The 264,465-nt window shown below is 44.1% G+C and overlaps 3 protein-coding genes and 1 long non-coding RNA gene across 4 annotated transcripts; 2 read left to right on the forward strand and 2 right to left on the reverse strand.

Annotated features, from left to right (window-relative positions):
* Nucleotides 1–31,781: 31,781 nt before the first annotated feature.
* On the reverse strand, nt 31,782–34,414 carry LOC309565128. Its single transcript, XR_014225785.1, has 3 exons — nt 34,310–34,414; nt 34,156–34,221; nt 31,782–31,848 (listed from the first exon to the last, which is right to left on the reverse strand). It is a non-coding gene; the product is annotated as an uncharacterized lncRNA (long non-coding RNA).
* A 60,828-nt stretch (nt 34,415–95,242) lies between these two features.
* BBS2 (Bardet-Biedl syndrome 2) lies at nt 95,243–165,870 on the forward strand. The gene is made up of 18 exons (XM_082269904.1): nt 95,243–95,336; nt 117,970–118,095; nt 129,358–129,585; nt 132,434–132,559; nt 134,007–134,069; nt 137,430–137,507; nt 141,751–141,855; nt 143,445–143,531; nt 144,331–144,466; nt 145,793–145,932; nt 149,060–149,204; nt 151,262–151,433; nt 153,729–153,858; nt 154,627–154,758; nt 154,874–155,011; nt 157,530–157,642; nt 161,776–161,924; nt 165,383–165,870. Exons 1-18 carry the CDS (start codon nt 95,247–95,249, stop codon nt 165,487–165,489), a joined length of 2,265 nt encoding a protein of 754 aa, XP_082126030.1. The 5' UTR covers nt 95,243–95,246; the 3' UTR covers nt 165,490–165,870.
* A 12,313-nt stretch (nt 165,871–178,183) lies between these two features.
* On the reverse strand, nt 178,184–212,356 carry OGFOD1 (2-oxoglutarate and iron dependent oxygenase domain containing 1). The gene is made up of 13 exons (XM_082269909.1): nt 212,104–212,356; nt 210,422–210,567; nt 206,960–207,006; nt 204,717–204,817; nt 203,387–203,503; nt 203,027–203,118; nt 196,079–196,207; nt 195,887–196,000; nt 184,571–184,650; nt 184,265–184,488; nt 182,413–182,541; nt 182,225–182,283; nt 178,184–178,577 (listed from the first exon to the last, which is right to left on the reverse strand). Exons 1-13 carry the CDS (start codon nt 212,255–212,257, stop codon nt 178,416–178,418), a joined length of 1,554 nt encoding a protein of 517 aa, XP_082126035.1. The 5' UTR covers nt 212,258–212,356; the 3' UTR covers nt 178,184–178,415.
* NUDT21 (nudix hydrolase 21) lies at nt 212,343–235,396 on the forward strand. Its single transcript, XM_082269908.1, has 7 exons — nt 212,343–212,574; nt 219,440–219,640; nt 220,741–220,804; nt 223,712–223,801; nt 223,902–223,977; nt 232,839–232,953; nt 235,122–235,396. Exons 1-7 carry the CDS (start codon nt 212,459–212,461, stop codon nt 235,141–235,143), a joined length of 684 nt encoding a protein of 227 aa, XP_082126034.1. The 5' UTR covers nt 212,343–212,458; the 3' UTR covers nt 235,144–235,396.
* The last annotated feature ends 29,069 nt before the right edge of the window (nt 235,397–264,465 follow it).

The raw sequence follows: 264,465 nt of genomic DNA on the forward strand, positions 1-264,465 counted from the left end.
CTCTGGCTGCGTAGAGTCAAATGGCTTAATGAGCTGGAGGACCTGGTTCTTACGGCTCAAGGTAGGAAGGAGCTATACTCCAAGACTTGGGCATGCTGGAATTCTTTTGTCGTGTCTGCAGAGGGCATGGCCCTGAGTGGGGTCGCTGGCTCGCCCACGGACTGACCTGTGCGGGGGTCGCCCGCGCGGGACGACTCCAACCGTTCCATACTGGCCGATTTTCCTCTTCCTTTTCCTCTTCACCTCCACCCGCAACTGAGTCTATCCACTTCGTTCTCTCCTCTGCTCCCCTGTCGTCTCCTATCCCTCCATGTGCCCCCCCCTTCCTGCCTCCCCCCCGTGTCACACCCGCCCTACCTACCGGATCTGGACCTTACCTGATCGTCTCTATCTGGTACTTATGAAGTGGTTACCCCTGTTACATACGTGTGCATCACTTCCTTTTTATATTGTTTACCCCATGGTATGCTACCATGCAGAGGCGTAACTAGAACCTTCAGGGCCCCGATGCAAGAAACCATGAAGGGCCCCCCAGACCCCTGGCCGGGGCCCTTCCCTTCAAGCCCGGGGCTCTTCCCACTAATCCTGGGGCTCTTTAATCTCATTGCATGGCCTTTTATTATGGTCCCGCATCAGGATCCTTTCACAAGTTCTGCAGTGGGCCCCCTTCCTGCAATCTTGGGGCCTCCCCACAGTGGTGAAATGCCAGGGCCCGGTCGCAAGTGTGACCTTTGAGATCCTAGAAGTTCACCCACTGGTTTGCTACCGGGCCCCCTGGAGCATGGGGCCCGGTAGCGATTGCAACCCCTGCAACCCCTGTAGTTACGCCCCTGCTACCATGAGATTTACTGTTACACCAGTTGATACCGTGTCATTTTTTCATGGAACTCTACTTATATGTTATTGGTCTGCTGACGTGGTTGTTGGCGTTATCCTCAGATGCTTCATGTACTCTACATCTTGGACTTGTGTTCTACTGCATATTTTGTGTGATGTCTGTATTATGTTTGATCAATAAAAGAAATTTGAAAAAAAAGATATTTTATACAGACAAAACTTGTCAGCGAGGGACTACTGGTCAGTGGTCACCACTGCTGGTATAATACTTATATGTATAATTGCTTAATTACTGCACCCCTGTGTGTAACAGAATAATGCAGACCTGTTGGATGGCAGCTAGAATGCCTTTACAAAAACCCAGAGCCTCAACACAATCACTATACTACTTTGACTCTTGCTGACCTGTGAGATTCCAGAACAATGGCGCATTGACACTTGTTCACCTTATTTTTATGACTCAGGTCTATGTAGGAGGCTGAAAGGCATGAAGTTTTGGGAATGTATTCCTTTTTATGATTTAATGGATTAAATAAAGATATCAAAAATAAACCAGAATCCCCCTGTATGGGTGGGACCTAAAGGCAACCAAACATCGAAAGTAGTAAAATGGTACATTTTTTCAATCATATTAAATTCGAGTACAATGAAATAGTGAAATAATCAAATAGTACAAAACACCAAAATTGTGAGTTTGTAAACAATTTAAATAATATCACGCCTTGAAATGAGTGATCGTCAAAATGCGTAGAACATCTCTGTGTAACAATTACTCCAAATAACCTGACGTGTTTCAGGTGAAAACTTTCCTCAGGGGTATACTAGATAGAGGTGTTGGATATTCCTACACTCTATTGACAAAAGAACACATCATTTCACTCACTCACCTGACGTGTTTCAGGTGAAAACTTTCCTCAGGGGTATACTAGATAGAGGTGTTGGATATTCCTACACTCTATTGACAAAAGAACACATCATTTCACTCATATAGCAAATATATTACAAACTTGCACCATTCCAAGAGCTCCCCAATTACAAAGATCAGGAGTAAAATATCAAATCTCACCTTGACCAAGTAGTAAGGGAAATTATAACCAAAAAATAACGTAAGTTCTGGAGGGACAAAACTGCTTTCTATGACATGAATTTTGGGCAAAGACTTTAGAGGCTCACACACTAACAATGGTTATAATTCATCACTTAATTCTTCTGTTTCTTCATCCTCACAGAATTCATATGGACGCAAAAAATCACAGAAAATGAAGCAAACATCACCTGGGGGTGGTGATAAGAACTATAAAAACACATTACGGACTCCCACCTTTCTTCACAAGCCTCTTCTTTTCCTCCTTTTGGGCCATTCACTACACAGGTCACATATAATTCACGTGGTGACCCACCTGGGCATTCCAGAAATACATCACTCACCATGAACACTAACACATCACCTCTTGTAGTGAACCCAGGTAGGGAATGCACAGAAGGTAGAAATTCAGGAGGATTTACTTGATAGTATCAATCTTTCAGACTATACATTATCACATGATCAATTATTGTTATTAACCAAAGGTCTAAGCTTCTGCCCTGATGCCAACATTGACAAGTTTGATATTGTCAAAGACTTGCAGCTATTTGCAGGAAAATTGATACTTAAAAGTCTGTATACTAATCAGCACAATCCATAAAAACCAAAATTTCAAGCTCTTGATGCATTAATTACACTCCTGGGAGACCAGTAAGATATGGATTTAATAGACAAAATCGATTTGTAGTCTCTTCTAAATTAACATGTTGACACAATATAGGACAATTCAACAGGGAAAAAACATCTTAGGAAAAAATTTGATAAATTCCCTTCTCCTAACCTTAATCCCAACCTGGCAGCATTGCTTGCAATGGCCACCCAGGAGATCAAAAAACTCAAATAGTCATCATCAACTCATAATCTATCGATAGGGGAAAAACAAGCCCTAGACGCCCTTGTTAACCAATACTAACTGACCATAAAACCCTCAGATAAAGGAGGCAATATTGTAATTTTTAACAATACCCCATAAATATACATAAAAACATGTGTTTGAAAATCCTCAAAATAAGGACTGGTATAGACCCATCACAAAGTCTACAATTGATAGATATAATCAAGAGGTGTACCTATTGATAGATAACGCATACTTGAACAACATCATAGACAAACAAAGTTGGGAATTTGTTTGTATAAGTCATCCCAAGATACCCACCTTTTACAGCTTAACTAAGACACACAAGGATAGAAAAAATCCTCCAGGTAGATCAATCATGTCTGGGAGAGGCAGTATCATGGAAAGTTTGAGCAGATTTGTCGATGACAAACTGCGTCTCTTTTCCTAAACCTCCCATACCATAAGAGATACGATAAACTTATTGCAAACTCTTGAGGAACTCTACATACCCCCGTACACCCTACTGGTGGCTAAAGAAGCTCTCTATAGCGCCATCGCACACCAGCAGGGCGTCTCATTGATTAGGCACATCCTTTTCCAATCCTACCCAGACAGGAAAAGCCTTAATTAATTCATAGTGCTAGCCTTGGAATACATTCTCACTCACAATGGGTTTCGATGACTCCCATTTCCTCCAGGTACAGGGCATAGCAATGGGGACTTGTTGTGCCCCATTCTACGCCAATATGTACCTGGGGGAATGGGAGCGATCCCTCCTGGCTGATGAGGAGCTTACCTTTATAACTGGCAACATCCTAACTTGCCACCTTTACATTGATGACATTTTCATCGTATGGACCGTATCAATTGAGTTGCTATATAGATGTATTGCTAATATGACAAAAATTAATTCATTCTAAACTTTACTATGTCCTATAACCCTAGTTCTAATAACTTTTTGGATGTCACCATCAATAAGAAATCTGATGTTAAACTCACAAACACACTATACTGTAAACCAACAGCTAGGAATACTATATTACATGCTACTAGCTCACATCCCCAGCCATTAATCAAATCCATTCCTTTCAGTCAATACTGAAGGAGTATTCAGAGGAATTGTTCAGATGACTAAGACCAAATTGAAAGACAGACTGCTACAAAGAGGTTATTCTATAACCTGTTTGAAAAAAGCATACAGACGAGCCACTAAGTCAACACGACACAACCTTCTCTTTGGTAAGAAAGACATCATAACTTCTGACAACGCGAAAACCAATACGTTATGAAATATCACCAAATATACCAGACAAGATCATAAAGTTAAGAACATCATCAAAAAAACATTGGCATCTGATGCTAAAGTCCCCACATACCTTAAAATCCATTCATTACATACCATAAAACCAAATCCCTCAAGGACCATCTTGTCCAAAGTGAGTTTGTGGGGGAATTTAGAAAGGTCCCATGTAAGCGCCCGGGTACTTTTCGATGTGGAGGCGTTCATACTGCCAATTCATGAATACTGATAAAAATATTACACTCCCTAATGGTAGGACGTACAGACCCCGATGTTACGCTAACTGCAGGACAGCCAGAATGGTGTACTTACATTATCTCACAAAAGTGAGTACACCCCTCACATTTTTGTAAATACTTTATTATATCTTTTCAAGTGGCAACACTGAAGAAATGACACGGGGGGAGTAATTCACTAAGCTGAAAGAATTGCAGTGCTCCAGTTCGATTTTTTTCTCGCCGCGTTAAATTAATTAAGATAACGCCCGGGAGACTTTGTGATCATTAAATTCAATAGTGAATTCTGATCAGAGCGTCGTTATGGGCAATCACGGCTTTTACAATTAGGAGTTTCATTTTAAACTTACAGGCATGAATTGCACTCAGCACTGTGGGGTAGTGGTATTTGCACATACACACTGACTGATATGTCATGGGTTCTAGTCCGACCATCATTGCATTAGTTGTGTTGGGGGCATGTGTGTGTTTTTTATGTCTATAGAATGGTGGTAAAATTAGTGATAAGTACATGCAGCTGAGATGATTGAAGCGGGGGGGGGGGGGGGGCGTTCAAGCGTTCGCCAATTCACAGCTGATTGAAAAAATTTCAGTATGTGATCTTACTGGGGAATTTGAACCCATGGCTGCAGGGTTCATGAGTTCGAAGTGCTAACTACTACACTATTCAGCTGAGCAGCTATAATTGCAATAGCAGGTAGTCCTATGCTAATTATGCAGCCAACCACTTACATGAAGAAATTGCGAATATTTAACCACAGGAGCCATTTCACAAATCCATCTCAACACACTGCACTGTAAAACTTCTTCAATACTGTCTGATTTTTGCAATTGTACAGATTGATGGTATTCTGCTCACCTGAAATTGATGTGGTGGTGGTGTTAATTATGGCTTCACCTTTTTAACTATGGGACCATGGGACTGGAACCCATGGTTAGAGAGGTTACAGGTAGGAAAGCTAACCATTAAGCAATTGTGATCGGCACAATCATACTCACAATATGCATTAGTTCCATGATTCATGAATGAACATACATCCACAGAATCTATACTCTCTTCCAATACCGCATCGTTGCTCAATTTGCAAACATTATGAGATGGGACTTTTTTGCAGCTACTTCTATTCTTAGCATTGATGTTAGACTTAGATTGCTATTATATATTTTTAGATATCCAACTTTTGGAATGTCTTATTCATATTTGAAGAGAATGTTGAGTACTATTGCTATATAAGCATTTTGGGGTCTATCTCCATGCCCTATGTCACCACACAGTGGTGATGACCGCAACATTGGAAAAGGGGGCCCTAAACACCCACCTCAAAGTATCTTGTCCCCATGTTGAGGCTTTTCCACATAACCTTTGGCAGTGTTTGGGGGGAGGTGGGCTGTGGGCAGGGGGCTTTTCTGGATCCTAAAGCCCTCTTTAAAAGGTGTCACCCATATCCTGCCCCCCACCCACCCAACCCCTATGTGAATGAGAATGGGCTACATTGTGCCCTTACTAACTCCTTTAGTTTTTTTTTTTTTTTTTGCTCAACACAACCCATACTCATTCACAGAAGGGAGGTGCTAGGATCTGGGGGCACACTTGTTAAAGGAGGCATCCAGACATCCAAAAGTCTCCTGGCCGCAGAACCACCATAACCACTGGCCTGGGTTCTAGGAAGAGGCCCATGTCCCCATCAACATATGTACAAGGTGGATTTGGTGGGGGCCCCCATGACGTTGATTTATGCTACCTTTTGGTATGGGGTTTCCCTTCAAAGCTATACAAGCACCATAGGCCACCATCTTCATTGGTGGGGGTGGGGGGTTTGAGAAATGCATTTTTATTTTATTTTCTATTGTCATAAAAAAAGCCACTCTTTCAAATGTGAGTAATCTTTACCTATGCGTTTAACACATCCCTAATCCCTTGGCATAGGCTACCAATGTCACTTTAATGGGTTTGCTATGGTTGGCACCGCATCCCTTTACAAATGTACACATATTAATTACACAGGTTCTGTGGCTAATTAAAGTGTTAATGAAACTCATTCTATACAGGATCTGCAATACATTTGCCTCTGAACGGTCGGAATTGATATGTTTGGAAGGGATTAGATGACCACCTTAGGGCTGGCTCTTCTGGGAGGCGGAGTTTATGGACATGTGACTAGCATGATTGGCCACCTTATGATCTACAAAGTCCCAATTATAAGTAGTGAACAGGAACTTGCAGTATATGTATGTATATATATATAGATATATATATAAAAAAAAAATATATATATATATACAGTGCCTTGCGAAAGTATTCGGCCCCCTTGAACTTTGCGACCTTTTGCCACATTTCAGGCTTCAAACATAAAGATATAAAACTGTAATTTTTTGTGAAGAATCAACAACAAGTGGGACACAATCATGAAGTGGAACAAAATTTATTGGATATTTCAAACTTTGTTAACAAATAAAAAACTGAAAAATTGGGCGTGCAAAATTATTCAGCTCCTTTACTTTCAGTGCAGCAAACTCTCTCCAGAAGTTCAGTGAGGATCTCTGAATGATCCAATGTTGACCTAAATGACTAATGATGATAAATAGAATCCACCTGTGTCTAATCAAGTCTCCGTATAAATGCACCTGCACTGTGATAGTCTCAGAAGTCTATCATGAAGAACAAGGAACACACCAGGCAGGTCCGAGATACTGTTGTGGAGAAGTTTAAAGCAGGATTTGGATACAAAAAGATTTCCCAAGCTTTAAACATCCCAAGGAGCACTGTGCAAGCGATAATATTGAAATGGAAGGAGTATCAGACCACTGCAAATCTACGAAGACCTGGCCGTCCCTCTAAACTTTCAGCTCATACAAGGAGAAGACTGATCAGAGATGCAGCCAAGAGGCCCATGATCACTCTGGATGAACTGCAGAGATCTACAGCTGAGGTGGGAGACTCTGTCCATAGGACAACAATCAGTCGTATACTGCACAAATCTGGCCTTTATGGAAGAGTGGCAAGAAGAAAGCCCTGTCTTAAAGATATCCATAAAAAGTGTTGTTTAATGTTTGCCACAAGCCACCTGGGAGACACACCAAACATGTGGAAGAAGGTGCTCTGGTCAGATAAAACCAAAATCAAACTTTTTGGCAACAATGCAAAATGTTATTTTTGGCGTAAAAGCAACACAGCTCATCACCCTGAACACACCATCCCCACTGTCAAACATGGTGGTGGCAGCATCATGGTTTGGGCCTGCTTTTCTTCAGCAGAGACAGGGAAGATGGTTAAAATTGATGGGAAGGTGGATGGAGCCAAATACAGGACCATTCTGGAAGAAAACCTGATGGAGTCTGCAAAAGACCTGAGACTGGGACAGAGATTTGTCTTCCAACAAGATAATGATCCAAAACATAAAGCAAAATCTACAATGGAATGGTTCACAAATAAACATATCCAGGTGTTAGAATGGCCAAGTCAAAGTCCAGACCTGAATCCAATCGAGAATCTGAGGAAAGAACTGAAAACTGCTGTTCACAAACGCTCTCCATCCAACCTCACTGAGCTCAAGCTGTTTTGCAAGGAGGAATGGGCAAAAATTTTAGTCTCTCGATGTGCAAAACTGATAGAGACATACCCCAAGCGACTTACAGCTGTAATCGCAGCAAAAGGTGGCGCTACAAAGTACTAACTTAAGGGGGCTGAATAACTTTGCACGTCCAATTTTTCCGTTTTTTATTTGTTAACAAAGTTTGAAATATCCAATAAATTTCTTTCCACTTCATGATTGTGTCCCACTTGTTGATTCTTCACAAAAAATTACAGTTTTATATCTTTATGTTTGAAGCCTGAAATGTGGCAAAAGGTCGCAAAGTTCAAGAGGGCCGAATACTTTCGCAAGGCACTGTATATATTTATATATTTTTTTTTTTTTATTTTAATATTTATATATATATATATATATACACTTTTTTTTTTACACACACACACACACATATATATATATATATATATATATAGCAGTACAACTTCCGAGAATGTGTGTACACAAGAGTAGGGACGTTTCCGGTTGCCTGTGTTGTCGATCGCCTGTTCCTGAGTACCCCCCCACGAAATGGATACATTTCAAAATAAACAATACACATCCAAAATACACAATTACAAATACCCAAAGAAACAAATAAGCTTTATTGAACATCTATAGACATCATAAGCCCAGCACTGTAGCAGTCATGTGAAATTATCCCCCATCAAGGATTCTTTATTCAAATTAGAGTGCAAATATAAACATTTGGTACATGGATCTACTTGGCATAAAAAAATAACAAAAAAAGACTATTATAAAACGGCATTTTACAAGATGGTTAGAAGGATCCTACTCCACAGAGCTTAAAATCTACAAGAGTCAGGCCCATGAAATTGTATACACCTTAGCATTAACATTATAAAAACAACAAGAAAAATAATGAATAAGAAAGCAAAGTAGCAATGTAAAAAAAAAAAAAAATGTTTGCATAAACCTGCCTTTCCATCTAAACCAGCCCATTTACTAGATGAACACTAGCAATTGTAGGACTAACAAAAATATGTAAAAAAATTTTTTGAAAAAAATTGAATTTTTCGTTAGTTTTAAAACAACTGATGCTAGTGTAGACAAATGTGCAAATTTTTTTACAATTTTGCACATTTTATTCTTTACTGTGACACTGACCCATTGGTCCCGAGGCATTTCCTTCTGAGCCCAGGCCCCCTCACTCCTATCGTGGGGTCCTTTATTAAATTTATGACCCCCATAGTGGGACCCTTTTACGTGTTCTGCAGTGGGCCCCCTTCCTGCCGTTTTGGAGCCCCCCACAGTGGCGGAACAGCAGGGCTTGTTCACAAGTGTGACCTTAGCTTTAGCTACTGAGGTCTGTAAAAACAGAAATATGTAAAAAAAAAAAAACGTTTTAAAAAGTATTTTTTGTTAGTTTTAAAACAACTGATGCTAGTGTAAAAGAATGTGCACGTTTTATTTTACAATTTTGGAAATTTTTTTTCTTTACTGTACTGCGACACTGAAAAATTAACAAAACGAATAAAAAATGTAAAAAAAATTACCTATTAATGGTTAAAAAAATAAAAGCAAAGGAGAAAAGGGGTAATTCGCCAAGAGCGTATTTGAAACAGATCAGATTTTGTTGTTTAGCTGAGAGGTTAAAAATCACTACTGCAGTCCTTGCCACTTTCTTAACCAAAATAATTTCTTACTGACTTGCTTGACCAGACAATTAAACACACAACAATCAGTTCCTATGAGTTACAAATGAACATTACCAACATGTTTCATTTCACCTACATATTCCTGGATATTTTGTGCCATAAGATTATGTTGTAGCAGTTTTCAGTCATTCGCCATGAGCTATAAATTCATTAGTGTGATCAGGTGGGTTAGAAGCAGAAAAAAAATCAATACTTCCTATAACCAGAGGAGGGCAGCAAATTACGCCAATGACAACCAACAAATAATAATCTCACTACTGCTACCTTACTTGAATTTTTTTTCATAAAAATGTGAAGAGTCAGGCTTATTTCTCCTTCATTTCCAGATTAAACTTTCAGGGGTGAAACAATTGAGAGTTACATTTTAAACATTTCATTTCATTTTTGCTCCTTTTTTTTTCTACAACACTAAAAAAAATTAAGAAAACAAATTTTTTTATTAAAAAAAAAAGGTTAACTAATAATTATTTAACTAATATTAGACTAGGTTTATAGCTGCACCTAAACAGAAAATCCTCTAAAAAGTGATCCATGTTTGGATCTCTTTATAGAGCCATTTCAACAGGTGGTGAGTAGGCGATGTGACACACTTCACCGTCTGTTTTAAACCCATAAATGGCGCACAAACGTGCTGCAAACATGTGCTTTGCACGTAATTGTTGGGTGTTTGTGGCACTTCTACATTTGCCTGCATGAGTCACATTCAACAGCCTTGCTCCCCGCTGAGCATGACATGCATGATCATTTTTGCAGCGGGATGCTTCACATCAATGCATTTTAATAATGTAGCAATATTTCCAGGCATTGGGCCTGATATGGTTCTGCCATTGTTACCGGTAACACTTAATTTACATTGAAAACCCAAGTGAGAGAGAGAATTGAGACAATGACCATTCCAGCATCTTTGGTTTGTTTTGTTTATTTGATAAAGGGGATGGGAGAAGGGAATGAGTGGGATACTCCTCTGGCTCAGCTAGGTACAACTGGGACACTGTACAGAAAATTGCCTGTTAGCGCTGTCTTGATGCCAGCTGAATGCCAGCCAACACTCCCTGGCGCTTGAAGATACTGTTCTGCTGAACTGTGCTGAAACTTCGACTTTAATACTCAGATTAAGTCAGAAGATCCAGTACTGTAAGACATTTGACTCCTGACACTCTGTTTAGCTCAAAAGTCTGGTGAACAGCTCCCTCCAGCCCTTCACTGACTGAGGTAGCTCCTTGTAACTGCTTGTGCTGCTGCAACTCTTAACACTGCACGCTGTACACTTAACTCTTCAGGGTCCAACCACTGGCACCCCCTCTACACCTCAGGGTCCTCTCACTAGGCACCCCCTCTAACACTTCAGGGTTCTCTTGCTAGGCACCCCCTCTAACACTTCAGGGTCCTCTCGCTAGGCACCCCCTTGACACTAGCTGGCTCCCGGATCCCTGGGACCTTCACTGGAGTGGTCCCCTCTACACTTCAGGCAGACCCTCAAGGGGCAATTCACAGTACTCACGAACTTGGCATGCTTTCCTGGAACTGAACCCCTCTATCTCCACTGGTCCGTGGCACACCGGATCCTCTCTGCAGCTCAGCTCAGCTCTCTCTCTGGATTCTCAGGCACCAAGGAACCCGATCCTTCTGACAGGAGGAGAGACAGTCGTACTCTCCCTCCTGGGACTCTGCTTCCCACTAAAGACGCTGCGTCATGTGCTCCCCTCAAACTTATACCCATTCCCAGAATCCTCTGCGGCAGAATCTGCCTTCTGGGGTAGATACAGGCCTGAATGGACCACTGATTAGGTTTCCTCCACTGCCCAATGAGAATCCTCTCATAGAGCCAGTGGGGAGACTCCCCTCTCAGCAGCCACACCTGGGAGACATGACAGCCCAGCTGAAAGACATGGCCCTGCTTTTAGGCAGCCAAGGCCCACTACGCTTCTACCTAGCACCTACCTTGTAGGGTGCTACATCAGCAATAATCCAATAGCAAGTCTAAGGCTAGGTTTAGGGTACTATTGAGAAATAATGGCCTCACAAGCGTGCTACACCTTTTATCGCATTTTTTGTCAGTTTGCAGAGAAGTGGACATAAATACAAATTTTTGCATGCGTTTCTGCTACACTGTGGTGTAAACAGAGCCCTAGCTTTCTTCTTGCTGGTCAGCCTGACTTTCTCTATTTGTATTTCTATAGTCTTGCTTTCATCTTTTACACAGTGCTTAGTCAACAGGACAAAAACTTTTATTGTTAAACATTCATACATAAATTAATAGTATAAGGTTTAAATCAATAGGGTAATCATTGTTAGGTTATTATGTTCTTTCTATTTGTATACACCTAGATTTTTTTCCTTCATTTCTGGATTAAAGCGGAGTTCCGGGCAGAGAATCGTTTTTTTTTTGAACATACCCCGGGGACAGTCAGGGCTAGCACATTCCACAATGGCTAGCCTCTGATCTGTCCCGGTTCGCACTTACCTTTTAGAAGAAATACTTACTTAGAAGTTTTCTTCCACAGCGTTTCCATCTCGGTTGTGGGCAGCTGAAGCCGGCGCGGTCCTCTTCTCCGTCTTCTTCCGCGTCTTCGTGTCCCAGAATGCGCTGCACCGGCCCCTCTCGTCACTTCCGGTGCGGCGCCGCATTCCTAAACAGCTTCTGGGCATGCCCAGAAGCTGTTTAGCAGGGGAATGCGGCGTCGCCCGGAAATGACGAGCGGGGCCGGTGCGGCGCATTGATTCCTGGGAGCTATGACGTTCAGCTCCCAGGAATCATAGCGAGACAGGAAGTGACGGGGTGAGCCGCGGCTCCGAGGGAGGAAGCTGTCATAGGTGAGTATTTACGATCGTCAATTACAAGGTGAGTTTTTAAAAAAAAAAAATCTAACTATCCAATTCCTTTTCAGGTTAGGCTGAACTAGCGGACGGGCACAAAAAAAAAATATCGTTTTTGTGCCCGGAACTCCGCTTTAATAAGAAAATTAAAAATGTTTTTGGCTTCATAAAATAGTTTTGTGTTGGTTAAAAACACAGTTGAGAAGTTTTTGTTCCTTTTATCTGCAAATGCTTGGTTTATATTCCTTTCTTTTCTAAATATGGCTAAAAATTATCTGTTAAAAAATAAAAAAATGGTTAAAAATCCACTATGAACCACTTGCCCTCTGGAAGATTTACCCCCTTCATATCTAGGCCATTTTTTACAATATGGCACTGTGTTAATTTAATGGACAATTTTGTGGTTATGCAACGCTGTACCCAAATAAAATGTATATAATTTTTTTTCCCCACAAATAAGAGATTTTTCCTGACAGACTCCATGGCAGCATACGTTCGGGTAGGCCCCGCCTCCTCTCCTACCTCATAGGACCCCACTCCCATAAATCTTTGCTCCCTTTCAGCATCAGTGTTCTTTTTTCGTCCTCCTCATTCATACATGTGATGTTCCTACTAAATACGGTCCTATATACACGGAAGCAGGATTGGGTCTTGGAGCCTCCGCTAAGCCCTGGCTATTAGCAGGGTATGGAGGGGGCAATAGAAGAGACCCTTTGCAGGGAGCTCTGTGGTCTGGCCGAGAGAGCCCTGCTGCGGTGGGTGGCCCATCTTTGCCCGAAGATTCAGCTGGTGGTGCGTCTCTGGACCCGTCTCTGCTCCGGGCAGGGTGGTAAGCCCTGTTATGGGACCATTTTCTATCTTTATTATGTGTTTTACTTCCTGGTCATGTACTATTTGCTTTCCTTCCCCTGTCAGGCATTGTTTTATTTCATCTCATACTGTAGGTGTGTTTTGTAGCAATCCCCTTTTTTTTTTTTGTTTAGTCGCCAGGAAATATTCCGTTTTACCTTATCCCTCCGGTATCGGCAGCGGCCGCCATCCTGGCCGCGTCTTCCGGGTTGCGCCGTCGTCTGCGCATGCGCAGTAGCTGCCGGCGGGGTTGGGATGGTGCGCGTGCGCGGGATGACGCGTGACGTCATTTGCGCATGCGCAGTGCCGCTCACGGACCGCAGAGCGGTCTATTTAAACAGCAGAAGTGTCAGAAACTGGTGGGACGGTCGTTCGGTGTTATAGCCTCCCCCAGTTTCTGGCTTGTCATTGTAGGTAAGTGGCCATACTTATAATGATTTTTTAATCATGTTGTCTGCTAGGATTCTATAGCCAAAAGCCTGCCTTTCTTTTACATGCTAGCTGATAGAGCCCTGTCTGTTGAAGAGTATGGATACTTCTCCGCCCCCTAGTGGCCAGCCCGCTCATACAAGGTATGTGCTGGGCAATTTTTGGGGATAGGGAAACTACAGGTTCCTTTAGCTGATGTCTTTCCCTGTCCTATATGTCTGTCTCCAGCTCTTCTAGGTCTGACCAGCAGCCTCATGCACGCACTGAAGACAGACATTCTAAATCGCACCACCGGCGCTCCTCGTCTAGGTCCAGACGCAGCTCTCCCCACGATAAGGGACGCAGTGGTCAGTCATCTTCCAAGCATCATGGCCACTCAGAGCGTCCACATGGGAAGAAGTGCTGGGGGTGTAGTACCCTAATAACAGATGGATCCTCTTTGTGTAAACCCTGCTATGCTATGCCCAAGCTACGGGTGAACGAGAAAAGTCGGACCAACATATCGAGGAAGTTGTGCGTAGAGTCCTGAAAGACTCTCTTGCTGAGCTACACAGACCAAGTACTGCTGCAGGGCCATCCCGCTCTCCTGAAAGAGATTTTTTATTTCAGGATCCGTCTGATTCTCCTCAACCCAACCATCCTTCCATTCTTCCTTCGGATTCTGAATCTGATTCGGATGACTCCGGTACTGGGTTTGAGTTCAACCTTGTCTCTCCTTTAGTCAAGGCAGTGAGAGAGGCCCTTGAATGGGAAGATCCGGCTGTTTCCTCCCCGAAGCAGAAAAACAGTTGTGCAAAGAGCGTTTGAACTTTCCCTTTTTAGGGGAACTGGGAGATATAATTTCTGAAGAGTGGAGCAAGGTGGAGAAGAAAAATTCCTTGACCACAAAAATGGCAAAACTGTACCCATTCAAACAGGAGGAGGTAAAACACCTCGAGTCCCCTCCTTTGGTGGATGCAGCGGTGATGAGACTAGTTAAGCATGTCACTCTTCCATTGGAGGATACGGTATCTTTTAGAGATCCTTTGGATAGAAGGATTGACGCCGATCTCAAACGGGCGTATCTTTCAGCTGGTAAGGCCTGCAAACCAGCATTGGCTCTGGCTACAATTTCGAAGGCCATGGAAGTTTGGATCAACGCCCTGGATGACACTCTTAGAGGTACCTCGGAGGAAACTCTTCAACGTTCTCCGATACAGGAGTTGAAGATGGCTGCGGGCTTCTTGGGGGAGGCGTCTATAGACACCATTCGCCTCTTGGCCCGAGTTATGCTGTCTTCGGTTACGGCTAAACGAGCTCTTTGGCTTCGTTCTTGGGTAGCCGACGCTGCATCAAAACAGGCGTGGTGCCGGATTCCCTTTGAGGGTTCTTCCCTCTTTGGGAATAAATTGGATGCAGCTATAACTCGGGCCACGGGTGGAAAATCTGGGTTCCTCCCTCAGGATAAACGCCCAGGCGCTCAGAAGCGCTCTTTCCCGAGAAGACAAACTACCAGTCGTGCCAGGGAAGCACGCAGCTACAGACCAGGAAAGTCCTACGGAAGAGGCTGGAAGTCAAGGCAGTCCACCTTTCAGAAAGGCTCTTCGTCTGGTGACCGGGAGGCCACCAAATCCTTTTGAGGTTGGGCCCGTCCAGGCCGTCCCGGTAGGGGCCAGGTTGCTCCAATTTCGGGAGGTCTGGGCGGCCTCGATCCAGGATCCCTGGGTGTTAAACATCGTGTCCCAGGGACATTCGTGGGCGTTCGACAAGGTTCCCAAACCCAGGTTTGTCGCAACATCACTTCCCCCTTCGGCAGAGAAAAAGGAGGTTCTTCTCGCCTATGTGGACACTCTACTGGCTCAGCGAGCTGTTGTGCCAGTTCCCGATGCAGAACGAGGTCTAGGAGTCTATTCACCTCTATTCCTCGTCCAGAAGAAAAACGGCACCTGGCGCCCGGTAATAGACCTTACATATCTCAACAGGTCTATACATCAAGAAAGATTCAAAATGGAGTCCCTAGTCACAATACAACACTCAATTCTCCCAGGAGATTGGTTGGCATCGATCGATCTAAAAGACGCATACTTCCACGTTCCTGTGGCAAGAGAGTATCATCAGTTCCTCCGGTTTGCTGTAGGTCCTGCCCACATGCAATTTACGTGTCTTCCCTTCGGGCTCTCAACTTCGCCTTGCACGTTCTCCAAGACCTTGCTGGCAGTTGTGGCCTTCATCAGGACCAAAGGAGTCAGATTGCATCATTATCTGGACGATCTCCTCCTTCTGTCTCAGGACAGACGTCAGTTAATCTTGCATCTGGACCTAGTGATCTCTACACTTCAGGGATTCGGTTGGATTCTGAATCTAGAAAAGAGCCATCTGGTGCCTACGCAGTCGCTGGTGTTTCTCGGGGCACTGTTCAACACGGTGAAGTGCACCATTTCCCTGCCAGAAGAGAAAATTCCTGTAGTCCAGAGCAGGGTGTCTCACGCTCTTGCTGCCTCTCGTCTCACTGCTCGTCAGTGTCTAAAGGTAGTAGGGACGCTTGTAGCCACCTCGCCTATGGTGAAGTGGGCTATGTGGAAGCTGAGACCCTTCCAGAAGGGGTTTCTCCAACAGTGGACGACGGAGAATTTGTCACAGGTTATTCACCTGACTCCATTCATGAAGGGATGCCTTCCCTGGTGGTTACGCCGTACAAATCTGACCAACTGCCACTCAATCGCTCCGATTTCCTGGATAACGATAACCTCCGATGCCAGCAATACCGGTTGGGGAGCCCACTGTCTGACCGAAGTGGCACAAGGCAGATGGAACTTCCCAGGTCACGGAGTAGTGTCCAACGTTCTAGAACTTCGAGCCGCCCTCAAAGCACTCCAGGCTTTTCACCATCTAACACAGGGGGCTTCAGTGCTGTTAAGGATGGACAACACCACGGCAGTGGCTTATGTCAAGAGGCAAGGAGGAACACGCAGCATGTCTCTTCTCCAAGAAACAGAGCCGATCATGACATGGGCCCAGCATCATCTGGCCAATCTTTCAGCGGTCTTTGTTCCAGGAGTGTTGAATGTGGAAGCAGACTTCCTATCCCGTTTCCATCTAGACAACAACGAGTGGTCCCTCCATCAGGAGGTATTCGACTGGGTCCTGTCCCTGGGGATTTCGCCAGAGGTGGATCTGTTTGCGAGTCCACGCAACAAGAAACTTCGGAAGTACTACACGAGGTTCAGAGATCCTCGAGCCTTCGGAGTGGATGCCCTCACGGACAGATGGAACTTCCAGTCTGCTTATGCTTTTCCACCAGTACCAATAGTACTCCAATTCCTGCGGAGATTGAAGATGGAGGAAGTAGAGATTGTAGCAATAATCCCCTTCTGGCCCAACAGGCCATGGTTTCCCTTGCTGACCCTTCTCAGCTTCAGGGATCCAATCCCTCTACCTATCAGGCCGGACCTTCTATCTCAGGGTCCTACTCTGCACCCATGCCCTGCACGTCTGCACCTCAGGGCCTGGTTCTTGAGAGGGGGAGGTTGGAAGCTCTCGGATGTCCAGAAGAGGTGATTCCGACTCTCTTGAGTTCAAGAAGACCTAGCACCAACAGAGTATATGAGAGGATATGGGCCAGGTTCATGAGTCATCAGGCCCAGAGGTCAGGTCCAGTAGATACACCTACTATTCAGCAGATTCTAAGTTTTTTGCAATCTGGTCTGGATCTGCCCCTCTCAGTTAGTTCTCTCCGGGTGCAAGTTTCCGCCATTTCAGCCTTCACCGGAATTCAGTGGGCAAGCCATCACCTGATTCAGCAATTCTTTAAGGGCGCAGTCAGGCTCAGGCCTCAGAGAAAGCCGAGATTTCCAAAATGGGACCTTCCATTAGTTTTGGACTTTTTTTCTTCAAAGGAAGTCGCTTCCATGTCAATCAAGGAGCTTACATTGAAGACAGCATTTTTGGTGGCCATTACCTCCGCTAAGAGGGTTTCTGAGATACACAATTTAGGTTACAAAGAGCCTTTTTTGACCTTCTTTCAAGACAGAGTAGTCCTAATCCCTATGCTGGGGTCAAATCCAAAAGTGACCTCTGTCTTCCATGAGAATGCTGAGATAGTTCTTCCCACCTTCAGAACTGATGAGGAATCTCCAGTCCATCCTTTAGATGTGGGTAATACTCTAAGTCAATATTTAGAAGCCACATCATCCTTCCGCCAATCGGATTTCCTTTTCGTTCTTCTCCATGGCAAAAAGAAGGGTATGCGTGCATCTTCCAGAGCAGTGGCTGCGTGGATTGTCCAGGCTATCCAATGGGCGTATAGAGCAAAGGGCTTGGCTCCTCCAGAGGCGGTTACAGCTCACTCTACAAGAAGCGTTGCTACGTCTTGGGCAGCTTCCAAACACGTCGCGCCCGACGTAATCTGCAAGGCAGCATCCTGGTCGTCTGTCAATACTTTCCTTTCCCATTATTGTATTGAACCTGCTGCCTTATCTTCCGTTAATTTTGGCGTTCAAGTCTTGTCTGTTGACAGTGCCAATTAAAGTTTTTTTTTGTTCAGCATCTTCCCACCCGGGAGTGTATAGCGAGTTATTTCCCGAACGTATGCTGCCATGGAGTCTGTCAGGAAAATGGAAAATTGTTATCAAATACTTACCGTAATTTTCCTTTCCTGATGGACTCCATGGCAGCAGGAGTCCCCTCCCAATTCCTGAGTAGGCTAGTTACAGAACACTGATGCTGAAAGGGAGCAAAGATTTATGGGAGTGGGGTCCTATGAGGTAGGAGAGGAGGCGGGGCCTACCCGAACGTATGCTGCCATGGAGTCCATCAGGAAAGGAAAATTACGGTAAGTATTTGATAACAATTTTCCATTATTTTACTGGTATTCGATCACCACTGTGTTTTTTTTTGTTTTTTTTGCGCTATAAACTAAGAAAGACTGGCAGTATTAAAAATATATATATATTTTTAATTTGTGCTATAAAATCTATACAATAAAAAAAATTGAAAAAATCTAATTTCTTCATAAATTTAGGCCAATATGTATTCTGCTACATCTTTTTGGTAAAAAAATATTTAAATACTAGTAATAGTGGCAATGAGCAACTTATAGCCGGACGCTAACTAACACTTTTGACACTTTGTGAGAACCTAGGCAGAAGGAGGGCCACCCTGTAGCAGTAAATCTGCCATAGGGCAGTCCTTAACTGTTTAATTAGGTTTTATGTTTTTCCCTAATGGAGTATGGCCATTTAGACCTCATTCACACGGGCATACTAAAGCGTACCTCATTGCGAAAGGCCATGTTTGCCCTCAAGGGTTGCAAAGGTGTCTCCTGCATCCACTTGCAGGCAGTCCCATTCATGTCAGTTGGGATGCAGTGGCTGCAGACATAGCCGCTGCTTCCTACATTGGTGCAGGTGTGTGTCCAGCGAGATATTGCGTTTCACTTGATATGAGTAGGGCTACCTACACATGGATACATGGAATACCTGAGCATCCCGTGTGGGCAAATACTGCCCTTCACATATACACTATATTACCAAAAGTATTGGGATGCCTGCCTTTACACGCACATGAACTTTAATGGCATCCCAGTCTTAGTCCGTAGGGTTCAATATTGAGTTGGCCCACCCTTTGCAGCTATAACAGCTTCAACTCTTCTGGGAAAGGCTGTCCACAGGGTTTAGGAGTGTGTCTATGGGAATGTTTTAACCATTCTTCCAGAAGCGCATTTGTGAGGTCTGGCACTGATGTGGATGAGAAGGCCTGGCTCGCAGTCTTGGCTCTAAATCATCCCAAAGGTGTTTTTTCAGATTGAGGTCAGGACTCTATGCAAGCCAGTCATGAACCTCCACCCCAAACTCGCTCTTCCATGTCTTGATGTATCTTGCTTTGTTCACTGGTCCAAATCATTTGGTGGAGGGGGGGATTATGGTGTTGGGTTGTTTCTCAGGGGTTTGGCTTGGCCCCTTAGTTCCACTGAAGGAAACCCTTAAGGTGTCAGCATATTAAGACAGTAGTGACAATTTCATGCTCCCAACTTTGTGGAACAGTTTGGGGATGGCCCCTTCCTGTTCCAACATGGCAGCTCTCGGCAGCTTCATCATCCAGGCCCTGTGGTTGCCCACCTAAAGCCTCACGAACATCAAGCACATGGCAGCACTGCCCTGGAGGGCAGAAAGCCTTCCAGGCTGGACTGATCCTCTCCAGGAAAAGACTCCAAGCTCAGTGGTCTCAGCATGCCTTCGGGTCCCCGGGATTGGCCAGGGCTGTAAATATTCCTGCTGCCATCTGCATAGCTGCACACCTATAATCCAGAAGGTTCTACTGATTTTTGGAAAGCAGAGGGAGCTATCAGACTGGCAGCAGCTGAGAACACTGAACAGATCTAACTAATCAGTTTCAGCCACACTGGATACAGTGAGGTAAGCTAAATTTACCTAACCAAAACACACAGCTCCACTGAACACAGTGAGCCAGCACTAAATCTAACTGATCCTAGCACCTACTGTATCTAGGAGGGTGCTACATATACAGTATGTTCGCTTTAGTACACCCATGTGAATGAGGGAGGCCTTAGAAACTTGTTTTACCCTGCTCTGAGAAATTGTAGAACTTGTAGGGAGCAGTCTGAGAACTTTTATACCCATAGCAGCAATCGAGTAAGAATTAGAACTGCAGAAAATTTAGCTTTTTGTGCCATCCTGTCTTGGTGACAACCACACCCCACATTTCTTGTGCAGGCGTGAGGACAGGATAAAATAGAAACCCCCCCCCCCCCCCAATAGGGTCATAGACAGAAAAAAAAAAAAAACTGATACAAATTGTAACTATTCTATGCTGTATCCAAAATTCGCTGATTTCAGGCCTAATTCACATAGGCATTGACACCTACAATCCCGGGAATTGGCTATGTCTTTAACCACTTGCCGACCGCCGCACGACTATCTACGTCGGCGGTCAGCCCCTCACAGGCAAACTAACGTAGGGCTACGTTGCTTGCTTGTGAGGGTCTAGGGAGCGAGCGCGCGCCCCCGGAGGCGCGCTCCCGCGTGGTCACGGACCCCCCCGCGCGTGTGACCAGTGGACCCGATGTCCGCCGGCCACTCGGCGATCGGCGGGGGAGAGGGAGAATGTCAGGCAGCTTGTGTAAACAAGCTGCCTGTCATTCTCCTCGCTGTAAAGACACTGATCACTCGGATCTAGTATGTAGATCCGTTGATCAGTGTCCTTACAGCTGAAGCCACAGCCAATCACAATAGAAAGCACGCCCCTAGGGACACACACAGCCCCTCCCTCCCAAATAAAGTTAACCCCTTCACTACCAGTGTATTTTTACAGTAACAGTGCATATGTATAGCACTGATTACTGTAGAAATGTCACTGGTAACCCCAAAAGTGTCAAAAATGTCAGTCAAGGGTCCGATCTGTCCGCCGCAATGTCGCAGTACCGCAAAAAAAAAATCGCAGATCGCCGCCATTACGCGTTAAAAAAAAAACAACAAAAATGACAAAAATCTTTCCCTTTGTTAGTAAACGCGATAACTTTTGCGCAAACCAATCAAAATACGCTTTTTGCGATTTTTTTTACCAAACATAGGTAGCATAAAACAAATTGGCCGAAAATTTTAAAAAATTTTGATTTTTACATTTTTTGGGGGGGGAATTTCATATAAAAAAATGTGAAAAATATTGCTATTTTTGCAAAATTGACGCTCTTTTTTTGTTTATAGCGCGTGATCAAAAAATCGCACAGGTGATCAAATACCACCAAAAGAAAGCTCTGTTTGTGGGAAAAAAAGGACGTCAAATTCGTTTAGGTACAGCGTCGCACGACCGCGCAATTGTCCATTAAATTCACGCAGTGCCGAATCGCAAAATACCCCCTGGTCGGAATGGGGGTAAAATCTTCCGGGGCTTAAGTGGTTAAGCCATTGGAGCTGCCGGGTGCTGTGTGCAGGCAGACAATTCATGTCTATGGGAACACAGCAGCTATACAGACACTTTCCCAATTTGACAGCCATTCAAGAGTGGGTAAGTGGCCCCAAAGGCACACTATCTAGTGGCTTCAGTCACTTTAAAACATGGCCCATTAACAGACTATAGGTGTAAGCGTCCATGTGAATGAGGCCTTAAAGGGTTGTCCAGGCTTTTTTGAATACCGATGGTGACATTCAGGTCTATATTCAAGATAATATCAACTGTGATGTCACAATATTATTCGTATATTAATTATGCAACCCCAATAATGGCAAACATAATGATAGTGTTTTATAAAGGATAAGAGCACTTTCCGAGAAATGGCCCTTATCCTATTGGCCCATTTAGGTGACCTAATCAAACCACCCCCCCCCCCCCCAACCTTTTCAGGGATGTATCCTAAAGCTCAATACACATGGGCCGAATATCAGCCAAAATAAAAATCTCACAGGTGATCAAATACCACCAAAAGAAAGCTCTATTTGTGGGAAAAAAAGGATGTAAATTTTGTTTTGCTAGAGCGGTAAATTAACGCAGTGCCGAATCGCAAAATAGGGCCTGGTCAGAAAGGGAGCAAATCCTTCCATGCTAAAGTGCTTAAAATCAATGAATGTGTTCACGCTAGGGTGGTGCAGTTCACTTACGATGAAAAAGATCCGGCTTGCAGCATCTTTGGAGCATGTTTGGGGAGCTAAAAAAAATGTAAACTTTCCAATTGGAAGCAATGGCAAATGCGGCAAAAACAAGCCCGTAATGCGTTTTTGGTACCATTTTTCTAGTCACATGTCCTTTGAAAAACGCTATAAAAAGTAGTAGAATTGCTGCAAAAATGCATATATGTTTTTGCAGCAGATCGGTGTGAAAGTGCCCTTAAAGCGTTTGTATACAGCTGGATGTTTCTTTTGTTTTGTTTTTCCCTACAAGTTAAAGTCATAAAGTCATAATGTGCTAGTATTCATCACATACTAGCACATTATGTGAAACTTAAACTTAAAACTTAGCTGTTCCAGCGCCGAGATGTCAGCGCTGCAGCGGCTTCAATCTTCACCCGTCTTGCTTCCAGGTTTGCGGGCTCCAGTTCTGTGACTGGCCGGAGCCACGATGAAATCACTCTTGCGCGGGAGCCGACGTTCACGGCACAGGGCTCGGAAGGAACAGCACGGGTGGCCATTCCTTCAGAGCACATGCACCAGCGATGTCACCTAGCGTGCATGTAATTGAAATATTATTACACTACTTATAGGTAAGCCTTATTATAGGCTTACCTATAGGTGAAAGGTAGTAAAGGAAGTTTTCTTCCTTTTTATTGCTTCTTCAGTGGCACCTACAACTCTACTCACCTACTACCTCCTCCTCTCCTTTTTCTGTAGGCGTCTCCAACGTTGCTTCCTCATTCCTTCTGTTCTCTTCCCTTGGTCAGTTAACCTTACATGGCTTCCAATGCCAACTCTGTTCTGCTGCACACAAATCTATCTCTCTATTCCCCTCTTCCTTGATTAAGTTCTCATGCATCATTAATTTACTAACTAACATATCAGTATGGATGTCAAACCACTTCCCCAAACTAAAGCCTCGTACACACGCAACGAATTTCCGCCGACCAGTCGTCCATCTTTTGTCCAGAGTGGTGTTTTGTTGGTTGGAATGTGCTCTAGACTGCACATGAATTTTCCCGCACGACAAAATTCTACTTCAGAAGTGATGTCATGTGTTGGGTTGCTTTCTTGGTATTCTTTCTTCTCTGAGCATGCTCAGTCTTGCTCATATGATTTTTCCCTGTCGAAATCTGTACTGACTGCACGAAAATCGGACGTGTTTTGACGGAGGACAAAAATGTTATAGCCTACACACCAGAATTTTTTCGGCCGAAAAGTCGGAGTCGGTTGTCGGAGGCATCATACTAACAAGCCGAAAATCGGCAGATCGGTCGTCGGACGAAAATTCCCGGCCGAATTTCGACTTGTGTGTATGGGGCTTTAATCTTTTAAAAACTGAGCTCCTAATATTTCTTCTACCTGTGCACCCTCCTTAGTCTTTTTCATTGAGATAACTCCACTATCCTTCCCTCCCTTCATACCAAGATGCTAGGTGTAGCCTCATATCCAATCGCTGTCCAAATTTTGCTACCTTCACTTCTGTATAATTTCCAAAATACGCCCCGTTTTAACCAACATCGCCAAGCTTCTAATTTATTCTCTTGTTATCTCTCGCCTTCCCTACTGAAATTCCCTCTTCGTTGGCCTTCCCCAACACAGGCTACCCTCCACTTCAGTCAAGCATGAATACAGCTGCCAGACTCAATTGCACAAGGAATAAAATTAAAAAATGAGCATTATACAAATCCATCCACAACTCTGCCCCAGTTTTATCAGCAACCTCATCTCAAATTATCAACCAAGCAGCTCTTCCCCAAGAACTCTCCCATGCTGTGGTCCAGGACTTCTCCAGAGCCTCTTCCATTATGTGGAACTCCCTTCCCCAACCTGTCCGCTTATCTCCTGCTCTATCTTTCTTTAGGCAAGCTCTGAAAACGAATTTCTTCAGAGAAGCCTAACCTGCCTCTAGATAGTAACTGCATCCTACTCTTTAGAATAATATAAGACAGAATAGGCTGCAATTTGATCATGCAAATTAGACTGATAATCGAAATCTTTATTTTTAAACGCTGCACCTTCATTATTTTTTATACACTTTAGAAAAGCTCATCCTCACACAGTTACTACCTTTTGTATCACTTTCCCCTTAAGATTGTAAGCGCTCATGAGCAGGGCCCCCTGTCTTGAATTGTACTGTAACTGCACTCATGGGCACCCGCAGAAATTTTTTCAGGGGGGGGCATAATTTTAAGGTCACCCATGCTCCGCCCCTTTTTGACAATGTCATGAAGGGGAGGGGCTTAGTCATTATCACATATTGCACAGGCATCCAAAGGTTTGAGAAACCTGATGCAAAAGCTTAATAGAAGAATCAAGCTGCCATAATCTGTTTTTATGTTCACATTATTGACACTATTGAATGCATGCTGAATGTTCGCTGATCTCCCTTCCCTCCATCTGTTGGTTCCTGCAATGCCAGTCCTAGGTCTGCCAATGGGTGCATGGAGCCCAGGAAACATGGCTGAGGTGGGTGTGTGTGGGTGGGGGGCTTGGGGAGGTTGGGGGTTGGCCTGCACTAACGGGGGGGGGGGGGTGGAAGTGGTCTGGTGGCTACGCTGCTAATGGATTGTTTCCATATGACAGACAACACTTGGCTTGTCAGGTTTATACACAGTAAGTGAGATGCTTTCTTTTAGGCCTTGTTTTCATTTATGTTTTCAGGGCAGTAAAATCGCATGACAGCCATGTTTACCACAACTCATTCACTCTCCCTTATGCTCCAAAGGCACTGCCACCATAGTATGTAGTATGGCAGTGGCAGCTGAGGGTTTTACACACTCCCAGTGGATAAAGTCATTGCGCGTGTAAAACCCCCTGGCACCACTGTTGTACTATGTATGACAGTGGCAGTACCTTTGCAGCATAAAGGGGAGTGGTTGGATGGTGGTAAATGTGGATCAGCCATTCATTTTTCTCCTCTGTGGGCCGCAGCTCTGCTCCTCCTGACTGATGAATCCTCGGTCCGGCCCGCCCCCTGCAGCTGTCAGAAGGAGAGAGGACAGGGAGAGCAGGGAGCCGGAGGCGATCGGCGCTTGACATTCCGGGGGGGGGGGGGCACTCACCCCATTGACCCCCCCCCCCCCCCCCCCCCCCCCCCCCCGTGCAGGCGCCCATGACTGCAGTGTCTCACTTTATTTTAGAAAGTGCTGTGCAACCTGTTGGCTCTATATAAATCCTGTATTATAATAATAAACGCTGTCTGTGTCCCCATGCGTGAGATTTCCCCTTTTTTGCTGTCCAGGTGATGAGTTTCATCCCACCTCTGCTGTAGAGGCATAATGGTTTCAGACACACAGCAGGTATCAAGTAGGGTTACACATAAAAAATAACTGATTTCTGAGAATCTGGTATTAATAATGAGAACCACAAACTGTAACAGAACTCTGATCATTGCTGGATTGTGTACAAAACAGTAGAGTGTAGGAAGTCCGATTTCCAAGCAAGGGATAGATAAGCTAGTTTTCTTTTGGTCCCTAGGAACAATTGGGTAGCCCATAGCAGCTCTGGGATAAGGTCCTTTAGTACCCAAGGTGAAAAAGGCAAAGTGTACCCCCCTCTATCTTAGCAACATAGGTTATAGGCAGTGCTGTATTTTGGCCTAGGCCGACAAGGCCCAGGCCTAGGGCGGCACTTTGCAGGGGGGCAGCAAAAAAGCCTCTCCCCCCTCCACCTGAGACTCTATTGGCCACTGGTTGCTAGAGCTGCCTCTCTAACCCCCCCCCTCTCTCTCTCTCTCTCTCTCTCTCTCTCTCTCTCTCTCACACACCCCTCTCTCTCTCTCTCACTCTCACACACCCCCCCTCTCTCTCATCCCCCCTCTCTCTCTCATCCCTCCTCTCTCTCTCTCTCTCTCTCTCTCTCCCTAGCCCCCCCCCTCTCCCACCCCCTCTCACCCCCCCATCTTGAGATCTCAGGGGTTAATGCTGGGACTTGTAGTCCTTCAATTTTGGAGGGAGTCAAATCTGTTAAAAAGAGTGTGGGACAAATTTACTTAGGAGGGGGGGCGCCCAATTTTAGTCTTGCCTAGGGCAGCACAAAACCAAAATACACCACTGGTTATAGGTACATTGCTTTTCATGCCTCCTTTAAGCTGAAGCTCCCAATGTGGCTGCCTCTGGTGCCTACCCCTTGGCCCTCAGTGGTACAATAACATCTTTAAGTTTACAACCTGAAGTTAGGGATTATAAGGGATTTGGCGAATTATTTCTGACTATTAGCAGCCTATTTAAAAAAAATAAATAAATACAAAAACCTGGATCTGTGAGAGATATCCACACAAATGTTAAAAAACTCTCTGCCCATATTGATGAGCCTTGTTATGAATTATGTTGTCTTAATCTTATTGGGTTGATTCTTAGGTCCCTTTCACACGGGCTTTCCGATCCGATGTGATCCGCCTGTCAGTTTTTCAGGCGGACCTGATCGGATGCTCCATGCAGCCCTATGAAGCTGCGGGTGTCAGCGGAGACATCTCCATTGACACCCGCTGCTATCTGATCTTGTCCATGAAATCCGGATGGATGGAAACCCTATTTTCCATCTGTCTGGAGGATCAGAACGGATAAGATGAGAATGGACAGGCGGTCCATTCTCATGCGATCTCCCCATAGAGGTGAGCGGGGTTCAGACAGCTCCATCTCTGCACACAGAGCTGTCATCCACCTGCTCAGCGGGCTGGGGATCAGCAGAAGCAGAACGGACTCCGTTGGGTGCACCGCCCGTGTGAAAGGAGCCTTACTTTTTAAATCTTAATTTTCTCAACTTTTTATAACCAAGCCCCTAAAATCTCCTTGGGTTCATCTTATGAATTCCCAGTAAAGTGTTTAAATTTACATTGCTGAAGCCACAAATCACTTACCTCTTAAGGGTCCATTCAGACTAGCGCGACTTGTCCGGCGACCAAGTCGCCTGACAAGTCGCGGTGGGTCGCTCGCCATTGAGTAGTACAGGAGCCGTTCTAATAGGAGCGACACAAGTCGCTCCGACTTTGAAAAAGGGTCCTGTACTACTTTGGGGCAACCTGGAGGAGACTTGCATTGACTTAAATTATATGAAGTCCATGCAAGTCGCGGTGCACAGCGACTTCACAGGTCGCCCCACAAAATCGTGTCGCGCCAGTCTGAATGGGCTGTAAAGGTGGCCATACTTTATACAAGCAGATTGTAATACAAACGACTATGTAGTGCAAGAGCCTGTCTAGTTTAATATAAATGTAAGGGTGGTAATAAACAGCGCATACTCAGACTGGTCTGAGGTAGTAAGCGGGGTCCCCCAGGGCTCAGTCCTGGGACCAACCTTGTTCAATTTATTCATAAACAGCATTGAGGACGGGATCAGTAGTTCGTTATCAGTTTTTGCAGATGACACAAAATTGGCCAGGGCAATAACTGCACAACATGAAGCAGATATCCTACAGAATGACCTGGACAAAATTACGGAGTGGGCAATGACATGGCAAATGAGGTTTAACGTGGAGAAGTGTTTTGCACTTGGGGACTAAAAACATAAAAACACAATACACGTTAGGAGGGGAACCCTTGGGGGAATCAAAAATGGAGAAAGATCTGGGAGTCTTGCTTGATGATAGATTAGGCAACAGCATGCAATGTCAAGCGGCAGCTTCCAAAGCCAACAGAATATTAGCATGCATAAAGAAAGGTATGTATTCCAGAGATAAGACTATAATCCTTCCACTTTATAAAACTCTGGTCCGACCGCATCTGGAGTATTCTGTCCAGTTCTGGTCGCCAGTCCTCAGGAGGGATGTGTTGGAGCTGGATAAAGTCCAGAGAAGGGCAACTAAACTGATTAGGGGGTTGGAGGACCTTAACTATGAAGAGCGGCTGCAATCGCTCGATTTATTTTCCCTGGAGAAGAGACGTCTGAGAGGGGACATGATAGCAATCTATAAATATCTTAATGGGGATCTCAGCTTAGAAAAAAAAAGCTGTTCATTCGAAGGAATTGCATGAGGACTCAAGGACATACAATGCGATTAGAGGAGAAGCGTTTTAACCTCAGGCAACGAGGAGGGTTCTTTACTGTTAGGGCTACAAGATTGTGGAATTGTCTACCACAAGAGGTGGTTTCTGCGGGTAGTATGGTGGCTTTCAAAAGACTCTTAGACTTACATCTCAAGGATCAGGAGATTAAGGGCTATGTTAGATGATTACAGTCACACACACCTACACAGGTTGAACTGGATGGACTATTGTCTTTATTCAACCTCACCTACTATGTAACTATGTAAATGCAATGGATTGTTTTAGGTTTGCTCTCAGTTTACATAATTTTGGTAAGCCTAAAGTGAGGTTGTAAAATCAGACTGTCTACTGCAGTGGTTTGCTAAATGCAGCTCTTTGCTTACCTTTATCTGGCCCTAGGGGTACTGTTCCTCTTATTGATATGAGGTACCATCCTTCCCATTAACACCAACAACGGGGCACTATTCTTCTTGCTTACCAGAGGCACTATGAATTTTTTTTTTTACTCCCCCCGACCACCCAGCCAGAGACATTGGGGTTGATTTACTAAGGAAAATATGCTGTATACTGCAAGTGCATTTGCCTCAGAGCTTAGTAAAATGATGTAAAGCTTTACTTTGCAAAGAATACTCAATCACATGCAATGGAAAAAAAAGAAACAGCATTTTTGTTTGTACATAATAGACACCAGCAGAGCTTTACCCTCTTATCTAGAGCAAATGCATTTAAAGTACAAAGTATATTTGCCTTTAGTAAATCACCCTCATTGTCTATTCTCACTGGCCAAAGTCTGACCCCTTAAAATCTGAAAGGACAGGAAACTGGCCCTTTGTATAGAAAGATTTGGAGGCCCCCGGACAAGTGTATAGCCAGCTTTTGAGGAGTCTGTTGCTGCCAAAGTACAACCACAGTGTTCTTCAATGGATTACCATGAAAGAAGATCTTAACCATTTCATGCCCACGCTATAGCCAAAAAACTGCTACAGCGCAGGCCTTTATTGCCGGGAGGGCGTCCATGTACATCCTCCCGTGCATGGACTCGCTCTGTGATAAGCGAGTCAATGGAGGTACTGCCCCCTTACCATGTGATCAGCTGTCAGTCAATGGCAGCTGAACATGTGATTTAAAGTGGAGTTCCGGCCTATTTTGCAATTTTAGTGATTCCTGGAGTGCTCGCTATGCTGATCAACAATTGGGCATTTTCAATTTTTTTCGGGGGTCCCTTACCTTATTTTCAGGGCATTTTTGATTGCACTTCCTCCTTCTCCCCCCTCTGTGGCCACGGCCACCGACATCACTTCCACCTTTGCATTGCATCCTGGGAGCCGTTTGTCATCACTCCCAGGAGGCTGGAATCAGGAAGAACTCCCAGAACACTCCCTGGAATCAGGAAGAAGGACACAGCAGATTACACTGCGGCTGCAGATGCCCACGTCTAAGATGGCCATGCCCAGACAGCGTTTTTAAAAGTAAGATTTGGACTAAAATCCAATACTGTACACCTTGTAAGTATGAGAATAGCGGTTCTGTAAAGGGGTGATGGATTAGTATTATAGGGGTATTTGAGGCCGGAACTCCGCTTTAAACAGAGCAGGTAATTTCCCCCCCCCCCCTCCCTTACTCTGACAGTGTTGAGGAGAAAAAAAAAAAAAGGCAGATCGCCGTCTTCTGTAAGAGTGAGAGCCACTGCTGCCTCATCTGTGCCCACCTATCAGTGCTGCCTATCAGGGTCACCTACCAGTGCCCATCAAAAAAAGGAGGAGAAAAATTATCTGTTTGCAAAATCTTTAACAAGCTATGAAATGTTCATTTTTTCAAAATTTCAGATCTTTTTTGTTTGTTCAGCAAAATAAAAACCCCAGTAGTGATTAAATACCACCAAAAGAAAGCTCATATGGGTACAGTGTTGCATGACTGCATAATCGTCATTCAAAGTGCGACAGCGCTGAAAATTGGCCTGGGCAGGAAGGAAGTTTAAGGGTTCAGTAGGCAAGTGGTTAAAGGGTTACAAAACCCAAGAGGCTGAATTCACTTTATCTGGTCTCCCACAGTACAAATAAATGCAATAGTTTTAGTAAATATAAAAATACCTTTTCTCATCAGCAGTCTTGTGACTTCTATCAGTGTCTGGTTAAAGCTTGTAGGAGGAGTTTTCATTCCCCCATGATGGGTCTTATAGGACCCCTGACCCTCTTTCTGGATAGTGCTGATCACATTCACCCTCCCAAGAAAAAAAAAAAAAAAAAAAAAAAACACTCTTGCAATACACTCACGAAAGTGAGCACATGCAGCTTGTCCCCTAATGCTCTATCAAGAGATGGATTGGAGTCAGCAAAAGGAGGAGAGGATGAGAAGTCAGGATCACACAGCCTTTATACACAATGGGGAGAAATAATCATCTAGGTTCCACAGGGAGTATAACAAACCTGCTTTACTGCATGTAAAGACTGGTTTTACTGTTGTGGGTTTAGTAACACTTTAGGCCACTAGAACCATATACATTAGCTCAGTTTAAGGTCCCTTTCACACGGTCCGCCTCTGTGCTGCTCAGCAGGAGATCGTAAACACAGATCCCCGCTGAGCAGGAAGGGGACATCTCCCTCTCCCTCCTCTGTGTGCGGAGAGGGAGGTGTCAGAGCCCCATGCATCTCTATGGGGGAATCGGATGAGAGTGGACCGCCTGTCCGCTCTCATCCAATCCCCCGGACGGATGGAAAATAGAGTTTCCATCCGTCCGGATTTCACGGACAGGATTGGACGCGGACATGTCTCCACTGACATCCGCTGCCCCATAGGGATGCATGCGGGATCTGATCAGATCCGCCTAAAAAACCGACAGGCGGATCTAATCGGATCGCTCGTCTGAAAGGGGCCTTAAGCCCCGTACACACGTACCGATGGTCGGCTTACAAATGTTCCTCTTTTCTCCCCGGGATGTCGGTGTCTGCTGAAAAGTGCAAAGACAGCACAAGGACAGCACAAGAATTTTGTCCGCCGATTGCAGAAGTGATGTCATGTAATGGTTAACTTTCCCTGTGTTTTCTATTTTCTGAGCATGCCCAGCCTTGCAAATCTGCGGTCTGTCGGCCGAATTGTGTACTGACAGGCGAACAATCGTCCGTTCTGGTGTCGGCATACAAATATTTTCATGTTTGCACGAAAGACTTTTGTCCGCGGATTGTGCGCAGACATCTGTCGGAGGCACCATACTAACACGCGTACAATCGGCAGATCCTTCGTCCACCGACGTTTGTATGCCGACGATCGGTACGTGTGTACGGGCCTTAAGTGTTTGCATCGGTTATGAAGCCTGGAGGTTCCCCTCCAGCTTACCATCTATTAAGCTTGTGAGACTGAATTAGGTGCAATGCGACTTCTTTGAGTAGTACACAACAGTCATGATGCAACTTGGTGAATAACAATTTAACATTCTTCTTTATTATGAAAATACAAAGTTACAGAAAAGCATTTTGTAATACTGCACATGACTGGTAATCAATAACACTACATTGCAGACACTGGAGATTCAGTAGGTCACTTGCAACAACTGCAGGTATCACATCCCTTGGCACATTCACAGCCCTGGCTGCATTTGCTGCAGTCTGTCGGACAGCAGGAACAACAACCTGCAAGAGGGGAAAAAAAAATTACACAATGTAAGCAAAAAGTTATTGGTATAAAACATTGATCTGATGGAACCCAGATCTTTACCTTGAATAAGATTAGGGAGACCAAACACACCAATCTTTATAGGTGGCTCTGGGTCACAAGATCTATCCATGCCTAGGATGTCACAAATTAGGATCACAGCAAGAAATTTTACATGACCCAATGATGTGATCAGTTTTTTTTTTTTTTTTTTTTTTTTTTATGTCAACAAGCAGTTAAATCTCAGAGGGAGAAATATAGCTCTGTCACCAGCTCATTATCCAAGCCAGCTAAACACCCTCCATTGTCACACCAGCAGTTCATTATTTTAGAGAGGCACTGGGGTATTAAAACTGAATTCGAGGCACTACTGGCTCCAACCATGTATGTGTGAGGTTACCCACAAGATTAATTATTAACAGGTTTTTAAGGACAGCACAACACATACAGATCTATGCACCTTGCAGTGTGTTTGCCATATGAGGATGATCCCATAACTGCAAATACATCCTAGATGACATAAGTGTGCGCAGGCTATTGCATTATGGGTGCACCCCCAATAGCTCAAACACACGTGTGTGTGTGTGTGTGTGTGTGTGTGTGTGTGTGTGTGTGTGTGTGTGTGTGTGTGTGTGTGTGTGTGTGTGTGTGTGTGTGTGTGTGTGTGTGTGTGTGTGTGTGTGTGTGTGTGTGTGTGTGTGTGTGTGTGTGTGTGTGTGTGTGTGTGTGTGTGTGTGTGTGTGTGTGTGTGTGTGTGTGTGTGTGTGTGTGTGTGTGTGTGTGTGTGTGTGTGTGTGTGTGTGTGTGTGTGTGTGTGTGTGTGTGTGTGTGTGTGTGTGTGTGTGTGTGTGTGTGTGTGTGTGTGTGTGTGTGTGTGTGTGTGTGTGTGTGTGTGTGTGTGTGTGTGTATATATATATATATATATATATATATATATATATATATATATATATATATATATATATATATATATATATAGGCACTGTAGTAGAGAAGTGGACAGTGCCAGTAGTTTATTTTTTATTATTACTCTTTAAAATTTTAACTTTTTTTTAATTTTTTCAATTTTTTAACAATTACTTTTTATTTTTTTTGTTGTTTTTATCGTCTTTTAGGAACCTCTTTGGGGGGCTTTGGTGAAATATCAGGGGTCTAAACAGACCCATGATGTCTTACTTTTGAGACAGAGTTTCCCCTAGTCTTTCTCTGCAGCTAAGCAGCAGGGGAAATCTGCTCAGCACAGGGTGATTAGGGTGTGCCCAGCTACACCTGGCACACCCTGTGCTAGATGATCTCTAAATGCAGACCACAACCAGGATGCCTGTAGACCAGTCTCATTCAATAGGTGTCCTGGGGTTTCATAGTAAAATCACAATCACATATACACATATACACACACACACACACACACACACACACATATATAATGGGTTTTGTAAATGGAGAGGTTCTCATCAAGAAGCAAACAAGGTTGGAGTTATCAGACCTCTCATACTAAAAAAAAAAAGTTTCCCCTGTGATCCCTATAATCTGAGAATATATGGTCTACACAATGTGTATGATATTAGAGTGCAGCACAGGACACATTTTCCCAGGTTTTATCCATTAAAAGAGTTCCAAAAACACCCTGTTGATCTTCCCAAAAATACACAAAACCCGGGTTTTATGCAGAGAACACAGCAAATTTACCAAACTACTCAGACCCACCTGCTCCCCAATCTGCACACATTTTAAGGCTAATTATGTAGTCCCAATATAGGACGGAGCAGGCCAATTGCGCTCTTTGAGAGTCTCTGACAAGATCACAGTTTCAGTGATACATTTAAGACTGACCTGACACTATATACCCGATTTAATCTAAAGGAAATTGTACAATTATATTGATCATGTAACACAAGAGCCTGCCTGATTTGGTTATATTGAATGCATTTCTTTTGGCTCATGTTGCTGTAAATCTTAAAGTAGATCATACAATCAGATTGTGTAGTATATGGCCAGCATAACAGATCAAATACAAGAAGTAGCAGGAGGGATAAATAGTAGATCACAAAGCATACACAACTGATTAACCATTTAAAAGCTGGGCAGCTGATAGGATTAGAAGGGTCATGCATGATTAGTAACCTATAAAGACTGATATATTGCAAGGTTAGTTACACATTTAAAGTTGACATTTCTACCCCCTTTATACTGACAATACGTACAAAGACCAGCAGTCATGAAACAGCCTGACAATAATATTATATACACATTCAGTTTTCCTGTATACAGGGAGTACACTTACTCTTCTTGCAGCCCTTGCATTTGCAGTCTTTGCACTTGCAGGAATCACCGCAGGAGCATGAGCCACCTAGGAGGGAAGGAGAGAGTGCGGTTACCAGGACACTAATAGAAAACCTGTATACATAATATATTCCGCCATCTATCACTCTACATACCGGCAGCACAGTTGCAGTCATTGGGGTCCATGGTTGGCTGTTGTTCTGTAGTTGCTGAGTTTGGATTTTTGCTGTGATGATATTGCTGTATGAATCCCAAGAGCTCTGATACTGCTTTATATAGAGCACATCCAGAGCGGAGTGCAAAACACAGACAAGTGCAGAAACACACCCCCTGGTCACATGACTCCCTGCAACATGTGGAAGGACTGGCCATAAACAAGACGTGATGAGCTCACTAATTGCAAAATCAAGCAAAGTGCAGAATGACAAAGCACAGACCCCCCAGCCCGTGTGCAGCACAGACAGTTTATGTGCAATGGATTTCCATACAAAAAAAAAAAAATCATATTCTCCTGTGTGATGTTTTTCCTTGCTGTGCTTATAAAATAATATTATATATAAAAAGATGTATAATAAAACCTAGGAATGAGAGTAAATGGGTTTGAGAGTGTTTTACAAGACAAGCAACATTTTTTTTTTATAAATTCTGACTTGATAAACGAGGGATATCTTTATATACAAGTAGTGCCATGTCACAACAGAGTATAAAAGAGAAGAGAGCTGCCTCTAATGCCTCATTTCCACTGAGTGGTACGGTACGGTACGGTTCGGTTCGGTACGGTTCGGAACGGTACACATTGCGTTTCCACTGCCAATAGTACCCTTTCATGATAGGCGTGGTGTAGCAGGAAAGCTGTGATAGACGATTCTCTGTCAACCAATCAAAGTTCTGCAGAGTGTAGCTCCACCCTGTTGGTACGGTACTAATGTGCTTGGTACCCCACGAAAGGGTACCAAAAAGTGGTACGGTACGGTTCGGAATTAGGGTACCATTCATAATGGAAACGGCATAAATAGCGTACCGAACCGAACCGTACCAGAAAGCTCAGTGGAAACGAGCCATTAGTGTAGCAATATGGTTCCATTTAATGAAGGTACAACATTTAGCAACTCACATAGTTGATTATTAAAACAGGCACATCTAAGTATGCAGGCATGCGGGGTAAAGCTGTCCACATAGACCGTCCTCCGCACTGCCATCAACGTCATCCCTTCCACGCTGCTCTCCACAAACGCTTCAAACCTCGCTTTCAGATCCCTCTACTGTAGGGTAGTATTCCCGGTCACAACTGCAGACTAATAGCAGTGAGAGTCGGTGGTGAGGAGGACGGTCTATGTGGAAAGTTTTACCCTGCATACTTAGATGTGCCTCTTTTATTCATCAGCAATGTGAGTTGCTAAATGTTGAACCTTCAATAAATGTAACCATTGCTACACTTAGAGGCGCCTCTCTTCTCTTTCATGTAGCTCCTGCTGGATTTTGCTTCTAATCCTCTTGTGAAGGCGCCATTTGTGGTTGGACATTTTATGGTTTCACAACCTATCACATTGCTATAATCTTTTTATATGGACTATAAACTGAAGGACTGATAAATAAATGGTTGTGGAACGAATTATCTGAGTTTCCATTATTTCTTCTGGGGAAATGTGCTTTGATATAAGAGTGCTTTGAATTACAAGCATGTTTCCGGGAACAAATTATGCTCTCAATCCAAGGTTTTACTGGTATTATCTTATTCATCTTCTTTCTTCTTTTATTTGCTTATTTTAAAGCGGTATTAAACCCAAAAGCAAGCATTTATAATATCACAGCTTACCAATTCTTAGATGTGATGGCTGCATTCATTTTTCTTTTTTTAGGCTTTCTTTTATTTTCACCTGTTGATCCTCTCACACAGGCGAGATAGGAGACGCCGCTCCACGCCTGCGTTCCTTAGACCCTTAGATTGGGAACGTGAGACCGTAAACTTCTGGGTCTAAGGAACGCAGGCGTGGAGCGGCGTCTCCTATCCCCAGCAAACTGAAAATGATCCTTTGATGAGTAATACTGCACCATGAGAGCCTGTTTGTCATTTCTCTCCATCTATGACTTGGTTCTTTAATGCTCCATCGATTTGGCTACACACTGTCGCCTGTGTGAGAGGGGGTTGTGCAAGGTCGGATCTGATGTGGATCAATAAGCGTGTTTGACCCCCTATAACTAAGGGGTCCAGTGGTTCTGGTAAGCGGTACCTATACATTTCACTGGGTGATCGTGTGGAGGTGGAGGCTTTTTTGAGATTCACTCCTATCAAGTCTGTGTTTCCATCATTGGCTGTTTGCTTAACCCTTTTTTTTTTTTTTTGGACACTAGAAACAGTTTTTTTGCACGAACGTTTGCACATTGGAATAATTTATTTTGTGTTTTATCAAGCTGTTGAGCGCCACATTTTTTCACTTTTTCAGCCTCATCAGTGTCCACCAGTGCAGCTTCATCAGTTTCCATCCATGCAGCCTCATCAGTCCCCATCAACGCAGCACCACCAGTGTCCAGCAGTGCAGCCTCATCAGTGCTCATCAATGCAGCCTGATCATTGCCCATCAATGCAGCCTCACCAGTGCATATATGCTCAGCCTCATCAGTGCAGCTTGATCAGTGCCACCTATCAGTGTCCATCAGTGCCACCTACTAGTGCTGTATATCAATCCAGCTTAATCATTGCTCCTGATCAGTGCTTACCATTGCCGCCACATTCTCTGCCCTGCTGACCCCGTCCTATGTCCCACTGACCCCCATCCTCTGCCCTCATGTCCCAGGGTCTGATAAGGAAGCCACAGCCATTCATTGTGAACAGCTGTGGCTTCCTCATCAGACCCTGAGACAAGAACAGTATACTGTGGCTGGGGTGGGATAAATGTAGATGGAGGGGCCCGATTTAAATCTTGCCTAGGGTAGCACAAAAATAAAATACACCACTGGACACTGATGCATTAGTGACTAGTGGCAGTCATTAACCCCTTTGTGCTGCATTAGTTGTACCAGTGTCAGTGTTTATTAACCATTTCATGCTGCACAATACAGGGGTTAATTAACATTGACACTGGTGCCACTGTCACTAATGAAGCACAAGGGGGTTAATTAACTGCCACTGGTCACTAATGCATCAGTGGCAGTACATTAACCCCCTCCATGCTGCATTTTACAAACAGTATTGTAAATTAACTCCTCGCCTCAATTAGTTAATCACTTGAGCCATTTCATACAGCTACAACACTGACACAACATTGCCTTATGTAAGGTGTATTATCAGCCTCTGAAAACTCACTGTTGCACAGGGCTTCACTGGGCTGGCTCCTCGTAGTTCTTAGCACAAGCAATCTCCTCCGTCCTTTCTTCCCGCCTCCTGGCCTCTGGATGACATTATGCTCGGCCGGGACTAGAAAGCATCTGTCGGGTGGAGATCACTCCGCCTGACAGGGAAGTGACTGGACTCACCAGTCAAAAAGGCCACTCGCTCCGCACCGATTCCACCCCTGCAGACAGACATGACACCCGCCAGCCGCCGCTACATTATATTATACTTGCAGAGCAGTGATGCTCCACAAGTATAACACAATGTAGCGGCGGCTGGCGGGTGTCATGCCTGTCTGCAGGGGTGGAATCGGTGCGGAGCGAGTGGCCTTTTTAGGAAGCATCAGAGCAGCCTGGAGGGCAATTGCCTCCCTGCCTCCCGGCCCAGTCCGCCCCTGGCAGCACTGGGGGTCATTGGTTAGAATCCCAACCATGGCACTACCTGCCTGGAGTTTTCATGTTCTCCAGTGGTGTATTTAGGTTTTGTGCTGCCTTAGGCCTGACTAAACATGGGCACCCCTAATTTAAATAGGACCCACCCCTTCCTGTAAAGGCCACACCCTTTCCTGTTTATGACCCGCCCTGTCATCTGTAAACCACAGACAAAAACCACAGTCTATCAGTGCCCATCAGTGCAGCCTCATCAGTTCCCATATGTTCAGCTTCATCAGTGCAGCCTTATCAGTGCTCATCAGTGCAGCCTCATTACTGCCCATCAGTGCAACCTTATCAGTGCAACATATCAGTGCAGCCTCATCAGTGGCCACCAGTGCAATCTATTAGTGCCCATCAGTGCAGTCTATCAGTGCATCATATCATTGCCCATCAGTGCTGCCTTATCAGTGCAGCTTATCAGTCCTGCCTCATCAGGGGCCATCAGTGCAGTCTATTAGTGCCCATCAGTGCAACATATCAGTGCCCATCAGGGCAGCATATCAGTGCAGCCCCATCAGCTTTTTTGCTGCCCCCCTGCACGGTGCTGCCCTAGGCCTGGGCCTTGTTGGCCTAGGCCAAGATACAGCACTGATGTTCTCCCTGTACCTGCTTGGGTTTCCTCCCACACTCCAAAGACATCTTTGGCAGGTTAATTGGCTTCTATCTAAATTGGCCCTATATGTGTAGGTATGAATGTGAGTTAGGGACCTTAGATTGTAAACTTCTTAAAAGGGCAGAGACTAATATTAATGTACAATATATATATATATATATATGTAAAGCACTTCATAGATCGACGTTGCTATATAAGTACCTGAAAAAAAAGAATTTGTTAGTGTATCTATATCTGCTAGTGCATCTAACACCATTCCCCAAACTGCAAATGCTGCTGTCCAAATGTACCCACTGTGCTCTTTCATCCAGAGTGGGGTCATTCTAATTCAGAAGGTGTGGTACTGACCAGATCACCAGGGGAAAATAAAGTCTAAAAAAGAAAACTGATGCAGACCCCACATCTAATGATTGGTAAGCTGCAATATATTACATTTTTGAGTTTAATGCTGACAAAATTCTAATTAATTAAAAAAATTTGTTTTGATTACATGTTTTCAGCTTCAATGAAAAGCCACACATTACACTATGATGATCTCAAAATAATTGTAGACAATTTGCTGTTACTACCCTGGAAAGCAATACAGACATAAATAAGTCTAGGTTCACATCTATGCGTGCTGCGCTTGATGCGTTTTTCAGGCACATTTTGCAGTGAGTTTTGCATTTTGAAACCCTTTTTTTAATGCATTTTGTGTTTTACGTTTTTCTTTTCTCTTCAAACACACTGTAAACACACTGTATATAATGCCGCAACCTTAACAACCAATGAGTCATTAGCTAAATGTAAAAAAAAAAAAAGATGCCGGAAAAAAAAAATTGTGAAAAAAAATTAGCGTGGGGTCCTCCCCCAGGTCTGTATCAGGCTCTTCGGGTCTAATATGGATTTGGAGGGGACACCCCCACGCCAAAATAATAAAAAAATTGGTGTGGGCCCCCCCCCCCCCCAAAATCCATACCAGATCCTTTTCCGAGCATGCAGACCAGCAGGACAGAAAGGGGACCATACCAGTCCGTATACCCCCTCCTGAACCGTACCAGTCCGCATGCCCTTAATATGGGAGGTGGTTGCTTTGGGGCAGAGATCTCATCCTGCCAAACCTGGGCGGTGGTTGTGGGGGTCTGCAAGCAGGGGGCTTATCGGAATCTGGAAGCCCCCTTTAACAAGGGGACCCCCAGATCCCAGCCCTCCCCCCTATGTGAATGAGTATGGGGTACATTGTACCCCTATCCATTCACCAAAAAAAAAAAAAGAAGTGTGGTGTTACAAAGCACAAGAGACAGTTTTTGACAAGTCCTTTACTAAAAATGGTGTTTCTTCTTCCTCTTCTCTCTCCAGGGGTTTCTTCTCTCTCCGGTGTTTCTTCTGTCCTCTACTGACAAAGTCAACAGATGACGCAACGCGTATAGGGGGCGGAGCCTGCTATCAGATGCCTGCTGTTTGGCTCTGAGAGTACAGATCGCCTGTCACAGCCCGCACAGCTGATGTGCCAGCATTTGTAAGTGTATTTCTTCTTTTTACTCGCATTAAAATTGCCATACAGAGAGCATTATTTCTTGTCCGTTTTTTCTTACATCTCTGTGGGATTGCTGTTGGGCACTTCTGAGTTGATCCTGATCCAATTTTCCTTGGAGGATTTGACTATCCCTTTCTACTGTGATTTATCCCGTTAAGGGAACAGCATGCTCTGACCCATTGGTAAAACAAGGGTCAAAAGCATAGGTGAGCTGCCATCTAATTAAAGGTGAAGGGATGCACGGATATTGGATTCAACGTTGAAGCACTGGCACTTTCATAATAGCATCGGATTTGCAGTGTTTGCACTGAATATTTGCACACATTTTTTGCACTTTATTGGGACTTTTATATTATAAGGACCTATATTTATATTGAGATATGTGTTAGCTCATTCTCACTGTATTTGAATGTTTTGTGAAGCCGCAGTGCCCTCCATGGTGTCCTGCAGTGATCAGCTACAGCCTCTGCTGGGTCTCCACTCTGCGCCGGATGCCCATTACTGCGCCTTCCACTAGACTGGAACCACTGTCTGGGGCACCCTCTGATGAGATCACTCCAACGGAAGACTGCCCCTGCAGCTTTCGGAACCAACCTTGAGCGCAGACGACCCCGCCACTGAAAACCGCACACCGCACTCTTGTCCCTGCCTCGTGGGGATAATACCAGCGGCAAGCTGCATGGCGGGTGCAGCAACCCCCTCAGATCCACCTCTCTTCTCAAGCACTGGCAGTGGTAGGAGACGCAGCCCCACTCCACCCAGAATGGAGGGATCGCGCAGGCAGTAGAAGGTACTCAAGGGGAGCTACCACCCAGGACAGCCCTGAGACAAGGAGTTCCCCTTGCCAGGTACCTAAACATGCTTCCATCCCGCCTGGCAGGTAACACAAAAGACTGAAGGAGAAGGCCTGGAGGACCACCTCTAAAGTGGTTGTAAAGCCACAAGGTTTTTCACCCTAATGCATTAAGGTGAAAAACTTTCTGTGCTGCAGCTACCCCCAGACCCTTCCCCCCTTTTTCTTACCTGAGCCCGATCTGATCTAGCGATGTGCACAAGAGCAGCGGCTCCAGCCACTGTCTCTCTTCTTATTGGACAGATTGATAGCAGCAGGAGCCATTATAATAATTTGATAAATGCGCAACCTGAAAAACCGATGAGACACAAAATATATAAATCTCAAACATATTCAGATCTACCATAAATCCATATCATTCTATAAAAAAGAACCCTAAATGTGATAAAAAAAAATATATATTGTGAAAAACAAAATGTAAAAAAAAGTACAGTGAGAAGTGCTCTTGAAAGTGAAAAGTGATTTACACGACACGGTGCTTCACAGGGCCAGCGTGAATTGCACAAAGAAGTATAGGCATGTTTGTTATTTTTATTTAATCTCCCTAGCTGTATTCCAGAGTGTGGCTCGGGGTTAATTTTCAGTACCAAAAGCGCTAACCCCGAGCCACACTCGGGATTACCCCAGAATCACACTCACCTTCCCTGTGATCCCCCGCCGTCCTCCACCGCCGTCCTACAGCCATCCTCACACTTTCTCCCCGCTCTGTGCTCAGCAGATGCCGGCACTTGTCTTCTGGTTCCCTTCCCTGCGAGCGTTGCGACGCAGGGGGGTGGAACCAGCGGCAAATTAAAAAATGTAAATACACTAAATGACACGCTACAAAGCTGTGATCCTAACGGATTACACTGTATCATGCCATTTTAGCACAGGTTTTCACCTGGTAACTTTTCCAGTGCCCTGCCTGTGCTTTTCCAGTTCTTTGTGCCTGGAAAATTGAGAACGACCATGGCGTCCAAAAAGCGTTCTTTTTGCGCAAAAGTGCTTTTAGACGAACTGGAAAACAGCGACAGCGAAACTGAGTTACTTGAAGAACTTTTGTGGGAAAATTCGTTATCAGGTACGGAAAGTGACGACGGCGACGATTCTGATGTCTCTTTCTGGCACATAGCTTGTGGAATTTTGTAAGCATATCAAATGATACTTCAAGATTTCCAACAGAGCGATGTGCCAGAAAGAGACATCAGAATCGTCGCTGTCGTCACTTTCCATACCTGAAGACGAATTTTCTCACAAATTGCTATCGCTCATTTCTTCAAGTAACTCAGTTTTGCTGTCGCTGTTTTCGAGTTCCTCCTCTGCTGTGTTTGTCGAGGACTCTTCTCACTGAGCTACCTGGGATGCCGGGCAGTGCCCTGTCTGATCCATTTGACAACCCTGCCTTGTGCCCTGATTTCTGCTGAACCTTGAATTCTTTGCTCCTCCCATTAACTTTCTGATTTAAGCCATGTCTCTGCACTTCTTGTTTGCCAGTTTATTGTGCTCCCTTCAACTAGTATCTCACTCTTCTCTTCCCTGCTGCAATCCATATTTTGCTACCACTCGTTATTGACCCTTGGCTTGTTCCTCGACTAAGCTTATGCCTGATCCCAACCTGCAACTACTTGTTACTGACCTTTGGCTTGTTTTACTGACTACGCTTCTGTTTGATCCTTACCTGCTTATCCACTTTTGGATCCCAGCTTGCTCACCTACTGGTGGGGCGATCCTGAGGACCGCGACCTGGTACTAACACACAGCAAAATCCATCTTCACCATCAGGAGCTCTGGTGAACACTGGTTAGTATTTAGACTCCGCACCTCAGGTGAGCCAGCGTCATCCGCCATGTTGACTGCCTGTGTACCTATCCTGCTGGTCGTGGTAGGGCCGCTACTGCTATAGCAACTTAGCAGATTTGCTGTTTGGAGGCTGAAGAGTGGGAAATTTGTGTGGAGAGTGATAAACAGTTTAGTTTTTTTCTGCTGGTGACTGTTTGCATTTTAAGGGGCTCTTTCCTTGCAGTTTTTTTGGGGGTTTTTTCCCTTTTTTTTTTTTACACTTTTTTTCTGTCACTTTTTTTAAATAGTCTTTTTTTTTTTTCTCTCTTTCTTTCTTTCCTTCCTTCAGACTACTAATTAAGGGGAGTGGTTAACCACTTTAATACAGGGCACTTCCCTCCCTTCCCGCCCAGGCCAATTTTCCCCTTTTAGCGCTGTTGCATTTTGAATGACAATTGCGCGGTCATGCAACACTGTACTTACACCAAATTTATATCATTTTCCCCCCACAAATAGAGCTTTCTTTTGGTGGTATTTGATCACCTGTGCGATTTTTACTTTTTGCTAAACAAATAAAAAAAGACAGAAAAGTTTGAAAAAAAAAACAAGTTTTTTTGTTTATGTTATACAATTTTGTAAATAAATAAGTTTTTTCCTGCACTGATGAGACTGCACTGACAGGCACTGATGAGGAGGCAATGATGGGGTGGCACTGATGGGGTGGCACTGATGGGGTGGCACTGATAGGCGGCACTGATAGGCGGCACTGATAGGCACTGATATGTGGCACTGATAGGTAGCACTGATATGCAGCATTGGTGGGCACTGATAGGCGACACTGCTGGGCACTGATAGGCAGCATTGATGGGCACTGATAGGCGGCACTGACGGGCACTGATAGGTGGCACTGACGGGCACTAATGGGCACTGATAGGCAGCACTGGTGGGCACTGATGGGCGGCACTGATCGGCACTGACGGGCGGCACTGATGGGCACTAATGGGCACTGATAGGCGGCACTGGTGGGCAATAATGGGCACTGGTGGGCGACACTAAAGGATGGCAATGATGGGCACTTGTGGGCAGCACTGATAGGGAGGACACTAGTGGGCATCACTGATGGGGAGGGCAATGGGGGGCTCCCTGAGCCCTGATCGCCATCCCTGGTGGCCATAGTGGGCATCCCTGGGGTCATAGTGGGCATCCCTGGGGTCATAGTGGGCATCCCTGGTGGATCTAGTGGCACCCCCCCCCCCCGAGGGTCTGCACTGGTAATCAATGATCTGATTACCAGTGCCGACCCCCCCCCCCTGTCAGGGGAGCCGCCGATCGGCGCTCCTTTACTCGTGCCTATCAGGCACGAACTAAGGAAAGCCGATCAACGGCTGTTCCTGTTTTACTATGTGACCAGCCGTGATTGGACACGGCTGATCACATGGTAAAGAGCCTCCGTCAGAGGCTCTTTACCGAGATCGGAGATGCAGGGTGTCAGACTGACACCTCGCATCACCGATCGCCGCTCTGCGCGCCCCCGGGGGGCGCCCAGAGCGGTGTTATCCTGCCGCCGTCATATGACGTCCGGTCAGGATAACTCAACCACATTCCCGCCGTCAATTTGTAATAGGGCGGGCGGGAAGTGGTTAATTGGTCACAGGTGCTTCAGGTGCTACTTAAATTTCTGCTGGACTCATTTGAGCTTGTCACCTTTTTGTTTGCTGGAACTCTAAGCAAGTGGAACTTGACTAAGTGGTAAATTAAAAACCAGAGTTTAAAACAGGAGATTTAAACAGGAGTCTTCAGACCTGTAAGTAACATCTGAAATTTTCTGTTAGTTGTATTATTGTTGTAACCGGGAAAATGTGTGCTAGAAAGATTGAAGGTTTTGTGCAGTGCACAGTGTGCCGCATGTATACAATAACGGAGCAACCGCTCCAGGATGGATACCGCTGCGACAGATGTGAGCAGGTTGTCCTTCTGGAAGCTCGCATTAAAGATCTGGAGGAGAAAATTGCAACACTGGGCAGAACTGACAACCTTGAAGGGGGTCCTCTGCTCACTAAGCAGGTGGCTAGTGGGGTTAATGGGGAGGGTGGAGGGGTAAGTCAGGTTTATCAGGCAGGAAGATGGGTTAATACAGTCAGAGGGAGTGGTAGGAGCTCACAGAAAAGGAAGGCCAGCCCTGGGTTTGAGCACCCTAACAGATTTGCCATACTGGGTGAAGATGTGGGGGTGGCAAACTCAGAGGTGGCAGCCCTAGATGTCACTGCTATCCCTAATAGCCGGGAGAGCAGTCCGTCTAGTAGAGGTGGTGAGGGGACTGAAGGTAGGCCTAGACAGTTGGTGGTAATTGGGGATTCTATAATCAGAAGGACTGATAGAATAATTTGTCGCCAGAATCACATCAACCGAATGGTTTGCTGTCTCCCTGGTGCCAGGTGTCCGGCATGTGGTGGACCGGGTTGATAAAATACTGGGAGGGGCTGGGCATGACCCAGCTGCCTTGGTCCACATTTTAACCAATGTCCGAATATATGGAAGGTGGAGGCTCCTTAAGAACCAATTTAATAAACTAGGCTGCAAGTTGAAGGGAAGGACCTCCAGGGGGGGGGGGGGGGGGGGGATTACAGAGCTGAATGCATGGCTAAAGACCTGGTGTAAGAAGGAGGGATTTGGGTTTTTAGAGCATTGGGCTCACTTTTCATTGGGATGCAACCTATATGCTAAAGATGGTTTGCGGGGGGGCGGAGCCAGAGGCCGGCATGTGAGGACGTTCTGAGTGAGAGTTCCGCTGACTGCCTGTGATCCTGTACTCATCCTGCCCGCAAACTCCGTTTTTTTCTTCTGTTGCCTGCTCGGGGGAACCCCTGGACCTGGAAGGACAGTGTTGGAGATGGTCAAATACGGTAAAGCGGCTCCGGTGCCGCCCGGGGACAGACTGGCGCGCTTTGCCTGGGGATCCCAAGATGGCGCCGGTCGCCTGGCGGAGGAGGTGCCGAGGGAGCGGGCTGGTGCGGACGTTGTGGGGGATATCTGGGATGATCCTGAGGCGCCTGAGCCCGCTCCTAGGCCTCCTAGGAAGGGGCATAGACAGAGGGGGAGATCGTTGGATCGGCTGGTGAAGCCGGTCTGTGCTGACAGCGCTGGCTCTCATCCCTCACCCTCTGGGGAACCGTCCCTGTCCCAAATTATGGAGGCCATACAATTCTGTCGCTCTTCATTGACTGACCAAATTGATGGGCTTAAGATGGAGTTCTCTTTTTTGAAGCAAGATCTGGCCAAAGTGAAGGACAGGACGCGTGCAGCAGAGAGGAGGATTCAGGATGTGGAGGCTGTGGTCCGCCCTATGGAGACAACGGTGCAGGTGTCTAAGCAGATAGTGGCTGAACATACGCTGAAGTTGGCGGATATGGAGGATCGCATGCGCCGCAATAACCTCAGGTTTGTGGGGTTTCCCGAGGGTTCGGAGGCCGGGCACCCGGAGGACTTTCTAGAGGGCTGGCTGAAAGCCAACATGGATGCTGCCACCTTCACTAGGCTGTTTGCTATTGAACGGGCCCATAGGATTCCCTCCAAGGCACCGCCAAGGGGGGCCATCCCTCGCCCTATGATCGCAAAGTTGGTGCATTTCAGGGACAGGGAGAACATTCTGCGGGTGGCCCGTACAGGCCCTGCATTGGAGTTTAATGGATATCGTGTTTCAATTTATCCTGACTTTTCGGCAACAACGCAGAAGCAGAGAGCCAGCTATCAACCTGTGAAACGGCGTCTCCGTGAACTTAATTTGGGGTACAGTATGCTGTACCCGGCCAAGCTGCGGGTGGTGGATGGGGGCAAGGCCCACTTCTTCAATAATCCGACGGAGGCGTCTGCGTGGCTTGATGCGAGGGGCCCTGGAGCCCGGCGTGGGTCCCCTGGGAGATCCTGAGTGTGGCTTGACCTGCCTACTGCTGTACCATGATTCTGCTCGGCTGGAGTTTGTGTGACTGTGAATGGGTTTTTTTTTTACAGGTGGTTGGAGGGACTCTTTTTTTCTCCTGGTTTTTTTTCCCCTTTTTTTTTTCCTTCTGTTTTTTTCTGCTCCCTTTTTTTTCTCTGGCCTCAAGGACCTTTTTTTGAACACTTGGCTCGCTGCTGAACTGTGTAGGGGGGGGGGGTTTTGGTTTTTTTTTTCTTTGGTGAACCCAAGGACTGTGGACCTGATGTTGTGGGGGGGCTTGTCCGAGTGATCTTGGGGAGGGGGGAGGGGTGGTATTGCACTTCTGAGGTAGAGACTCTGGTGTTTTTTCTAGTTTTGTGTTTTGGGAATGAAGCACTTGGCGGGTTTGGGGCTGGGTGCAGGGAGGGGGGTGGGGAGGGAGTGGGATGGGGCTCTTGTTTTTTCCATTTCAGGTGACTGGGAGAACTCGGATGGGACTCTGCCATGTGGGGGGACCTGTATTTGCTGTGATCTGGTGATATGGGAATGTCTGCTGCTTGATGGAGGAGAGGATCCTGGAGTTGGGGCTGAGTGGGAGGGCCCTGGAGGATGTGGTGGGAGGAGTGTTCTGCTGTCTGGAAATGCACATGATGGCTGAGCGTCTGAAAGTGGTGTCCTGGAATGTCCGGGGCTTGAACTCGAAATTTAAACGTTCATTGATTTTTGATTATCTTAAGGCGCATAAGCCGCATCTGATTCTGTTGCAGGAGACTCATCTACAAGGCTCCAGGATCCTCTCCTTGAAGAGGGCGCATATTGCTAGCATGTATCATTCAACGTACTCCTCTTATGCGAGAGGGGTCTCTATTTTGGTAACGAAAGCAATGCCTATCACGATACAAATGGTTAAAACTGATGTGTTTGGGAGTTATGTGATCCTGGTCATCAAGGTGTGCCTACATATACTGACAGTTGTAAATGTTTATGTGCCTCCTCCATTCTCCTTGGCCCTGATGGATGTGATTTTCAAGGCAACCATGGAGGTGGCGGAGGGACAAGTGTACATTATGGGGGATTTTAATGCTGTCTCTGACCCGGAGCTTGACAGGCTGAGGGGTAAGGCCGGTTCTCCGGCTCCTTTGGCGAGGTGGTTGGCCTCTTCTGGTTTTCGGGATGTTTGGAGACACACTCACCCGTTGGCCCGGGAGTTTTCATGCTACTCGGAGACATATAAGTCACTGTCTCGGGTGGACACCGTCCTCGCCGAGGAGGCGGGATTGGGTATGGTGGACTCGGTGGAATATTTGCCGAGAGTCCACTCGGATCACTCTCCCCTGGCTCTCACTCTTCGGGTGGGGTTTAGGGAGGGGGTACGTCAGTGGAGGATGGAGGCCAGTTGGTTACAGGAGGAATATGTTAAGATTGCTTGTTCACGGGCCATAGCCAACTACTGGGTGGAGAACGGGGAGTATGGGGAACCTCAGCTTCAATGGGAGGCCTTTAAGGCTACCTTGAGGGGGTTTTCATGACCGAATTGAAAAGCTTTAGGAGACAACTGGCCTCTACTAGGGCGGAAAAGGAGCTGGTGGTTTCTAGGACTGAGATGGACTATGTGGGTGCTCCGGACCCGGAGGGGTTGCTTAGTTGGAGACAGGCGACCAGAGACCTACAGATGTTCCTGACTGACCAGACGACCAAAACTATGTTGGCCCAGCGGCGGAGGGTGTTTGAGTTTGGGGACAAGAATGGGCGGATGTTGGCCTTTCTGGCTCGCTCGGAGCATGCGCCGGTGCATGTTGGCTGTGTGCTGGGCGAACAGGGTAGGGAAGTTAGGGATACTGCTGGGATACTTCGAGAATTTACTCGCTACTATGAGGACCTATATAAATCGGGTCTGGCCCGGGACGGAGCTCGATGACTATCTGCAGGGTGTGGAGTTCCCGCAGTTGTCGGCTGAGGAGGTCAGTTTCCTGGATAAGGGACTTACTGTGGGGGAGGTGGGAAGGGCCATTGCGTCCTTCTCCCCCCGGAAGTCCCCTGGTCTGGATGGAATGCCGTCGGAATGGTATCACACCTTTAGGGAGGAGTTGTCGCCCCGTTTGCTGCACTTGTACGATTCTGCGCGGAAAGGGGGGGTTCTGCCTCTTTCTATGAGAGAGGCATTGGTGGTGCTTATCCCGAAACCGGGGAAGGACCCGAGAGATTGTGGGGCGTACAGACCAATCTCGTTGATTAATGTTGACACCAAAATTTTGGCCAAAGTTCTAGCGATGAGGCTGCAGACGGTTATCATGAAATTGATTAGGGCGGATCAGACGGGCTTTATGCCGGGGCGGTGTGCGCAGATGAATGTGCGGCGTCTTTTTGTCAATCTTCAGGCTCAACATGACGTGTGCGGGGAACGGGTGGTGGCCTCTTTGGACACTCAGAAGGCCTTCGACTCGGTGGAGTGGCCGTATCTATTCCGGGTGCTGGAGGCGTACGGCTTCGGCCCGGTTTTTCGCTCCTGGGTTCAATTGCTGTATACAGAGCCTCTGATGAGGGTTAGGGTTAATGGACAGATCTCTGAGCCCTTCCGGATGCATAGGGGGACCAGACAGGGATGTCCTTTGTCACCCCTGCTCTTCGCCCTGGCTATGGAACCTCTGGCGATGAGATTGCGGGAGAGTGTGGTTTTCAGAGGGTTGAGGGTGGGCTCTATGGAGGAACGGGTCTCATTATATGCAGACGACATGCTGTTGTACTTGCAGGATCCGGGACCTTCCTTGACCTATGCCATCAGTGTGATTCGGGAGTTTGGGGAGTACTCTGGGTTCTGTATCAATTGGGCCAAGTCATCTCTCTTTCCACTGGACGAGGGGGTTGTGGCTCCGGCTGGGTGCCCGATCCCCCTGTCCAGTTCCTTTAAATATCTGGGAATCGTGTTTCAGATGCCGATATCTGGGTTTTTGGAGACCAATCTTGCTCCTATTGTGAAGGCCTTTCGGGAAAGGGTGGAACGGTGGCGGTCCCTCCCCCTCTCGCTGCTGGGCAGAGTAAATCTTTTTAAAATGATTTTTTTGCCCAAATTCTTATACATCCTGTCGAATTCTCCGGTCTATGTTCCGAGGAAGGTTTTCCGGAGGATCGACGCAATCCTTACCACCCTGCTGTGGGGTAGTAGACCCTCTAGGGTGGCTTTGTCGGTGCTCAAGTGCCCGGTAGCGAGGGGGGGATTGGCGGTGCCGGACTTGCGGTCCTATTACTTTGCAGCACAGTTGGTCTTTCTGCATTGGCGGTTTTCTCCGCAGGTGCCTACGGCGACGGTAGAGGTGGAGGCGGCACTTGCCTCCTCATTTGAATCGCTGATCAATGTTTTGTACAGGGGGGGGGCTCCTGGGCGGAATTTGGGGACGGTGATGGGGTTGCCTGGGAGGATTTTTCGGATTTGTGCTCGGAAGCTGGGGGATACTCCGTTGGAGTCATCTCCGAATGCTCCGTTGTGGTTCAACCCATCGTTGCGGGAGCTTGCTAGCCTGCAAGATGGGGGACAGTGGGCCAGGTTTGGCCTTAAATATTTGCATCAATTGTTTTATCAGGGTAAGATGGTGTCATTCATGCAGTTGAGAGACAGCTTTGGGATTCCCGGGATGTGGCGCTTCAGATATCTGCAACTCCAGCATGCGGTGCGGGCGCAGTTCGGGGGGGGGGGAGGTGGTCTTGGCTAACCCCTCTCTTGAGACTGTGCTGCTGGATCCGGAGCCTTTGAAACGGATCTCTAGATTCTATGGGGCGCTGGGTCCTGGGGGTCCTGGGGTGGTAGATGGGGCCAGAGTTAGATGGCTAGCTTTTATACCGGAATTGACGGAGGAACGCTGGGAGGAGGTTTTGGAGACGTACCTTGGTACGGTTATCTCGTCTACTGATAAGATGATCCAATTGCGATATCTTCATCAGACATATTACACTCCGGCCCGCCTGTTTTCCATGCGCAAGAGGGATACTGCTGTGTGCCATAAATGTTCAGGGGGTAGGGGGTCCCTTTTGCACATGGTGTGGGATTGTCCTAAGGTGAGACCCTTGTGGTCTCAAATTACGAAGTTTATGGAGGAGAACTTTGGACTCCCGAATATTTGCTCGCCCCTGGTGTGCCTTCTGGGGGTAATAGAGGTGGAGGGACTGGATATGGCCACTAAGTTATTTATCCGCATCCTTTTCTTCTGTGCGCGGAAGTTAATCGCCAGGAGGTGGATCTATACTGAGGTGTTGTCCCTAGACATGTGGAAGAGGGTGGTGAATGCGGACATTGTGCTATATAAGATGACTTATGAGGCTAGGGGGTCCCCTAAGAAATTTAGGAAAGTTTGGTACCGCTGGGTGGACTCCGATGCTACTTTGGTGGCTACGCCTTCTGACCGACTTTGAGGACTGTGGACCTGTACTGGGGGGGGTTGGGGGCTCTGGACACTTCTCAGGCATGGGTTTCTTAGACGATTGCGGGCCCGGCTAGGTTGGGAATGTTATTGTAGAGAGGTTCTCTGGGGGGGTCACCTGAAGGGGGGGGGGAGATGGGCGGAGTTCTGCTCGTTTGGTCGCCCGCTGGTTCTTCCTCGGGGGGATCAGTGAGGTGACTGGGGTGTTGGTTCTGTTTGGGGGGCAAGGGCAAGTTTTTCATTAGGTAGTGTGTTTCAAATAAAAATGGGGTCCGGCTACTCGCTCGGTCCGTGGGATATTGAAGTTTATAAATCCAGGGGATAATCTTTTGTTTTTCTACTGTTTCTGACTGTATTGCCATGTGCCCCTTGGAGAATGCTGAGTGATGGTTATAATGTTTCATTGTGTTGTACTGTTGTGGACTGTGTGTTTATGCTGGACTTCAATAAAAATCTTTTTTAAAAAAAAAAAAAAAAAGATGGTTTGCACCTAAATGGAAGGGGGTCTGTTGTGCTGGGGGAGAGGTTTATGGGAAGGCTGGAGGAGTATTTAAACTAGGATTGAGAGGGGAGGGTGAATTAGATTATAATGGGGCAGACAGGTCAGACATGGGTCAGCCCCTATTTGGGGGGAGAGTTATGGCAGAGGATAAGAAGGTTCCCATGTTACTAACAACCATTGGAAATGGTACGATTTGTACCAAAATTAAAAACATGCAAAATAAGTGTGCAAAATGGGACAATTCAATGTCAGAAGTCTGCCAAGCAAAATAGGTGAGTTGGAAGCTCTGGTGCACGAGAAGAATTATGACTTAATTGGTATTGCTGAATCTTGGCTTCATTCTTCACATGACTGGGCTATTAATATTCCTGGCTATGCTCTCTTTCGGAAAGACAGTGTAAAACGGAGGGGTGGTGGTGTTTGTCTCTATGTAAGAAGTGATCTCAAACTGAGTGTGAAAGATGATCTAGTTGATGGAGAGTGTGTTGAATCTGAAGCAGTATGGGTTGAAATGTACATGGGTGTGCGTAAAACAAAGATTATCATTGAAGTTTGTTATAGACCTCCCAGTATTAATGAGGAGGTGGAGACTCAGCTCCTGGCACAGATAGAAAGGGCTGCAAGTGCTGGGACAGTGTTAATAATGGGGGATTTTAACTACCCAGACATTGACTGAGTAATGGCACTGCTGGAACAGTTAAAGGGCAAAAATGTATAAACCTATTACAAGACAATTATATGGTGCAGTTTATTGAGGCCCCCACTAGAAATGATGCTCTGTTGCACCTGGTAATCTCAAACCATGCAGAGCTTATTAACAGTGTTCATATAAAAGAATATCTGGGTAGCAGTGACCATCACATGATTTAATTTAATGTTCGCTGTAAGCAAAAAACGCATACAGGAAATTCAAAAACACTTAACTTTAAGAGAGCAAATTTTCCAAGTATAAGAGGATGCTCTCCAGGATTTAGACTGGGAGGGGATATTGGAATCGATGAGCACAGAACAGAAATTGGAATTTTTCAAAAAGACTTTATGCAAACTCACTGCAAAGTATATTCCCATGGGCAATAAGTTTAAAAGGCTAAAAATAAAACCTATGTGGCTCACGGCAAAAATTAAAAAAGCTATAGATAAAAGGAAAAGAGCTTTTAAAAAATATAAAAATGAGGGAACACTATCATTGTTTAATTGTTACAAAGAATATAACAGAATATGTAAAAAGGAAATCACGGACGCAAAAATTCAAAATGAACGACAGATTGCAAAAGATGGTAGGACAAACCCAAAAAAATTCTTAAAATATATTAACAGTAAAAAGGTTAGGTCTGAGCATGTAGGCTTTTTACAAAATAATCAGGAGGGGGTGACTGGGGACAAAGAGAAGGCAAATTTATTAAATACCTTCTTCAGCTCATGACCATAATGAGGATGGTATTGACACAGCCCCAAATGATCCACAATGGCTCAAAAGTGATATGGTCCAGAAATATTTAGACAGAATAAGGGTGGATAAAGCTCCTGGACCAGATGCCATCCACCCAAGCATCCTAAAAGAATTGAGCGCTGTAATTTCTAAGCCTTGTTTCTAATTTTTAGGGACTCGTTAAGCACTGGAATAGTACCACTGGATTGGCATAGGGCCAATGTGGTGCCTATATTTAAAAAGGGATCAAAGTCTTTGCCAAGTAACTATAGACCTGTTTGTTTAACTTCAATAGTCGGGAAGATATTGGAGAGTTTAATAAAAGACCACATACGTAGATGAGTTCTTGCTGGAAAAAAATATATATTTTAAGCAACAGATAGCATGGATTCATGAAAGACAGAAGTTGTCAAACAAACCTGATTTATTTTTGTGAGGAGGTAAGTAAAACCTTGGACAGAGGGGTGGCTGTGGACGTAGTATACCTGGATTTTGCAAAAGCGTTTGACTCAGTTCCCCACACATGACTAATGTGTAAGGTAAAGTCTACTGGCTTGGAAAGATCGGTTTGTAATTGGATAGAAAATTGGCTAAAAGATAGAATTCAGAGAGTAGTGGTTATTGATTCTTACTCTGAATGGTCTAAAGTTATCAGTGGTGTACCCCAAGGTTCAGTGTTGGGACCCTTACTTTTTAATACCTTTATAAATGATATAGGGTCTGGGATTAAAAGTAGCATTTCAGTCTTTGCAGATGACAGTCTTTGCAGTGGAATAACTTCTTTACAGGAAGTCTCCAACTTACAAGCTGACCTCAATGCACTGTTTCATTGGGCAACTATGTGGCAAATGAGGTTTAATGTTGATAAATGTAAAGTTATGCACTTGGGGGCTAAAAATATGCATGCATCATACATACTAGGTGGAGTAGAACTAGGGGAATCCATAGCGGAGAAGGATCTGAGTGTTCTGGTAGATCATAAGCTTAATAATAGCATGCAATGCCAAGCTGCCTTTGCTGCCAAAGCAAGCAAAGTCCTTTCTTGTATTAACAGAGGCATGGACTCCAGAGAGAGAGATATAATTTTACCCCTGTACAGATAATTAGTAAGACCTCAACCAAACTGATAAGAGGCATGGAGGACTTGAGCTATGAGAAAAGATTGGCTACAGACAGGAAGGCAAGGTGGTCTGGCATTAGCGCAGGTACTATTCTTCTATGTGAAATATTTAGTTCTGTATGGACTTCCGGTACTTCTTCTACAACTGGATGGTTTGAATTCACCAGAATTGCCTCGCTGTGTCAGCTCAATGTACAGCTTCTCTGGCATTTGGAGGACTCATATTAACCATTAACCAGAGGGGACCGATCCAGGTACATGCTAGGAGGAGAGGAGGATATCCATTCTAATTGGAGCTCACATACCAGCCCTTATACTTTTCCATCCGGTAAGAGGCTTATTCACTCTCTCCTGCTAAGGAGAGGAGGTTCTACTATTACCCTACCCTCACCTGAGCATGAAAGTTCTATTCTGGATTTGAGTATAAACACGCCCTTCTATTCCCTCACTCTGGTAAGGGGCCAGTCCAGCTGCGGTGGTGGGATTTACTGCACACTCAGTTGCTGTGGATTTTTCTCACCTGGAGTCACATTGAATGTGTTCTGATACATCAGACTTTTGGACTTTGCACCTTTACACAGTTGTATTTGTTTACACCCAGGATTTATTTGTATACACCTATATACATCATTTGATCTATTTTGTCACGACCATTCTCACTGGTTATTTTGTGTTTCCAGCACTTAATTACACCTGTTTGCACAATTTAGCTGTTGATTTCACCAGTTCTCCTTTGTTGGTTTATACTGGTTGAACTAGACAGCCATCCATTGTTATTTTCAATAGATTTATATCACTTTTAAGTGACGGACCTTTGTTTGACATTTCACATGTTACTCTGTTTTGTTTTGTTTCAATCATTTGTTTGATTAGAGCAAACTAGTTTAGCGCACCTGCTTTTCTCATTTCATGAGAAAAGATTACAGGAACTGAATTTATTCTCTCATGAGAAGAGGAGATTAAAGCCCCGTACACATGATCAGATTATCGAACAATCTGTTGTCCATTTTTTGTGGCATGCTAGTCTGATGTGGAAAGTGAAGAGGTTATTTTTTTATACGAATTTTCCCGTACGACAGAATTCTACTTCAGAAGTGATGTCATGTGCTGGATTGTTTTGTATGTGTTCTTTGGTCTCTGAGCATGCCTAGTCTTGCTCTTAAGATTTTTTCCCGTCGAAATCTGTACTAATGAGACGAAAATCGGATGTTGTATTACGGACGACAAAAATGATATAGCCTGCACATCAGGATTTTGTCAGCCAAAAAGTCAGAGTTGGCTGTCGAAAGCACCATACTAACAATCTGAAAATCGGCAGATCGGTTGTTGGACGAATTTTCCCTACAGATTTTCTTATCGTGTGTACGGGCCTTTAGGGGGGATATGATCGACATGTATAAATACATAAGTGGTCCATATAGTGAACTTGGTGTTGAGTTGTTCACTTTAAGGTCAACACAGAGGACAAGGGGCACTCTTTACGTCTAGAGGAAAACAGATTTCGTCTCCAAATACGGAAAGGTTTCTTCACTGTAAGAGCTGGGAAAATGTGGAATAAACTCCCTCCAGAGGTGGTTCTGGCTAGCTCACTAGATTGCTTTAAAAATGGCCTGGATTCTTTCCTAGGTGTACATAATATAAATGGGTACTAAAATTTTTAGGTAAAGTTGATCCAGGGAATATCCGATTGCCTCTCGGGGGATCAGGAAGGAAATTTTCCCCTGCTGTAGCAAATTGGATCATGCTTTGCTGGGGGGTTTTTTTCACCTTCCTCTGGATCAACTGCAGGTATAGGATTGTATGGTTGGTTTTTCAATACTGTTTTTTTTTTTTTTTTTTTTGGTTGAACCAGATGGACTCGTGTCTTTTTTCAACCTAACTAACTATGTAACTGGTCTTCGAGCCTGACCCCTGATCGTGACACAGGCTTTTGCCCATAACACTCCATAGAAATTCCCCCTCCGAAACTCACTAACTGCTAAAACCAATGGCCACTAGACCTTACAGCTGCATTCTACACAGTTGACCAACCACTCCTCTACAAAAAAGACTCCACTCCCTCGGCTTCCAAGAACCTATGTTTTTTTGGTTCTCCACCTGTCTATCTAAATTCTCCTTCCGTGGCACCTACCACTCTGCCTCCTCCTATCTTCTTTCTTTTCTGTAGGGGTCTCCAAGGTTATTTCCTCAGACTCCATCTGTTCTCTATCTGCATTTCTTCCCTTGGTCAGTTGATAACCTTGCATGGCTTCCAACGTCATCTCTATGCTGATGCACCAAATTTATCTCTCTGCTCCCCACTTCCCTTGATCAGTTTCTTGTGCACTAATCTATTAACCAACATATCAGTTTAGATGTCAAACCACTTCCCCAAACTCAATCTTTTAAAAACTGAGCTCTTAATATTTCCTCTCCCTGTGCCCCCTCCCTAGCAGTGGCGTAGCGTGGGTTGTCAGCGCCCGGGGCAAGGCAAGTAATTTGCGCCCCCTAACCTGCAGACTTTTAGCACTCCCCTTCCTACAATAGTACTGACCAGCCTGATTCCTATACTGACCTACCAGTCCACTACGCTAACATACCTGATTCCTGTACTGGCCACTATACTGACCTACCTGTCCATGACACTGACCCTTATTACTGACCTACCCGATTCCTACCTGCCCACTACACTACACTGCCCACTACACTACACTGTCAACTACACTACACTACACTAAACTGTCCACTACACTACCCTACACTGCCCACTACACTACCCACTACACTACGCCTCCTCCCCAGGCTGTGTCTAGTCCTGCAGCCAGCAAAATGACTTACCTGTTTTCATGATCCATCAGCTCCGTCACATGGTGAAGACGAGCCCTTACAGGGGGCGGGTCGGGGAGGATTGTGAGAGCTTAGAGGAGGCAGGACGGAGGCACATGCAGAGCTGACTTAGAAGACAGCGAGGCGGGCTCCAGAAGCGAGGCGGGGCTCTGCCACTGGCCAGCCCTGCTGCTGCACATGACAATGTTGGCCCAATCACAGGGCGCCGGCCATCGTTTAGCCTGAAGATGGCGGTGGCTGGAGTAACACGCTAGGAAGAATTTTTAAAGTTTGCTAGAGTGACACTGGTGCGGGATGCGCCCCCCCAAATGTTGCGCCCGGTGCGGCCCGCCCCCCCCTGCACCCCCCACGCTACGCCACTGCTCCCTAGACTTTTTCATTGAGATAGCACAACTACCTTTCCCTGCCTTCATACCAAGATGCTAGGTGTAATCCTGACCTCTGACCTCTCCTTTCAGCCTTATATCCAATCACTGTCCAAACCTTGCTACCTTCACTTCTGTAACATTTCCAAAATACACCCCTTTTGAACTAAGATCAACAAGCTTCTAATTTACTCTCGTTATCTCTCCCATTCACACAGGCTACCCTCCGCTTCAGTTAAGCATTAATGCAGCTACCAGACTCATCCATCTTACCAACTGCTCAGTGTGTGCTACCCCTATCATCCAATCCTTCCACTGACTTTTGATTGCCCGAGGAATAAAATTAAAAAATTAGCAATACACAAATCTATCCATATATAGCCTCAGCTATATCAGCAACCTCATCTCAAAGTATCGACCAAACCACTCTTTCCCAAGACCTCTCCCATGGTCATGTCCAGGACTTCTCCATTGCCTCCTCCATCATGTGGAACTTCCTACCCCAACCTGTACGGCTTTCTCTTGCTCAGTCTGCCTTTAAGTAATATATGAAAACTAATTTTTTCAGAGAAGCCAATCCTGATAGCAACTGCATCCTACTCATCCTCCCTACTTATCCTCACACAGTTACTACCTTTTTTTTTTTTTATCACTTTGCCCTTTAGATTGTAAGTGCTCACAAGCAGGGCCCACTTACTCTGTTTTATTGCAACCGTACTGTCTCATTTTATTTTCTAAAGTTCTGTGCAAACTGTTCACTCTATCCAGTATTATAATAATAAATGCTGCCCATATCCCCATACGCGAGATTTCACCTTTCTTCCCGATTTCTGAGATTCTAGTATTAATGAGAACCACAAACTGTAACAGAACTCTGATTATTGCTGGACTGTGTGCAAAACAGTAGAGTGTAGGACTGTAGAAAGTCTGATTTCCAAACAAATCTAAGCAAGGGACAGATAGGAACCAAAAAAAACCAGCTTAAGAACAATTACAGTTGGGTAGCCCATAAAAGTTCTGTGACAAGGTTCTTTAGTACCCAAGGTTACGGGTCCAGTGCTTTTTATGCCCCATTCCAGCTGAAGCACCCAACATGGCTGCCCTACCCCTTGGAACTTCGTGGTACAATAACATCCTTAAGCCCCGTACACACGCACCGATTGTTGGCCGACCGTTCGGCCGTCTTTTGTCCGGTGCTGTCGTGTAGGTTGAAAAGTGCTAAAGACTGCACACGAATTTTGTTGGCCAACAACTACCGACTGCAGAAGTGATGTCATGTGATGGTTAACTTTCCATGTGTTTTTTCTTCTCTGAGCATGCCCAGTCTTGCTCATCTGCTTTTTGTCGGCCGAAATCTGTACTGACTGACGAACAATCGGCCGTTCTTTGTTGGCCTACAAAAATTTTATAGCCTGCATATCAGATTTTGTTCGGCCGAAAAGTCGCAGTCGGAAGCATCATACTAACAAGCCGACAATCGGCCGATCGGACGTTGGCCGAATATTTACGGCCGACAATCGGTACGTGTGTACGGGCCTTTAGGTTTACAACCTGAAGTTAGGGGCTCTAAGAGACTTGGCAAATGATTTCTGAATAGTAGCAGCCTATTAACCACTTAAGGACCAAGCCTAATTATAACACTTGTTATTTACAAGTTAAAAAACAAAATCTGTATTTTTTGCTAGAAAATTACTTAGAACCCCCAAACATCATATATATATTTTTTTTAGCAGAGATCCTAGAGAATAAAATGGAAATCATTGCAATACTTTATACCACACCGTATTTGCGCAGCGGTCTTGCTTTTGGAAAAAATACACTTTTATGAATTAAAAAAAAAAAAAAAACGTAAAGTTAGCCCAATTTTTTTCTAGAACGTGAAAGATAATGTTACGCCGAGTAAATAAATACCCAACATGTCATGCTCCAAAATTGCGACAAACATTGGTACTTAAAAGTTTCCATAGGCAATGCTTTCAAAATTTCTACAGGTTACCAGTTTGGAGTTACAGAGGGGGGTCTAGGGCTAGAATGGAAAGAAAAGGGGGGTTCAATAACCCCCTTTTATCGATGGGATAGTGACAGGTTTAGCTATAGTAAATTAGAGCTAATTTGGCAGGCTTAGAGTGTGAGGAGACCTGTTGCTGTGGTAGAAAAAGGTCTGTAGCGCTCTGTTAGGTGAGAATAAGCCCCAATCAGCTTAAGCCTGCCCCTGTAGCTAGGAAGATTAGGTAGCGTACCTGTTTTTTCCTGTATTTCCCACCTCCAGAGCTCACCTCAGCGCCATTATAAGAGGCTCATCAGTGACCGGACCTCACATCACCTCACAGAAGTCAAGAAAAACCATGCTGTTCCCCTCCCCCCCCCCCCCCCCTTTTGTTTGTCGCGGCCAGTATATTATTTGTAGGGTCACCTTTGCATCATGCAAAGGGGGACGATATTCTATTGGTTTTGTTTAAATTGTTTAACCTGGGCCGTAGTGGCCGGGTTATTTTGACTGTTTCAGTATATTATTACTGTATTTGTAGGGTCACCTTTGCATAATAAGCAAAGGGGGACGATATTCTATTGATTTTGTTTAATGATATGTTTTGATTTAAGTTTGGATAATTGATGTATTATTTATTTGTTTTAACCTAGGCCGTAGTGGCCAGGTTAATTTTGACTGCTTTGAATTGATGTTTTCAAGTTACAAGTGTTTTAAAACAAATAATAAACGGCCGCGGCCTTTTTAAATCCAACAGTAAAGGTGTAGTGTCGTTTTAGTACAAGTTTTAGGCCCCGTTCACATAGGGGTGGTGACGCTACTTCGCACCGCGACCTCGAGCAGTGCGCCGCGACCTCGGAGCGGCCGACACTGACTTCATAACATTGAAGTCTATGGCGGTCGCCTCCTGGTCGCCCCAAAGAAGCTCCGGACCCTTTTTCTAAGTCGGAGCGACTTGTGTCGCTCCTATTAGAACGGGTCCGCAGCTTCCCTATGGGAGGCGACCTACGGCGACCTGGTCGCCTTAGTGTGAACCGGGACTCAGAGTATAAGAAATTCTGTCTACTATCCCATTATTGCTCTCGCTCTAAAAATTGTGGCGATACCTCAGGTGTTGTTTGAACACCGTTTACACATGTGGGCAGGACTTGCGTAAGCTCGGAGGGACAGGACGCTTTAAATTTATTTTTTTCCTTATTTTTACATTGTCCCTTTTAAAAAAAAATTTTGATCACTTTTATTCCTATTACAAGGAATGTAAACAGCTCTTGTAATAGAAATAAGCAGGACAGGTCCTCTTCAATTTTAGATCTGGGGGGTCAAAAAGACCTCAGATCTATATAATTATTAAAAGAAAAAACCCACACACACAGTCTAGTGCAGTGGTCCGCCAAATGAAGCCCATTGCCTTTTTTTCTTTGGGACAGTTCCTCTTATTGATACCAGGCACCATTCCTCCCGCTAATACAAACCATGAGGCACTATGCAATTTTTTTTTTTTTTTTTTACTCCCCCTGACCACCCAGCCTGAGACATTGCTTATGGCCCACTGGCCAAAGTCTGAATGACAGGAAACTGGCCCTTTGTTTAGGAAGTTTCAGAGACCCCTGGTCTAGCTTATGGCCAGTTTTGGAGTAGTCTGTTGCTGCCCAGTAAAACCAGTGTTCTTCAATGGATTACTACTATGAAAAAGCTTAAGTCACCTGCTGAACCTTCTATATTAGCTCTGTTTAAGTATTTGCATCGGTTATCAAGGCTGGAGGTTCACCCCCAGTTTACCATCTAGTTAAGCTTGGGAGCCTAAATTTGTGCAATCTTTGAGAAGTAGACAGTCAGTGATGCAACTTGGTGAACAATTTAACATTCTTTATTATGAAAATACAAAGTTACAGAAAAGAATTTGGTTATATACTGCACATGACTGGTAATCAATAACACTACATTGCAGACACTGGAGATTCAGTAGGTCACTTGCAACAACTGCAGGTATCACATCCCTTGGCACATTCACAGCCCTGGCTGCATTTGGTGCAGTCTGTCGGACAGCAGGAGCAACAACCTGCAAGAGAAATATACAATGTATGACGATACAATGTAAGCACAAAGTGTAAAAACATTGATACAACGTTACGTAACCCATATCTTTAACAATATTTGGAGACCTTAGCATATCAATGTTAGCCTGTTTTATAGCTGGCTCAGGGTCACAAGATCTATCCTTGCCCATATCAAAGCTTAGGATCACAGCAAGAAATTTTACATGACCCAATGATCTGAGGGTTTTTATTTTTATTTGGTGGTCATAGCAACACTTCCACAAATTATGGGTTCTGTAGAAGGGTGAAGAATCTCTTGTATAACCAGATCACAAGCATGAATACAGATTACCAACAGGCTTTAACTTGTAGATGATTATCACCTACAATGAGCAACAGGGTTTGCTTGGGTTTAGGCTAGTGCAATGCAACCGCTTGTTGGCCGTCAACTTACTTGTAGCACAGTGAATCCAATTAAGATGACGGCTAACAAGCAGTTAAATCTCAGCAAGAGACATCTAGTTCTGTCACCAGCTCATTATCTAATCCAGCTTAGATCATGTCTACCAGTAGTTCAATTTAAAGCCTCGTACACACGATCAGATTATCGAACGATCTTCCGTCCATTTTTTGTTGCATGCTAGTCTCATGTTGAAAGTGAAGAGGTTATTTTCATATACGAAAATTCCCGTACGACAGAATTCTACTTCAGAAGTGATGTCATGTGTTGAATTTTGTATGTATTCTTTCGTTTCTGAGCATGCCTAGTCTTGCTCTTTTTCCCCAGACAAAAAAAACTGTACTAATTAAAACAAATCGGACGTGGTGTTGACATACGATAAAAATTTTCTAGCCTGCACATCCAGTTTTTGTCATCTGAAAATTTGTAATCGGCTGTCGAAAGCACTATACTAACAATCCGAAAATCGGCAGATCGTTCGTATCTTGTGTACGGGCCTTTAGAGACACACTGGTGCATTCAAGGCAATATTGGCTCCAACCATGTAATGGACCATGCAGGGCATTTGTCATAGGATGAAGGTCCCATAGCTGCAAATACATCCCAGATAATCTCTAAATGCAGACCATTGTCATTCAATAGGTGTCCTGTGCTTATGTTAAATTAGGATAGTAGCAAAATATATTTTACTATTAAAACACAAAAAAAAAAAAAAAAAAAAAGTTATAAGACGGTGTTCACTCATTCACATGGTTTTATAAATGGAGAGGTCTCATCATGAAGCAAACAAGGTTGGAGCCATCAGACCTCATACTAAAAAAGGTTCCCCTGTGATCCCTATAATCTGAGAATTATATATATTTTTTTTTTATTATGGGCTGAGAACACCGCAAATTTGCCACACTATTCAGACCCACCTACTCCCCAATCTGCACATGTTAAAAAGGCCAATTATAGATAGTAATAGTCCCAAGATACAACTGAGCAGGCTAATTGAGCTCTTCGAGACAATACAGACTCAATACAGAGTGAGCATTGGACACAGTACAAGTGTCTGACAAGAGCAACAATTTTGGTGGTATATTTAATTAAAGCGGAGTTCCGGACACTATATAAACAGATCATAGGCGTGCCTGGGCACACCCCAATCAACCCATGGGGCGCAGATTTGCCCTGTTTAGACTCCTGATATTTCACCAAGGCCTCTTAACGGGACTACTAAAAAAAAATAAAATAAAATCGTAAAAAAAAAAAAATAATAAAAAGTACTGACACTGCCCTACTGATACCAATCTCTGCCCTTCTGATGCTGTCAGTATAGATACACATGCACATGTGTTTAAGCATTAGGGTGAACACCCTAATGCAATAGGCTGTGCACACCTGTTGAAGTGTTGAAGTGTCTATGAAACAGATTTAATCTAAAAGGAAATAGTACAATCACATCAACTATGTAGCACAAGAGCCTGCCTGATTTGGTTATATTGAATGCATTTCTTTTGGCTCATGTTGCTCTAAATTTTAAAGTAGATCATACAATCAGATTGTGTAGTATATTGCCAGCATAACAGATCAAAATACAAGAAGTTCATTGGTATACAGTTTAAGCAGGAGGGCGAAATAGGTCTCAAAACATACAACTCATTAACCATTTAAAAGCTGGGCAGCTGATAGGATTAGAAGGGTCATGCGTGATTAGTGACCTATAAAGACTGATATATTGCAAGGTTAGTTACACATTTAAAGTTGACATTTTCTACCCCCTTTATATTGACACTTTATATTGACAATACGCACAAAAACCAGCAGTCATGAAACAGCCTGACAGTAATATTATATACACACATTCAGTTTTCCTGTATACAGGGAGTACACTTACTCTTCTTGCAGCCCTTGCATTTGCAGTCTTTGCACTTGCAGGAATCACCGCAGGAGCATGAGCCACCTAGGAGGGAAGGAGAGAGCGCGGTTACCAGGACACTAATAGAAAACCTGTATACATAATATATTCCGCCATCTATCAGACTCTACATACCGGCAGCACAGTTGCAGTCATTGGGGTCCATGATTGGCTGTTGTTCTGTAGTTGCTGAGTTTGGATTTTGCTGTGATGATATTGCTGTATGAATCCCAGAGCTCTGATACTGCTTTATATAGAGCACATCCAGAGCGGAGTGCAAAACACAGACAAGTGCAGAAACACACCCCCTGGTCACATGACTCCCTGCAACATGTGGAAGGACTGGCCATAAACAAGACGTGATGAGCTCACTAATTGCAAAATCAAGCAAAGTGCAGAATGACAAAGCACAGACCACCCTGCCCGTGTGCAGCACAGACAGTTTATGTGCAATGGGTTTCCATACAAAAAAAAAAAAAATCATATTCTCCTGTGAGATGTTTTTCCTTGCTGTGCTTATAAAATAATATTATATATAAAAATGTATTATCTTTTTTATTTTATTTACTTATTTTAAACCAGTAATATATTTTTGTTTATTTTTGGATAGTGTAAAGGAAGTTTATAACCCCTGTCAGTTTTTTTTTTTTACCATCTTTGTCCCATTGGGGAGATTTCTGTTTATTTCAGAGGAAATCCCTGCAAATTAAGGGAATCCCAAGGTGTCACCAGGGTCACCAGAGCTAGTGTCCCCATTGGAAGATTTCCACTCTAAAACTGTTCTGTTGGTAATCCAACATTAGGGATTTTTCTTTACGTTCAGTCTTGATGAGAATGGTAAACAGGACTAAAGCCCCGTACACACGCACAGATTGTTGGCCGACCGATCGGCCGTCTTTTGTCTTTTGTTGTTTGTTGGTTGAAATGTGCTCTAGACTTGCACTTCAGAAGTGATGTCATGTAATGGTTGACTTTCCGTGTGTTTTTTCTTCTCTGAGCATGCCCAGTCTTGCTCATCTGATTTTCGTCTGCCGAAATCTGTACTGACTGAGGAACAATCGGCCATTCTGTTGTTGGCCAACAAAAATTTTATAGCATGCACACCATGGCCGACAATTTACGGCCAACAATCTGTGCGTGTGTACGGGGCTTAAGTGTGAATTTGTACACGAATTCGCACCTAAACCGGACCCAAAATCGCACAGAACCCTTTTCAGAAACGGACCATGGCAGCCCCAGAAATGTGTGAACCGGCTCCATTGAAAGTGGAAATGTTATACGAATCAGATTTGGTTAAAAGCGCATCCGATTTGCATATATGTGAACCGAGCCTAAAAGAGAAGTCGATTCTCTCTAAAGGGGGCACAGCAGCAATAAAACCTGACAGGTGTTCTAACCTCTTTCCACTCTATGCAAAACTAAATAAAAAAGTTTTGCCATTTGTTATAAATTTTCCTCCTCCCTCTCTGAAGCAGCCCACAGATGATTGTTTTTTTTTTTTTTTTTGTTCAACCAGCAAGTTAATAGGAAAAAACTGTCCTGATTTCCCCATCCGCATGTTTAAGGTGGATGGGGGAATCCTCCAGCTGAGCCATTGTGTTCTGAAAGCAGAGAGAGACTTCCTGCTGACAGAACACATTGACCAGTGCCACCAGTTATAGCCAGCAGTGCTGATCAAGTGGTAAATAACTAACAGGGTGGCTGTACAGAAGTTGATCAACTTTTGTACAATCACTGTCTCCATACATGGATAGAAATTCGACTGGTCCCTGCTAAACTGGAATTCAGTCATCCCCTTACTTCCTCAGAGCCCCCCCCCCCCCAGATCCCTTTGGTTCCAAGCACCCCACAGAGCCCCCCTGACCCCCCCCACACACTTTCATCCCCACTGACATACATGCCAAAGCAGTGCTCCTCAGACTGACACCACCAACAGAGGGGCATGTTTCCTTCCAGTGATAGCACTGACACTAACACTAACACTAACACTGCCATTTTCCCCCTCAGTAACATCACTGACACAGGGACATTTTTTTCCTTCCAGTGACCAGGGCCAGGACAAGGGTGGGAGCAGAAGGGACACGTGCCTCGGGCACGGCATCGCTATGTAAAGGCAGGGGCAATCTGGAAGCTCCAGCAGCTCCTTTCTCCCCTCCTCACAGACAGGAATGACTGCAGTGTCACTCTTGTCATCAGGGCTTTCTTTAATCTGAATACTACAATGATGTGCACTAACAGATAGCAGTATACTGAGCGCATATATATGTAATTAGGTGCCATATCCTAATAGAATTGGAAATTGGTTATTGGAAAAACATGGACTTTAAGAGCCGGTTCACACTACTCCGACTCAAAGTCGCCCCATGAAGGAGCGACTTTTTAGCGTGACTTTGAAAAGACTTTGAAGAGACTTAAATGATAGGCGGCTTTGTCTGTGGGAAATGCCTGGGTAATCTTTTTCTTCTTCCTGGAAAGTCTGATCACAGTCGCTTGAAAATAGATAAGGATCCGACTTAGAGGCGACTCCCATTGAAGTCTATGTGCACAAGTCGGATACAGGTCGCTTGAAGTAGTACAGGAACCTTTTCTGAAGTCGGAGCAACTTCAGTAGTGCATATTAAGACGGCTCTCATTCATTTACATTGAATTTGTAATGACAAGCGACTTGGGGCGACTTGAGGGCACACAAGTCACGTCCCAAGTCGGAGTAGTGTGAACCGGCTCTAACGGCACTGAATATGTTAAAATATAACAATTTTATTGATTTACAACTAAAAGTACATTAACTACATGGGTAACGCGCCTCAACAGAGGCGTTGATATGTATAACCACCAGTGGCGGTTCTACATTAAATTGCTCCCCGGGCGAGACTCCCTCCCGGCAGCAGGGGCGGTGCAGGTATCATAGATAATAGAAAACCGCTTAGCGGCACAGATGATTTTTTTTTTCCTCCAAGTTCGTGTGCCGTCTCCCACGTGTCATGAAAAAATGCCACCCCGGGCGGCTTCTCCGTTCGCCCATGCCTAAAACCGCCACTGATAACCACCATAAATTAATAATAGTATACAAATACAATCAAAACAATAATGACTGCAATATTTTTGGATACTTCACATCAAAGAGATCTCACAGACGATGATGACGTGTGTTGCCGTCCAACTAGATCAGTTGATATGCAGATAATTCATAGAGCCAGATTGCTCAACATGTTTCGCTTGAAAAAGCTTCTTCTGGAGCTCATAATTCAATGCTCTGAATATACGCAAAAAACATCATCATGGTAAAGGGCACAAAGCCACAGTAAAGTAACGGGAAAGGTGGCGTCGACAGCCAGGAACACCTTGAAAATAATTGGAGCAGGCGCAGATCGTGTCCATGCACACTATCCGCCTGTAGTTTTTATCAGGGTGAGATAGGTCAGACAATATAATTACTTAGTAGAAAGCCATATAGGGCAAAACTGCCCAGTAGGGGGAATCAGCGAGCATACACAGCAGGGATTGCTGCCATATAGATGCCTGACGCACGTATTTCCACATTCCCCGGATGGGGATAAACCACCATTCTTTCATCTGAAGCATGGTGATACTCGGTACTACCACCTTGGGCACTGGTCCTGTGCTCACCACTGTCACTTGATCTTAAAATAGGGGGACAGTTTCTGGAGGGCATTCTGTACAAATTCTGTGTACACCTCCAGGTAGCCATATTGCATTTTCAGAAAGTTACAGAGCTGCATATTAAAAAGGAAAACGGAAAATTTATATCAAATACTTACCGTAATTTTCCTTTCCTGATGGACTCCATGGCAGCATACGTATCGGGTTTGGCCCCGCCTCCAAACCTACCCATAGGACCTCACTCCCATAAATCTTTGCTCCTGTTCAGCACACGTGTTCTGTAACTATCCTCCACAGAAATCCGGGAGGGAACTCCTGCTGCCATGGAGTCCATCAGGAAAGGAAAATTACGGTAAGTATTTGATATAAATTTTCCGTTTTCCGGACAGACTCCATGGCAGCATACGTATCGGGAAATAACTCGCCGTACACACAGGGTGGGCAGGTGCTGAACAGAAAAGTTTAATGCATTTTGTCAAACAGACAGGACTTGCAAACCGAAATTCACAGAAGAAAGAGCCGCTGGCTCAACACAGTAATGGGATAAAAAAGTGTTAATAGAGGACCACGATGCTGCTCTGCAGATGACTTCAGGAGCCACATGTCTGGATACTGCCCAGGAGGTAGAGATGCTCCGCGTCGAATGAGCTGTAACTACTGCTGGAGGGGTCAAGCCCTTAGCCCTATAAGCCCACTGGATGGTCTGGATGATCCAAGAGGAAATGGATCTCGTCGAGGCTCTTGAACCTTTGTTTTTTCCATAGAAGGTAACAAAAAGATGTTCTGATTTTCTGAAAGAGGAAGTGGCATCTAAATATTTCTTAATACACTCTCCAACATCCAGCGGATGAACCGAAGATTCTTCCTCTTCCTGTCTAAAGGTTGGTAATACTGTTTCTATGTTTTCATGGAAGACAGAGGTCCTTTTTGGTCTCGCATCCAGCATGGGAATGAGCACCACTCTGTCAGGAAAAAAAGTTAAGAAAGGCTCTTGTGTCCCAAAGGACCCAATTTCCGACACTCTTTTTGCTGAGGTTATAGCTACCAGAAACACTGTTATCAGTGTAAGCTCTCTTATGGTCAAAGAATCAGACATGTCTTGAATCTGACCCGCCAGGAAATCCAGAACTAGTGGCAGATCCCACTTGGGAAACCTGGGTTTTCTCTGAGGTCTGATTCTCACTGCCCCTTGGAAGAACTGACGAATTAGGGCATGAGTGGCCCAGGAGATCCCTGTAAAAGCGGAAATAGCCGAGACCTGGACTCTGAGCGAACTTACTGATAGAGGCAAGTCCAGTCCTGATTGGAGAAAACTCAATACATCCTGGATCTTAATTGAAGATTGAGGATCAGGCCTTGTAGTCAGCTGTGCAGAAAATTTTTCCCAGATTCTCTGATAAACCCTGTTCGTTGAGCTTCTTCTAGCACTAAGCAATGTCGAGATTGCCGTTTCTGGACAGCCTAAAGCCTGTAACCTCCTCCTCTCAACATCCAGACCCTGAGATGTAGACGGTCTGGGCACGGATGGAGTACAGACCCCTGGGACAACAGATCCGGTCTGAAGGGTAGCGGGATTGGGTCTCGGACACTGAGTAGCGTCAGAAGGGGAAACCATGGCCTGTTCGGCCAGAAGGGAATCACCGCCACTACCTCCACTGGCTCCGACCTGAGTCTCCGAAGAAACTGTAACACAATCGGAATTGGTGGGAAGGCGTATGCCCTGTGGAATCTCCACTGATCCGAGAGTGCATCTATCCCTGATGCTTGTGGATCTCTGAATCTTGAATAGTACCTCAGCAGTTTGTGATTGCAGGGGGAGGCAAAGAGGTCTACCTCTGGAGAGAGCCCCAATGTTAGGATCCAGTCGAACGTTTCCTTGTGAAGGGACCACTCGTTGTTGTCCAGATCCACTCTGGACAAGAAGTCTGCTTTGACATTCTGGACTCCTGGAACATAAACCGCTGAAAGATTCGAGAGATTTCTCTGTGCCCAGGACATAATCGGCTCCACTTCCCTCAATAGGGACCAGCTGCGTGTTCCCCCTTGTTTCCTGATGTATGCCACTGCTGAGGTGTTGTCCAGACGCAGCATGACAGGTTGGTCTTTTGTCAGGTGAGAAAATGCCCGAAGAGCTTGGAATGCTGCTCGGAGTTCTAGTATGTTGGATACTAATCCTCGAGTGGAAAACTCCCACCTGCCCTGTGCCACCTCCGACAGACAGTGGGCACCCCAGCCTATGTTGCTGGCGTCCGAGGTAACCACTACCCACGGAGCTGGCTTCAGAGAGTGGCAGTTCAGCAGGTGGTCTCTGCATAACCACCAGGGGAGACTCGCTCTCATTGAAGGGGTTAAGAAGATGCGTTGATCCAGATGCCACGTATCCCATTGCTGAAGGAATCCCTTCTGAAAGGGTCTCATCCTCCACAGGGCCCACTTCACCATGGGGACTACTGCGACCATAGTCCCGATCACCTTCAGGCATTGACGTGCCTGAAGATGAGAGGATGAGAGGGCAAAGCGAATCCTGTCTCGAAGTGTCCCTATCTTTTCCTCTGGAAGAGAGATAGTCGCCTTCTCTGTGTCGAACAGAGCGCCCAAGTAGATCAGGGACTGAGTTGGAGTCAGGTGACTCTTCTCCTTGTTGAGTAACCAACCAAACTTCTGGAGAGTGGACACGACCTGCTCCAGATGAACTAATAGTTGGTCTCTGTCTTGGGACAACAGGAGGAGATCGTCCAAATAGTGGTGAAGACGGATACCTTTCAATCTCAGTAGGGCTACCACGGCCAATAAGATTTTTGAAAAGGTCCGTGGAGATGTTGAGAGCCCGAATGGGAGACAGATAAACTGAAGATGTAATCCTCCCACTTCGAACCGGAGAAACCTTTGAAAATCTTCGTCCACAGGGACATGAAAGTAGGCGTCTTTCAAGTCGATGGACACCATCCAATCTGCCGGCTGGACTGACTGCTGTATGGACAACAGGGTCTCCATTTTGAACCTTTCTTTTTTTATGAATTTGTTCAAGAAGGTCAAATCTATTACTGGTCTCCATGATCCGTTCTTCTTTTGGACCAGAAAGAGCGGAGAATATATTCCTTGGCCTCGCTCGGACTCTGGAACGGAGATGACAGCCCCTTGAGCCATGAGAGCTTCGACGTAAGAAAACAAAATCTGACGCCTTTCTTCTAGGGATGGAATGGCAGTAGGCAGAAACCTTGAGCCTGGCCTCTCCTTGAAGACCCACTTGTGGCCTGAGGACACCGTCCTGACGGCCCAGGGGTCCTGAATCGAAGCCGCCCAGACATGTCGGAAGGAGCGTAGACGCGCACCCACCCGACATGTCTGAGCGGGCCCACCTTCAAAAGGACTTAGTGGGCTCACGGTCCCCCGAGGAGACATTCTTTGTCGTTTTCCTGGAAGACTGTCTGGATCTCCAGTTCCGGTTGAACTCCCGACCAGGTCTATAAGAACGAGCTTCCCTGGCCCGGTCAGGCACAAATTTTCTGGTAGGCTGTCCTTTCTTGACGTTGAACTGGCGCCGATCCTGGGGAAGAAACCCAGACTTACCGCCTGTAGCCCGGGTTATGGCCTCGTCAAGTTTATTCCCGAAAAGGGAGGACCCCTCAAAGGGAATACGGCACCAAACTTGCTTTGATGCCGGATCCGCAACCCAAGGGCGGAGCCAAAGAGCTCTCTTAGCTGTGACCGAGGACAGCATAACTCTTGCCAATAGACGGATCAGGTCTATGGAAGCCTCCCCAAGGAACGACGCGCCCAGCCTAAGCTCCTGGATTGGAGCGCTTCTGGCCACCTCCTCCGAAACCGATCTGACCGATTCGTCTACCACATCAGCCCAAGACTCCATGGCTTTGGATAGAGCGGCTAAAGCCAGGACTGGCTTACAGGCCATACCTGCTGTAAGGTAGATTCTTTTCAAATCAGAGTCCATCCTTCGGTCCAACGGGTCTTTAAATGAGACCGTATCCTCTAAGGGAAGGGTCACGTGCTTGACCAGTCTCATGACTGCTGCGTCAACTAGGGGAGGAGACTCAAGATGTTTCACATCATCCTCTTTGAAGGGGTAAAGTTTAGCCATCTTGGATACTAAGGAATTCTTTCGTTCCACCTTTCTCCACTCCTCCAAGATGATTTCACCCAACTCTCCCAGGAAGGGAAAATTAACACGCTCCTTATTGAGCTGTTTGAAGTACTTCTTCTGCTTGGGAGGGGGAACAGCTGACTCTTCCCAATTTAAGGTCTCTCTGACCGCTTTAACCAGGGAAGGCACCAAGGTATATTCAAAACCCAAGCAGGGATCTTCATCTTCAGAGTCGCTACCTGACAAGAGCATCGACTGATGGCTTGTGTGGGCCGACTCGAAATCCTCCTGTACCTGTAGTGCTACAGGGGAAGGGCTTGGGGAAGCCGTTGCAGTGTCTTGAGAACGACTGACACCCAACTCTGCCAAAGAGTCCTTTACCACTCTCTTGACCAAGGCCTCAATGCGTTGATCGGAAGTATCCCTCTCTCCCGCAGCCTGGGAGAAACATCTGTCACAGAAAAGCTTCCTCTCCGGGACACTAGCGCCACAGCCTCTGCAACCTGCTTTGTCAGGTCTCCGTGCGTGGCTGGCTGAAGTAGACGATTTTCGATGATGTGAGCCCGAACGGGACTTTCCTGTAGAGTGCCGGTGGCGAGAGCTCGAGCGCCTTTCACTTCTTTGAGAAGAGTGCCTAGTCTCTGAACGAGGAGGGCTGTGAACAAGAGAAAAAAACAGAAAAAACAGACAGGAAGCTAGGAACACTTGAGTTCCTACCCCCACCCCCTATAACCCACAACCCCACCAGGAAGCCCCAAATACCTGTTAGGGGCGGGCTGACCACCGGAGGGCAAAGTAGCTTCCATTCTGATGCTGACCTACAAGAATGAGCCGGACAGCAATGTCAGAAAACCAGCAAAAGAGGAGGGGGGGGGGCGCTCCCAAACTGGGGCCAGTACTCACCAAGAACCAGAGGTTAGCAGGTAGAGCGGCAGCGAACAGCAGGCGTCCAAAAACCGATCGGATGCGGAGTATATAACACCCAGTATCAGCAGTGTGTATAAACACAACACTGCTGACAGTTCTGGGGTTTAAATATGGCGCCTGGTGACGTCATCAGCGATCGCCACCGACGCCGACTCACTGCGCATGCGCCGAGCTCCTACTGCGCACGCGCGAGAGCCAAGCCTCGTTCTCGAGGCGCCGCACATGCGCAGTAGCGTACCGCACCGGCGGCCGGTCAGGAAGTGAACCGCTGACCGGCCCCGGACCACTAGCCACCAGGGAAGGCAGGAAAGACCAGGTAAGAGACAAATACAAGGCAATACAAGCATATAAAATAGCTGCCATGGAGTGTACTCACGAACCGCAGACCACCAGGGATGGATGCACACCGGACTTATCTCTTCAAGGGTACCGGCCACCCGCAGCAGCTGGGCTTTTTGGCCAAGGCTGCTACATCTTCGCCCCTACTCCATACCCCGCAGCAGCTGGGGCTTATTGGAGAGCTCCATACCCGACTGGTAGAGCCATCCATCACCCGGAATCCATCTTCAGGTAGGATATCAGGTAATCCTTTGGAGGACAAAAAAAGAACACGTGTGCTGAACAGGAGCAAAGATTTATGGGAGTGAGGTCCTATGGGTAGGTTTGGAGGCGGGGCCAAACCCGATACGTATGCTGCCATGGAGTCTGTCAGGAAAGGTACATTTTTGATAACATTCAATTAGAGCCGGTTCACACTAGCGCGACTTGTCAGGCGACTTGTCAGCCTGACAAATCACGCTCCTTCGCGGTCCATTGACCGCTACAGGACCCGTTCTAATAGGAGCGACACAAGTCGCTCCGACTTAGAAAAAGGGTCCTGTACTACTTCGGGGCGACCTCGGAGCGACTTGCATAGACTTCCATTATGTGAAGTCCCTGCAAGTCGCTCCGAAGTCGTGGTGCATGGTAATGCACAAGTCGCCCCCGAAGTAAGTAAGGAGTCGTGTCACCCCAGTGTGAACCGGCTCTTACAATCTGATTTGTGTCGCAGTTCTATACGTTATATTATTATTTTTTTTTTTTTGCTATTTTTCTCCCCCACAAAAGTGGAGTTACCCTTTAACAAACAATGAAAATAAACTAAATAATACATTTTGAATGCCCTGTCATCTAATAAATGTACTTGATTTTACATACGTCTCTACTATTATGGGGTTTTTTGTTTTTTTTGTATTGAGGAAATGGGAAGTAAAAGCAGACAACTTGAAAATCCAGGTCATGTAGCTGGAAGTTGTTTATCCAGTATGGTGATTTCCTCCAGCACAGTGTGAATGAAGTGCGAGGCGGGGAGGGGGGGCGGTAATGTGTGCACACTGCTCCTACAATGAATGAGAGGAGCTTCCAGACTCTGCACACGGCACAGCAACCTGTTAACAAGGGCTGGACCAATCCCAGTAACTAAGCAGCCACGACGCCTGCAAACTGCTGGCGTCTAACCATGTCAGCGACTTGGATGAGGTCATTTTTATAGTTCATACTCTCTGCTTTCTGACTGTTTTGTAGAGAGGATGAAAAGGAAATTTGCACTATTTTTTATAGCAACAAATTATATCCTATTGGCTATACAAGTGTAATGACCTGCGTTTTTCCACACCAGATCAACTCAGGTTGCTGCGGAGGCACATAGAAAACAATGTTTTTTATTTATGTGCCTCGTTTACACCACAATGTTGTGTACATGTGCATTGCGTTAAAATGTAACCTGCCTTCATTTTACAGACATGAGCACATGTGAACACGTATGACACTGAGAGTAAAGATATCAAAAATAAGTGACTATTTTGACCCTTCTAGGGACCTGTCACTTCATAACAGATGACATGAAAGTACAAAGCGCATATAAACTTAACGGAATGAAAATGCATGGTACATTAAGGTGACCAGATTTTTAAAATGAAATCTGGGGACATATATATATATATTTTTTTATTGGCAAATGGCACAGGACTGCATAATACACAGAGCGCCGGGCACATGACTGCATAATTCACAGAGCGCTGAGAACAGGACTGCATAATACACAGAGCGCTGGGCACAGGACTGCATAATACACAGGGCGCCGGGCACAGGATTGCATAATACACAGAGCGCTAAGAACAGGACTGCATAATACACAGAGTGTTGGGCACAGGACAGCATAATACACAGAGCACTAGGCACAGGACTGCATAATACACAGAGTGCTGGGCACAGGACAGCATAATACACTGAGCACTGGGCACATGACTGCATAATACACAGAGCGCTGGGCTCAGGACTGCATAATACACAGAGCACTGGGCACAGGACTGCATAATACACAGAGCGCTGAGCACAGGACTGCATAATACACAGAGCGCTGAGCACAGGACTGCATAATACACAGAGCGCTGAGCACAGGACTGCATAATACACAGAGCGCTGAGCACAGGACTGCAAAATACACAGAGTGCTGGGCACAGGATTGCATAATATACAGGAGGGTGTTAGGCATAGAGTGCAGGGTTCAGAGGTTTGCTATGCACAAAGGACACTTCTGCCCTCACATCCATAGCTCACCTCTGCACCCTTTTCTCACAGATTTTGTCGGCAGTCACCTCTTAGCCCTTCCCCCACAACAGCTAAACTCTTAATTTCTCCATTTAGTTGCATCAGCTCTGACCCCTTCTGCCCACTGCCCTCACCTGTGTACAAACAGCCCCCCTCCATCTGCTCACCTCCCGGTCTCAGCCCTCCACACAGTCAATTTGTGGCTCTGCCTCTCCTCCACTGAACAGCAGCAGGGGCAGCAGTGAGATCATCCGGCGGGGAGCATCGGCATCCGAGCTACTGTTTCTCAGCCAGCATGGGATGCCCTGTCTACATTAATCTGGCCCTGACACCAGGGACAAAACCGGTGTCCTCAGTCCGGGGATGTCTGGTCACCCTATGGTACATGCACATTAAGGCATATGCATTTTCTTTGTGTTGATTTACCATGCAGGCTAGTGTCAGTGTTGGCTCCAGTAGGGAGCAGTGCAGTGTGCGTTTCAGGGCATCACAATGCTTACTTTTTTTTTTAACCTTTTATTTGAAGTGTCACATACTGATACTTCATTAATTTACGTGTTGACGTCATGCCGCCACTTCCACATCCGGAATCAGTGGCCATCTTTGAGTATTTTTTATTGACCATTCCCTAAGTTCCAAATGAAGTTCAAATTTCAGACATTAAAACAAAATAATCCAGCTGGATAAATAAAATGCCAATGGATCACTCAAATATACACAGCAAAAAATATGAGTAAAGGACTTACAAAGATGGCCGTTGATTCCGGAAGCAGCGGCGTGACATCAGCACATTAAACTCTAACGTTTTTTTGTGGCTCCATTGCGAGAAGGATTCTTTCAACACGTCTGCTAATGGTCACTGAAAACTCCCTATATGGTGAAGGTTGGGGACTCGTTAGTTTGGATGACAGCTTCTCATTGGTACTATATATGCGTGGTTCCTGCGTTATGCAGCTTGACATCTGGTGAGTGCAGAGTGGTGTTTGTTAAGAGCACACCCCGGGTGCAGCACTTTCTCTTTTAAGTTGGAAATTTAAAGCGGAGTTCCACTCAAAAGTGGAACTTGCGCTTTAGGTGGTCCTGACCCCCTGACATGCCACATTTGGCATGTCATTTTTTTTAGGGGCGGGGGGGGAGCAGATACCTAGATTTGACAGGTCCCTGCTCCCACTTCTGCACGGGCCGCCTAGGCGGCTCGGGCGGAAGTTCTCCTCTGCCCCTCTCTCCCTGCAATCTCCTGGGACACGTCACAGGTCCCAGATGTTTGCCTGTCCATTCAGGACGCACGGAACGCATGCGCAGTTTTCACCCGGCTGTGAAGCCGCAAGCTGTCACAGCCGGGTGCCCACACTAGAGATGCTGGCGCCACCAGGAGAAGACAGAGAGAACCGAAGCTCCCCCCGGCCGCATTGCTGGACTGTGGGACAGGTGAGTGTGTGTTTATTAAAAGTCAGCAGCTACACTTTTTGTAGCTGCTGACTTTTATTAAACACAAAAGCCAGTGGAACTCCGCTTTAAAGAACACAATTAAGACTTGGCATTATACACAGAGTTTGGATTGGAGGTTTGTATATTCAGTGGTGTCACTAGGGTTGGTATCACCCGGTGCAGTAAAACACGGTGTCACCCCCCCCCCCCCCATAATTGTTTTCCCATATAACACTTAAAGGAGTCAGAGACCTGCACAATCACCTTGTAAAACAACCCACAACCCCATTCAGTTTAAAATAGAAAAAAAAAAAGACAAAACATTTGTGTATAGATATAAAAAAACATTATAAATACATTTTTTATACCCTTTTTTGAAGTGATCTCATTCCCTCTGTTCCCCCTGGAGAAAATACTGTAGCTGCTGACTTTTAATATATAGACACTTACCTGTCCAGGGAGCCCGCGATGTCAGCACTCCAGCTGATTTACGCCTTTCGGCTTCATAACCGGTTCCCTACTGCGCATGCATGAAGTGTGCTGCGCATTCTGATAGGCTCGACGACGGGGTAAGGAGAAGGAGAACGGATCTTCCGGTGGACAGCACCGCGGCGCTGTCTTCTGGAAGTGGGGAAGGGTACCTGTCAAAAACAGTTACCTGTTCCCCCCCCTCCCCCCAGAAAGATACCAAATGTGGCACCGGAGGGGGCGGGGGGGGAGCAAATGAGCTGAAGTTCCACTTTTGGGTGGAACTCTGCTTGGGGAGGTGCAGACTAGAATACTGCAATCACTGAGCAGCACATTATATGACCTGTGATGTATTTCAGTTATCTTGCAAACCTGGCCTGTTAGTGGGTCCTGAGGACAGGAGTTGAGAACCACTGCTTTAGTGAGTCTTAAAGTGTTACTAAACCCAGGGCCCTGCATTCACTATATCTGGTCTCCCACAGTACACAGAATAGGGAAATGCAATAGTTTTAGTAAATATAAACTGCTAAATACCTGTTTTTCATCAGTGGTTAGAGCAGTCTTGTGACTTCTATCAGTGTCTGGTTAAAGCTTGGAGGAGGAGTTTTTATTTTTCTGTGACTGTCCAATTAGGCTGCAGGACCCCCGACCCTCTGTCTGGGCAGTGCTGATTGGCCCTGTGCTGATCACATGCACCCTCCCAAGAATAAAAAAAAACTCTCTAGCAATACACACCAAACTGAGCATGTGCAGAGTGACTCCAAAGGCTCTGTTCCATCAGAATATAAAAAGGGGAGGATCAAAGAAGACAGGATCAAACAGCCTTTTTATACAATGCAGAGGAATAACCCCTTTGGTTCCACAATGAGTATAACAAGCGTGCTTTACTGCATATACAGACTGATTTTACTGTTGTGGGTTTAGTTACACTTTAACATTCATTACTGCCATTCATATAGAGTGCACTCTGAAGTGGATATAGCCTACTGTTTACAGAAGAGATATCGCAATTTTAATTATCACTGCTTGTACTGTTTTCTAATGCCATTGCTTATTGCTGATGTAATGGATTACCAGGTTTACTCTAATTTAGTTGCATACTGTAGAACTCCATTCTATGCTGCTATACCCTGGTGAACATATTGTCTAGTGAACTGTGATTGACCTAATCATTTACTTACTCAAATATGTGCACACAGCTATTTACTGCAACCCATGACAATTTAGTCAGTTAATTTACCACTAACCGGCTGATGTTTGTTTTTTGATACTGAACCTTAGATGTGTGCAGGTTATCTATATTAGAGCTCCCAGTAGCAGTGCAGTATCTATTTGCTTAACCTCGTATGTCTTTGGAGCTGAGAACCCAATCTACTAAGCAGCTCCTGCGGGAGTAATGCTACATTATTGAAATCAATTTTGAGTGAAAAATGCTCCAAGTCAAGTAGATATGAACAAAAGGTATAAAGGGAATCTGTTATTGGTTATTATCTGATAATCTGTGATATTTCTGTAACAGAAAACCCATTTAGGAAAGAAAATACTAACTTCAGCCTACTACATTCCCTGGCTGGTCTTGTCGTCTACCAAATGCACTGATTGTTTTCTGGAATTCTGTGCTCTGCAGTGCCAATAACAAAATGATCACGTGTAAAAAGTGCTATTTAGGACTCAGGACTGAAGAGGCACCAAATTTTCCCACTGCAAGCCAGGCATACCAAGCAGGGACTTGTTCACTAGAACCTAGAAGAACAAAAAACGGTTTGTACATTTTATTCAAAAAGTAGAGAAATGTGTAGATTGTATCTATATAATCAATTAGCTATCATGCTTTTAACTCTGACGTGGAAAGGTGAAATCGCATTAGCTACTAAGTATTACATTACATACAGTATTCTGGTTACAATTTGCAATTATCTTTCTTTTATTAAAGGGGAAGTCCACCCTAACACTAAAATCTCTACATCTACAGGCATCCACGATCTAAGACTAACCTACAGTGGGGAAAATAAATATTTGATCCCCTGCAGATTTTGTATGTTTGACCACTTACAAAAAAATTAAGGGTCTATAATTGTTATCATAGGTGTGTAGCACCCTACAAGGTAGGTGCTAGGCAAAGTATAGTGGGCCTTGGCTGCCTAACAGCAGGGCCATGATTTTCAGCTGGGCTTTCATGTCTCCCAGGTATTGCTATTGAGACTGGGGAGTCTCCCCACTTGCTTCATGAGAAGGGTTCTCATTGGGCAGTGGAGGAAACCCAATCAGTGGCACATTCAGGCCTGTATCTAACCCAGAAAGGCAGATTCTGCCACACAGCATTCTGGGAGTGGGTATAGGTTTGAGGGGAGCACATGACGCAGCGTCTTTGGCGGGAAGCAGAGTCCCAGAAGAGAGAGTACGGCTGTCTCTCCTCCTGTCAGCTACAAAGAGCTACTTCAGTCAGTGAAGGGCTGGAGGGAGCTGTTTACAGAGTCAAGTCTCAGTACAGTCCAGGACTTTTTGAGCTAACCAGAGTGTCAAAAGTCAAGTTCAAGCACAAGTTCAGCAAGTCAGTATTTTTCAAGCGCCCGCAAGCATTGGTTGGCATTCAGCTGGCGTCAAGACAGCGCTACCAGGCATGTTTCTGCAAAGTGTCCCAGTTGTACCTAATTGAGCCAGAGGAGTATCCCACTCATTCCCTTCTCCCATCCCCATTATCAAATAAACAAAACAAACCAAAGATGCCGGAATGGTCATTGACTCAAATCTCACACTTGGTTATTCAGCTTAAATGGGCTGAAAGTGTTACCGGTAGCAATGGCAGACCCATATCAGGCCCAAAACCTGCTATAGGTGTATTTTAAATGCCAGAGACAGAATATTAACCAAAAATCCAGAAAAAAAAAACATAATACAAATTTTATAAACTGGGTTGCTGTTCAATGAGTGAAATAAGTACAGTATTTGATCCCCTACCAGCCAACAAAAATTCTGGCTCCCACGCACTATAGTATGTGCTCATGTGGTACACAGATTAGTCCTGTCAATTTAAAAGGTGCTCCACGAGAACTCGTTATGTGTATGAAAGACACCTGTCCACAGAATCTCTTCCTTCCATTCAAACCTCACCATCATAGGAGCAATTATTCGCTAATATAAGAAATACAAAATAGCCATCAATCGCCCTCGGTCTGGAGCTCCATGCAAGGATTCGCCCCGTGGGGTAAGGATGATCATGAGAAAAGTGAGGTATCAGCCCAGAACTACACGGGAGGAGCTTGCGAATGATCTCAGGGCAGTTGGGATCACAGTCACCAAACAAACTATTGGTAACACAATACGCCGCCATGGATTTAAATCCTGCAGCGCCCGCAAGGTCCCCCTCCTTAAGAAGTCACATGAACAGGCCTGGTCTGAAGTCTGCCAGTGAACATCTAAATGATTCAGAGAGGGATTGGGAGAAAGTGCTGTGGTCAGATGAGACCAAAATTGAGCTCTCTGGCATTAACTTGACTCGCCATGTTTGGAGGAAGAAAAATGCTATATGTGACTCTAAGAATACCATCCCTACAGTCAAGCACAGCCATGGAAACATTATGCTTTGGGGCTGTTTCTCTGCTAAAGGTAAGATGAGAACCTTTTTCCCTCAACCAGAACACTGAAGATGGGTCGTGGATGGGTCTTCCAGTACGACAATGACCCAAAATATACCACCAAGGCAACAAAGGAGTGGTTTAAGAAGAAGCACATTAAGGTCATAAAGTGGCCTAGCCAGTCTCCAGACCTTAATTCTGTAGAAAAGATATGGAGGGAACCGAAACTTCAAGTTGCCAAGCGACAGCCAAGAAACCTTAAGGATTTAGAGAAAATCTGAATGGACCAAAATATTGCGATGTGTGCAAACCTGGTAACCAACTACAAGAGACGTCTTACCTCTGTCCTTGCCAACTAGGGTTTCTCCATCAAGTACTAAGTCATGTTTTGCTTGGATCAAATACTTATTTTACTCACTGAAGTGCAACTCAGTTTATACCATTTGTATCTGTTTTTTCTGGATTTTTTAATGATTTTCTGTCTCTATCACTTTAAATACACCCTTGATAAAAATGATAGACCCTTAATTTCTTTGTAAGTGGGCAAAATTACAAAATCTGCAGAGGATCAAATAGTTATTTTCCCCACTGTATCTAGCACTGTAAATAAGAAATTGGTTTACCTACCTTTTTTGAAGTTTCTCTGGTCCTGTCTCTATCGGGGGAAGCTCTGCAGAGGAGACAGCCGACAATGGCTGGGAAATGAATAAGAAGTGACGTTACCCATAGACTTACTATGGGGTTTCTGTTGTTGGCTGCCTTTTCTGCACCCGCCTCCACAGCGAAGCCGCCACTGACAGCTCAGCTTGGGACCAGACCAGATTGGCCTCAGAAAAGGTTTGTATAGTGATTTCTTCTTTACAAGGTTAGATAGGTTTGTCTTAGATATAGAGATTTTAGTGTTAGGATGGACTTCCCCTTTAAATAAACTCTAAATCAGTGTTTCTTAACCTTTTTTCAGTCGCAGCACCCTTTAAAAGGGTGTCGCAATCTCAAAGCAACCCAGTCTAAAATGCAAAGAAACATACAATTTACTCATCGGTGGGGGAACCGAGCCTGGGACAATGCACACAACCACCTTGATGAAATTAACTTCTACTACATGTATAAACCACAGACCGGTATGCAAGAGACCAGATATACTGTATATATTAAAACTATTCAACAACTTTATTACAAACATATTAGTTAAAAGACATGATGGATCAAGCGATCCTAAAAATCAACAATGTAAGCTGCTACATAACCCTCCTCTCATTCAAAAAAAAAATACTAGCTATCATCCTCCACATAACGGCCTATATTATACTGTATGTATTAAAATAATGACAGTTGGCCTTGTGGTGACAGATCTTCTTTGGTCAACGCGTTTCACAGAAGGGCTTCTTCAGACCCAGGGAGGGAATGGCAATCTTTGTATGGTTTGTGGTTGCAGCAGCTGGTCAAGAGGGTACTCTTGGGGCTGACAATTGAACAAGAAGGTAGGACCCAGAAACAGTGGATTTCCCAAGTACTACTTGCAGTGCTCCAGATATCACATGATGATGTTTAAGTGCCACACACCAATCTTTTATGGGCTAACTTTGAATGTACAGGGCCTTTGTATGGAAAAGAGTACACACTCCTATTAAACACAAATGAAGAAAATTATACTAAGAAGGACATATCAAATAATTAGATCTTATAGCACATAAACCTCAAATATGGAGCTTCCACTAGATGGCAATGATTACATTCATCCATTCCACCAAATAGTCACAATTTATAATGTGCACCATATGTGCTTTGTCTAATAGGGTACAGATCTGTAAAAAAAAAACTTAGATAGGTCTTCTTTAAAGGGGTTGTAAACTCTTACATATGCCCAGTGAAGTGACAAGCCTCAGGTAATAAAGTGAGATAAAAAAAATATCTCCTACATAAGTTGTATCTGTTTATCTGCAGTCTTCTCTTTTCCAAAGCCATTCAAAGTACATGATTTACACAGAATTTTAGAGCTGCAGCAGGAAGGGGATAGGGATCTGATGTCACATACTACACAGCATAGAGCAGGGAGTTGGGTGTAATCTGAGACCCAAGTGGAGGGAATAGACACACATCATATAGAGGAAACGTGAGGTATCAGCCCAGAACTACACAGGAGGAGCTTGTGAATGATGCACAACCGAACTGCCATTCGCCTTCTGTGTACTGGAGGAAGACGGGGCCATCCCCTGGGATCCCTTGGTGTTGGTATTGAAGGGGAAACCCCAAAACTCAAGGAATTTTAGTAACTTTGACTGCTAAAGCCAAATTAAAAAAATATATATTTTACAAGCATGCAGGGAGAGCAACAAGCAATACAGAGTATTGTTTTTAAAAATGGCTAAGGATTTTCTATTACACATTCTGAAGTGGGTGGCACCTGGCTATCTAAATTCTTTTTAAGTCCCATTTGAGTCTCTGGTGACATTCATTGATATGCGGATGGTCATTTACACAGCCTTTTCACTTCCAAGGCTCCTTGGCTGAACAGGTCTTCAAAGGCTGAGATAGCAATCTTGTAAATGAAGGAGTGGGAAACTGGTGTGAAACTGGTGGTCTCATACAGAAGAGAAGAAATACAGGTTGTTAGGCAATCTGCTTCTTTACCAATATATTTTCTTTAAAACTAAAATGGCTGTTCCCTTTTTCTCTTCAGTATAAACTGTCAGAAGTGAAGTGACTCATGCAGATAGCAGGTGAAGGAGACAGTAGCCCTAAATAAAACTAGGTGCTGTAGGTTGAGGCAAGTACACACTGTAGAAGGATATGCTTTCTTCATTTTATAATTTCAGAGGTTTACAACCACAGGCTTGAGTGTCACTTGTTATGTAATACTGTATATGCATCATGAATAATTCAGAATGACAATATCAAAATAACTCAAATATGTATTTCTGGTTGTAGACATTAGGAATACACAAATGCTTGAAACATTAGACTTCCACATTCTCTTTGATATTTCTTTTTTTATTAATATTCTTTTTAATAATATTTATTGATATTCTTTTTTATAATTTTATTGCGGTGTCTCTGCATACTGCTTTCTAATTTTGGGAAATATAGTAACCTACAAAAATGGACAACAGCAGAACAATCTCTTCCAGCTTTTTAAAGATCTCTAGATTTTTCACTTAAAGCGGAGTTCTACCTAAAACAAAAAAAAATACATAAAAATACCCCCCGAACAGTCAGGGCTAGTGCATTCCACAATGCATAGCCTCTGAACTGTCCCGGGTTGAACTTACCTTTTAGAAAAAATACTTACCTTGAAAATGTATTGTCCAGCGCTGCCATCTCAGGTGTGGGCAGTTGAAGCCAGCGCGATCCTCTTCTGCGTCCTCTTCGTCCTCTTCGGTCCCACGATGCACTGCATCGGCCCCGCCGTCACTTCCGGGGCTGCAGCATCATCCCTGCACAGCTTCTGGGCATGCCCAGAAGCTGTTTAGCAAGGTATGACGTGCCTGCACCGGAACTGACGTCGGGGCCGGTGCAGGCGCATTGATTCCTGGGAGCGATGACGTTCAGCTCCCAGGAATCATTGCAAGCCAGGAATTGACGAATTGCCGTGGCCGCCGAGGGAGGAAGAGGAAGTAAGGTAAGTATATTATCTTCTAAACAAGGTAAGTAGAAAAAAAAAAAATTGCGCTTATCCATTTGTTTTTCAGGTGACCCGGAGCAAGAAGATGGACCGAAGGTAAATTTTAGGGTGGAACTCCACTTTAAGCTTAGGGCATGACCCTATTCTGGAACCAAGGTGTGTGCATGGGGATAGGTATATTCTTCACACACTTCAGTATAGGTTGCTGATTCCTTATGGTTTCAGGCAACCCTACAGATATACATTAAATACATTTTCTTGCTCTAGTCACCTATTCAAGATCTATTTATCTAAAAGAGGTCCCTACAAAAGCCCCATACACATGATCAGAATATTGTACAAAAAAATACTTCTTTTGACACAATCGTACGATAATCTGATGGTTAGTACACAGCTTTCGTCCTAAATTTCCCAAAGGGACAAACACAAAAATTTTTCTCGTACAACATCAGATTGTACGTTTTTCGCTTAATCAGTACAGGTTTCGTCCAAAAAGACAGCACAAATACATTACATCACTTCCGAATTTTTATTCTGTTGTAAGAGAATTTTCGTACTTTAGTTTTCGATATGGAGAATAGCATGCAAAAAACCTTTGCCAACAAACAAGAAAATTGGCAGCCCATTGGCAGTAGCAAGCCATCAACATGCTCTCCTCTCCCCAAAAAAATACTGCAAAACAATAATGCTAACAATACACTCTGCAGGTTCAGCCACCTTTCAAGCCCAAACACAATTATATTTCTAAGACATTACGTGTGGGGGGAGCTGACGCGGGGCTTGGCTGCCTAAACCTAGAAGAGGCAGCTAGTCTCCTGATGACTGATTGTACCAAGATGGCGGCACAAAACACAGGCTGTAACCATAGGTGTGTGCACAGGGTGTGTCAGGTATGCCCTAATTACCCTGTGCAGCACAAATTCCCCCTACTGCCCTGGCTCCCCTCCCTCTTACCCCCACAGCTCTTCCGGCTTCCCTCCTCTCCTCTCTATATAATTTGCTGGCCCCCTCCCTTTCTGAATGAACATCGTGAGTGATCGGTAGTGTGTGTTTGAGCTTTGGTGTGCACACCCTAATGCATTAGGCTGCGCACACCTATGGCTGTAACACCTAATCAGCAGATGGCAGCAGGACAATGCTGGATCTGCTGGGCAGGTAAATATGTTTTCTGACGGGAGCTCAGCATCATAGGTAAGAGAGGATATGCGGGGGAAGAAGCTGGGGGAGTGAAGTTCTTCTTTAAGCAGAATTTGAAAAGATTGTGATTAAAGAGTATCTCTACTTTTTTTGAGAGGCATACAAATGTCCTAAAATCTACTAAATTGTACAATTCAGTGGTTTTTAAAAAAATCTGTAGCAGATTCCTAACTTTGATTGCTATTTGTTTTACCATGTCCTTTGCAAACTGATTCTGAGTGGAAAGATTTGGTTCATTATAATAACCTGGTGCACTCTCAGTGTTCTAATGAGAAAAGCTGCAGTGTCTGCATCCCTTTAGAAGTATTAAACCCTTGGGGAGTATCTCAATAAAACTGAAATTCATATTAGGCGGGGGGGGGGGGGGGGGGGAATTATATCATAGTGCAGACTTCTGGGAAAATCAGTGAACCAATCACACAAGCAGTAAATGACATTTCAGGGGTTGTTCTGTACACCAACAGTGTACACAACACATCCAGGTTGTTTTATATAGGCGCTGCAGATTGAAATGTAAAAATGTAAAGTGGTTCTAAAGCCTTAGATAGTATGCATTAAGGTGAAAAACCTTCTGTGCTGCAGCTGTCCCCCAGACCCCCCTTTTCCTTGCCTGAGCCTGATCTGATCCAGCGATGAGCTTGAGCGCAGCAGCTCCCGCTGCTGTCTCTCTCCTCATTGGAGAGATTGATAGCAGCGGGAGACATGGGAGCGGGGCCAAGTATCGCTGTCTGAGTCAATGGATGCAGCATTAGTATTCAGGAGCGAGAACGCATGGGTGCCCTAAGGCAAAGCAGCTTTACCTGGGGGCACCTGTTGAAGAAGAGGGGTGTGGAGTGCTGGCGGGGGACCCCAGAAGAAAAGAATCGAGGCAGCTCTGTGCAAAACAATTGCACAGAGCAGGTAAGTATAACATGTTTGTTATTTTTATAACAAAAAAAAAACAAAAACTTTACAACCACTTTAATAACATCAAATTACAACATGGCTTGTATAGCATTTGTATTGTATATGCTATATTATTGTTTTATTTGTTACATTTATTTTTCCTTATAGTTACGCTATAGTCTCATAAGGGTATTTGGTAATGAGTTGGATTGTGTTCAATAAGTGACTGCTTCTTCATTTAAAACATTTTGTGTACACCTATCCATATAAATGAAATAAATATTTAAATTCAAAGTATTGACATTGCATGGAGATGCCATTATAAAGATGCCTATGATGTTGTAATAGGTTGTGATTTTCCAGTATGGATTGAGGACAATTAGAAGCCTAATTCCATAAACATCTCTGCACTCGTCCCTCTCCTCTGTTCTCTGCTCTGCACACGGATCTTCCTGGAGTGAAGCCACTATTGGCCACATTATGCAGTGTGTGACTTGTCACCAAGCAACAGAGAGGAAGCTGGAAGAATGTACACAGGCTGCTGAGGTGAAAGCCAACCCAATCATGTGGCTTTATAGACTAATACATACATAACAAGTTCTCACCAAACTGAATGGGAAAACTGGATAAAAGTAACAACATAAAAGGTGCAGTGTAGTGAATTTCAAAAAGCAATGTAAAATGCAAAACAGCTGATCAGAATGTATTCCAAAATAATAATAAAAAACAAATTAAAAAACAACATGAAACTCATTGAAAACATATTTTAATCCTCTATAGAGACATGCCAGTGGTTCACACCTGACCTCCTTTTCATTGTAGAAACTGAATTAATTAGATGATGTAATGACAGAGGAAAAATTTATAGGGTTTACAAAGTCCAAATGTCTAGTTGCCGTATGCTAGAAGACTCCTGTGCACAGCAGAAAAAAGCCATGCAAATGAAGTAGCAGAGATGTATAGTAACGAAGTAGAACTACTTAAGTACTGTACTTAAGTACCGAAATGCGGTATCTGTACTTTCCTAGAGTAGAATTTTTTTCTCCTACTTCTACTTTTACTTCACTACATTTTTTCGATGATTTCAATACTTCTACTCAAGTATTTTTTTTGTGTGCTGCATAGTTACTCGTTACTTTTAAAAAAATTACCACTGCCAGAACAGTAGATGGCAGGTTGCATGAAGCTCAAAAAAATGTGTATAATGTCATTTGTAAATCAGCGCATACGAAAATAAAGGCTGTGTATAATAAAAGCTGCTATACCAAATCTTTCCAATAAAAAGAAAATATGAAACAAACAAATAAATGGTGCTGCAGCGCTTAAAGTGCATCAAGAAACTACTAACAAACACAGGTTAATCATTTGAATAAATCATTTGAAATAATAAAAACAATATGATGTTCAAACTTTTGACTTCTTTCTTTAATAACTACATAACACAGTACTTCTACTTCTACTTTCAGTACTTGAGTAGAAATTTTTTTTCAAAACTACTGGTACTTTTTACTTTTAGTACTTAAGTAGCAAATTTTTTGAAAAAACTACTTGCAATACTTAAGTAAAAAAAATGTTGAATACTTTAGTACTTCTACTTAAGTAACTTTTTCTGCGAGCACTTCCACTTCTACTTAAGTAATTTTTTGATCGAGCACTTGTACTTTTACTCAAGTAGAAATTTAGAGTACTTTATACAAGTCTGTGAAGTAGTGTGCAACAACCCATAAACCAGTATGTATCACTACTGATATTTGGATGGATTGTGGGGCTAGTTCTTCATAAAGAAACTCTTTTGACTAAAGAAGAATTCCAGGTATGGATATTTTTACACCTTTAGGGCTCTTTCACACGGAGCGGACCATATTGCAATCCGCTCCGGCACTTTTTTTTTTTTTTTACGGACACCGTATCCGTATGTCCGCATATCATCCGGTCCGTATGTCCGCATATCATCCCATCCATTTGCAGATGATATACAGACATAATGTAAGTCTGTGGGATTGCGGATGTCAGCGGATGATACCGCTGACATCTGATTTTGCGTCCTTTCCGTTTTTTAAACGGAATAGAAATAGGGTTCTGTTCCGTTCCAAAAATCGGAACAGAACTGAAAGGACGCAAATCGGATGTCAGCGGATGGTCATCCGCTGACATCCGCAATCCCATTGGCATGCATTATGTCCGTATATCACCCGCAAACGGACGGGGTGATATACGGACCTACGGAATGCATATGTGAAAGAGGCCTTACTGTACATTGGTCCAGCTTGGACCAATGTAACAATGCATATACCATAGCTGTGGGATCCTTCTAGAATAGTGGTTTCCAAACTGCGGCCCGTAGGCTGAGTGCTGCCCTATACTTACCTTTATCTGGCCCTTTGGGTACTATTTCTCATAATGTATGTCTGTGGGATTGCGGATGTCAGCGGATGATACCGCTGACATCTGATTTTGCGTCCTTTCCGTTTTTTAAACGGAATAGAAATAGGGTTCTGTTCCGTTCCAAAAAACGGAACAGAACTGAAAGGACGCAAATCGGATGTCAGCGGGTGGTCATCCGCTGACATCCGCAATCCCATTGGCATGCATTATGTCCGTATATCACCCGCAAACGGACGGGGTGATATACGGACCTACGGAACGCATATGTGAAAGAGGCCTTACTGTACATTGGTCCAGCTTGGACCAATGTAACAATGCATATACCATAGCTGTGGGATCCTTCTAGAATAGTGGTTTCCAAACTGCGGCCCGTAGGCTGAGTGCTGCCCTATACTTACCTTTATCTGGCCCTATGGGTACTATTTCTCCCACTGACACCAACAAAGGGGGAATTTTCCTTCCACTGATAGTGGGTAATTATTCCTTCCACTGACACTAATAATGGGAGACTATTTCTCCTATTGACACCAGCAATGGGCATAATTCCGCCCACTAATATAAACAATTAGGCACTATAACCCCCACTGATACCAATGATGGGGTGCTATTCCCACTTCTACTGACTACAGGCACTATGTAATTTTTTTTTACTCCCACTGATGCTGGAATATTTTCTACTTTCACTTGCCTCTCTGCCCCCCCTAAAGTCTGAAGGAGAGTAAACTGGCCCTTTGTTAAGAAAGTTTGAAGACCTCTTCTCTAGATGCTGGAAATCACTGGAGAAGGTACCACTACTACAGTAATCTCCACTAGCTTTCAGGTCCCGTGCTGAGTGGCTTCCCTGCTGTACTGTGGTCCCAGAAAGTCACCCGCTTGGCATGGGCGCCATTCAGAGATCACTTTGTATTTTGTCGAGCGGGTGATCTTCTGTGTTCACAATGCGGAGGGGCAATGGCTTGGCACAGGACCCGGAAACAAGTAGAGATCACTCTAGTAGCGATGTCTAATACAGTGATTTCTAGCTTCTAGGGGATCCCACAGGTATTGTATAGGCATAGTTACATTAGGCTAAGCTGAACCAATGTAACTATTTAAATATATATATATGAATATACATGAAATTCATATTTAAAGCAGACTTTAAACCTTTAAGAACCCATTCCATTCACCCCAAAATAGTATTTCAAAATTCAGGTTATTTCAAGGGCATAGTTCACACTATTACAGTGCAGTGCAGTGAAAAAAAGTACAGCATTCTGCATTTTTCCACAGCACAAATGCACAAAAACCCATGTAAATGGGCCCAAACAAACTGCAGCGCGGAAGTGCTAATCACTTAGCCACTGTGCTGCCCAAATGCCTGAAAAGTCCACAATTTTCTACAACTAGCATATTTTAATAGTACAGGAGATGGTTAAAGGCTGTGGGCAGGATACCGGAGATGGTTAAATGCTGTGGGCATGGTACAAGAGATGGTAAGAGGCTGCAGACATAGTACAGGAGATGGTTAAAGGTTGCGGGTAGTATACAGGAGATGGTTAGAGGCTGTGGGCAGGGTACAGGAGATGGTTAGAGGCTGCGGGCAGGGTACAGGAGATGGTTAGAGGCTGTGGGCATAGTACAGGAGATAGTTAGAGGCTGCGGGCAGGGTACAGGAGATGGTTAGAGGCTGCGGGCATGGTAAAGGAAAAGGTAAGAGCCTGCAGGCAGGACACAGGAGATGGTTAAAGGCTGCAGACATGGTACAGGAGATGGTTAGAGGCTGCAGACATGGTGCAGGAAATGGTTAGAGGCTGTGGGCATGGTACAGGAGATGGTAAGATGTTCTATCGGGTTTAGGTCAGGATTCTATGCAGGCCAGTCAAGTTCCTCCACCCAAACTCGCTCATCCATGTCTTTATGGACCTTGCTTTGTGCGCTGGTCTAAATCATTTGGTGGAGGGGGGCTTATGGTGTGGGGTTGTTTTTCAGGGGTTAGGCATGGCCCCTTAATTCCAGTGAAGGGAACACTCAGCGTATCAAGACATTTTGGACAATTTCATGCTTCCAACTGTGTGGGAACAGTTTGGGGATAGCTCCTTTCTGTTCCAACATGACTGTGCATCAGTGCGCAAAGCAAGGTCCATAAAGACATGGATGAGTGAGTGTGGGGTGGAGGAATATGACTGGCCTCCACAGACTCCTGACCTCAACCCAATAGAACGCCTTTGGGATGAATTAGAGCAGAGACTGTGAGCCAGGCCTTCACTTCCACATCAGTGCCTGACCTCTGGAAGAATGGTCGAACATTCCCATAGACACCCTCCTAAACGTTGTGGACAGCCTTTCCAGAAGAGTTGAAGCTGTTATAGCTGCAAAGAGTGGGCAAACCCAATATTGAAACCTACGTACTAAGACGAGGATGTTATTAAAGTTCATGTGCTTGTAAAGGCTGGTGTCCCAATACTTTTGACAATATAGTGTACATTTTAAAGCAGAACTAAAACAGCAGATACCTCTGCTCCAACTATCCAACCTCGGTTAGGTACCTCGCTGGTGCCAACATCTCCCCAGCTAATTCCAGATGCCGGGTCTTTGGCTGCCTCTTTTGACTGGCGCAGGATGACGTAAGTCTCGCCCATGCACAGGGGTTTACTCACCCTGGCACACAGACACTGTGCTGTGAATATACAGTGAGTTGTGCATGCACAGCTCAGTGTACAGAAGACTGCAGGTAAGTTTACTTAATTGCAGCAAAAACAAAACATGTATGTAGCACTACTCCAGTGAGAGCTGCTGGTTACGGATTCCCCTGGGTTACCCATAGCAACAACTTGACAATATAGCATATTCTAAGTGCTTGGCTCAGTCAGAAAATAGTCCAGGGGTTTTTTGTTTTTTGCTGTTTTATTTGAGAATTGGGATAGGAGAAGGGATGAGTGGGATACTCCAACTGAACAAACTATGGACAATTACTAGGACTTCTGATTATAGATAGAATGCGGCAAGGCCGCTGCTTGACCTTGCCACTAAAGTGAAGTAGAATTAGGCAGACCCTTTGGCAAGTCCCCTGGTACTCACAGACACTGTTTTTCCCGGAAGACTCTGCCAGCAGCTCCACTGTCAGCTCTACAGGATCCTCTGCAGCTCAGCTCCACACCTGGTTCACTAGGCTGACCGCCAATGATCACCTTCCTCCTGCAACTGGAAGAGAGACAGCCGTCCACCTCCTCTTGGGACTCCGCTTCCAGACAAAGACGCTGTCACTTGTCCCCACAGCTCAATGAGCAATCCCAGAATGCACTGCAAGAGTGCCCTCCCACTAGGACTCTCACAAAAGCCAATGTGTCACTGGCTGAATTTCCTCAGAGATGTATAGTAACTAAGTAGAGCTACTTCACTACTGTACTTAAGTACTGAAAGGCGGTATCTGTACTTTCCTAGAGTAGAATTTTTTTCTCCTACTTCCACTTTTACTTCACTACATTTTTCAATGATTTCAATACTTCTACTCCGATATTTTTTTTTTGTGCTGCATAGTTACTCATTACTATTATAAAAATGACCACTGCCAGAACAGTAGATGGCAGGTTTCATGAAGCTCAAAACATGTGTATTATCAGCGCATACGGAAATAAATGCTACTGTATGTATAAATAAAAGCTGCATTTGAAATAATAAAAAACAATATGATGTTCAAACTTTTGACTTCTTTCTTTAATAACTACATAACACAGTACTTGTACTTTTGCTTTCAGTACTTGAGTAGCAATTTTTTTTTCAAAACTACTGGTACTTTTACTTTCAGTACTTAAGTAGCAACATTTTTTAAAAAACTACTTGCAATACTTAAGTACAAAAAATGTTGAATACTTTAGTACTTCTACTCAAGTCACTTTCTGATCGAGCACTTCCACTTCTACTCAAGTCACTTTTTGATCGAGCACTTGTACTTTTACTCAAGTATGGGTTTCGAGTACTTTATACAACTCTGAATTTCCTCCACTGTCCAACAGGCTCCCCTATTGGATACAGTGGGGACACTCCCTCAGACCCAGTAAATCACACCTGGGAACATGCAGCAGGCAACCTAATAGATCAGACTCCCCTGATAAGCAGATGGAGCTCAAAATGCTTTGAACCTAGCACCTAACTAGGAGGGTGCTACATGTACATTCGGTGATAAGTAGCCCGCACATGCTCACAAATGCAACAGGACGGCCTGGTCTGATGAATCACATTTTCTTTTATATCATGTAGATGGTTGGGTGCGTGTGTGTGTCGCTTACCTGGGAATGGCACCAGGGTGCACTATGGGAAGAAGAAGACAAGCCAGTGGATGCAGTGTGATGCTTTGTCTAGTGGTATTCCATGGGGATTCACACTGCCTCCACCGGTGGGGACCTACACCAAGGTTTTTCACCTGGGGTTTCGCGGCACCCTGGGGTGCTGCACCAAAATTACATATAGCCCTTAACTGTCCAATCATTATAGATTTCCACTTTTAATTTTTGTGTAAAGGAGCAGGAGAGATCACATCCGGCACCCTCCTGGCTCTCTCCTCCTCTATGTTGTTCTCTGTACTTTTGCCGGCAAAACTGAAAGCTATGCAAGCCGCCTGCCCGCGTCCTACCAGCCGATATACCTCCCAAATTTTTTAGATGGGAGCAAGGGACACCTATTAGCAAAACCGAGTGGACATAGGACACACCCTCTGCTACGCCCCTTTAAAGGAGAATTACACACACAAAAAAAGATTAGTTGAACCCACAATTGCTTTTTTCTTTTTTACAACTACTATTCCTTTATATTGGCTTTTGACATTTACAAATGCAGCAATTTCTGAAATTGGATAAGGGTCCATTCACACTAGCGCGACTCGTCAGGCGACTTGGTCGCCTGACAAGTCGCGGTCGGTCGCTCACCATTGAATAGTACAGGACCCGTTCTAATAGGAGTGACACAAGTCGCTCCGACTTAGAAAAAGGGTTCTGTACTACTTTGGGACGACCTGGAGGCGACTTGCATTGACTTCAATTATATGAAGTCCCTGCAAGTCGCGCCGAGGTCGCGGTGCACTTCACAGGTCGCCCCATCAAGTCGTGTCGCGCCAGTGTGAATGGACCTTGAAAGGTTTAGCACTGGGGAACACTTTTTGAAAGATAAATAGTTAATTTTATATACAACTATATAAATCAGACCAAAATGAGGGACAAATGAGGAGGAAGGAGGGACAGAGGGACTTTGTTCTAAATTAGGGACAGTCCCTCAAAATCAGGGACAGTTGGGAGCTATGCCAACCGATTACATCATCGGTTGCTGAGGGCCAGTCGGGCGGCTTGCAAAGTTTTCAGTTTTGCCAGCAAAAGTACAGAGAACAACATAGAGGGGGAGAGAGAGGGGAGGATGCCGGATGTGATCTCTCCTGCTCCTCTGTACACAGAAGTTACCAGTGCAAATCTAATATGATTGGACAGTATTGGGCTGTATGTAATTTAGCTGTGGCAAGGGCAAAGAGGAGGGATTTGTGCTAGGAGGGGCAATTTGTGCTGGGGGGGATTTAGGATGAGTTGTGCTAGGAGGGGGAATTTGTTCTAGGAGGGAGATTTATGCTTGGGGGATTTAGGATTGGGGGATGGGGTGAGTTGTGCTAGGAGGGGAGATTTGTGCTAGGAGGGGAGATTTGGGCTAGGAGGGGGATTTTATAGGGGGATTTGCTCTAGGAGGGGAGATTTGTACTTGGGGTGGATTTAGGATGGGGGGTTTCTAGGAGGGGAGATTTGTGCTGGGGAGGATTTGTGCTATGGGGGATTTTGGAGGGGGATTTGTTCTAGGAGGGGAGATTTGTGCTTGGAATGGATTTAGGATGGGGGATTTGTGCTAGGAGGAGGGATTATGGAGGGAGATTTGTTCTAGCAGGGAAGATTTGTGCTATGGGGGAATTTGTTCTAGGAGGGGAGATTTGTGCTTGGGATGGATTTAGGATGGGGGATTTGTGCTAGGATGAGGGAGGGAGATTTGTTCTAGCAGGGAAGATTTGTGCTGGAGGGGGGGAGGGATTTACGATTAGGGGAGGGGATTTGTGCTAGGAGGGGGATTTTGGAGGGAGATTTGTTCAAGGAGGGAAGATTTGTGCTGGAGCAGGGGATTTAGGAATAGGGGAGGGGTTATGTGCTAGGAGGGGGATTTGGGGGGGGGGGGGGTTTGTTCTTAGAGGGAAGATTTGTACTTGGGATGGATTTAGGGGATTTGTGCCAGGGGGGGAATTTGGGAGGGGGATTTGTTCTAGGAGGGGAGATTTGTGCTGGGGGGGTTTAGGATTAGGGCGAATTTATGCTAGGAGGGGAGATTTAAGCTGGGGGGATTTATCATGGGGGTGATTTTTGTTAGGCGGGGGGGGGGGGGGGGTTTGGAGGAGAAATTTGTACAAGGATCAGGGATCTGAAGGTGTGATTTGTGTTAGCAGGGATGGGGGGGTTGGGATGGATTACCAACCCCCCCCCCATCGCACCTCCTTGTGTGAACGAGACCTCAGGCAGGTGCACCCCAGAATTGGGTGCAATTCTAAAGGGTGCCTTGTCTTCAAAAAAGCTTGAAAACACTGACCTACTCAATATTAGGCTGTTATGGCTGCTCTGTGTATATATAAAAGGTAGTAGTTACTGTGTAATACATAGAAGTCTGTTACACATTATGTGTAGATCTTCCATTCCAGCCACACAGCTCTCCAGCTGCTGGAACTACAATTCCCAGAATGCACTTCACTTCTCATTGCCGAACACTGAGCTCTAATCCATGGCTTTCCCTTCCACCAATCACGTGTCAGGAGGCGTGTTCTACCCTTTCATTACGTTCCATGCTCCACTCCCTCAGTGAACTTTCATGTAACTTTATTGACAACGGACAGTCTGACAACAGAGGGGTAGCTGGCTTCTACTCAGGGGAGGTGAGTTCCTTTTAGTAAATACTAGTGAAATGGAGACATGGAGGGTGTGAGGAGAACAGCTGAGAACATTGGTAATTGTGGGAGCAACAGACAGCTGGGAAGGGAGAGCGACCTGCAATGTGCTGGGAGAGGGTTGTCATGGTGACAGGAGACACAGCCTGATCCTGAGGACTCTGCTCCTATGGACAGATACACAGCACTATAATCCTCATCTACAGGAGATCCATCACTGTGCAGAATGGTTGCTGTGGATAGCAGTCTATATGTTATATGATAAATACATAGATGTGCCACAAGAAATCAGATTGTGAGGTTGTATTCTGTACATCTTTGTATTGAAGATATGATCACTGCAGAACTGTAGTGCAGGGAATATACTTGCACATTGTGGCAGATGTAGGCTGGCCATACACTATACAATCACATTGTACAATCTTCTTTAGAGTTACAAACACTTTATAGTGATCGACCGATATTGGTTTTTCGTTGCGATACCGATATTTTGGCCATTGCATATCGGTATCGGCCGATATTGGGGGATATTTTCGTACATTTAAAAAAAATGTTTTTTTATTTCTATAATTTGACAGGTACTCTTGTGGAGGGATCTGGGGGTCTAAAAGACCCCAAACCCCTTCTCTTCACTTAAAAGCATTCAAAACACCAAGTTTGGTTTGAATGCTGTCATTTTTTTTTATCTGGCGCCGAGTACCCGGAAGTGATGTCATGACATCACTTCCGGGTTTTTACATGGAGACCCGATCAGAGCCGAATGGGGCTTTGATCGGATCTTCGGCGGCCATGCAGGCTGGTTGCCCGGGTCTCCCGGTGGGACAGGAGAACCCAGCGAGCCGCGGCGGGAGGGGGGGAACATCCCCTCCCGCTCCTTGTAATGACAGTCAAGCGGCTTCTCAGCCGCATCGGTTGTCATAACAAGACAGCCGACCGTCGGCTATGGACGCCGGTAGCGGGGTGATGCCTCTACCTGCAGGCATCACTCCGGTACAAGCAGTTTCCGAAATATCGGCAATATGATTCCGATATATCGGCCCTCTATATATCAGCTTTGCTGATAATCGGTCGATCCCTACTATGTAGTATGGGTATAAACCTAAACAATCCATTGAATGAACCCTTTTGCCATGACGTATGTCATATGTCAGCAGTGGGTTTACACATATCCAGCTGCTGGAGTGAGTGTAAATCTGTCAAGGGTGAGAAGGGCAACAAAGATAATTAGGGGAATGGAGGACATCAGCTATGAGGAAAGACTACAAGCACTGTATTTATTCTCTCTGGAGAACAGACGCTTGAGGGGGGATATGATATCAATGTACAAATACTGTACTGGTGACCCTAGCATAGGAAACAAACTATTCAGTGAAAGGGAATACAAAAGGAATCGCGGCCATTCGCTAAAATTAGAAGAGAAGCGGTTTAACCTTAAACTGCATAAAAGGGTTCTATACCGTCAGAGCAGTAAGGATGTGGAATTCTCTTCCACAAGCAGTGGTATCAGCAGGGAGCGTCAATAGTTTCAAAAAACTATTAGATGGTCACCTTAACGACCACAGCATACAGGGGTATACAATATACTATTGACATAAACACACACACACTCGTCGTAGGCTGAACTGGATGGACTGGTGTCTTTTTTAGCCTCACTAACTATGTAACTTTGTAAGTCAGAGGGAAGTGATGCAGCGGCTCCTCTTTTGCACATCCTGGTAACGGCCACCCACTTACCCCCCTGCCTGTGGGTGCTACTGGGTAGAGGGGAGGGAGGCCAGCGAATGTCTATTCACTGATCATCCTCTTCCTGTTACTGATCCGGAAGTGACGTGTAAAACATCACGTCCGGGTCCCCCTGAAAGGAATGGAGCGTGATCTGCACTGCATTAGTTTCCTTGGAGGACAAGTGAGACATCAGGGATCCTGTGGACCCCTAATGTCTCATTAAATAGAACCGGTCACCAAAACATACATCACTAGAGATGGGCTCGGTTGTGTTCGAGTTCCCACGTTCCCGATCCTGCCAGGAAGCCGACACTGCGCACCGCTAATTACAGGCACTGAGACATTTCCCGATCTGCAGCTGCACAGATTGGGAAATTTCTCAGTGCCTGTGATTAGCGGAGTGCAGTGTCGGCTTCCTGGCAGGATTGGGCATGTGGGAACTTGAACACGACCGAAACCCCAGGCACCAGGCCGCCATAATGACAAAAAGTTTCGTCCGGGAGCTTGGGCTGCTGCCTGAATGCTTCCCGAACATGGACCCCCCCTCTAATTCATCCCAAAGGTGTTCTATCAGGTTGAGGTCATGACTGTGAAGGGCAGTCAAGTTCCTCCACCCCAAACTCGCTCATCCATGTCTTTATGGACCTTGCTTTGTGCACTGGTGCACAGTTATGTTGGAACAGGAAGGGGCCATCCCCAAACTGTTCCCACAAAGTTGGGAGCATGAAAATGTCCAAAATATTTTGGTATGTTGACGCCTAAAGAGTTTCCCTTCACTGAAACAAAGGGGCCAAGCCCAACCCCTGAAACACAACCCCACACCCTAATCCCCCCTCCACCAAATCATTTGGACCAGTGCACAAAGAAAGATCCATAAAGACATAGATGAGTGAGTTTAGGGTGGAGGAACTTGACTGGCATGCACAGAGTCCTGACCTCAACCCGATAGAACACCTTTGGGATGAATTAGAGGAGAGACTGTAAGCCAGGCCTTCTTATCCAATATCAGTGCCTGACCTCACAAATGTGCTTCTGGAAGAATGTTCAACCATTCCCATAGACACACTCCTAAACCTTGTGGACAGCCTTCCCAGAAGAGTTTATGTTTTTATAGCTGCAAAGGGTGGGCCAACTCAATATTGAACCCTACAAGCTAAGACTGGGATGCCATTAAAGTTCATGTGCATATAAAGGCAGGCGTCCCAATACTTTTGGTAATTGTATATGTGAGCCACTTGTGGTGCAAATTATAAAGGGGTCCTGTGCGCTTTTCAGTCCGGTTGCCACACTGCATGTCACTGCCCTGCATAGAGTTTATTGAAGTGTTATTGTATGACACTTCAATCATGTTAAAGTGGTTCTAAAGGAAAAAGGTTCTTTACCTTCATGCATTCTGTGTGTAACTGCGCCTCTAATACTTACCTGAGCCCCCTCTCGCACTCCTGATTGGCTTTTGGCAGGAGCGGGATCCAATCACAGCCAATGAGCCAATCAGGAGATGGAGCACACAGAGCCGCTGATTGGGAGCGCACGTGTTTGGGTGCCCCCATTGCAAGCTACTTTCTGAGGGGGCAACCGGCAAAAGGGAGGAGCCAGGAGTGCCGGCATGGGATGCGAGAAAATGATGATCGGGGCTGCTCTGTGTAAAACCACTGCACAGAGCAGGTAAGTATAACATGTTTGTTATTTAAAAAAAAAACAAGACTTTACAATCACTTTAATAAAAATAAAACAAAGTGTTACATGATGCATCAAACTCCAGCTCCACAAAGCACACCAGCGCACACACATTTGTACCTGCTAGTAGGGATGAGCTAAGGTTCGGATCGAACCGCCAGGAAACTGTCACATGACAGCAGGCCATTGTCCTAATAGGCTACAGCTGTGGAACTCCTAACCCAGCAGCCACATATACCCAAAAACATCAGGGATGCAGGTGACATTGTTGACTTAATATGGCCATATTTGGACAATGTTATTGATTAAGCATAGCCATTTGGCCATATTAGGTGAATATTGTCACCAGGACCCCTACCCCCACCTCTTTGTTACATTCGGCGGCTGGGAGAGAAATTCTACCGCCACAGCTAATTATTTGCAAATCTCATAAACCCATATTTTATTCACAATTGAAAACAAAAAAAAATGTTTAAACTGAGAAAAGATATAATTTGATATAACTATAAAGTGATACTAAAGTCTCTTTTTTTTCATGAATAAAAATGGCAAACTTGTTATACTTGGCTCACTGACTTTGACAGCAGCGGGAGCCAATGGCACGAGTCTCCAGTGCAACATCGCTGGATCTAGATTGACCTCAGGTAAGTATAAGGGGGGGGGGGGGGGGCTGCTGCACACAGGAGGCTTTTTTTCTTAATGCATAGAATGCATTAAGATAAAAAAAAACCTTATGCCTAAACAAGCACTTTAAAGCAGAGTTCCTCCCAAAAATGGAACTTCTGCTTTAAGGCTTCCTGACCCCCTGACATGCCACATTTGGCATTTAATTTTTTTTGGGGTGGGGGGGGGAGCGGGTACCTAGATTTGACAGGTTCTCCTCTCCCCCTCCCTCCCTGCAATCTTCTGGAACATGTCACAGCTCCCAGAAGATTGCCTGTCCACTTAGGACGTACAGCGCAACTTTCTTTTGTAGCTGAAAACTTTTAACCACTTAAGCCCCGGAAGATTTTACCCCCTTCCTGACCAGGGGGTATTTTACGATTCGGCACTGCGTGACTTTAACGGACAATTGCGCGGTCGTGCGACGCTGTACCTAAACAAATTTGACGTCCTTTTTTTCCCACAAACAGAGCTTTCTTTTGGTGGTATTTGATCACCTGTGCGATTTTTTGATCACGCGCTATAAACAAAAAAAGAGCGTCAATTTTGCAAAAATAACAATATTTTTCACATTTTTTATATGAAATTCCCCCCCAAAAAAAATGTAAAAATCAAAATTTTTTAACATTTTCGGCCAATTTGTTTTATGCTACATATGTTTGGTAAAAAAAATCGCAAAAAGCGTATTTTGATTGGTTTGCACAAAGGTTATCGCGTTTACTAACAAAGGGAAAGATTTTTGTCATTTTTGTTGTGTTTTTTTTTAACGCGTTATGGCGGCGATCTGCGATTTTTTTTTTTTGCGGTACTGCGACATTGCGGCGGACAGATCGGACCCTTGACTGACATTTTTGACACTTTTGGGGTTACCAGTGACATTACTGCAGTAATCAGTGCTATACATATGCACTGTTACTGCAAAATTTCACTGGTAGTGAAGGGGTTAACTTTATTTGAGAGGGAGGGGCTGTGTGTGTCCCTAGGGGCGTGATTCTAACTGTGATTGGCTGTCTGTTGAGCTGTAGAAACAGTGATCAACGGTTCTACATAGTAGAACCGTGTGATCACAGTTTCTACACAGGGGAGAATGACAGGTGGCTTGTTTACACAAGCTGCCTGACTTCCTCCCTCTGCAGCGGCGATCGCAGAGTGCCCGGCGGACATCGGGTCCGCCGGTCACACGCTCGGGGGGGTCCGTGACCACGCAGGAGCGGGAGCGCGGCGGCGCACGCTCGCTCCCTAGACCCTCACAGGCTAGCGACGTAGACCTACGTCACTTTGCCTGTGAGGGGCTGACTGCCGACGTAGATAGGCGTGCGGCAGTCGGCAAGTGGTTAATAACACAAAAACGGGTGGGACTCCGCTTTAGGAAAAAAAACAAGATCATTTTGAAATTGTTTGGACAGGGCAACAAAAAGCTGGTAATAACGTGCCTCAAAGTAAGCAGAATAATGTTCCTTAAAGTATCACTAAAGGCAACATTTTTTTTTTGGTTTTGGATAAAGTGCAGAGGGAATAGAATGTTTGTCAGTTTTTATTGCTGTCTGTGCCCCCATTAGGGAGATTCCCATCTCTATTTTTCCTGTTTACCATTATCATTGAAAGTAAAAGAAAACCCTAAATTTTGGGTTGTCCCCAGAAATGTAATAGAGGGAAAATCTTGCAATGGGGACACTAGTTCTGGTGACCTGCCTATAGTTCTACTTTAACATTTCAAAAGAAGAAGAATTTTCTCCAACGTAAAATTGCAAAGATTTTAAATAGATCATCATCTACAGTACATCATTTTATCAAACGTTTTGGAGAATCTGGAGAAATCTCTATTTACGAGGGACAAGGCTGAAATGCAATACTGAATGCCCGTGATCTTCGGGGGCCTCAGGTGGTAAAAACGGGCATGATTCTACGATGGACATCACTGCATGGGCTCAGGAATACTTCCAAAAATCACTGTCTGTGAACAGAGTTCTCCGTGCCATTCAAAAATGCAAGTTAAAACGAGACTTTACAGTCAATTTTTTTTAAATAACAAACATGTTATACTTACCTGCTCTGTGCAGTTGGTTTTGCACAGAGCAGCTTGGATCCTCCTCTTCTCGGGTCCCTCTTCTGTGCTCCTGGCCCCTCCCTCCTGTTGAATGCCCCCACAGCAAGAAGCTTGCTGTGGGGGAACCCGAGGTGAGTCACAGCTCCCTGTGTCTATTCAGAAGCTGAGTCACAGCTCCCTGTGTCTATTCAGACACAGAGCCGCAACCTCGCCCCTTCCCCTCTCTCTCCTGATTGGCTGACTGACAGCAGCGGGAGCCAATCACGCCATGCTGCTGTCTCAGCCAATGAGGAGGGGAGTCCCGGGCAGCTGAGACACTCCTGCAATGTCGCTGGAAAAAGATGGGCTCAGGTAAGTATTGGAGGGGCTGCTGCACACTGAAGGTTTTTTTTTTTATCTTAATGCATAGAATGCATTATGATAAAATCACCTTTGCCTTTACAATCCCTTTAAAGCTCTATCATGCAAGGAAGAGGCCATATCTAAACATGATACAGAAACAGACCAACGTTCACTTAAAGTGATTGTAAAGTCTAGTTTAAAAAAAAATAAAAAAAATGAATAACAAACTCAGTGGGTTTTGCACAGAGCAGCCCGGATCCTCCTCTTCTTGGGTCCCTCCCTCCTGCTCCTGGCTCCTCCCTCCTATGGAGTGCCCCCACAGCAAACAGCTTGCTATGGGGCACCCGAGCCGAGCTGCAGCTCCGTGTGTCTGTTCAGACACGGAGCTGACATTCTGCCCCGCCCTCTCTCCTGATTGCTAACTGACTTTGACAGCCGCGGTAGCCAATGGCGCCATGACTGTTTCACAGCCAATCAGTAAAGGGGGGCCCTCGGCTGTCGTGGACATTGCTGGAGAGAGATGGGGCTCAGGTAAGTAATAGGGGGGGCTGCTACACACAGAAGGTTTTTTAAATGGTCTGTTGCAAAGTAAAAAACTGTTCTGTGGTCAGACTAATCAAAATTTGACATTCTTTTTGGCAACCATGGGCGCTGCATCCTTCGTATTAAAGTGGAGAGGGACCTTCCTGCTTGTTGTCAGAGCTCATTTTCTGGTGCGAAGCCTGATGTTCACAAGAGTTCCTTGCATCTCCTTCCAGACGTGCCGTTTATGTTAATTGGGATGCAGTAGCTGCATGAACACAGCCGCTGCTCCCAATTTGACATTCGTGCAGGTGAGGGTGCATGTCACCGAAACTGCATTATCTGTGTTTGTGGAAACGTACCCACACAGATGTCAAATTTGGAACGTCTGTTGCCTCTCAATTGACATCAGGAGGATTGCCTGCAAGGGTATGCACGGAACACGGCCCACGCATGGGCGTTTGCTATAGTACACTCCACATGAACGAGGTTGAACTGAATGTAAGTTTGGCTGCATAGGCACTTTAATGGAGACTTCCAAGTAAAAGCATAAAGGGTTATTAGGCATGAGATTCATGTCCTGCTTGTGTTTGCATTAGAGAATCCTTATTGTTGTGCCATTATACCAGATTTCTGTCCTAAGAACAACTTGAACCTTTTATCTGCCTGTCCACCTTTATACATTGTTTTCCATTCATAGAAGATGGATCACTCATAGAAAGAGAGAAACATTATCAGTGTTCTGACAATCACAAACACCAATGCAATCCGATTTTGGTGCGGACCAAAAAAGGGTCCTGTGCGACTTTGGTCCGAATGTGATGCGAATTGGCTGAATTCGCAATGCACAGACATCGTATGTGATTTGCAAAGCAGTGCGCTACGAATCACATGCGATGTCTGACATTGCATATGTGTGAACCGGAACTGAAAAAAAAGTCACTGAACTGATGAAAGGGGCCTTATAAATTCTGGAATGTGAACAGATATGGAGAAGAGCAGGCTGCAGATAAACAGGTACAATGTATTTAGGGGGATTTGTTTAATCTCTGTATATTACCTGAGGTCAGTCACATCACTGGGTATATGTAAGGGTTTACAACCACTTTTACTTAATCTTAACTCTCTAGCCTTTGGCCCACTCCCCTATCCGTAACCCTAATGCTAAATTACCTAGGTACAAGTCGTGTGCCAAAATGCAAGAAAGCTGGGTTGCTGACGATGACAGATGTAAAGCCTCGTACACACGCAACAAATTTCCGCCGACCGGTCGTCTGTCTTTTGTCCAGAGTGGTGTCTGTTGGTTGGAATGTGCCTAGACTGCACACGAATTTTCCCGTACGACAGAATTCTACTTCAGAAGTGATGTCATGTGTTGGATTGCTTTGTATGTGTTCTTTCTTATCTGAGCATGCCTAGTCTTGCTCATAAGATTTTTCCCAATCGAAATCTGTACTAATGAGACGAAAATCGGACGTGTTTTGACGGAGGACAAAAATTTTAATGCCTGCACACCAGGATTTTGTCAGCCGAAAAGTCGGAGTCGGTTGTCAGAAGCACCATAATAACAAGCCGAAAATCGGCGGATCGGTCGCCGGACGAAATTTCCCGGCCGAATTTCTTCTCGTGTGTACGGGGCATTTACTGTATTGCACTCGGTTTCATAAATATAGCACTCATCCAGAACCTTTTAGCAGTTCGGTAATGTGAGCTATTAGTAGAAATAATGGTTAAAGCTTTGAGTAAAAGGTTAAAAAAACTTTAAAATACATGTATGGGAACTGTCTGTCCAGGCAGAATATGGGTAATTGAAGCAGTCTTGTTAATCACACATTCCTGGCAGAAAGAAGAGCCAGGACCACCCTGCAGATTACACTGAAGCTGGCCAAAACGGCTGGACCAGGATCCACTCCAGCCTGGACAAGGATGGAGTAGAACAACAATAATTAGGTCATCCATCTGCTTTTCCCTGTGTATTTCGCATATTAAATTGTATAATTGATTTTAAACCTATTTTTTTGTCAATAACAAACAGGTTATACTTACCTGCTTTGTGCAATAGTTTTGCATTGAAAGGGCTCAGATCATCCTTTTCTGGGGTCCCCCACCAGCACTCCAGGCTCCTCCTCTTCTGTTTGTAACCATAACAAGCCGCTTCCTAATGTGGCACAGGGGCGAGCTGCACTATCTGCCTCTGTAGACACAGACAGCGCGGCTCGGCCCTGCTCCCCGCTATCTCTTCACAATGGCTCTTGCTGCCATCAGTCTTCCCTGTGAGGAGGGAGAGGACAGAGAGAGCCACTGCTCTCAGGCACAGCGCTGGATCAAGTTTGGGCTCAAGTAAGTATAAGAGGGGGGGTCTTACAAACAGAAGATTTTTTTTATCTTAATACAATAAAGTATAAACTAAAGACAAAACTTTTTTTAATACAACAAAGTATAAACTAAAGACAAAACTTTTTTTTTTCTTAGTTTTGGATACAGTGGATAGGGAGTAGAACCCGTTTTTATTGCTGTCTGTGGCCCGTTAGGGAGACTCGCCCTCTCTGTTTTTCCTTTTTACCATTATTATTGAAAGTGAAAGTAAAAGAAAATCTCAAATATTGGATTGTCCCCAGAAAAGTAATAGACGGGAAATCTTCCAATGATGACACTAGTTCTGGTGTCCTGGGGTCCCCAAGGGATTCCCTTAATTTGCAGGGAATTCCGCTCACTTCCTCTTTGGCTATGGGACAGGAAGTGAAGGGAAATATCCACAATGGAACACAAAGAATCTGACAGGTAGAATAACCCCCCCCCCCCCCAGGCTCTATCCAAAATTAAAAAAATGTTTTGTCTATAGTTCTAATTAAAAACCTTCTACCTTTAAAACCACTTTAACACATTCGGGGGAAGGAGACTGATTATTATGTAAAGCAATAAAATCATGAATAACCTGAAGTGCTGCCCCATTGGCTGCTTGGCTCCCAGCTGTAACCAGCCCTAAACATATATAGTTTTTTGTTTTTCACATAAGTTTTTATTAAAGAGGTTGTAAACCCCCCAAATTTTTTTTTCTTTTTGCAACCTGAAAGAGAAACACATAATGAGCTAGTATGCACTGCATACTAGCTCATTATGAAATACTTACCTTAGAACGAGCCCCCGCCGTGCCGTCCGTTTACCTGTATGACGGGCGACATGTCCAGTCGCCCGTCTTCCGGGATCGCGGCATCCGGCCATCTGATTGGCCGCAGCCTCGGTGACGTCACTCAAGCGAACGCGCGTGGGAGCCGACGGCACGGGACTCTGAAGAAACGGCACCAGCGGCCGTTCCTTCAGAGCGCATGTGCCAGTGATGTCACTGGCTGCATGTAAGGTAAATATCTCCTAAACGGTACAAGTTTAGGAGATATTTACAGTACCTATAGGTAAGCCTTAATATAGGCTTACCCATAGGTAAAAGTTACAGAGGAGGGTTTACTTCCTCTTTAAGAAAAATAGGTTCAGTAAGTAAAAAGCAAATAAGCAAGTAAAAAAAAAAAATCGATATACATAGTAACAGAAGAAGCAAACATAGAAACCCCTCAATGGAGTCAGAGCCTGTCACCCGAAAAAGGGATCAGACTGTGAACAGGCCACCTCCACTAATGGCGATCCCAAACAGAACACTAACATAATGAACTACGGCCATCAGTCGAGGATAGACTTCATCCAGAAAAGAAAGTCTACCCAATGCAAGGAATACTTAGAAGGCAGAAGTAATCTATCATACTACAATATCTCTTACATCATTTATCAGCCTGAGGATAAACATACAGTTTTTTCTCAAATACTTCATATATTGGACTTATACTTTATAGTCTTTTTGAAGAAGATGGGTAAAGAATACCAGAAGGGCTGTAATGCTCATGGTGGAGAAAATACTGCTGCAGGTGCTTCTCATATAACCAAAGATCTAAGCCTTTGGCCATGTAACCTCAGTTGAACAGAAGGATCAACGTTCAGACTGAATGATTCTTCCCTTCATCAAAGATCGTGTGACCAGATGCCCAAGTCCTGTGGCTGGCATTGGAGGAAACATGGAAAATTTTTTACAGGAACAGTTTCTATTCCAGTCTTTCTAATACTCTTTATTTATTCATCCAACAACAGTTCTGTAGAAAGCTTACTATATTAGGACCCCTCTACATTCTGGCCAGTTTACATTTAGCATGATTGCTGCTTTACAGTATGTTTACACCCACACCACCATATTCTCTATCGAGCAACTATAGACCAGTGAGTCTGACATCAATAGTAGGCAAATTAATGGAAACCCTATTAAAGGATAGGATTGTGGAACATCTTAAATCCCATGGATTGCAAGATGAAAAACAACATGGGTTTACTTCAGGGATATCATGTCAAACAAATCTTATAGATTTTTTTGACTGGGTGACTAAAATAATAGACGGTGGAGGTGCAGTAGACATTGCATATCTAGATTTTAGTAAGGCTTTTGACACTGTCCCACATAGAAGACTTATCAATAAACTGCAGTCATTGAGCATGGACTCCCATATTGTTGAGTGGATTAGGCAGTGGCTGAGTGACAGACAACAAAGGGTTGTAGTCAATGGAGAACATTCAGAACAAGGTTATGTTACCAGTGGGGTACCTCAGGGATCTGTACTGGGACCAATTTTGTTTAATATCTTCATAAGTGATATTGCAAAAGGCCTCGATGGTAAGGTTTGTCTTTTTGCTGATGACACAAAGATATGTAACAGGGTTGATGTTCCTGGAGGGAAACGCCAAATGGAAAAGGATTTAGGAAAACTAGAAGAATGGTCAGAACTCTGGCAACTGAAATTTAATGTGGATAAGTGCAAGATAATGCACCTGGGGCATAAAAACCCAAGGGCAGAATATAGAATATTTGACACAGTCCTGACCTCAGTATCTGAGGAAAGGGATTTAGGAGTAATTATTTCAGAAGACTTAAAGGTGGGAAGACAATGTAATAGAGCAGCACGAAATGCCAGCAGAATGCTTGGATGTATAGGGAGAGGTATAAGCAGTAGAAAGAGAGAAGTGCTTATGCCGCTGTACAAAACACTGGAGTATTGTGCGCAGTACTGGAGGCCATATCTCCAGAAGGATATAGATACTCTAGAGAGAGTTCAGAGAAGAGCTACTAAACTAGTACATGGATTGCAGGAAAAAACTTACCAGGAAAGGTTAAAGGACCTTAACATGTATAGCTTGGAAGAAAGAAGAGACAGAGGGGATATGATAGAAACTTTTAAATACATAAAGGGAATCAACTCGGTAAAGGAGGAGAGCATATTTAAAAGAAGAAAAACTACCACAAGAGGACACAGTTTTAAATTAGAGGGGCAAAGGTTTAAAAGTAATATGAGGAAGTATTACTTTACTGAGAGAGTAGTGGATGCATGGAATAACCTTCCTGCAGAAGTGGTAGCTGCAAATACAGTGAAGGAGTTTAAGCATGCATGGGATAGGCATAAGGCTATCCTTCATACAAGATAGGGCCAGGGACTATTCATAGGATTCAGATATATTGGGCAGACTAGATGGGCCAAATGGTTCTTATCTGCCGACACATTCTATGTTTCTATTCTCCCTGGCCTTGTGTCAGTGATTTACTTAGTGGTTTTATCTCCTTATGAGCTAATCCTTACGTTTGGTGGGAGGATGGGATTTAGTAGCAGATCACTGTTGTGTACAGCAAAGATTCATTGGACATCATTTGGGAATTATTGCAATTCTTTAGCTCAGGTGTAGACAAACCTGGAGAGGGGGAGATCTACCTAATCAACATTAAAAAAAAAAAAAAAAAAAAAAAAACAGATGCCGAGTGCTTTTTTTTATTTTTTTAGTAGATAACCTAGCAAGCCCCTTTAAAACTTTGAAGTTAGCAGGGTTGGAAAAGTTAAGGGGTCCATAGTAAGTAATGCAGCATTTAGAGGTCAGTAGAATGTAACACAGAGTTCAGTAATATGTAACACAGAGCTCAGTAATAAGTAATGCAGGGTGCAGGGGTCAGAGGAGTAACACAGAGTTCAGAGGTCAGTAGTATGTATGGAATGAAATGAGAAAAATATGGTGCTGCAACCACCATTCAATGTTAAAAGGATAAGGTTAAGTTGTCTATGCCAGGACAACGCTGTACATACTGTTCAGTATTGTAGAAAAAGTGAAAAGTCCGGCACCGATCCAACTTGAAGTAAAATCATATAGTAGCATGTTCCGCAGTAATCAACACAATTACAGATGTCAATTACAGATGTCAGTGGTATATAATGTATCATGCAGGGCTTAGGAGTAAGGCAGAGTCCGTGAGTCAGGAGTAAGGCAGAGTCCGTGAGTCAGGAGTAAGGCAGAGTCCGTGAGTCAGGAGTAAGGCAGAGTCCGTGAGTCAGGAGTAAGGCAGAGTCCGTGAGTCAGAAGTAAGGCAGAGTTCGGGAGTCAGGAGTAAGGCAGAGTTTAAGGCAGAGTTCGGGAGTTAGGAGTAAGGCAGAGTTCGGGAGTCAGGAGTAAGGCAGAGTTCGGGAGTCAGGAGTAAGGCAGAGTCCGGGAGTCAGGAGTAAGGCAGAGTCCGGGAGTCAGGAGTAAGGCAGAGTCCGGGAGTCAGGAGTAAGGCAGAGTCCGGGAGTCAGGAGTAAGGCAGAGTCCGGGAGTCAGGAGTAAGGCAGAGTCCGGGAGTCAGGAGTAAGGCAGAGTCCGGGAGTCAGGAGTAAGGCAGAGTCCGGGAGTCAGGAGTAAGGCAGAGTCCGGGAGTCAGGAGTAAGGCAGAGTCCGGGAGTCAGGAGTAAGGCAGAGTCCGGGAGTCAGGAGTAAGGCAGAGTTCGGGAGTCAGGAGTAAGGCAGAGTTCGGGAGTCAGGAGTAAGGCAGAGTCCGTGAGTCAGGAGTAAGGCAGAGTCCGTGAGTCAGGAGTAAGGCAGAGTCCGTGAGTCAGGAGTAAGGCAGAGTCCGTGAGTCAGGAGTAAGGCAGAGTTCGGGAGTCAGGAGTAAGGCAGAGTTCGGGAGTCAGGAGTAAGGTAGAGTTCGGGAGTCAGGAGTAAGGCAGAGTTCGGGAGTCAGGAGTAAGGCAGAGTCCGTGAGTCAGGAGTAAGGCAGAGTCCGTGAGTCAGGAGTAAGGCAGAGTCCGTGAGTCAGGAGTAAGGCAGAGTCCGTGAGTCAGGAGTAAGGCAGAGTCCGTGAGTCAGGAGTAAGGCAGAGTCCGTGAGTCAGGAGTAAGGCAGAGTCCGTGAGTCAGGAGTAAGGCAGAGTTCGGGAGTCAGGAGTAAGGCAGAGGTCAGTAGTATACAGTATAATGCAGAGTGCAGGGGTTAGTAGTAAATAATGCAGAATTAAGAGGTCACGAGTAATGCATAGCAGTAGTATGTAACGCAGGGTACAGGGGTCAGTAGTGTATAACACAGAGTACAGGGGTCAGGTCAGGAGTAAGTAACACAGAGTGTAGGAATCTGTAGTATGTTACACAGAAAGCAAGTCAATAGTACTGTAACTCATTGGTCAATAGTAAGTGGTGCAGGGGTCAGTAGTAAGGAATGAAGAGCGTGAGTCTGAGACACTATGGGTAGCAGTACGCCCACCAATATTTCTGACTTTGTCAAACACTGAGCTCAAAGCTGTCAGCGTTGTCCTGGGGGGGGGCCTTACACTCCACATCAACCCAAAACTCTCGCTCTCCTCCTGGTAATTGAGAAAACCTGCCAGCCAATAAGATCCCTGGGCAGACAGCCACCAGTCAATGATTCACGGGCTGAGAGCTGCTAATCAATGGGGCATGCCGACCAAGTGTAACATTGCATGAGGGAGAAGTTGTGGTCAGATTGCTAGGACAGGTATCAAGGGATTCGGTGGTCTTTGGGATCAGATCCCAGGATGCCTATTGGCCTGACTCTGGAGCTGGCGGCTCAGCAGGCTCACACTCTACCTGTCATATAGCCATGATCGATGAGTAGATTGCAATCGACCAGTTGCCTACCCCCGCTACAGCGATTTGTTCTAAATATTATATGATTGCATTTACAGATATGATTTCGTTTCTACATTTAGGTAAGAACTTTTTATTTTTACACGTTCTGAATTGTTGGCTCAATCAGGCCATGTTATGGGTAACTAGGGAAAATCATAAATAAGTAGTGCAGAAACAACATACAGTACATGATCTACAAACTATGACATGTAACAGACACTTATGGCATGGATCCATCCAGGATGCAGGTTTTGCCAAGCAGCATCAAGCTGAAAGATGTCACATCAAATCTTCTGCTCACCTCGTATTGTACAGCACAAGCATGGGAGAAATCCAACTAGGAGTAGAGATGAGTAAATATGGCAAATACTTCCTATTTTATTAAACTGTATTCTAATTGTGCTGTCTGCCTTTATGTTGTAAAGCTCTGCGTAATCCTCTATTATAATAATAATAATAATAATACTTTCTAGTGAATTAAACATACAGAATTTGATCTGCCTAAAGTTCTATATGCAGAGAACCATAATTTAGATTTGCATAATTCTCAGTTGTCTAGGCAAATTTGCATACACATATTCAGACAAAATTTTTAATTTGCCAAAAAAATGCGACTTGCAACCTTATTTACTTATTTGTAGCTAGATCACTCAAAACAAAACTATAATGGTACTGGTCCCCTAGTGAGTTTTCCAGAAGTATATATCGATAGTACCTCCAAAAGAAATTTCACAAAAGATGACGCCACTAATAAAGCTCACCACACACATTGCAATCTGATTGTAAGAAATTCCATTCATGGCCCATTCACAATGGGAACTGCATGTGAATCGCACAGGATCACGCTGTGCGTTCCTATGCGATTCATATGCGGTTCTGTGCAGTGCGATTTCAGCCCATTTATTTTTGGAAATGCACTGCAGCCAGATCGCATAGTACAATCTTTACCATGCAATCTGCTGCAGGCAAACATACGGCATTTGCGACCTGTGTCTGGGACGCCGTTAACTTTTACTGCAGATCGCAAGGGCAGTGCGATTTGATTGCAGTGCGGGATACTTTCACGGAACGTGGCTTTCCCGCACAGCATTCTAGTGTGAAAAGGGTTAAATTTACCAACAGCTATGGAGTACGAGGGGCCTGCCTGGTTAAATAAAAATTGAGTGTATAGTTTAGTAGGTCCTCACATTATACAGTTTTGGTAAATCAGAAGTCGATTGTATAATGTATGGTTACCCTAAGATCCCTGCAATCTTCAACTCCAGCTTGCAGGTGCTCACTCCTCCTCCAGGGTCTATTCCTCCTCCCACACACAATTCAGCAAAGCTCTGCAGCTGCACACCACTTTCAAAGGGTAAAACCAACTTTAGGCTCCTTTCACATGTGCGGTCCGCTCGGCAGACTCCGCTTTACTCAGCGGGGATCACTGAGCAGGCGGGTGACGGGTCATTCTCCACTCACTGTGCTGAGCGGAGACGGATGGAGTCCTGCTCTCCTCTATGCGGAGATTGAGTAAACACGGACCGCCTGTCCGTTTTCACCCGATCTTATCTGATCCTCCAGACGGATGGGAAATAGGGTCACCATTCGTCTGGATTTGGCAGATCGGATAGCGGCGGGTGTCAGCATACATGACACCGCTGACATCTGCCGCTCCATAGGGGTGAATGGAGGGTCCGATCAGGCCCGCCTGAAAAACTGACAGGCGGACCTGATTGGACCGCCCGCGTGAAAGGACCTTTAGTGTTTAGCACAAGCATGGACACGTTCCACCCAGGATCCTCCTTGTAATGTGTTTTGCCCCCTATTGTGGCTTAATCATACCGCTCCATGATTAAGCCCCAGCTGGACAAACCTCTTAGAGGGAGGGAGGGAGGGAGTATCCTGGATGGAATGTCTATGCTTATGCTGAACACTAAAGTTGATTTTACCCTTTGAGCCCTGGTCCACACCGCTACTTGTCATGCGACTTGAGAGTTTAAAGTTGCATGACAAATTGCGCCCCATTAACTACAATGGAACCGTTCTGATCAGTGTGACTCATGTCGCTCTGACTAAAAGGTTCTTGCACTACTTTTGGTGTGACTTCTGCAAGACTTGCATTGACTTCTGGTAAAGAAGTTGTATGGAAGTGGTTGTGACTTTGCACAGGGATGTCAGATTCAATGTCGCGGCAGTGCGAACCGGGGCTAAAAGTGATGTTTAGCTCCAGAACTTTGGTGGGAGTTTTGGTCCTGACCTTACTCAAAAACTGGTCACCAACCTATAGAGAACTATGGTAGACCACATTTTACCTTACTTAATGCTAGGAATGCTTCTATCTTCAAATATTAAGTGCCAACCCTCAACCTCAGTTAAATGCCGAACACATAGGGGTAGATATACTAAAACTGGAGAGTGCAAAATCTGGTGCAACTCTTTTTTTTTTTTTTTGTCAAAGTTTAATTTAGAAAGCTGAAGTGGCTGCCATGCACATCTGCACCACATTCTGAGTGCTCAAGTTTTAGGAAAACTACCCTACAAAGTTTTATAGATAATTTGCAATTCCCTTTCTATGAAGAGAAAACTTCCGAAAAGTGCACAATACACAACTTTAAATTGGTAGAATGGAATGGTGCACAGGGGAGAGTGAGATCCACATATCAAATCCCAAAACACTTGAAGCTGATCAGTACAGTGAGAATAAATTGGTGATCTGTAGTGAGGTTGTATATAACACTGTATCATATTTATATATGACACATGTGTCACTCTATACAAGGTATACTCAAAGTCAGGGGTCTCCAACTTTTCAAACAAAAGGCTTGTCCTTCAGACTTTAGGAGGGCCGGATTGTGGACAGCTGGGGCAGAAAATGTCCTGGGGCTGGCTTCAGTGAGAATAAATATATAAGGGGTTGGTGGTCAATAGGAGGAGGAGTAGTGCCCCTATTAGTAGGAGGAATAGTATCCCATTATTGGTATTGTTGGATGAAATAGTACCCCATTGTTGGTGTCAGTAGAAGAAATAGTACCCCGTTGTTGGTGTCAGTATGAGGAATAGTGCCCTATTACTGGTGTCAGTGGGAGGAATAGTGCCCCATTGTTGGTGTCAATGGGAAGAATAGTGCCCCATTGTTGGTGTCAGTGGGAAGAATAGTGGCCCATTGTTGGTGTCAGCAGAAGAAATAGTTTCCCATTGTTGGTGTCAGTATGAGGAATAGTGCCCTATTACTGGTGTCAGTGGGAGGAATAGTGCCCCATTGTTGGTGTCAATGGGAAGAATAGTGCCCCATTGTTGGTGTCAGTGGGAAGAATAGTGGCCCATTGTTGGTGTCAGCAGAAGAAATAGTTTCCCATTGTTGGTGTCAGTATGAGGAATAGTGCCCTATTACTGGTGTCAGTGGGAGGAATAGTGCCCCATTGTTGGTGTCAATGGGAAGAATAGTGCCCCATTGTTGGTGTCAGTGGGAAGAATAGTGGCCCATTGTTGGTGTCAGCAGAAGAAATAGTTTCCCATTGTTGGTGTCAGTATGAGGAATAGTGCCCTATTACTGGTGTCAGTGGGAGGAATAGTGCCCCATTGTTGGTGTCAATGGGAAGAATAGTGCCCCATTGTTGGTGTCAATGGGAAGAATAGTGCCCCACTGTTGGTGTCAGTGGGAAGAATAGTGGCCCATTGTTGGTGTCAGTAGAAGAAATAGTTCCCCATTATTGGTGTCAGTGGGAGGAGTAGTGCCCCATTGTTGGTGTCAATGGGAGGAATAGTGTCCCATTGTTGGTGTCAGTGGGAAGAATAGTGCCCCATTGTTGGTGTCAGTGGGAAGAATAGTGCCCCATTGTTAGTGTCAGTGGGAAGAATAGTGCCCCATTGTTGGTGTCAGTAGAAGAAGTAGTTCCCCAGTGTTGGTGTCAGTGGGAGGAATAGTGCCCTATTGTTGGTGTCAGTGGAAGGAATAGTGCCCCATTGTTGGTGTCAATGGGAGGAATATTGCCCCATTGTTGGTGTCAGTGGGAGGAATAGTGCCCGAGGGCCGGATGAAGGCTAGCAAAGGGCCACATCTGGCCCTCCGGCCAAAGTTTGGAGACTCCTGCTCTCCAAAGTGAATGTGTGTATTGTGCAGATAAATTTATGTGTGTGAGCAAGTCTGATTAATATGAATACACAAAAGAAATGTAATATGAACCAGATAGAGATGAGTATTAAGATGTTGATTGTATAGAGAGTATTCTGTTACAGCAAATCAGGATCTTCTGTACAAGGAACTTCTTTGTCCTGTGTTATCATTAAGCTTATTCAATAACTGTGCAGTAAGGCTTGTTCATTTTTCATGAATATTGCTTTAGGTAGCACAATGGCTGTCCTTGTGTGTTCCTGGTATTATTTAACCACTTCATGATCGTGCTATAGCCAAAAGACAGCTACAATGTGGCATTTATGAATGTCCTCCCAGAGCCACACCCCCAGGTGCCCACTGGGGCGCACATCTAGCGCGCTCTGTGATTGACGTGTCCTTCGGACACAGTTGATCACTAGAGATGGGCTCTGGCGTGTTCGGTATCCTAGTCCCAACCCACCTATCCAATACCACCAGGAAGCTGACACTGCACACCGCCAATCACAGGCAGTAAGACATATCCCGGTCCACAGCTACAAAGACCGGGAAATGTCTCACTGCCTGTGATTGGCGGTGTGCAGTGTCAGCTTCCTGGGGGTATCAGGTAGGTGGGTTGGGACTAGGTTTCTGAACACACCAGAGCCCATCTCTAGTGATCACAGATTTTGGTGATTGGCCAATCCCAGCGGCCCTTTACCATGTGATCAGCTGTGATCACATGTAAACAAACTTGCCGGTTATTGGCATTCCTTCCCTCATGTGCTGTCACAGCGTGAGAGGAGAGCTGGTAACCGGCGAGTGTGATGGGAGATTTACACAGATAATCAGGGCACTGATCATTAGTGCCTTGATTATCAAGACAGCCCCATCAGTGCCAATCGGTGCTGCCTATCAGTGCCCATGATTTTTTCTTTTTTTTTCTTTATTATATTACTTGTAAGTTATTAAAAGCTGAACTCCAGGAATAATTATAAACATGAGCTAATGCTGTTATGTATTCATGAATAAATAAATTGAATGTCAGGAGGAGGGAGCAGAGTGAGCAGAAGGATGACCTCTTCAGTGTGCTGCTTTTGTTCCATTATTTAATCATCTGGTTGGGGTTGTTTCCAGATCCTGCTGCAGGTGCGGTGTAGGTCTCAGACCTCCACTATCAAGTAGAGGTGGCTGCATCACAAGACTGGCTGGAGAAAATTATAAATGCTCGGGAAGTAAAACAGATCCCTCTGTATTTCTCCTGTGTGTTTAGTTGTTTACATTTACTCCATCTTTAACTACTAGTTATACTGCGGGCAAATAGGAAAGCTCCACCAGATCACTTACCTGTATGACGGCGCAGCTCTTCCCGGTTTGTGTATGCAAATGCGTATGCCCACTGCTTTTTTGTCAGCAGGTCCTGGTAAATAATTAATGGCTGGGACCTGCTGATTGGCTGTGTCCAAATACAGCACAGAGCCCTGTGTTTATAAACACATTGGGCTCTGTACACTGATCAGCGATCTGGATGTTTCTTTTCCCTGCAAAGCAGGGAGAAAAAACAGCCAGATTGAAAAGTAAAAGCAGCACACATTACACTTAACCCCTTGATTGCCCATAGATGTTAACCTCTTTCCAGCCAGTGTCCTTAACCACTTTAGCACTGCTCACTGTGCCTCTACTGCGGCACAGTGGCTCGTTATCGTCTGTCGACGTAGACCTACGTCACCAGACATTCCCCTCTCTCGGAAGCTCGCTCCCGCTGTATTCAGACACAGCGGGAGTCGGGCCAGGGGAGGAGTGGCGGTGATCACCGCCGCTCTTCCCCGATCGTCGGGAATCGAGTGAGGAAATCCGCCCGCTTGTGTAAACAAAGCGGGCGGATCTCCTATATGACAGACAGTCACTGATTACAGGATTCAGCATAGCTGAACCTGTGATCTGTGCCTGTGTCACACAATCCCATCCCCCCACACACGTTAGTAAGCATGAGGCATACATTTAACCCCTTGATCACCAATAAAAGTTAACCCTGCCAGTGTCATTATTACAGTAACAGTGCATATTTATAGCACTGATTACTGTAGTAATGTCACTGGTACCCCCAAAAGTGTCAAAAATTTCAGTTAGGGGTCCGATCTGTCCGCCGCAATGTCGCAGTCCCGCAAAAAAAAATCGCAGATCGCTGCCATTACTAGTAAAAAAAAATAAACAATAAAAATGACAAATCTTTCCCGTAGTTAGTAAACGCAATAACCTTTGCGCAAACCAATCAAAATACGATTATTGTGATTTTTTTTTTTACCAAAAATATGTAGCAGAAAAAAAATTGGCCTAAAATGATAAAAAAATTTGATTTATAAATTTTTTTGGGGAATGTTATATATCAGAATGTAAAAAATATATATTTTTTTTTTTTTCAAAATTGTCGCTCTTTTTTTTCAAAAATTAAAAATTGCACAGGTGATCAAATACCACCAAAAGAAAGCTCTATTTGTGGGGAAAAAAAGGACATACTTTTAATTTGGGTACAGCATCGCACGACCGCGCAATTGTCCATTAAAGTAACACAGTGCCGAACCGCAAATATAGCCTAGTCAGGAAGGGGGTAAAATCTTCCGGTCTTAAAGCGGTTAAAAATAGGCTCATTGAGAATTTTTTTGTCAAAGACATGTAGCTAAATACATTTTGGCCTAAATATATGACAAAAATTGAATATATTGGATATTTTTTAACTGTCAAAGTAGAAAATGTAAATTTTTTTCGCCAAATTTTCGCTATTTTTTTATTAATATCGCAAAAAATAAAAAGCGCAGAGGTGATCAAATACCCCCAAAAGAAAGCTCTGTTTGTGGGAAAAAAAGGACATAAATTTCGTTTGGGTACGACGTTGCATGAATGCGCAACAATTGTCACTTAAAGTCGCACAGTGCCAAGTTGCAAAAAGTGGCCCAGATGTAAAGCAGGAAAATCCTCCGGTGGTAAAGTGGTTAATACAGTGTCAGTGTACAGTATTATCACTGATCACTGTATTAGTGTCACTAGTGATGTCAGTTAGTGACGCTCCCAGATAGTGTCTGTTAGTGTCAGATTGCCACCACCCTATCATAGTCACACTATAAGTCGCCGATCACCTCCATTACAGTACAGGTAAATTCCAGTATATATACCATAGTTTGTAGATGCTATAATTTTCGCACAAGCCAGTTAATATACACTTACTGGGATTTTTTTTTTTTTTTTTTTTTACCACAGTCATGTAGCAGAATACATTTTAGCCTACATTTTATGAAGAAATTTTTCTTTTATTGAATATATTTTACAACAGAAAATAGAAAATATTATTTTTTTAAAACATTTTTTCGTTTACATCAAAAACAGCGGTGATCAAATACCACCAAAAGAGAACTACATTTGTGTGGGGAAAAAAAAATCTTAAAATGTAATTTGGCAACACTATTGCATGACCGTTCAATTGTCAGTTAAAATAGCACAGGGCTGAACAGCAAAAAAAGGTTTGGTCATGAAGGGGGTAAAACCTCCTGGAGGCCAAGTGGGTAATATTTTCTCCCATTGTGATTTTTGTTGTTTGTGTTTTTGCAGGGATTCATCATGCTTGTTCCAATATTCACCCTAAAATTAAATCACAAAATCAATCCACGAATGGTGGCAGTGGGAAAATATGATGGCGTTCACCCGTGTCTGACTGCAGCTACACAGGCTGGAAAGGTATGTGTTCATGTTAAAGAGACAAACCCAATTTTAGCAATAAAAAAGGGAAAGGGACACTCACCTGCAGCTGGGGTTTGACGTATGGCAGTGTATCCCCCAAGTAAAGCTAGATAGGTTTCTCTTAATCAGCCCTGCTGGCTGAATGAGAGAGAATAATAAATTCTGCCATACACGCTAAACAGCATGGTTGAAAGAATCTCCTCTGCTGGCTATCATATTTGGATATTTATATCCATGGCTGTCAGAACATATGCATATGATAGGATAGCCAGCAGGGGAGATTCCATCCATCAGATAGGTTTCATTCACTGTTCTGTCTACAATTTTCCATTTGGCTTGATTTTTCAGTTGACTTTTGCCAAGCTGGGTGGTGCTAACAAGGGCCACCCACAACTTAAATTTCAATTGTTTCAATAGGAATCGGCTAAAAATGTGAGCTGCGAACAGCTAGATTAAGCTGCTTGAAGCATGTTGGATAGTTTAGCATTGTTAGTCTAAGAAGAAAAGTGAAATATTACTTGTACAAGAAACCTACAGGGGGTGTATGGAATAGATACCAGAATGCTTCCAAACCCACAACACTATATTGTGGAATACCAGCTTCAGGAGCAGGAGTCAAGCTCTGACCCATCTCCTGCTGTATGGTGTGCCTAATTTTTGTCCTTCCACAATGATGGATGCCTCACTAACCAACCAACTAGGGTAGGGTATGGGGAAGGCCAGAGCTTGACTTCTGTTCTTGAAGTTACCATTTGTATAACAGAGCTCCTAGGCCCTCTGAAAGCCACCAGAAGTTGTGTGCAGGCCCTTTTAGATGCCTTCATCTATATCCTGATGGCAATGTGTCTACTGTTTCCTTTTATTCACCCCCGTACAACCACAGCATTTTCAGTTTGTGGAAATATGAGATATCGGTTTTCTTTATTTTAATTTAATTTCTATCATTTCATTTTTTTTTTTTTTGTCATTTAAACTAACTAACCAATCTTTACCACTTGCTGACTGTGTACTGTAGTTTTACTGTTATACAGTGTAGGCCAGCAGCACAGAATCACATATATATATATATATATATATATATATATATATATATATATATATATATATATATATATATATACGTGATATATATATACGTAAATCTGCATTTCCAGGTAGGGGCCACGCGCCCGGCTGTGCTGTCACTGGCTCCAGCACATGCCGATTAGTGGTTCCTGGCCAATGATTTATGGCTGGAACCCACTGATCGTGGGATTGAGTGAAAGGAGAGAGCTTTGTGTATGTAAATAACACAAAGCTTTCTTCTGACAGCGCCGATGTGTCCAGCACATTGCTAAGTAAAATCAGCACACATTACATATAATAAACATTGTCAAGCACAACATTTTAACCCTTTGATTGTCCTAGATGTTAACCCCTTCCCAGCCAGTGTCATTAGTACAGGATCAGTGTATATTATTAGCACTGATCACTGTATTAGTCTCACTGGAGATGTCATTGGCAGTTTGCCAGTTCCCACAAAGAGTCAGTTAGTGTCAGATTGCCCACCGCCCTGCTATAAGTCACTGACCATAAATAAAAAATACCATAAATATCTCCTAGTTTGTAAACGCTTTATCTTTCACGCAAACCAATCAATATACACTCATTGGGATTTTTTTTTTAACCAAAGACATGTAGCAGAATACATTTTGGTCTAAATGTATGAGGAAAAAAAAAAAAAAAAAAAAAAAATATATATATATATATATTTTTTTTTTTTTTTTAAATATGTTTTATTACAGAAAGTAGAAATTATAGTTTTTGTTTTTTCAAAATGTATGCTCTTTTATTCCTTTTTAGCGCAAAAAATAAAAAGACCCAGTGGTGATCAAATACCATCAAAAGAAAAAAGAAAGCTCTGTGTGAAAAAAAATAATACAAATTTTGTTTGTGTACCGCGTTGCATGACCGCGCAAACGCTTTTTAAAGCAGCGCAGTGCCAAAAAGGAGAAAATGGCCTGGTCGTGAAGGGGATGAAACCTTTCCTGAGGTCAAGTGGTTACCTTTTTACACTTTGACAGAAGTCAAATTTTTATTTTTATTCATCATATACTTTTGCATCAATAAAATTGGTCTATAAAAGGAGAGAGGGATAGGTAAAGAGACACAATTCATTTAGCACTTCTTCATATTGACTGCTTTAATTGTCAATGATTACATAGCTAGGAATTCTACTGGCTCCTGGCTAAGAGCACAGCAATATGTGACTTTGATCTCGGCGCTCTCAGAGGTTTGGGTGTTCTTTTATGACCAGGTAGGCATTAAGGGATAAAGAAATAATCTAACTATTAACATTGTATAATGCACACATTCATGCTCTGTTGTGCGTGTTATAAGCAGGATCTGAGATGAGCTGGTACCAGATTGTACTTGTAAATCATCTGAACTTTTCTTTGTGCCTAGTGAGAAACATCTGTGCTTGTCACTTGTAACGTGGACACGTTGCTCCTTCCTCCTAAAACAGTAGAATGTTTTTATTAATAAATACCTTCCAAAGCAGGAGTGCTCAACCTGTGGTGTGGCCCGCAGAGCCCTCTGATGTGGCCCACAACCCTAAATCAGAGAAGTGCATGCCCATGCCCTGATGTGGCAGGTCGGCAAGTCCAGATCGCGATCAACGGGTTGCTGACCTGCCATCCCAGAGCATTAGAGTGCATGGAGCTGGCACTGGCAGCAGAGGAAGTAGGCGACCGCGGAGGGAGCAGGAGCCATATAAGACAATGCTTCCTCTGTAGCGCTGGCTCCTGTCCCAGGCGGAGTGATACTAAGTGCACTTCACCTAGGACCTTTCAGTTTCAATAGATTTTTATTGAAAAAAGTACAAAACATAGCGTAAAAGGACTTTTTGTAATTTCCAAAAAGATATTAGACAGGTGTAACGTAGCTGCCAAGAATGAAAATACATCAAACAGTATAAATAGCATAATCCCCACTTCCATGCTGGGCCAGTTTTGGTGTACCTCTACTTGTAAAAATCATCTTTTTTTTGCTAGAAAATTACTCAGAATCCCCAAACATTTTATATTTTTTTTTCTAGCGGAAACCCTAAACACGATTTTTTGGGAAAAAAAACAAAACACAATATTTACCCTAATTTTATTGTACAGTGTGAAAGATGATATTACGCCAAGTAAATAAATACCTAACGTCACGCTTTGAAATTCCGCACACTCGTGGAATGGCACCAAACTTTGGTACCTAAAAGTCTCCATAGGCTACTTTTTTTACAGGTTACCAGAGTTACAGAGGAGGTTTAGTGCTAGAATTATTGCTCTCGTTATAACATTAGTGGTAATACCTCACATGTGTGGTTTGAACGCTGTTTACATATGCGGGAGCAACCTAGGTATGCTTTCACTTCTGTGTGCAAACACGAGGGGATTGGGGCACTTTAAATTTTTTTTTCTTTTTTTAATTGTTTGTTTTTTATTTTTACACTTTTTTTCTTTTCATTTTTTATTTTTTAAACACTTTTATTCCTAATACGAGGAATGTAAACGGTCCTGGTAATAGGAATAGGGCATGACAGGTCCTCTTTACGGAGAGATCTGGGGTCTATAGTCTCTAGATCTCTCCGCTATGCTGAAAAGCCTGAGATGAAAAAAGAAAAAAAAATTGATCTTAGGCTTTCCAGCTAAAAAAAAAAAATAGGATTTTTCCTTCAACTTACCTGTAAAATCCTTTTCTTGGAGTAAATCATGGGACATAGAGTCGATAATAATGACTATCTGGGTTATACGCTACCTTTAGGTGAATGGACACTGGCAACCAATAGACAGGAAGTTCCTCCCATATAACCCCTCCCATACAGGAAGAACCTCAGTTTTTGAAGCAAGCAATGAAGATCCCAGAAAAGATGGGAGGGACCTCTGTGTCCCGTGATGTAATCCAAAAAAAGGATTTTACAGGTAAGTTAAAGATAAAATCCTATTTTCTTTATTGTACATCACAGGACACAGATCCGGTAATAATGACTATCTTGGATGTCCTAAAGGGGAGGGGACAGAGTAACCCAAAAATTGCCCCTGAGCAAAAAAGAGTTTATACTACTGCCTGAAGCACACTACTTCCAAATTGTGCCCCTTCTCTGGCTCTTAGATCCACTTGGTAAAATTTTGTGAATGTAATAAACTGAAGACCAGGTAGCAGCTTTGCAAATCTGAGCCATAGACACCTGATGATGCACTGCCCATGAAGCACTTACCTTCCTGGTAGAGTGAGCTTTTAACCTAAAGGGTGGAACTTTACCCTTTAAGCCATATACCTGAACAATGACTTGACCAATCCACTTGGAAATAGTGGAACTAGTTACTGCTTGGCCTTTCTTAGGCCCTTCTGGCAGGATAAAGAAGACATCAGTACTACGAATTAGTGCTGACATTTTTAAATAGACTTTAACTGCTCGTACTATATCAAGAGAATGCAACAATTTCTCCTCCGTAGTCTGAGGACTTAGAAAGAAGAAAGGTAGAACAATATCTTGGTTTAGATGAAAACCGGAAACTACCTTAGGCAAAAAGGCTGGATGAGGGCGTAAGACCACTCTGTCCTGATGAAGGATTAAAAATGGCTCTTTGCAGGAAAGAGCTGCCAATTCTGACACCCTTCTGGCCGAGGTTATGGCAACCAAAAAGACCAATTTCCTTATCAAGAGAACCAAGGTAATATACCTAATAGGCAAAAAAGGATTGCCTCTGTAACACAGAGAGCACAAGATTTAAGTCCCAAGGACATAGGAGTGGCTTGACTGGCGGAACCGTGCGAATCACACCTTGCAAAAAAGCCCGCACCAAGGAGTTTTTTGGTAATGGTTTCTGAAAGAAAATAGACAGGGCGGAGATCTGCCCCTTAATGGTTCCCAATGCCAGCTTCAACTCCTATTTGAAGAAAAGAGAGAATTCTTCCAATGACATACTTACGAGGATGCCATCTCTTGGATTCACACCAAGAAATGTAGGATCTCCAGACCCTATAATAGATTCTCCTAGAGACAGGTTTTCTGGCATTTATCAACGTAGCCAGAGCCAGACCAGAAACTCCTCGATCTCTTAAGATTCTGGTCTCAAAAGCCAAACCGTCAAATTCAGCAACCGTAAAGTAGGGTGGAATATGGGACCTTGGGAGAGCAGGTCTGGACGACATGGACGCAACTATGGCTCCTCTACTGCTATAGTTTCACGATTTCCGAATACCAAGGGCTCCTGGGCCAATGTGGAGTCATTAGGATTATCGGATTCCGCTCCACCTGAATTTTGCTCAACAGACGTGGCAAAAGTTGAACTAGAGGAAATGCATAGATCAGGTTGAACCAAAACCAAGGAACCACTAAGGCATCCGCTCGGATCGCGATTGGATCCCTGGTTCTGGAAACAAACCTGTAGAGCCTGTTGTTGAACCTGGATGCCAATAGATCTACGTCGGGAGTACCCTAACGCTGGCAGATCGGCTGAAAGACCTCAGAATGCAAGGACCACTCCCCTGGAAACAACTGCTGTCGACTTAGAAAGTCTGCCTGCCAGTTGTCCACCTTCGGGATGAAAACCGCTGACAGACATGGAACGTGTCTCTCTGCCCAAGACAGGATGTGGTTCACCTCCTTCTGCACTGATTGGCTTCTGGTTCCCCCCTGATGGTTGATATAAGCCACCAGAGTTGTGTTGTCAGACTGAATCCTAACAGGACTCCCCCGCAGTCTGGTCGTCCAAGAAACCAGCACCAAACGGGCTGCTCGGACCTCCAAGATGTTGATCGGTAAAATCTTTTCTACCTAAGACCACCTTCCCTGGATAGAGATTCCCTCCAGGACCGCTCCTCAGCCCACAAGGCTGGCGTCTTTGATTACTACCTTCCAAGTCACAGGCAGAAAAGATTTCCTCTTGCTTAGGTTGCTGAGGATCAGCCACCAGGTCAGATCCTATCTTACCTTTGGGGAAAGAAACATTGGGGAATCCAGAGCTCTGACTGAGTTTTTTGTTCCAAGCGGACAAAATACTGATCTGGGACAGTCTGGGTGGAATTGTGCATAAGGGACTGCTTTAAATGAGGACACCATCTTGCCCAGCAGTCTCATGCACAGCCGTATAGAGGGAATTTTTTTCCCTTTTACCAACCGCACAAGACCCCTCAGGGCCAGAATCTTTTTTGATGGCAGAAAAATCTTTCCTTCGGCAGTATCAAGAATCAGGCCCAAATATTTCAGAATCTGAACAGACCTCAAGGCTGACTTTTCTAAGTTTACAATCCAACCCAGATTTCTAAGAACTGGACGGTCCAGGAAACATCCCCTTTTAGACCTGATTCTGACTGATTCTTGATCAGCAGGTCGTCTAGGTAAGCCATTACTGAGATGCCCTGAGACCTTTGAAGAGCCAACATCGGGGCCAAGATTTTTGTCAACACCCAGAAATCTGTGGCCTGATTGAATGGCAGAGCCACAAACTGAAAATGGGACTGCCCTACTGCAAAATACAGAAATCTGGTATGCATCCTTGATATCTATGGAGGCCAGAAAATCTCCTCTTCCTAGAGAGGCTACTACAGAGTAGATTGATTCCATGTGCACAGATCGAATGGTCAGATACTGGCTCAGAGCTTTGAGATCTAGAATGGGTCTTTACCTTGCCATTTGGTTTTGTAAAGAGATTTGAGTAAAAACCCTTGAAACTTTCGCTGGTTGGAACCTCCACAATCACGCCCTGTACCCACAAATGTTCCAGGGCCTGGGACTAGGACTTCCTTTTTACTGGGCAAACCAGGACAGTTGAACTTAGAAACCGAGAAGGAGAAAATTCTCAGAACTCTTATCATGTAACCCCTTGCCACTGTGGACAAGACCCAGCTGTCCTGCACCACTCCTCCCCAAGTTCTTGAGAACTGTAAGAGCCGCCCCCCCCCACCCGAACGAGTGGGGGCATCCCTTCATAATGCAGATTTGGAACCTTGTTTAACAGGCCTTTGGTCCCAGGGTTTTTTCTGACCATGACTTTAAGACCTTCTAAACGTCTGAGGCCGTTGGAACTGCTTAGATGCTGATGCGTTAGGAGGTACCGTAACACTTGGAGCTTTAAAAGATGGATGTTTAATCCTTCTTTTAACTGGCAACAATGAGCTTGTTCCACCCAAAATCTTCTGGATGAATCTATCCAGATCCTCACCAAAGAGATGTTCCCCATGGAGAGGAAAAGCTGTCAGCAGTTTCTTACAAGGTAATTCTGCTTACCAATTTTTAAGCCATAGTACTCTGCGCATATGAACAGAGAGAAGAGCAACCCGAGAAATCCGTTGGATAGAATCCTTAAGGGCATCTACCTCAAAACACAAAGCACGACGGAACTCCGACAATTCTTCAGAAGATTCCCCCTGAATAGGCAGACTTCTAGTCACCCTTTTAAAATGATCCTTTAAGGATTGACAAACCCCTATTGCCGCTATAGCTGGTTGAACAGCAGAGCCAGCGACAGCAAAGGAAGCTTTAAGTAAGGATTCCAACTTTTTATCTGCTGGATCCTTAAAAACCTGGGCATTATCAACCGGACAGGTTAATTTCTTGTTCACAGAAGAAATAGCAGCATCTACTGAAGGCATACACCACTTCCTCTTGAATTTCTCCTCCATAGGATAAAGCAAGGAGAATCTATTTGGAGGCATGAACAACCTGTCAGGTTGATGCCAATCCTTATACACCAGCTGTTCCAGAAGAAAAGGAGAAGAAGAAAAGGAGGCTTCTGACATTTCCAGAGGAGGTAATTTAAAACCAGTCCGAACCATTTCGGTGAGGGACTGAATCGGTAACCTCTGAGAGTGAGATGCTGAAAATGGTTCCTCAGAGTCTGAACCCTCTGAAGAGGACTCCTCAGCCTGACCCTCTTCCAAACCATCAACAGCTACCTCCTGTACATCTTCTGCCCATTCTGGATCTAAACCAGGGGTTCCCGCAAGACCCTGGTAGCCTAAAAATTCAGGTGTATCCCTGCTGGGCCCGGGAACAGGAGAGGGGGATCTATCCTGTTTCCCCCCCCCCCCCCTCCCCGTGAAACAGAAGCAATCATCCCGGCTATTTTGCCTTCAAGGCTTGCCAAGGTAGATGCCAAGTCATCCTTAGTAAAATAGGTAGACACAGAAGCATTAGAGGTAGCAACAATACCTGACAAGTGTAATGGCTCCGATTGGCCAGTTGCTTCAGGTCTCTCAGGAGAAGATGGCACAGTAGGAGCAAGGCTAGGATTTCCTAATCCTGATGGTGGAACAGATGTTCCCTTTCCTGCTGCGCCCCCTCCACTTCTTTTTCTGGAAGACATTGCTTTAATATAAGTAAGAAAGGCTTTTGCACAATTAGGCAGACAGACCCTGTGATCCAGCATGCGCAGTTATCACAGGATACTACCCTTCTCCAGTGGTATGTGCAACCGTGTCTAAGACCACATAGACCCGCGTGCCCTCAACCTGCTCTGTGTCTCCAGCAAGATTTGGCCTGCAGCTCCAGCAATCAGTTCCGGCCAGTAACTCCACGTTTTAACGTCAGACCCGTGCGCGTGCATGATTGCCATGCGCGAGGGCGGCCGGGGCTTGTAAAATATCTGTGTGTGTGCGGAAGTGCATTAGGAACATAGCCAAGCTGACCGAAAATCCCCAGTAGACACAGATCAAAACAGACTAGTGACCTCTAGTGGCCAAACACAATACTGCAGCAGCAGAAGAAATAATGTAAATCTTACCTGCAATCTTTTTTTATTTTTTTTTTTAAAAAGAGAGGGAAAAACAAAAATTACCAGTCCCACTGCAGGATCCTTACTTCACCCATCACGGTGGGCTTTGTCAGTCATTGGACCTTCAAGGACCGGGTCTCACTTTTTAATGGGTCCACACCCTTGCACCTGTAGAGCACCCTGCTGGCAAACTCCTTGGGATAATAACCAGGGTTCCATTATCAGGGTCCAGTGCCAAGATGGGTCACATTGCAGGCAAGACCTCGAATATTCTTGGCCGAGGCTCGGGTACCATCCTTTTAGCGCTTAGCTATCCGAATGGATCTGATCAAAATGCCCCTAAACTGGGACATCATTCTTAGGATTGGAGAGCTTTAACAGCCATGACCACCACCTTCAAGACACTGGTGAAAAAACTTAGGTTCTTCCTGTATGGGAGGATTTTCCTGTCCATTGGTTGCCAGTATCCTTTCACCTAAAGATTGCATATAACCCAGATAGTCATTATTACCATCATGTCCCATGATGTACGATAAAGAAACAGTGTTTACATTTGCCAGCACCAGAAGTGAAGGCATGATGTCGCTTCTGGCCTCCGAGGGTCATAGAGATGGTATGGTATATGGTAAACTGCTGCCGGAGGATTCATTCTCCGGCTCCCTGATCGCACATGTGAGCTGGGGGAAGATGGGAATGCCCCCTCTCGCCGCCTGTGAAAGCAATCGAGTGGCTAAACAGCTGCTATGATTGCTTTTACTTTGCAGGGAATCGCTGGCTGAAAAAAAGATATCTGAATGATGCCTACATCATTCTCCACTCAAAGTCCAGGACCTCATATGACGTCCTACGGGCGGAAAGTGGTTAATAAACAAAACTTGTCGTCTGCAAGTTAGAGTAGGTATCAATGAGTCCAGTAAATAATCGCAAGCTGTGAAACAATAAAGAGATCAAAACATCAAATCTAAATAACAGCAAGATCTGCAACAAGGAAATAAGAAAGAAGGAAAGAGGAAGGAAGGATGTTCTCCTGGGACTTTCCTAGCAGCCTGGAGAAGCAGGAAGCCTGGCAACAGAAGCAGGAAGAGGAGCAGGTCAGCGGATTAAACATCGCATACACTGCACTTTTGCATACAGCACTTATTAAAAAAAAAAAGTATTATTAGGCTGCTTTCCCACTGGATTACAGATGCAGCCCAGGTCACCTGTGGCTTTCTTGTGGGTTCGCTGCATTAAGACACAGACTTCTATTATAGCTTGCGGTTTGGTGCGCTTTCTGAAAGAGCACCAAAACGCCTGAATGCGGGAGTTTTGCTGTGCTTTCAGAAAGTGAACTACACCCACAATATATAGGCAAGCTGCGTGTGCAATGCGCTGCATCTGCATTGTGGGTAAACAGCAGTGCGTCAGTGTTAAAGCAGCTTTATAGGGGGCTCGGGACAATAAGGGCTCGATTACATTTGCAGTTTGGGGGGGCAGTAAGACCTCATAGTTCATTGTGGCCCTCGACCATTTACCAAATCACTTAAGTGGCCCTCGCTCTTCAAAAGGTTAAGCACCCCTGCTCTGAGGTTTACACAGCAATGAGTATCCTATGTTTATGAATGTTAGAATTCTAACATTTCTTAATGGACTCAGCAGACACTTTAAAACTTTACTTATCCTGTGCTTGAAAAACCAACATAGGTCCCTGGAGCCCAACCTCCAACCTGAGGGCCTTCTGTTGCCCTTCACTGTTTGCAGTGTGGCCCTTGATCCCAGCAGTCAGTAGTAGGAATGTTGATCTTTGTAAAGGGGATGTAATAGTAGTGACCTCTAGCAGTCTCAAGTAACATCTCTTTAGTCTTCATGTACACGAGACATTTGAAAACCTCTCCTGAATGCTGGAACTTGACAGCTAGTAACTGACGGTTAAAAACGTCCATTTTGCCATGTTCGCATGCTGCGTTTATGCGCGTTTAGCGGCATTTGCATTTTAAAAGCGTTTTTACATTGTAAGATGGTCAGAAATATATCACCATTGAAAATACCTATAAACGGAACAGTCATAAATGCGAGTTACTGCGCTTAGATGCGTTTACACGCTGTTACAAGCATTTGGCGTTTCAAATGCCCATAAACTTCCATCTGAACGCATTTTTTTGCAAAAAAAAAATGCCACCAACTCAACTGCCTCTAAACAACTTTAAACTTCTCAGTGTACATGGACGTATAAAATAACATAGAGGAGAGTTCAGTACATGTATGGAATATTATATGTGTTCTTTTAGTGATGTCAGGGGCTGCATTTCAGGCCATCTATACCCCAGAAGTTGACAAACATTTATGTAGGTAATGAACAGTATTTACAAAGTGTCACTGTTTTGCCTTACAGTATTTATTATTTCAGGACAAGTTACATTTAAGATTAAATATTTTATAGATCTGAAGTTTCCCTATTAGAAGTGTACTTTTCATAGCATGTTTATATGTTGTATTTTCTCTGTGTATTTTTATGATGATTATCTATTTTCAGGTTTTCATACATAACCCTCATGCCAGAAATCAGCGGCTTTCCTCAAATCGCTTAGTTCAGAGCGCTCAGGACACAGATATTTCTCTACTAAACATCAACCAGAGTGTCAGCTGTTTGACTGCTGGATTGCTGGACCCTCATCAAAGCTGTGACTCTCTTATAGTGGGAACACAAACCAACCTCCTGGCCTATGATGTGCACAACAACTCTGACCTATTCTATAAAGAGGTGACCGATAATAACTCCTTCTAAATGAGGGGCTGTGTGGGTAGATGACTTTAGGGTTGATTCACTAAAGACAAATAGACTGTGCACTGTGCAAAGTGCAGTTGCTCCAGAGCTTAGTAAATGAGGCAAAGCTTCACTTTGCAAAGAATACCCAATCAAATGCAGGAAAAAAAGAAAACAAGAAAAAAAAAAAACAGCATTTTTCCTTGCAGATGATTGGATGATGGAAGTCAGCAGAGCTACTGCTCATTTACTAAGCTCTGGAGCAACTGCACCTGTAGAGTGAAACTGTACTTTGCAAAGTGCACAGTCGATTTGCCTCTAGTAAATACACCCAATTGTCTCTTCTTTTTTGTTCTCTTATAATTATTACAACATTTTGGGCAGACCTTTCTTAATAGCATGACACATTAGAGCAGCCTTTCTCAACCTTCTCAACACAGAGGAACCCTTGAAACAAATTTCTGGTCTCGGGGAACCCCTGCTAAAAATGTAAATTCTACAACTCATGACACATTAGTGTGACAGTCAGTGGGAAGAATCCTCCTTACTCTTGTCATCATTGGGAAGAATTACCCCCTTACACATAGCTAAAAGGAACAATGGTGTCATTGGGAACCTATCAGAGAGGCAGAAATTGCCCATTGCTGAAGGAATCCCTAGCAACCTTAGGAGGAACCCTGGTTGAAAAACCCTGCGTTAGAGAAAGCTGTGCCCTGTGCCCAGCAAGACAATGCAAGAGTGAGATAGGACTGTAATTAGGTGAGGAGGTGGAGGACTCTTCTTAGTACCCATTTGAGCTTTTTTAAGATGCTGCATGTCCTATTATCTTTCATCAGCATCTGCCAGAACAATCTGATGTATAGGGCGACGCACAGACAATTCAATGATAGCCAATGTCCTTGCTGAATTTTTTGAGTGTGTCTGTGAAGGTTTTTTGTTAGTTTTTTTGTCAGTGTTAATTTTGACATCAAACTTAGATTTAGTTTTAATCATAGTTTTTTTTTTTTTTTTTTTTTTAATCCTTTTTTAGTTTTAGTCGTATTTTAGTCTTCTGAATTGTTTTACTCATACTAAAATAGTTTTAAGTTCGTCAACCGAAATATTTTTTTGGATGAAATTAACACTTGCAGGTCATGAGATATTAACTAGCTCAGTATAATATCAAGAATTGTTGAATCCCAGCTTGATTAGTACTTGAAAAATCTAAAATATGTTTGTGAATACACCCCCTACAATTTAAAACCTCACTAATCAAAAGGAAGGACTTTTTTGTACAAAGTAGGTCAAGCAGCATTTATATTGAGAAGCAGAACAAAGATAAAACCAGGTGCATAAAGCCTAGTACATGCTACTAGATTTTATTTCTTTCAACGCAGCGGGCTGAATGAAAAAAAAACTGACAGCTCAGGAGTAGCCGCTGTACTAACGATCTAATGTTAGTACAGTGATCTCCCCTGCTGTGCTATTGTGTTCTGACAGGGGGACGACCTCCTCCCACTCCCCCCCTGCCAGAACACTTCAATTAACGCTGTCAGCCATTGGCTGAGAGTGCTGATCTGGAGTTTTTCGGGAGACCTTTTTTGGTCACGCCCCATCGCCCGAAAAGCCGGCTTCTGTTGGACTAGCTGCCATACACACGGGCCGAATGTCCGCTGGGTTCTTTTGTACCGCCCAATGCCACCCGACATTCAGCCCATGTGTACTAAGCTTTACACTCAGTTTTGTACTGTCCTCCACCCAAAGGAATGACTTTTCTCACCTGCAGGGAGGGGCCTCTATTACAAGATGTCTGAATGACTATCAATTAGAAAAGTTCTCTCTGCAGGTGAGCACCATCTTTCTTTTGGGTGGAAAATAGCACAAGACTGAATGTTATTGTATGCGATTTTTGTGTTTGCTGTTGTGGACAGAAATCTAAACCTGACAAATTTCTTGACCTCAGTCACTCGATTCAAAGTGAAAAAAAGCTATTTCTGGACTTTCACTTTAGCTTTGTAGCTCAAGCACTATGTCTCCTTCCTGCACAGCATGCTAAGTATGCTCTATATCAGGGGTGTCAAAATCCATTTCATTGTTGGCCACATCAGCATTATGAATGCCCTCAAAGGGCCAGTTTTATCTGTAAGAATAGATGTCCAGTTCACCCCGCTCCTCTTTACATCAGATGTCAAAAGCCCCCCCACCATCAGAAGTCAAGGGTCTCCCACCCTCCATTACATCACAGTGCACCCCCGTTACCTTGTGCTGCTGCTGGGAAGAAGCTGGGGGCAGAGCCGGGAAGCAGAAAGTGCAGGATCTAAAGAAGGACTTGAGGAGGGCTGAAGTCAGCTGCCGGAGTTTGCTGAATGCTAAGACGAGGGGGTGCTGTGGCTGCATTAGGAAATGCATTATTTGGTGAAGAGGTTCTGTCCTCTCTGCTGCCGACTGCTGAGACAAGATGGAGGAAGGGACATGGGGGGTGTCATAGCTGCAGGAGAGACATGAAAAGTCCTGACAGGCCAGATTTGGCCCGCGGGCCTTGCATTTGACACGTGCCCTATACACTTACCTCAGGTGTGCTGTGACTGGTAGTATGTGCTGCAGCAAGAATGTCTTAGGAATACTTTTCCCGCTGAACCACCTCTGCTGCAAAGATGTATATAAACTGTATTCACCCAGATGATTTACTCTGGAATATTTGAAATGCATTCACAATAAAAATGCAATTTTTCCAACGCATTATTTTGCCCTAACTGAAACAAGTGCACTATGTTTACATAAAGGTGAATCTGTTGCTTGTGTCATAAAGAGAACTTATGACTGTCACTATATCTGTAATAAGTAGATCTTTTTTTATTGTTTTTAGATTGCAGATGGAGCTAATGCCGTAGTTCTAGGGAGCCTGGGAGATGTCAGTTGCCCCCTTGCCATCATTGGTGGAAACTGTGCCTTGCAAGGATTTGACTGCAGAGGAAATGACTTGTTTTGGACTGTAAGTGCTTAAAACATGTTAACAAAAAAAGTTGCTCTTTCATACATAAACATATACCTCTTCCAGATATTTCTGTACTTCGAGGTGAGTGAAGGGTCCGATGAGGTCCGCCTGTCCATTTTTCAGGCGGACCTGATCTGACCCTCCATTCACTGAGCGGACACAGACCTATCATCTGCCCGATCTGCTCTGATAGATCCCCTGCTGATTTAATCAAGCCCGCCCCGTGTGAAAGGGGCCTTAGACTGCACTAATAGCTAAACAGGTGTGCTGCACTAATAGCTAAACAGGTGTGCTGTATGCATATGTTCTGACAGGGAACATGCAAACTGAGGACAGAGCAGGGGAATGACTCATTACTGTTCTGCTACTCCTTCATTCTCCAGTCACATGCTGGGGTTGAGGAGAAGGAGCTGTCTTTCTTAAAGTGGAGCTTAAGGTACGCTGTAAAAAATTGCTAGGAGCTAGAATTTTTTGTCAAAGGAGGAACGCAAAGCCCCTAGCAATTTTGTTTGTTTTTTATGTATGTACTTATGTATGTATGGCTTATTTTCAGCGATGTAACTCCTATGCTCATGTACTGGACTTACTTCATCAGTGGCTGTCCAGTGACTGAAGAGGAGCATCATGGGACTGCAGTGTAGGGACTGGAGTAAACCTGTCAGTGCTGGAAGATTAGTGTGCCTTAAAGTGGTTGTAAACTTCAGACATGAAAAATGAACTAAGCATATCCCTCTATAGTGTGTACTTGTCTCATTTAAGAGCACAAAGTGTAATTTCTGTTTGCAGCTTTGTTCCTCTGCTATCAGCATGAGTTCATTTCTGACAGGTATTCCTGACACCAAGAGAAAAAAAGTGACAGGGGAGGGACCTACAGCTGATAGACAGCCTCGTCTCTGTTTCTGTGTAATGTGTGAGGGGAGGGTGTTCCTTTCCTCCAATCAGCTCTCAGAGCTCCCCTCACTGAGCTCTGCAGAATGTAATTTAAGCTCTCCATCCCCTTTTTTCTGAATTCTCAGATAAGATTTATAAACATAGCACATTAAACGGATGTAAAGAAGAGAGGTAGACATGTACAACTTATGTTGGAGGGTTTGTTTAATATTCGTGGATCATCTGAGGCCAGTCACTTCACTGGGTATATGTAAGGGTTTACAACCACATTAACACACGCATGCTCTAGGAGGACTTAAATCTGCCCATCTTTTTCCACCGCTATTTAGTCCTGGCCTCTTCAAGACATTGCAACCAATGAATTTCCAGGCCTGGGGCTGCACCAAACTGGGGGATGCTGGGAGCCCTTTGATTCCAGCTCTTGGATTGCTCAAACATGTCTCTGAAACCAAACTGTTGTAGATGCATTTATGCTTGCAGAAGAATAAAGAAATATAGAATGCATTAAAGTTGACATTATTGTTCTCTAATAACCAATACATTATCATTTTAGGTTACAGGCGATAATGTTCGCTCGTTAGCATTGTGTGATTTTGATGGCGATGGGAAGAAAGAGGTAAGCGTTTTATGCTGCATGCTAATTTTTTGCCAAATCTCTCTGGCCATTGGACCATCAATGTTTTTTTTGCACATGCACATCCAAAGCTCATGCACTGAAGTCATTTATCACTGGTAAATAATCTTATGTTAGGAGGGCCGCAGGCCTTTTCTTTTTGAAAGAAACCTATAAAAGTAAGACATGGCCTTTTTAAAACAGTTTGAAGGACATTTATCAAGCAAATTGACTATAACATTTACATGCAAATAAAGCTGCCTGCTGGTTAATAAATACTATGCAACAGTGTTTCTGCGTATTTGTGACCCCTGTGTCTGCAATCTTAGGCAGTCAGCTGCAACAGAGATAAGATTTTTACTTCACACAGAGGCACATTTAAGAAATGTAAGCAAACAGTGCAGCAGTGATCTTGGATAATAGAACCAGTAAATTAGATATGCATTATCAATACTACATGACAATAAATGTAAATGATTCAAAAAAGTCCATAAATAATTGATAAAGTAATTCCCAAAGTGCAGCCAGCAGAAAGAAGGTAGGTAACACCAGCGTTCCCAGAAGAACCATATACAGAAAAAAAGAGGGTGACTCCAAGACAAGAAATGACTTCACACCCTACGTGGTATAAGGTAATCTCCTTATCAGATAACAATGACCACTAAATTATAGTTGGTCTAAATGGTCAATCAAGTGATTACTCCAATCAACCGTCCAAAAGACATGGGTGCATTAGGGACCAGCCGTCAGTCAACTCATGAGTCATGGAAAGCAAAAAACAAAAAGCGCTCCCATAGTGTGATAAAAGATATATAATTTATTCAGGCTAAAAATATTGCACTTACAGCAAATCGTAAGGTATAGGCATATGTGTTGCGGCGTTCCTGCAGAACTTGTTCCAAAATCTTGGCTTCTGAGAGGAATCAATAATACACCAATCAGAAATGAGGAACGTGATGTCGTCACCGCCATAGACCACACCCTACATGTTTCGTCATACGTGACGTCGCCTGGGGGTTGAGCTAGGAAAGCAGACACAGGAAGGATTTATTCAGTTGCAATGCTACTTTAAAGCATCTAAAGCTGGCCATACAGTACGTGGATCTATCAACCACCCTGTTGGTTTTTTTCTGTACGATAAAATGCCGCTGGCAATAGCTGGCAACACTGATCGCTGTGTTCTGACGGTGCGGAGCACAATATCAGTGGGAGTGATTTTGTTTTCGTTCAATCCACTGATTTTACGAAAAACATGTGTATTGTATGGCCTGCCTAAGGGAGAAATGTGTAAATAAAGGAGATTTGATAAAGGGGTGTGCAGCGGCTCTTTGGAAGTGACGGGAAAATGCGATGGACAGATAAAAAGTTGGGGCTACGGACTATTAAAAAAAAAAAAGATAGATCAAAATATGGAGGCCAAAGGCAACGGGCAAAAAAAGGAACCCCAGATATAAAAATGTTTAAAACAATGACTATAAGAATGAATGATTCATGCATAAAAAAAACGGACACAAAAAAGTAAACCATAAAACAATAAGGATTAGAAAGTATATGGGGGAAAAGTAAGTAAAGAGTTCAATAGTAAAGAGTTAAAATCTCTTTGCTGATTCTCCCTTCAGCGTGTGCAGCCAGCTGACAGAGAAGTAACAAAGCAAGGAGACACAGCAGCGCTCATCAGTAGGCGCTGCTGTATCTCCCCGCTTTTTACGTAGAATTGCTAAATGTCCCCCTGTATGTTTAAATGCCATTGCATCCAACACAAATCTAAGGAACAGTAATTTGTTTATTATTTTAGGATTTTTATCTATCTGAGCATCCAGAAGTGCTAGTGTACAACACAGTGCAGGCTCATTTACAGTGTCATTTATTCCCACTAGCATATAGCTGTTACAGGTTTGCTGACCCTCATCAGAGCAAGGTGTTGAAGTTATGACCTCTAAAAGATAAAAGACTTTTTGATAAACCTTTGTTTGCTTTAACATTGGCTGACTATCGTATAAGAAATCTGTACGTGCAAAGGGTGCCATTGCTGACATTCCTATGAAAATTCTAGTTGTCTGGCTGTCATGCCATTCGTGCGATTATAATACCACTATGTAGAAAAGGAGTCTGCCACAATGGCCATGTATTTCTGTCATGGGTTTCCTATAAATATATCTGAACAGATTAAATGTCAGTTTTATAATTTCAGTTAAAGTTCCAGCATGAGAACAAGCATTTGTTTGGCTGGATGTTGTGGAGATTTTAGTTTTCTTTGGATTCCGATTTTTGGACTACCTGCTCTGTCCCTTTCCACTCAAGGCCATTACTGTCGTACTCCACCCATTCCAAAAAGAACAGAGAACTTGGAGGGGGAAAGAGACTTGACTGTGACCTGCACAGTGATACAAAATAATGGGGTGAAAGTTAGCAGGAAAACTACTTAAATTTTCCCACTTTGCCCTCAGTGGTGGGCCACACATGCATCGTGTTCTCACCATCGCTGAATCTTCATGAAGGAGCAATCATCTTTTATGGTTTTGACTGCTTTCAGATGATGAAAGATGAATTCCTATTGGTTGTGCTTGTCCACTGCACCTAACCTATCATTTTACTTTGCCCTGCTTTATCAGATATGCTTGTTTGTGTTAAATTTCTTTATGAATACTGCTTTCAGAGAGTACACAGTGTTCCCTGTGTTTTTTTTTTCCCATAGTGGGAGATCTGAATAATTCTGGTGATCTAGCACAGCAGTCGCCAACCAGTGGTCCGTGGACCACTGATGGTCCACGAGAAAATTTCAGGGGGCCTCAGGAGTTCTGCCGCAGATCAACATTGTGGTGGATGTATACTGCCCAATGTTTCCAGTGATGTTCTCAATGCTCGCTGGCAGGCAATACTATCAGCACGCATTGATACCTGATGCCTCCTCTGTAGTTTTGGCTCCTGTGAACTCAGAGGGAGGTGCCGGGAGTAGCGCAGAGAGAGGGAGGTGAAGAAGGAGAGGATTTCCAATGGTTTTGCTGATCACAGACTGTGGGAGGGAGCACGGAGCCTTGGCTGAATAAGGAGGTGAGATACAATGATGAGTCTGTGTAAGGCCGCAGCATGATGAATAGTGCGGGGTGGGTGGGGGCAGAGAACGGGAGCATTGTGTGTATAAGGTATGTAAAATTAATGTATAAGGCATGTAAAATTTAATGTTGGTGGTCCACAGGATTCAAAATTGTGAGTTTAGTGGCCCATGAGGTTCGAAAAGTTGATGACCACTGATCTAGCACACAGTATTTTTACAAACCTAACTCATTAAATCCTTATTCTAGTAATCTACATTCTACATGCATGCAAGTTTTCATACTAATATTTTTAAATGACAAATTTCAGCTTCTTGTTGGATCTGAAGACTTTGATATAAGAGTCTTCAAAGAAGATGAGATTGTTGCTGAGATGACAGAGACGGAGGTAAGGTTTATTAGCTGTGACTTCTTCTATATGCAACTGTAATGTCCATATGCAAGTCGTATCATGCCTGGCTGCTTAGAAAAGCTAAGATGAAAAGTGTTACAAAGAAACATGTTTAAGTTGTAATTATTTTGGTAATTGATATGATGAAAACACAGTGTGGAGACACCAGTGGTTTTTGGATTAGAAAATGTCACCAGCTTTTACAGTCTCTCTGTGGAACAAAGTATACATGCAAGAAATTAAAATGATAATTAATTGTACAGATGTCAGAACACGTTAAAGGCTTTATAGCAAAAATTACCTGCTTTTTCCTGATATCCTCTAAAGGTGTGTCTGGGGCCAAAGGCTTTTTTGTTTTAGACCCCATAGACAATTTTCAAAATCTCTGAAAGTTAGCCCCAGCTACTTACCCAATTTGGGGATTCCGTTCCGTTCCCAACCTTGACTCCCTATATCTGGTAGATGTTTTTATTGGTCCAGACCCTAAAAAATGAACGTCCACTTTTTATAATTGCCTCCTCCAACTGGCAGCTGATAACTTAGCTTATCAATTGAAGACCAGTTGGGTGGCGGACGTGGGGGAGCGGGAGGAAAAGGAATGTGCTGGAATCCTGTAAACTAGTCTCCCCAAAACTTTCTGATTGCCTCACCCATCTGTGTATTCTGCATAGAACCTTCCTAACTGCATCCGTTTATCTAGGTATTACTTGCAGCATAGTCCTTCATTTCCTAGATGTGGTGAGATGAGCAGTACCTTTTGCCACTTGCTATGGTCATGTCCTGTCATTCAAAGTTATTGGCCACAAGTGGTCCGGCTTCTATATAACCAAATGGTCTCCCCATTAATCATTTGCCCTAAGCAGTGTCTTCAGGGCTTTCTCCCTAATTGGGACAGTAATAAACAGGAAACACTTTTTATGACCAGAATGTTGATTGCTATGGTATGGCTCAAGGCTTCACCACCAACAGTCCAGAATTGGGTGGTTTCCGTTAACCTTCATGCTGCAATGTAAGAAAGTCATATACATCCATAGAGGGTGCCTGCCTAAATATCATAAGATTTGGGACAGATAGTTAGATCAAACCTCTACATGTATTGATGCTGAATCTTTAATTATACAAGTACTACCCTTATGTGCTCATTGTACTACCTGTTGCATATACAGTGACTGGAAAAAGTATTCATACCCCTTGCAATTTTCCACATTTTGTCATGTTACAACCAAAAACGTAAATGTATTTTATTGGGATTTTGTGTGATAGACCAACACAAAGTGGCACATAATTGTGAAGTGGAAGGAAAATGATAAATGGTTTTCAAAATGTTTTACAAATATGTGAAAAGTGTGGCGTGCATTTGTATTCAGCCCCCCTGAGTCAATACTTTGTAGAACCACCTTTTGCTGCAATTACAGCTGCAAGTCTTTTTGGGGATGTCTCTACCAGCTTTGCACATCTAGAGAGTGACATTTTTGCCCATTCTTCTTTGCAAAATAGCTTAAGCTCTGTCAGATTGGATGGAGAACGTCTGTAGACATCAGTTTTCAGGTCTTGCCACAGATTTTCAATTGGATTTAGGTCCGGACTTTAACTGGGCCATTTTAACACATGAATATACTTTGATCAAATCCATTCCATTTTAGCTCTGGCCGTATGTTTAGGGTCATTGTCCTTCTGAAATGTGAACCTCCGCCCCAGTTTCAAGTCTTTTGCAGAGTCATCTGACCATAGCACCTTCTTCTACATGTTTGCTGTGTCCCCCACATGGCTTCTAACAAACTGTAAACGGGACTTCTTATGGCTTTGTTTCAACAATGGCTTTCTTCTTGCCATTCTTCCATAAAGGCCAGATTTGTGGAGTGCACGACTAATAGTTGTCCGGTGGGCAGATTCTCCCACCTGAGCTGTGGATCTCTGCATCTCCACCAGAGTTACCATGGGCCACTTGGCTGCTTCTCTGATGAATGCTGTCTTTGCCCAGCCTGTCAGTTTAGGTGGACAGCCATGTCTTGTTAGGTTTGCAGTTGTGCCATACTCTTTCTACTTTGGGATGATGGATTGAACAGTGCTCCATGAGATGTTCAAAGCTTGGGATATTTTTTTATAACCTAACCCTGCTTTAAACTTCTCCACAACTTTATCCCTGACTTGTCTGGTGTGTTCCTTGTCCTTCATGATGCTGTTTGTTCACTAAAGGCCCGTACACACGTACCGATTGTCGGCCGTTAATATTCGGCCGACAACCGATCGGCCGATTGTAGGCTTGTTAGTATGATGCTTCCGACAGCCGACAGCGCACTTTCGGCCGAACAGAATCTGTCGTGCAAGCATTAAAATTTTTGTATGCCGACACCAGAACGGCCGATTGTTCGCCAGTCAGTACAGATTTCGGCCAACAGACAGCAGATTTGCAAAACTGGGCATGCTCAGAAAAGAAAAACACAGGGAAAGTTAACCATCACATGACATCACTTCTGCAGTCGGCTGTTGTTGGCGGACAAAATTCGTGTGCAGTCTTTTGCACTTTTCAGCGGACACGACAGCCCGGGGACAAAAGATTGAAAGTTCGGTCGACGATCGGTACGTGTGTACGGGCCTTTAAGGTTCACTAAGGTTCTCCAACAAACATATGAGGGCTTCACAGAACAGCTGTATTTCTACTGAGATTCAATTACACACAGGTGGACTCTATTTACTAATTAGGTGACTTCTGAAGGTAATTGGTTCACTAGATTTTAGTTAGGGGTATCAGAGTAAAGGGGGTTGAATACAAATGCACACCACACTTTTCAGATATTTTTTTGTAAAAAATTTGGAAAACCATTTATAATTTTCCTTTCACTTCACAATTATGTGCCACTTTGTGTTGGTCTATCACATAAAATCCGAATAAAATACATTTCAGTTTTTGGTGGTAACATGACAAAAAATGTGGAAAATTTCAAGGGGTATAAATACTTTTTCAAGGCACTGTACTTAAAGCGGAGTTCCAGATGTTTTTGTGTTTATTAAAAGTTAGCAGCTACAAAAAGTGTATCTGCTGACTCTAAATAAACACACACTCACCTGTTCCACGATCCAGTGATGCGGCTGCCCGAAGCCTCGATCCTCTCCCTCTCCTCTCTGCGGCACCGGCATCACTAGTGTTGGCACCCAGCGGTGACAGCTTTCAGCTTCACAGCAGGGTGCACACCCCCCATGCGCAAATCGCGTTGCACGTCCTGAATGGACGGGCAAACTTCTGGGACCTGTGACGTGTACAAGAAGATTGCAGGAAGCCTCCCACCCTCCCAGGAGAACTTTCGCTCGAGCCACCTAGACGGCCTAAGCGGAAGTGGGAACGGCTACCTGTCAAAACCTTTTTACCTGCTCCCCCCCAAATAAAATGACATGCCTAATGTGGCATGTCAGAGGGTCAGGAGTACTTAAAGCAGTAGTATCATGCTTTTTTTGACTTTTACCTACAGGTAAGCCTATAATAAGGCTTACCTGTAGGTACAATTAATATCTCCTAAACCGGCACGGTTTAGGAGATATTTTCAGTGCATGCAGCCGCTCACGAGAGCGGCGCATGCGCTCTGAAGGTCCGGGGGACCTTCAGTTTTGCTTGCCGGGAGCTTGCCGCGGGAGTGACGTCGTCGCGGCTTCGGCCAATCACAGCGCCGGAGCCGCCGAACCCGGAAGAGACGGCGAGGGATCATGGCAGCGCCCGCAGCGCTGTTCGGGGGTCCGTGTCGGGGCTTCGTTCTAAGGTAAGTAATACATAATGAGCTAGTATGCGATGCATACTAGCTCATTATGCCTTTGTCTTGCAGGTTTTTTTATCTTCAACCTTCCATTTTAATTTGATTGTACCATATTATATGGCTTTTTGTTTGAATATAAAGAATTATTAGAAGTTGTTTTATAGGGAGATTTTTGACAGTGGATTTTTTTCATTTTTCATCTTATTCATCATTTTAATTTTTGGATATTAATTGTATTAAATGGTTTACATGTGGATGTTATACATTTACCACCATTGTATTATAGCTATTCAATGTATCCTCTGCGACATGAATCTGTATGATTAAGCCCCAAGTGAGGGCAGGAACAACAATGTAAGAATGGTCATGCAGTGGTTTCAATGAAGTTTACTGACAATGGCAAAAAAACCTTAGTGGTGTGTGTGGCCTGGGCATTTGTTTGACTTGTGACGGGTTAAAGTTTAATGAAAGGTATTAATATTTTCTTCTTTCAGACAATCACAGCGATGTGCCCCATGTACTCCAGTCGATTTGGGTATGCTCTTTCCAATGGTACCGTGGGAGTGTATGACCGCATGTCACGATATTGGAGGATAAAGGTGGGTGTGTTATTCTGCCAGGCACTAGAATTAGTTCATTTTATTTAAGTACAGTTAAAATCTACACTGGTCATGAAGAAAACAAAATTTTTTTTTATACTCTCTTCTTTCCAATGTCCTGAATCTTTAGACAGTTGTAGACCAGAGGCGTAACTAGAACCTTCAGGGCTCTGGTGCAAGAAACCATGAAAGGCCCCCCCCCCCCCCCCGAACCCCTGGCCGGGCCCTTTCCTTTAAGCCCAGGGCTCTTCCCACTGATCCTGGGGCCCTTTACTCTCGTTGCGGAACCCTTTCACAAGTTCTGCAGTAGGCTCCCTTCCTGCCATCTTGGGGCCTCCCCACGGTGGTGGAATGTCAGGGCCCGGTTGCAAGTGTGACCATTCAGAAAAGGAAGGAGCTGGAAAATGACATATTTACTGACCCCTCCCTGATTCTCTATTGTGATACATCCCCTGCAGCAGCCGTCAGGAGGGGGAAGGGAGCACAGTGTGTGTGTCGGGGGGGGGGGATGAGGCAGAACAATAGAGGGGGGGGGGACCAGTGGAGCACACAGGGGCCCAGAGACAGCAGAACATAAGTGAACTGGATAGGAGGAGTGGCAGGGGCAGCATACAGAAGAACCAATCTCCTCCATTTTCTCCTGCAGCTACAGGAGGAAAAAGGAGGACAGTGATTTCTCTACATGCTAAAATTGTATACAAGCCAGTGGGTGGATGAAGCCTGCCTTTTAATTACACAAAGCCACAGGTTTTCATTGTACACTATTACAACCTTCTAGCTACTGAGGTCCTAACGAACAATGACATCATCAGTTGATAAGGAGGATGTCAGTTGCCTGCATAGCATCCTTGTTTGACCCTCCCTTACCCCTCTCCATCAGCGAGTGATGGAGAAGAGAAACATTTGAATACTAGTCAGTGCCAGTTTGCGAAAGTGTATTTGCTTTGGAAGAAGAAATCACCTCGAATCTTGGGTGTCCTACGTTTATTGATGTTGCTGCATTATGTAAAATTATTAGAAAATATTTTACATTTTAGAATGGGGAGCCTCAAGAATGTCCATAATTTTGAAGGGTGCCTTGACTGAAAAAAAGGTTGAGCAACATTGCTTTAGAGGGTGGATAGATGCTGCTGAAGCTTTGAGGTGAAAATTGAGGTTTTTAATTTATATTAAAGTCAATGGGTATGCTAATGGTACCCCTGTGGGGCACCTAGATGGTAGGTAGGCAGCTTCCACACACCAAAAAGTTACCACAATCACCTCTGGCTGTGAATAAAATTTTTTGATCTGCCCCGATGAAGGGGTTGATTTTTGGCACCAGAATCAAATTTAGGTTTAGAATAAACCTCATTTGGGTATGGTGCTTCAATCCCAGATCCAAATATTCAAAAAGCTGACATCATAACCTTATTTACCTGTAAGGAGGCCCAGGATGCATGTGGGACCAGGCCAAGCTCAATTTTTATATAAAATATCAAAATATTAATATAACTACAAACTGTATCTCAAAGTTTTCAACATATGCTTATTTTTCATAACAGGTTTACTTTAGAAATAAACTTGTGTTTGTAACATTCATCTCTCTACAGTCTAAAAACCTTGCAATGAGTATACATGCCTTTGACCTGAATTCTGATGGTGTCTGTGAGCTGATTACAGGGTGGTCCAATGGGAAGGTGAGTGTTGCGCCATTATTTCTGCTTTACTTATGGTGTACTGTTGGCTAATGACTTTATGTGGGTATACACAGCTTTGAGTGCCCATCTTTTGGCCTCAATAACTCTTTTTAGTATAGCAGCTGGCCTTGAGAGCCCTAGCACCATCAAAGAGGAACTAAACTCTAAAAGTTCTGCCCCGAAAAAGGCAGAAGCAGAGGCAAAGGACTAATCACCAGTATTCCTGTGACCTCCCTGTAGCTGATATTTCTACCATTACTGACATACAATGCATGTTTGCACTGTATAGCTGTATAAAGTGGCAATCTTGTAGAGGCAGAGTTTTGGTTCCTCATGTCAGAGCCTCAAGCATAGAAAACTGTGAGCAGCACAGTAGTTACATCATCAAATCTTACTCTAAATCTCTTGAAACTAACAGTCAGAGGCAGCAGTGCATTGGATCTCACACAGCATCCATACAGCTATGAGACTGTAGACAGGAATGCCTAAGCACCCTCACATATCAGGAAGTGCACTGATATTTTTCAGCAGGAATTCAGGACAAATGGTTATATTTCCAGTGTGCTTTGGCACAGTTAAAATTTCTAAATGTTCCTTATAAAATATTGAAAATCTTCTTTGAATTCTGGTCCTCTTTAGTTGCATCCACCCCTGGGCCAAGAAGTGTGTATCCAGTGTTGGCAGTTAGCAACCCTTCCCATATTTCTGCTAATACTATGAGCTGTGCGTGACATGCTTATGCATATGTAAAAAATGTTATATGTATAATTTATCATTGCTGTTTGGGCTTGTTGTGCAGGTTGATGCCCGCAGTGACCGCACAGGTGAGGTCATTTTTAAGGACAATTTCTCCTCATCTATAGCGGGCGTGGTGGAAGGTGATTACCGCATGGATGGGAAGACTCAGCTTATTTGTTGTTCTACAGATGGAGAAGGTAAGTAAAGTTTACTCTGTGTGCTCAAAGTATCCCTTTCATCCAACATGTACATCTCTTATGTAGTGATTTCCAAATAATAATATGCAATTACTGTGGTGCACTGCTCAGTTCCTTTTATCTGTATCAGTAGAGGTGAAATCCATATTGGTTGATTGATTCCAACATACCTGCAAGTTTTAGGTTCATTGTCTGTTGCCTTCACCTTGTAAGAGGATGTCCCAACTTCGGTTCTGATGCTGTTCGAACTAGAAGGCAGGTGCTGTATTGAGTAAATGGATGGCAGAATTTAGGAGGAAACAGTAGTTGTTTGTCACCAGCACCCCAATGCGCCACTGAGTAGAGCTTTGTTTTGGAATAATTATAAGTTCTGAGGTTAAAAGACCAGACAAGCTCCCCTTCATCAGTGGTGATGGCGGTGGTGGCCAGTGGTGATGGTCCAAGCTCTGCAACTTATCTTGCCACAATAAAGCTCCATTGATTTGAGCATTGGTGTGCTGGAGCCATACTACTACTTCTGTCTTGATGTTTTTACATGCTTTGCGTGGACATGATTAGTCCTATTATGTGGCAGTAGAGCACATGTATGAACTGGTATCTTCTGTTTACAGAATTGCTGCTTCATTTTAGTTTGGGGTAGGGTAGGTGTTTGCATACTGGAGATTGGGTCTGGCTTCGAAAAAAGGGGCTAGCATTTTTTCACAACAGGTTTAGAACATTCATGAATTATTACCCAAGGTTTATTATTGGTTGTGGAGTATAGAGTCCTAAGTAATGTAGATGCATGGATGAAGACATACAGATAGAAGTAGTCATATTTTAGTAAATCTATTTACGTTTTCTACATACCTGACTTGTGTCAGATTTTACGTTCAATGTTGTGCATATACAAATATGTAGTTCTGCTGCAAAAAAAATATTTTGTAAATGTGTGTACAGCACTTTGATAGCATATTTCTGGCACTCTTATAAATTACATTATCAGACATTATCTTCACTTCAGTCCAGAGGGGCAAAACCTTATATAGAAATGGATGGACCAAGAATAGTTCTTAATCAAAGATACCAACATGTTGCAGGGTTTTATATATCTCCTTCATCAGAGCTTTAGATAAGAATTATTAGCGTAAAGTGCAAGGTGCCATCATTATTACCATAGTATTCTCTGTACTGGTAAATGTGAAAAAAAAAAAAAAAAAAAAAAGCTCTATACTTTTACAGAGTAGATGCCAGCAGGCAGAGAGAGAAGCCACTGTAGTATAGCAACTCATTACATTAAAGTTTGTGCTGTTGCTTTAAGTAACTGTTTACTTTATTCTATCAAAGTGAGGGGCTACCTTCCCTCCAGCCAAGAAACTGCTGGAAGTCTTATGGATACAAGCGCGGAGCAGGAGCTTGTCAGAGAACTCAGTCAGAAGAAGCAGAACCTGCTATTAGAACTGAAGAATTACCAAGAAAATTCAAAGGTGTGCAACGCCATCTCTGCTGTATTTCTTTAAAATTCACCTGTAGAAAAAAAAAAAAATCTCTTTTGTTTATTGATGGACACCACTCCTGATCTTCTTAACCATTGGGCTATACTGCCCCCTACAGGAGTAGGACACTAGGCAAAAAAAAAGTCTGGCAATGGGCAGTCCCAGGGGGTGTACTCCGTCTTTCTGCTATAGGTACTCAGTTTTTTTCCTGCCTAGTCAGGAGTAAGGACCTAGCTCCTTGCTGGGATCTCTGGATAATTTACATCCAGTGGTCACCCCAGTCTGGCCAGCGAGCACATGCAGACCTCAGCTCCGCGCTAGGTCGGCCGCAACATAGCCCCACCGGACAGGGGCTACCCTGCGAGTTAAACGCCTCACGCGGTCGCATAAGACCGGGTCGTGGCCCGAGTGGCCAACAGCCACCCCATTTAGAAGGGGAGGAGGAGGTTCTGTCTGGAGTGGTGCCTGCCTGGTTCCTGGTATGGTAAGTGACTGTCCCCCTGGAGGGTGTTGGGGTAGACATGGGCCCCTCCATGGGACTGTTGGACCCCTGAGTTCCCCTCCTTCCCATTAGGCACCCCCCGCTATCGGTCTGGTGGTCCCCGGGTGGAAAACTGGCAGTCGGATTACCTCAGTCCACAGGCGTTGGACCAAGAGGAGTGGTTTCTTCACCCAGAGGCATTTCATCAATTGTGTCTCCTGTTGGGCATTCCCAAGGTGAATCTGTTGGCGTCCTGGCTCAACAGAAAGGTGCAGAGGTTGGTGGCTTGGTCACGGGATTCTCTGGTGGATGCCACAGACACGCTGGTGGCCCCTTGGAGTCAGTATCGTTTTGATTTATGCCTTTCTGCCTCTCAAGATTCTGCCAAGACTTCTATGTAGGAGCGAGGCAGGAGGGATTCAGGTCATCTTAGTGGCCCCGGACTGGCCTTGGCTGGCTTGGTATGTGGATCTGGTGCGGCTGGTTGCTGACCTTCCTTGGAAGCTTCCTCCCTGCTGTCCCAAGGACCAATCTTCCATCCTGCTTTAGAGTCACTGGCTTCGAGGGCTTGGCTGCTTAACGCCAGGTGCTGATGGATAGAGGTTTGTCTGAGTCGGTGATTCCAACGCTGTTAAAAGCTAGGAAATCTACTTTTAGGAAGATCTACTATCGTACATGGAAGACAAACATTGCGTGGCATGAGTCTCTTGGGATTCTTTTTCGGTGGCCCGGATCTTGACCTTCCTTCAACGGGGGGTTGAGCAGAAACTGGCCTTGAGTACTATCAAGAGCCAGGTGTTGGCCTTAACGGTCTTCTTTTAAAGGCTCTTGGCCACACACTCCCTGGTGCGTACTTTTCTTCAGGGAGTTCAGCACTTGGCTTCTCCAGTGCGGTCTCTGTTACCGCCTTGGGACCTCAATTTGATGCTCTCAGTCCTCCAGAAGCCTCCCTTTGACAGTCTACTGGAGATTCCCCTGCTTACGCTGTCCCAGAAGGTGGCCTTTTTGGTGGCTATCACCTCTGCGTGCAGGGTGTCGGAATAGGCGGCATTATCCTGTCGTTCACTTTACTTGGTGGTTCACAGAGATAAGGTGGTTCTTCGCCTCTGTACGTCGTTTGTTCCTTCCAAAGGTTGTCTCTGATTTTCATTTGAATGAAGACATTGTGTTGCCTTCCCTGTGTCCCAGGCCAAAACATTTGAAGGAAATTCCTTTGCATGCCTTGGATGTCGTCCGGGCGATTAGGGTGTACCTGGCAGCCACGGAGTCTTTTAGGAAATCAGACTCACTATTTGTGCTCATGGATGGGCCTTGGAAAAGGTTGTCCACTTCCTCTGCGACCATTTCCAGATGAATCAGACAGACGGTGGTTCAGGCCTATTCCATCAAGGGTCAGTTTCCTCCTTTCTCTGTCAAGGTGCATTCTACTCAGTGCCTCCTGGGCCTTCCGTCATCAGGTGTCAGTGATGCAGATTTGCAAGGCGGCCACCTGGTCGTCGGTGCACACTTTCACAAAGTTCTATAAAGTGGATGTGTTGGCATCTGCGAATGCTTCCTTTGACCGCAAAGTTTTGCAGGCTGCTGTTTAGAGGACCTGGTCCTCTTTGAGGATGTATTGTTTTTTAGGTGGGCTCCAGTTGTTTTGGTTGAGCTCCTGTTTAACTGGTTGGCTATAGTTTTAGCCTTGGGAATTTCTTTTTCGCTGTTCCCACCCCTCATGTTTAACACTGCTTTGGGACGTCCCAATGGTTAAGAAGATCATGAACTGTGTCCGTCAATGAACGAAAGAGAAAATGGGATTTTTGACTTGCCGTAAAATCCATTTCTCTGATTTTCATTGACGGACACAACACCCACCCCTCTGTGGAGTTGTACAGTATCTCACCTATAGCAGAGAGAGGGAGTTTACCCCCTGGGACTGACCATAGGCATAGCAAGACTTTTTTTCTGCCTAGTGTCCTACTCCTGTAGGGGCAGTATAACCCAATGGTTAAGAAGATCAGGAGCTGTGCCCGTCAATGAACATCAGAGAAAGGATATTACAGTGAGCCAAAAATCCAATTTTTTATTGTTTTGAACAGTGCATGGAAGAGCTGGAACCCTTTAGGGTCTAAATAATGTTTGTGTCCCCCATAATTTTTGTGTCCCCCAAAAAGATATTTCTCCTCTTTTCCTGTTCTGTTTGACACCAACAAGAAATGAGGGGAAATCTGCCCATTGGGGACACAGACAACGATAGAAACTTATAGAAAACTGTGTTCCTGTTCATAAGATTCCTGCTTCATTCCCTGTTCAGCATGATTGGCATCTGTCAAATAAATAGATTGATGTGCAAGCAAAAGTCCTGTTTTTTTTTTTTAAACTCACCTTGCTTATAATTTCAAAGTGAATTTGGATTGTGTTTCACCTTATTCAAAATAGATGGAAGTTGACCATGCGCAACTCTATTGGTATATCGGGGTCACTTGATTTTTTTGTTTTGCTAAAATGGTAATAGGGTTACAGATGGCTATTTTAGATGTGTATATTCATTTGACAAGCTCTTGTTTATATACAGATACAATGTCTCCTTCTTATATGGTTTCATATACCAACTATGTAGTGCTCAATATTGTTTTCCGTTTTTCCTTGTAACAGGCAGAATCAAGGGCACAAGCAAGTGAGCCTGATGGCCAAATGGGAGTGATTCCAGCAAACACACAGCTGCAGACGGCTCTGTCTGTCACTTTGGGATCAGAGACTCAGGTTGCCCATGTGGAGCTGAGCATATCAACATCTAATGGTGAGGAATGGTACCTGGTCCCATGTCATGGGGTCAAAATGGACCTAATAATTATTGTACTAAAACATTAGATAGCCTGTAATAAGGTCAGGTTTTTTTTATTAGACACAAATTATAAACAGAGAAAAAATATTGCCATATAGTGCCACAAAAGAATATTCTTGTTAAATCCTACAATTTACAATCTTAGAGCTGGTAGGAAAAAAAAGAAGAAAAAAAAACACCTGATTCTGAAACAAAGACATTATGAGGGAGATGTACTAAAACTGGTGCGCTCAGAATCTGGTGCAACTGTGCATAGAAACCAATCAGCTTCTAACTTCAGCTTGTTCAATTAATCTTTGGCAATAAAACTTAGAAGCTAAATGGTTACTTTGCACAACTGCACCAGATTTTCTGTACACCAGTTTTAGTAAATCTCCCCCAAAATGCCATTATATGCCTACATATCTAGATATGAACAGCAGATATATGTGATGATTAGATTTGTATGTATTTGTCCGGGCTTATTTAAAAAAAAATGTGAATCTAATTATAATAGGGACAGGCTAGATGTCCGACATCCTCAGTGTCCATTCACACTAGTCCGACTTGTCAGGCGACTTGGTCAGCGGTCCATTGACTGGTACAGGAGCCGTTCTAATAGGAGCGACACAAGTCACTCCGACTTAGAAAAAGGGTCCTGTACTACTTCGGGGCGACTTGCATAGACATTCATTTTATGAAGTCCGTGCAAGTCGCGCCAAAGTCGCGCTGCACGCGACTTCACAGGTCGCCCCCTTATTCGAAGCGACGTAGTGTGAAAGTCAAATCTGGTTTCTTGTGTTGTGAAGAAATGTAGCCTAATGTGTTATGGGGCAAATTTCTGTGTGCTTCCTCCTGTTGCTACCCTACATAGAGGGATCTACTAATAATACTGATTGACAAAAGTACATTGACAATTATTTCAATGGCAGTTATTTCTGAACATTGTTTCTGAATGTTTTTCTGGGAAAAGCCTTTTCAGACTCATAAAACAGAAGCAGTAATAAATAACTCAAGCATTAAGCTACTTCTCTGTGCTTTCCTGTTTAGATTTTGGAGGGAAATTGTGGAAAAGAAAATAGTTTTACAAGTTTTTTTTTCTACCTCAGATAATATTCTACTTCTGTTTGTCTCATCCACCATGTTTCTATAAAGTGGGTCATAGATGGTTCAAACTGGACGAGATTTGAACCATGTATGGGCAGGCTGATTACACTCAAGTTAAATGATCGATCAACTTGGGTACAAGCAGCCTGTAAGATTTTTTTCATGCGATTATGCGCTAGCAATAATCACTATGTGTTCTCCTGGCTGGGACGGCTCCCCCCGCTCCCCCCACCAACACAGTAGCTCCATGGGAGGGATTCCCCTATCAACACTGACTTTATTGATGGGAGAATCAAGTGAATTTTCTTAGGTTGCAGGAAAGAAAATCACACCATCTATGGACAGCTTTACACACTGTAATTTTATACATCAGCCCTTGTCCATCGAAAAAAAAAATCTCAATGCTTAGCCTGACATTGTTGGGTTAACTCAGTTATACAGTGGCAAGCACAAAGCACTCATACTTCAGATTATAGTAACCAATAGCTATCAGTCAGATATCACTTACTGAGGACTGATGATTTTAAGTTGCTGCACCTCTTTGCTCTTTGGCTTGTTGACTTGGTATATCTAATGTTTGCCTAGGTTTTATCCTGGCTGCAATAAACAGGCTTTTTAGATAATGGCTTACCTATCCAGTACATGCAGGTACAAATCACATTCTGAACACATACATCATAATTAGTAGACAGGTCATGTGGACTTTTGTTAGCCTTTGTTTAACCCTCAACTCATCCTTAAAGATTTTCCAAGATCTAAAACCTACAGGAGTATTCTGTTCCATGGAATGGTTACTCATAGCAACTGACCATATTGCAGCTTTTATTTTTCAAGGGCAAAACCTGACAGAAGTAGACAGCACCACCAATTTTGAGTTTCCTTCCCTTTGTTGTATATGATGTTCTGAAAGGACATTTTTCTTTTAGATACAATCATCCGTGCAATACTCATCTTTGCTGAAGGTATATTTGAAGGTGAAAGCCATGTTGTGCATCCCAGTGTCCAGAATCTTACTGGCCGCATTCGGGTCCCTATCTGCCCTCCTAAAGATGTGCCTGTGGATCTGCACATCAAAGCATTTGTTGGTTACAAAAGCAGGTATGAACATAAAAGAGGAGATAAGGTTCCATATAGCAATATATGCTCTAAAATAAAAATAAGTTTAGTGGACATTAAACAAGATTAATATCTATACAAATCAGTGTTAAGTTAAAAAATGACATAGCCAACATTAATATGGATAGTTTCAGTGGCCAGCATAGGTCAGAGAGTCTGGATCACAGAATGTCTGAAGGTGGCCATAGACATCAGATAGTTATCGGATAGCTGTTTGGCAGCTAGGTTGTGCATGCACAGCCGACCATGATCTAATGTCTGTAGGCAGCCTTAAAGCGATTCTAAAGTCTTGCTTTTTTTTTTTTTTTTTGCATAAAAATAATAAACATGTTATACTTACCTGCTCTGTGCAGTTGGTTTTGCACAGAGTAACCCCAGATCCTCCTCTTCTCGGGTCCCTCACTGGCTAGGGCTCCTGGCCCCTCCCTGCTGTTGAGTGCCCCCACAGCAAGCAGTCTGCTATGGGGGCACCCGAGCTGAGCTGCAGCTCCATGTGTCCATTGAAGGAGAGTCCCAGGCAGCTGAGTCTCTCCTGCAACACTTCTGGATAGTGATGGGGTAAAAATTGGGAGGGCTGCTGCACACAGATGGTTTTTTATCTTCATGCATAGAATGCATTAAAGTGGATGTAAACCCGATTCATGAAATTTGACCTGGGCACATATATCTGTAGTGTTTACTTATCTCTCTCCAAAACACTAAATCCTGTGTCTTTCTGCTGTTCTTATTAGCATAATTTCTGAAAAGTTCTCTGTCAACCAAGATAAAACCAGCCTGAAATTTGGGTCGTGGGAGGTTGCTATAAATAGATTAGCAGAAAGCTTGTCTTGTCACAGCACAGCTTTGCACGTTTCTGCATTCTTCTACCTATGTGGAGGGGGGGGGGGGTGTATGCCTTTCCTCCAATCGGCTGTCTCCAAGTGTATGCCAAGAATCCACTCCTACTGCTGAATGAGGAAGTAAAAATTCTAACCCAATGTTAGAATTCTAAAGAGTATAGCAAGCAGAATACAGCAGATATACATGTAAAAATGATGTAGGGAGATTAGTTTCATCCCTGTGTATCATCTGAGGCTGCTCACTTCACTGGGTATATGTGAGGGTTTACATCCACTTTAAGGCGGTTGTACACCGCTGCACTTTTTTTTTCCTCTTATCTGCAAGGCAAAGGCATAATGTGCTAGTATGCATTGCCTACTAGCATATTATGTTACACTTACCTAAAACTAAGCATTCCAGTGATGCAATGTCATCACTGGAGACAGCATCCATCTATACACGGTCTTCCTTCCGGTTTTGCGGCACGCATTGATCGCACGATAATCTGATCATTAGTACACAGCTTTTGACAGCCGATCACGACATTTTGTCCAAGAGAATCCGAAGGGACAAACAAGAAAACTTTTGTCGTACGCTAGCCTAATGACAATTGTTTAATCAGTGCAGAATGCGTTTGCTAGAAATCGATTGACAAGGACCACGCATGATCAGAAACACGAAAATAACCCGGAAAAAGCCTGGCTGTTTTTTTTTTTATTTTGCACTGATATGTATCTACCCAACCAGGATGCTTTTCTAGAGTCGTAGGGAAAAAAAAAATCACACGTTTAGTACACATTGTTGAATTCGATACTAGTATCATGCAACAAAATGCAAACAATAAGGGTCCATTCAGACTAGCGTGACTTGTCAGGTGACTTGTCAACCTGACAAGTCGTGCTCGGTCGCTCGCCATTGATTAGCACAGGACCCTTTCTAATAGGAGCGACACTTAGAAAAAGGGTCCTGTACTACTTTGGGGCGACCAGGAGGCGACTTGCATTGACTTCAATTATATGAAGTCCGTGCAAGTCGCGGTGCACAGCTCACAGGTCGCCCAACAAAGTCGGATCGCGCCAGTCTGAATGGGCTGTAAGTCATCCGATTATCTGATCGTGTGTACAAAGCATAGGAGGAGTTTTTCAGCTGTAAAAACGCTCCAACGCTGATAAAAGCTTAAAAAATGCTGTACAACTCATTCTACAGCTACAGCTTTCTGCAGCTATCGCTTCTGGCGTTTTTATAACGTCCAGTGTGCATGAGGCTGAAGAATTGCTAAAGGTAAAGGAAGAGCAGGGAAAGGAGGGATGAACAGGAAGAAATATTTTGCATAATTCATGATAAATAAAATTTCATATAAAGGTGAAATGTGAAGGTGGATATAATGTATGTCTTTTCATAGATGGTTTAAAATTTTCTGTTTTGAAATATTGAAGCATTTTGTTTGCTCATTGACAGTGTACAGTTCCACGTGTTTGAACTAACCAGGCAGCTTCCTCGGTTCTCAATGTATGTGCTCAGTAGTCCCGCCTCTTCACCAGAGCCATCCAGTCATGTGACCTTCAGCATCAATGAAAGGGTGCAGAGGGTAAGTCTTCTACAAAGACAGACTTTTATTCTAGCTACTGTATTTTCTGGCGTATAAGTTATCCACCACCTAGGAAACATGCCAGGTAGGTAAAAAGTAGGGTGACTACAAACATTCCCACTTCACACCCTATCCCCAGACGACGTTATTTATGATGAAACACGTAGGGTGGGGCCTACGACTTTATTGTCACCACACTATTACTCTCTGATTGGTTGGCTACGTTATTCGAGCCTGAAGCACAAAGGGAAGCAACTTATGGCTTTTATTAATAAAGTGATATTAGGTATTACACTATGCTAGTGCTCTTTTTTCTTGGAGATATCTTGGAGTCTATCGAGCATTGTGGTTTCAGGCTGTATGGTTCTGAGGGAGACCTAATTTCCTTGCGCTTGATGTGACTACTTATAACATAGTGGTCAACTGGTTCTTGTAAGCAGAATTTGTTACTCACCTAGGGTGTGAAGTAAGAACGTTTGTTGTCACCCTACGTTTTACCAACCTGGCACGTTTCCTGGGTGGTGATAACTTCTCTACTCACGTGGATTACTTACCTGGGACTTTTTTGCACTTATCAATTTATGGATATTTGCTTTTCTAGAACTTTTTTATATCAATTGTTTTTAGTGCTGCACTTTCTTTTATTTAACACCTTGGTGATGCTAGATATTCCATGTGACTTTATAGACTCCCAATCCCAGGCACAAGCAATAGACACACCTAGCTGTATGTGAACAAAACCTACTGTATTTTCCCTTTGTTTGGAAGGTTGTCCTGTGGTTGAACCAGAACTTTCTGTTACCAGAAGACACAGAAGTACAAAGTGCTCCATTTCAGATCTGCTTTACATCACTACGAGATGGGGGGACTCTTCTCATAAACATGAAACCCAATGGAGAGGTGGGTGATCCCCAATTCACTGAGATTTCATAGTTGGTAAGGTTGAATAAAGACACTAGTCCATCCAGTCCAACCTTTGTCACAATTTCTGTATAACATCATTCTCTCTGTGCAGATCACACTACGTACGGATGACATGGATCTAGCTGGTGACATTATTCAGTCACTGGCAACGTTTCTGGCCATAGAAGACCTGCCTGTGGAAGCAGACTTTCCCAAATACTTCAATCAGCTTAGAAAAGTGCTTGTGCAGGTGAGTTAGAGCTTCCTGCCCTGATCCAATACCCTGCTAAATACTAAAAGTTTTACAAATTATTCCTTATGTTTAAACATATCCTTCTATATTGTGTACTTGTCTGAATTAAGAGCACTAAGTGTCATTTCTGTCTGCTGCTTCGTTCCTCCGCTATCAGCATAAATCATTTCTGACAAGTTTTCCTGACACCAAGAGAAAAATTGTGACAGGAGAGGGACCCCCAGCCGATTGACAGCCTCAACTCTGTTCCTATGTGCTGTGTGGAGGGGATGGGTGTGACCCCTTCAGAACTCTCCTCACTGATCTCTGCAAAGTGTAACTTCAGTTCTCTGCCCTCTTTTTTCTGAAATTTCAGACAAGCTAATTCAATACAAATGAAATAAAAAGAAATGGCGCGCTAAAATACTCCCTAACAGCAATATACGAAAATGATATGCAATGTGAATATTTAAAGAGGTTGTAAAGTCACAAAACACAATTACTTGTATCATCTCTGTTTTTGCAAGATATAGACCTCAGGCACACAGAGCATCTGGAAAAAAACGAGCTGCAAAGCTAGTTCTGAAGCTAGGAAAAAGTGGCATCAAAAACGCGTCTTTCGCAGTGTTTTGCATTGGCATCAATGCTCATTTAGTCGCGTCACTTACAGCTCCTAAAAGCCTGTGTGTGCATGAAGCCATAAAATAACATGGAGGGGCGTTCTTAAGCTGCAAAAAAAAAAACATCTGGCGCTCCTAAAAGCAGCTGTAAAAATGCCCTGTGTGCATGAGGCCATGAAGTGCAGTGTGTGGGTTTCTTTTAAATTATAATCCTAAAAAAACTTTTTTCAAAGCTTCTCTGTGCATTCACATGATCTTCCTCTGCTCTGCTTCCTCGATCTAAGAAAAGTAGTGGGAGGGCTGAGATTCCCCAGTGATGTCAGTCAGCCAGCAGAGGCAGATCATGTGACCACACAGAGGCGTTGTGCAAAAAGGTATATAGGATTATAATTAAAAAAATAAAAACTAACATAATGCTTTGAATATCTTGCTGAAAAATGTTCTCAATAAAAATGATATGATTTAGAAAAAAAAAAAGAATATCTTACTAAAACAGAGAAGATACAAGTCATTGTAATGCATTGGAATAGAGGCAGGAGGAGAGGGGAGGGGCTCGGAGGAGATCGGCTCTGCAGACACAGACTGGAGCTGACAGGCAAGGGGGGTGGGGGAGAGGGGGGAGAAAGAGACTGCGTATGACGGAGGCACGCAGGCTGACCACAGTGGTCAGGGGCCAAGCTCAGCATCCATGATTACCGTGGTCAGCACACAGATGGTGACACAGGAGCTGGCAGGATCAACCAGGTAATTAAGATAAAAGAAAGAGAGAGAGAGAAAGGACAATGCAACAGCACTATGCTACTGATTATGCTTTAAAGGAAAAGGAGCATTTTTTTCTTTTTTGGGTAACAACCACTTTAATAAATAGAAAAAGAAAATAAAAAGTAGTCCCAATAAAAGATAATGAAAAGGCCCAAGGTGAGCGAGTGCAGAAGATCCAAGGTATACGCCATCAATCCTCCAAGTGCTCCACCACCTATGTGTGCAATAAGGACTCTTAGCAAAATTGGTGGACTCTTTAATCAAAGAGTCAAAAAGGCATTGATCTATTAATGGACCCTATTACAGGGGATGGACATCCTTCAGATCACCACTGCATCCACATAAGTCCCTTATCATCGTCAAGTGAAATTAAACTGCATGAAAGAAAAGCCAGAAGGGCCACATAGTGTAAAACTGTATATGAATATTTATTAAAAAAAAGTATAGACTACTTACAAAGTCATGGAAGATAAACATTTGTAGAAACAAACAATCTGGGAATCGAAAGACCACTTCCTGGTTACAGGGTGCGCAATGACGTGACAAGAGGTAGCTCCATCGTATGCGCTTCATCCCATCTGACGTCGTCAGGGGGGTGGACTTTTTTTGGTTTTATTTAAGCTTAAAAAAAGATAAGACAGCAGATAGACAGGTGCAACTTAAGTAGGAGGAAAATCCTTTCACTGGGTATATGTAAGGGTTTTTAACCACTTTAACTGCAGTATATTTGGTATGTACTATAGAATTCAGAGGGATCAATGCATTAGGTTTTTGGAATCTGATAACATTCTATATTCAAAGCCCCTTTCATACTTGTGAATGGGGCCATTCGCAATTTTGGGATACCCAGGGGGGAATCCTGGCAATGAGGGGGGGCCCAAAGAAAGCATTAGGCTGACCGCTCCCAGAGCTGTTCGCGGCTGATTGCATGTAATCGCTGTGGCAGGCCTATGGGATCTGTTGGCTTCATTATCTTCATTGGGGAATGCTCCATTTAAGGATTGGCAGCAGCAAATGCAGTGAGGGCAGAAGATTACTGGAGAAATTGAAGCTGCAAATACAAAAACTAAACTTGGTGGATTTTGCCTTTGAATAATGAAAAATGTGATAAAACCCTGCCTGATAGATGAACATAAAATAAATATTTTTTACAGGTCGACGAATCCCATTTAGTGCACCAGAAGCTCACTGCAGACATGGCTGATCAGTCGAACTTGATACGCAGCATGCTGGTACAAGCCGAAGATGCCCGCCTCATGAGGGACATGTAAGCACTTTTCCAAACTAGCTTGGACACGGTCTTGTGATTGCAGGTTTTAACCTGTAACCTGATAATGATGTCCCTATGTAACTAGAATAAAAGGAGTTAATGTTTAGTGAAGCTGTCATCGTGAGTTCACCTGCTCCCCCCATATAGGTGTTGTGCAAGAAGGAACTTAAAGTGAACCTTGCAGTACAATGCAAGGTAAGCAACTGCTGTCTGGGCCACCTCCACCTAAAGAATCTGATGTTAGTAGCTGCAAAATGGTATGAAAAAAGTTAGTCTTCTACGCTACTCTGAGTGACATCACTGTCTTTTCCTGGGAAGATTCCAGAGGAATGTAGAATAGGTGAAATCTTATAAGACGAAACTCCAGTCTATTGTAAGATTGTCTTCTAATGAGATTTCAGCTACTCTGTATTTTCCATGGTCAAGCTGAAAGAAGTGTGTTGTCATCCCTGCCTAAGTGGTGCAGGCAGAAGACATGGGTAAGGTAAGTATGAATCTAACTTTTTTTCTTTATAGGTATATTTTGCACCTACTAACAGCAAGAGATTTTTACAGGGGCAAAGGTCCCAGACAGTATACGCAACGCAGACCTTCCATTTTACTGCAAGGCCAACTTTTATTCAAGTAGAAAAGCCTGTCCTCTGCCAACATGCTGAAGATAAGGGTCCTTGCTCTCTCTGGGAAACAGTGGTCTTTTTACAGAGCCCCCTGCTGAGGCAGACCTATAGCTCCACAATCAACAAAACTCATGGCACCGGTTTGTAGAGATCTAGCTTTGACTCAGACTTCTGCAGAGAGACCATTGCTTCCACAGTAATGGTGTGAATACACGATTAGAATATCGCCCGATCATTCGACCACCGACTTTTGAAAAAGTATCTGTCGGTCAAAAACGTTGCCAACATACACGGTCCGAATATCGCCCGACCGTTGCCCGCCGACCATCGAAACAGTGTTCGTCGGTCGAAAACGTTGCCAAGAACGTATACAGATTTAAACTTAACGACCTCAACACCAATGTATAGAATATCGTTCTTTCGCAACGAGATGACAGAATTTTTCGGGTTTTTCAAACGGTATTTTTCATTCACAATATCGATATCGCTCATTGTTGGCTGGGCATTAACGAGTAGAATATCGGCCGATCGCTCGCTGAACGGAAATTTTCGGACGATTTTCTTATCGTGTATTCCGGCCATAAGGGTCCTTCTCCACAGAATGGATTGAATTAAAATCAGTGCTGCCCAAACTAATTTTTACTACATAAAGTGCTCAATATTCATGTGCAAAAAAAGCTGTGCAAAATAGCAATGTAAACCATTAATGATAATACAATGAATTACTGCAGCAATTCCTTAAAAATCAAACAATAAATAAATATATCAGTGCTGCTTCAAATTTGTGATTCCAAATAAACGTGACATCAGCAGTAGTTCATGTGAACATAAAAAATAAATAAATGCAACAAAGTTCATAAATAGTTTAGTGCACTGGTGGCAGAAAGTTAATTCAAGTGCTTGTGCTTATAAATACAATAGTGATCACACTGTGCTCCCCTCTTGTTTCCCTACTCACCCAACAGATGGGGAATTATGCATGAATATATGTATGCCGTTTTCTTCGGTGATATGCTGATTTTGCTGAGAAGCTTGGGTTCCCAGTGATGCGATATACAGTCAGGTCCATAAATATTGGGACAGCGACACAATTCTAATCTTTTTGGCTCTATACACCACCACAATGGATTTGAGATGAAACAAACAAGATGTGCTTTAACTGCAGACTTTCAGCTTTAGTTTGAGGGTATTTACATCCAAATCAGGTGAACGGTGTAGGAATTACAACAGTTTTTATTTGACATTATAAAATTGATCCGCTTACATTTAAAACCAGGAAGTAGTACACTGAAAGCCGTGGCGGCGTGTGTTCCAATAACCGGAAATGACGTCTGACGCTGATTTCCCGCTTTACACGTTTCGCCCCTCCCACTGGGTGTCCTCAGTGTACTACTTCCTGGTTTTTAATGTAAGTGGATCGATTTTATAATGTCAAATAACAGTTTTACACTATGAAGATTTTTCTTTGATTGCATATATCGCATCACTGGGAGCCTTACCCTGCCAAGCTCCTCGGCAAGATCAGCATGTCACCAAATAAAATGGCATACATATATTCATGCATAATTCCCCATCTGTTTGGTGAGTGGGAAAACAAGAGGGGAGCACAGTGTGATCACTATTGTATTTATAAGCACGAGCACTTCAATCGACTTTCTGCCACCAGTGCACTAAACTATTTATGAACTTTGTTTTATTTATTCATTTATCTTCACATGAACTACTGCTGCTATCACAGATTTGAAGCAGCACTGATATATTTATTTATTGTTTGATTTTTAAGGAATTGCTGCAGTAATTCATTGTATTATCATTATTGGTTTACATTATTGGTTTTGCACAGCTTTTTTGCTCATGAATATTCAGCACTTTATGTAGTATAAATTAGTTTGAGCAGCACTGATATAAATTCAATCCATTCTTAAAGGGGCATCACCTATATTTCCGCAGCAGCTCACTTTGCGATTTTGCACTTATTGTTTGGCACTTTATCTAATATATTTAGCAGTGCTGACAGACACTCAATTCACTTTAAAGGGGCCGTTACCTCTAATTTCAGCAGCAGCACAAACACATAAGGCGTTATAGGAAGGTTATTAATTTAAAGCAGCGCTGGTACTCACATTACACTTCTCCACAGAATGCTGGCAGGGGACAGGCTTTTCCACTTAGGCGGCTTTCAAAAGTAGATGGACTGTAAACCTTTGTTTTGATGCAACTGTAATCGGTTTAACGGATTTAAAGTGTAGCTTTAGTACAGTAGTAGTTTAGAAAGTAGTTTTAGGAAGTAGTTGTTTTTTGTAGTAGTTTAGAAAGTGCACATCCTGTTAGAATTTTCCCTTCCTAATTCACCTGTGGGAGGGAAGTTTGGCCATACACTGAGACAGCTGATTGGAGGAAAGGCACACACCCCCTCTCCACATAGGCAGCATCATGAAGAGCTGTGCTGTGAATAGACCAGCTGTCTGCTAATCTATTTCTATGAATCCACCCGGACACAAAATTCAGCCTGGTTTTATCTCAGTTGATGGAGAACTTGTCAGAAGTTATCATGCTGATAACAGAACGGAGCAGGAGAAAGCCACTAGGGCTTTGAAGAGAGAAAAGAAAACACTACAGATAGATGTGAAAAGATCAATTTTCTTGAATAGGGTTCACTTGGGCTTTAAAGTGGAAGTAAACTTCCCTCTAATGTTTGTACCAATAGGTAAGCCTATAATAAGGGTTACCTAGTATAGGTACTGTAAATATCTCCTAAACTTGCACGGTTTAGGAGATATTTACTGTATACTGCGCCAATCTCTGAAGGAATGGCCGCCTGTGCCGTTTCTTCAGAGCCCTGTGCCATGACCGGCTGCTCCCGCGCATGCTCGGGAGTGATGTTACGCGGCTCCGGACACTCAGACAGCCGGAGTCCACGGACCCGGAAAGGAGACGGGGGAAGATGGATGCGGCCTCCAGCAGGGATGATGAGGACTTCGTTTGCAGGTAAGTCTCACAAAACATGCTAGTATGCAATGCATACTAGCACATTATGCCTTTACTTTGCAGGTGATCAAAAAAAAAAAAAAGAGGCAGTGTTTACTTTCTCTTTAACTGAAGTATTCTGTATCTAACTGAGTGGTCAGTTTACATCAGAAACATGTGAGAAGGAAGCACTACTATCCTTGCTGGCCTCTAGGGCCACGTCACAGTAGAAAACTCCCTCCTACCTCTCTGTGTAACTCGCTTACTGGCGGGATGAGTAATGAAACCCTGCAGAATGTAAGTTTCCAGTAAGGAAGCAACACACAGAAACAGGTGTGTAATTCTGCTATCCTGTTTTCCCCTCTATTATGATCCTGGTGATGGCAAGGTCCTACCAGCAACCGGATTGCTATGGGTATACACTCTTGTATACATGTAACTTTTCTTACCAGTGTGCCCCTGTTCAGATAGGACTGACTGTGCTGGCTGAAAAGGGACTTTTATACATTGTGATAAGTGTAATGTCATTATTTTCTCCTGACACAGGAAGAATATGAAAAATCGTTATACAGAACTCTATGACCTCAACAGAGACCTTATAAATCGCTACAAGATCCGCTGCAACAATCATACAGAATTGCTGAACAATCTCAAGTGTGTAAATCAAGCAATACAGAGGGCAGGACGTTTACGGGGTAAGTTTGGATCATATTGGTACTTATATTAGGATTTGCTCAAACTTTGTGTATTAGTACTGCCTATACCTTGAAGAAGGGGGTAAACCCGAAAGCATGTCCTGTCAAATTCTATGTTCGTGCAAAAATAAAAAAAGTATCAATACTCAATTGTTTAGGACTTAGGAATTTTTTCTCACAGCACTCAAACTATTGCTAGCAAGGTTTGCAGTGCATATGCAAGTAAGCAGACATTTGTTTTCTATAAAATATTGTCTTGTAGTTTATATTGGCATTGTAGCCATCCTGTCTGCAGAGGCAAATCACAAGGGATCTCAGAATGTTTAACAGTATTAATTAATTGCACTCCCCTAATAAAATACGTTATTGGCATCTGAGGCACTGTCATTGGATACCAAGTTAGTGAAGGGGCAGATTAAATCCCCATAGTGAGAGAACTTGAAGCCTTGGTTACAATGTGTGCGTGGGAATGTGGGGCTTACCCATTACACACAAGATAATTTGGTATTTATATACAATTACTTGCAGAGCCTGGGGGCACATGCAAGTAGTTGGCAGTCCTTGAAATTAAACCTGTAGCCAGATCACACACGCTAAAATATATACATATTCTGAACAAGCAGTAAAATCACTTAAAAAACCCTCATTCATCTCTGTATCTACAGGCATTGTAAAGAAATTAATGTCTGCACAACAGTCTGTAGCTCTGATCAGTAAGCTCAGAGATGCAAACTAACTGCCAGAATGGCTATACTTCCATATTTGATATGTTCAGTTTGTAATAGGGGAAGGGGAATGGGGCAGGATCACCATCTATTTGCTACTAAATGAGTGCATAGTGAAACAAAAAGCATAATGTACAAAATTATTTATTACTCAATCATTTTGGAGTGAACATTCACTTGTAGGGCTCGATGACATGTGCGGTGCTCTCTGAAGAGTGATCTGCATTTAAATTGCTCTTCAGAGAGCATTCACCAGGTAATGCCTGATCAAAGCTTCCTCCCCACCTGCTTTAACTTAATTGCATGCTGTTGCAGGGAGCTGGCAAAGCAGCCCCATTCACTTGAAAGGAACAGGGGGTAGAATGCCAACTGCAGCCATGGCATGTATACACCCCCAGCCGCTGCCTCTGGATAGTGGTTGAGGGGCAGTAAAATCATGGCTCACCCCACAGCGTGAGGTTTTACTAAACCCCCCCATGTCATGTGTCAATGAGCCCAAAAATACAATTATGATTATACAGCACTTGCAAATGAAAACCTATGCTCATATAACATGTATGGGCTCAAAAAATAAAAACATATACAAAGTCTTTCAAATGTTCTCATATAAAGTGCTCAGATGCTCCAAACTCCATAAATAAGGTGCTGAAGTGCTTTATGTAAACCTGCTGTGAAGTGCGCCACACTCCCCTCTCGTATCCCCACTCACCAGAGAGAATGGACCCTCAGCTTTTCAGTCTGGGGTCAACCAAGCTTGAATCTGGTGTTGTGGATATCAGGCCTCTTGGCGCCTAAATCAGGTCTCACCAATAATACTCTTGGGGGGCTTTAATATCCTCCAGACTCAATAAAATAAAATGGTGCTCATAGTGAAATACTGTAAAATTCATATTTGCGCAAATGCAAAGCAACTTAAAAAAATTGTAGATAAACCATGAGGCTCTTCTGGGTTTGCCGCTGCTTGGTGTGTGTTCAACGGAGGATGGAAGTGACGTTGTTGGTTAAGCGGAACCGGAAATACGTTGAGCCAAGTTTTGTGTTAGGGCTGGTTCACACCAGAATTGCACATGTTCCTGGGCGATTCCTGTGTTACTCTGCATTTCAGTTTTGCAGCCCCCCCATTATTTGAATGGGCTGCAAATCACCCCGGAATGCACTACTTTTGGGGTGCTGTTAATGCATTTCCACCTGCAGCAGATCGCAAAGGCAATGCGCTTTGAGCACAGTGCAGGAAACTGCATGGAACGCACATTTCCTGCACAGCGTGCTGGAGCGAACCGGCCCTTACACCAGAACCTTTGCAGCCTGCCAGCTCTCTAATGTAAGCAACCAGCAGGTGTTTGTAAGATGTTAAGCTGGCCATATGCCATGCAATTTTCTTATTCAAATTTCTTTAGATTTACCTTCAACTATGTAGTGCAAGGGCCTGCCTGATTGCATACAAATTGAAAGTCTCGTAATGTATGGTTTTGGTAAATCTAAAGAAAAATTGTACAAGAAAAATGTATGGCCAGCCTCAGGCTCCATGTACACGGGACGCTAAAAAAAGTCCCTTGAAATGCTGGAATTTTTAGGACGTTTAAAACGTCCACTGTGTCGCGTTTGCACCCGCGTTTAGCGGGCGTTTGCATTTAAAACCGTTCCTAGAGGTCAAAAAAATCATTCCCCTTTAAAATGGAAAAACGCGAGCGCTAAATGCGGGTCATCACGTTCGGTTTTTGAATTGCATTTGAAACGCCAGGAAACACACATTCTAATGAAAATAATTGCTTTCTAAAAAACGTCCCTGAACTCAACCGCCTGCAAATGACTGTAAAATGACCCTGTGTACATGGACAGATAAGATAACATGTAGGTGGGTTCAGGGGCTTCTGAAAAAAACGCCCAACTGCTCCGATGCGGCCGTTTACAAGTTGCAGTGTACATGGACCCTTAGACTCTTTGTTGTGATCTTTGTTGTGATCTTTGAATAACATCACATTCAAAGCCACAAAATAGATGAGTGAAGGCTTCTTTAAAGCTAATTTATATGCCTTTAGAGGACATTTAAAAATGCATGTAATGTTTTTTCAATGGTGTGTTTAGCTAAAGTCGAGTTCCCCTGACCCCCAATTACTCACCAGTGCTCCCCCACCACTCTGTCCTACTCCAGGCATGGAGGAGCATGTGGCCTATTATAAATAAGGCCTATGGAGGAGGCTGAAACGCGTCAACTTTTAGGAATTTATTCCTTTTTATGGTTTGATGGATTAAAAAAATATATATTAATTTTTAATGCCAAGACATTCTGGTGCTGGATTTTTAATCTCTTCATGTGACCTATTGCCCTGTGACATCGCTTGGGACTAGCAGCCAGTCTCATGCACTCCCTTGGTCATGTGACAGTGCTGGAGCCTAAAGTGGCAAGAGGGGTTTTTTTGGGGGGGGGGGGGCTGTGCAGAGACATTGAAAAATCATGGGCAAGATGACCGTGTCTCTTTAAATTCCAGCCATAACTTTTTTCTTCTTACATTTTTGTACAGAGTGGTGATAGTTTAGAACGTGGTAGGATTTTATCGCTGTTTGTATCCTATTTCCTAAACTGGAGCCAACTGCAACAGGTAGAAAGATGGCAATAAAAACCAGGCAAAGAGTTTAACTGTTCTTCAGCCTTTCGAAAGCAAAAAAAAGTTGAATAATGAAACTTTTGAATTCTATACATCTGACGTGTAAACTCTCCACATTTCTTTGCAGTTGGTAAGCCGAAAGCCCAGGTGATCACAGCATGCAGGGATGCCATCCGCACCAACAACATTAATGCCTTGTTCAGAATAATGCGTGTAGGAGCTACTCCCTCCTAGCCAAGGCCTTCTGGGTTTATGGTTATCCAGAGAAGACTTGCAGACCAAAGGGCTGTGAGGTGTAGTTTTAAAAGCTTCAATTTGCACTTAACAAGCCTCACAGCACCATCATGGCTTTATCTGGGTGGAACCGTTCCCTGTAGCTATGTTCACTCTCAGTCTAAGAGATGATGGATTGACTTTTACAGCCTGTGCTATAGAAAGGTGTTTAAAACATGGGAACAAGCCTCTAAGTTTGTGATTTCTTAAAACCTTAGTTTTCTATTTATATATGTATCTGTCAAAAACAGGGATCAGAGTATTTCCAGATCTGGTCCTACCAGTGTTGCACAGTAGGCAATTTATTTATTGAATGTTTATAGGTTTTTGTAGTCATGTTTTTTTTTTAAATTAAACTTTAAATACTGCATTATCATGTCTTTGTGGTTGCATTTCCTAGGATGATCACTTGCATGTAAACTGTCTTTCAAGCTACAGGTTAGCCAATGTGAGATTGTCTCACCGTGACCCATCCAAATGCTTCTGTGGCTTTTCTCCATAGAAAAAAGTACATTTTTGACAAATATAAATCTCACATTTCACATTACAATGTTCTTTAGGTCTGCCAACAAGTGTGTAGTGCAAGAGCGTGTCTGATTGTATAGATTAGGTAGGTCCTCTTATTAGCTAATTTTGGTAGATCTAAAGTTGACTGTAATGTGTTTGAATCTAAGTGCCCTTTGACACGGGCTGACTGATCGGGTCCACCAGTCAGTTTTTTGGGCAGACTCAATTGGACCCTTCAGTCTCCTCACCCGCTGACATTCTGCCCTGATCCAATCTGCTAAAAACAGACGAATGGGGATCCGTTCCCCATCCGTCTGGCAGCCAAGTGTAAACGACCACCCATGGAGGAGCATAAACAGAGCAGACACGAACCAGCCATCCATCTGCTCAGCAGACGCCAACAGAGCCTGTCCCGTGTGTAAAGTGGGGTACACACTAGTAGAAAATCTGCCGAAAATTCCCGTCCAAGGTAAAATCATACGATTTTCGGGTAGTGTGTACACAACTTTCAGCAGCCGATGCCGACATTTTCAACAAAAAAAAAAAACGGAGGGACAAAAATTTTTTTTATCGTCCGTCTCCAGACCAGACTACCAATTTTCGTTTAATGTGTATGCAGTACGCGAAAAATCAGATATGAAAGACCGCGCATGATCTGAAGTTGCTGACGACCCGGAAGTCTAGGAACTAATGTCCCAAAAAAAAATAAAAAAATCTGACAAGAAATTTCGTGAACATTTATGCACTGTCAACTAAAAACGGTAATGAATGCTGAGCAAGATAGAGAAAAATCTGAGGATATTTTGTCCGATTTCTGTCAAGTGTGTACGGGCCTTAAGAAGATTGTGCAATCAGCTTGCAATGTGTATGGCCAGCTTTATTTTAACAGCAACAAAATCGCTTGAGGGGCTACTTGAACTATGTATTCCATTTGTATGCAACCAGGTAGAAATGGTCACATTTGTTGGTAAATTTTGTGCTTTTCCTAACTCGTAATTTCATTTTCATACAACCATATCTATAGTTTGCAAATGTACTGGTTCTTCTTATGTGAGATCCCCAGACACATTTCGATTTCTATACAATTTGGTCTATACTTTGGTAGCCTGTAAAATCAGACTAAATATTTAGGACCAGTTTTGTAGGACTTTACCACACTGGTTAGCTAAGACAATGAGAATTCATTATCAAAGTCAAAGTAATGTAACAGCAACAATCTAAACTACCAGTTTAGGCTACAAATTTAGTAATTTATTCACTCTCCTCTACATTGCACTTTGCTTTTTCAAGGGATGCAAAATACTGTAGATGCTTAAATGCCCAGTCTTAGCGTGCAGTCCAAGAGCTGATCAGTTCATGTTCCCATCAAAAGCTTTCCAAAGAAGTCTTAAAGTGAAAGTTCAGCCAAAAATTAACTAAATCTACAGGCAGCCACGTGATTTTTGCTGCCAGTAGATTTAGACTGGGTTCACACGTGTGGTGGGAAGTGAAGCTCCGTTTTCACAGCTAATTGACAAAATAGTTGTTCAGCTTTTGATCAGGTTCAGGTCAGATTTGCATCAGTATCAGGTCAGGATTTTATCCTGTTCACATCTGAATGACATGTGATTCAGAAGCTTTCCCGTAGAAGTCAATGGGCCTGAATTTGCACCTGAGCTGGACCGCACTGCTCAGAAAACGAACAGGACCCTTTTTCAATTCACACAGAATCCGAACACCCGCTGCAGCAGGCATATGTGAACAGGCACAATAGAAAGCAATGTTCTTTCACATGTCATGCGAATTGGATGCGATTCAAAACGCATCTAATTCCCATATGTGTGAACCTAGCATGAGAGTTAGTTTTTGGCTGAATTTCTACTTTAAACTTCACAACAGATTCCAGTCGTTTTTGTGTTTATTAACAAAAAAAAAAAAAAAAAAAGTGTAGCTACTGACTTTCTCTCCTCTCAGAGGCGCAGGCATCACTAGTGTGGGCACCTGGCTGTGACAGCTTTTGGCTTTCGAGTTGTGCTGCACGTCCTGAATGGCCAGGCAATCTTCTGGGATCTGTGACTTGTCCCATAAAATTGCAGGGAGGGAGGGGGAGAGGAGAAACTTCTAGAGGGGATGATAAGGGACTATATCTAGAGTTTGCTAAAGACAACATCATCAGCAGTAATCAGCACGGGTTTACAAATGGGCGTTCTTGTCAAACCAATCTCTTAACATTCTACGAGGAGGTGAGCTGTGAGCTAGATAGGGGCAGACCAGTGGATGTGGTGTACTTGGATTTCGCTAAGACATTTGATACAGTTCCCCACAAGCGCTTAATTTATAAAATAAGGTCTGCAGGTATCGACAGCAGGGTTTGCTCTTGGATACGGAACTGGCTAAAAGGGCGTGTCCAAAGGGTGGTAATAAACAGCGCATACTCAGACTGGTCTGAGGTAGTAAGCGGGGTCCCCCAAGGCTCAGTCCTGGGACCAGCCTTGTTCAATTTATTCATAAACAGCATTGAGGATGGGATCAGTAGTTCGATATCAGTTTTTGCAGATGACACAAAATTGGCCAGGGCAATAACTGCACAGCATGAAGCAGATATCCTACAGAATGACCTGGACAAAATAACGGACTGGGCAACGACATGGCAAATGAGGTTGAACGTGGAGAAGTGTAAGGTTTTGCACTTGGGGACTAAAAACATAAAATCACAATACACGTAGGAGGGGAACCCTTGGGGGAATCAAAAATGGAGAAAGATCTGGGAGTCTTGGTTGATGATAGACTAGACAACAGCATGCAATGTCAAGCGGCAGCTGCAAAGCCAGCAGAATATTAGCATGCATAAAGAAAGGGATGTATTCCAGAGATAAGACTATAATCCTTCCACTTTATAAAACTCTGGTCCGACCGCATCTGGAGTATTCTGTCCAGTTCTGGTCGCCAGTCCTCAGGAGGGATGTGTTGGAGCTGGAGAGAGTCCAGAGAAGGTCAACTAAACTGATTAGGGGATTGGAGGACCTTAATTATGAAGAGCGTCTGCAATCGCTGGATTTATTCTCCCTGGAGAAGAGACGCCTGAGGGGAGACATGATAGCAATTTATAAATATCTCAATGGGGATCTCAGCTTAGAAAAAAAGCTGTTCAGTTGAAAGGATTGCATGAGGACTCGAGGACATACAATGCGATTAGAGGAGAAGCGTTTTAACCTCAGGCAACGGGGGGGGGGGGGGAGTTCTTTACTGTTAGGGCTACAAGATTGTGGAATTCTCTACCACAAGAGGTGGTTTCTGCGGGAAGTATGGTGGCTTTCAAAAGACTCTTAGACGTACATCTCAAGGATCAGAACATTCAGGGGTATGTGAGATGATTACAGCCACACACACCTACACAGGTTGAACTGGATGGACTATTGTCTTTATTCAACCTCACCTACTATGTAACTATGAGAACTTTTGCTTGAGCGCCGAGGCGGCCCGAGCAGAAGTAGGAGCAGGTACCTGACAAAACTAGGTACCTGCTCCCCCCCCCCCCCCCCCCCCAAAAAAATGACATGCCAAATGTGGCATGTCAGGAGTATTTAAAGCGGAAGTTCCACTTTTGGGTGGAACTCTGCTTTAAAGGGTAAATCCACTTTCGTAGGGGGGGAAAAAAAATATACACATAAACATACACAATTGTGACACAAATCATATTGTAATTGGTTATTAAAAATTACCTTTACTTTTCAATCTACAGCTGTTGTAATTTTCTGAAAATGCAATGCAATATGGCTACCTGGAGGTGTTCTGTACACAGAATGTATACCGACCACACCCCCGAAACATCATTTCCTGCTTGTGTGATTGGTTCACCAATTTTCCCAGAAGTCTGCACTAAGATTCATGTCAGATTTCTTGCATCCCCTGCAAAAAAAGGTAATTTTTGGTGAGATACTCCCAATAGGAACACGTCTAAAGGGATGCAGGCCCAGCAGCTTTTCTCATTAGAGCCCTGCAGCTGCCACAGCTGATAATTATGAAACCACTCCCATTTGACCCACTCAGCACAGAGGAACAAACAGTGATTTCTTTAGAATAACAAAAGGTAGGAATCTGCAACAAGTTTGTTAAAATCCCCTGCAATGTACAGGGATCACCCAGAGGGGAATGTTTTTTTTCTCAACAAAAGTGGAGTTACGCTTTAATGTTCTGTATTATGGATCATGTGTTTTTCCTGCATAAGTGTTTTGTGACATTTTTAGGAGATTTTTTTATTATGGGTAATGGCTAAGAGTTACTGCCAGGCATAAACCAGTTACCAGAGGGCCAAGTGTCCTCTCAGGCAACTTTTCATTAACACAAGTGGGAACTTGCCTGTGGCACACAACTAGGGCCTAATGTGAAATTTTGAAGGAATCCTTTACTACGAGAGAAATGAAGGTTGCCATTGTTGGCGTTCTAAAGAGGAGTTTCATAAAAACTTCTTGCTAAAATACTGCGCAGAACCAAAACAAGTGTGCAACCTGTGAAGTCAGGGACTGTTTTGGGTTAGTGACTTGGAAAGTAGTAAAGCCATTAGATCAGAATAACTGCATTTACCATTTACAGGAGAATTCGGTAATGTAATCCACAAAGGTTTCTTTTAGAAATCATGCAAACGACACCCCTTCCAAGGAATTTATCAGTCTAAACTGCTGCTAGAAAAGGGTCTCATCCTTCTGAATCTCTTATTTTAGCAGCATGATGCTTTCTAAAAAGGTAATCGGAGCCCAGAAGTTTTGGGTGGATTGTCTCTGTAGAGTAAATTGCATGCACACTATTTTTTTTTTTTTTTTAAACAGTGTTACATATTTACCTCTCTTTGTATCTGCAACTATGGGAATGTAGAGTACCCAATAAACAACTCATCTTTTACTACAATTCATTCCAAGACATTGAAAAAGGTAATCCTATTTTAATGAAAAGTAAGTGTTCCTATATATTACTGCTGGCAACATCAGAACTGCTTTAGGTTTCCTCTTTGTCTGGTATCGGAAAGCTTTTATAGGGTAATTATGAGAATGTTTCAGTGAGAAGTGAACACATAAGCTGGGAGTGTTGGGACCTGTCTCCATCTATGACATTATGTAAACGTTGGAAATTTCAATTCCTTGGCCTGCCTTGTGATTACCAACACAATAGGCTATAAAGCTGGGCCCTGTAGATTAGTACTTTCAAAGCTGTCTACATAATTACATAGACATTACATACAGTGCCTTGCAAAAGTATTCACCCCCCAATCCCCCCCCCCCCCCCGGCATTTTCCATGTTTTGCTGCCTCACAACCTGGAATTAACATGGATTGTTTGAGGATTTGCATCATTTAATTTACAGAACATGCCCACAACTTTGAAGATGTTTTTTTTTTTTTTTTTTTATTGTGTAGCAAACAACAAATAGGACAAAATAACAGAAAAAGTCAATGTGCATAACTATTCACCCCCCTTAAGTCAATACTTTGTAGAGCCACCTTTTGCTGCAATCACAGCTCGAAGTTGCTTTGGATAAGTCTCTATGATTTTGCCACATCTTACCACTGGGATTTTTGCCCATTCCTCCTTGCAAAACTTCTCCAGCTTCTTCAAGTTGGATGGTTTGCGCTTGTGAACAGCAATCTTTAAGTCTGACCACAGATTTTCTATTGGATTGAGGTCTGGGCTTTGACTAGGCCATTCCAACACATTTAGATGTTCCCCTTAAACCACTCAAGTGTTGCTTTAGCAGTGTGTTTGGGGTCATTGTCCTGCTGGAAGGTGAACCTCTGTCCTAGCCTCAAATCATGCACAGAGTGGTATAGGTTTTGCTCAAGAATATCCCTGTATTTAGCACCATCCATCTTTCCCTCAACACTGAACAGTTTCCCAGACCCGCCTGCTGATAAACATCCACACAGCATGATGCTGCCACCACCATGTTTTACTGTGGGGATGGTGTTCTTTGGGTGATGCGATGTGTTGGGTTTGCTCCAGCCATAGCTTTTATTTTTTTTGATGGCAGAAACGTTCAATTTTAGTCTCATCAGACCAGAGCACCTTCCTCCATACATTTTGGGAGTCTCCCACATGCCTTTTTGCAAACTCAAAACGTGCCATTTTGTTTTTTGCTGAAAGTAATGGCTTTCTTCTGGCCGCTCTGCCATAAAGCCCAACTCTATGGAGCATACGGCTTATTGTCGTCCTATGTACAGATACTCCAGTCTCTGCTTTGGAACTCTGCAGCTCCTCTAGGGTTACCTTAAGTCTCTGTGCTGCCTCTCTGATTAATGCCCTCCTTGCTCAGTCCGTAAGTTTTGGTGGGCGGCCGTCTCTTGGCAGGTTTGCTGTTGTGCCATGTTCTTTCCATTTGGTTATGATAGATTTGATGGTGCTCCTCGGGATCATCAAAGATTTGGATATTTTTTTTTTTTTTTTATAACCTAACCCTGACTTGTACTTCTCAACAACATTGTCCCTTACTTGTTTGGAGAGTTCCTTGGTCTTCATGGCAGTGTTGGTTAGTGGTGCCTCTTGCCTAGGTGTTGCAGCCTCTGGGGCCTTTAAAAAAAGGTGTGCTTATGTAATGACAGATTATGTGACACTTAGATTGCACACAGGTGGACATCATTTCACAAATTTTGTGACTTCTGAAGGTAATTGGTTGCACCAGAGCTTTTTATAGGCTTTATAACAAAGCGGGTGAATGCATACGCACATGCCAATTTTCTGTTTTCTATTTCTAAAAAAATAGTTTTATGTATATATTTTTCTCCTTTCACTTCACCGACTAGTGTGTTCTGATCCATCACATATAATTCAGATTAACAAAACATTGAACTTAAGGCTGTAATGTAACAAAATAGGTAAAAAGTCAAGGGGGGTGAATACTTTTGAAAGGCACTGTAAATATAAGAATCTGTACTGGTGAATAACATGAATCTGCCTCCTGTAAACCCTTACATAGCAGCACTCAGACAAGGACTGTCAACCCTTTATCGGTCTGCTGCTGCTCAGTCACAGGCTAGGGGTGGGTTCTGGAGCAGGGTGTACCGTCATCTGCAGGGGGGTCCTGGATTAAACCACATTTAAAGTGAATGCCAGCACCTGAAAAACAGTTGAAAAAAGTGCTCCCTGTAAAGGAAGCCTTTTCATTCTTAGCGGTCATACTACCCATACATGTCCTGCAGAGACATAGCAGCCATTGGATGGAACCACATCACACACTGTAGAACAGGAGAAAGCATCAAAAACACACTGAAATATGTCAAATGCAAAAGATCCTTTGGCTTCTCCTCTGATTGGTGGAGTTGGAGATCATGATTACATCAGCCCTTCTGCTTCAGCCAGCTAGAGGAAGTTTAGTATTCATTCATAGAATACAAAGCTCCCTGTGGATAACTGAGCATCGCTCAGTCCCAATTCTATTTTTTTTTCCAGGAGTGGGATGGGATGTTCTCCCACTGCCTAAATACAGCACTGTATGTAGCTGAGGCTACATACAGTTTATACAGCCACTGCATCTGCTAGTGAAGTAAATAGTTAGTTTGGGCAACCTTGGTCCAAATAAACTAATTTAAACTTCACTAAAAGCTGGAGATCAAGTTTTAAGCTTGGATAAAATCTCCCCTACAGTCATGTCATCCTGATCGGACTCCTCATAAGGAGAGGGATCGTTCTCAGCAATTACCTCCTCCTGTAAAGTAGAGATCAGTTTTAAGCTTGGCTAAAAGCACAAGGGTAAACTTATAGTAGAAGTTCATCTTAAAACTAAAATCTATAAATCTGGCATCCACAGTCTAATGCTGGCCATACACCAGCTGAAAGATCGTTTGAAAATCTGTCATTTGGTCCGATTGTTTGTTTTTCGTCCAGTTAATGGGCACAAATAAAATTTTTAACTTTCAGAGCCGAATAATTAAAGGAACAGTTTTGAAAATCTGCCGGCCGAACGATAAACGCACGATAAATTGAAAGGTTAATGTGTTTCTCGGCCGACCTGTTTGCACTAGGTATATGTGACAAACTGTATTAATTTATGTCCATGAACAACTTATCTTACCTCTTGGCTACACTGTATTTGATTACCCGTGTACCGACCCCAACTACATTTACAGTCTGTGTTTGTTCGCTACCCGCCCTGACCTCGGCTTGTCTCCTGGATTTCCTTTCGTCTGCTGCTTGTACTCTGCACACGCTAGTGGTCTCGGCATCCTCCGATGGGCCTACCTAGGGGCCGTGACCTGGTTCCAGCTTGCTGCAGGTCCATCCCCACCATCAGGGGCTCTGGTGAAGAAGCAGGCTGGGGCTTAGACTCCACGCCCTGGGGAATACGGAGCTGGCGATCTACAAGGGCTCACTATCACAGACTCCTGACACCCATAGAGTTACTATCCAGCGACCGGTGTCGGCTACCTCCTCTGCACCTGCCTTCATGGTGAAGCCGCAGCTGACAGCTCAGCGTTGGACTGACTTCAGAAAAGGCATGTATAGCAATTTTTATTTATTTTTGTTTTTTAAAGAGTGACCCCTGCTGCCTATAGACTCAAAGCCTATAATTCTGCCCTTTAAAGCAATTGTAAAGTTTTTTTTTTTTTGCTATGAAAATAACAAACATGTTATACTTACCTGCTCTGTTGCAGTGGTTTTGCACAGAGCAGCTTGGATCCTCCTCTTCTCAGGTCCCTCTTCTGTGATCCTGGCCCCTCCCTCCTGTTCAGTGCCCCCACAGCAAGCAGCTTGCTATTGGGGCTTCAGGGCCAAGTCACAGCTCTGTGTCCATTCAGACACAGAGCCTGGCCTTGCCCCCTCTCTCCTGATTGGCTAGCTGACTTTGACAACAGCAGCAGCCAATCAGGAGGCAGAATCTTGGAACGGCTGAGACACTCGTGGACAGAGAGGGACCTCAGGGAAGTATTAGGGGGTGCTGGGGAGGCTGCTGCACACAGAAGGCTTTTTATCTTATCTTAATAAACCTTCTGACTTTACAACTGCTTTAAAATTAGACATTTTGCAGAAATTTGATCTTTAGACACAAAAGATTTGGGAGGCAGACAGGCCAGCAAAAAAAGTCAGAGGAAGGCATTGAGTCAAATTGGTAGCAACCCGCTGATGTGGAAAAGACTCAGTGACTGCTGTGAACCCAGGAAGTGCAATGAATCCACTGTACTGTGCCAATGGAGGAGCGCCAGGAGCTTTTGCCCTTTGGAAGGTGAGCAGTCACAGTAAACCAATGTAAGTGAGGTGGTGCAGGTGCCGTAAGCACCAGGAATACCACCACAGAAAGGTCATGCAGGTGCACTAACATCAATACAAGGAAATGGCACCAAAATTTAACATGAAACCAGCACTTCTTCCTCCCAGCTGCAACCACTTGAAGGAAGGTTGCCACACACCCCCAAGGAGGTTTAGGAGATAAAAAAAGACACCCTTGGCATGAATGTTCAGAAAGCTTCTGCAGGCAGCATTATTTGCCTTTCCATGATGGGTCTTGCAGGGGTCTCTAAAGACAGGGCTCTACTACTGGCAGATCACAGCCCTGGATCTGAAAGCACCCCTCTCCTAACTACACACATGTGCCAAAGAGGATCACCCACAGCAGGATCCAGCATATCAAACATTATAGGCCGGACCGGTGTTTTTATTCTGGTGAGGTCTGGGCACAGTTCCCCAAGGCTCTGCCAAGGAGTCATCCGTTCTGGAAGCTGCAGCAGAAGCTGAAATGGGTATGGTGAAGCAGGAATCTTGATAGGTGAATCACGTTAAAGAATCATCATTAGAAAGAGAAAAATCCTCCCTAAAAAGAAGGCAAGTTTCTCTCAATACAAAGAGGAGGTCCAGTGCCTAAATACACTATATAAAAATAAATAGGGCTATTTGAGAGTGGGAGGGGTTATGTAGGGAATGCCACTGCAGCCTTTTTTTCTTGCTAATGTCCAGTCATCAGAAAGTAGCTGAATAAAATCCAGTGGTAGTGACTACAGATTCCATACTATATTAAAGAAGTATTAACAAGCTAAAAAGAGATTAGAATGTTTACTGGTACAGTGAGGGAAAAACATATTTGATCCCCTGCCGATTTTGTACGTTTGCCCACTGACAAAGAAATGATCAGTCTATAATTTTATTTTAACAGTGAGAGGCCGAATACCAACAAAAATATCCAGAAAAACGCATTTCAAAAAATGTATAAATTGATTTGCCTTTTAATGAGTGAAATAAGTATTTGATCCCCCTATCAATCAGCAAGATTTCTGTCTCCCAGGTGTCTTCTTTATAGGTAACAAGCTGAGATTAGGAGCACTCTCTTTTAGGGAGTGCTCCTAATCTCAGCTTGTTACCTTTACAAAAAAATGATTCCAATCTCTCCACCATGGCCAATACAAAGTGCTGTCCAAGGATATCAGGGACAAGATTGCAGACCTACACAAGGCTGGATTGGGTTACAAGACCATCGCCAAGCAGCTTGGTGACAACAGTTGGTGTGATTATTCGCAAATGGAAGCAATGCAAAATAACTGTCAATCTCCCTCGGTCTGGGGCTCCATGCATGATCTCACCTCGTGGAGTTTCAATGATCATGGGAACGGTGGGGAATCAGCTCAGAACTACACGGGAGAATCTTGTCAATGATCTCAAGGCAGCTGGGACCATAGTCACCAAGAAAAATAATTGTACTAAAATCCTGCAGCACCCACAAGGTCCCCCTGCTCAAGAAAGCACATGTACAGGGCGGTCTGAAGTTTGCTAATGAACATCTGGATGATTCAGAGGCGAACTGGGTGAAAGTGTTGGGGTCAGAGGAGACCGAATCGAGTTCTTTGGCATCAACTCAACTCGCCATGTTTGGAGGAGGAATGTTGCCTATGACCCTAAGAACACCATCCCCACCGTCAAACATGGAGTTGGAAACATTATGCTTTGGGGGTGTTTTTCTGCTAAGGGGACAGGAAAATTTCACCGCATCAAAAGGGACGATAGCCAGGGCCATGTACAGTCAAATCTTGGGTGAGAACCTCCTCACAGGGCATTGAAAATGGGTCGTGGATGGGTATTCCCGCATGACAATGACCCAAAACACACAGCCAAGGCAACAAATGGGTGGCTCAGGGAGAAGCACATTAAGGTCCTGGAGTGGCCTAGCCAGTCTCCAGACCTTAATCCCATAGAAAATATGTAGAAGGAGCTAAAAGGTACGAGTTACCAAATGTCAGCCTCGAAACCCTAATGACTTGGAGAGGATCTTCAAAGAGGAGTGGGACAAAATCCCTCCTAAGATGTGTGCAAACCTAGTGGCCAACTACAAGAAACATCTGACCTCTGTAATTGCCAACAAGGGTTTTGCCACCAAGGCATTGATATTGTATTGGAAAAAACCTACTTTCTCTTTACCCTGACTCCATAGACTCTCTACCGTTCCCAGTCTACGCCCTAGGCGCCTTGGTCCAAGTTGGCTCGGTGTGCTTTTCCCTGATGTCTCATCTTCTGATATCCTGGGTACTTTAAATTGAAATAGTCTGTGTTCTTCTGAACATTACAATTAAGTGTTTGGGCATGTGTCTGTGCCCTTGAGGGACTTGAATATCTTATCTTTGACTGCGTGGGACTTTTCCAAGGGGTTGCCGGGGTTGGGGATGCTGGTTTTTCTTTGTTTTGTGTATATTTTCTGGCCCTGCGTGGCTGTCTTGTTTTGTTTGGCTTGTCTTACTTGAACTAAAATTAATAAAAATAACTTAATTAAAAAAAAAAGAAAAAAGTACTAAGTCATGTTTTGTGAAGGAGTCAAATACCTAATTCACTCATTAAAATGCAAATAGATTTATAACTTTTTTGAAATGGGTTTTTTTGTTGTTATTCTGTCTCTCACTGTTAAAATAAACCTACCGTTAAAATTATAGACTGATCATTTCTTTGTCAGTGGGCAAACGTACAAAATCAGCAGGGGATCAAATACTTTTTTCCCCTCACTGTTACTACTTCCTAAGGACAATAATTCAAATCTTTATATATTCCTGGGGTGTGTAGATGGGGTGAGCACCCCCCCTAATTAGTGTCCATACACCTAGGAGGCTATGCTGTGTCCCCAAATGCTTATTCAGTCTGGCAGGAGGGTAAATGCAGTAACATAACAACCAGACATAATTTATGTACATGACAACATTTAGCCAATACTATAGAATTAAATAATTGTATATTTAATATAAATATACGTACAATCATCCAATTATTTTGGCATTTAATAAAGTTGGGAATATTCTCCACGATTTGCACACGGACATAATAGCCATTATGTCACTTTTCACCACACTTCAAAATTGTTGAAACACGCTGAATTCATGTGAGGGTTATTAAAATCACTTTCAGGAGTAATTACGCACACTTTGAAGTTTGTCAAACAATGAGCTGTCATTCATGGTACACAAATGCAAAGTCCCAGAATCCTTTGTGATTTTGAAGGCTGGTATTTCTCTGTATACTCTTGTGGTTGATGTGTTTTACAAATCTCATTGTTTCTTTATCTCGATAAACCAACGCCAGGCAATTGTTCTCTGGATAAACTGTAAGAAGCTGACACATAAATACGCTAGTTAGTATGATTAGTTAGAAGCCATCTTAACCATAGGCCATGTTTACTCTTTCATAGTAACAGAACAACATAAACCTATACATCACTGAATGAAAATTGTCATGATTTGTGACATCTTCTAGGAAAAAAAAAAATATTATAATATATAGGACATCCCCAAAGGGGCCATACATAACATTTAGTGAATGTAATACTATGAATAGCTGTCAGAGACTGAACAAATGCTACAAGCGATGGTCAGAGACTGAAGAAAAATATATCTTTTGTGTGCAGCGGTTTCCAGCAATTTTCACGATAGCCTAGGCTGTCCAGGGACTCTCCCTCCTCAATGGCTGAGACAGCAGTGGGAGCCCATTGGCTCCTACTGCCATCAATCACAGCCAGCGAGCCAATGCAGCGCATTTACAAACACAATTGTTTTGGAAAAAATACACTTTTTTGAATTAATAGGGGAAAAAAAAAAAAACAACAGCAAAATTAGCCCAATGTTTTGGTATAATGTAAAAGATGTTACGACGAGTAAATTGATACCAAACATGTCATGCTTCAAAAGTGCGCATGCTCATGGAATGGCGACGAACTACGGTGCTTAAAAATTTTCATCCTGTGGCAAATTCCCTGCCGGGACCACTTATATTAGATTCCAGATCGCCAGCTGTGAAAAAAAATACCATAACCCCGGTATAGAACGTCAAAGTAAAAACGTAAAATACATGGTGGGCGGTCCAGAAGTAGTTAAGATTGTTTAACCACTTGCCAACTGTATGACTTGCATACGCGGTGCCAAGGCGGGTCACCTGTGCAGGATCACGTATCTAGTACGTGATCCTGCACTTCTGGGTCTGGGGTGCGCTCACTGATGCCAGCTGCCCACTCATGCTGTGATAAGACACAGCGGGAGCTGAACCGCAGGTACGGCGAAATTGATGTGTGCTGGAGCCTAAAGGCCCGTACACACGTACCGATCGTCGGCATACAAACGTCGGTGGACGAAGGATCTGCCGATTGTACGCGTGTTAGTATGGTGCCTCCGACAGATGTCTGCGCACAATCCGCGGACAAAAGTCTTTCGTGCAAACATGAAAATATTTGTATGCCGACACCAGAACGGACGATTGTTCGCCTGTCAGTACACAATTCGGCCGACAGACCGCAGATTTGCAAGACTGGGCATGCTCAGAAAATAGAAAACACAGGGAAAGTTAACCATTACATGACATCACTTCTGCAGTCGGCGGACAAAATTCTTGTGCTGTCCTTGTGCTGTCTTTGCACTTTTCAGCAGACACCGACATCCCGGGGAGAAAAGAGGAACATTTGTAAGCCGACCATCGGTACGTGTGTACGGGGCTTAAGCAGAACGACAGTCTGCCGTCTGCTGGAACCTAAGCAGAAAGACACTATGTACACAAGGCAGATTGCTGTTCTGTCAATACAGAAGGCATGAATCCTGTGTTTGTGCTGGACACCGATCCATGACTTCCACTAGTACAAGCACTTTCCCCACAGTAGTAAAGCACTGGTCAGGCACACATTTAACCCTTTGATCGCCACTGATATTAACCCCTTTTCTTCCAGTGTCATTAGTAAAGTGACAGTGCATATTTTTTTTTAAACACTGATAACTTTATTAGTGTGACGGATTCCCAAAAAAATGTCAGTGTCCCAACTGTTTGCCGCAATATCGCAGTCCCGTTAGAAGCTGATTACCACCATTATTATTAAAAAAATATCCTATAGTTCTTAAGACGCTATAACTTTTTCACAAACCAACAATATACGCTTATTGGGAATTTTTTTACCAAAAATATGTAGCAGAATACATATTGGCCCAAATTGATGAAGAAATTTGATTTTTTTTTCAATTATTTTATTGGATAGGTTTTATAGCAGAAAGTAAAAACTGTAGAGGTGATTAAATACCACCAAAACAAACCTCTATTTGTGGGGGGGGGGGGGGGGGGAAGGACATCAATTTTGTTTGGGCACAGCATCGCACAACTGCACAATGGTCAGATTAACGCAGTGCCGTAGCGCAAAAAATGGCCCGGTCAGGAAGGGGGGTAAATCTTCCAGGGGTCAAGTGGTTAATATCTAAAAAGGTCAATTTCAAATGAGTCAATACCTAAAACGTGTGGTCCTGGTAACCAGCACATAATATATTTTAGCATTTATTAATAAATATCTTGGTGAAAATCATTGTTTTCTCTTTTCTTTTCTCTGCACTGCTGTTCAACTATCAGTAGTAGTAAAATACTCAGTACTTCTGGGTATGGGGAGTATGCTGCTCAACCCCCTTCTACCACATGACAGTTTTGGTGCCTAGTGATTGGTCAAGCTTTGTCATGTGGGAGATGAACATCGGCAAACAAGAGGGTTACTTAACAGGTTCACACTACAGATATAAAATACTGCTTGGGTTTATGAAATAAAAAAGCAGAATCAACAAGGTAACACTTTAAAGCAGGGGGTAGGCATCCTCAGAGATGGAGATCTACCTGAGCAACATGAAAGAGATCTAAGATCACCAGGGTTTGGCTTCTCTTTTTTTTATTAAGAATTTAATTAGAAAGACTTAAAGTGAACAGTGTCAGTCAGTAGAGCAGTAGGCAGCAGATGGGGTGTGAACTGTAGTTTTTTTATTTTTTTGTACTTTTTACAATCTTACCAGTCTAGTTGGGGGCTTTGGTGAAATTTCAGGTGTCTAAACAAACTCCTGATGTCTCACTTGTAAAACAGAAATGTGTCTGAGGACAGTACTCAATCGCCATCTCTGCAGCCTCAGCTGCACAGAATAAATGAACAGGAAGAGCTCTGCAGGAGCTTCTTTTTCATTCACAAACTGAAGCATAGAAAACAGAGTTTATTAGGTTTTCGGTTAAAATGAACACATTGAGTGATCAGTACTGATCAGTCACTATGTTCATTCAGAAATGGAAGGGGACAGCAAAATGATAGTTAAGAGCCCCTTTCCCCAATCTCCATCCTGAAATGATTCCCTGCAGTGGCAGTGAAGGGAGAGGAGTGGAAGCCAGCAGAGCTGGGAGAGGGGTAGGGGAGCACACAGTGGAAGCTGGGCAGCAGAAGGAAGGGAAACCTGGATGGGAGGGGTGTTGGGGACTGCATTTACAGGAACTAATCTCCTGGATTTTTCTCTTTCAGCAGTTGAATGCTGGTAGAAGAGAAAGGAGAAGCCAGCTTTCAGCTGCTGCAGGAGCTAAATACAGGGAATCAGTACCAGTAAATGCCACCCCTGCTCCTGTCGAGGTTTCAGGGGTTGGCAAGGAAAGAATGCGATCTACATGCCACCTGACTGCAATCGACGGGTTGCCAACCCCAAACCTCGCTTTAAAAGTACCTGTACTGAGCTAATATGTAAGCTGCCATTGCAAGTTGAAACTTGGCCGTTTCCAGTGGTGTTAATGCTTTCCGAGACACTGAAATGGAACAAATACGCATATCAGGAGTTCAAACTTCCACAAACGTCACTATCTGCATGTATGTTCCAGTGATTTCAAATCCTGTAATGCCAGTAAACTAGCATTTTCAGAAGAAGGTCAGCAATGGCATATTTTGTATTTTTATTAATATAAGGTTTCCTTTAAAGTTATTTCATAGTTTGGCTTACCTCTTCATCCTCCTCCTTGGCAATGTAAGAGGTAAATGCTCCATACTGTGCCTCCCAGTCTAAAGCAAAAAAATAATTAAAATTCATTAGTAGTCACCACAATGTGAATGCTGGGGCCTTCTGCAATAATAGATGTGGTAGTAGGAAATATTTATACAAATCCATGAAAGGAAATTGTCAATACTGACCTTCACATCCACAGAACCACAAAAGATCCAAAGCAAACTCCTGCCTCTCAGGGTCATGGTCATGAATCATTGTGTAGTGCCCATGTTCCCAGTGCCTCAGCTCTCCAGAGCATACAGGAACTCTCACACCTGCGGAAAGGACAGAAGTCTGTGTCAATAAACTACAGCCTAGCAATAGGTTATGATGAGAAAAGATAGACAGATAGAGGAATATGGAGACCATAATGCATCCTTAGTGTACCCAACACACCGTATGACATATTCTTGTAAAGTCTATGTGAAAGTGAATGTATGGGACTGGTCCTTTGGCATGCTTGATGTGCCATATGTTCACATCGCTCTCTGTCAGCTTACTTGCTGGCAGACTTCAGTGAAAACATTTTTACAGGATAAGCCATTTGTACGCTGTGTAGCCTGGCTTGCTCAATACCACAACTGCTTTCATTGAAAGTTAAGTCTACGCAGGTGCATAGATTTATAAAAAATATATATATATATATTTTTTTTTTATTACACTCACTACTTTATATTGTAGCAAAGTGTAATTTCTTCAGTGTTGTCACATGAAAAGATATAATAGAATATTTACAAAAATGTGAGGGGTGTACTCACTTTTGTGAGACACGATAGATAGTGGAGGTATCCCGTCAGGAGATGCCTGACCAGCATGCCGCTGAGAGCCTGAGTCAGCCACTCCAGCCCCCCTCACAGCCCAGCATTCCAGTGACCCCTGGAGGGACAGAGCTGGTGACTGATAAGTCACCAGCTCTGTTCACTGAAGACCGAGAACTGAGCAATTAGCGGTGTTTGATCACGCAGTTCTCAGGGTAGAGGCGGTGGGGGGCAGATACAGCATTGGACCAATGCTGCATCCACCTAGGGGAGTATGGAGGTTTATTTTTTTCCTTCTCTTTTACCCTGTAAAAGGTAACAATTACCAAATCATGGGAGTACAGTGAACAGAGCCTGCGTGATTAAGAGCCCCAGTGGGGGTGTGCAAACAACAAGGTGGACTCGCCGAAAATAGAAAGAACTACACCACTGATGATCTGCCCAAAAAGGACTGTCAGCACCACACCAATATGGAAGCTGGAGACTGTGCAGGATTGTAGAGTAGAAAGGGGCAGCAAAAATCGGGAAAGAAAAAGCTGGAGTCCACCCTTAAATTTCCAACACCAGCTTTCAATTTAACTTAAAAGTGAATTTATCATGGCAACAAATACCAGTAAATGTCAAACACCAAAAAAAATGTAGATGTTCTTGGGCCTAAATACAGAGTGACAAGTTACTGGTGATGACATACATAAAAAATCAAATACTCTGTGCATGGGGGCACCCAGTGGCAGACAAAAACAACAAAGACTAATTTGCTTTAAGGCCTCATGAACACAGGATGTTTTGCAAACTCTCTTAGAAGCCTTTCCTCCTGGCAGCAAAGTTTTGGCAGAAAAAAAGCCTGACACTTTTAAAAGTGTCTAAAGCTTTTACAAGCTTTCAGGTGCATTTACAGGTGTTAAGAGCTTGGGCGTTCATTTAATTGGCCAGAATAATAATTTATTCTGGCTATTGAAATGAATAAACGCTGAAGTGCTAAACGCGCGTTTTAATGCGTCAAGCATTTTTTTTGCAAAAAACTCAGCTGCTCCTGGATGCACTTGCAGTGGCTTTTTTCATGCCTCTAAAAGCCTCTGTCATTAAATGCTGCTAAAAGCCTATGTGTGCACTGACAGGCTAACATGTAGGGGAGTTTAAAGGCAGGAAAAAAAAATGCCTGACCCCCTGGAAGCAGCTGCAAAAACATCCAGTGTGCATGAGGCCTAAAAATCAAAAACACAATGAATGCTGTACTCACTTTCAGCCTGAGCAGTATGATCGCTGTCATCCCCTTGTGCAGAGGTGTTGCCTTTCGGTTCTGAGGATCCCTCTTCTTCATCAGACTCTTCATTGTCGGCTGCCAGGAAATGCAGTTTCAGCCCAGTGAGGTTGGACAGTAGCAGAAAGAAGGCCTCCGATTTCAGAAGCTCCATGCAGGATCTCAGAACATCCGGAAGTTCACCTTTTGCTCTCTCATAACACCTAAACCATATTCAGAGAGGCAAGTGAGAGAGAAACAGCAGGACAGGTACAGGAAGAAGCAGGTCCAAAGTTTGGCACTTACCTTCTGTTGGGGGGACCCAAGAGCTCCCATTCAACACTCTGTGTCTCAAGTGCTGCAGAAACTGCTGTAAGCTTCTCTTCCTAGAAAATAAAAACAAGATTTTAGAGACCTACTAGACACACTATTTATTCATGCGGACTCCGCTGCTGCGACTGGGTGGTAATGGGAAACTAAAACTGTTTTAAGTCAATTTTATTTATTTATTTTATTTTACTATTTATATGAAATCTTTATTTTACAAAATAAATAATATACTGACAATGAGTTTTAATAAAAGGACAGCACCAGAGGTTTACTTTCAGACTCTCTCATCCACTACATTTTCTAAGGTAGCGCCATCTTAAAACAAACAATTGGTATTAGGGCTGCAACTAACGATTATTTTCATAATCGATTAGTTGGCCGATTATTGCTTCGATTAATCGACTAATCGGATAAAAACCTAAAAAAAAAAAAAAAAAAAAAGTGTATAATTTAGTTAATATTCTTGAATATCTATATGTAGTGGTAAATATAACTTTCTCTGTCGCTCATTGACAGACGTAGTCCTCGTTGATTCAACACACTCGGGTTATGCTGCCCTCTACAGGAGTAGGACTAGACAGGAAAGAAAACACTCTGGCCACACCTTAGGGGCAGTCCCAGAGGGTATATCCTCTCTCTCTCTGCTACAGCAAATCAGTTTTTTTCTGTCTAGTTAGGAGTAAGGACCTAGATACCTTGCTGGGATCTTCGGTCCTGGCAGGGTTTTTTTCTTAGAAAAGATTTTTTAGACAGCTTTTTTTCTCCAGTGTTCCTGTGAGATCTTCAAGCAAGAAAGCTGAACTGGGCGACGGGCTGGATGTTGAGATCCAGTGGTCACCCCAGTTCAGCCTACGAGCGCGTGCAGGCCATAGCTCGCGCTGGGTCGGCCGCGACATGGTCCCACTGGACGGGGACTGACCCTGCGAGTTAAACGTCTCGCCAAAACGCCTAAGACCATGAGTCACGGCGTCCGTACTGGTCAACAGCCCTCCCACCTCGGTGGAGAGGGGTACTGTCAGGAGTTGGCGCCCGCCTGGTTCCGGTATGGTGAGTAGTATGTTCCCCCTTTCCCCCTGACGGGTCTTGTGGTGAACGCGGGCCCCTCGCTGTAATGGTAAGGATGGGTCTTCCCTCTATCCTATAACATGTCACAGATCCCCCTGTTTGAGTGTGATTTTTGTGAACAAAAAGCCAGGAGGCTTGGTTTGGGAGCTGACAATCTAATTGCAAAGATGTTAAAATGATGAAGTCAGTGGCAGTACTAGAACTTTACTGTGATAGTATAAAGTATCCTACCTGTCAGAAGCCACAGGGCGATGTCTATATATGTATACTGCATTCCAGATCATTCCTCCAGCTAAACAGATGCCTCCCGACGGTCACGGACCGCATACGGCCCGCCAGGGTCCGGTACCGTAGACCACCATGAGGGTGAAGGGTTGTGAGGCCGAGATCCTTCTGCAGACATGCCGCTATTCTGTGCAGGCCGCCGCCATTGTCTGGTAGATCGCACGAGGCCGCCATTTTGGCGTAGCCTCGTGTCTCCAGCATGGGGGCGGCCATGTTTGAGGTGACTCAAACACCTCGTGGAGCTAGGGGAGGCGCCGGAAGGCATGCAGAGGGGCGGAGCCGCCTCCTTTCTTCCTGGGAAGCCAGCCAAGAGACTTCCTGTCTGCTCTAGACAGTGCTGAGACAAGTTGCAGTTGAAACTCTGAGCATCAAGTGGTGAGCCCTGGGGTCTATCTCTCTCTCTCGCTCTATAGGGGTCCCTAAGCAGGTACACTGAGGGGCTTTGTGGCGCTGGGGGTCTGAAAAAAAAAAAAGTGGTTTTATTTTTTTTGGCAAATTGATTTTTTCCGGGTAGCATCTGGAATTATCATGGACCCTGCCACACAAGTACCCCCACCTGTTTCCCTCGAGGGGGCCGCGGGACCCGCCGGTGCACAGAGTATGGATGCATTTACAGCAGTTTTGGAGTCTTTGGTGGCTCGGGTGGAGACGGCCTGTCAGGAACGGGGGTCAAGAAAGCGACCCCCGCCTACCCCTATATCATCTGATACTTCAGATTCAGATTCTGAGATGGTCATTGCAGCTGCAGGTCCCTCTGCAGGGGCTGTTGTCTCAGGTAAAGTTCCCTCAGACAGTGAGGAGGACGTTCATGCTTCCGCCATAATTCGGGAAGAAGCATTGGTGGACACACTAGTTGTGGCGGTTCGGGAAACCTTAACCACTTCCCGCCCGCCCTATTACAAAATGACGGCGGGAATGTGGTTGAGTTATCCTGACCGGACGTCATATGACGGCGGCAGGATAACACCGCTCTGGGCGCCCCCCGGGGGCGCGCAGAGCGGCGATCGGTGATGCAAGGTGTCAGTCTGACACCCTGCATCTCCGATCTCGGTAAAGAGCCTCTGACGGAGGCTCTTTACCATGTGATCAGCCGTGTCCAATCACGGCTGGTCACATAGTAAAACAGGAACAGCCGTTGATCGGCTTTCCTTAGTTCGTGCCTGACAGGCACGAGTAAAGGAGCGCCGATCGGCGGCTCCCCTGACAGGGGGGGGGGTCGGCACTGGTAATCAGATCATTGATTACCAGTGCAGACCCTCAGGGGGGGGATCTGCCACTAGATCCACCAGGGATGCCCACTATGACCCCAGGGATGCCCACTATGACCCCAGGGATGCCCACTATGACCCCAGGGATGCCCACTATGGCCACCAGGGATGGCAATCAGGGCTCAGGGAGCCCCCCATTGCCCTCCCCATCAGTGATGCCCACCAGTGTCCTCCCTATCAGTGCTGCCCACCATTGCCATCCTTTAGTGTCGCCCACCAGTGCCCATTATTGCCCACCAGTGCCGCCTATCAGTGCCCATTAGTGCCCATCAGTGCCGCCCGTCAGTGCCGCCCGTCAGTGCCCATCAGTGCCCACCAGTGCTGCCTATCAGTGCCCATTAGTGCCCGTCAGTGCCACCTATCAGTGCCCGTCAGTGCCGCCTATCAGTGCCCATCAATGCCGCCTATCAGTGCCCAGCAGTGCCGCCTATCAGTGCCCACCAATGCTGCATATCAGTGCTACCTATCAGTGCCACATATCAGTGCCTATCAGTGCCGCCTATCAGTGCCACCCCATCAGTGCCACCCCATCAGTGCCACCCCATCATTGCCTCCTCATCAGTGCCTGTCAGTGCAGTCTCATCAGTGCTCATCAGTGCAGGAAAAAACTTATTTATTTACAAAATTGTATAACATAAACAAAAAAACTTTTTTTTTTTTTCAAACTTTTCTGTCTTTTTTTATTTGTTTAGCAAAAAGTAAAAATCGCACAGGTGATCAAATACCACCAAAAGAAAGCTCTATTTGTGGGGGGAAAATGATATAAATTTGGTGTAAGTACAGTGTTGCATGACCGCGCAATTGTCATTCAAAATGCAACAGCGCTAAAAGGGGAAAATTGGCCTGGGCGGGAAGGGAGGGAAGTGCCCTGTATTAAAGTGGTTAAGACTTGAGGTTTTACCGGCAGAGGCAACTGAAACAGAGATTCCCTTTGGTACTAACAAACCCACCAAAACGGTGAAGGTTTTTCCTGTACCCAAGTGTTTTGGTAATAAAATTAAAGAAGAATGGGAGCATTCTAAGCGTACCTTTACTATTTCCAAGCGCATTGCTAGACGCTATCCGTTTGAGGAATCCCTCATTAAGAAATGGACGGTACCACCAGTGGTGGATCCACCTATTTCCAGACTGAATAAAGCCACGGTTATTCCGGTGGAGGACGCTTCTTCCTTTAAGGATCCGGTGGATCGGAAAGTAGAAGCGGAGTCCCGCACTATCTTTTCCCTGATAGGGTCAGCCTTTAGACCAATTATTGTCATTGGTTTAGTGTCTCAGACATTAACGGAATGGGCGAGATTGGTGCGCCAGGACCTGAAGGGGAAAGATATCCCCCAGGCAACGTCTGATTTGATGGAACAGATTATACAAGGACTACAGTTGATCTGTGACGCAGCCTTGGATGCTACCCCCCTATTAGGGCATGCATCTATGTCAGCGGTAATCCTCAGACGTGTGCTGTGGTTAAAATGCTGGTCAGCGGACCTAGGTTCCAAAAAGACCTTGACGAATCTCCCCTTACAGGGGAATCGCCTATTTGGGGGCCACCCTAGATGAGATCATTAAGGATGCCACTGGGGGCAAAAGCACTTTTTTGCCACAGGCTGCTAAAGCTAAAGGACCTTGTAACAAGCGGGGACCTTTCTTTACCGCCCATAAAGGGTTCGTTCGCTCAGCTGGAGCAAGCGGGAAGGGCAAGACTCCTCCAGGAGGGTTCAAGAAGGGCTGGTCGGACAGACAAAAGACCGACTCAGCCAAACCTGAAGCAAAGGATTACACAGCCTGAAGGTGCGCCCCCACCCGGCTTGAGGGTGGGGGGACGTCTTCACCGGTATTCAGGGCATTCGATCGAGCATCGACCACTGCTACCGGTGCGATTCTTCCCTTCCAACATCTAAGTGCTACAGGGAGCGGTAGTTACCGTTCCCTGAACAGATCATTTTCTTTACCTTTTCCAAAGATTAGCCTCAGTTCCCCACAAGAATCGGATCCGGTTGAACAGACAGACCAAGGAGCCTCTAGCCGGGTGACTTTGGTCCCTGTGGTTCAACCAGGAGAAATCACCACTCCTGATAGGAATCAGGTGTCTGATAAATGTGTGGGAACAGAGAACGATCAGACTTTGTCGGATGGCCTGGGGCCAGATAGCTCTAGGGCAGCCTGGTTCGGATCCAGTTAGCGCCAGTTGTCCTGGAAATTCTAGGATGGCCTCTTCAAGCCGGTCTGGCCGACTTGGACATGCTAGTCGCGGACGTTCCTTGGGAACTTCTTCTCAGAGAGTGTCTGCGGTCTCAAGGACCGATCTTCCATCGTGCTTTACAGTCGCTGGTTTTAATGGCCTGGCCATTGAGACCCAGGTACTGAAGGACAGAGGTTTGTCAGCTTCAGTTATTCCTACTCTAATTAAGGCAAGGAAAGCGACTTCCAGCAAGGTCTATTATCGCACATGGAAGACTTATATCGCGTGGTGCGAATCGTTAGGAATTCCTCCACGTACCTATTCAGTGACCCGAATATTGGCCTTTCTGCAAAAGGGGGTTGAGCAGAAACTAGCCTTGAGCACCATCAAGGGTCAGGTTTCAGCATTAGCAATCTTCTTTCAGAAGCCTTTGGCTACAAAATCCTTGGTGCGGAATTTCATCCAGGGGGTGCGGCTCCTGGCTCCACCAGTCCGCGCGCCCTTACCGCCTTGTGATCTTAATTTGGTTTTGTCGGTTCTGCAGAAACCTCCCTTTGAAAACATCAGGGAGATTCCCTTGCTGACTTTATCCCAGAAGGTAGCCTTCTTAGTGGCTATCACTTCTGCACGCAGGGTGTCAGAACTGGCTGCATTGTCATGCCAGTCCCCATACTTAGTGATTCATAGGGATAAGGTAGTTCTTCATCCTAAGCCATCCTTTCTTCCAAAGGTGGTTTCAGACTTTCATCTGAATGAAGATATTGTACTACCTTCCTTGTGTCCTCAGCCCAATCATCATCGGGAACATGCGTTGCATTCCTTGGATGTGGTTCGGGCAATCAGGGTATACCTGAAAGCTACGGAATCGTTCCGTAAGACGGATTCACTTTTTGTGATCACGGATGGCCCCAGAAAGGGGTTGCCTGCATCTGCCGTGACTATCTCCAAATGGATTAGACAGACGGTGGTACAGGCTTATTCTATTAAGGGTCGGAGTCCTCCGTTCCCTGTTAGGGCGCACTCCACTCGAGCGCTCAGTACTTCCTGGGCCTTCCGCCATCAGGCGTCAGTGGTCCAGGTATGTAAGGCGGCCACCTGGTCGTCGGTACATACCTTTACAAAATTTTATAAGATTGATGTGATGGCATCGGCGGATGCCTCATTTGGCCGCAAGGTTTTGCAGGCCGCAATTTGAGGAGACCGGTGGTCTACCTTGAGGGTTTTTTTCTGTTGGAATTTTCTGTTGAGTCTCATCTTTGATTGATGAGCATTGAAGACTTCTAGTTGGCACCGGTTGGGCCTTCTAGATTGGATTTAATTTCCATTTTCCCACCCCTCATTTGTGGTACTGCTTTGGGACGTCCCGAGTGTGTTGAATCAACGAGGACTACGTCTGTCAATGAGCGACAGAGAAAAATGGATTTTTGTAAGATCTTACTGTAAAATCCTTTTCTCTTAAGCTCATTGACAGACGTAGTACCCGCCCCTCTGTTTTTGAGTTGGGTTGGGTTAAATTCTCTAAACACTGCTTTGTGACATAACTGATTTGTTGTAGCAGAGATAGAGAGGATATACCCTCTGGGACTGCCCCTAAGGTGTGGCCAGAGTGTTTTCTTTCCTGTCTAGTCCTACTCCTGTAGAGGGCAGCATAACCCGAGTGTGTTGAATCAACGAGGACTACGTCTGTCAATGAGCTTAAGAGAAAAGGATTTTACGGTAAGATCTTACAAAAATCCATTTATCCAGCTATATAGTTGGATATTTAATCCACTCTGAAACAGATATATGTATTATTAGAGGTTTAAATGTGGACTCCGAGATCAATATTATTAAAAGACCTAAAACACTGTTTTGCAAATTTTCAGACCGGATTTGTATATAATCATGATAGACTCCCTTATTAATAGGCAGGAAGTTTGATACAAGCTCCCTGTGCCTGCTGTCACTTATGCTGGTAATACACAAACTAAATTTTTTTTAGAAAATTTTTAAAAACATTCATCTGATTTTTCTAACCATTAGTGTATATTGGTGTCCGGTGTCAACCACAGTGACAGGAAAATCTGAAGGAGCAGAATAGAAAACTTCTCGATCAAACAAATCTTCAAATAGTGTATGTGGTTTTTGCTCAGAAGTTTTATTCATTTTAAAATTTATTGTTAAAAGCAAGGGGAATTTTCACACAACACTCATCCATTCAACAAATATACAAATCATTTTTGAACAAAAATATAGATGCAAATATTTTTGTCCAAAAATCCAATACATGTATGGGAAGCAGAAGACCTTTAGTAGCAGCAGCATGCTTTTTTTTTTCATGTGTATGTATATAAAAAAAATATGCCCAGAAGTCGGATATGCAGGATATTTTAACTGGGAATCAGACATGAAGGTATATGAAGGGTGGTAAAATAACATTTATATATTAAAGTAGTACTAAAAGCTGAGACTTTTTTTTTTTCATGGATATAATAATTTTAAATACAGTATAATGCACAATACTAATAAACTTTTACTTTAAATGTAATTGTAATGCCTTATATCACCTCTAGTCTATCGGCCTCCACCTTCTCTGGGTTCAGATGCTGATCTTCCCAGCACAGAGCCCTTACAGTGATTGTAAACGTTGGATTCTTTTCTTTTTAACAACAATCTTGTCATACTTATCCTCTCTGTGTAATGATTTTTACAGAGCAGCACTGATTCTCCTCTTCTGCCCCCCCTCCCCCCATGGCACTTCCAGCCCCTTCTGCCTTCAAAGTGCCCCTATAGGAAGCAGCAAAGTATAGTACTGTACAGAGTGTCCCTATAGCAAGGTTTAAAAAAACCTCTGCCTTTAGAATCACTTGGTTCCTTCTCTTGCCCAGGACTACATTTCCCATGAGGCATTGCTCCTCACACATTCACAAGTTCTCTGTCATCTACTGACATGTATGGATGGTTTACTGAGCTGTATGTGTGCTGCACTGTATTTTCTGATATGTAAACAAATAATGCATTCTGTATGAAGGACAACTAATCGGCTGACGATTAATCGATTATGAAAATAGTTGACAACTATTTTCATAATCGATTAGTTGACGATTATAATCGATTAGTTGTTTCAGCCCTAATTGGTATATTGCAGCTTACCAATTCTTAGATGTGGTGGCTGCATTCACTTCTTTTTTTAAGAAAAGTAGAGGAAAAAGCCTAAAAAAAAAAAAAAAAACCTAGTGCTCCACTGGTGGCTGAAAATAAGAACACAAAATATTGATATGCAATATTTTGTAATTACTAGACCTAGGCAGCTCATACATTAGTCATTTTGGTTGAAAAAAAAATATGACCCAATTTCCCAATCCACATATTCGAGGTGAATGGGGGGAATATTCCCATTGAGCTAACATATTCTGAAAGTGGCGTGACTTCCCTGCTGCCAGAATACACTGACCAGCACTGCCAGCTACAGCCGGCAGCATTAATCAAGCGACATTTATCCAACAGGCAGGTTGTACAGAAGTCATCAGTAGATAGATTTCTGTACAACCAGTCTTGTCCATACATGGATCGAAATTTGCCCGGTCCCTGCAGAAACAACTGAATTTCAATCCATATAAAAACAATAGAATAGGGCGCCCAGGTAAGTATGGGTGAAAAACAACATCAATTTATTCCAAGTTCCACTTACATAAAAAATTCCTGTATTATATGTGCAGGGGTGTTGTGGTGTGCAAACAGACAGGCAGCGGTCTCAATGGACTGGAGGGCAGCCTCAGGTACAAACAAGGACCTGCCACGAGGAGGAGAGAAGCCGGTGGCGTCCTTGCTTGGCTTTTACACATGCCACTGACAGTGGCCGCAATGCGTTTTAGGCCCCGCCTCCTTTATCAGGCTCCTTCCTCCTTGCGGCAGGTGCTGGTTTGTGCCTGAGGCTGCCCTCCAGTCCATCGAGACTGCTGCCTGTCTGCTTGCAAACCACAAAACCCCTGCACATAGGATACAGCAGTTTTATATGTATGTGGACTTGGAATAAAATGTAGTATGAAAAGAGGGGACAGCTTCCAGATTGGGGGTATATCACAGGGGGTACAAGTATCCACGTCCCAAGTAGAATGAAGGAAAAGAGGAAGGGAGGGGGCCAAGGGGACTTTTATAGGGATACTGTCATCAAGACCAATAGCAAATATCAGACATATATAAAATCTTGAACAAACTTTATTAGAACAAAAAATATAGCATTAAAAATTATTATCGTGTTATCAAACACAGATAATAGTGCAAAACAGAAAACAATTGACGGTATGTCATACAGTAGCATGCAACAAAGGCTCAAATGAGCATAATATCCACGGAGGGGTGGTGTAGATCACACTGTCCAATACAGAATTATGCCAGAGGTGGTATAGCTGGTAGGTAACATGTGTATTGGACGTGGGTGCCTATACATGAGCCCAGCCCGACATGTTTCGCGGGTAACCGCTTCTTCAGGGGCAAACAACGTGGGTATAGGCATCAACAATTGCTACTACAAGTAATAAGAAAAAAACAAAATCAATACACATCTATATGGCAGGTTTAACAAGATACATCTCATTGAGCAATATATAGGTCAGAAAGAGGTGAGCGCCAAATTTCATATAACCCACCTGTATGGAGCCAACTCTAAAAGCAGGTAGACACAAAGGGGATCGCAACTAGGGTAGATACCCCCACGGCGGACATGGGAGCAGTCCAGTCCAAACAGGGGTCCAAATCAAGATGGATATAATGTATTCTGGATAGTAAAAGAGGTATATGTAGTAAAGATTTGGTAATATAGTTGAATATTGGTATATACCAACTCCACAACGAGGAGGACTTACCAAAATATCAATATGCTTGTGTATGTCCCCTGTAGTGTCTCATGACACGGCTAGGGGGTGGCTGCTGGAATAGCCGGAACTGGTGAGTGGGGAAAATGGATCAATATTAGATCCAAGGACCCTCTTTGGACCGAATATTGATCCATTTTCCCCACTCACCAGTTCCGGCTATTCCAGCAGCCACCCCCTAGCCGTGTCATGAGACACTACAGGGGACATACACAAGCATATTGATATTTTGGTAAGTCCTCCTCGTTGTGGAGTTGGTATATACCAATATTCAACTATATTACCAAATCTTTACTACACATCCCTCTTTTACTATCCAGAATACATTATATCCATCTTGATTTGGACCCGTTTGGACTGGACTGCTCCCATGTCCGCCGTGGGGGTATCTACCCTAGTTGCGATCCCCTTTGTGTCTACCTGCTTTTAGAGTTGGCTCCATACAGGTGGGTTATATGAAATTTGGCGCTCACCTCTTTCTGACCTATATATTGCTCAATGAGATGTATCTTGTTAAACCTGCCATATAGATGTGTATTGATTTTGTTTTTTTCTTATTACTTGTAGTAGCAATTGTTGATACCTATACCCACGTTGTTTGCCCCTGAAGAAGCGGTTACCCGCGAAACATGTCGGGCTGGGCTCATGTATAGGCACCCACGTCCAATAACACATGTTACCTACCAGCTATACCACCTCTGGGATAATTCTGTATTGGACAGTGTGATCTACACCACCCCTCCGTGGATATTATGCTCATTTGAGCCTTTGTTGCATGCTACTGTATGACATACCGTCAATTGTTTTCTGTTTTGCACTATTATCTGTGTTTGCTAACACGATAATAATTTTTTAATGCTATATTTTTTGTTCTAATAAAGTTTGTTCAAGATTTTATTTATGTCTGATATTTGCTATTGGTCTTGATGACAGTATCCCTATAAAAGTCCCCTTGGCCCCCTCCCTTCCTCTTTTCCTTGGAATAAATGTATGTGGTTTTTAACCCATACTTACCTGGTGCCCTTTTCTATTGTTTAATAGGCCTATGAGGGACTCCCAAACTCACTGAGGAACTGACGGTTATTGTATGCGTTTCCTTCATCCACCAGTGATCTACTTACCCTACTATTACTACCACTGCTCATCAAGTATGAATTTTATGGACTCATGATGTTTATTAGCATGTCAGTGAAGTTCTGACCCACTTGCTATTTCTAGTTTGAATTCCAATCAATGTATAGCCCGCTTGTGTTTCTCACCATTGTCAAAAAGTGTAGTTTGTAGAGGTTGTGTCCAAAATCAAAATGTTCCAGCTCAAAAATCTTTCCAAGCTTACTATTCAAATTATAGCATGTATGTTCTCCTTGCTCTGATCACCACTAATCACCTGTTTTCAGAAACACAAAATTCAGTTTTAAGCCTGCTTGAGCACCTGGAAGAACTTGATATTTTCTTGTAAACCAGCTCTTGCGATGGAGCTGCTGTTAGAACAGGTGGCTGGTGGGGGATCGGAGTGGATACACCCAATTACCCAGCAGTAAAGGCCACAAGATTAGGTCTTCTGCCCAATCATACCACTGTCTCTGTCCATCCCAGGTGTCATTCATTTACATTGCACCCCACTTTCCATAGGTGTACGACAAACCTTAAGAAAGTCCTTCAGGAGTATCTCAGATGTGTCTTCAAACTCCTCCTGAATCTGAGCCTGATACTCAACTGATAGATAAACTGGGTTTATCCACTCATAAAGGATTTCATGCTGTGGAGACAGTCAAAAGTTAGTATGCACATTACAAGTTTTCATTCACTGCATTAGGCAAAGATGAAAGGATCTTACATCACAGGGGATGTGGGGGCTACGGACAGGCACAGGATCCAGTGAGCGTGGTGGTCTCTCCAGGGATGAACCATGAAACCAACCGCCTACTGACAGACGGCATTTTCCTTCAGATAGAACCTCTGAAACCTTTTAAAAGGGCAAAGCATAAACCGAATTGACACTCATGTATTAAAGAAAAAAAAAAAAAAACACACAGACACACAACAAAACCACTTAAAGTGTATGAAAAGCAAAAAATGTGATTTTTGTACTCACTGTAAAATCCATTTCTCTGAGTTCATCGATGGACCCAGCGATCTATAAATCATAATTACTGGGTTATATTGCCTCCTCCAGGAGTAGGACTAGGCAGAACAAAAAACACCTGGCTACACCCATGGGCCGTCCTCAGCTGATATATAACCCCCCTCTCTGCTCTAGGTAATCAGTTTAGTAGCAAGCAGTATAAGAAGTATCAGAACTCCATACAGGGTGGGTGCTGTGTCCGTCGATGAACTCAGAGAAATTGATTTTTACGGCAAGTACAAAAATCCCATTTTCTCTTTCAGTCATTGACGGACACAGCGCTCCATAAATCATAACTACTGGGACGTCCAAAAGAAAAATGAGGGGTGGGGAAAAATAACCCAAGGCTAAAAACGCAAGAGCCCTTAACAAGGACACAGGAGCCTTAACCGGGTCACAGGAGCCCCAAATGAAAAATAAAAGTTTAAAGAAAAACACCCCTCAAGAGGGAACAGCCCTTCTTAAACAGCAGCCTGCAAAACTTTGCGGCCAAAAGAAGCATCTGCAGATGCCAAAGTATCTACCTTATACAATGCACTGACAACCAAGTGGCTGCCTTGAAAACTTGCGATATTTGTGCCGGGTGACGGAAGGCCCAAGAAGTACTGAGTAGAATGTGCCTTGACAGGGAAAGGTGGATCCTGACCTTTAATGGAATAGGCCTGGGTCACCATCTGCCTGATCCATCTGGGGATGGTAGCCGAAGAAGCAGCCAGCCCTTTCCTTGGTCCATCCATAACCACAAAAAGCGAGTCTGACCTCCGAAAGGATTCAGTAGCTGCCAGATACACCCGAATCGCAGGCACCACATCCAAGGTATGCAAAGCAAATTCCCTGGGATGAGCCAGCTTGGGACACAAGGAAGGCAACAAAATGTCCTCATTCAAATGGAAGTCAGAGACAACTTTGGGCAGAAATGGACAGGGAGGAAGAACCACTTTATCCCTATGTAGCACTAAATAAGGACTGCAACAGGATAATGCAGCCAATTCCAATACCCTGCGAGCCGAGGTAATAGCCACCAAGAATGTCACCTTCTGGGATAACGTAGGCAAGGGAATCTCCCAAATATTCCCAAATGGAAGTTTCTAGAGAACCAAAAGTACTAAATTTAAATCCCATGGCTAAAAGAGACCGTACAGGTGGAGCGACATGTCGAAACCCCTGAATGAAGGTATGAACTAAAGAATGCGTGGCTAGGGCTCACTGAAAGAAGATTGCCAGGGCAGACACCTGGCCTTTGATGGTACTCAAGGACAACTTCTGATCAACGCCCTGTTGAAGAAAGGTTAAGATACGAGCCACAGAAAAGGATCGAGGATGAGCGTCAATCGACCCACACCAAGAAATGTACGCTTTCCACGTACGATGGTATATCTTGCTGGAAGACGACTTCCTCATCTTCACCATAGTAGGGATCACTGATCCAGACAGACCTCTATCCCTCAGTACCTGGCTTTCGATAGCTAAGAACCAGTGACTGTAAAGCAGGATGGTAGACCAACCGTTGGGACAACTGGTTCTCTCTGAGAGGAAGCCTCCAAGAGATGTTTATGGCAACCAGACTGATTGGAAGATTTTCGCCCTTGATTCCTCGCAGGAATTGCGAAAGAAGCCTGAGCCAAGGATGATACTGGCCTTACCGTGGCCCTTGGACGCCTGTCGTGTCTGCCAGAGGAACCCGTGATTTTGCCACAAACCTCAGTATCCTCCTGTGGAGCCGAACCAGCTAAAGGAGCTGCATGTAGTACTGTGCAAACAGAACTATCTTGAAGGTGGATACCACCAGACACAGAACCTGTTTGCAAAATGGGGGAGAACTATCTGTGTGACAGCAGCCGGTGAATCACGGCCTGTGGCTCCTGAAGTTTTTACTGAGGAAGGACCACCCTGGTCAGATATAGAATCAGACCTAGGTAAATCAGTTCCATGGACAGGGATAGGGGGGACCTTCGGTAGTTTGGACATCACCTGAACCTTTGCAGGAATTAAATCCGCACAAGGAGACACAGGAACTAAAAAAACCTGAAAAGGAAAAGCTTTGTCCACCTTTCTGGGTACCCCCAAAGGAATAATTTTGTGGATCCCCTTGACGCTCATGAAGGAGGTCCACAAGGCCGGAAACCAACGAAGATGACCCTCTACCCCAATAATGGGTGAGGGCAGACCTTCATGCTGAAGGGGTCTTGTTTGTGGGTCCGGAGAAGCTAGCTTCAGGCTTACAAGACCAAGGATGCTTGGAACCTCCCAGGTAAGGTTTTAAAGATCTATTTCCCTTATTCTCTGTCCCAGAAGCACAAAAGAATTTCTATGTGCTGAGGAGGAGAGCCCCCAGTCTGCGACAATGCTCCTTCCCTATTCCTAGACTATGGCAGGAAGGTACTCTTCTCCTCCCCCCCCCCCCCCTGTGATACCCTTAATGATGTCATCCAGGGTAGCCCCAAACAGGTGATTGCCTTGAAAGGGCAGATCAATGAGAGCTTTCTTAGAGGCGTGGTCTGCGGATCAATTACAGCACAGGGCTGAATCCAAAGCTGCATCAAAAATAAACTGCAGCCCATGGACCAACCAAATTTAACATAAGCAGCGGGGACCTGCTCACCCCCCAACCCCCCCCCCCCCCCCAAGCTCTGGCGCAAATGCCTGGCTCATTCATTTAGGGTTTGAGACACCAGGGCTGAGGCAAAGACTGACTGCAATGTCAAACCAGCCATATTAAACAAGCTGAGTGCCACAGCCTCCGCTTTCCTGTCAGCCGGGTCCTTAAAAGACGGGGATTCCTCTAATGGGATCATGGTAGCTTTGTTTAACCTGGAAACAGGAGGGTCCACCACTGGTGGACTAGTCCACTTTTTAAAAGTGACTCCTCAAAAGGGTAACATACAGCAAAATGTTTGGGGACCACAAAGGGTACATTTGGTTGTTCCCCATTCCTTACAGGAAAACCTGTCAAAATAAGGCACATAAGAAAACACCTTTGGAGTGCGAGGTGACTTATGTGTACCAAACTACACAGCCAAGTCCGTGGCTACATCAGCCGCATCCTCCATTTTTAAAGTCTCATGCACTGCAGTGATAAGTGCATATACCAACGCTATTTAATTCGCTGCTGCGACCATGGAGGAATCATCCTCACTATCGGATGGATCTAGGGTGTGATATTAGGCCCCTGGACGAGCCGCGTCCACGGCGGCATCAGGTTTAGAATCAGATGAGACAGACTGAGCAGGGAAAGGCGGGGGACGCTTCCTCCTGGGCCTTTGCCCACATGCCACTTCCACCCGGGACGCCAAAGACTGCAGGACCACCATCAGTGCAACCATGGGAAGCTGGGGTTCTGAGGGACCTGCCACCTCCATGAGGGGGGTAAGTGGGGGAGAGACCCTGAGACTCTATAAAGGAAAGGAAGACTCTGCAGTACAAAAACGATCTTTTGGCACCACTAAAGGATCCCCCCAAGGCTCAGGGTACCTATCAGCAGAGAGAGAAATAACAGGGACCCCCAAGGACTTACCCTACCGATCGGAGGAGCGCCGAGAATTCGGACCCAGCATTACCATGGACGCCATCCCTGTTCAAATGTCCCGGGCACAGGAAGAGGAAAGTGAAGAGGAAGAGGAGGAGCTTTAGCATCCCCATGAGGCTTCCTTTCGTCGTCTCTAGCATCTCCCAGACTAAGGCAAAATGACCCTTGTGACATCATCGAAGCTACACAAACATGGCTGCCAGCTGGAGACCAGCCAGACTAAGGAAAAAAAAATAAAAAAAAATCGCTGCCATCAGCTACAGATGCTGAAGCATGCTGCCAGGATCTTTCCTGCACCCTCTACAATGCTGTACCCTCTGCATGGGGACCCCCCCTGAAAGTAGGACACACTTTAGGGGAGACTCCACTGCGTACTCTGCACCGATCTCTGCACTGGGACCCCCCTGCACTACACCCACACTACAAACAGTAAGGTATGCACCCAGGGGTTTCCTACACTGGGGCCCCTCCAGACTACCCGCTGCATCCTCTGCCTTGGGACCCCCACCAGACTCCAGGTCCAGACGGGGGGGGGGGGGGGGGGTCGGGAGAGAGGGAAGCACAGCTTAATGAGGGATTTAAGGATAGGAGGAGGAGGTCTGATAGTCCCTGGAGGTTTCCAGCATCCACCCCAAAAAAAACGCCAAAAGGGGAGAGGGGGGGCTGCACTTACCCTTCCATGGTGCGAGTAGCGCTCCAGACAGAATCCTCGCCACCGAAGTAGGGGAGCTGTCGGCCAAGGGACCGCTGCAACTTAGACCCACGCCCGGTCGTATGCGACCCTGCGAGACGTTTAACTCGCGGCCAGCCTCTGTCCACGAAGCTATGTCGTGGCCGACCTAGTGCGTAGCTACAGTCTGCATGTGCTCACTGGCTGGGTTTGGGGGACCACTGGATCTAGCTTATCCATCCCCGCAGTTGATTGTAGGTCTCCCAAGAGAAAAGAAAAAACAAAAAAAAAAAAAAAAGATGTAAAAGGAAGGAGAAAAAAATTGCTAGAACCAGAAATCCCAGCCTGGAGCCTAGGTCCTTACTCCTGACTAGACAGATTAAAAATGATTACCTAGAGCAGAGAGGGGGGATTATATACCAGCTGAGGATGGCCCATGGGCGTAGCCAGGTGTTTTTGTTCTGCCTAGTCCTACTCCAGGAGGAGGCAATATAACTCAGTAGTTATGATTAATGGAGCGCTGTGTCTGTCGATGAATGAAAGAGAAATATTTTTTGGATAGAGTAGGAATAGTTAAAGCCCCTTTCAGGTGCTTCTTGATTCATGTAAACTTTTGTTATATATAAAATGTCTTTGCTTACTTGTCAAGCGAATGCCTTGATAGAATATGATTTGATACCACTATTTTGTCTTTTTTTTTTCATTCTTCCTGTAATCTGATGTACTCTGAATGAAGTATTGTCTGTACACACTACCCTGTAAACATTTAAAGGCCAAGTTTACCTTTGGAACCGGTTACAGGTTCTACCGGTATTTTGGGTGGAACATGTACAAGCTCCTGCTTCCTCCCCCCCCCTCAATCCCCCTCTCTGTGACAATGGTTGGGGAATCTTCTCCCTGCAAGCACTGTCGCAATTAAAAAAACAGCATGGTCACTTCATTCATTCAGTTTTATTTGAATGAAATACAAATACTGTTATCTTCCGTGGCCGACGACTTGTCGTTCTCAATGAACAGCAAGGGCGCTGGTGAGCGCTCTGGTAGTTTATTCATTCTTCCTGCAATTCAGTAATCGCTTGCCCATATCAGAGGTACGCGCAGGCAGCGTACCGGGAGTCAGCAGGATCCTGGCATTGGACCCGCAATCTTCTGATCGTGCGTGCAATAATTTAATTTACAGGCTCCAGTGTAAATAAATAAATAATAAATGCACATTTTTTTACCTGTAAAAAGATGTGCATTTATTTATTTTAAGGTGAGCGTCTCCTTCATTAAACATTTCTCAGTGAAAAAAAAACAAAAAAAAAAACAGACATCAAAATGCATTAACATCAAAAATGAAATCACCAGAGGTATAAAGACATCCCCGTTAGCTCTAAATAAATGGAATGTAACAGCATTCATTGTTAGTAGCAGCAGCTTGTAAACCAATTCACTCAACCACCAGTCCTACCTGCGAACTCAGCTCCTACCTTTTTGAATCATTTGTGAATCTTTAAAGATTCCCATGTTCGTTCCAACAAATGGATGAATTCCTTTGTTCATGTACTGACTGATTAAAAGTGATGTTTTCTCACCCTTTCAGTACCTTGATATATTTATATTGGAGTGGGTCCACAGTGGGGAGATTTACTAAAACACAGAATCTTGGGCAGCTGTGCACAGTAACCAATCAGCTTCTAGGTTTTACTTCCAAAGCTTAATTGAAAAATTTGAAGTTAGAGGCTGATTGGTTACTGTGCACAGCTGCGCCAGATTCTGTGTGCACCAGTTTTAGTAAATCTTCCCCCCCAGTGTAAACATATTTTTTTAGGTGTCTGCAACACAGTTCTAAATATATAATTAGGGATGCACCAATACCGATAAACGGTGCTGATACAGCCTATTTTTGCGAGTACTTGTACTCCTGATACTGAAAATTTGCATCCATACAAAATAAATGGGCGCAAATCGCACTGCAAAGAATCGCATGCAATATGAACAGGAATGTGGTGCAACTCCTGTTCGAATCACATGAGGTTTCCCGCACTGCTCCTGTGTGAGCCGAGGCTAAAATCACTATGCCAACCCTGGGATCACACAGGAGAGGAGGGGAAATCGCATGGGATTTGGACAGGAATTGCACTACATTGCTGTTCAAATTGCATGCGATTCTTTGCAGTGCAAATTGCGCCTATTCATTTTGTATGGATGCAAATTGCACTGCAAAGTATAGTATCGGTACTCAGCATTGGCGAGTACTTAACTAAAAGTATCGGTACTCATACTTGCCGAAGAAAAAACGGTATTGGTTCATCGCTCTATATAATTCTTTTTTTAAATTACAGAGACCACCTTTACTGTACTAGTAAATATTTAAAAAATGTCAACAAATATTCAAAGAATGCTTAAGACTAATCTGGCTCATTGTAAGAATATTGAGATGATGTTTAAAATAAAGCATGCTACTTGACGTTGTACCTACCTGGTGGAAAGAGACTGGGGAGACCTCAAAGAAAACCAGTTTGTTCCATGATGGAATCAATGACTTGACAATATGACCAGGGTGTGCCTTCTCTGTGAAGAGAGAATGGATATATGAATGGAGGCTATACAAGTACTTATAAAAGGATAAACTGGCACAAGAACTGTAATGCAAGGACAATAAGAAAGTAATATTAAGCGCTGCAGTTAGTATGCATTGTCTCAACCAATCTTGGAAATCAGAATCTTTGTTTTGCATTCCAGAAGCTTAAACTTTTAACTGTATATTGTCGATATATTTATATGGTAGTTTGCCCATAAAACAATCCAGAATAAAGGGTGTGTTTCAGATAGTACTTGCCATCAGTGCTGTAGAGGTCCAGTGATCCTCCATCTGCTTCTGTCCACTCTGGAACCAGATACAGGATGAAGGCAAATCTTCTCCCTTCCAGCTCATCATCATGACAGAGCAGAGTATCTGTGCAGTGACATGAGAGAAAAAGACATAACAAAAGAGATTTCTAATGGAAAACTAATACATGTCGTATACTACTTCTTAAAAACGACATTTGCTATTTTAGAAATTGATTCTGACATGAAAAACCCTCCCTTTCAGTGAAAGGGATACAAACATATAACTAATACACAAGTAATTATATTAGTGATGTTATCAAAAATGTCCTTTTTCTTCAATCTTCAGCTGCTCTGATTTTTTTTTTATAACTAACTGCTTATCTTAGTATGCTCTACAGAGCTGAAGTCTAATATCTAATTTTAACCACTTCAGCTCTAGAAGGTTTACCCCCCTTTGTGACCAGGCCATTTTTTACGATACGGCACTGCGTTACTTAACTGACAATTGCGCGGTCGTGCAATGCTGTACCCAAATAAAATGTACGTCCTTTTTTCCCACAAATAGAGCTTTCTTTTGGTGGTATTTGATCACCTCTGCTGGTTTTTTCTTTTTGCTCTATAAACAGAATTTACTCACTATTGCATTCATTATAAATGACTGGTGACTTCATAGGGCTGATATACTAAAACTGGAGAGTGCAAAATCTGGCGCAGCTGTGCATAGAAACCAATCAGCTTCCAGGTTTTATTTTGTCAAAACTTAAAGTAATTGTAAACCCTCACCTTTAAAAAACAACCCATTCAATTTTGAATAGAAATGAAAGGCAAAACATTTGTGTAGATATAAAAACCATTATAGATATATATTTTTCCCTTTATAAGTGATCGCATTCCCTCTGTTCTCAGTTGTATAAGAGGAGGGGGAGGAGAAACAACCGCAAACTGATCTTACCAGTGAATGGCTGTGCGGTTGGGGGGGGGGGGGGGATGTCAGGACAAGTCTGATCATTGGAGGAGAGCAGGCTGAGTTTCCAGTACAGCTAGAGAATGGACCACGCTGTCCCTCTCCTGCTTAGTGTGGTCCGTTTTTAATAGGAAAGCAGGTGGACTGCCAAGAACACCAAGGATTTTCACACAAAGGAAGCAATAAAAAGAGAACAGAATATTTTTTCATACAAGTACATGATACAGCAGGCACATATCAGGAATATGAAATATTAGGGTAACAAACACAAACTGAACAAGCTGTTAGAAGCTGATTGACTACCTTGGACAGCTGCACCAGATTTTGCACTCTACAGTTTAAATAAATCAACTCCCATGTGTCCATCTCATACCTGTGTAATTGTACTGAGCACATGATAGGTCTACAGTGGTCTCTAGCTCCACAAGTGTCACCTCTGAAAGCCACTGCCGGAAGTCCTCAAATAGAACTTTTCTAGAACATGGAGAAGACAAAAAAGAGTTTTTTTTTGAAGGCTGTCAGAAAAGAAGAATCGTGATTGAGATGAAGAAAAAAACAACAGTTAATCAAGTCTGAATACTACACTTCTTTCCATATTTCTTTTTTCATTTTTTTTATTAAAATGAGTGATACTTTCAAATAGGTGTAACGTAGCAACCTTTTTTTATACTGTGCCAAAATGCAAAGACATTGTGCCTGTTAAACTTATGAGACTGTCAGCTACAAAAAAAAAACACACACACACAACAAAAAACAATGGTGTTATGAATATATTGTTCAGGCACCTAGACATGCAGTGTTGGTGAGAAGTGACTCAGACTGTGTGGTATGGTTATCCAAAGTAAAACCTAAACCCCAGTGTAATTTTGCATGGGTACACATTTGATTTTTTCTGCATTAAAGTGTACAACCATCCCATTCATCTTGAAAAAAAAAATGCAGTGCATATTGTGAGTGCCGGTTCACACTTCCGCGTGTGCGGCGATCGTATGTAATATCGGAGCGCACTGCTCCTTCATTACATGCGATCGGATGTGCAGTGCGAATTCAGCCATACACTTTGTATGGCTAAATTCGCACTGCACCCGCACAAAAGTCGCACATGAGGCATTTTTTCAGCCGCATCAGGATCGGATCGCACAGTGGTTCACACTTGTGCGATCCGATCCTGTGCGAACTGTCAGATCGCACTGCGATATGCGATCAAACTGGGGGTGTCGTTAACATTTCATTGACACCCCCTGCGTATCGCATATGGCAGTGTGAACTGCCAGATGTGCGTTTGCGATGCGGGAACAGGCTGCGAATTCGCAGCCTTCCCGCATCGCACAAGTGTGAACCGGCACTAAATGGGGTTCAAAGGAATTTTTCATGATATAAATATTGACACTACCACTAGTTTGTTTTCAAGGCTACAGCTTCTAATGCTGGCCATACATTAGCCGAAAAATAGTTCGAAAATTTGTCATTTGGCCCCTTCCTTTCTTTTTTAAGTCCAGTTATTGGGCACAACTAGAAAATCAGTTTTAAACTTTTCAGAGCTGAAAAATCAAAAGGAACAGATGGGAAAATTCTGCCGAACGACCGATAAATTGAAAGGTTAATGTGTTTTTCGCCTGAACTGTTTGCAGTAGGCATATGTGACAAAATGAACGAAAAAGGGATTTATGTCCATTGAACGATTTATCGATCAAAATTTGGTCATTACGTTTAAAACTGATTTTCTAGTTGTGCCCAATAACTGGACTTAAAAAAGAAAGGAAGAGGCCAAATGACAAATTTTCGAACTATTTTTTGGCTAGTGTATGGCCAGCATTAGAAGCTGAAAAATCAAAAGGAACAGATGGGAAAATTCTGCCTACGACCGATAAATTGAAAGGTTAATATGTTTCTCGCCTGAACTGTTTGCAGTAGGCATATGTGACAAAATGAACTAAGAAGGGATTTATGTCCATTGAACGATTTATCGATCAAAATTTGGTCATTACATACTCAGTTCTCCTATTGTTATATACAATAGTCTATTGTATGCTTTGTATCATCTTAAATTAAATAAAAAAATAAAAATAAAATATGTGGTCATTACATAATGGCATGACCGTCTGCTCTCACGGCCCAGTGTTCATTTGTCGTAAAGGAGTTTGGACTATTTTTCGTATAGTGTATGGCCAGCATAAGTCTGCCATCCAGGTCCTTGTTTTACTACTTAGGCTTGGCTCACATATAGAGAATCCCTGCTTTACTGAGGATTTGCTCTCTTCAGCTCAGTATCCCACTAAGCAGTGATACTGGGATCAGGATGACAGTGCCAAAACTGGACCCTGTGAAAAGATGTCAAAAGAGATACCTATGTGTATGCCAACACAGGTAAAGCTTTCTAATCAAATACACAGAGACGTGCATGAGGTTAAGTACTGTGCTCAGATCATGAATGTACATTCATACTAACAGCACCACAATGCTCTAGCCAATTCCCACCAATACTCTATTCCTTACCACAGCATACAGTATGTAGGGAAAACATGAACTGCCACTTATATAAACAGGAGATAGAATCATGTACACACTCAAAGTATGAGAAGCGTGAAGGGAAAACAAGTACCAGAGCTCCCTTACCTCAGGGCACGAATGTGTGGTTCCTTTCTGCTTTTCAAATCCTCAGACTGTATACAAAAAAAAAAAAAAATATATAATAAATATATATATATATATATATATATATATATATTATATACACACACACACACACACACACATATAGATAAATAGATCTCAACAAGGACTACTAATATCATGTAGTATAACACAACTGGAGAATCGTAATGAAATGTAATTTGTGTCCACTCGGCAGTATACTCAGATCAGACAGAATATTAAGACCACTGACAGGTAAAGTGAATAACACTGATTATCTCAATACAATGGCATCTATAAATTGGGGGAGAGGTATTAGACAGCAAGTAAACATGTTGTCCCTGAAGTGGAGGTGTTTAAAGCTGGAAAAATGGGTATTGCAGTATGTTGTGTATGGGGCTGCTAGTTGCAGACCAGTCAGGGTCCCGTGTCCACAGCCAAAGTCACCTACAATTGGGACGTGAGCATCAGAACTGGATCACAAAGCAATGGAAAAAGATGGCCTGGTCTGATGAATCTCATTTGGAAGAGATAGCACCACAATGTAATATGGGAAGAAGGCAGGCCCGCGGAGGCAGTGGGATGCTTTTGACAATGTTCTGTTGGGAAACCTTGGGTCCAGTCATTCATGTGAGAATGATTATACATTTCACTGTACAGATCCACAGTGAGATTACTTTAGAAGCTGTTACTGCAAAGAATCCCCAAATACTCCACTCTAGGTTTTGCACCACTGCTGAACCAACAGAGAGGTGCCAGCTCAAAACAGTCCGTGACAAGCTGAAGATTATAATGCAATGAAATGGAGTGGAGCCACTCAACTTCAGAGTCTGAAATACCTGTTACCCAATACAAGATAAAGCCACCTATGCTCTTACCCATTTCATGCCATCTGGAACCTAATCATGACTCCCTCACTAAGCTCTGGATGGAGTGAAATATATGTATGAGGGGAGTAGGTGGATTTACCTTGTATCAGGAAACTTTAACCACTTAAGCCCCGGAAGATTTTACCCCCTTCCTGACCAGGGCCTATTTTGCGATTCGGCACTGCGTGAATTTAACGGACAATTGCGCAGTCGTGCGGCGCTGTACCTAAACTAATTTGACGTCCTTTTTTTCCCACAAACAGAGCTTTCTTTTGGTGGTATTTGATACCTCTGCGATTTTTTGATCATGCGCTATAAACAAAAAAAGAGCGTCAATTTTGCAAAAATAACAATATTTTTCACATTTTTTATATGAAATTCCCAAAAAAAAAAAAATGTAAAAATCTAAATTTTTTAACATTTTCGGCCAATTTGTTTTATGCTACATATGTTTGGTAAAAATCGCAAAAAGCGTATTTTGATTGGTTTGCGCAAAAGTTATCGCATTTACTAACAAAGGGAAAGATTTTTGTCATTTTTGTTTTAACGCGTAATGGCGGCAATCTGCGATTTTTTTTTTGCGGTACTGCGACATTGCGGCGGACAGATCGGACCCTTGACTGACATTTTTGGGGTTACCAGTGACATTTCTACAGTAATCAGTGCTATACATATGCAATGTTACTGTAAAATTACACTGGCAGTGAAGGGGTTAACTTTTTTTGAGAGGGAGGGGTGGTGTGTGTCCCTAGGGGCGTGATTCTAACTGTGATTGGCTGTGGCTTGAGGTGTAGGAACAAATGATCACGTTCTCCACAGGGGAGAATGACAGGCGGCTTGTTTACATCAGCTGCCTGCCTTTCTCTCTCTCCCCCGACGATCGCCGAGTGACCGGCGGACATCGGGTCCGCCGGTCACATGCGCGGGGGGGGGGTCCGTGACCATGCGGGGGCGCGCGCTCGCTCCCTAGACCCTCACAGGCAGAGTGACGTAGATCTACGCCGCTAGCCTGTGAGGGTCTAGGGAGCGAGCGCAAATAGTAAATAGTAAATAGTCGTGCGGCAGTCGGCAAGTGGTTAATAAATTCTGGAGTTTAGCGGCTCCACTTCTATTCTTTGCATCATACTTAAGAAGCTGGTCTGGTGTGTTAGAGGCTGTCTGCTAGTATTTATCTGGTGGGGGTTGAGTTAGGTTAGGTCAGAGTAGTGGAGTCTTCCATTTAAATCTTTTAGGCCTGGTACACACCACTAGTTATTTTTCATTCAACCGAGAAAAAAAAATAAAAAAAAAAATCGATCAAACATTAGTACAGCGATCTCCTCTGCTGTTTAATGTGTTCCGGAGGGGGGGGGGGGGGAGGAGGCGGTGAGCTGCTGGTTTTCCAGCATGTTCGTCTGACAGAAGCCACCAAACAGCTGACTTCTGTCAGACCAGCTGCCTTACACAGGAGCCGTTTCTTATTGAACCGCCCAATGTCACCCGACATTCAGCCCACGTGTTCGGGGCTTACAAATTCCTCTGCAACTATAACTATTAATCTCCAGTTTTTAAAACATTTTATTCCTCAATATTAAACAAGTATGTTCATCCTAATGGACAAATCCATTTTTAAATGTATGACAGCGCATATAACTTCATATAGACATGTCTATGAACAAAGATCATTATGAGAGTGATTATACATTCCACTGTACAGATCCACAGTAGATTACTTTAGAAGCCGTTACTGCAAACAATCCCCCGGTACTCCTCTCTAGGTTTCTCATCCCCACTGAACTGACAGGGGAGTGCCAGCTCTGAACAGCCTGTGACCAGCTGAACATTGCGATCCATAGAATAGAAGTGGAGCCCCTCAACTTTAGAATCCAAAGTATTTTTTTTTAAAGTTACCCAATACAAGGTAAATCCACCTACTCCCTTCTTACACATTTCAGTCCAGCGGGAGCTTAGTCATGACTTCTGTTGCTCTCAGCCCCCTTTCAAAGTCCATTTATTTATTTTTGCTGCTGTGATCCAGCTTCCTGTTAGAAGGTGGCTACATACACTCTCTACTCACTCTCTGTAGGAATGTAGCCACCCTCTTTTGCTTGCTCCAGAGATGGACTATGAATTGTGTAGTGAGCATAGAGCAGTGCACGTGACAGCAGCTAACGTGCATAGCTGGTTCCAAACAAAGGAAAGTAAGGGAGGGGGGGGAGGAAGGAGGTTTGGGAGTTTATAGAGGACATTACAGGGAATCGATTTCATGAAAAACAGATTACAGGGCCAGTAGTGGATGTGTATAGATTATATTTACAGAATAGGGATGTTGTTTGGTGTCACACTAAGATTGTGTAAAACAATGTTTCTCAACTCCAGTTCCCAAGTAACCCCAACAGATCATGTTTTCAGGCTTTCCATTATTTTGCACAGGTGATTTGATCAGTTTCACTGCCTTAGTAATTACCACAACCATTTCATTTGAGGGAAATCCTGAAAACATGACCTGTTGTAGGTACGCAAGGACTGGAGTTAAGAAACACTGGCGTAAAACAATCAGCCTCTGCATTTTGTCTCATCCAGCTTGCTGTCCTACCTGCTGGAACTTGTACAAGTCATTGGATTTTTCATGGAAATTCAAAGATAATAGTTCATCTTTCAGCCCATCCAGGAACTCTGCGTTTTCAATGAAAGAATGGATGACACAGTGCTGGAAGGGGACCGAATCCAGAAGAACTGCACCTACAGGGGAGCACAAATAAAGGGGAGGTCAAACCTGCTAACATGCTGTTATTTACATCAGAGGAACACAACATGGGCACTACAGTGCTCACCCTCTAGAGTCCACCCCCCGACTCCCCCCCAGGGGGCTCTGCTCCCCCACCTGACTCCCCCCCAGGGGGCTCTGCTCACCCCACCTGACTCCCCCCCAGGGGGCTCTGCTCACCCCACCTGACTCCCCCCCAGGGGGCTCTGCTCCCCCACCTGACTCCCCCCCAGGGGGCTCTGCTCCCCCACCTGACTCCCCCCCCAGGGGGCTCTGCTCACCCCACCAGACTCCTCCCCCCCAGGGGGCTCTGCTCACCCCACCAGACTCCTCCCCCCGAGGGCTCTGCTCACCCCACCAGACTCCTCCCCCCCCAGAGGGCTCTGCTCACCCCACCAGACTCCTCCCCCCCAGAGGGCTCTGCTCACCCCACCAGACTCCTCCCCCCCAGAGGGCTCTGGTCACCCCCCCAGACTCCTCCCCCCCAGAGGGCTCTGCTCACCCCACCAGACTCCTCCCCCCCAGGGGGCTCTGCTCACCCCACCAGACTCCTCCCCCCCAAGGGGCTCTGCTCACCCCACCAGACTCCTCCCCCCCAGAGGGCTCTGGTCACCCCACCAGACTCCTCCCCCCCAGAGGGCTCTGGTCACCCCACCAGACTCCTCCCCCCCAGAGGGCTCTGGTCACCCCACCAGACTCCTCCCCCCCAGAGGGCTCTGGTCACCCCACCAGACTCCTCCCCCCTAGGGGGCTCTGCTCACCCCACCAGACTCCTCCCCCCAGGGGGCTCTGCTCACCCCACCAGACTCCTCCCCCCCAGGGGGCTCTGCTCACCCCCCCAGACTCCTCCCCCCCAGGGGGCTCTGGTCACCCCCCCAGACTCCTCCCCCCTAGGGGGCTCTGCTCACCCCACCAGACTCCTCCCCCCCAGGGGGCTCTGCTCCTCCCACCAGACTCCTCCCCCCCAGGGGGCTCTGGTCACCCCCCCAGACTCCTCCCCCCCAGAGGGCTCTGGTCACCCCACCAGACTCCTCCCCCCAGGGGGCTCTGCTTCCCACTAGCCCAAGGGGCTCTTCTCACCCACCAGACTCCTCCCCCCCAGGGGGCTCTGTTCACCCCACCAGACTCCTCCCCCCAGGGGGCTCTGCTCACCCCACCAGACTCCTCCCCCCCAGGTGGCTCTGCTCACCCCACCAGACTCCTCCCCCCAGGTGGCTCTGCTCACCCTACCTGATCCCTTCACCCTCAGGGGGCTCTTCCCCACCTGACTCCTCCCTCCTTCACAGTCTCTGCTCACCCTCTAGAGTCCACCCCCCAGGGGGCTCTGCTCCCCACCTGACTCCACCCCCCAGGGGGCTTTGCTCAGCTCACCCTCCCCCCCCCCCCCCAAGTTCTGCTCCACCTCCAGAGTCCACCCCTCAGGGGCTCTGCTCACCCCACCTGACTGCACCTCTCCAGGGACTCTAGGTTTGCTCCTACACTGCACTCCCCTCACGTGTCCCCTCACTCACCACACTGCGCAGTCTCCTGGCTCTTCCAGGCTCTCCTCACCTCCTCTCGGTCAGTCTTCTCCAGCAGTGACACTGACAGTTCAGCCCTCACCGGTCCCCTCACCTTCTTCCCTCCATTGCCCCCTTCTCCTCTCTGCCTCTTCTTTCCACTCATTCCTCCACTCTTCCACCTCTAGACACTACACTTCCCATAACCCCCCGCTCCGCGGCGCACTCTGATGATGCTCCTCTCCCCGTTGCCGGAAGTGACGTCCAGCTCTTTCCGCCTCACCATTGTCGGATCTGTGAGCGCTCGAAACTCAGAGAAGAGGCGGCACCGGGGCCCAGGCAGCAGCAGCTCTCCTTCCGGACCAGCATGTCGGTGATCCCGCCGAACCGCTCGCAGACCGGCTGGCCCAGAGGGGTGAATCAGTTCGGGAACAAGTACCTGCCTCAGACCAAGCCACTCACCCTGGAACGGACCATTAACCTGTGAGCCGGGGGGGAGGGGACAGTCCGGCGTGTTAGTATTCCTGTGTATACTGTGTGGGGGGATTTACTAAAACTGGAGAATACAAAATCTGGTGCAGCTGTGCATGGTAGCCAATCAGCTTCTAACTTCAGCTTGTTCAATAAAGCTTTGGCAAAAAACCTGGAAGCTGATTGGTTACTGTGCAGAACTGCACCAAATTTTGCACTTTCCACTCTTAGTAAATCTCCGCCATGTGTTGTCGTTGTAGGTCAGAAAGTGGAGGGGTCAGTGTATGGATTATTGACAGTTGTACTATTGGATGGAGTAGGGAAGGGTTATGACCTCTGGCAGGTTATGTGTTTGCTGTCTGTGAACATTTCCCCTCACTTCCTGTCCTGGAGACACAACAGGAAGTCAGAGGAAATCTCCCCAAAGTGAGAGGACTTTCCCTTAAATGCACAAAATATAGGTGACAGAGGGATGGTAGTGGTGAGGAATTGAACCAGGCAGAGGCACGGTGGTGGGAGAGGAATGGGACCGGGCAGAGGGACGGTGGTGGGAGAGGAATGGGACCAGGCAGAGGGACGGTGGCGGGAGAGGAATGGGACCAGGCAGAGGGACGGTGGCGGGAGAGGAATGGGACCAGGCAGAGGGAAGGTGGCGGGAGAGGAATGGGACCAGGCAGAGGGACGGTGGCGGGAGAGGAATGGGACCAGGCAGAGGGACGGTGGCGGGAGAGGAATGGGACCAGGCAGAGGGAAGGTGGCGGGAGAGGAATGGGACCAGGCAGAGGGACGGTGGCGGGAGAGGAATGGGACCAGGCAGAGGGACGGTGGTGGGAGAGGAATGGGACCAGGCAGAGGGACGGTGGTGGGAGAGGAATGGGACCAGGCAGAGGGACGGTGGTGGGAGAGGAATGGGACGGTGGCGGGAGAGGAATGGGATCAGGCAGAGGGACGGTGGCGGGAGAGGAATGGGATCAGGCAGAGGGACGGTGGCGGGAGAGGAATGGGACCAGGCAGAGGGACGGTGGTGGGAGAGGAATGGGACGGTGGCGGGAGAGGAATGGGACCAGGCAGAGGGACGGTGGCGGGAGAGGAATGGGATCAGGCAGAGGGACGGTGGCGGGAGAGGAATGGGATCAGGCAGAGGGACGGTGGCGGGAGAGGAATGGGATCAGGCAGAGGGACGGTGGCGGGAGAGGAATGGGACCAGGCAGAGGGACGGTGGCGGGAGAGGAATGGGATCAGGCAGAGGGACGGTGGCGGGAGAGGAATGGGACCAGGCAGAGGGACGGTGGCGGGAGAGGAATGGGATCAGGCAGAGGGACGGTGGCGGGAGAGGAATGGGATCAGGCAGAGGGACGGTGGCGGGAGAGGAATGGGACCAGGCAGAGGGACGGTGGCGGGAGAGGAATGGGATCAGGCAGAGGGACGGTGGCGGGAGAGGAATGGGACCAGGCAGAGGGACGGTGGTGGGGAGGAATCGCGACCGGGATGGGATCAGGAATGGGAGGAATGGGACCAGGCACAGGGATGGTGGTGGGGAGGAATCGCGAACGTCTGAATCTTGATGCTGCGATTTTATTCAACACCCCTAATACACAGCTGCGTCCATGCACAGAAAATATACATATGCCCATGTGAATGAGCCCTTAGGCTCCCTTTAAACATTACCATCTGGTAGAGCAGCACGATTCTACATAAACTGAGAATCAGGATTTTTTTGCTTAGAATAAAGATCCCGATTCTCGGCGTAACATCATCTTTCACAGTCTACAAAAAAATGGGCTAACTTTTTACTGTTTTTTGTTTTTTTTTATTAAATATTATTAATTGAAGTGTACTTTTCCCCAGAAAATTGTGTTTGTAAGATCGCTGCGCAGATACAGTGTGACATAAAATATTGCATTGGGTTCAAAGTAGTTTTCTAGCAAAAACTGATTTTTAACTTGTAAGCAACAAGTGTCAGAAAAAGGCTTGGTCTTTAAAGGAGTTGTAAAGTCAGAGGATTTTTTTTTTTTTTTTTTTATCCTAATGCATTCTATGCATTAAAATAAAAAAGAACCTTCTGGGTGTAGCAGCCTCCCTCAGCCCCCTATTACTTACCTGAGCCCTATCTCTCTCCAGCGATGTCCACGAGTCCCTTGGCCATGGACTCTCACTCCTGATTGGTTGAGACTCTCCCTCCTGGTTGGCTGAGATACAGCCACAGCGCCATTTGTTCCATCGGTTGTTAAACTCAGCCAATCGGGATAGAGATGGGGCGGGCTGAGCGGCAGCTCGGCTCTGGTGCCCCCTTAGCAAGCTGCTTGCTGTGGGGGCACACGACAGAAGGGAGGGCTAGGAGCAGGAATGAGGAACCCGACAAGATGATTGGGGCTGCTCTGTGCAAAACCAACTGCACAGAGGTCAGTATTACATGTTTATATATACAGTCAGGTCCATAATTTTTGGGACATCAGCACAATTATAATCTTTTTGGCTCTATACACCACTACAATGGATTTGAAATGAAAAAAACAAGATGTGCTTTAACTGCAGACTTTCAGCTTTAATTTGAGGGTATTTATATCCAAATCAGGTGAACGGTGTAGGAATTACAACAGTTTGTATATGTGCCTCCCACTTTTTAAGGGACCAAAAGTAATGGGACAATTGGCTGCTCAGCTGTTCCATGGCCAGGTGTGTGTTATTCCCTCATTATCCCATTTACAAGGAGCAGATAAAAGGTCCAGAGTTCATTTCAAGTGTGCTATTTGCAAGTGGAATCTGTTGCTGTCAACTCTCAATATGAGATCCAAAGAGCTGTCACTATCAGTGATGCAAGCCATCAGAGGGATAGCAAAAACATTAGGTGTGGCCAAATCAACTGTTTGGAACATCCTTAAAAAGAAAGAAAGCACCGGTGAGCTCAGCAACACCAAAAGACCCGGAAGACCGTGGAAAACAACTGTGGTGGATGAAATCTTTCCCTGGTAAAGAAAACACCCTTCACAACAGTTGGCCAGATCAAGAATACTCTCCAGGAGGTAGGTGTATGTGTGTCAAAGTCGACAATCAAGAGAAGACTTCACCAGAGTGAATACAGAGGGTTCACCACAAGATGTAAACCATTGGTGAGCCCCAAAAACAGGAAGGCCAGATAAGAGTTTGCCAAACAACATCTAAAAAAAGCCTTCACAGTTCTGGAACAACATCCTATGGACAGATGAGACCAAGATCATCTTGTACCAGAGTGATGGGAAGAGAAGAGTATGGAGAAGGAAAGGAACTGCTCATAAACCGAAGTATGGTGGTGGTAGTGTCATGGCGTGGGCATGTATAACTGCCAATGGAACTGGTTCTCTTGTATTTATTGATGTGACTGCTGACAAAAGCAGAAGGATGAATTCTGAAGTGTTTCGGGCAATATTATCTGCTCATATTAACCCAAATGCTTCAGAACTCATTAGGCGGCGCTTCACAGTGCAGATGGAGAATGACCCGAAGAATACTGCGAAAGCAACCAAAGAGTTTAAGGGAAAGAAGTGGAATGTTATGCAATGGCCAAATCAATCACCTGACCTGAATCCGATTGAGCATGCATTTCACTTGCTGAAGACAAAACTGAAGGGAAAATGCCCCAACAAGCAGGAACTGAAGACAGTTGCAGTAGAGGCCTGGCAGAGCATCACCAGGGATGAAACCCAGCGTCTGATGATGGCTATGCGTTCCAGACTTCAGGCTGTAATTTACTGCAAAGGATTTGCAACCAAGAATTAAAAAGTGAAAGTTTGATTTATGATTGTTAATCTGTCCCATTACTTTTGGTCCCTTAAAAAGTGGGAGGCACATATACAAACTGTTGTAATTTCTACACCGTTCACCTGACTTGGATGTAAATACCCTCAAATTAAAGCTGAAAGTCTGCAGTTAAAGCACATCTTGTTTGTTTCATATCCATTGTGGTGGTGTAGAGAGCCAAAAAGATTAGAAGCGTGTCGATGTCCCAATATTTAAGGACCTGACTGTATATATTTTTTTATTTTTTAAAGCGAGACTTTCTAATCACTTAAACTGACCTCATTTTCAGACTGAAGTTCATCCCTTTGATCTAAAAGCACTAAATGATGCAATGTTTCTTTTTATCTCTCAGCGCTGAGCGATGTTGTGATAAACTTTGCCGGCTGCCTTTTTTCTTTTTTTGACCGCTCTGAGCAGAGAACGGCTCTGCACTTACATGAATCGTGGAAATGCCAGATTAGGATTCTAAGGGTGATTGAATCGAGATTTTTTTTTTTTAACGATTAATCGTGCAGCTCTAGTGTCTGACCATACAATCTTTGTACAATCAAATTTTATATTTACTAAAATTGTGATATGAGGACCTACCTAATCTCCCCAACCAATCTGTTCCAATAAGGCAGGCCCTTGTGCTACATAGTTGTTGTAGATCTAAAGGGGATTGTACAATCGGATTGCATCATGTGTGGGGAGCTTTAGAAAGTTGTCCCTGGAACAGGCAACCCCATTGGACTATTTCTGCTTGTTCTGGGGTCAACACTAAAATTTTTGCATTTCCCCTCACTTTCTTGGCAGAAATGTTTACCAGGACAAAAGGAGGAGTAAATATTCCCACTGGGGCACAAACAGCAATAAAAGACAGACAGAAGGTCTAATTTCCCCCTACTCTATCCAAGAAAACCTGCTCTATCCAAGAAAAAGTTGCCTAGAGATACATTTTAAATCTTTTGTCTGGTTTTTAGTTCTGCCTGTGATCCCATTAGGACAAGTTTCCTCACTTCCTGTCTCTGTGACTTGCCACAAGAGGTGGGAAGTGTGATCATCCCTGGGGAAAAGGGAGGGGTGGTCATCGGAAGGCCACGCGGGGAAAAGGGAGGGGTGGTCATCGGAAAGGCCACGCGGGGAAATGGGAGGGGTGGTCATCGGAAAGGCCACGCGGGGAAAAGGGAGGGGTGGTCATCGGAAAGGCCACGCGGGGAAAAGGGAGGGGTGGTCATCGGAAAGGCCACGCGGGGAAAAGGGAGGGGTGGTCATCGGAAAGGCCACGCGGGGAAAAGGGAGGGGTGGTCATCGGAAAGGCCACGCGGGGAAAAGGGAGGGGTGGTCATCGGAAAGGCCACGCGGGGAAATGGGAGGGGTGGTCATCGGAAAGGCCACGCGGGGAAATGGGAGGGGTGGTCATCGGAAAGGCCACGCGGGGAAATGGGAGGGGTGGTCATCGGAAGGACACGCAGGAAATGGGCGGTGTGGCTGGCTCCGGGACACACGGGGAAATAGAATAAAAACCCTACCTTTTTCTTTCGCAACAGAGCAGACTGTGCAAGCGTAGGTAGGGAACGAAGCAGAGTTGATCGTGCAGTGCAGGGGCTGTGCATCTTAGACAGGACAGAGAGGGGAGGCCACTGGTAAAAGCAGCTTGTGAAGTAAGCATTATTTTGCAAACAAAAGGACTGCATAATAATGTGCTGGTAAGCTAATCCTTAGGGAATTCTTTTGCAAGTGTTATTAAAGGTGGACTTACCTTTGCAGTGCAGAGGGGGTCCTGCTCCTAATGCAACTTTTTCTCCAGCTCAGATTTCATGAAGAACTATCACTGCATTCTCAAAATCTGAGTTGACTCATCCAAGGTGCACGTAACATTTGGTCCAGTTTTGATCTGTGGGCCAATAGTGTATATAAAAAAAAAAAAAAAAAAAAAGAAAGAAGCAACTTTTCTGTTCTAGCTTGTAGCTCCACCCCAGGCTGAAGCCCAATTCGTGGGCATTCCTTTAGGTGAACTACATCCAGCACAGTAGTTACTGCCCCCTCTCGTGCATTGTTTCAGCTTACCCCTCCAGCATGCACAATTGGTTGTATACCTTCCCCAGGGCATGTCCAGACAACCAAGGATGACAGGGGTGAAGTTGTACAGTCTGTGATGCCAGAGTTGTGTAATCAGCCGCTGACTGTGGGAGAAGTTCCCAGGTGACTGAGGATGCCAAGGAGGAGGGTATACAAAATCTCCCTCCAGTCAGCAGCCTGTATTTACCAGCATTGAAAGAAAGAAAGCTGCACCTCCAGCAATAGGAAAACGAAGATTTATTGCAAATTCATGGGTCCAACACCCGACATACAGGACTACACACAAGTCAGCAGACACGTTTCACAGAATGTGCTTAATCATTGGACCCATGAATTTGCAATAAATCTTCGTTTTCCTATTGCTGGAGGTGCAGCTTTCTTTCAATGTATGGACTCTACAGGCTGCGGACCTTGGCGAGCACCCAGCTTTAAGGATCACTATAGCCATCCCTGGGACTTTGATTTGCAGACAGCCTTTGGAGCGGTGTATCCACTTTCTGTCCTGTCCTTTGTATTTACCAGCAGCCAACTGATCACAAAGTTCTGCCAATTCTGAGTGCTTGTTTGTGAACTTTGATCTTGCTTCTCTCCCCCCACCCCTCCCCCCCATGCTGAGAGGCGCTCATCTCCAGTATGTGCCTGCTGTCAGAGATGAGTACTGTCATTCAGACCTCATTAAGTAATCCTATCCCTTTGCGCAGTGTGCTCAGACAGCAGTGATTGGGGTTGATGTCGTCCAACCAGACTAAGTGACTACAGCATTGATTCCGCAGACATTTAGAGTAAAGCAATACTTTTTTCAGCTTTTATCATTTTTTTAATTGCCGGGGGGGGGGGGTGGTTATTTTTAGACCTTTTCGTAAGTGGTGACGTCACTTTGACTCTTGTGGTTTATGTACATCAGGTATTTTGTACTGTATTTCGAGATTCTTATGAAGTCTTAAAGAAACTTAGTGTGTCGTTCTCTGTATTTACAAAACTACAGTGAAGAGAATGTCTGTGTGTTGTCTGATTTTATTTTACCTTTTTGTGTTTTCAGATATCCTCTTACAAATTACACATTTGGTACAAAGGAGCCTTTATATGAAAAGGACAGCTCTGTGGCGGCCCGGTTTCAGCGGATGCGGGAAGAGTTTGATAAGATTGGAATGAGGCGCACTGTGGAAGGGGTTCTGATAGTTCATGAACATCGGCTACCCCACGTCCTCCTACTGCAACTGGGGACCACATTTTTTAAGCTGTGAGTTGGGCTACCAACATTTGTTTGCATTGTGCATTTCTCAGTACCATTTACTTTTTAATCATATTTAGTTTGAAATTGTAGAAATACCAAGTCATTGAGCTAAAAAACTAATGTTTATACACACGCACACTTTAGTCTGGGTTCGTATTGTTGCTCTGCCTTTGATTTGGCACCCCAACGCACTTGCAGTGCACCGCAACCCAGAGCAGAGCATCGCACTTCCATGTGTTAGGCTCAGGTGTGAACAGGGTCTTTTTCAGCTTGTAAAACGCTCATCTCTGAAGTCTCAAAACCCCTAACAAGCAAAATCTTATTAATTTCAATGGCCCCTGTTCACATATGAGCATTTTGTCACCTGAAGGAAAACGCCTGAAGCTCAAAAAAGTACATGAGGTTCTTTTTTGGCAGATTACAGGCGTTTTTGTTAGATGTCAATGCCTGCCTCCAAACGCCTGAAAACGATATGCTCAGGTGTGAATGGAGCCTTATGGTGCACTGCATTACATAAAACAAATTGTGCATGCAACTTTTTCGGTACATTAGATCACCTATGCAAATGAAAATGCTGCTGTAATGCAACACATTAAGGTCATGTTTATTGCATCGCAACAATATGAATCCAGTCTTGTAACTTTATCTCTTCATAACCAGCTGGGTATAGTATTCACAAGGGGCATTACTAAGATGCGCAGACTGTAGCTGAAGCTTCTGTTAGCTTACATGCAGATGTGGTTAATCTATGTGGCGTGCCCCCCCGTTTTTGCTATAGAGCTTGCACAAGCTGATTACATAAACCTCCGTGGGCTGCAGGAACCTTGAATACATGGACAGTTCCATGCAGCCCTCTAGTACCTGTGCAATATTGTAACCAGCCAGGTAGGAATAATAGATTTAAAACCATATTGCTATGCTGGTCTGCTTTGTACACAGTGGTGTACCCCAGGTTTTAAGAATCCTGGAGTGCTCCAGGAGGTAGTGAACAGACCTGGCAGTAGTGTAATATTAATATGTCCGCAGATATGCCTTATCACTAATTTTGCATTTTCTGAACCATTAACTTTAATTTTCAGCATATTCCTTTTACTTTTTTTTTGCAGGCCGGGAGGTGAGCTGAATCCAGGGGAAGATGAAGTGGAAGGGTTGAAACGATTAATGACAGAAGTATGTCATAATTTTAAAGCACTTGTTCAGTGTTACCAGCAAACTTAGACTAAAAATCAATACAAAGGTCAAAGCCTAGCTAGCCACAATCCAGAAGCCGGCCGTCGCATCCTTAACAACCGATGAGTCGTCGGCTGTCATTGAGCTACCACATTGACAGCTGAAGGGGGGAAAAAAGCGGCGGCAAAAAAAAACGGCGTGGGGGTCCCCCTCAATCCACACTGGGCCCTTTTGGATTTGGTATGGATTTTAAGGGGAAACCCGCGCCAAATTAAAAAAAAAAAAAAAAGTGTGGAGTCCCCCCCCCCCCCCCCCCCTCCAAAAAAAAAATCCTTAGAAAAGGCCAGGAAGGAGGGGTGGGGTGAGCGAGCACATCCCCCTTCTCCTAAACCTTACCACATGCTCTCAACATGGGGTGGTGGGTGCTTTGATGGGGACAAGGGCCTAATCCCCACAACTCTGGACGGTGGTTGTGGGCATCTGCGGGCAGGGGGATTATTTGAATCTGGAAAAAACCCCTTCCAACAAGGGGGCTCCCAGATCCCGGTGCCCCCACATGTGGATGAGTATGGGGTATTTGACAATTCCTTTATTAAAAATAAAAAAACTGTTTCCCCCGATGTAAACCCATCGTCAATCACGATGCCCGCCGCACCCGGGGGAAAAAAGAAAAGCTCTGCCCGTCAACTGCGTTTCTTTTGAGTGTGATGGGCGTCGTGATTGTCGATGGATTTACATCGAGGGGGCACTGTTTTTTTTTTTTTTTTTTAATAAGGAAAGGGAATTTTCAAAAACTGCCTACTGTTTTTATTTATTTTTACGCTTTTTTTTGGCATAGCCCTCCTATATTGAGGGCATGTGGGGTTCCCCTTAAAATCCAGACCAGACCCCATGCCGTTGTTTGTTTGTTTTTTTTTTTTTTTTTTTATAAACATTTTTCTATTGCTGGCAATGTTACAGTATTGCCGGCAGTTTAAATTCTATTTCAGTCATTTTTTTTTCTTCTTTAGAAATGTCATCTTTGCTGCAGTAGGTTCTATACACAGCACAGATGCGCTATTTTACAGGCAGACTAAAGCCCCGTACACACGTGCAGATTGTTGGCCGAAAATGTTCGGCCGATTTTCGGCTTGTTAGTATGATGCTTCCGACAGCGCACTTTCGGCCGAAAAGAATCTGTCGTGCAAGCATTAAAATTTTTGTATGCCGACACCAGAGCGGCCGATTGTTCGCCAGTCAATACAGAATTCGGCCGACAGACAGCAGATTTGCAAGACTGGGCATGCTCAGAAAAGAAAAAACACAGGGAAAGTTAACCATCACATGACATCACTTCTGCAGTCGGCTGTAGTCGGCGGACAAAATTCTGGTGAAGTCTTTTGCACTTTTCAACAGACACGACAGCCCGGGGACAAAAGACGGCCGATCGTTCGGCCGATGATCTGCACGTGTGTACGAGGCATAACGGGACACCACCCCCAGTCCCCGACACAATATTTAAAGGAATTTTTATTGTTGCACTTCGAGCATCATTAAAATCACTGCTCATGTATAAATGCTATTTTTTAAAAAAATAAAAAAGTTTGCATTGATACATGTCCCCCAGGGCAGTACCCAGACCCCCATGCCCTTTTTATGGCCAATAACTTGCATATAAGCTTTCAAAATGGGGACTTTTAGTTTTTTCAAGTTCGGGTCCCATAGACTTTTAATAGGGTTTGCTGTTCGGGAGTTCTGGTGCGAACCGAATAGGGGGGTGTTCGGTCCATCTCTACTAAAAAGGATTTCTGCTTAACCAACTCCTTTTACTTCCAGCTACACCACTTTCTGATTCCTTAGTTTACAAATAAAACTGTTTCAATATGGTTCTTCACTTGATATTTTCACCGGATCTTCGTTTAAAATTCCGTTTACAATACAAAACCTTTATTTAACTCTTAGAGACACATAGATTGCTTATTTAGAAAAGTCATCATGAGAGGTGGATCTGGTTTTCTGTCAAGTGAGAATTGGAATAAACCATGATAGTGAAACTTCAAGCAAACACTAATTACGCAGTTCAATTGCAGATTTTTAGCTACCAGAAAATGTATAATTTTGGTAAGCCAATTTTATGATAAACCCACAGCTACTAATTGGGAAAATCGCTGCTGCTTCCAGGGTCAGTGGTAACTGCTTCCTGGCTCAGTTACCTGCTTATTGGGCAGAGGTGATTATGCGGAGTCATTGTCCAGTGGCCAGACTAAAGGCAGAAAGGTGACAGAGGAAGTTGTATTGCTGAACCAGGAAATAATTGTCATCTGCTAGGCTATGCAGTGTGGCAGAGGTGGGGAAATGACAGGAATGCACTGACTTACAAATCCTAGGGTAAATAAAACCGTGAACATGTATATGTGTTTCAACTGTTTTAGTTGTTTGCTCAGTTGTCTGCTCAGCGTTCTGCCTTCATATTACATGCCTGTCCATCCCTTAAAACAGACCAAATGGTTACTTTTAAGTAAATAATGCAAAGTCCCACGGTTTGCCTCAGAACATAGCCAGCATACCCTAGAATATGCAAAGAATGTAAATTGTGAAGAGAAGTGATTCCCAGTACAGTGCAGTCACAGGGTAGTCTGTCCACATGCGTCTTTGGAGATTGGTGTCACCCGGCTTGTCCCCCTTGTCTGTTTAGTTAAGAGTATTTTGAAGGAAAAAAAAGAAGATAAATGTGGCAGTCTGCATGATTTTCCTCAGTTTTCTTGTTTTTAAAATGTATACATCTATCATAGAAAAGTGAATCGTAGATTATAGGATGTAGCCTAAAGAGAGGATATCTGTGTGCTGTTCAAACTGCTTTTTATAATTATTTATATTTATATATATATTAATATAATTTTTTTTTTTTTTTGTTTTTTCTACCTATAGATTCTTGGCAGGCAGGATGGGGTGCAGCAGGACTGGGTAATAGATGACTGCATTGGAAATTGGTGGAGGCCAAACTTTGAGCCCCCTCAGGTCAGTAGTGCAAGCATTTCAAACAAATGTATCCGTTTAGTCCATTACACAAAAAAAAAAGTAAAGTAAAGAAATTGCTGTTTCTCTTTTATTTTTCCAGTATCCATATATTCCTGCACATATTACAAAACCAAAAGAACACAAGAAGTTGTTTCTGGTGCAGCTGCAGGAGAAAGGTAAAAAAAACTGTCATCGACTTAGTAGAATCCTTAAGATATTTGGCTGTAGGTACCTGAATGTAGGGCTTGGTCTACCATGCACATTTTCGCTCAATAAGTAAGCATCTTGTCAATTTTTTTTTTTTTTGCTTTCGTTAATTGACGGACACAGCTTCAGATCTTCATAACTGTTGGGTTATACTGCCCCCTACAGGAGTAAGACACTAGGCAGAAAAAGTCTGGCTACGCCCATGGGCAGTGCCAGGGGGTATGCTCCCTCTCTGCTATAGGTACTCAGTTTTTTTTCTTCTTAGTCAGGAGTAAGGACCTATTTCCTTGCTGGGATCTTTGGTCCTGCTAATTTTTTCTTTTTAGATAGTTTTTATTTTTTCTCCTGGATTTTTCCTGTGAGATCTACAATCAACTGCCGGACTGAGCGACGGGCTGGATAATCTAGATTCAGTGGTCACACCAGTCTGGCCAGCAAGCACACGTAGACCTCCGCTCCACGCTAGGTTGACCGCAACATAGACCAACTGGACGCGGGCTGGCCTGCGAGTTAAAAGCACCGAGAGGTCGCATACCACCCGGTCTCGGCCCGAGTCGCTGTGCTCCTGGTCGACAGCACCCCTATTTCGATGGCGAGGGGGTCTGTCTGGAGCGGTGCCTGCCTGATTCCAGGTATGTTGAGTAGCTGTCCCCCCCCCCTCTCCCCGTGGAGGATTTTGGGGTGGACGTGGGCCCCTCCTTGGGACGGTTGGACCCTTGGGATCCACCCCCCTCCCTCCATGCTGGGGCTGTTTTTTTTTTTTTTTTTTTTAATTTAAAAAAAAATGTGTAGTCTGGCCACTTGCCTGGCATAGGGGCTGGCGCTAACTGGCGATGGGGACCAGGGGGGTGCGCCGCCGGTGACCAAACAATCGACTGTGCCGAGGGGGGTGGGTTGTACTTGGTGGGGGCTCCTGCCTTGATCTGTCCTTGAGACCTGGTCTCCCTCCTGGGTTCCTGTAAGCCTCGCAGGGCCGCCTTGTTATTGTAGCCTGTGTTTTCTATACATCGGTGCTAGACATATGCCGGTTTTCGGTAATTCGATATATCGCGGTATTGCATACCCACGGTATTGTTATTGTGGCATTTTTAAAATACTGAGTTTATCTGCTCCTCAGTCTGACTTGTGAATTGATACATTTGGATGACTCATTCCTCACTCAGCAGTTCACTCACTCAATAGAAAACAGCTCTGGTAATATCATCCTAGAGTGAGAGACTTGGCTCCTCCCTGTAACCAATCAGACGGCTCCCACTCAGCACACACCCACATGCTTCCTTCCCAGGCTCAGAGAGACACAGTGAGAGACACAGTGCCTTCTACAAGCAAGTGTCTGCAAGTTTTTTTTACCATACACTGTCACTAGACAGCTAGATGGAGAGACAGCTAGATGGAGAGACAGCTAGATGGAGAGACAGCTAGATGGAGAGACAGCTAGATGGAGAGACAGCTAGATGGAGAGACAGCTAGATGGAGAGACAGCTAGATGGAGAGACAGCTAGATGGAGAGACAGCTAGATGGAGAGACAGCTAGATGGAGAGACAGCTAGATGGAGAGACAGCTAGATGGAGAGACAGCTAGATGGAGAGACAGCTAGATGGAGAGACAGCTAGATGGAGAGACAGCTAGATGGAGAGACAGCTAGATGGAGAGACAGCTAGATGGAGAGACAGCTAGATGGAGAGACAGCTAGATGGAGAGACAGCTAGATGGAGAGACAGCTAGATGGAGAGACAGCTAGATGGAGAGACAGCTAGATGGAGAGACAGCTAGATGGAGAGACAGCTAGATGGAGAGACAGCTAGAGATGGAGAGACAGCTAGATGGAGATCTAGATAGAGATGGAGATCTAGATAGAGATGGAGAGACAGCTAGATGGAGATCTAGATGGAGATGGAGATCTAGATAGAGATGGAGAGACAGCTAGATGGAGATGGAGATCTAGATGGAGATGGAGATCTAGATGGAGATGGAGATCTAGATAGATAGAAATACATACACGGGCATAGCAGCATATATATATAGATGCACAGGCATAGCAGCCCACATTACATTATTATATAGCCATCAAGCAGTGTCTGGCCTACCTGGTGATGACTGGTCCTGGCGCTCCGATCCGATTGTCTGGTCATTAAGGGGGCAAATCCTTGCGGCCCAGAAGTGGTTAAACCTGCAGGAGGAGCTGTGTTTTTATTTGTAAATTACTTTTCACATGCTTTAGGCCTGGTTCACATGTATGCGGGTTAGTGGTTCACATGTATGTGGGTTGGCGGCCCATATTTGCACAGGGATAGCAGCCCATTGATTTGAATGGGCTTGGGCTGCTATGCCTGCGTTTTCAGCTAAAAAAACAGCCGCATGCAGAATTCTAAAAAATGCAGTGGCCATGAACCCCATCCTGCTTTTGCACCATGCGACTTACTTGCAGTTCCTGCACACGCAAACTGTGTTTTTAAATGCTGGGCCCATGTATTTAAAAACACAGAAAGCTTGCCAGAGCAGGAACTGCAGGTAAGTCGCATGGTGCAGAAGTAGGATGGATTTAAAGGCCACTGCATTTTTTTAAAATGCTGCATGCACCCTTTTTCTGCGTAAAATGAGGGCATAGCAGCCTGTGCCATATGCCTGTGCAAATGTGGGCCGCCAACCCGCATACATGTGAACTAGGCCTAAAGCATGTGAAAAGTAATTTACAAATAAAAACACCGCTCCTCCTGCAGGTTTAACCACTTCTGGGCCGCAAGGATTTAGCCCCTAATGACCAGGCCATCGGATCAGAACGCCAGGACCAGTCATCACCAGGTAGGCCAGACACTGCTTGATGGCTTATTTTAGGCCTGGTTCACAGAGTCTGTACTGACTGACTATATAATTATGTGCAAAAGTGAACCAAAGTCCCTAAATTCAGCAATGAATTTGAAGTGAGGTAGAAATTTAATAATTTAAGTTTAATAATTGAATACCGTGATAATACCGTATACCGTGACAAAACCCTAATCAATTAATCGCAGCATGGAAATCTGATATCGTCACATGCCTAATCGGTGCCATGTTTGTGTAGTCCGGTGGCCATTTTCTTGTGGTTTGCAATTGGTAATAGCGGCGGCCATGACATTGGAGCCCTGTGGGTGGCGATTTCGACGGTGGGAGAGCTCCTCATCCCCTGGTGCTGGATAATTTTACTTCCTGATCGCCACACATGTAGTACAGATTCTCCTGGTGGCTGCAGGTGCCTGTTTCTGTGGGTGGTGAATCTGGTGGGGTCCTCTCCCTCTCTGCTGAGGATCGCTTGGTGCTTTGTGCCTGGCAACCTTGTGGTGCTGCCAGCACAGTAGGGGTTGTCCCTTAGCAGTGTTTTACACCTTTTTGTGGGGTCCCCCTGGTGACTCGTGGAGTCTTTGTAGCACATTTCTCCACCTGATCCCCTCTCTGAGGCTGTGGGGCCCTCCTGGTCCCAACTTTTATCCATCTATGTACTGACAGCGGTCTACAAAAATCGCCCCCTGCCTTATCTGTCTCATCAGATCCTGAATCTGAATCGACCGCTGCAGATGTGGGTCACCCTGCTGGGTCTGCAACCCCCCATGGAATTCTCTGATATTGAGGATGATTCCTCCATGTCCCCCCCCCCCCCCCCCCTCCCCGTTTTGTTACTGATTGTAACTCTGCATGAGACCCTGAAGATGGAGGACTCAGCTGAAGCTGCGACCAAGGCGCTGGTGCCCTTTGGCACTCACAAGCCATCCAAAGCGGCAAAGGTGTTTCCTTTCCCTGCCTATTTTGACAGATTTGTCGATAAAGAGTGGGGATGACCAAAGCGCCCCCATGGGGTCCCTAAGCCGAAGGCAAAGGCTGTGGCCCACACTATTTACACTCTGGCTGGTTCAGCAATGGGGCTCGTATTCACCATTGCCCTAGTGTCGCAAACTCTGAGTGGGCTAAGTTCCTACACCGTGACCTGGAGGGGGAACAGCTCCTCCCTGCCTTTGCCGAGCTAGCCGACCAGCTGGTCCAGGGGCTGCAGTTTATCTGTGATGCCTTTTTGGATGCGGCTCCCCTGATGGCTCGCCTCTGTTTTGTCAGTGGTCCTTTAGCGTGTCTTTTTTGGCTTAAGTGCTGATCTGCGGATCAGACTTCAAAAAAGACATTGACTGATCTTCCTTTTCAAGAATCTTCTGTTTGGAGCTACCCTGGATGACATTAAAGGTCTCTCAGGGGGGAAGAGTACTTTTCTTCGGCAGGCTACTAGGGGCAAGGAACCTTGTTATAGATGTGGGCCTTCCTTCTCAGCTCGTAAGAAGTTTTTTCGTCCCTCACAGTTGACTGACAAGGGCTCAAAGCCTTTCAGGGCCTATTCTGGAGGATCCAAACGAACCTGGTCTGACAAGCCAAGATCGGGCTTCTCCAGACCCGTGGACAAGGCTCTTTTTGCATGAAGGTACGCCCTCACCTGTATCGGGGGGTGGGGGGACGTCTTCGCTGGTTTCCGGACCCGCAGACTTCCAGAGCGCAAGACAAGTGGGTCTATGAAGTAATTCGGCCCGGCTACAAGTTTTGCTCTTGTCCCTGGCAAGGTTTTTTCCTTCCAACTTTTGCCTGTCCCTAAACCGCTTATATGACCTGTTTTGGGCGGTACAAGACATGTTCCTTTAAGGCAGGGGGGTCAAACAAAATTTTTTTCGTGGGCCGCATCAGCATTATGGTAGCCCTCAAAGGGCCGGTTGTATCTGTAAGACTATGTCTACAGCACCACCTCCCCCTACATCAGATTCATCAGAAGTCAAGGGTCCCCCACCCTTCCTGACATCACAGTGGGGGCAGAGCTGAGAAGCAGAAATTGCAGGGTCTGGAGGAGGACCAGAGGAGGGCGTGAGTCTTTTGAATGCTGAGACCAGGGGAGGTGGAGATTAGGGGTTGCTGCACAGAGAAGAGCAGGATCTGAAGGAGGCGTTCTGTCCTCCTCTCTGCTCTAGACTGTTGAGACAGGGGGTGGCGGAGATGAGGGGAGTGCTGCAGCAGCAGGAGAGGTGTGAGGGCCACATAATGACCTGGAGGGCCGGATTCGGCCCGCGGGCCTTGTGTTTGACACATGTGCTTTAAGGGGTGATTTGTCCCCGTTCTGAGCTCGGAACGTTTTCAGGGTTTTTACTCAAACCTGTTCAGTTCCCAGGAAGGAAAGCAAAGTGCGTCCAATCCTGGACCTCAAGGCTGCTTTGTGCGGGTGCAGAAGTTACAGTCCATTCGAACGGTGGTGGCATCCCTGCGTCACGGGGATTTCCTCGCCTCTATCGATATCAAGCATGCCTACCTTCACATTGCAATATATGTGCCAGTCACCAGCATTTTATCCGCTTTTCTGTGGGGGAGGAGGATTATCAGTTTGTGGCGTTACCCTTTGGTCTCGCGTCTGCTCATCGGATCTTCACAGAAGAGTTAGCCCCGGTGCTAGCTTTGCTACGCCAATGGGGGATCTTGGACGATCTCCTTCTGTGAGCAGTCTCCCTCTGCTCTGGTGGAGAACCTGGAGTCTGGAGATCACAATACGAACTCTGCAGGAGTTCGGCTGGATTCTGAATTTTAAGAAGTCTGCTTTGGTTCCATCGGTTCCATCCACAAAGCTGGATTATCTAGGCCGGACTCTGGCCTTAGCCAGAGTGCTCCTTCCTCTGAACAAACTCCAGAAATTGCAGGTTGCAATTCGCCTCCTGCTGTCCAACAAATGGTCATCCCACCGGACTTGCATGCGGTTCCTGGGCTTGATGGGGTCTACCTTCAAGGTGGTTCCTTCTGCACAGTTCCATACGGGGTCCCTGCAAAGGGAAATTCTGACCAAATGGGACAAGACTCCACAATCTCTGGACAGTCAGATCCAGCTGAGTCGGGGCACGGAATCGTCCCTAAATATGATGGCTTTGTTCCCCAGCGCTTCGGCTGTGCAAATCCTTCCTCCCCTTCTATTGGACAGTGGTCACCAAGGATGCCAGCCTGTCCAGCTGGGGAGATGTCCTCAGCAAGCATTCTGCTCTGGGAACTGGATGCAGAGTCCAGACTCCCGATCTTCAGGGTTGTCCAGTGCATATTCAATCGGACAATGCCACAGCCATGGCTTATGTCAATCACCAAGGGGGCACAAGAAGTGTCCTGGCGGCTCTGGAGGTAGCCGGTATTCTAAGGTGGTCTGAGCCTTTTCGTTTCAGCCCTCTCAACCGTACACATTTTCAGGGGGTGGAAAATTGGCAGGCGGATTACCTCAGTCAGCAGGCGTTGGACCACAGGGAGTGGTCCCTTCATCCAGGGGTGTTTCATCAGCTGTCTCCGGTGGGGCTCCCCTGAGGTGGATCTGTTGGCGTCTCGGCTCAACAGAAAGATGCAGAGGTTTGTGACTCGGTCACAGGATCCTCTGGCGGACGCCACAGACAGGCTGGTAGCCCAGTGGGGTCAGTATAGACTGATTTACGCCTTCCCTCCTCTCAAGCTTCTGCCCAGACTTCTACGCAGAAGGGATTCCGGTCATCTTAGTGGCTCAGGACTGGCCTCGCCGGGCTTGGTATCCCGATCTGGTGCAGCTGGTCACTAACGATCCTTGGCAGCTTCTTAGGGAGGATCTGCTGTCCCAAGGACCGATCTTCCCTCCTGCTTTACAGTCGCTGGCTTTGACGGCCTGGCTGAATGCCAGGTGCTGAAGGATAGGGATTTATCTGTGTCAGTGATTTCTACACTGTTGAAAGCTAGGAAATCTACCTCTAGGAAGATCTACCATCGTACGTTGAAGGCGTACATTGCATGGTGTAAGTCTCCTGGGGTTCTTCCTCGCTCCTTCTCGGTAGCTTAGATCTTGACTTTCTTTCAACGGTGGGGGGGGGGGGGGGGGCGGGGTTTAACAGAAATTGGCCTTGAGTACCATTAAGGGCCAGGTGTCAGCTTTAGCGGTCTTCTTCCAATGACCTTTGGCCACTCACTCCCTGGTGCATACCTTTCTTCAGGGTGTCCAACATTTGGTTCATCCAGTGTGGGCTCTGTTGCGTCCTTGTGACCTCAGTTTTGGTGCTTTCGATCCTCCAGAAGCCTCCCTTTGAGAGTCTTCGGGAGATTCCCCTGCTTACGCTGTCCCAGAATGTGGCCTTTTTGGTGGCTATCACCTCTGCTCGCAGGGTGTCGGAACTGGCAGCATTATACTGTCGTTCACCTTACCTGGTGATTCACAGAGTTAATGTGGTTCTTTGCCCACTGTCCGTTGTTCCTTTCAAAGGTTGTCTCTGATTTTCATTTGAATGAATGAAGACCTTGTGTTGCCTTCCCTGTGTCCTAGGCCTAAACATCCAAAGGAAATTGCCTTGCATGCCTTGGATGTGGTTCGGGCAATTAGGGTGTACCTGGCAGCTACGGAGTCTTTCAGGAAGTCAGACTCTCTGTGCTCACGAATGGGCCTCGTAAAGGGTTGTCTGCTTCCTCTGCGACTATTTCCAGATGGATCAAACAGAGATTCAGGCCTATTTTATCAGGGGTTAGTTTCCTCCTTTCCCTGTCAAGACGCACTCTACTCTGGTGCTCAGTGCCTCCTGGGCCTTCCGTCATCAGGAGTCTGTGTAGTGTCAGGTCATGTTACCAGATGCTGGCATAGAAGAAAACAAAACTTAATGGGAAAGACAATCTAAGTTCAGGCAGAGCTGACATGGCTTAATTGCTCTTCTCTGAGCCACTTCAGCTAGCATCATGTCCTTAAATTGTGATATTTATTTCAGGAGTTCAGGTGTTTGATAAGATGCTGTGAAAGCCCAAAAGCAGCAGTTTCTTCAGTTTTGTTTTTGGGCCTCCTTTTTTACCCTCCCATTTATCATCCACTCATTAAAAAGTCACCTTTTGTTTCTATTGCTAGAAGTCACCATAGCTATGGGGTTTCTGCTTAGTATTGAGAATCCATTGAAACTGGCCTTGGGCCCCAGAAGTGGCTCCCTGACACCTGCAACCAGCCTATTAGTCATGCATATGAATTTGAGTTTGCCTCCCTAACCACCTGTAATAGATGATTTTCCAGCATTGACCTGTACATTGTCCAGTGTAGGTAAAGCAACTGGTTCACTACTATAGGATTCATCCAAATTGTGCCAATTCTGTTATTTAAAAACATGATTAGCCCTGCATAGGTGTCAAAAATATGGATAATGTGTAATTTCAAGACATTTTGCTGCAGATGAGGGCAATATTAGAGTGTGGAGAGGGCAAGTACAGTCAGGTTATGATGACTCCTATGTATCACACATATAATTTTACCAAATATGGAAAAGGACTGCTTTAAAGATGTTTTGTAAATCACTTAATATCTCCAGGTGTGATTTAGTTAAGGGAATGTGACTGTTAAAACTTTAGAGACGTTTGCCTATAATGAGTTAGAGACACCAACAGTTGCCCATGCAGGTAAAAGTTAGTGTCTCCTACCCTCTTTATTTTTACCTTGTCTGTGCTCCCTCACAGCTTCTTCTTTCACTGCAGCTGGCACCAAAATCTGTGGTGTTGGTAACCTGGGGGAGTTTTGTCACTTCATCAGTCATATTATGTTCTGACCTGGCGATTTGCTGCTAGGCCCAGGCGCTTTTTTTACTAGGGAATGAGACGTGATGCCCCATACCTGAAAGTGCTGTGTACTTTTGATAGGAAGGCGTCGCAAAGCAGCTAAGGTGAGTATAAGGGTGTCAGGAGAAAGGGGGACAGATTTGCTGATACGCTGTCACTTTGCCCTACATGGACAAGGTGACAGTGTCTATTTTAATGTAGATCTGCATCCAATCACTAAAATGTAAATTAAAATATATTTTTTGTATTGTATTTCAGCACTGTTTGCAGTCCCGAAAAACTACAAGCTTGTTGCTGCCCCTTTATTTGAATTATATGACAATGCACCAGGCTATGGACCCATCATTTCCAGCCTTCCACAGCTTCTCAGTAGGTAAGTAATGCAGAGCCCTTTGAAATAAATACAGAATTCTTTAGAATATTGTTGTAGATTTATTTTGCTTCACCTTCCTAGAAACCATAGGGTACTTAAAGATCTAGAAGAAGGTTGTTGATAATGAATCACAAGCAAAGCTTAGGTGTACATCGGTGCAGATTATGTCCTTGTCATTAGGTCAAATGTTATATTCTTTTTCATAAAGATAGTAGTGTTGAATTTGCAAATACTATTGGTCTTTTTAAACAATCGTTTTTTTACTGTATTGTAAAAATGAGTGGAATTAAACACTTAAAGAGAATCTTCATTCTCTGTTAACATTGACTATTTGTAATCCTTATGCTGCTAGCATTAGTAAATCAATAAAAAAAAGTATATCATATTGTTTTAAACTTTCATATTTTCTTGCACACAGCCACACTTTTTCTAGCCATTTGTTACTATTAACTCTATGATCTTGTGCCCTCCTAGTGCCTGGGCATATGGATTGCAGGATAATTTTGTCTGCCTGCCCCAGGCTTCAGTCCTCGTCTGCACGAAGTACAGCATGTTTTCATTGTGAAAACACAGCTGGTTATGTACACTGTGTACACAGCCGCTAATAGGAATCAATGAGAATCTCGGAAGCAGTGATCTTACTCTCGCTCAGCAACCTGAACAAAACTTTGAGCAAAGCCTTCCCTGTGTTTTATCCCTTCTTTTTTACCCTAGTAAGAGCTCTACAAAGAAATGGGTTTCCTGAGGCAGCAGTGAGACTCACTGTTGGCTTAGGAAACCCATTTCTTCTCAGAGTGTAAAACTTGGATGCCTTGAGGAGCTCTGGGTGATACTGCTTTCTGACATTTCAAAATCTCAGTGTGTCCCTGATTAGGTGCTCTGGTTCCTTACACTGACCCCTACATCAATACAGAAGATAGTAGTGGCGTAGGGGGTTAGTGGGGGGGGAACCTGGCCTCCCTGAGCCCTAACATCACTGGGCCTTTTTAATACTTGCAACAATTAGCAGTTGGAGGCTGCATTCTAAATTAGGAAGCTGCACTAAGCGTGAGCTTAGGCAATGTTAGGCTAGCCATACACGGTGAAATTCACACGAATCCCCCATCAACACAGATGGTGCTGACAGGGGAATCCCTCCTGTGGACCAATTGGCTGCTCTCAGTGGGAGAAGCCGTCCTTGCCAGAAGACAGTGATTATAGCTAGTGGCTATAGAAGCCGCTAGCGATAATTGTAAGAGAATCTAGATGACTGGTAAGCTAAGTTGATCGATCAATCAACTTGGTACATTCAGCCTGCCGGTTCCTGGTTGAAACTCGAACCAGATGAGATTCACACGGTGTATGGTCGGCTTTAGACAGTGGGTTTCCATTTTTTTTGTTATGTTTTCTTTTAATCTGCAGAGAACTTATTCTCTATTGTTAATGCAGCATTTGGCTTTATTGAACAGTATAATGCAATCTAATCGGATTTCTCCACTGTAATGCCTAGTACACACGACTAGTTTTTTTTTTTTTTTTTTTCAACCTGTCGGTTTGAAGGGGAGGAAAAAAAAAAAAAAAAGCTTTGACAGCTAGCACTGGTCGGAACCGCTGTACAAACAACCTGGCGTTAGTACAGCAATCTCCCATGCTGTTATATTGAATTCTGACAGGGGAACGGCCCCCATGCCAGAACACTCTGGTCTGCACTCTGTCATTGGCTGAGAACGCTGATTGGGAGCTGATCGGCTGCTGGTTTTCCAGCATGCATGTCCAGCAGAAGCTGGCGAAACGGTCTGCTTGTCTGACAAGCTGCCATACACACTGGCCGAATGTTGGCCTGTTTTTATTGAACCAGCTGATGTCGGTAGACATTCAGCCCGTGTGTAATAGGCTTTAGGGTTCCCGCAGACATCATCTGTACAGTCCTGTGTACATTTACCAAAACGATTTAGTATGAGGGGAGAAAAACTATACAATCCAATTACTCAGGCTTTTATTTTACATACATAGTTTGTAGATCTAAATGAGTTTGTACAACCAGATTTTATTGTATATAGCCAGCTTTACTGTTATCCAAAAAGATGCAGTTTGTAACCATAGTTTAGAGTGTGATACCCATGACACATTTACATCAACAGTATAAGTGCAGTAAACAAGATGCTGAAATGTTTCTATTTCTTTGACAGGTTCAATTTTATTTACAACTGATCCAGAATGAAGTCTGGACAACATCATCTGGGTGAAGCGGTCTCTGTGAGCACAGCTTTATAATGTGGGAATCCGGGCAAAAAGGATTTTTTTTTTCCCCTCTGATTCCACATAACGTTGTTGCTGTTGGAGTAAATAGACTGTATGCAAAGTTATACAGCAACAATATTAGTGTTTTTATTTTTTATTTCCATTGTGTTTCATTATGTGTTAACTCTGTTTTCTTACACAATTAAAAATGATTCTTTTCCTCTGTCTGTCAGTTTATTATATATATATAATGCCTAGGTATAGATCTGTGCATCCTAGAACTGTTTGTTGTATGCTAACTGAAAAGGCAGCTCTACTTACAACCCAGTCTAAGCATATTTCACCGTAAGTGGAAAACCCCTTTTTGTTTATCAGTACAAATTACTGAAGAATGAGACCTATTACAGACGTGCCTGTTGCTTGCATGTGAACCACTCGTGTATGCAGGAATTAATATTTCAGTTAAAGCAATAATCCTTTTAATTTTTTTTTTTTTGAGCATTTAGGCTCTGTTCACATGTAGGCGTTTTGGGGCGTTTTTGGGGAGTTTTTCTGCTCTAGGATCAGCTCTCAAAACGCCCAATAAGACAAATCCTATTCATTTCAATGGCCCCTGTTCACATCTGAGCGTTTTGACACTGTGAGCAAAACGCCCAACGCTCAAAAAACTACATGAGCTTCTTTTTGGGCAGATTACAGGCGTTTTCCATTGGTCTCTATTCAATCTAAAAACGCCTGCACAAAAATTGCAGTAAAAAACGCGCAAAAATGCTACGCTCAGGTGTGAATGTAGCCTTAAGGATGCACTTTGTTGACCACAGGTCACTTCCTCTGAAATATGGTGTAAACATAGGTTCTCTGCAAGTGCTTTGAAACAAAGATAAACTATGGATATACATGTAGCATGTACAGGTTTAAAAAGCATGTAATGGCTTGGAGCTGCATGATTAATCTTTACATGAATCGTGGAAATGCAATTTTTTTATTTTTTTAACAAGCGCAGAGCCGTTCCCTATGCACAGCTGTCAAAGGGGGGGGGAAGCCAGCAGGTTTTATCAACATGTCCTGAAAGAGAGATAAAAAGATACATTGTACCTTCTGTTCTTTTAAAGATCAAAGGGATGAACTTGGGTCTGCAAATGAGGTCAGTTTAACCAGTTAAAGACTAAGCCTTTTTTCCCCAGTCATTTTCGAGGATGGCTTAATGAGAGATAGGCCCCTACCACCTAGCACAGGAAACACACTCCACATTAATTTAAATACAGGTGAGAGACAGAGACCCTCAGTATTTTGTGTTTCCTCAGCCAGACAGGCTCACTTTTAAGAAAAACTTCATGCTGTCAGGCTTCCATGCTAGGTGGCAGGAGCCTCCCGACCCTGGCCTCTCCTTAACTGGAGCAGTGTCCTGGGGATGGTTAGCTGGGAAACTCAGGCCCCTGTGATACCTTTGGTTTTGGGGGGGGATTGGGGGACCCCTTCTTCCCAGTTTTTTGTGTCCAACAGGGGGGGGGGAGTCACAGTGGAGGCTTACCCGGTCCTTGCAGGCATCGCAGAGCCTGTGTTTCCCGGTGGACAACATGGGGCTGCTGCCTGCCTTCTTCCTAGCGTGGCCGCCAGAGGGAGGGCAGTCACTCTCGTGGAGCTGGGAACGCCGAGAGTGTGTCATTTCTGGTCAGTATCCTCTGGCACGGCGGAAGTGATGTGGCGGCCATCTTGATGGGCCGCGGGCGTTCAGCACTATCCCAGAATGAAAGACTGGGGAGAATCACAGTGCTGCACCATGGAACAGGATCCGGTCCGGGGCCTGCAGCGACGTACAAGGGCGGTGTTCATTCAGGTTCCGGTGCACATAAGGAAGCGTCAATCCTGAGACTCCCTGCATGGTGATAGAGGTGGCTGCTGCAGAGGAGGTGGATCGGGGGATGCACACAGATCCTAGCTTTAAGGTAAGTAAAAGATGTAGGCTCATCAGCGCTGTTAGCTTTACACTGGTGGAGGGGCACTAGTGGTAGTGTTTATGTACATGGAATAGTTTTCAAGGTGCGGGAGTCTCTGGTGGTTTTCCTCTCACTGGTGTATTTTTGTTGCACATGGCTATTTTCTTTACTGCTTGATGTTCGCTTGTGCCTTGCAGGTTCAAGAGCCATGAAGAAAGGGAGCAGTGCAGGGAGATGTTTCTAAAAAGAAATGTGCCTTGCCAAACAAAAACTGTCATCCGCCTGGATAAAAGTGCTTTGCCAAGACTGCACTGACATCCTAACCAAAAAATGAAACAAGCTCTATGTTTAAAAAATTGCTAGACATGATGAATACAGAAATGGTTAAAACTTTCAAGTTGTTTAGATGTTCTCTGCAAGAGCCAGGTCCTTCGGACGCATCTTAGCCTAGTATGTCATATGCTAGCTCAGCACCAGTCATAGAGGAACAGGGCGTGCTGGAACAGCTGGTGGACAACTTGGGTGAAGATTCTAGTGCAGAAGAAGGGGTGGTTGGAAGAAAAAGCAAGTCGGTGCAAACATTTCTGTTGCCCTCTGATGAGACCGACAATATACTTAAGATTATGTGTATGTAGGGGGTGCACTGATAGATGGTTAAAGCTGCTACCAGTATTTAGTGCCTAGTGAATATGTGTGAAAATATATATATTGAATGGTGCGCTGAAACAAATGATGAATTACAAAAACCAATCAATATGTGACCTAGGGATGAAACTTAAATAAATTTCACAAATGAGTGACAATGGTGAATAATTCCTTGTTTTCAAATTAACATCAAAAAATGTTCATAAATTGTCCATAAAGAGGTGATGACTCAAACTTATGAAAAGTGAAAACAAAGTGCTTTCCAAATCCGATGTGAAAGCCCACCACCTGGTGAAATTCCTCCTTACCAGACGATAAAGATAAGGTGGCAAAATATTGCAAATGAACTGAAGATGAAAAAAACGATCCCACAGTGCTTCAAACCTCCTTGTTAAAACACCCAAGTAAAGCCTCGTACACACGTACCGATCGTCTGCCGAACGATCGGCCGTCTTTTGTCCAGGGCTGTCGTGTCTGTTGAAAACTGCAAAAGACTGCACACTAATTTTGTCGGCCAACAACAGCCAACTGCAGAAGTGATGTCATGTGATGGTTAACTTTCCTTGTCTTTTTTCTTTTCTGAGCATGCCCTTGCTAATCTGCTGTCTGTCGGCCGAAATCTGTACTGACTGGCGAACAATCGGCCGTTCTGGTGTTGGCCAACAAAAATTTTAATGCTTGCACGACAGATTCTGTTCGGCCAAAAATGCGCTGTCGGAAGCATCATACTAACAAGCCTACGATCGGTCGTCGGCCGAATATTTACGGCCGAAAATCGGTACGTGTGTACGGGGCTTAAGTCTCTTACCAGACAAACAAAGAAGCGCTTGCTATTCACTCCCACGGAACACTATCTTCTACTCCTCCTCAGCAATTAAGCAAATGTTTCCCAGATGTATCGATCTGACGATTGCTCTCCAACATATCACATAAAAGATAGAAGCAGCTGATAGTATATTACCTCTAAGATTTTATTAAACAAATGGTATTGCACTTACATAGGACGTTCTTTTTGCCAGCATTAAATACAATTCATGCAGGGAGTTTCTTAAGATACTCGCGTCTGGCTGCAGCGCGGACTGTGAGTGACGTGTGTGACGGGTACGCCTCCTTTCTCACACGTTTCCTCCTATTCGACTGAGACAGGAGGGGCTTGCGCACCGTCACTTCCGCCTTTTATATACAGTAAAGCAAGCTGCCATACTTCCGGTGTCTGCAAGGAAACGCCTATTCATTCGGTATGGGTGCTAATGTCTTTATGCAAATTTAAGAGGTGTACTGGTAAAATCTATGAATAAATCTTCCAAAATAAAATTCCTTTATTAGCAGCAATTTGGTGTTAACCTGCGATCCAAACCAGTGAAGATTATATTACAAAGGCTATTTTCCATTGTTTGTCTGGTGAGTAGGGGACCGAGAGGGGAGCACCTGATCGCACTAATAAGCACCGGCACTATGGATATTTGATGTCTACAGACAAGCACTGAGCACTTTTTTGAAGATTTATTCATTTATTTATTTATTGTTAAAAGATAAGCACTGAGCGCTTTTTATGAAGAGGATTTATTTATTTATTTAATTGTCACAAGAGCACTGGACACTTTAAGTTATATGGTGATGATTATTGATTTTTTATGATATAAGCTCACAGTATATTTACCAATTTGTTGAATTATTCATTTATTGTGGTAACACTGTATAACACTTTAATTGATAGCACACAGTTTATACTGTATATATTATTTTTGGATTCGAGACAGCATGTTATAGCACTTTATTTATTTAGACATTTTATTTATTGAGACACTGTATTTTGCACATATTTATTGAGCAGCGCTGATACATATTATATCTTTTGTTTATAAAAGGTGTCCCCTTTTTTATCAGTAGCAGCTTATTTATTCAGATATTTTATTATTTTCCTAAGCGCTGGCACTTTGTATACATTCTATTGCGGATGCCTCCACAGAGGCCATCCGGTTTTTAGCTAGATGTACAGCGCTCATAAACGCGACTAGAAGGGTGATCTGGCTTAAAGCCTGGGCAGGAGATGTGGCTTCTGAAGCAAAGTTTTACAGTCATTACCGTTCAAGGGTAGCTTAATATTTGGTGAAGACCTGGATTCAGTTTTAGAGAGGTCCAAAGAGGCAACAGTCCAAAAAGCTTTTTTGTCCTTGCAGAAAAATCAGTCAGAAGGATGCAGGCAAGAAGGGCCTAAATAGACCCTGGCAACAGAGGAAGGGTAAAGGCAGAGGGGGATTTCTGTTTAATCTCTCCCAAACCAAAGACAAAAGCCAATAACTCCCCTTGCAGGGTAGGAGGGAGGCTGGGGGCCTTCCTACCCTCTTGGCAAAGGGTTACAACCAAAGAGTTCATCCTGGATCTAATCGACAACCGTTACAGGATAGAATTCCATCGTACACCCCCAAGCCACTTTTTGGTGACTCCACTGCCAAAAAACTCAGACCTGGCAGCTGCTATGACGAATCTAATGCAGGAGTTTCTGGATCAGGGAGTCATTTACCCCATCCCTCGAGAGCAAGAGCATGGGGGGTTCTATTCCTACATGTTCATCAGAAGGAATTATTCGGGGAAATACAGGTTGATCCTGAATTTAAAGGAAGTCAACAAAAGTGTGGTGTACAAAAAATTCAAGATGGACACGATTTTCACAACAAGGGAGCTATTATTCAGAGAAGCTTTAATGGCAAGGATCGATCTGAAAGATGCATGCCTGCATATTCCTATCAGAGGCTGCTCCAAACCCTTCCTCAGGTTTGCAGTGAAAGGACCAGGCCAGACCATCTTTTTTTCCAGTTCAACGCCCTTCTGTTCGGGTTGGAATCGGCTCCCAGGATCTTCACAAAGGTCCTGGTAGAAGCCTTACAGGGGCTGAGGACCTCAGGTATCCAGAGAATACCCTACCTGGAGTATCTGCTGGTTTTTGCAGAGCCATCCACAGAGCTGGAGCAAAACATAACCTACACCATAAACCATCTGCAATTGCTGGGGTGGATTGTGAACGCAGTCAAATTTGCAACTATTGCAGAAAGCAGTCTTCCTAGGTTGTATACTGGACTCGTTGGAAGCAAAAATTTATTTACCGGAAGAGAAGAAATATCTGTTGAAGATAGAAACCTCCCATCGCCTACTGAGACAGGCACTATGCATAAGGGAAATGATGAGGCTTTTGGACCTGATGATGGCATCTATCCCAGCGTTCTCCTGGGCTCAAGCACACCTGAGAATACTGCAGAATTTCTCCCTCTGTGTGGAATGGGCAACAGAGTTTCTTGAACGATCGAGTAACCCTGCCGGATCAAGTAAAAGAGTCTTTGCATTGGTGGCTGCAGGAAGACAACTTGTCAAAAGTGAGATCATCTTGAACGCAGGAAAATCTAGTCTGGATAACGGACATGAGTGTGTGGGGTTGGGGAGCTCACATGGAATGTCTGGCTACACAGGGAAAATGGAAGAAATCAGAGGCCAACTGCTCTTCCAATGTAAGGGAACTAAAGGCAGCATGGAAAGCTCTTCTTTCCTTCGGACCCAACATAAAAGGAAGACATATTTTGGTTCTATCAGACAATGTAGCGGCAGTATCCTACATAAAGAAACAAGGGGGTACGCAGGCTCCCTCCTTCCATGGAGGTGGCTAAGCTGATCCTTACATTGGAAAAAGAAAACACCCTCTCTCTGGCAACCATTCAGCTCAAAGAGGAGCTGAATTCTCTGGCAAATTTCTTGATCAGAGAAAAGATTTATAACACGGAGTGGGGCTTGAATAAGGAAGTGTTCAAGTCAATCTCGGAGATGTGTGGTCGTCCTCAACTCCAGTCCTCGGGGCCCGCTAACAGGCCAGATTTTAAGTATTACCTTGGGGAGATGCAGACTAGAATACTGCAATCACTGAGCAGCAAATGAGATCATCTGTGATGTAATTTAGTTATCTTACAAACCTGGCCTGTTAGTGGGCCCCGAGGACCAGAGTTGAGGACCACTGCTCTAATAGACCTGTTCGCCTCATCCAGAAATGCAAAAGTATAAATTTTTTTCTCAATTCACAGGGACTCTTCCAGTCTGGGTCTGGATGCTTTTGTATTTCCATGGTCAGAGGATCTCCTGTATGCCTTCCCTCCGTTCAATCTCATACCAAAGGTGATTCTGAAAGTCAAATCCTCAAGAGCGAAAGTAATTCTGATAGCCCCAGCTTGGCCGAAAAGGTCATGTTTTGCTTCTCTACACAAACTGTCAATAGGAACACCCTGAAGGTAGCCAGAGAGGATCGATTTAATGGTTCAGGGAGAGTTATGCCACCTGCAGGTGAGCCGTCTTTCTCTGACAGCTTGGCTCCTGAGCGGCACCTGTTAAAAAACAAGGGATTGTCAGAAAAAATAATTGACACGATCCTAACAGTGGGAAAACATAGACACATTTAATCTATAATAAAGTTTGGGAGAAAGTCTGCTTTTGGTGAAAGGACAATGACCGCGTATCTGGACAGCTTATTCTGACAGTATTGGATTTCTGCAAAATAGATCTGACCTAGGGCTAGCCCCCAATACTTTGAAAGTACAGGTGGCTGTATTGTCCAATTTTCTAGATCTCAAATTGGTGGAACATATTCTAATAAGTTTAATTAAGGCTGTCGCAAGGAGTAGAGCGCCGCAGTCCAATAAGTTTCCCCCTTGGAATTTGTCTATGGTCCTTCAGAGTTTCTCAAAACAGCCTTTTGAGCGGTTAGAGGAAAGTACGTTGAAAGTCTTAACCTACAAGCCAGTGTTCTTAGTGGCGCTGGTCCCGGCTAGAAGAGTCAGCGAACTACAAGCAGTGTCCATAGCAGAGCCATAATGCTCCATTCTGCCTCATAGTTATTCTATTGCTGGACCCGGGCTTTCTTCCCAAAGTGTCGACGGACTTTCATTGATCACAGGAAATCATTATCTCATCATTTTGTGGGCAAGCTAGAAACTCTAGGGAAGAGGATTTCCATAAAATTGATGTAAGGCGGTGCTTATTATGTTACATAGAGCGCACCAAAGACTGGAGAAAAGTCCCTAATCTATTCCTTATATGCTCTGGGCACAAAAAAGGTTCAGCTGCTTCTAAAACTACCATTGCTAGGTGGATGAAGGCGGCAATCAATGAGGCTTATGCAACGGCTCCAAGCTCTCCAAAATCATAGAGACCTTTCTACCACGACCCTGGCTACATCCTGGGCTGAAAGGGCAGGAGCTACCCCATTCTAAATCTGCAAAGCAGCCACCTGGTCAAGTTTACAGATACTTGTAGCAGGTATGGTTTCTATAATGTCCCTCATTAAAACCATCCTGGAAGATGACTGTGGAAAAACTAAAGTTTTCTCTGTCGTTCATTGATGGACACAGCTTCTGATTCTTCTTAACCATTAGGTTCTATTGCCCCCTACAGGAGTAGGACACTAGGCATGAAAAAGCTTGACTACACCTACGGGCAGGCCCAGGGAGTATAAAATAAAGAAAACCGCGTCTCCAAAGTGTAAATATATACAGCAGCTAGCATAAATTTCAAGTGAGTAATAAAAGCAATATAAATATAAAATACAGCACTTAAAATAATAAGTCCATAATGACACTGCCTTCTCCAGACTGGATATCTTCCACCTCTGAGTGAAAAGGAGAGCTAATGACAAGTGATTCGATAGTCAGCACCACCACATGAAACACACTGCCTCTTTCCAAAATCATAGGATCATTGCTCTCACAATGATCATGAACGCATTCACCAAAAACAGGCAGGAATGCTCAGTAGACAGCACATTTGCAGGGGGGCACATTTGCTTTTGGGGGGCTCTCTTCTCTAAGTGGGGGGGACGATTTCTACAAGTGGCATTGCACTTCTGATTCTGCAGAATTCATTCATCTCAATGTGTCATCTAATCCTTCTCTGTCTCTCCATAGGTATGTGTCCAACTTTGCTTGCAACCATCCAACATTGAAAGTGTGTACATGCGTTTTCTAGGCTTTGTTTTAATGTGGTATGTGTCCAACTTTGCTTGCAACCATCCAACATTGAAAGTGTGTACCTGCGTTTTCTAGGCTTTGTTTTAATGTGGCATGTGTCCAACTTTGCTTGCAACCATCCAACATTGAAAGTGTGTACCTGCGTTTTCTAGGCTTTGTTTTAATGTGGTATGTGTCCAACTTTGCTTGCAACCATCCAACATTGAAAGTGTGTACCTGCGTTTTCTAGGCTTTGTTTTAATGTGTACAAACAGAATAAAATAGAGATTATTGCGCTAACTTTAAAAAATGTAAGCAGCTGACATCAATCACTGAACTAAGGAGGGTGATAAATCAATAAATACAAAAATATGTGCAGCGCTAGAAGAAAAAAATTCCCAACAAAATAAATTGTCCAATCGCAGGAAACATTCCATAAGTAACGTAAACAATTGATGGTGAGAAAAAGTCCAATATATAATGGTGCAAATCATATATAAGTGCAGCAAATCCCGTCACCAGTGAAGGTAGAAATATATTTCGCTCACCAGATGGATGGGACCCCAAAACACCTTATAGTGTAGGAGTCAAACAGGCTTAAAAATGATGGAGTGTCCCCACAGATTTTTCACCGATTCCAACGGCAACCATGCAAATCTCCGGTAGATGGAATAGTTCAGAGATTCCCCTTCCACATGGTGGGTGGTAAAACCGAAAAAAATGGAGGGACATATAGCGTAATATTGCTAAAATCAATTTAATATCAATAAAGCTGATACACTTACAGACATCCGTGAAAGACAGGCATATAAGATGTAAAACAGCTGGGCTGACCAAGTCCTCTTTACATGTTTCGGCATAAATGCCTTTTTCAAAAGATAAAGTCAGCAGGTAGCCAGTGTTCATATATATATAGAGGTAGAATTAATTGGGTACACCTGTAGGAAGTAGGCGGTGGACTGCATGGAAACCGGAAGTAAAACCGGCGTGCGTTCCAAGCCTCACTATGGTATAGCGCCAAAAATGAAGTCTATTAAATCATAAGGGGAAACAGGAAGTGATGAAATGCCTGGAGGGGATGGCATTAGCCATCGTACATCCCAAGCCTCTTTCTGAATTGTAAGACAGGAAGTGCTGACATCACATCCGGGAATAGGCGGAAGTGATGTCAGCGTCAAAACATCGAGGGGGCACGGCATTTAACCATCATCAACCCCAAGCCTCCATCTGAAGTGTAAGACCGGATATGCCGACATCACATCTGGGATTGGGCGGAAGTGATGTCAGCACGGCAAGGCGGACCGCCTTACCGGAAGTTGGAGCATATCAATGCACCAGGTCAACAAAACAGAAATGGAGACAGCTCAGATTGGCCGATTCAGCGAGTAGTGAATATCGCCAATAAGAGAACAAAAAAAGGGGGAGAATAAAAAGATGACGTTATAGTTGAACAGCGCCAACAAAAAGGGGAGAGGAAAAAATCGGTTTAGTTATCTAAACCATAATATATCAACATAGTGGGCTCATTTATTGAGAAACCAGTATATTGAAAAAGACAAAAATGTCAATTGTCCACAGTTAAAGGGACATAATAACAAATTTTGTCTATATACAGTCCATAGTCTATCTCCATATTAGGTGACCCTTAATACAGGATATCTATAACAAAAAATATTTTTATTACATAACTACATGATGTATACAGCCAAAAGACAAATTTAATAAAAATATTTTAAAAAATATCGTGAATAAAAATAATAAAATCACATAAAAGAACGAATGAGGATAAAGGGAACATATAAGGCTAAAGATAGCCAGAAAGGCAGATGGGACATTTAGTACGCTAAGCTGTGTTTATAAAGGCGTTTATATCCCACTCTATATTCAACCCAAAAGGATGGTAGGACTTCAAAGTATAGATCCAGTATGTCTCTCTCCTAGAGACACCACGAATTTTTGAGCCACCCCTCCAGGGAGGTACATACTGGTCTATGACCTGAAATAAAGTGCCAGTGGGATCTTTATGGTGATAAAGAAGGTAATGTTTACCTACAGTATGCTTATCCTTGCCTGTGAGAATGCTCGTAATATGTTCATTAACACGCACATTAAAGGACCTTATAGTGCGTCCCACATACTGCTTTTTACAGGGGCACGTTAACAAATAAACAATATGAGTAGTTATGCAAGTGGCGAAAAATTTGATATGGTGAAGACTCCCTGTGACAGAAGATTGAAAGGATGTAAATTTCCTTCTTTTATCACAATTATATTCGCACACTCTGCACTTCCGGCAGGGATAAAAACCAATAAGATCAGCAAAAAATTTTTTTGGTTTAATTGGTTCATCCGGTACATTGGGAGCTAATTGTCCTCTTAATGCAGGTGCACCTCTGAAAGTGACCGAGGGTCGTACAGGTAAAACGGTACCCAAAATGGGGTCATTTCTAAGTACATCCCAATGTTTGGATATAATTCTCTTGATGGAATTATGCTGAATAGAAAAATTGGTAAAAAAGGACCATTTAGCAAAATCAGACTGGTTTTTTGTTTTATTTCTATTTTTAGACCCAGAAAGTAATTGTGCTCTATCAATCTGGGTTACTTCCCTTATAGTGGACTCAAGAGCATCAGAATTATAACCCTTAACTAAGAACCTATCCTTTAGCAGCTGGGCTTGTTGGAGGAATTCATGTTCATGAGTACAATTCCTCCTAAGTCTGATGAATTGACTCTTAGGTATTCCACCCAACCAAGCCTTGTGATGACAGCTGTCAACAGGCAGGTACGAGTTACGGTCTGTGTCCTTGAAAAAAGTACTGGTGACAAACTGATTGTCCACTATGGAAATATTGAGGTCTAGGAAATGGATATTGGTGGAGCTATATTCAAAAGACAAATGAATACCTCTCGTGTTATCATTCAAGAATGACATGAATGTCTCGAGAGATGAGGTGTCCCCTTTCCACAGGAGGAGGATGTCGTCTATATAACGCACCCAGAGAACCAGCTCGGGTGCGTCATAAGGAAAGACGACATCCTCCTCCCATTTGGCCATAAAGAGGTTGGCCAAACTAGGGGCGAACTTCGCCCCCATGGCCACACCCCTTTGTTGTAAAAAGTATTGGTGATTGAACCAAAAGTAATTCCTCCCGGTGGCAAATATCAACAGATCTAGAATGAAATCTCGATGTGAAGGAGAGATAGATTTATCTGTCTTTAAGAAATGGTCAACAGCATTTAAACCCTGATCATGAGGGATACAAGTATAGAGAGAGGTGACATCTGCTGTCACCATCAGATGTTCACCTTCTAACTTGATATTTTTCAGCCTGTTGATAACATCACAGGTATCCTTAATGAAGGAAGGAGTTTCAATAACCAGCGGTTGTAGATAGAAATCGATGTATTTGCCAATACGTGATGTAATAGAATTGATGCCGCTAATAATAGGGCGACCAGGAGGATTTACCGGGTTTTTATGTACTTTCGGTAAATAGTACATGACTGGGATGCGAGGGGCTGTGGGAACCAAAAAAGACCTTTCTTTCTTGTTTATTAAGTTCCTTTCATAGCCTTTCTCCACCAGTCTCACCAATTCCTTCTTAAAAGAAGTAGTAGGGTTATTTTGTATTTTAATATAGGTGTCCTGATCGCCTAGGATTCTACCCATTTCATCATAGTAGTCCTGTTTATCAAGGACGACGATGCTGCCGCCCTTGTCTGCAGGGCGCACTATGAGGTCTTTCTGTTCACACAGAGATTTTAGACCCTTTTTCAGTTGAGGCTGTATATAGGGTTTCTATATAGGGGAAAGGGGACAGGGGACACCTCATCTCTCGAGACATTCATGTCATTCTTGAATGATAACACGAGAGGTATTCATTTGTCTTTTGAATATAGCTCCACCAATATCCATTTCCTAGACCTCAATATTTCCATAGTGGACAATCAGTTTGTCACCAGTACTTTTTTCAAGGACACAGACCGTAACTCGTACCTGCCTGTTGACAGCTGTCATCACAAGGCTTGGTTGGGTGGAATACCTAAGAGTCAATTCATCAGACTTAGGAGGAATTGTACTCATGAACATGAATTCCTCCAACAAGCCCAGCTGCTAAAGGATAGGTTCTTAGTTAAGGGTTATAATTCTGATGCTCTTGAGTCCACTATAAGGGAAGTAACCCAGATTGATAGAGCACAATTACTTTCTGGGTCTAAAAATAGAAATAAAACAAAAAACCAGTCTGATTTTGCTAAATGGTCCTTTTTTACCAATTTTTCTATTCAGCATAATTCCATCAAGAGAATTATATCCAAACATTGGGATGTACTTAGAAATGACCCCATTTTGGGTACCGTTTTACCTGTACGACCCTCGGTCACTTTCAGAGGTGCACCTGCATTAAGAGGACAATTAGCTCCCAATGTACCGGATGAACCAATTAAACCAAAAAAATTTTTTGCTGATCTTATTGGTTTTTATCCCTGCCGGAAGTGCAGAGTGTGCGAATATAATTGTGATAAAAGAAGGAAATTTACATCCTTTCAATCTTCTGTCACAGGGAGTCTTCACCATATCAAATTTTTCGCCACTTGCATAACTACTCATATTGTTTATTTGTTAACGTGCCCCTGTAAAAAGCAGTATGTGGGACGCACTATAAGGTCCTTTAATGTGCGTGTTAATGAACATATTACGAGCATTCTCACAGGCAAGGATAAGCATACTGTAGGTAAACATTACCTTCTTTATCACCATAAAGATCCCACTGGCACTTTATTTCAGGTCATAGACCAGTATGTACCTCCCTGGAGGGGTGGCTCAAAAATTCGTGGTGTCTCTAGGAGAGAGACATACTGGATCTATACTTTGAAGTCCTACCATCCTTTTGGGTTGAATATAGAGTGGGATATAAACGCCTTTATAAACACAGCTTAGCGTACTAAATGTCCCATCTGCCTTTCTGGCTATCTTTAGCCTTATATGTTCCCTTTATCCTCATTCGTTCTTTTATGTGATTTTATTATTTTTATTCACGATATTTTTTAAAATATTTTTATTAAATTTGTCTTTTGGCTGTATACATCATGTAGTTATGTAATAAAAATATTTTTTGTTATAGATATCCTGTATTAAGGGTCACCTAATATGGAGATAGACTATGGACTGTATATAGACAAAATTTGTTATTATGTCCCTTTAACTGTGGACAATTGACATTTTTGTCTTTTTCAATATACTGGTTTCTCAATAAATGAGCCCACTATGTTGATATATTATGGTTTAGATAACTAAACCGATTTTTTCCTCTCCCCTTTTTGTTGGCGCTGTTCAACTATAACGTCATCTTTTTATTCTCCCCCTTTTTTTGTTCTCTTATTGGCGATATTCACTACTCGCTGAATCGGCCAATCTGAGCTGTCTCCATTTCTGTTTTGTTGACCTGGTGCATTGATATGCTCCAACTTCCGGTAAGGCGGTCCGCCTTGCCGTGCTGACATCACTTCCGCCCAATCCCAGATGTGATGTCGGCATATCCGGTCTTACACTTCAGATGGAGGCTTGGGGTTGATGATGGTTAAATGCCGTCCCCCCTCGATGTTTTGACGCTGACATCACTTCCGCCTATTCCCGGATGTGATGTCAGCACTTCCTGTCTTACAATTCAGAAAGAGGCTTGGGATGTACGATGGCTAATGCCATCCCCTCCAGGCATTTCATCACTTCCTGTTTCCCCTTATGATTTAATAGACTTCATTTTTGGCGCTATACCATAGTGAGGCTTGGAACGCACGCCGGTTTTACTTCCGGTTTCCATGCAGTCCACCGCCTACTTCCTACAGGTGTACCCAATTAATTCTACCTCTATATATATATGAACACTGGCTACCTGCTGACTTTATCTTTTGAAAAAGGCATTTATGCCGAAACATGTAAAGAGGACTTGGTCAGCCCAGCTGTTTTACATCTTATATGCCTGTCTTTCACGGATGTCTGTAAGTGTATCAGCTTTATTGATATTAAATTGATTTTAGCAATATTACGCTATATGTCCCTCCATTTTTTTCGGTTTTACCACCCACCATGTGGAAGGGGAATCTCTGAACTATTCCATCTACCGGAGATTTGCATGGTTGCCGTTGGAATCGGTGAAAAATCTGTGGGGACACTCCATCATTTTTAAGCCTGTTTGACTCCTACACTATAAGGTGTTTTGGGGTCCCATCCATCTGGTGAGCGCAATATATTTCTACCTTCACTGGTGACGGGATTTGCTGCACTTATATATGATTTGCACCATTATATATTGGACTTTTTCTCACCATCAATTGTTTACGTTACTTATGGAATGTTTCCTGCGATTGGACAATTTATTTTGTTGGGAATTTTTTTCTTCTAGCGCTGCACATATTTTTGTATTTTTTGTTTTAATGTGGTATGTGTCCAACTTTGCTTGCAACCATCCAACATTGAAAGTGTGTACCTGCGTTTTCTAGGCTTTGTTTTAATGTGGTATGTTTATTTGTTTATCCAGCTGTAAACTGGAGCTGCTATATGCTTTCTTACCTTAAATTTATAACCATTACAGCCTTTAACCTTTAGAGGTATCCCCCGGTTATCTGTAGATCTTTCTGAAGTGAAACCCAGTGCCAGCTAACCAGCCCTAATTTATCAATTCCTGATTGCTTAATTGGATAAGCCCCCACCCCAGGTCTAAAAGTATATAAGTGCAGCATCACTTGGGGACAGCACATTTGCAGGGGGGCACATTTGCTTTTGGGGGGCTCTCTTCTCTAAGTGGGGGGGACGATTTCTACAAGTGGCATTGCACTTCTGATTCTGCACTTCAGAGAATGCACAAAGTGAATGAACACAGGAAAGGCTGAGATATATACCACATATACTGCAGGTGATCTCCATCATTTTTTTTTTTTTTTTGTCTCACCTCTTCAGCTCTATCCTGGTAAAATGCACTCTCTGCCACTTCTTCTGACTGCCCTATCCTCCATCCTTAAATTCTCTCAACTTCACCCCTCTTCTCCACCCCACAGCTTATATATATCATCCTCACTTCTGTCCTCACCTTATTACTGCACTCACCATCTCCTGCTATTTCTAAATCCACATGCACACAAATCTTCAAGGACACTGAGGCATGTCCCTTCATATAAATCACACTCTCATATTACCACCCTCACCTTTCTGCTTCTCCTGGCCTCTGGAGACATATCCCCAAACCCTGGGCCTCCATCTACCCATGCTCAATACACCACCTACCCTACACCCTCTGGCTGCAGTCGCAGTCAGCACAATCTAGTTCCTATCTCTCTTCTTCCCAAGACTGGACTCCCTTTCTCTTGCGCCCTTTGGAACGCCGCTCTGTCTGTAACAAACTCACCTCTCTCCATGACCTTTTCATCGCTAATTCATTTAATCTACTCGCTATCACCGAAACCTGGCTTCACGAATCCGACACTGCGTCTTCTGCTGCCCTATCCCAAGGTGGTCTTCTATGGACTCACTCTCCTAGACCCAACGGACGCAAGGGAGGGGGTGTCGGGATCCTTCTAGCCCCACATAGCTCCTTTCAGGTACTTCAGCCGCCTCCCTCTCTGTCACTCTCCTCATTTGAGGTACACTGCATTCGTCTTTTCTCCCCTGTCTCTCTAAGGATAGCTGTGATCTACCGCCCCCCTGGACCAGTATCAACCTTTCTTGATGACTTCTCCGCCTGGCTACCCTACTTTCTCTCTTCTGAAATCCCCACAATCATTCTTGGCGACTTCAACATCCCTATTAATACTAACACTCCTACCACTTCCAAACTTCTCAATCTAACCTCCTCCTTTGACCTGAAGCAATGGATACATGTTTCTACTCACTCTGAAGGCAATATCCTTGACCTTGTTTTCTCCCACCTATGCACCCCGCACAACTTTTCCAACAATCCTTTCCCTCTCTCTGATCACTACCTTATTAGTTTCACTCTTTCCCTCTACTCCACCTCCTCTCCCAGCTACCGTACAGTTACCCGCAGAAACCTACGCCATCTCAACCCTTCTCTTCTCTACTCTGCTACCGACCACCTCTATGACAAAATCGCACCCCTGTCCTGCACCAACCTAGCCACTTCTGTCTACAACACTTCACTCTTAGCCTCCCTGGACACATTGGCCCCCCTCACCACACACCGAATCAGGCCCCGACCCCTTCAACCTTGGCAAACCGATAACACTAGAAGTCTGAAAAAGCATAGCCGTGCTCTTGAGCGCCTATGGCGTAAGACTCGGTCTCAGAATGATTTCAACCAATATAAATCCGCCCTCCAAAAATACAATTCCAGTCTCCACACTGCCAAACAGACCTATTTTATCACTCTCATTAACAGCCTGTCATCACGCCCCCGGCAACTCTTCGCTACCTTTAACTCTCTACTCCATCCTCCACTACCCCCTCCCACCGACTCACTCACTGCCCAGGAGATTGCCAACCACTTCAAACAGAAGATTGACACAATTCGTAAGGAGATCGTTGCTGTTCAGATACCTTCCTCCATGCCTTATGCTTCACGCCCACAAGTGCGATCATTACTTCCCTCATTCAACCCCGCCACTACAGACGAGGTTGCTAAACTACTTACTAACGTCCACATAACAACCTGCCCTCTGGATCCTGTTCCCTCGCAAATGCTACGTTCACCTTCTGGCCCTATTCTACACTCTCTAACCCACATCTTCAATCTCTCTCTCTCTTCTGGCATCTTCCCCAACTCTCTAAAACATGCACTAGTCAGCCCCATACTTAAAAAGCCCGCACTGGACCCAACCGATCTGAACAACCTACGCCCTATTTCCTTGCTCCCCTTTTCATCCAAACTCCTCGAACGTCTAGTCTACAACCGACTGTGCGACCACCTTGCTGAGAATAGCCTCCTTGATCCCCTTCAGTCTGGATTTCGGCCTCAACACTCCACTGAAACTGCACTCCTAAAGCTGACAAACGATCTGCTAACGGCCAAAACCAATGGACAGTATTCTGTACTCCTACTTCTGGACCTTTCTGCTGCCTTTGATACGGTTGACCATCCCCTCCTCCTCAAAAAACTCCATGCCTTTGGTCTCCGTGACTGTACTCTTAACTGGTTATCTTCCTACTTATCTAACCGCACCTTTAGCGTTACCTACAATTCTACTTCCTCCTCTCCTCTTCCCTTCTCTGTTGGAGTTCCCCAAGGCTCTGTTCTTGGACCCCTCCTATTTTCAATCTACACCTCCTCTCTAGGTCAGTTGATAGCCTCCCACGGCTTCCAATACCACCTCTACGCTGACGATACCCAAATCTACCTATCCACTCCTCAGCTCTCTCCCTCAGTCTCCTCACGTATCACTTATTTACTATCAGATATATCGGTCTGGATGTGTCACCACTTCCTCAAACTCAATCCATCCAAAACCGAGCTTATAATTTTTCCTCCACCTCGTGCCCCTTCCCCTGATTTCTCCGTCAATATCAATGGCATTACCATCAGCCCATCCCCACATGCCAAGGTCTTAGGTGTTGTCCTGGACTCTGAACTCTCCTTCAAACCCCACATCCAATCGCTGTCCAAATCTTGCCGCCTCAGCCTCCGCAACATCTCCAAAATACGCCCCTTTCTAACCAAAGACACAACAAAACTCCTAGTTCACTCCCTGGTCATCTCGCGCCTCGACTACTGCAATTCCCTTCTCATTGGCTTACCTTTACACAGGCTATCCCCCCTTCAATCCATCATGAATGCTGCCGCCAGACTCATCCACCTCACCAATCGCTCAGTGTCCGCTGCTCCTCTCTGTCAAGCCCTCCACTGGCTTCCGCTCACCCAACGAATTAAATTCAAAATACTTACAACATCTTACAAAGCAATCCACAGCCTAGCCCCCAGCTACATCACCAGCCTCATCTCAAAATACCAACCTAATCGCTCTCTTCGTTCCTCTCAAAACCTCCTGCTCTCTAGCTCACTCATCACCTCCTCCCATGCTCGCCTCCAGGACTTTTCCAGAGCCTCTCCAATCCTATGGAACTCCTTACCCTTATCTGTCCGATTATCCCCCACTCTATTAGCTTTTAGGCGATCTCTGAAAACCCTCCTTTTCAGAGAAGCCTATCCTACCAACCCCTAACAAATGTACCTCCTTTTCTCCATCAACCCATCCCCCACGGTTATTGCCTTTTGTTTCACTTGACCCTCCCTTCTAGATTGTAAGCTCTAACGAGCAGGGCCCTCTAGTTCCTCCTGTTTTGAACTGTATTGTAACTGTATTGTCTTCCTTCACATTGTAAAGCGCTGCGCAAACTGTTGGCGCTATATAAATCCTGTATAATAATAATAAAAAGTAGAGGGATGAATATATCCAGCAGAGGGGAGAGATCCACAAAATTACAGGAAAGAGCTCATAGTGTAGTAAGTTTGATAAATTATGTTTATTGTAAGAACTTGCCCTATAATGAAATGCTGAAACGCATACAGTGTCTCGCTGAACCACAATGCTCTATCGACAAGGCTAGATAAATAGCAGTATATCCCAAATCCAGTCACGGAAAGGGACCCAAATAAACTGACATAAAAACAAGGAAGGTCAAAAGATAATAGATGTAATATTCCAGCTTCACACCAAAGAGGTCAGATGTCATATAAACTGAAAAAATTATAAAAAAAAAAGTCTAAAAACAAATATGCTAATAATTCACATAAAATACACATAAAAATTCCCATATAAGTGCACATAAAATGAGGAAAAAATATACACAGGGAATACATGGAATGACACAAAGCCACTACTTGACAGGAGACATGCTAACTGTTACTAATAAAAGCATTAACGTCCAGATCTATATTTAAGCCCAAGGGTCTGTAACTCTTCAACAAATAAATCCATTTTGTTTCCAATCTGGAGATCTCCCTACCTATATGGCTGCCCTTCCAATGTGGCTTAAATGTGTCAATAATCGAGAAGGATGTTCCTGTAGGGACCCTATTATGACAATGATCATAGTGCCTGGATAGGCTGTGCTTAGGGAAACCCTTTTCGGATGTTGGCAACATGCTCGTTCATCGTGTCCGAAAAGCCCTAATAGCGCGGTCTGCATAATGTAGGCCACATGGACAAGTAAAAATAGACAACATTTTTGGACGAACATGTGGCAAAAAAAGTAAATATCGTAGGTGATCCCTGTGGTGTTAGAAGCAAAGCTGGTATATTTCCTATTCTTCAAAGTGTTAAGACTACATACCCCACATTTCCTACATGGAAAAAATCTGTTCATTTGGAAAAAGAAAGATGATTTGTTGGGGGGTTCTATAACATTAGGGGCAATCTGTAGCCTAAGGGGAGGGGCACCTCTGTAAATAACAGTGGGAGTATTGGGTAACAAAGGACCCAAAACCCTATCGCTTTTCAGAACGTCCCAATGTTTAGATAGTAAATTCTTAACAGTCCGATACTGTGTAGAATAGGATGTGAAAAATGAGAAGCGAGGGGAAAATGTATCCATTTTTTTAATGGGTTGGTCACTAGATGGTAAGGCCTTTGTGGGATTTAGAATGGTGTCTCTATCCATTTCCCCCACTCCTTTAATGACGGCATCCAACTCCACCTGATTATAACCCTTTGCAATAAAGCGGGCCTTCAACACATCAGCCTCATAATAGTCCTGAAGTAGAGAACAATTTCTTCTAAACTGGCTTTTGGGAACGGCTTCAAACCAGGACTTATGATAGCAACTATTCAATCCACAGGATTGTCCTACAGGAGTAGGACACTAGGCAGGAAAAAGCTTGACTACGCCTAAGGGCTTCCAGGGTGTATACATTAGTGATCGACCGATATAGTTTTTTCATTGCCGATACCAATATTTTGGTCATCGCGTATCAGTATCGGCCAATATGGACCAATATTTTCATACATTTAAAACATTTTTTTTAGCTGTAGGCATCACTCCGGTACAAGCACTTTCCGAAATATCAGCAATATCGGTAACCTCTGGGGCCGATTCCGATATAACGGGGAAAGTGCATATCAGCCCTCGATATATCGGCTTTGCCGATAATCTGTCGATCCCTAGTATACGCCCACTCTGAGTTATAGGCAATTTTTTTTCTGCCTAGTCAGGAGTAAGGGCCAATCTTCCATCCTGCTTTACAGTCGCTGGCTTTAACGGCTTGGCTGTTGAACGCCAGGTGCTGAAGGATGGAGGTTTGTTTGAATCAGTGATTCCTATGTGTTAAAAGCTAGGAAATCTGCCTCTAGGAAGATCTACCATTTGTAGGTGGAAGACGTACATTGCGTGGTGTTGGTCTCTTAGGGTTCATCCTCGCTTCTTTTTGGTGGATCGGATCTTAACCTTCCTGTAATGGGGGGTTGTACAGAAATTGGCCTTGAGTACCATCAAGGGCCAGGTATCGGGTTTTGGTGGTCTTTTTCCAACGACCTTTGGCCACACACTCACTGGTGCGTACGTACTGGCCTGCACAGAGTCCTCAGCTCAACCCCACAGAACACCTTTGGGATGAAATTGAGCGGAGACTGCGAGCCAGACCTCCTCGTCCAACATCAGTGCCTGACCTCACAAATGCACTTCTTGAAGAATGGTCAAACATTCCCATAGACACACTCCTAAACCTTGTGGACAGCCTTCCCAGAAGAGTTGAAGCTGTTAAAGCTGCAAAGGGTAAGCCAACTCAATATTGAACCCATTTATGGTTGCAATAGATAATATTTATTTACACACACTAATTTTAATCAATATATGTACTCATATACAAACCCGATTCCAAAAACGTTGGAACACTGTACAAATTGTGAGTAAAAAAGGAATGGACTAATTTACAAATCTCACAAACTTATATTTTATTCACAATATAATATAGATAACATATAAAATATTGAAAGTGAGACGTTTTGAAATGGCATGCCAAATATTGGCTCATTTTGTATTTCATGAGAGCTACACATTCCAAAATAGTTGGGACAGGTATCAATAAGAGGCCTGAAAAGTTAAATGTACATATAAGGAACAGCTGGAGGACCAATTTTCAACTTATTAGGTCAATTGGCAACATGATTGGGTATAAAAAGAGCCTCTCAGAGTGGCGGTGTCTCTCAGAAGTCAAGATGGGCAGAGGATCGCCAACTCTCCCAATGCTGCGGCGAAAAATAGTGGAGCAATATCAGAAAGGAGTTTCTCAGAGAAAAATTGCAAAGAGTTTGAAGTGATCATCATCTACAGTGCATAATAATATCTGAAGATTCAGAGAATATGGAACAATCTCTGTGCGTAAGGGTCAAGGCTGGAAAACCATACTGGATGCCCGTGATCTTCGGTCCCTTAGACGGCACTGCATCACATACAGGAATGCTACTGTAATAGAAATCACAACATGGGCTCAGGAATACTTCCAGAAAACATTGTTGGTGAACACAATCCACAGTGCCAGTGCCACAGTTTGCCGGCTAAAACTTTATAGGCCAAAAAAGAAGCCATATCTAAACATGATCCAGAAGTGCAGGCGTTTTCTCTGGGCCAAGGCTCATTTAAAATGGACTGTGGCAAAGTGGAAAACTGTTCTGTGGTCAGACGAATCAAAATTTGAAGTTCTTTTTGGAAAACAGGAACACCATGTCATCCGGACTAAAGAGGACAAGGACAACCCAAGTTGTTATCAGCACTCAATTAAGAAGCCTGCATCTCTGATGGTATGGGGTTGCATGAGTGCATGTGGCATGGGCAGCTTACACATCTGGAAAGGCACCATCAATGCTGAAAGGTATATTTAAGTTCTAGAACAACATATGCTCCCATCCAGACGTTGTCTTTTTCAAGGAAGACCTTGCATTTTCCAACATGACAATGCCAGACCACATACTGCATCAATTACAACATCATGGCTGCGTAGAAGGATCCGGGTACTGAAATGGCCAGCCTGCAGTCCAGATCTTTCAGCCATAAAAAACATTTGGCGCATCATAAAGAGGAAAATGCGACAAAGAAGACCTAAGACAGTTGAGCAACTAGAAGCCTGTATTAGACAAGAATGGGACAACATTCCTATTCCTAAACTTGAGCAACTTGTCTCCTCAGTCCCCAGATGTTTGCAGACTGTTATAAAAAGAAGAGGGGATGCCACACAGTGGTAAACATGGCCTTGTCCCAACTTTTTTGAGATGTGTTGATGCCATGAAATTTAGAAATCAACTTATTTTTCCCATAAAATTATACATTTTCTCAGTTTAAACATTTCATATGTCATCTATGTGGTATTCTGAATAAAATATTGAAATTTGAAACTTCCACATCATTGCATTCTGTTTTTATTCACAATTTGTACATCTTGGAATCTGGTTTGTATGTTTGTAAATGATATTGCTTGTCTCCATAGATGAGTACTGTGTGATCTTCATAACCCTGATGGAGCATAACTGGTTAAACGTATTTGCACGTGAAGACCTAATACACTATTGCTCATTCTCTCGCTACAAAATTAATGCAGGAGACTGCTCCACACAACTTTTATGTTTTATGAGGAAGATGGAAGCGTTTAAATCAATGTTTTTTAATGTTTAATAAAAAAAATGTAATTTTTTACCTAAATGTGTCTGTGCTCCTCTTTCTGGCCTGCACAGTCCGATATTCTTTTTTTTCCCCCTTTTGCCCATCTACACTACGGATGATGGCCATCACAACAATTACTCAATATTGAACCCTATGGACTAAGATCGGGATGCCATTAAAGTTAATGTGCATGTAAAGGCAGGCGTCCTAATACTGTGGTAATATAATGTATGTGGCCATGCACTTTAGGCATTTAGATCAGCATTTTAACAGTGTTTAAAGGCCCCAAAGCTGTGTTTGATGAGAAGCTTATGAGCATAATTTGCACACATACGTGTGAAAACATGCATTAATGTGCATTTGCTCGTAAATTTATTTCAGTGGCCAGAATAAATTAACATTCTGGCCGGTAGAAAGAGTTTATGCTCAACACCATACGCCTATAAACATGCATAAAAATGCACCAAGACAAGCATTTTTTACAGTAGGTTTTCCCGCTACCCCCTGGCAGAAAGACCCAATGTAGATATTTTAACATGCCCGTGTGCATGAATCCCTATTCTGTTCTGCAATGGTTCCTAAACTCAAGTTGTTAGTTATTTATGCCAGCTGCTGTTGAGCAACTCCAATAGATTACAGTCCGCAAAGCTAATAACTGAGTTAGTAATTTTCTTCCTAGTCAAGGAGTTGGCTTAGTGATGTGACCTGAGGGAAGGTAATACATTTTTGGAGTAACCTTCCAGAGCAGTGTTTCTCAAACAGGGTTCCTCCAGAGGTTTCTAGGGGTTCCTTGAGCAATGAGTAATTTATTCTTCTTAGAGAAGTAACTGATGACTACAAGAGATAGGGGTATTCTTCCCAAAGACCACAAATGTAAGGATGATTCTTTCCAGTTACCATCACGCTAATGTACTAGGTTGCAGAGATATTAATCATTAACAGGCGTTCCCTGAGATCAGAAACCTATTTCACAAGTTCCTATGTGTTAAAATAGTTGAGAAAGAACCCTCACAGTCCCTAAACCACTTATTCCTGTCCATCACAAACCAATGCTGGAAATATGGAGCCTAACCAGAGTATATACAGTGGGGAAAATACTTATTTGATCCCCTACAGATTTCTTAAGTTTGCCCGCTTACAAAGAAATGATGAGTCTATAATTATTATCTTAGTTGTATTTTAAATGATAGAGACAGAATATCAAACAAAAAGCCAGAAAAACACATGCTACAAATGTTATAAATTGAGTTGCAGTCCAGTGAGTAAAATAAGCATTTGATCCCCTACCATTAATAATAATTCTGGCTCCCACAGACTAGCTACAGTATGTTCTCATGTGGTACACAGGTTAGTCCTGTCAATTAAAGAAGGTGCTCCTAACGACAACTCGTTATGTGTATAAAAGACACCTGTCTACAGAATCTCTTTCTTCCATTCAAAACCTCACCATCATGGACAAGACTAAAGAGCTGTCAAAGGAAGTCAGGGACAAGGTCGTAGACCTGCACAAGTCTATAATGGGCTTCAAGACCATCAGCAAGAAGCTTGGTGAGAAGGAGACAACAGTTGGAGCGATTTTTCACAAATGGAAGAAGTACAAAATAACCATCAATCGTCCTCGGTCTCAAGCTCCATGCAAAATTTGGCCTCATGGGGTAAGGATGATCATGAGAAAAGTGAGGGATCAGCCCAGAACTACACGGGAGGAGCTTGTGAATGATCTCAAGGCAGTTGAGACCACAGTCACCAAACAAACCATTGGTAGCACCGCAATGGATTGAAATCCTTCAGCCCCTGCAAGGTCCTCCTCAAGAAGGAACATGTACAGGCCCATCTGAATTTTGCCAATGAACATCTAAATGATTCAGAGAAGGATTGGGAGAAAGTGCTGTGGTTAGATGAGACCAAAATTTAGCTCTTCGGCATTAACTTGACTCGCCATGTTTGGAGGAAGAAAAATGCTGACTATGAATCTAAGAACACCATCCTTTCAGTCAAGCTTGGAGGTGGAAACATTATACTTTGGGGCTAAAGGTACAGGCTGACTTTTTTGCTAAAGGTACAGGCTGACATTACTGCATTGCGGAACAAATGGAAAGGGGCCATGTATTGTAAAATCTTGGATGAGAACCTTCCTCTCCCAGCCAAAACACTGGAGATTGGTCATGGATGGGTCTTCCAGCATAACAATGATCCAAAACATACCGCTAAGGCAACAAAGGAGTGGCTCAAGAAGAAGCACATTAAGGTCATGGAGTGGCCTAGTCAGTCTTAAGACCATTTACAGAGGGAGCTGAAACTCTGAGTTGCCAAGCGACAACCAAGAACCCTAAAAGGGTAGTTCACCTTTTATAATAAACCTACCTATGCAGGTAAGGGATGTTTTCTAGATTAAAACAAACAGCAGCTCAGAAGAAAGTTGAATAATGCACTTGCTATAGGTGTAGGCCATTTACAAACCTTATGAAGCCTGACTGGAATACTCCCAGGATGTTGCTAAGTGAGGCCTAGTCAGCATTGCTCACCTCCAACATCACAGGAGTGAGCTTCTTCTCTGATTCAAACCCCCTCACATACTCCCCCGCCCTCCCCCCCGATGCAGTAGCTCTGAGCTCAGCATTTTAGAGCGAACTCCTGTTATGGTGGAGGTGAGCAGTGAGGACTAGACCTCACTTAAAGCGGTTGTAAACCCTATTTAAAAAAAAAAAAAAAAACCTGCAAGACAAAGGCATAATGAGCTAGTATGCATCGCATACTAGCCCATTATGTTTAACTTACCTTAAAACGAAGCCCCAACACGGACCCCCGGACATCGATGCGGGCGCTGCCATGATCCCTCGTCGTCTCTTCCGGGTTCGGCGGCTCCGGCGCGCTGATTGGCCGAAAGAGACGGCTCCAGCGCGCTGATTGGCCGGAGCCGCGATGACGTCACTCCCGCGCATGCGCGCGGGAGTGATTTTTCCGGCAAGTTAATTGAAGGTCCCCCCGGACCTTCAGAGCGCATGCGCCGCTCGCGCGAGCGGCTGCATGCACTGTAAATATCTCCTAAACCGTGCCGGTTTAGGAGATATTATTTGTACCTACAGGTAAGCCTTATTATAGGCTTACCTGTAGGTAAAAGTGTCAAAAAGCGGGATACAACCGCTTTAACAATGTCCTGGGAATATTCCAGTCAGGCTTCATAAGGTATGCAAATGGCCTACACCTATAGCAAGGGAATTATTCAACTTTAGTCAGAGTTGCAAAGTTTGTTTTTATCTACAGTACATGCATAGGCAGTTTTGTGGTAAAGGTGGAATTATCCCTTTATGGATTTAGAGAAGATCTGTAAAGAAGAGTTGACCAAAATCCCTCCTGAGATGTGTGCAAACCTGGTAACCACTACAAGAAATGTCTTACCTTTGTGCTTGCCAACAAGGGTTTCTCCACCAAGCACTAAGTCATGTTTTGCTTGGGGATCAAATACTTATTTTACTCACTGAACTGTAACTTCATTTATAACATTTGTATCATGTGTTTTTTCTGGATTTTTGGTTAATAATCTGTAGGGCTGCAACTAATGATTATTTTCATAATCGATTAGTTGGCTGATTATTGTTTGAATAATCGGATAATAACCTTAAAAAAAATTGTGGTGTGCAATTTAGTTAATATGTAAAGTTTAAAAAAAAAAGGGCAATGTATTCTTAAATATCTCTATGCAGTGGTAAATATAAATAACCAACTATATAGTTAGGGAGCAAAATCTCTTATCCACTATGAGAATAACAGACAGAAGACATATACTGTATATACTATTAGAGGTTGAATCTGGTAAATATCATCAGACTCCAAGATCAAATTTTTTATTTAAAGAAAAAAAAAATGAAAGACTGTTTTGTGACCATTTTTGGACAGAACTGTGATATATTGTGTATGTTAGACTCCCTTGTCATAGGCAAGTGGCTTGATAAAAGTTCCCTGCATCTGCTGTCACTTATGCTGTCCATACAAAAACAATGTCTTCCTTCAAAAAAATGTTTATTTTAAGAACGTTCACTCGATTTTCTAATCGTTAGGGGGGTCAAATTGACTTTCCAAAGTGACAGGAAACTTCGAAGAAGCAGAATAGAAAACCTTTTGGTCAAAGGAATTTTCAGACAGTGTATGTGGTTTTCGTTCAGAATTACATTTTAAAACTGAATGTTAAAAGCAAGTGAAATTTTTAAATTACAATTTTTCATTCAGCGAATGTATAAAGATTTTTCGTATGAATATTCTCATGTGAAAATCGATACGTGTATGGCCAGCATAAGGCTCCGTTCACCCCTGTGCAGTTTGCTTTTGATCTGTTTCTGCAGTGCTTTTTGCTGTGCATTTTCCTCACGTAATTTTGCTACGTTTTGCGTTTTGCATTATTTATGCTTTTTTTTTTTTTTTTTGGCCAATTTGCTTACCAGCTCTGTGTAATGGCTTTGCACAGAGCAGCCCTGATTCTCCTCTTCTGGGGTCCCCCACCGACTGGATCCTCCTGCCTTTAGAGTGCCCCAGTAGCAAGCTGTAAAGTATAGTATAGCATGCCCCTATAGCAAGGTAAAGAAACTTCTGCCTTTAGGACCACTCACTTCCTGCCCAAGACTACATGTCCCATGATGCATTGCTCCTCTCACATTCACAAGTTCTCAGGCAGTTAATATAGAAGAAATGGCTGCACTCCAGGTATCATCAAAATTCTGGTTTATTAGTCGAACATCCCAATGTGGCAAACAGGTAGACGCGTTTCACACACTAGCCAGTGTGCTTAATCATTATCTCAGGCAGTTACTGACATGTATGGATGGTGTACTGAGCTGTATGTGTGCTTCACTGTATTTCCTGATATGTAAACAAATAATGCAATCGATATGCAGGCCAACTAATCGGCTGACCAACTAATCAATTATGAAAATAGTTGACAACTATTTTCTTAATCGATTAGTTGTTGATTAATCGATTCATTGTTTCGGCCCTAATATTCTGTTTATCATTTAAAATACACCTAAGATAAAAATTATAGACCCTTCATTTCTTTGTAAGTGGGCAAACCTCCAAAATCTGCAGGGGATCAAAAAATGATTTTCCCTGCTGTATATTTTCAGTCCTGTGCCCCCCTTCTCCATACAGCCCTTTTTGAGAGAAGTGCCTCAAAGATTTACAAATCATGTTCTCCCAGGTGAGCTGACATTCTCTTTATTACTCCATAACTCCTTCCCTGACAGGCATACGAGTAATCTATACAGCCCCATCTGCCTAATGTCAACAGGAATTGCGGAAACAGCATCTTGCCTCTCACCCCACCCCTTGTTGTATGAATAGTGAAGGTGAATGGAAGACCGTATCACCTCTAGCAGGGGGCAGACATTTTTTATATTTTTTTTACAGGTACTTATATGACGCTGTTAATTTACACAGCACTTTACACATATATATTGTACATTCACATCAGTCCCTGGTCTCAAGGAGCTTATAATCTAAGGTCCCTAACTCACATTCATTAAGTACATATACTGGGGCCACTTAAGACCAGAGCCAGTTAACCCACTAGCATGTCTTGGGAGTGTGGGAGGAAACCCATGCAGACACAGGGAGACCATGCAAACTCCAGGCAGATAGTGCAGTGGTTGGGATTTGAACTCTAGTGCTGCTAGGCAGAAGTGCTAACCACTTAGCCAATGTGCTTTTATTGAAGATCCCTACTTTACACTACTTTGAGGCCCTTCTGTGCCCTACTTTCTCACCATGAATTGCCAAATCTCATCATGAAGACTGGTCTTAACTTGGAGGAGAGTGTGGGAGACGGATGAGACCCCCATCCTCCACCTTGTCACCCACCACGTACACTCTGGATCCCCTCAACCATTACCTCTCTATGGAATATCTGACATCTCATGTCGTCCCTTTCACTCCCTAAAAGTCTGAAAACCTACTCGTGCATTGACAACTACTCTCTTTAAATGTTCTTTCTTGGCAAGCTTAACCCTATGATTGTACTAAACACTTTTCTTACATACTAGCTTGTCTGATATGTGAAAGGGAATTGACCTACTCAAAGTAAACAGGAGTTTATTGCACTGTGATGTGAACAATGTAATGTACCCATTGTGTGAGGCTT

This window comes from Pelophylax lessonae (assembly GCF_965119305.1).
Source record: "Pelophylax lessonae genome assembly, chromosome: 10".
Lineage (NCBI taxonomy): Eukaryota > Metazoa > Chordata > Amphibia > Anura > Ranidae > Pelophylax > Pelophylax lessonae.

Excerpts from the sequence above, each read along its gene's own strand:
- NUDT21 (XM_082269908.1), top strand. The coding sequence starts at position 212,459 with ATGTCGGTGATCCCGCCGAACCGCTCGCAGACCGGCTGGCCCAGAGGG. Across the intron at positions 223,802-223,901 it reads CAAACTTTGAGCCCCCTCAG|TATCCATATATTCCTGCACA; the intron begins GTCAGTAGTGCA and ends TTATTTTTCCAG. Across the intron at positions 223,978-232,838 it reads GGTGCAGCTGCAGGAGAAAG|CACTGTTTGCAGTCCCGAAA; the intron begins GTAAAAAAAACT and ends ATTGTATTTCAG.
- BBS2 (XM_082269904.1), top strand. The coding sequence starts at position 95,247 with ATGCTCCACTCCCTCAGTGAACTTTCATGTAACTTTATTGACAACGGA. Across the intron at positions 118,096-129,357 it reads CAGCTACACAGGCTGGAAAG|GTTTTCATACATAACCCTCA; the intron begins GTATGTGTTCAT and ends ATCTATTTTCAG. Across the intron at positions 143,532-144,330 it reads CAGGGTGGTCCAATGGGAAG|GTTGATGCCCGCAGTGACCG; the intron begins GTGAGTGTTGCG and ends CTTGTTGTGCAG.
- OGFOD1 (XM_082269909.1), bottom strand. The coding sequence starts at position 212,257 with ATGAGTGGAAAGAAGAGGCAGAGAGGAGAAGGGGGCAATGGAGGGAAG. Across the intron at positions 182,542-184,264 it reads TCATACTGCTCAGGCTGAAA|GTGTGAGAGTTCCTGTATGC; the intron begins GTGAGTACAGCA and ends TCCTTTCCGCAG. Across the intron at positions 178,578-182,224 it reads CCAAGGAGGAGGATGAAGAG|CTTCTTACAGTTTATCCAGA; the intron begins GTAAGCCAAACT and ends TTTATGTGTCAG.